Genomic DNA, 288,358 nt, shown 5'->3' with positions numbered 1-288,358 from the left:
GCGGCGATGAACAGTGCTCCTGATGGGCTGCGGGAAATGGCGCCAGTTTTCTTTTTCTAACATAAATTTCACCGCTAGGCGATTCGTCACGTGTTTGTCGTGTCCAGCCGAGATATGCGGACGACGTCTCTTCTCACCACGTCGATCTCATCTCTCTGCTTGAAGCGACGAACCAATGAGCGAGTGAGTGAGGCAAAACTTTATTTTTCATTATTTATGGAGGTAGCGCGTGCGTCAGGTGATGCCTATGATGAATCGCCTCATAGCTGTTCTGTACCTCCACAAATGTGTTAGGGCGCGATCTTGAAATGGTTTGGAAAGCGAACCGAGTTCTCTTGCCCTTGATGTAATCAGGGTTCTGCCCAGAGGACCGGAGCCAGCCAGAGTCCCGGGGAGATGTCGAGGAGAGGAGCCCGGAGCTGTTAACAGTAACGTTTATTTACAGATAGCGTGTTGCTACATGATGGGGTTAGCATCATGGAAGCTCTCGAGCTTCTGGGAGCTTCTCTGAGCTTGTGAGAGCTTGAGAGAACTTGTGAGAGCTTGTCGGGAGCGCATCGGCGCTCGCATTTTATGTCCTGGCCTTCCCAGGGTTCCCTGTAGGAAAAAAAACAATGGAGGCCAGGACAGTCCAATGAAAATTTACATCTTCACCTCCGCCCCCAAAAGGGGAAGGTGAAACGCCGCCTCCTTCCCAACCCACGAAAGGAGAAAGAGGCACGTCCAGTTCGTCCCATGGCGAGGGAAAAACACTGCCCATCGCGCACTACACGGCACAGCACGAAGACGTTGAGTCTTACGTGGAAGTCAATTTCGTAGTCTGTTGCAATGATGGGTATGCGGCGCCAGGCAGACCACTAATTGTGGAAACAGCGGCACCAAGGCGCCACGGAGAACGTGGGAAATGCATCCGCAGACGGTTCCCAGACGCTGGTCCCTTTGTCCGGGGCACCTTGACGACAAAGCAAGCCGCCTCGACGGCCAACAACTCTTCCTAAACTGTCAGTCGGTCAGGTGTGCCCAAAGGGTTTTACGAGGGGCGCAGACAACCTGAGATAATTAGACGAACGACTTTCGTGTTGTCGCCGCTCTTGGGGCATCTCTGGAACCGCTGACCCGGAAGAAATCAGGGTAGTATCAGCCGCAACGTCTCATGCGTCAAAGCGGCGCCAAGCCAGGCAGGCCGATCATAACACCCTGGTGATTAGTCAGAATCCCGCTTCGTTTTAGTTATTCAGCCAGAACGCGATTTCACGACCAATCACGCGAACGCATCCCAACGGCCAAAGTTGCGGACTATGCACCCGGTTAAGTGGTTCTGGTTTCCACAGCTTTGGACCGTTTTCTAATGATGAAGAGCGAAAAGAATGAAATAGAAGGGAATCATTACGATATACTGCCACCGATCAATCGTCTTCCATAGTTAAGATCTTGAGTGCGCGATGGACGGCAGATTCGAGGAAGAGGGTGTGACTAGAGTACACTCTAAATGTGACGAAATGAACTGGAACTTCCATTTCAGCGCTACTTTAACATCCGAATCGGTCTTCGAGCGCATCGTGGCGAGACGCCTCTCCGCGGTGGTAAGGCCTGGCGGAGCTGGGCGAGACTTCCCACAGAAAGTAATCCTCTACAAGCAAATTATCACAAAGAAAACAAACTACCGAAGTTTTAAGCAGTTGAGGCAGATATATGCTCTTAACTTTTCTGCCTGACGTTATTGTGACGTCCAAAGTCCACACCGTTACACCGTCGTCCACGAACAGACTACAACGCGCATGGCGCGACAAACGTCTTCGTCTGCAGCGACGACTGCTAAGAAAACTAGAACAAAGAAATTAGTACACAATACAATTATTGGACTGAGACAAAATAAAAGTGAAATGGATTTTACAAAAGCGGATAGCCAACGCCAGCTAGTGCTCGTAGTAGGCGAGGGGTAAACAATTGACTTCGGTCAGAAAGTATCGTCAACATCGTGGATCACATTATGTCCCGTTAGAGAGAGCGGGTGCAACAGATACAAGATACTCGGAAATGAAGGCATCTTCCTTAAATAGTGACCGCAGCAAGGTACTGCCGAATTAGCGGTTCATTATCTCCACGACCATTATCAACGAAGATACCAACGGACACACGTACACGGCGTTCAGGATAAACTCTGTAACCACTCGCTGCGTATTTCGAACCAGTAAGAAAGTTAAACCGCGCGGATTAGACAAGGCCACTCTCCGTGTCAGTACAACAAGTGCGATGAAAGCGCTGCCAGCGGACTCTCCCAGCCCATCATCCCGGAAAAACGCTGCCCCCTCGAACCAAGCCCCGCGGGCTGAGAAAGAACTTCGTTGCCTCTCTTTCCCGTTACTCCGCTATCCATCGGCAACAACGCTGGCAACGCGCGCCGCTTCACCGAGTTGCGGACCTCCGAAACCACGTATCGCCAAACGGAGCCCGCCGAGCAAGCAAACAAACAAAACAGACGGTTTCAAAAATCGCACTCGAACGAACTCTCGCGCACTCTCGCGCGAACGCCCTGAAACCGTCTGATCATATGGCTATGGTGGCGCCATCTTGTATGTTAAACAACAAGTTACTTGCTAGTGCGCTTTTTGAATGCGCTAACAGATGGCGCGAGGGTCAGAAACACGTCGAAATTGCTCGGCGTGTTGCAAAATGTTTTGGAATGCCGGAGGCCTCGCGCGTCCAGTCGGGGAATAAGAGAGAGAGAGAGAGCGAAAAAAAAAAATAAAGCAAACTGCGTGTATGAGTCGTCGTCCTGTGTGTCGCGCGGGGCGTGATGACGTAGTAGGCCGTCAGTCTGCAGACGAAGCCGTCTCTCGGTTTTGCTGTCGGTGGAAAACAACGCTCTTTGTTTACTGCTCGGAGATTGTGCGCGTTACGCGAAAAGAGCGCCCCTGAAGAACCTGCATGAAAAACTAATACAATGATCGTTTTTACGCACAATAAACACTTTGCAGAGATGTTACTGCGCATGCGCGAGCAAGTATTTTCAAACGGTTACAACCTGAATATGTAAGCTGCGCCCACAGAACCGCGGCGCGTCTGCTCTTCAAAGATAGTAGCGCTAGCTGGTTTCCGCTCGAACCATAAGTAATTCCTCTATGCTAATGTAAATACTACGCAAACTGAGTTTTAAAGGTTCGTCCTTACTACCTAAAATATTAGGTTTGGCTGAGAAGCGATGTCAATATCCCTTATGAAATTACCGGGACGTTAAAGTTTCCGACCTAAAACCAGTGACACGATCGTGTGTCTGTATGAGAAAGTCAACTATTTGAAACGCCCCCGAATGCATGACGTCACGAAAATGAGTAAGCGCTATTGGATGGAGCTTTTATGCAAATTCTCTATGGGAGGGACAGCGACGGCTGTGGGTGGAGCTGACTTTTTTTTTGGGCTGTAACCGGCTATAGAAGAACAAAGCATAGCCCCATTCAACGCTCGTCCCGCCTTTTCCTTTCTTTCGTTTATCGCTTTCTCTGTACACGGCAGTGCTTTCTATGAAGATATGAGGCGAAAGGCGCGAAGACGGCGGTAGAAAGGGAGATACGCTAACTCATATCAAGTTACAAAAAAAAACAAACAATAGAAGTATGCTATATGTTACATACACAACGACAAAAACAAATCAGGGTACCCCAGCTAAATCTAGCCAGACTTTAAAAATATGCCGACGCACTTTTCTGACGACGCGACCAAATGCATGTTGCTGACTGTTGCTTGTAGTAAGTCCCACTATTTTGTGTTTTGCTGAATTGCTTAATTAGGAAAGATTAATAACTAACTTTTAAAGAAACGAAGGTGGCCAGAAAATTCCTGTTAGAAAGTTGTAGGTCTGTTTGCGAAACGCCTGATTAGAAAGTGTCTAACTTTCTGTCTATGAAGTATTGGTGTTTTTCTGCTTCCCGCATATGTCTGCGAAATATTTAAAATATACCACGTGACATTGATCTGTGGCTTACCTGTGGCTCGAATACCAACGAAATGCGGCTGTGAATTTAATTTCAAGTTTCGAGCCTCGCGCGAACCAAATATTTCTTCGTTAGTGCCAATATCGTGGCGGCTCTGGAGTTTTCGGTTTCATTTTAAAAAGAATAAATTTTACTGAAGTGAAGCGTGACCAAACAAAGTTCGTGGTTAGTTCGCTATAACCGATAATTCGCTATATCAGTGGTTGTTATGACTAGGTTCAACTGTACGCCCTTGCATTCAGTAAATACGGACTACACACTTAACCTCAGTATATACTTGGGCGTTGTTTGTACGAACACACCGACACGTTACAAACCAGGCCCGTAGCCACGAATTTTTTTTTTTCGGGAGGGGGAGGGGGGGGGGCTGCTGAAGGCTTTGACTATTTGAGAAAAACACCTAATTTCGTTATTTATTTTCGGGAGAACACCCTCCTTCATCAAAACATCGGGGGGCGGGCTCGCCATAGTAGAGTACACAGAGTACTCTGAATTGTTTTCCTCTTGAACTAAACGCGTACAGTTGAATAGCTACAGTATGACAATGCAATTTGCTACAATAGTAGGGTACATAGTACTCTAAATCTCCGAATTTTTTTAGTAGCACGGGCACCGAGAGACTCTCGTTTCCGTTACAAGCACTTCCGGTCGAACACGTATACTTCCATTTTTCCGAATATTCGTAAAAAAAAGTTTCAAATAAAGTTGAAGACGATGGCTCTGGTTAAGGTTAAGAGTTATATTGGATACATATAATATCGGAGTGTAACCTTACTCAATCTAATAGATAATTGACTGTCAAGATAATTATTGAAACAAAATTGATTGAGTTCACAGAAAAATCATGAGCAGCTGGGAATGTTGCGGCACCTGGTAGAGCAGATCTCAACCACGCTCTTCTTTCTACGTGTCCTCTGAGATCCTCTTCTGCAGCGTGCGAAACACCCAAGTTAACCGAACGAATACACCGGGGCACATGAACGCCGACGCACGAGTTCCACTACTGTACACCTAAGTCAAGGATTAGGGTCACCTCCAGATTTTTTTAAAAACAGCAGTAAAGTTAAACCTTACTGTCCCGACGTGGGAGCCGCCAGCGTCAACCTAAGGGTTGATGTTCAGGGCCTGAATGAAGTTCTTCATACCATATAGCTCCAAAAGTGGTGCCCCGATGGAACATGTCATAGACTGCGGGGTTTTTCTAGGACAGCTAGCTTACCACTCTCCCATAGTTGAGTATATAGTACTCGTTTCTCTCTTCTTCGTATCTATCTTTATATACACTATTTACAGTTTGTGGTGCGCAGACCTCTGAGGTGTTTCAGCAAGGCAGAGCCTTGTTCACTGTCACCCGCGAGATGGCGCAAAGGGTCAAAGTGCTCTTTTTACGGCGTCAACCACGCGCGTTTCGCCGGAGTTGGGGAACACCAGGGGCGTAGCCATAAATCTTTTTCGGGGGGGGGGGGGGGGGGGGCGTGGTTCAACCATACATTATGTATGTTCGTGCGTTTGCATGAGTGCGTGTATATATACGCAAGCAAATTTGAAAATTTTCGGGGGAGGGTTTGAACCCCTCAGCCCCCCCCCCCCCCCTTGGCTACGCCTCTGGGGTGCACTTCAGAAGAGAGAACGTTTTGGCGTGTTGATTATTCATCGTTCATCAGCAACCATAGCGCAATAGAGAACACAGGACAAGGAAGTGACCCCCTTCGGCCCTGTGCTTTGACCTACAGGGTGTGGTCGCCTGTGCTCGCGCGTGTCTCTACGCGTTGTGCTTTCATAGCAAAGTTTGCGTTGAAGTCATGGACCGCACGAAGGTTACTTCGCTCGCTGCAGCGCCAGAGTTTGCTAATGGAGTGAGCTGAAACCTTTCTTCTTATGACATTGCTATTTGTTGCTATCGCAGTCATTGCTTCGCCTTGCGGCGAAACTGTCACTGTTTTTTCTAAAAAACAATAGCACTTGCTTTGTCCGAGGCACAGTAGCTCTCTCGTAGTAAACTGGCGTTTTTGGGTCGAACCGTTTGATTTGTTCGTTTATGAGTTATCTATCTATCTATCTATCTATCTATCTATCTATCTATCTATCTATCTATCTATCTATCTATCTATCTATCTATCTATCTATCTATCTATCTATCTATCTATCTATCTATCTATCTATCTATATTAGATTAGATTAGATAGATAGATAGATAGATAGATAGATAGATAGATAGATAGATAGATAGATAGATAGATAGATAGATAGATAGATAGATAGATAGATAGATAGATAGATAGATAGATAGATAGACTTCCAATTATCAATCAGCACTGTGATGGCATATGCGAAGTACAGGTGCACGTCAAGAGCCGATACCTAAAGCCTGCGGAGGCAGGCAAAAGAAAGGTTTTTTACTACTAATCAAAGAACCAAACACACTACAGAGACGTCATATGTTTAGTAGTGGCAGAAGCTTCTTATTTCATTTAACGTCGTTACCTTGGCTGGGTACGAGTAACGGTTTCTGTGGACGCAGGCTGTGTCCATGTGGACAAATGCAAGACGGCGTTACCGCCCGTCTGTTCATCGCCTGTACATCGCAGCTGTGTGGAAAAGTGCGCACGTATAAGTTTGCAGAGTTGAGCGTACGACACCATAGCGGTGTTACCGCGTGCGTACCAAGCAGACCTTGCGATTGTAGAAACCAGTTCCAGTGTTTCGAGAGCATTGCAGAGCCCCACACAAGCCCGGTCTCTCAATCCTGCTTTTGCTTTGTTTCCTTTTTCGTCTTCTGCCCTTGCGAGACTGGTGCGTTTCGTATTCTTTCGGTCTAGACATTGCTCAACCGTATACTGTCGTCTGCAACCTTGAAGAGACAGTCATCGTCTGCTATCGCGGGGTGAAAGAACTGCGTATTATTCTCCTTATAAGTGGAGCGGAGGCTAAGACACCAAGCTGCTACAGTGACGTAGAAACACACACATAGGCTGTGTGAGGTCTTGAAAAGTTTATCGCAGCGGCGTAAACGTTTTCTCTTATTTGCAGCAGTGGTGTTGTTGGTAGAAGAGGTAAGCTTGTGTTCGTTCTTGGAATGGGTCTCTACCGTTTACACTTGTATCAGCAGTACGCGTACGGCTACTGTGACCTCGGCAGTTGTAAGTTTGTTGTGGACGGACATCATCATCGTCATCACCAGCCTGTCTTATGTCTCCTGCAGAAAGGATGTCTCTGCCAATGATCTGCAACCTACCCTGTCCTGTGCGAGCCGATTCCTTCTGATGCCTTCGCATTTCTTAATTTCAGCGCTCTACCTATAACCCTTAGCGGTCCCCGTCCGCGCTTTCCATCTTGTAGTATCCATTCCGATGTTCTAGCTGACCATCTGTTCTATGTCGTTCTCATAACGTGGCCTGCCCAGGTCCAGTTCTTTTTTTTTTCTTTAACATCTACTAGGGCATCGGCTACGTCTTTTCGTTCTCTGATCAGCTCCGCTGTCTTCCTATGTCTTTGTTAAGCCTATCATTTTTGTTCCATAGCACGCTGTGCGGTCCTTAGCTTCTTTTCGAGCTCGCTTGTTATTCTACAGGTTTCTGCGCCGTTTGTTTGGCCTGGCAAAACGCAATGGTTGTAAACTTTCCGGTTTAGTGACAGTGGTAAGTTACCAGTCATTAGTTGAGAATGCCTGCCGTATGCTCACCAACCCGTCCTTATTCGTCGGCGAATTTCCTTAACATGTCTATAGCTTCCCCTTAATATCTGGCCTAGGTGGACATACTGTTCTACTGATTCAAGGGATCCGGTTGTCTTTCACGAACTGTCGCTCCTTCGCCGGACCGCCTAGCATTATCTTTGTCTTCTGCATATTCATCTTGAACTCTCCTTTGATTGCGATCGGGCATAAAGTCCACAGCAGGCAGGCATACAACACAGAAAGACAGTCTGTCGGTATTGAATGCATATAGTGGACTGTATGCAATGGTCTATATTTACGTTACCCTGTACATATAGCGATTGTATTGACTTTACACTGACGACAGTGTTGGCGACAGTACCGACAACTGCTTGTTGACTTCACTGCATTGACGGCCCCACTGACGACTGTGTAAATTTGATTGTATTGACGACTGTGCAGAAGAATGTATTGGTTTCACTGTGCCGTCGCATGTGATTATACGATTTCATTGATTGGGCGGTACTGACTTGACTTGAAAGAACACAGCAGTAAAGAAACAGCTGTTAATATGTATAGTGCCGTTTTCATTTAGTTTTGCGACTCTAATTTTTTATGGGAATTAAAATCGACACTGTGACCTTTACTGGTTGTGTATCTGACGCAGCCGTTTACGCGTCTCTTTTTCGCGCTCGAAGATTATAGCAGCGCGCACCAATAACAATAGCACTGATGGTAGATTTAAGATGTCATTGATGGGAGGAAATGGTTGGCATCGGCTTTCCGTTCCTTGCCAACGCTCGATGTTCACAAGCATGTGGATTCTTGCGCAAATATAATACGACGAATGGTTATATCGGTGGATGCTGGCACTCCGAAACGATAAGAAACAGTGTTGTGGAACGTGCTACCATTTATACAGTACACGCAGTTCGTTCAGATAACAATATCTCGCAATGTAGCTCCGGTCTCTCATGTGCGATGTTTACGTTTCCCGTCTTATCATTCTATTCCGTATCTCATTTCCATCCGCTTTACTTCTCTTCTCCTTATCGAACTCATGTCTCCTTCCCCTTGCTCCCAAAAAGTACAGACAGGCTAGGCGACATTTATTAGCCTACTCCCTCCCATTTCCCTCTTTGTGTTGATATGCTCCCTGCATAATAATAATAATAATAATAATAATAATAATAATAATAATAATAATAATAATAATAATAATAATAATAATAATAATAATAATAATAATAATAATAATATCCTGTATATCCTGTTCATCCCTTACAACTATCTTTTGCTTGTCTTCGTACTCGTCATTCAATCTAGCGCTTCCGCCACTTCATTCCCGTTGCTCCCGAGTAACCCTCTCCCGATAACCTCCCGCAACACCTGATTGCCCGCTGGTGGTCCACATCGCTAAGTTTTCCCATCTCTATATTCTCTCTCTTTTGCTCTTTCGTGAACACTGTATCTTGTATACACCTCACACAACACCTGATTACTTGCTGATTGTCGACATCCCTAAGTTTCCCCATAACTTCATTCTCTCTTTTTTGTTCTTTTGTCGACACTGTATCTTACACTCCTTCGACCTCCCGTTCATTCGTTCATCTCGTCGTGCGCACTTCCATCTGCGAGAGCGACCAGGTGGGCCTCAGGGTGAACTTGTTGCTCCTTGTATCCTTATTCGCTCCCTTTCCACTCTCCGTCTGGAATACGCTTCCCCTAACCTTTCTTTCACCTGATTCCCTGACGGTGCCTCTGAGTCCCGTCTGACTATATCCCCTCCGCCTTTTTTCCGTTAGCGCGAACGGTGTCACTCTCCCCCTCTCCTTGTCTGCCACAGTAGCTGCTTGTGCCCCCACGTGTTTTCCCTCGCCCTGCTCTCCCCATTTTTCGTCTAGTCTTACCCTCCTGCATTCTCCTCTCCTATGCCTGCAGCCTCGTCTCATTCCCTTGACCTTTCCCTTTATTTGAAGCACCCGTGTAATCAGTTCTCCCTTCCTCACTTTCCCTTCGACTTCTTTCCCTCGGTTCCCTTTTCCGACCCTTTATTTCCTGTGTGCTTCGCGTCGGACCTTTTCTCTTCGTCGAAACCGCTGACAGCTCGCTCTCGCGTACTTGTTGCCTCCGTGGCACTTCCTTCAGGGCTTCGCTCGCCTTCCTTCTCCTCGTTATCCCCCCCCCCCCTGTACTTCCCTCTCTCTCTCATGTCCTCCCTCATATTCCCTCTTCATCTCTGTCGACGTCCCGGTATCCCCCCAGCCTTCCCTCGTCCTTCCTTCACGCTCTCTCCCGTCCGGGTCTGTGTGACAAGCTTGTTGCTCTCTTCACCCACCCTTGCCATCCCGCGCGAACCCGATCGATGTCTAGGTTCAGCCGGCGGGCGAGCTGGCTGTCTGAGTGCGCGAGCGCGCACGAAACTCTCTCGAACTAGCCGGCGTTTTTCCGTTTCACCGATCAAAGTTGTGTCCTCTAAAGCGTTGTCGCGAGAGAGCTCGTGAGAATCAGTGAAGCTCTAATCTCTCCCGGTGGCGTTCGGAACATATATATACACGAAGTTTACCCAAACAAAAAAAAAACGTAGTTGAAGCGTACACGCGACTGAGGCAACAGACCTGTGACCTTTAATTCGTAGTCTGGCATGAATTGTTTGGTGGCTCTGCGCAATTTTATCCAAACAAATTGCGTCATCACCCCAATCAAACACGAGGCTGAAAAAAAAAATTCAGGAGCCCTTCTCCTATCGGGAAAATGGGGAAGAGAAGCTTGGCGTGTGTGTGCCTGACCTACTACTTTCTTTATTTGTTAATTTCTTTGTATCATTGTTTCTTTCTGTCTTTCTTTCCATCCCTGGCGAAAGTGAAACGGCTCTGATTGGTTGTGGGCGTGGCGTGAGGGCGCGCCTACGCAGTTGGCATCGTGTCAAATGACTCACGTTCCGGCGCCGGCGCCGGAACGCGGCCAAACTTTGCGTCAGGTGACGTTAGCTTAAAAGATACTAAACACACCTAAAGGATTTCGTGGCAAAACACGTTGCGGGCCTATAGTTGGTGATGCATTCTTACTTAAAACATTGCAGCCTGTACTTCTGACGAGGACAGGACAAAGAAGTGCACAGTGCCCGTCCTGTCATGCCCTTATGTGCCCTGTCCCCGTCAAAAGTAGCGCTGCAATGTTTTAAGTAAGAATGATTCCATGGGTAGCGATTCATGCTGCGGTGGGTATCATCCCTAGCTATGTATGCCGACAAAATCTGAAGAGATGATATAGTGCAAGCGCGGAAGTCCTTCGAGGTTGCGTATGATATATCATTGCTTCTTCAATATGGTTTCTGCACACTCACGGACTCACGAACCGGCACAATTTTCCGCCTTCTGGCCATACGCAGCAATAAAATGATAAGGAGAACACAGGTACGCAGATGATTTCGCCTATACACACGGTCGGTTTCTGTTTCCGTGTTTACCCCTGTTTGCACTCCATCTTTTGCTTAACTTTTCGTCCGCAGTAGCAAACTGCTCCGCGGGTTTCGATGACAACAAGTCGAGAGGCGACAGGTTGACTCGAGAGACCATGGTGTCCTTTTAATGGAAACATTCCGGATAGTGTAAACGGAGGTGCTCTTTCGTGTGGTACCATATACGAGCACGAAGAAAGACGGTAAGGAAACAAGAACACATTCATGTTGACACCGAAATATTACTTTTTAAAGAGAGGCTAGAAATAAGGACCATATCTCACCTACAAAACGAGTCTATATTTGATATTCGCGGTGCGATACGTATCTGTGCATTCAGGAACAGTCATTGAAGAGAGGACGTGGGAAGGCATTCTCTCGGTTAAAGGAAACAGAACACCGGTTTGTGCGGCAGCTTTGTCCATCGTGCAACGCCTCGTAATCCAGTGAGAGAGTTTATGTATAGTAAACACTGCGACGTATAGTGAGTACAAGAAAACTTTCAGACGAAATGTGGTCAGCAAAAATAAAATTCACTTTGCGTCTCCCCGCGTTTCTGTTCGTTATTCTTAGTCTGTGTTTTTCTACGTGCCATCTGTGTTTGTCGGTACCGCGAATGACGAGGCCATCGTTACGATATGCAAAAATAAAAAAAAATAAATATTAATAAAATAAGAAGACAACATTCAGGTGATTATATATGCTGAATGTGCGACTGAAACGTCTCGCTCCAGCATAATGTATACACATCAATTGATATGTTTAAATTGAAACAGGTGGGGGCCCAGAAACGTCTTGCACATAACGGGAACATCTATTTATTCTAGCACAATCTTCCGCTTAATGTAGACGCATGCGTTTACTACATGCGAAGCAGAGGACGCCAACGCAGGCAAAGCTGTATATAAATATAGCGGGAGATGCTCTCTGCTCAATATAAAATCTCCTGCTCCGGTTTTAAGGTATAAAGTTGATTCATGTATGCATTACAAATCAGAAAAAAAAAAGCTGTACTTGTTCGTGTGTAATAAAACACCTTCTTTCCCGCTTATAACGAACAAATAGTCCGCTTTCTGCTCTATGTGAAAGTCTTCTGTTATTTTGAGGTCGCGTGGAATGCGTTATAGCACAGCGCTGTTCTCCGGTCATGAAGGTCTGACGTTGATTCGTCCTTTCATAGAAAACCAGACGATAGAGGCGGAGCTTTCTGCCCACATAGTGAAACACCACCTTCGTTCTCGCTTATAACGAACAAATATATAGCTTTCTGCTCAATGTGAAAAAATCGTCTGCTTCTCGCGGTGACGTGGAAAGCTTTGGGCAGTGCGTCCCTTTAAGCCCGAAGTTGAATCGTCTGTTTATTAGAAGCCGGATGACAAAGCCGCGGAACTTTGTTGGCACATAGTGAACTGGCACCTTCATTTTCTCTTACAAGTTACAACGGACGACTATTTACCTTGCTGCTCAAAGCGAAAATTGTCCGTTTTTCTCGCGGTAACGTAAAATGCTTTCTACAGCAGAACGCTCAACTCTGACGTTGATTCGTCTGTCTATTACAAACCAGACGACACAAAAAGGAAACTTTTTCTTCTCGCACAGTGAAACACCACTCTCCGTCCCGCTTATAATGAAAAAATATTTTAAATAAAAACGAGAGAAGAAAGAAAAAGAACGACGACACTCTAGGCACCAAGGAAGATGAGCGTCCCGCGTTGTTTCATCCGTTTTATTAGAAAACCAGACGACAAAAAGCGGAACTTTCTGCTCCCATTGTGAAACACCACCACGCTCGTTTCCGCTTATAGCGAGCAGATATAAAAACAGGAAAAAGCAACGGAGTAAGTTGGAAAACCTATAGGAAGGCGGTCTTCCCACGCTGATTCGTCCGTTTATTAGAAAACCAGACGACAAAAGCGAAACTCTCTTCGCGCATAGTGAAACGCCACCTTCGTTCCCGGTTATAACGAACAAATATGAAAACTAGGAAGAAAAAAAAAAGCGACATTCGCAGCACCCAGAAAGACGAGCTTCCCATTTACGTTCTTACTTTTTCTTTCCTTTTCTCTCTCTCCTGCTCTGGTTTCGCCCGAGGAGAGAGCAAAGAAAAGAGAGAAACCGAAAGAGCGAAACTAGATCGGTCTGCTCCTTTTGGCTTTTACTTCCGCTTCATCCCGTTGCAGGTTTTCTTTTTACCTCTAGCTTTTTTCTCCATGGTTCCGCTGTCTCCGATCGCTTTTCCTTCTTTTCTCTCTTTCGTTTTGCCTCTGCAGCCTCGGTAACGCGCTGTGTGCTTTGCTGGCTTGGCTATGGCTCGGCTCTGCACGCTTTTTTTGTTTGGGATTTAGCTCGTGCGGAGCTTTCTCTCGGCTGTTTCTGCCGAACCGTCTTCGCAGCAGACGACAGAGAGCGAGAGAAGCGAAGGAAACTATAAGGCAAGAGAACGGCAGACGATATTACATATATATACGAAACTTTCGTGATACTGGGGAAAACAAATGAAAGTACAAGAAAGATATAAATGTATGGAGGAGACAAGTGGTAAGGGAGAGAATGGAGCGACGAAAGTTTATTATATGCCATGTTGCCTGTCTACCCTCTCTCAGCTTCTGTATCAAATCAAATAAAAGAGAGGGGGGGGGAGTTGTAGAGAGAAGAGGCATAACATATACACGACTAGGAGTTAGGTGCCCAAGATACTTTTTCTTTCTTTTATCTTAACGTGGTTAGAGGGAACTAGAAGATCGAGGCACTTGACAGTGAAGGCAACGCCGTGCGCAACAAAATGTACAGAACGCCTTACTTGTATGTTCGACACCAGCGCTTCTCGCGTGCAGCGGTTGATGTTGAAACATCTTCAATGGTGTATTCGCACATACCGGAGACAGCAACGGGAAAAAGATCCGCTTGTACGTTGTATGCGGTGAATGGGACTTTACTGATAGGGTATTCGGCGCATGCGCAGCGGCGGTGACGAGGCGCGGGCCATGTTTCTTGGGGGTCACAGCGCGGCGACAGGAGCGAACCGAGTGTCGCAAGCTTGCAAATTATTCCGAGAAAAAAAAGCGTTAATCCAGTGCCCCCGAGGTGGCCTACCGGTGCGCGGCAGACAACTTGACAACTTGGAGGCCACGGACCCCCTCCCCCCCCCCCGGTTTTGATTTCAGCGATCTCCACTGGAGGCGCTGTTCGGACCAGGAAAAGGTTCGTTATGCAATCGTGTAAGAGAAGACGGCAAGTACTTGGGTTGCGCACAATACTAATACGCCTTTTCTATTTTTCTGTGCTGCCCTCTGCCGTGTTGCTGGGGTTTTGGTAGGGGTCGGGACAGCTGGTGTCTCCAGTAGGAAAGCCTCAGAGATCTAGAAGCGTTTCGCGACTTTTACGCTAGGGGAACGGCGCATGCGCCGTGGCATCGTGAAAAAGGCGGATTGTGGGAAATGGCACAATAGAATGGCCGTTAACCAACATGTGCAGGATGTTTGGACAACGCGGTTATTCGATTTTAATTAAAATATTCATTAGGGTGGCCAGGCCACCCTAATGAACTCGTTTTCTTGTACCTTGGGCCGTCCAGCATCCTACCTGTTCCTGTCTCTTTTTTCTTGGCTCAGTTTCTTCTGCTTTCTTTTGGTGCTGCTGGCATTCCCTCACGAAGAACTATGTACTAGCTTGCCCAACAGGCCACCCTAATGAAATCCTTTCCTAGCACACTCCGAGCTGTTAAATTACGATCTCTGCTAGAACGTTCTTGAATATACTACAATTACAATGTCCTATCACCATAAATACAAACACGAAAGGCAATTCCGAAACTATACCGTGATGCTTCATTGTTTCCTGTCCACTTTCACCTCTTTTTGTCAACTCGGACTCCAAAACGTCACACGTCTGGATTACTCCATGGTGAGAAAAGGGTTTGCATAACGATTACAAGTCGTATTTCATTGTGCTTACGCGTGACAGTCTTGTTGATGAGTCATTTCTTGCTGGTCTTTCAACTTATGCTGTCGTTGGCAGCTGAAAATAGAACAAGTTAGCATTAGCCCGAAGATGCTCTTTCGTTTTTTCTTAAGTGCGGAGCACTTCAGGGGCCCGGGCTGTCGTATGCTGTCGTCTCATGTAGCTTGGCGTCACGTAGGTAAAACCATGTATAAGCATAGCCATGTATGGAAAGGAAAGTGAGGGTGAGGAGGAGGGACACCAGAAAGGGAGAGGGCAAATCATAGCATAATCATGTATGGCGTCACGCAGGCAAAACCATCTATAGTGTCACGTGGTCGTGACGTCGACGAAGACAGCAGCCGGCCTTTGCAGGGTGAAACTGTTTATTTGGCCGAACTTGTGGCCGGAAAATAAGAACTAGCACTACAGCAATACACGCTGTACAATGATAGCGGCGAACAGGGCGTCGTCCGTCGATCAACTCACAAGTGGTGAGGCGCGTCGGCTTTTATACAGGCGCTATCGAACTTTCCAGCGATATCGCTGCTTGTTGCGCATGTTCTAGAATAAGCTCGAGCGTTCGCGTCTTGCGCGCAATCTTAACAAAACGATCTACTAATCTCGTGAAGCTTCTCGAACACTGAGGCGCGGTTCGCGCTGAGCGTCGCTGGCAGTCTTTGTGGGCGAAAACGGAACACAACAAAAGTGATAATAAGGAACGCACGTGGCAATAGCATAACCATGCGTAGTATGCGATAGCAAGGGTGCTGGAAAGGGAAGCGATGGTGAGGAGGAAGAAAAGGAGAAGGCGAGATGGTAAAGTATAGCATAGCCCATGTATGGCAAGTAAAGCTGCTATGGGAGCTAGTTGGTGCGAATACATGGCTTGTTCGCGCTGCCAGGAACTGGACGATATTGAAACGGAAAAAGACACACACGGGGGGAAGACACAGACAGGGTTTTAGGAAAAACCTAACGGAAACGGAAAAAGACACACACATAGTTTTAAGAAAAACCTAACGGAAACGGAAAAAGACACACACAGGGTTTTATGCGTGGCGCCATGTAAGGCGCCACGCATAAAAAACCACGTAGCACAGCCATGTATAGCATAGTCATGCGTTCTATAGTGTAGCAAGGGGTGGGAAAGAGAAGTGAGGGAGGAAAGGAGGAGAGGAGGGTAAATCATAGCATAAGCATAGCAAGAGAATGAAAAAGTCAGTTTCACCGCAAGAGAGAAGCAATGAATGCAATAGCAACAAATTGTGGTGTTATACGAAGTGAGGCTGGCAGCTAACTGTTTTGTATCCGATCTCGCGTAACTACCAAACGCTTGTGTAAGATAATGCGACCGCTCCAGGGAGAGATGCTCTGTCCGCCTAGTAACTTCGCGTTGAGAGCGCAGCACGTAGAAGGGTATACGAGCCGCCCGCTGTGATGGCTGTCGAGATAGCGCGCGCGCCAGCGATCGCGACCGTGCCCTTAGATTCAAAGTTGAAAGTTGCTGCTCGCGCGACACCCACCCCCCTCGCGTCTTTTCATGCTCGTTAACGACGGGCGGAGCGTTTCCTGTCTCTTCGACGGCCGGCCTCCCGAGCGAGGTGATGTTATCGCATGCAGTCTCCGAGCCACGGAAATGGGCCGGCTCGTTTGATCTCTGCTTCGGCCGCGTTCGTCGCCCCCGCTCGCGTGCTTTTACCCGCGGTAGAACATACGATGCGCGGGAAGATCTTATCAATTTGGACTTCATACGGGACATGACGGCGACGGCGAAAACCCGTCGAGACTGTCCATATAATTGTTATCGCAATAAAAGAGAAGTGAGGGTGATGAGGGGAGTGTAAAGCATATCATAGCCGTGTGTATAGTTTAGCAAGGGGTGGGAAAGGGAAGTGGAGATTAGGAGAAGTGATGTGAGGGTGAGGAGGAGGTGAAGGAGGAGGGGTTGCGCATAGCATAGACGTGTGTAGTACAGTATAGCAAGGAGGTGGGAAAGGGAAGTGAAGGTGAGGCGTATATAAAGGAGGAGGGGGAGTACAGTACAGTATAGAGGTGGTGGAAAAGGGAAGTGAGGGTGAGGACGAAGGGAGAGGGCGCCACTGCATCACAAATAAAGGTGTCCCGCCACGAACGCCGAACAGGCTGCACGTTTGGAACGCCAGCGCTTGCTTGCCCGTGAACGCGAGCATCGCTGAAGGTCAGGCGAGTCACTGCTCCGCACTTCCTAGAGCATTCACGTTGAGTGAAACTGCATACGTTTTTGCGTTCGCGAATAAGTACGCGTATAACATCAGCACATTATTTTTCGGCTTGTACTGTTAGTACGAGACCTGTGCTATCTCGCAACAGAATAGAAAGCGTGTGTGAGGTTGTGTTCTCGCGTTTTAAGTGCGGAGCTAGCACTTTAGCGGCCCGGCTTGTCGTCCATCCATGCAGCTCGTGTGGTGTGATCCCGCTCACAGTAAAGCGCTCAATGCAGCTGCCATAACAAGGCTAGCAATGCTCAAAACCGAGTTAAAATGAACGAACAAGGTCTAAAATAATACAATTAACAGAAATAACCAAGAAATAATCTCAATAATTAATTTATAAATGCTAAAAACGATTCGGAAACAAGCGCCGATAGCTCCTCCCACGTGCACTTAGCAGGCGCCTTCGTAGCTACAACGGCTACAACTGAAGGGGGAAACAAACCTGACGGAACTCACTGCAGACGACACGCACCTTAACTGCCGTAACAAGCAGGAAGTCGATAAAGCGCATCAAAAAGTAGTTCGCATGTTGCACACCAAGTTTTCGAATCTTCCTAACATGATTCTACACGTGCCGGGGAAACCCGTATATGCTTAAGGGCGAGACAGACGGTCCGATTTTGCATGCGATTTGACGGCCGACACGGCGGTGGGGAAACCGGAATGGTGACCTTTCATAGCCTCGTACAGCCACCATTCCCTCTCCCCCACCTCCGCGTCGGCCGTCGGATCGCATGAAAAATCGGACCCGTCTGTCTCCCGCTTTACCTCAAACATTAACGTCAGCGTCGGGGTGGTAAACGGAGCAGTGGCAACATACGAACGGGAATCGCTGGGTGACCCGTGCTGCGCACTTCCTCAGGTTTCACAGTGGTGGAGCTGCATTTGGTTTTTTTTATTTATTGGCACGAGCACCCAACGACACTCTTCTTTTGTTTTTGTTTTTTCAAGCATAAGCGGTCGAGCACTTCCGGTTTTAAGAATAATCATTGAAAAGTCTTCTAAAAATATAAATCGATTGTTCTGGTTCAAGTGAAGGCTTCCAGGATTTGGGAACGAACATGTGCACGTAGCGCCATCTCTCGTTGGTGACAGCGTCGGCCTGCCATAACTGAATTGGAAATAGGCGAGAAAAATATCTGACGAAAAAAAGCTAGCTATCAAAAACGACTCCCAGTTCTATACAGCAGAGGCTTATTTGAACATTCTGTTAAAATTACAGTGTCGCACTACAAACCGCGTGGCTTCCCAGAGTGTTTAATATTTTACAATGAGGCCCCATGTGTTTCTAATGGGCGGTGTTCAGTTGTTCTGGGAAGTCACACGTTTTGTAGTGCTATACTGCAATTTTACCAAAATGTTCCAGTAGGTCTCCGCTGTATAGAAGGCAGAGTCGTTTTTGATAACTAGCTTTTTTTTCAATAAATATGAATTTCTTGGCCTATTTCCCACTCAGTTATAGCAGGACGCCGTTCGTGCCGCCGAGAGATGGCGCCACGTACAGATGTCCCCAAATCCTGAGAATGATCGGATGCATATGACATCGGAGCCTAACTTTACTGGAGATAAGGTTAAATTAACTGTCAGGATAATTAATGAAGATTAATTGAGTTCATTTAAAGATTGTGAGCAGCTGCGCTCGTTGCGACACCTGGCGGAGCAGATCTCAACCAAGTGTTTATTTCTACGTGGCCTCCGAGATCCGCTTCGTTAGCGAGCAAAAAGCAAGGAAATATACGAGATACTTAGAAATATACGAGGGTGTGCAAATATACGAGGGCGTGCACACCGAGGAGGTTTATGGGGTACACGGACGCCGACATGAAAGTACCACTACCAGACACTTAAGTCAAGTATTAGGGTAGCCTCCACATTTTCTTTTTTCTTTGGAATGGTGAAGTAGAATGCGAACAAATGTCTTTCAACTTGTACATATGAGTGCGCGCGTTGTGTTTAGCCCGTTCACGTCCGGTCGTAATAGAAACATATTATGGTTTACGGATGCTGGGTATCTGGAGCCGTTTACGGCAGTAACAAAGCTTGCATCGACATATGCTGGTATTTTGTCCAACTACAGCAAATTTGACAATTTTCTTCGGTCTTGTCAATCTTCTCGTCGAAAGAAAATTACGATTTTTATGCGAGTGAACGACGGTCTCATCGCGAATGCTTTGCGCCAGTAGTTATATAGAGCACTGCGATAGTATCTGTGTGTGCTTCTGGTTACGCTCTGCATCACCAGATGTCGTTGCCAGCGTTGTTGCACACGTAGACTGCCCGGGCAAAGCGGTATCCCTAAACGGTGAACCTACGAACAAACTAAAGTTATCCATGAAACCGGTAGGTAATCCGCAAACGCGAAGTGTGCGGACATTCTGAAGTTCTGGTGTTTTTGTTGCATCGGTGTACCAGTCAGAGGAAAATAAGTAGGCAAAGTATGCACGTTAACTGTTCCACCCCCGTGTGCCAAGATTTAGGTGCACGTTAAAGGGGCACTGACACAAAATTTCGCGGCCGAGATAGCCTGCTAGATCGATTCCCGTGTACGTCCGTGTACCATCTGCAAAATATCGACAGCGAATAAAGCTTGGAAGGTATTTTATATGAATTTTGAAGTTCGCGAGCGCGATCCAGCATTATAGGCCGCACCTGGTGCATTGACACCCTCGGAGGTGACCCGAGGTGACCCCCCTACTTCCCCTACGTAACCATTGCAGCCGGTACAAGTTATGATGACGTCGTAGCCGCCATTTCTGTTTGGCGCGCTTCCCGACGAATCGCTCCTCGCCAGCGGGTCAAACCTGAAGTGATTTGCCACGTCGAAAATTTCTTCAATCCCCGCCGCAAGAAAATCGTCGCCATCAGACGACGATGAGCCCGACGACGACAGACCGCGCGGAAATGCGTCACTGTTCTGTGTGCTCACGTGACCGAGCGTTTCACTCGCTAGGTGGTGATAGCTGTACCCGGCGGCTTGTTTTTGGAACTCTGTCAAACCGAAACTGAGGCTGTGTCGGTAATGAGGAGCTTGTAATTAATTATCTGTCGCGCGCTGCAGCAAACGATGTGCCGTGTTATGACTAACAGGCCCCCAGCAACACATTGCAGCAAAAAAAAACGCGGGGCGAAAATTTTTGTGTCAGGACTCCTTTAAGGAACTTCAGGTGGTCGAAATTGACCCGGAATCCCCCACCCACGGCATGCCTCGACCATAATGATATTGTGGTTTCGGCTAGTAAAACAGTAGTTGTGGCAGTGGTAGAATAGTTGCTAGTTAGCAACTATTCCATCACTGCCGCGACTTTGCACCAGCAGTGAATTGCAAAATGATAGGACTGCGGTGTCTACTTAATCTCTGCGCCACCAGACGGCACCACCAACCTCTGCCATATAAGTATACGTCTCCATCATTGCACGGAATTCCGCAATGTAGTTATCCGTTACATCACACTGAAACTAAAAAAAATATGGCGACGCTTGAACTAAGTCGTGCAAGGCTTCAAACAGCGAATCTGGACGATCCTGAATTGCTTCTAGGCTGTTGCTGGGCTTTAGCTAGGCGATGCTAGGTCGCTTCCAGGTTGTTGTTAGGGTCGAGTTAAACCACAAGCTATCGCAGATGTGACACGGATGCCCAAACTCCAGAGACAGAACTCGCGCTGAAGCCGAGCGTTCGTACCTCCCATAAATCTACGGGCACGTCGTCGTTCGCGTAGGGCTTCCATCGCTTCGGGCTCTTCTCGCAAGCGCCGTTGCCTTTCCCGTTCCCTAGTATTCTCTCGTTGTACGATACCGCTGAAGCACTCCGTACAGATGCTTCAGCGAACCTAAAACGTGCGGCCATAGTGTTTATCATTGGGTTAACCCCGACGGTTTATTACAGCTTTTCTCAATTACTGGTTACGTCTGTCTATAAATTCTAATTGGTGTTTGCCGCCCGTCTGCTGCCTTCTTCATTTTTAGTGGACCAGAGGTGAGTAGTGGGATTTGCCCAATTGCTGTGGCACATACCCGTTTATAACACTTACACAATACCAAAAGCACCACCATTGCCGCGACGAGATGCTTGGTATAAGTGAGAAAACGCGCAAAAAGAAAATGCAAGGGACAGCGCCATGTGCGTTTTTCGCACCAACTGGCTAGCTGTGACGTCATAAACTTTCACGGCGTGCCTGCTGGGGCCTGCATAATTCTTTGTCGATTCAAGTGGAACACATTGTCCTCTAACGGGCACAGAGACTTTGTGGAGCAAAATTTTGGGAAATTTTAGTAATCCAATGTGGCTAAACGATCACATAAAAAATATTTCAAAATTCGTGACGTCGCATCGACATTCATATGCTGAAGACTCAGAGCGAAATTCGGTTATGAAACTTTAATCTTTGTTTTCTTTTCCGATTACGAACCTGTGACGACGAAATTAAGGACAGTTGGGTTATCAAAGAATAATTTATAAGTCTAAGCTTATTTGGCGTTTCATTTTCAGTGTTCCCTGAATCTTTTTTTTTCTTTCGAATGCTTCTCTCGAGATTGGTTTTTGTCATTTCTTCTTCCTGGGGCGCATGTGCGCGGCCGAACTTCTCCTGACAATGAGTGGCCGGGCGAACAACAAGGAGCGACAGGCGCCCTCCCGCGGAGCTCCGATGAGAAACGGTGTGCCATCGGCGAAGCGGGCTTCTTCGTTTCGAGGAAAAATACCGCTCGTCCGCCGAGATCGCGGCTGGAGAGGAGGACGAAGCAGGAAGTGAAGGTCCCGCCTGACACCTGGAGAGGCCGTACGCCTTTTCTGGCTTTTTCCCTCCAAAGAGAGAGAGCACACGAGGAAGTTTGGAGAAGGCTTAGACAAACGCCGGACCGACCACCGACATTGAACCGCGACGATGGTCTCCTTATAACGCCAGCGCGTTTAAGCCTTAACGGGATCCAAAGTGAAACATCAAAGTTTCGTTCTTAAATTTCGTGCGGAAATCTCGACACGTGAACGTCAGCGTGACGACGGCACGGATCTCGCGGGGTTTTTTTCTTTCGTATTCTGGCCACATTCCCCCCCCCCTCCCTCCCTCAATTTTCTGAAACAGGGTTGTTAAGCCTTTGGCCCTCTTAGAAAAACAATGAGTTTTAGCTTGTAACGTATACTTCTTTACGTTACCGTTACCGGATTACGTTTACCGTTTTACCGGAACACGACTTTTAGTAAAGTTTTTTAGCTGCCCAAACGTAAACCTTTACGTACGTACGTAAACCTTCACGTTTGCGCAAACCACTAAATGATGATGATAACAGCATTGAAACTACATTTAATTTAGATAATATTGAATTACGCTGCGGCAAAATCATAAGAGAGGTTTTTAGCGTGTGTAGTATCCCGGTATAAGCGAAGGGGTGTAGCAATACCAGGTTGGATGGATGGATGCTATGAGCGTCCCCTTTAAAACGGGGCGGTGACATGTCTGCCACCAGGCTCGAAGAAAAAAAAAAAAAAAGCTTCCTTGTTTCATGTTGGCCTAATACCTTATCTACATTGATTAAATCTATGTTATTATACCAAAAAATATAAATTCACGGTCCATCTCTCTGCCTCTTAAGGCAGAATGACCTTATTTTTCCGCCATTATTTATTTTTGTTCTTTATCTCTACTTTTCTGCCACCAATACTCTAACCGTCTCTTACTTATTTCTATCGCGGACGTGTTCAGCTTTCCATTGTTGTCCCTAAAACCCAAGGCTTCATGTAGACTCGTGCCCACACGTATACCTGGGTGAATATCGCCACATTCAATCAGTACATGTTCCATCGTTTCCTTAGTTCCCCCGCAGCATGTACATTGTTCTTCTTCGTTACTAAATCTCGCTTTATAACTACGCGTTCTAAGGCAGCCCGACCTTGCTTCAAACAGTAAAGCGCTTCCCCTTGAATTATCATAAAACCTTTCCCTCCTTATTTCGTTTTTTCCTTTTCGGTAGTTACTCAGAGCCGGCTTCTTTTCCATCGATGTCATCCAATAAGTCCTCTCCGCCTCTCTGACCTTCCGCTTAATGCTCCTTGTTGCCATATCGCCCGCACTGCCAGCCGTATATTTACTGGTGAGCCTCCTAGTTCTTTTTCTCCACTGCGTGTCAACGCTTTTTCTATACAAATACCTGAAAACCTTCTCTGCCCATCTACTCTCCTTCATTTTCCTCAGCCTCTCTTCGAATCTCATTTTGCTCTGCGCTTCCCTCACTTCAAAGCCTGTCCATCCCATATCACCCTTTACCGCCTCATTCGTCGTCTTCCCGTGAGCGCCCAACGCGAGGCGGCCCACCGTCCTTTGGTTTACATCCATTCGTGATTGCACCTCTGACTTCATGCACACCACTGAGTTCCCAAATGTAAGCCCCGGAACCATCACACCCTTCCACAGCCCTCGAAGCACCTCGTACCTATTGTATCCCCATAAAGCTCTGTGCTTCATAATTGCAGCATTCCTCTTTCCCTTTGCTACCGATGCTTTCTCTTGTACCTCCATATATCTATCCCCCTCATTTACCCATACTCCGAGGTACTTGTACTCGCTTACCCTCGGTACCGGGCGATGGTGTCGACATCTTGTGACGCTTCTCGCAACCACAATCATGGGCACGTTTGTTTTCGCTTAGTGTTCTTGAGGAGAAAAAATGATTAAAAAGGCAACTCATTCGTAAAAATACCGCTGCAAGGCATTTACATTGGGAGTATAATGCCCGATCTTCCTGCAATAACAATTTTGTGCTCCCCTGGTACACCTTGGCCCCGCTAGATGGCGCCACCTATACAGCCTGTCAGAGTCTTTAGGCCTCTCACGTTTGCGGATTCGGTATTCTACCAATTCTACGTCGCTCTAGCCTCGGTAATCCGGCTGAAATAAGGTGATCGTAAGTGGCGCTCGCACTTCGGCTTATTTTGACTCGGCGGCTGGAGTCTCCGCGAAGCGGATAACGCGAGTAGCCACGAACGAAGCTGGATTTGCGAGGTAGGGCCGGTAACGTAAAGCCTATCCGGCGAGTAGTTTACGTTCCGTAAACCTTTACGTTCCGTAAAAGTTCGCGCATGCGCAGATCCCATCCGGTATCCGGTAACACGGTAACGTAAAGAAGTATACGTTACAAGCTAAAGGACTTCTTAAGGAGTCCGAAGGGACCCCGCCCAGATGACCAAAGCACGGCAGCCGATCGCCTCCACGACTAAAGAAATAGTCCCGCTCATGCACTCTGCAATATTCTCCGAGCGTCTTTTCTCTCTCCCAATACCGCTTCACCCACCCATGCTTCACCCACAAAACAGCAGTGCAACTGCCCTTCAACTCTCTAACAGAACCGTCTCCGATCTTGTTCGCTCAAAACTTAAAAGTGTTTGTCCGCCATGCGTGTTTCAATATAAAAGGTAGCTGTTTCTATCCAAAATGCTATTTCTGGCTGAAGGCTGACTTCAGTATGACTTACGACATTGGCCAGGACCGTTCGGATTTCATTCCGCAACCAGCGACACAAAGATGGATCACGCATTCGACGTCGTGTAAATGAGCAGAGACAACTGTCTTGCAAATTATGAACTTGCTATATGTGAAAGTTCCAGGTGCAGCGAAGTCACCGCGAAGGGACGGCTTGTTGCTCTCCCACACTAGCGAAAATATTGTCTAAATCGTTCCCGTATAAAGGAGTACTGACATGAATTTTAAAATTTTTCGGATTGTTGCTCTAAATGAAAGCACGGGTGTCGATAACCATAAAACATGACCAGGATTTGGGGACATATGCACGTAGCGCCATCTGTCGTCGGTGACTGTGGTGGCCTGCCGTAACTGAACGGGAAATAGGCGAAAAAAATCATATCTGACGAAAAAAGATAGTTATCAAAAACGACTCCCGGTTCTATACAGCAGATACTTATTTCAACATTCTGTTAAAATTACAGTATGGCACTACAAACCGCGTGGCTTCCCAGAGTGCTTAAATTTTTACAATGGGGCCCCATGTATTTCTAATGGGCGGTGTTCAATTGTCCTGGGAAGCCACACGTGTTGTAGTGCGACACTGCAATTTCACCAAAATGTTCCAGTAGGTCTCTATTGTATAGAACCCCGAGTCGTTTTTGATAGCTTGCTTTTTTCAAGAGATATGTTTTTTTTTTCGCGTATTTCCCATTCAGTTATGGCAGGGCGCCGTCGCTACCACCGAGAGATGGCGCCACGCGCAGATGTCCCGAAATCCTGGGAATGAGAGTGTCGTGGTGCCTGGGGATGCATTGCATATATTTTTAATACCGCTTCTTTCAACCAGCAGTTTCGGTTTCGGTTTCGAGAGGGCGGCTTCATAGTGACGTGTCAAGTCGGCCCGTGACGTCACGGGCAGACTGCAACCCACGAAATATGCACCTGCTGTCCTTTGCTGTCAGTCGAACGTGGTTCACAGTGGCGCACCGACGGGAGGGGTTTCGGGGGTTGTAACCCCCCCCTGAGGCCGACCAAGCCCCCCCCCCCCCCCCACGTAACTGCCCCGCTGTCCTTCTCACCGGTAGTCCAAGGTTGATATCCAGAGGTGTCCTGGGGTCGACTTTTCCTGACTGGCTCTGGAAATGTGTTGTATTCACTCATCTACTCCTAAATTGAGGAGTGCTCTTTGGCGTGCTCTATGGCTCTGCGTTCCTAAATTTCCAGGGAAGCAGCTTTCCAATAATAATATCTGGGGTTTAACGTCCCAAAACCACGATGTGATTATGAGAGACGCCGTAGTAAAGGGCTCCTGAAATTTTGAACCCCTGGGGTTCTTTAACGTGCACCTAAATCTAAATACACGGGCCTCAATCATATTTTCGGCTCCATCGAAAATGCAGCTGCCGCGGCCGCGATTCGATCCCGCGACCTTCGGGTCAGCAGTCGAGCGCCATAACTTATCACTAGACCACCGTAGCGGGGCGCAGCTTTCCAAGAAAAAATATGCTTTCACGGGTTGTCAGTCTGGCCCCTTTTTTATTTTCTTGCCCCTTTGATTACTACAATAGAGCATATACCACGGCAAATATAAGAATGGAACACATCGAGGGACGAGCTTTCATTTCACTCCAGCCGCAACCAAAAATATTTCTCAGATACGCCTAAACGACTGTTTTTCGATCGTCAAGAGATCCTACGTCATAATTTTTCTCTCTCATATAAATTTCATTGAACGAGAATTCAATTCGCCCTTAAAACATAAGACTCTCGAGTCTCGGCCGTGTTTGGATGTTCCCGTAGCCTGAAAATAAAACTCTGCAACAACACCTACACAAGTCGATATCTTCGGTTTTCTTCAGACCGCCCCAAAAAGCGGAATATATTAGTCTTAGACATTAATACGAAGAGCCGGAACATACTGCAGCGCACAACGTGAAAAAACAAAAGAAAAACATATGATATATTCAAGCAACTCACCAAGAACAGCTACGGAAAGTCATTTATTCAGAAAGCAGTTCACTTCCAAAAACACGACGCAAGCTGATAAATCCAGCAACACTCCCCCCCCCCCTTTTCCAATCAACACCACCACAGAAATGCATCAGTCTCTACTATCCGAGTAGCGATCGAAACCATCGCTCCCAATGACCGGCCGCCGAAAGAGAATATTTAAGACACCAGCTGAACCGAGAACCTGAAAGAAAGGCGGGAACCAATTTTGCAAGAGATCGCAACTCATAGCCGAAGATTCCGAGGACGCGGACCGCCGAATCAATTTTCCTGAAACAACAGTTTTCGCAGTTGAAACCAACTACCGGAAATGAATCCTGACATATGTTAACGAGCCAAACAACGTGAACCGCGCTCAATGCAACTTACCCCATGTGTACAGCACACAAAAAAAAAGAAAGAAAAAAAGAGAGAGAGAGGCATCTGCGTACCCACTTCGACGCGTCCGTTTAAAAAGCTCCCCACCCCCTTCACTGTTCAACTCATGCCTTCCGGTCAAGCCCTTGCACTGCTCTGTTCTTTTGCCGACAAGCACCGCCGCCGCCTGAAGCACCCTTCCATACCCGCCGAACAAGAAAAGAAGCCCTATTCATGTGTTTCCCTTCCTCAAACTCCGAAGAGGGAACCGTATGGTTTCGGGACAATGCTCACTCAAATTTTAAAGATAAGATGGCGTCGGCGGCATCTGATCCATCCGCCAAGCTTCGACGCACGTGTTTTCTATTTTCTTCGGGGCTGCTGGTGAATGGTACCGTCTGTCGCTTAATGGCTGCAACGGAGTTGTCGCGCATTTTTTTTTCTGAACCTCGTTGACAGCGGACGAACGAGACGTGTTAGTGCGGCGAGAAGAAAGGCCACCTCGCAAGCGGCTCGTTCATCAAAGCGACCGCGAACCCACGGAGGCTGTTTCTGAGCAAGCCTTGGAGCAACTAGTGTGTGCGTCGCCAGCCATTGTCGCAGCATCGCACGCACACAGTGACTCTAAGCATGCCCACGGCCGGTCTGGAGGCGCGCGCCGGCCGTGGCATGCCATGCGGAGTCTGGCCGTCACAAAGATGGGAGGAGCAAGAAGCCGTGGCAGAAGAAGTAAATGTTTTTAACGACGTCTGCTAAGAAAAAAAGAACCTTGGGAAAGTGCGGAAGGTCTGTTGGGGCGGCACGTTTTCTTTTTCTCAGTAAACGTCTCTCGCCCTCTCTTTTTACCACTTCTTTTTTGCATGTACATCGGACGGAAACTACAAAGTTTGATGTGCACACATGCGTGCACGTTCAGTTTGCTTGCTAGAACTTGTTGCTGTGTTTGCTGCGTGATTCTGAAGCCCTCTCTCGAAGCGCCAGTCGAACGAGGCTATGGTCGAACACATCCGCACCTACTACCCAAAAAGGATTTCGTATTCATATTCAAGCGACCCAGCAACAACACCGGAATGCCCGATTACGTCCATAGAGGAACCGGTAACTCAGCAGATATCGTCGTCTCATGCGTCCATTAACCAGTCAATTTTTACTAAGGATGGTTCAGCCGCCGAACCTATATGCGCCGGAGTGACCTGGGAATCTACGCTGGAAAGTCAGTAAGTGCGGCTCTAATGCAGTTTATTCGTGAGCTGAGAATTGTACTGTACGTGTGCTGCATTGAACTGTACATGCTATTTATAATCAATACTACGTAGTTTATAAGCAATATTTATGGTGCGCTTTGAAATTTATTGTTTGGTGAGACTCCAAGGAAGCGTAGGAAATTATCAGCTGCAGCGTTTTTTAAGAGTTAAAGTTGCCATGCATGCGGGCTTGTTCGTATGGCATTTTCTTATTACACTGGTAGTGCAAATACACGGGACACAAGAAACGCACACGAAAACACACACACGGCGCTGGGTGTCTTCATGTGCCTTTCTTGCGTCCTGTTTGTATGCGCTACCTACCATAGTAATAAAGTTTTAACATCATTGCGCGACCGCCAGCCAGCCGACATGTCGGTTCAATTTGTAGTTTATTTTCTACGTGCACTGCTCCACTGAACGGTTTTTTGGCCTTGTCAAGTTATTTCAAGATCTTTCTGTAAAACGCTGAATAATCATCATCATAATTCATGTTATTATTATTATTATTATTATTATTATATTATTATTATTATTATTATTATTATTATTAATATTATTTGGCATTTCATTTGCTGTCGCATTACTCCAGCTGAAGCAAGGAAATGTCATATTATGCAATGTGCTTGCCCCCCCCCCCCCCGCACTCCTGTAATCTTGTCAGAAGTTCAACCCCCCCCCCCCCCCTGAGAGAAATCCTGAGTGCGCTAATGGTGGTTCATGATGAGTGAACTGTCATCCAGTGCCTCCGACAGCGATTTCTGTGATTTAGGCTGCATGCAGGACCCAGATTTCGCAAACCAAGTGAGCTGACTTAAAACGTCATAGGGCTCTCCATGCGGTGAAGCTGCCTTGCAGATGCTGGGAGATGAAAACTTTAAAAATCACACTTAAATATTTATACTTGTTTCCCGGATGCGGTGTGGGGAGAGCGTTAACACTACATGCCAAGGAAACCAAAAACGTCCGTTTTGTTGCACTTAAAAATCGTGTCAGTACTCCTATAAGACAAGGCAACCTAAAGTTTGCACGCGCGACGCCAGCGCCGGATGCTCCCCTGGGGGGGGGGGGGGGGATGAAAACGTCTAAGGTCGTCGGTTCGCCCACAGAAGCGACTGCGCGCTGTCGCGCACGCGTTATCAGCGGAGTGCGTGCTGCCGGTGATTGCGTTTCCAAGTTTCAAAGAAAGCCACGTCATTCCACAAGTCGGTACACAAAATTATTATGCCGCGCATCAATCAGCCTTGAGAAGATTATAAGCACTGAATTGAACTGTGGGACTGCATATGCAAGAGAAATGCACCGGCAAAACAAGCGCCAAGCCGTGCGCAGATTGAAATCGCCATTTATTTTGCGCGCCTTATTTTGATCATTGTCGCACGGCAGATCGAGTGGTCCTAACGCATACAGCAATGAAGTTTGGTCGACTTTTCCCATATCGTTGCGGCCATTCACTACTTTCAATAAAGAGCACGCTGAAACACCAGCTGATGTGAAAACCCGTTGTGGGACTGCGCATACCGAGAAATAACACAGTGATCGCGATTGCGTATCTGCACTAGTGCTCTCCGATAATCCTGCAAGCCCGTGAGGCAGCCGTGTGACAGAGCGGGTTCTGTATTGTACTCATCACATAAATGCACAAATGGCGATTGTACTTTTTATCATTACTAACTCGATAAGTTTATTCTGCCAAGCCTTTGAAAGTCATTGTATCATTTATTGCACGCAGTGCTAGTTATGTTTTTCCTTGTTCGTTTTCTTCTTGATGTGGATTGAAGTCCCGTCAAGAAGATGATCGACGTCGATGAAGCAGGAGGCAGGTTGGAGGTAATAAAAACTTGAAGGTATATTGCACCGAAATATTTACAGTCATATGTACATCTTGCCGAAGCACACTGATGATAACATAGACATCAACAGCGTCTTACTCTTCTACTTAACTTTTCTTAAGTTAGAGCCTAGAACACTGTTACTACATACGAAGAACCGAGTCTCACTGTTCGACCACCGAGTGGTTACGGCCCAGACGAAAGTTGCATCGTACGGAGTCTTACTGATCGATCAGTTAAGTGATTACAGCCTAGACTGAAGGGAAACGAATTCCGTCCAGTCTTAAGTACCCTGCGGTAAACAAAGAAAAGGGGAGGTGGCCACTGGTGGTCCGCCTCGGCATTCCCTTATCCAATCCGTTTATCCTCAGATTAAGCCACTCCCTACCGGGCTGTCCTTAATCTCGACAGCAGTGTCATTACAGTGCAGACAGGCGTTTTGGCACTCTTTCCCATCATGGCTCTCCCTCTCCTTCCCACGCTCTCAGGGATTCTCACGGTCGAAATACATCGGTATCTTAGCCCTGGTGCATTCACGCCATTTTCCCACACTCATCGAGCTGAACCCGCGGAGCCAGTCGTTAAGCGGTTCTGGGAAAGAAAAGGCGTTTGCGTGACCCTGCCTCCCACGCATTCGACCTTGCATTGTTGCGAAAGCACATGTCGGTCGTTGTTGGGGGTCACGTATACTGTCGCCTCGAGCGACAGCATAGAGCAGGGGATGTCCCCCTCATTTTCCCACACATTCGGGCCGCCGACCTCTGAGAACGGTCGCTTGACCGCAACCCATGCTGACCATCGCTGCTCAAAGGAAGCCGTTTGCTTTCTCTTGATAATTGTACAGCCAAAGACCAGGCAGGGGGAGAGCCGAGAAAGAAGCTTTGTACGACGTACCGTGCCGCGCCGTCCCGTCTGCAGGATCGACTTATGAGAGGCAAAACCTAACACGTCCCCCCTAAAGAGTACGCTGGGCTGTTCTACGATCAGTGATACGATAAAGCACTGCCGCGATTAGGTCGCTGGACTTTCTAACCATACAACAGTCTACACGAACATTAAACACAATCGCAAGACAACAAGATAGGAGAATACAAGAAATGTAAACAAGTACATGCTAAACAATCAAGCACACCATTGCTGCTTCAAGCAGTATGATCACTAATGTCTGTTTCTTGAATTGACAATCACACAGTCCACAATATACAGCAGCAAGTGGGCAGGAACATTCACGTCCCCCCCAGTTGGCATGGCACTGTTATTCTGATGGCTTCCATAAACTGTTCTGGAGCCTTGATAATGCATCCGCATTACCGTTACATACGCCCTTCCGATGTTGTACTGACACATGATATCGCTGTAACGCCAGCGCCCATCTTGTCAATTTCGCCCCGTGCGGAGTCGAAGTTGTAAGGTACGACAGCGGATTGTGGTCGGAAACGACGTTTACTATGGCACCGAAAAGCCAGTAGTCAAACTTCTTTAAGGCCCATATGATTGCGAACGCTTCCCTCTCAATGGTCGACCAGCGCATCTGGGTCGGTGAGAAGCGGTGGCTTGCAAAGGCGATAGGCTTCTCTTGCCCCTCGGCTGACATTTGCGCCAAACATGCTCCCGCCGCCGTAGGTGATGCGTCTGTGAAAAGCCAGTAGGGCTGAGATGGCTCTGGAGTGTTAAGCGCCACGGCCTCGCACAAAGATTGTTTGAGAATCTCAAAGGCCGCCTGGGCTTCCTCTGGCCAGGGTATCTTATTAGGTACCGCTTTCTTTGTTAACAGCGTGAGCGGGCTCGTCACCTCTGCGTATCCTCGGACGTACTCGCGATAGTAGCCGCAAAGTCCTAACAGGCTGCGTAGTTCCCTTTTAGTGCGCGGTGGGCAGGTTCTTAATCGCTGCTATTTTTTCAGGGTCTGGTGCATGTGTCCCTGAACCGACAATATGCCCCAGGTAATGTATGTGGGATTGCGCAATCTGACACTTCTCCGGACTGGCTTTCAGTCCCGCCTTATCTAAGACCTTAAGAATAATGTCGAGATGCTTTAAGTGCTCCTCCTAAGTGCTAGAAAAAATAGCAATATCATCAAGGTATGCCGTGGCATACATTTGATATTGCGACAAGAGTTTATTCACCATTCTTTGAAAGGTTGCCGCGGAATTTTTTAGCCCGAAAGGCATCACTTTCCATGCGTACTGACCCTCATGCGTTACAAACGCGGTGAATTTCTGACTCTTCTCTTCCATCGGTACCTGCCAGTACCCGCGCCTAAGGTCCACTACCGTAATGAACTGCGCTCTACCTACTCGGAAAATCAATTCCTGAGGATTCATCATAGGGAACGCATCCACTTTGGTGACGGCATTTAACGCCCTGTAGTCCACACACATGCGGATAGTCCCATCTTTTTTTCCGACGCATACCACCGGGTGTGCGAACTCACTCTCCGTGGGGTAGATCAACTTCGAAGTCAAAAGTTCGTCAACTTGCCGGCTGACTTCCTTCTTTAATAGTTCCGGCACCCGATAAGGAAACACCTTTTTTGGCTGGTGGCCCGGTTCTATTTCTATCTTATGTTCGTCTACCTTCGCTATACCCGGGGTGCCGTCAAAGAGTGTGCAATGTCTCTGGAGCACCGCCTGTATTTCCGCCTGTGCGTCAGCATCAAGGTGAGCAACCTTCTCGCTCGTTAGCACTAGCTCTTCCCGCTTTATAGTGGTTGGTTGTGGAGCATATTCCACCTCCCCAAAATCATGGACCTCAGCGAAGACGACCCCAATATGACTGACCCTTGCATAGTAAGGTCGAATGTTGTTGGCGTGGACACTTTTCACCTTTCCCTCAGATGTTTCAACACGGTAAGAATGTTCGCGCTCACGTCCAACCACTGTGAATGGGCCTAGCCATTTAGGTGACATCTTACAATTCCGATCATTGTCGAAAACCACCACTTGGTCGCCAACGTTAAAAGCTTTTGAGCCTGGTGCTGCGATTATACGCACTGGCGTAACTCTCCTGATGAGTTGCACTCATTAGCTCAGCAATATTAGCAGCAGTCTCGAGCTGATCCTTAAGTTGCTGTAAATACGTGGCGGGGCTTTCTCTCAATGTCGCCGGCACCGGCATTTCTCCCGTCCACGTCCTCTGCAGTATTAGAAGCGGTCCCGTGGGATTCCTTCCATACAATAGACGAAACGGAGCTACTCCGGTTACCTCATGGGGAACTTCCCGATAAGCCCATAAAACCATTGGGATCAATTTGTCCCAATTCTTGGAGTCTCTCTGAATGACATGATACAACATGTTTTTCAGTACTCGATTCCACCTCTCTACAACTCCATTACTCTCTGGGTGTTCTGGGGTTGAGAATCTTGGTGTGCAGCCTAATTTCTCCAGCATCGTTTGCGTGAGCTGAGATTTAAAATTAGTGCCTTGATCGGAGCATATCATCTCCGGAACACCTGTGCGACTGAAGATCTCAATCAGTGCATCACAAGTCGCTTTAGCTGTCAAAGAGCGCAGTGGGACCCAGGGGCGTAGCCACGTTAGGGCACACCGGGCCCGTGCCCCCCCCCGAAAATTTTTTTTTGCCATAGCATACAGAGCAGAAAATGACACTCGACCACATCTGCCTGCTCGTCCCCACAACAGATCAAGGAGGTGCCCCCCCCCTCCCCCGAAAAATATTTCTGCCTACGCCCCTGGTGGGACCACCTCTGGCCACCTCGTGCAAAGATCCACTAAGCACAGCGCGTACTTATGCCCTCTCGCTGACGGTGTGTCCAGGGGTCCGATCACATCTACACTGACAACTTGGAAAGGGTGTTCAGGTCTAGTGAGCGGAGTTATAGGCACCCTATCCGTGCGACGCCTGTCTGAACGAATTTGACATTCATGGCACGAACGACAATGCTCTAATATCTCCTTCGCCATACCCGGCCAAAAGAAGTTATACTTAATGCGAGCTTTTGTTTTCTTTGGCCCTAGATGCCCCCCACATAGTGACTCATGAGCTAAGTGCATCACCTCAGTACGCTTATCTTTGGGGACAACTAGCTGACTCACTCGAGTGCCTGCTATTGAGTCGCAGTGGTATAACAGTCCGTCTGAAATGAACATGCCGGATTTCCCACTACGAGCATCATCCCAACATTTTTTTAGCGTAGTGTCACCCAACTGCACTTTGCGGAACTCTTCTCTTTGGCCTAACGACCCCTCCCTCTCTTCATCTATTTGCGCATCTTCCCCGGAAACGTCTTTTTCCTCCAAGGTAAGATTGCAGGCCACTACTTTTGGTGTCTGTACTATTTGTTCTGCCTCATGAGCAGGCTCGGCCGGTGCTCGACAGGGTGCCAGAGGGCTGCTGGCCTTCAACAAAAGTTTCCAATCTTCCTCGGTCAACAAACAATCTGTGCCCTCGACGAGCTCATCAGTTAACGCGCAGAGTAGGTCGACGCTCTGAGGCTGCGTCACCACTCGCGGGCTATTTAATTTTACCGGCAACGTAGCTACCCTTGCCTCGATCGTTTTACCAAAAGCAGACACCAATCTTACCGTGCCAGACGGCTCTACTAAACTTCGCGGAAGCAGACTCTCCCGAATGACAGTTATCTCACTCCCTGTATCCAAAATCGCATCTGCGGATACGTCTGCACATGATACAGGAATTAACTGCAGTTTATTTGTGCCTTCACCCTCGTGTTTCAGAGACTTCATCTTTGCGCTAAGGACTCCATTGGGTATTTCAATTTCCGAATCGTCGGCTAATATTACCTTTTGTACCTTCCGCTTTGTCTCGATAGCCTTCTTGGTGTTGCTCTCCTTATCACTAGCCTTCGGGCACTCTTTAGCGAAATGGCCTGAGCCGTGACATAAGTGGCACTTCAGAGCCCCTTTCTCTACTCGTGTCGCCGGCTTTTGCCTCATTTCTACAATTGGTTGCTTTGAAGCACGCCCTTTCCCTTTCGCTTGTTCGAAAGTTTGGAGCACTTTAGCGATCTCAGTTGGCCTAAGCCATCCCTCGCCTTCCCTTAATCTCACATACTCTAGACCCTCCGTACTTAGTCCCGATTTTATACGGTCAGCAACCATGAGTTCGGCCATCACTTCTACCGTGTCGGCCTCTCTCACTTGGAGGTAGTAGGAGAAATAAGTTTTCACCCGTGACGCGAACTGCGCGCACGTCTCTTCCTTCCGCTTTACTGCCCTTTCAAACCTCTGCAGATACTCTGCCGGAGAAAGCTTCAGTTCCGTCAGCACTGCTGCTTTAACCGCCTCGTAATCTGCACTCTCTTCAGGGTTGAGGTTACGCAGTAGGTAACGAACTCGTTCAGTTAGTGCTGGTATAACCAAATGCACGTGATTCTCATACGGTACTTGGTAAGTAGCAAACAGTTTTTCTACTTCCTCAAATCATAATGGCACATCCGCGTCACTCGGCAGGCGGAACCCTTTCAGCACTTTTGCACATTGCCGGATAGAGTCAAAAACCAGTCGCCTATGATCACCTGTCGCCGACCCATGGTTGGACAACGTGTCATTGAGACGGTCAGCGTTCACTCTATTCTGCTCTAGCCTTTCGTACTCAATCTGAAGATTGAGCCTTTGAATTTCAAGTTCGAGCATTCTCGTTTCACTTGAATTCGGCAAAACCTGAGATGCCTGCTGCATCGATTCTTGCCTCTCAGTAGGCACTCTCGCCTCAGCTGATTTATCAGAATTTAGACTACCATTATTTGATGGCTCTCGATTCCGATCCATATCCGCTACACTCGCACCTTCATCTCCATTAGACTCCATTGTTTCAGCACCCCCGCGTGTTCTCACCATGTGCTCTACACATAAACTGCCATGCCAACTTGAGAAAGACGCAAGAAATCCTGCTCACCCTTTGCTGAATGCTCTGTCGTTCCTGGATCTCCTCCACGGCGCCGGAGTTGACTGCCGTGGGATCGTCTCGACGTTGCCGCTGGTGGCTGTTGGATGCCTTGCCCCTCGGGTCTTCTCAGCGCTGGTCCAGTGTATGGTGCTGTAGAGCTCGCCGATCCTGTCGACTGCGCCAGTTATGTTTTTCCTTGTTCGTTTTCTCCTTGATGTGGATTGAAGTCCCGTCAAGAAGATGATCGACGTCGATGAAGCAGGAGGCAGGTTGGAGGTAATAAAAACTTGAAGGTATATTGCAGCGAAATATTTAGTCATATGTACATCTTGCCGAAGCACACTGATGATACATAGACATCAACAGCGTCTTACTCTTCTACTTAACTTTTCTTAAGTTAGAGCCTAGAACACTGTTACTACATAAGAAGAACCGAGTCTCACTGTTCGACCACTGAGTGGTTACGGCCCAGACGAAAGTTGCATCGTACGGAGTCTTACTGATCGATCAGTTAAGTGATTACAGCCTAGACTGAAGGGAAACTTAAGTACCTTGCGGTAAACAAAGAAAAGGGGAGGTGGCCACTGGTGGTCCGCCTCGGCATTCCCTTATCCAATCCGTTTATCCTCAGATTAAACCACTCCCTACCGGGCTGTCCTTAATCTCGACAGCAGTGTCATTACAGTGCAGACAGGCGTTTTGGCACTCTTTCCCATCATGGCTCTCCCTCTCCTTCCCACGCTCTCAGGGATTCTCACGGTCGAAATACATCGGTATCTTAGCCCTGGTGCATTCACGCCATTTTCCCACACTCATCGAGCTGAACCCGCGGAGCCAGTCGTTAAGCGGTTCTGGGAAAGAAAAGGCGTTTGCGTGACCCTGCCTCCCACGCATTCGACCTTGCATTGTTGCGAAAGCACATGTCGGTCGTTGTTGGGGGTCACGCATACTGTCGCCTCGAGCGACAGCACAGAGCAGGGGATGTTCTCCTCATTTTCCCACACATTCGGGCCGCCGACCTCTGAGAACGGTCGCTTGACCGCAACCCATGCTGGCCATCGCTGCTCAAAGGAAGCCGTTTGCTTTCTCTTGATAATTGTACAGCCAAAGACCAGGCAGGGGGAGAGCCGAGAAAGAAGCTTTGTACGACGTACCGTGCCGCGCCGTCCCGTCTGCAGGATCGACTTATGAGAGGCAAAACCTAACAGTGCTCACGAAAACAAAGACCCTTTCCGATCGTTTTATATATGTCAGTCATCCACTATATGATAACAAACGTTTTTGTACCTCGCAAAAGCGGGTGCTCAAGCTACTACACTTTTCCTTTTTATTTAAACGCGTAAAGAGGCCATATTGGTGCAACGGAAATTGCAGCATTCCGATCTTTCTAGACATTGACTACTGTAAAGAAATCCATTGTAATTGGTTACAAAAAATTTCGCCCGTGTTTCTGAGGCACAGCAGCACAAATTTACCATTCGCTGAAGTGATGCGTGTGTGTGTGTGTGTGTGTGTGTGTGTGTGTGTGTGTGTGTGTGTGTGTGTGTGTGTGTGCGTACGTGCGTGCGTGCGTGCGTGCGTGCGTGTGTGTGTGTGTGTGTGTGTGTGTGTGTGTGTGTGTGTACTGTATGCCCATATTTTTCATAAATTTTAGAAATGCATGGCTTTTGTGTTGCTCTGCAATGACATTGGAAAGAAATAAACAGCAGTCGTGTCTTTTTCTTCGCACTGTTCTATTTTCGGAAACCGCATGACCAGGAAAACAGCCCAACTCAGACTTTGGGAGAACTTATGTGCAAAAACGGATCAGTGAAGCGAGCAAACGCGAACGCACCTTTCTTGTTTGGCTCTTGTGCATTGGTAACAGCTTGATGCGGGCTAGTCGTTTCATAATTAGAGCAGAGAATACAACAGCGCGACGAGAACAGGGACAACAAAGGAACAATGCTCTGGTCCTATCGTCCTCGTTCCCTTGTTGTCCTTGTTCTCGTCGTGGTGTTTTATCCTCTGTCCTTGTGCTGTTCACTGCAAAAATCGTTTACCAAGAAGCCTAGCTTAAAATCCGTTTTCGAGGGCACATGCCCGTTTTCGGGTGGTTTTCGTGTCAAACTCCGGTTGGCATTTATAAATGGTTCTCATATGCACACACGTTTTGAAGAAGAGTGACTAATTCGAATTTTTTTTTTTGGGGGGGGGGGGCGTTTATTTTCATCCAGAGGTTCCAGAAGTTTCGTCATAAATGTTCTGCGCGATCATGGTGCCATTTATTTTGACCAATCTAAAAGCATGGCAACGTTTCTGTTCAGCGTTTTATTTTCTCGACCATCTGGGCATTCCCATAGCCAAAAGGGTGGCTTTCTTGGCCAGTCTCTTGACAAACGTGCTCTACACCATCTCCACCGACCCCACGAGACCACGACCCGCAGTTCAATATAACGCCGAAGCAAGCGCAGCGCGAGGTTGGAGCGCAAGCGCGCTCACATGAGCACCGCGAGCAAGAGCAGGCGCACTGCTGCTCAGCACAGCGCGTGCAGAAAGGCGCAGCAGCGCCCCCTGGCCCAGTTTTTCTCATCTATAGACTCCGCCAAAATCTCTGACGTCATGACATTTGGGAACTTCAAGACGGCGTCACCTCTTGCATTTTCTGTCTACGCGTGTTCTAGCTTACCAAGCGCAGCTTACCACAGGAATGTGGCAAGAGTGCTGCTTTAGGTATTGTGAATGGATAATGTACTAATACCAGAAGAATCCTTTTCCTCTTTAGTGTACCTTTAAAAATGATCAATCCGCCAGGTAGCGGCACATTGTGGCACTTTGTCCAACCATGGTGTGGGTTGGAAGTTTTGTAGAGTCACGTCCGTCTTCTTGTTCATGGAAAACAATCAAAGTACTCCAAATTGACGAGTATCTACCTAGCGGCAGTCGCATTTCGATGGAGGCGATATGGCAGAGGCCCGTGTAGTGTGCGATGAAAGCACCCGGAGACTTCCCCTGCGGCGTCTCTCATAGCCAGAGTCCCTTTGGACCGGCCACGATGGCATAGTGGTTATGGCGCTCGACTACTGACCCGAAGGTTGTGGGATCGAATCCCGGCCGCGACGGCCGCATTTTCGATGGAGGCAAAAATGCTTGAGCCCCGTGTACTTAAGGAACCCAAGGTGGTCGAAATTTCCGTTGCCCTCCATTATACGGCGCCCCTCATAACCACATCGTGGTTTTCGGACGTTAAACCCCAACAGTTATATATTATACTGAGTCGCTTTGGGACGTTAACCCCCATAATTCAACCAACCGAATGTTAGGCCTTTACATCAGTGCAGTTGAAACTCGAGTTAGCAAAGTGACGACCACCCGCATCGGTCACCAATATTGGCTACCAGCTGTTATAGAACCACAGCACTCAGTTTGAATCTATTGGTCGAGTCGTCTACGGTGTGCTAGCATAGTGGGCACTACGCTGCGCTCTCTCCTGATTTGAAAACACCCATATATTTTCCGTAGCACTGTAATCTTCTATGACCACATGCACTTATATGTGAGAGCATATACAGCTCTTCATATAAGTTTCTATACATAGGTCATTCCAATTACGGATACGGCATACGGTATTGTACGATAGCTTGACAGTGCTTCTCAAGGTTATACTCACTTTCCCTACAACACACCTCTGAAGTAATTAAGTGTATGATTATCTCTCTCACCTCCTCACCCAAACAATAATTGCTTAATCAGCAATTTCGGCTAGTTGTACATGGTTCATGGTAGGACGAAAAAGACACGTACAGTTCCGCCGCAAGAGCGAAGCAGTGAATGTGATAGCAATAAACGGGAATGTTTTAGGAAGTAAGGCCAGCAGTTAGCGCCTTTAGCATCCGGCCTGGCGTAACTCAACAAAATACTCGCGTAAGGAAACGCGGCCGCTGGAGTGTGCGAAGGGCCCATCGTGCTGTCTATTGCTTCAACGCAAACTGAGCGGTGAGAACACAGAATGCGCAAAGGTGTGAGCCGTCTGCTAGTTCCTGTCAATTAGGGCACCCCCAGCAGCTCTAATTACGCAGTTGCTACCGGAGCTACGCAACCAGCCCCTCAACCCCCTCCCTTGGGACCCCTCCCCAGACGGCCGGCGCGTTTCCTGTCCGCTTGAGCCGCGATCGCCGGCCACCTTCGCACGCTTTCACTCGCTCATGGAAAACACGGCGCGTGAGGCGCCTTTGGAATTTATACGGGACCTCACGGCGACGGCGACGGCAAAATTGCCCCTGTAGTGTCTATGTAATTGTTATCGCAATAAAAACAAAAGGTGACCGCTTACGCAAGGGACGAAGAAAGAAATTCCCGGTGCCAACACTTTATTTCTTCATTCCTCGTGTTAGCCCTGAATTTAATTTACTACCATGGACAAATGCTTAAATGACTCCGACATTAAGTTTTTTACTTTCTTTTAACATGAGGTGTAAGTCCTAGACTTCTAAACACACACACACACAAAACCAATAACCAGCCTCGGAGCACCTGAAATTTCTGAGAAGGGTGATGTGTCGTGACGAAGAAGGTGGTCACGTGGAAACCGGATATTGCGTAATCTTGACGCTAGCTCTGGCTCGGTCAGTCACATCTTATGCTGCTACTCGTTTTTGAAGACCGACGTATATAGTATCGCAAAACTTATCGAGTGTGCCGGAGCGAGCGTCCAAACATCGCACTGTGTTGCTGAGGCGGGCCACGTGGTCACCTTCTGGGTTAAGGCCTGAACACACGTACGCGTTGCAGCGTGTCAGCGCGTGACCTTCTGACGCGGCGCCGCGCCCTCTCCCTTTGGAGAACGCGAAGCTGCGCGTTCTCTCTTCCATAGGGAGAGGGCGCGGCGCCGCATCAGTAAGTCACGCGCTGACACGCTGCAACGCGTACGTGTGTTCAGGCCTTTATGGTGTCAGGTGTCACGACACAGTATGTCACGACCCAGGGGTCTCAAACACGCGGCCCGTACATCACTGTCTCATCTTTTATTTTTCTTAAGAAGTATGGTTATGAGATACAAAGGCGTGACCCTCCTCAAGCATTTCTTTCGTGGGGTACCCTAAGCAGTCACCATGTGTTAAAACATAGCCATGGAAGAAAAACTCTATTTCAGAATCGGCGTCCTGATTTCAGTTATTCAGGAGATCAGAATCAATGTGTTTCTCGAATCCTGACGCAAAATCCCCTTCAGGAGTGGCGCATAAATGAGATATGTGCAAAGCCTTCCTTTCAAATGGCAACGTTAGCTAACGTTTTGTGTAAACCATTCCAAAGAACTCTCGGCAGCGGCCTAATACCGAGGCCTAATACCGAATGAGTTTCCTTCTTAAACTTTTTAACAGCGAAGCTGTTTAAGCGAGCCGTAATTTGTGCGGCCTATAAGAAAACTATCATCATCATGGACGGGAATGTGCTACGGAAATTGATCAAATCCCACTACTCCCCACTGGTCCACTAAAAATTAAGAAGGCAAAAATTAGCCCAAGAAATAATTATCATCACGGGTATGTGCCACAGGTATTGGGCTAATCCGACTATACTCACCACTGGTTCACTAAGATAGAGAGAGAAAGCTATAGAAATAAAGAGGGTGAAAAATTGAGAGAAATAACGGGAATAAGGACATAAAAAAGATAGAAAGACAGAGAAATATATAGAAAGAGAGAGCAAGAGAAAGAAAGAAAGACACAGAAAAAGAGAGGAAGAGATAGAAAAAAAATAGAAAGATCAAGAGAGAAATAAACAGAGAAAAAGCGGAGATAAAGAAAGGGAAGGAAGAGAAATGAAGATAAAAATAGCGAGAAAGAGAAAGAAATAGAAAGAAACAGATACAAAAATAGAGATACAAGAAACAAAGAGAAAGAGAAGAAAGAAAGAAACTGATAAAGAGAAACAAAGAAGGCCAGCCAGCTGCGCTCTTCCTTCAGGCTTGGCAACACTAATGCAAAGCTGCCGTACTAGGGAACGTGAAAGGCAACGGCGAGAAGAGCCCGAAGCGATGGAAGCCCTACGCCAACGACGACGTGCCTGCAGATCTATGAGAAGTGCGAACGCTCGGTTCTGGAGTTTGCACATCCGTCTCGTAACTATAACCTAGCGAAAGCCTAGCAACAACCCATAGACGCCAACCAGATCAGTCTTCAGAATCGTCCAGTTTCGCTGTTTCAAGCCTTGCGCGACTTAGTGCTAGCCTCGCCAATTTCTTCCCTCAAGGACACTAGGCGAAAACAAACAAACGTGTCTGTAACTGTCGTTGCACGAAGCGTCACAAGATGTCGATACCATCGTCCGATATTCAGGCATGTCCGGTATTCCGGTATTCCGATATTTAGCATGTCCGGTATTCCGGTATACGAAAAGGGGTTTACGGAATACCGGTATTCCGTAAACACCTTTGCGTATCGGAATACCAGCATACCGTAGACTCTAGCACCCCAAACGACGCTAACGACATCTTGTGACGCTTCGTGCAGCCACAATTATAGACATGGTTTGTTTTCGCCTAGTGTCCTGAAGGAAAAAAGTAGAATGCACTAGCTTTCTGAAGTAACACTTCTTTGCTTGCCTGGTTCATCTCGTCCCCGCTAGATGGCATCGTCTATCCGGCCTCTCACGTTTACGGCTGCGGTAGGCGGTATAACGCTAACGCAAGGAAGTTTGCGGACAAACTGAATACGCTTTTTTTTATTAGAAGTATTTAGCTTGTCCGGCATTCCGGTGTACGCAAAGACGTTTACGGAATACCGGGTTGCCGGACATCTTGCGAAGCTTCGTGCAACCACGGTTACAGACACGTTTGTTTGTTTTCGCCTTGTATAATTGAGGAAAAAAGTTTTAAAAGGCAGCTGATTCGGTATTAGGTCACAGCCCAGAATTTACACCAGCAGAGAATAGCATGCAATGGTTTCTGCAGTAACAGTTCTATGATTTCTTGAATAGTCTCGGCCCCACCAGATAGCACCACTATGTGGCCTCTCAAGTTTACGCCTACGGAATCCAGTATAACGCTAACGTAAAGAAGTTTGCGGGTAAACTCTCAGTTAGCGTTTTTTGGTCTGTCCGGTATTCCGCTATCGCAGAGGAGTAGAGTAATGCCGGATAGCCTGTGCCATAGATGCCGCCACGTGAAGTGGAGCCAGCTGTGGAGGATAAAAAAACAACTATCAAACGTGTAATCTATATCCTCCGAGATTCCGGGAGCACCCATCGCCACTACCTAAGCCTACAGAATCAATTATTTGAGTATGGCTCTCGAAAACCGTGCCGAATCAACACGAATACTTTGCTGTCGAAGCCTAAGGACATGAATCTAAAACAAATACAGGCATCACTTCGGAGCTAACGAGCTACAGGGCGCACGGCGGCCGCTTGGTAGATTCGAGGTGGACGGCAACCGCTTTCGGCGGTGCGGCCATGTTTTTCGGGAGCGCGCATGCGCAGTTCACGCCCAGTTTTCCGAAAGCGTTTTGCGTATACCGGAATACCGGACAGACTAAAACGCTCTTTATTTGCATCGCGGGGCAAAGACGGTTGATGCGTGGCTATCGATAGTGTATGTTCTATATAGCATCTTTCGTATAAACTGTAGTCTTCTCCAGTGCGGAAACTGGAGCAGCGTCCCTATATTGGCGGTGCCCTTCTTCCGCGCCGTCCGTCACGGGACCGCGCGTCCTCGGCCTCGGCTTCACCGCGGCCGATCGCAGGCAAGCGGCCAAGTGTGCCGGGGCCGGCCCGGCCGAGACCAGTTTCTTTTTTCTTTTTCTTCAAAGTCCGCTGGCTGCTGCTGCTCTCCGAGGCTAGCTAGCGCCTTTCCGTCACCAGCAGGAGGAGGGCGGGGGTTTAGAGCGGTTAGGAGAGAGAAGGAAACGGACGAGACGCGGTGCCATGACACGGCAGCCCGCACGGAGCGGCAGTACGTCGTTGCTTCGCAAGCCGTTTCGCCGGGAACGAGCCGAATTTACTCTTCCATCAGGGGCGTAGCCAAGGGGGGGGGGGGGGGGGTTGGGGGGGTTCAAACCCCCCCCCCCGAAATTTTTCAGTTTTGCTTGTGTATATATACACGCACACATACAAACGCACGCACGAACATCCATAATGTATGGTTGAACCCCCCCCGAAAAAAATTTCTGGCTACGCCCCTGTCTTCCATACAAATGTCCTGAATATAGAGATGGCTCAGAGCAAGTGTAAAGCTCAGTAAATGCTGATAATATATTTTATTTTGACGTTAAACTCGCTTTTCGCATGGCGTACCTACTGGTATCGACACTTGTGACGTCAGGCTACAGTATCAATCTTGGTGACTTCACGCACCAGTAGGGCTAGTTGCGATGACGTCAGGCAGCAAAATATTCCACATGGCCGCTTGTGCGTCACAAACGAAGCCACACAGCGGCGAAGCTGCCGTGGAAACGTCACGATATTTTGCGCGAACACCTGATGAGAAGGTCATACCGTGTCGTGACGTCTGGGTACAGTATGAACCGAAACTTGCTTTTGAAAACATGTTTTAATTAACTTTTAAGTGTGCATGCACTCTCGCTTGCCAGTGCTTTTTCTAGGCTCTTGAGGACTTGACCTTTCATTTGGCGCAGGAAAGCAAATGAAAATTTTCGACAGTACCCTTTTAAAGGGAGATTAAACTGAACCAATAAATTAGCTTAGTCTGATAAATTATACTCTGAAAGCTCTAGTGTTGTTAATTTCGCCAATATAGATTTACTAATAGACGAGCAAATCAATGTTTAATGTGCTTAATGTGTCGTTTTTAAATTTACCGCCGAAATCTCGGGTGGTCAATTCACGGATTTCAAAGTGTTTTTACGTATTTTGGTCACATTGGCTCAACGAAATCTTCTGAAACATGGTACGTTAAGTATCTAGCTCTTTTAGAAGACTACATATTTTTACCGATTAAGAACTATGCAGACCCTAGTAGACGCTGTCAAAATCTATGACGTCACGGCGGCTGGTGCAGGAACTGCAGTGTGGCGTCGCCACCCGCATTTACCTTTTGCGCGTTTTCTCATTTTACCAAGCGTCTTCTCACAGCAAGCGTGCTGCTTCTGGTATCGTGAAAGAGTAATTTACTAATGCGAGAACAATCGTTTTTCTTTTTAGTGCCTCTTTAAAGGCTGCCCCCATGACATAATTTTCCAGCTGTGAATTTTCAGCTTATCGTTGTTACTGGCTGTTTATACGGCCAAGAAGGGCTAAATCGTTGCTCGATACAGGAAAGTGCACGGAGCATTGATGGCGAGAGCGAGCAGGCGAACTGAAACACAAGGTAGACTTTTCGCATTAGCGAATCACGATGACTGTATCCATGATGACAGGTCCTGACTGCTGAACAGCGGGCCATATGACATCCTGGACCGTGGAAGCCAGCCACATTGGAAATCGCTTCCGGGTGTTTGTCTTTTGTGTTTGATGAAACTTACAAGTCTGGACCACTATCATTGCAGCTTCATCTGTATGATTAAATAGCACATACAAAAGTACTCGCGCTAGACATTTTAACTGCATCTAAGCTCCTCCCACTCAGAGCGACCGCCATTTTGGCGTGGCTTGCCTTTCTGTGACGACGTATGTGCGCTGACTCCTCGGTGTCGTGCATGAGTGTCGGCAGGATTTTGTCTTGGGAGGTGCAAATCCGTGTTGCATCGCGGCTGAGGGAGCGGGACAGCGCTGGTGTGGCTAGAGGGGGGCAAGTGCCCTTTCTGCACCCCCACTCCCGACGCCCACGGTGTCGTGTGATCCGAAATGTCCAGAAACCACGTGCCATGTAATTCTATGACAGCGCGGCCTGGGATCTTTTGAACACCCCTGTACATCGCGCACATTGACCATTGTCACTAGCAAGCGTTGCCGGGCTGCTGTAAAATTCATTGAGGAAATCCTTACGAACATTCCGCACAAAATGTGCTCCAACTTAGCCACCCATAGAGGGAACGTCACGACTACGGCGAAAATTCGCCTGAAGCACCCATTTCATTGTTATCGCAACGGAGGCTTTCAACATCTCCATTCGGTGCGCAATCGCTTTTTTGGCAACACCGGGTTGCCGAACGATGGTGGCGACGCCATGTGATTATTCGTGTACCAACGATCTCTGACACAAGCTTTTTTTATGTTCGAAGAGTCTTGTTTCCGTAAAAAACACTTTTATAAGGCAAAACATTCCCACTGTAGTTGCCGGAAAATTTTAAAAGAAGTGAAGTAGAATACACTGTGTTACTGCAATGAAAGTTTTGTGCTTGATTGATTTATCTCTGCTTCGCCAGGTGGCGCCACCAGACGCGGCCGCGTTATTTTACGCCTCCGGAAGTACGGCAAGACGCAAACGATAAGAAGTTTACGAACAAATAAGAGGAGAGACTTTAAGTATCTTCGGGGACTTCTTAACTTTTGCGGACACCGGTTTTACCGGAGCCGTTAGCGAGAATAAAACATTCGACTTTCAGTGAGAAGATCGGCGAGTGGGATCCTTAGTCCGGGATCCCATTAGCGCGGTCCGCTGTCCTCGCACGTTTCACGAGGGCCTTAACGGCAGTAGCGTAACAGTAGCGAGGCTGGTAGCGCCGCCTGGTGGCGTTTTGTCCAACCGCAATACACCTGAAAAAAATTTTTCGGTCCCGTCACTGTTGTCGTCGAAAGACAGCAATAAAAATAGTGTGGGTAATGATTATTTCACTGTGGACGCTTTACACCAGCCGTCGGGTAAAACTCGTAAGTCACTGCAATATTAGCTTTTCGTCAGTGGCGTAGCCAGGGGGGGGAGCACACCGGGCCCGTCCGAATTTTTTTTTTTTTTTGCTATGGCATAGAGAGCACAAAATGATACTCGATCACATCTGCCTGCCCGGCCCCCATTTCAGATCAAAAAGGTGCCCCCCACCCCCGAAAAAAATTTCTGGCTACGCCCCTGCTTTGCGTGTCTCTGGTTAAACGGACACTAAAGGCAAATTAACTCGACGTCGATTGTTGAAATAGCGGTCCAGAAACCTCGTAGTGCTACTTTTATGCCAAGGAAGTGCTAATTTTTAAATAAAATCACGTTTTAATGGTCCGCATCGCGTTAGCGCACTTCAAATCGCCCGCCGGAAAGTGGTATTTCGCACGTCACTGTTGCCGTGACCAACGTTGCCCGCCTTTACTGCGCCGCGGCGTGCACTGGCGGCGTGCACCATTCGGGCATCTGGCAACATCACATGACTGCGATATTTTGTCGAACTTTCTGTCAGAGCGACTTTCACGAGCGTGCAAAACACACGCGGCTGTACGCGATACCGAAACTACCACTGAGACGTGACCACGTGAGCGAAGCAGGGCGCCGGGCGAAGCGCAGTTCGGCGAAAACGGAACTTTTGAACAAGCAGCATTTTATTATGTCTCTTGATGCACGGAAGGTTCTTTTTTTATTGCAGCTAGTTTGATTACTAGTGATTAATTGTATTCAGACTCTCCCACGTCATCGGGATCACTTCCAAAATGTCCCACTCGTGGCGCTCATCGCGTGATACATTTAGCTTAATTTCCCTATAAGTTGGGCACTGCTGTTGAGAATACTGCCGTTTTAGAGGTAGTCATACATTGAGCTTTCACTCTGACATAAGTTGTCATTTGCCTTTAGTGTCCCTAAACAACGCTCGTGGCGACATCATCTGATGTCGCCACCAGCGTTGCCCAGCACGTATACTTCTCCGGCAACCCGTAAAAGCTCAAATTATAAGAAGTTTGCGGACAAACAATAGACAGCTTGTCCACAGACTTACCATTTGCGGATTACGAGCCATCGGAGACGTATATATAAGGGAGCAGCAACGCTGGCGGCGACATCTGACGATGCATATTGTGGCCGGAAACACGCACAGCTGCAGGAACTTACATGTTTATATGTTCTACTTGACGTTTGATGTAAAGCATTGGCAGTGAGGTCGATAGCTAGCAGTTCTCTCATTACTTTCCTTCGACGAGCACACTGGCGCGATCGATAGAAAATTGTTTCGAATGTGTTTTAGTTGGACGATACGCCACTAGATGTCGCTACCAGCTCTGCTGCTGCCGCAAGCTTTGAGAAGTTTACGAACCTCCGTCATTTATGATACAGGGGCGTTAAAGGAGTACTGATACAAATTTTAAATATTTTCGGATTGTTGCTCTAAATAAAAACACTGGTGTCGAGAACCATAAAAAGGTTATTGTGGTGCCTGGAAATGCACCGCATATATTTTTAATACCGCTACCTTAAAAAGCACTTTCGGTTTAGATATCGAGCAGGCGGCTTCTCAGTGACGTGTCATTGCAGTGACGTCACGGGGAGACAGCAACTCACGGCGTACTAGCGGCAGATTTGTCATCTGCTCGTGGTGCATGTAAAGAACGATGAGTGAATTGTCGTCCAGCGACGCCGGCGGTGATTGCTACGAATTATGTTGTATGCAGGACTCATAATTCGCAAACTCAGTGTAACTGTGTTGTTTCGTCGGGATTATGTCCATTGCGGTGGCGCTGGCTTGCAGATGCTCAGCGACGAAAACTTTAAAGTCAAACTGAAATATTTTATAGGTGTTGTCTGACTCCGCTGTGCGGAGAGCGTTAAAGGGACACTAAAGGCAAATAACAATTTATGTCAGAGTGAAAGCTGAATGTATGACAACGTCTAAAACGGCAATATTATCAACAGCAGTGCCCTACTTACCGAGAAATTAAGCTAAATGTATCACACGATGAGCGCCACTAGCGGCACATTTTCAAAATGATTCCGATGACGCCGTATGAGAGTCTGCCTACAATTAATCACTAGTAATCAATCTACCAGCAATAAAAAAGAACCTTCCGTGTATCAAGAGACGTAATAAAATGCTGTTTGTTCGTTTCTGTTTGATTCATGGAAAAAATAAACTCTTTGGCGTTGCCACGGGGAACGGCGCGCGTGGTTCAAAGGTTCCGTTTTTGCCGAACTGCGCTACTGCGCTTCGCCCGGCGCCCTGCTTCGCTCACGCGGTCGCGTCTTAGTGGTAGTTTCGGTATCGCGTACTGCCGCGTGTGTTTTGCGCGCTCGTGAAAGTAACTCTGACAGAAAGTTCGACAAAATGCCGTATGCACGTGATGTTGCCGGATGCCCGAATGGTGCACGCCGCCAGTGCACGCCGCCGCGCAGTAAAGGCGGGCAACGTTGGGTTGGGCACGGCAGCAGTGACGTGTGAAAGACTGATTTCAGGCGGGCGATTTGAAGTGCGCTAACGCGATGCGGACCACTAAAACGTGATTTTATTTCAAAATAAGCACTTCCTTGGCATAAAAGTAGCCCTACGAGGTTTCTGGACCGCTATTTCAACAATCAACGTAGACTTAATATTTGCCTTTAGTGTCTCTTTGACACTGTGTGCCAAGGAAACGAAAAAAAAAAATCCCTTTTGCGTTGTCTCAATTTAAGTTTTCCGTAGCAGAATCATAATTCTGAAATATTACTCTCCTGCTATACCAAGAGCGTAACATCTTGCCGCGAAAAGGTGCTTGATGAGCAAGGAAACGAGCACAAAACAAAATACACGAGGCGACGCCACCTTGAAGTTCCCGCACGAACTTGCTGTGACGTCATAGATTTTGGCGGTCTCTACTGGGCATACGTAGTTCTTAATCGCTAAAAAACTAAGTACGTTGTCCACTGAGGGGGCCAGAGACTGGACGTAGCAAATTTCAGGAAATTCTGTTGAGCCAATGTGACAAAAATACAGGAGAAAAACTTCGAAATCCGCGACGTCACGGAACGTTCATGCGCAGGGATATCGGCGCGAAATTAAAAAAAAAAAAACAAGAAAATCTTGACATTCATTTTCTGTTCCGTTACTAAACCTATGATGAAGATTTAGGTGCACGTTAAAGAACCCGAGGTGGTTGAAATTTCCGGAGCCCTTCGCTACGGCGTCTCTCGTGATCACATCGTGGTTTTGGGACGTAAAACCCCAATAAGTACTATTAAACCTATCATGGTGTAATTAAGGACAGCAAAGTTGTAAAAGAATAAATTATCAGTCTAAATTGATTCGTTGTTTTACTTTAGTGTCCCTTGAAGCGCAGACGAAGGAGAAATAACCTCACTTCCTCGAAGAAGACAAAAACTTGCTCGCGAGCGCAGTTATACTTCCTCATATTTTCCCGCCGTCCGTATTGCTACCTTCGTGCGTAAACGAACGTTGGCGACTCTGTAGTGCATAGCGTACGCGCTCTTCACTTTCGTTTGCCGTTTCTGGAGGTTGAGCAACAGTGACAGTGGGCGTTCCGGAGCTTGGCCCTGACTCGCTATGCACACAGCGTGCGTGGAAGTGCGCGCTGCACGTTGACGCGTTCAGTGGCGGCGCGGGAAAGTACGCGCGCTGTTTTTTGAGTCACGACCGGAACGGCTTCTCCGGAGCGTCCTTGGATGAACAAGCGTACCATTGTTGTTTGGGTGCTCAGAACTCGCTACGTTGCGCTGTTACCTGGAAGAAAGTTTAGAAGCTCACACGCACGCGCGAGAACCACGAAGAGAAGAGCTAAATTTTAAATAGGCCCGTTTAAATAGGCACACTCATGAATTCACCCGGCTTTCGGAAAATTGTTGCAGGCACGTGTCAGTTCGGCACATGTGACAGTCCCAAGCTCCTGGAATGGTTATGTGGGTTAGTCCTTGTGCGTTCACAAACAAGCTCGCGAGATTTTAGCGCATTTTGCAGTGCACTTAATTTATAGTTGAATGTTTTCATAAACACGCAAGCGTCCTCAGAGTCGGGCAACATCGGCGTGCTCGCGAGCTGTGACTATCATACTGTGACGTAACTAACAATCTGTTCGTTGTGCGAGCGTCTGCATTCCGGCGCACGGTTTTGTTCCGTGGTCAGCTGCGCGTGCAATCGAGCTATTAAAGACGATAGTCTTTCTTGGGGAACTTAAACGCAGAAATTTCGGTCTGTCTTTCTGTCTTTCTGTTTGTCGGCACGTCCCTCGATTCAGCCACTCGGCCAAAGTTGAACCACTTGCCCAAGGGCCAGCCGTCTTGAACTGGTATGGCTGTTCATACTTGTGAACGTTGTCGATCAAAAATAAATATCATGCATATCTGAGGTGCAACATCACTAGGTAAGTATTAGGTGGCGTGTTCCTTTAATAGAAAATGCATACATACGTAATTTTAAGGACACTAGTTTCTTAAGCTGCGCTGAAAATGCATAAGAATGGAAGCTTGAGCGAGTTGGTATGCGTTCATCTTTCTTGAAACAGCGCTCACTAGACGACGACGAAGTAAAAGAAGGCACAGGACAGGCGCTGCCTGTCCTGTGCCTTCTTTTACTTCGTCGTCGTCTAGTGAGCGCTGTTTCAACAAAGCTGAAAATGCGACTGCGCTGAAATTTGCCTTCCTCCGTGCCCTTCGCACGAGCTCATTGTTGTGTTTCGGTTTCGGTTCTGTATTGCACAGTACGAATGCCATGGGTTGGTGTTGAAAAACTTTAGTTTTGAGAAGGCCAAGAAGGAGAAAAAAAATATTTAAAAAATGAAAGAGCAGTGTTGTGGGCGGCCTTCAGGCTGCCGGTTGTGGGCGCCGCTCTGGCGTTCCTGTTTTACCCAGGCGACGTGTAAATAAAAGAGTGTGTGGAGAGTACTCGTTGATTGCGGACGTTTCTCTGAAAAGGTCTTCGCCTGCTGCTGCGCCGGGACTACCAGCACGCAACACAGCACTCATGTTTCCCGACGTATTGCCAGATGGCGTCCATATCTCACACAGCGTAGAGTCACTGGAAAATTTCAGAGTACCGCAAAGGTAGGCTGCACGCGGGCAACATTGAGCGGCGGCGGCCATTTCCCTTCCGGACCGTCCGGCGCGTTGGTAGTAGTGTGTGTTGAGACGTGACCGATCTTTTCGCCTCGATGCCGTGTTACGCTCGGCTTAACTGCAATGTGTGTGTGTGTGTGTGTGTGTGTGTGTGTGTGTGTGTGTGTGTGTGCGCGTGCGTGCGTGCGTGCGTGTTTGTGTGTGTGTGTGTGTGTGTGTGTGTGTGTGTGTGTGTGTGTGTGTGTGTGTGTGTGTGTGTGTGTGTGTGTGTGTGTGTGTGTGTGTGTGTGTTTCTTCAAAAGGATATCAGAAGTGATTTCGAGTCATCGACAGTCATGAATCGACTGCGCGGTAAGCGGTTTAGCCAATGAAACGTGCGGCGAATGTTGCCATGTGCTCGCGAACTCTCTTCGTGGCTTCATCGGTCTCTTTTCGTTTCACGGCCGGGCGTGTTCGCAAGGTCCGGAGCTGTATACATAGTTGCATTAGCGTAATGACCGTGCGAGATGCCATTTACTTCGACTCTTTGTGAATGTTGACTGTTTGCGCTAGCTTTGCAGTCAGTGTTCAGGTTCACTTCATAGCGCACTCGAGAACATTATCGAACATCGAGAACATTCAGCATTGCGTCGTTCGACTGATCGCTGACGCATACCTTACTTGCGCACCATGCTTGCTGTTCAGCTGGGTGTTATCTGTAATAGAAGTGGTGTGTGTACGGTAAGTGGAAGTTGTGCGTGAAGTATTTGTCTCGGTTCGGAGTGCCAGCAGCCGAACGCACGGGCGAATCGGCGTGCGGTAGGTAAGGTGCATCTTATTTTGCGAATACGTTGTCATTTCCTAACAGATACGTAGAAAATAGGCCATCAAAAATGATTGACGTCACTGCTCAGTTGTTTCATTTCCTATATTTGTCTCCTTAATATTCCCAAAGTTGCAGTGCATTTGCAAATATTTTGCTGTGTTCCGACAAAGTTTTTTTTTTTTTTTTTTGGCGTTGCCAGCGCGTAAAAGGCTAGGGTTTGGTTTCTGCACTGCTGTTAATTTCAAGTTTTTTTTTTCGTAATGCACTTTTGTTAAAACTTCCTCGGCGTAGTGCTTTATGTTATTTTGTTCAGAAATAGCACATCCCGAAAATCTTTATCGCGCATGCTACTGCAACACAGTATGTATATAGATCTAGGGCTCGTATGAAATCGATTCCCTCAATGCGTGAGAGGATAAGCCTTTTTTTTTTTTTTTTTGCTGTGACCATTTCTCACCCACTGAACAGTATTGTAAGGTTACGCTCGGCGCACTGCAGCATTAGCAACTTTTTTTTTGAAAAAAAATATAAAATACGCTTAATAACATTGCCTTATACCAAGTTTATCAACAGAGTTCCACGCTTCAGTTTTGCGCAGTGGCAAATGATCATGCGACAATTATCTTCAAGGTATACAGTAAACAGTTATTATTTTAATAAGTCTTCGATTTCGCCCTCGTGCATTACACGCTTATAACTCGAAATGCATGCACAATCTGTTCAACAGATCGAGATATAAACAGCCGAGCAAATAGAAAGTATGTAGTATGTAGTTTTCAATATCGCTGAACATCGCTAACCGAAAAGGTGAAGTATCCTGTTGCATGAGAGCTTTTCCAACAATGTTTGTGTAGTTCACTGCAGAAAGGAGTGTTCTTCGAAGGGGGCGAATTCATTCCGTGGCTAACTATGCAGCCACGTACAACGACGCTCTTTGACGTTAATGTTTCCCACACGGAATGCGAAAATATACGAAATTCCCGGAGTAGCTCACCAGCAACGTTCGGTTACTGGTGAGCTACTCTCTGGCATCTGGATGACGCGTTTAAAAAAGCGACGAAGTACTTCTAGGGACCGTGGTACTGCTAAATGTACGGTCGCGCTCTGCATTCAACGCGCCTGCACCCAAAGCGCCTGGAAGGGATATGGCGGCGAGAGGTCACGTGATGCGAGTAAGCCAATCGCGTCGGCGGCGGCGCGCGGAAAACAGATGCGATACTCTGAAAATTTTCTAGTGACTCTAACACAGCGCCTCTTCTATCGTCTTTACACGACATTTGCAGCGAAGCACGCAGATACGCGGCCAATTTTTTCAACTTTTTTCAGTTTTGCATCGAAACTGAAGGATTTTCATTGGCCGAAACTTTGATAGATGACGGCTCCGCTGCATGCAGCACATGACGTAACGTCACACACGCCATGGCAAAATGAAATGGCGGCCGCCGGTGGTGGGCGGGGTTTATATCCGGCAACTTCCAGGCCTTATTTTGCACTGAAATATTCTTTTACGGTTCATTTTTCTTCTCCGTATAGGCACAATAGACCCTCTACTTCTATTTCTCGCAGAAAACCGCCAATTTCTGGGTGACCGTGTCATGGCCCCTTTAAGGATACTGACACAGGTGCTCACCAAAAGCCACACGATCCGTTATGTACTTGCCTAAGACGACTCGAACGCAAAAACTATAATCTTTTTTGTCTTCACAGTCGATTGTGTTGATCTCAACCCACGAAATCTTTCTACTACAGTATTCTAGTACACTGTACTTTCTACACTTGACGTCGTTTTGCACTGCCTCCGGGATCGGATGCTTTGGGAGCTTTCTTAACCCTCGTGGTTTTGCAGTGCCTTCGGTATCGGGCCACCTTTGACCAAGCGACGATGTCACGTGATGGCGTCATCATTCAACGTCGCATTGTATGACGTAATAGTAACGTCCAAATTCTGACGACCTGTGGAGTCATGATGACGTCATATGGTGATGATTTTTTTTTTCTGCATCACTCGGGTTGACGCCGATGCCGACGGTTACTTTTCACGCTGGATGAGGCATCTAAAACTTTCGCCTAAATAATGTCTTGCGTTCTTTTGTGCTATCCTTGCGGTCACCTGGCTAACAGAAGGCGGGAAGCGTACACGAAAGCGCAAGAGTTTGGTGACCCAACGTCTTGGGGTCCCCAACATGAAAACTCTCTATTGATCACTCCACCGAATGTATAACATTCCCTGGTGTGCTCTGGCCACCGTTGACCCCTGCGCACGTGCCCCTTGTACCGTAAGACTCCATTCATCATCATCGTCATGAACATTGACCTCCAAAAAATAAACAAGGGAACAGCCTGTACGCCTGTACATCGTACGTGGAGCAGGCACTCTATGCTAGTGCGGCCGGGTTGCTAGGCGCCGCGATATCCACAGCCACCCGTGGCCCTTTTACGCAACCATCGCTGCCCCCGGTCTCGCTCTCTTCTCCCGCTCCATCGTCGTCCTGGCTCGGCTGGTGTCGTAGCCGAGCCAAGCCGGTCGATACGGCAAGTTAGATCGTCGAGCGGCAGAGGGAGGTTCGGCTCGTGGGGGAGCTTCGATTAACGGGGCCTCCCTCCCGGCTTCAGATCGATGCTCACGGTGTACTTTTTTTCGACGACGCTCGACGGCGAGATGCGCGTACAGCGTTATTTTCTTAATGCTTGTTAGTGGGATAGTTGGTTTCTATGCATAGTGAAACGAAAAACAGCGCGATAATGCAGGGCTCGTGTGTGTCCTCCTCCGTCTCTGTCTCCTCGAGCTGTCTTTCGTTTCAACTTGTTTTCTTCTTTCTCCCTGATTTGAAGCCACTCATAGAAGGGCTTGATGCAGGAGCGGATATTGTTCTTTTTTGGCATCTTGTGATAATGAGGCAATCCTCTCGCCCTTTTTATGACATGCTCTCATGTCATGTCATCTCATGTTTTCGTGACACGGATGTGGAAATGCTCTCACGCAAGGTGATGGAGTTTGCTGCCTGCTTAGCACACACCACCCACAAAAAATGAGTCAAACGTAAGAGTCAATCGCATCCTCGATGCTCAAATAACCTCAACACGCACCGTGACTGTTTAGTGATGCCTCTCTGACTGCCCTTCAAAGGAAGGCCAAAATGAAACTATTGTTTCAACCGATAAACCGAATATTATTTAAGAACTATTTTATATAATTTTGTGGCGTTGATCACAAGAAAATAAAGTGAAGAGGAGAATTACAGGTTCACGTTCAAAAATTTTACCTTTAAACTACGCGCCAGAACCATGGGGCCAGTTCGTTAATATATAACTGTTATACATAACTGATGTAACTGTCATATATATATATATATATATATATATATATATATATATATATATATATATATATATATATATATATATATATGTATAAACTCAGAATGACCTTTTACAATGTCAGACTCGAACATGGATGATGTCGAAATCCTGACATCAAGGCGTACAAATGCGGAAACCTCCTGGTGGCGTCGTTACTTGCCTCTTCTTTCGGCATTTCTAGCTCACCTTCATGGAAAATTTGACTTTCGTTCAAATTGTGCAAGCGTATCTAAAGAGACCCTGAAGCGAAACACAATAGATAAGTTTAGGCTGATAAATTATTCTTTGAGAATTTTGTCATGTAGTAGTTAATTTCACCTTCGTATATTCATTATCAGAAGAGAAAAGGAGGTACAAAGTTTCAGTTTTGAATTTCGCGCCATATAGCCTCACTGGCGGCAGACACACTGTGCAGTGAATCAAGTTCTGTCGCATTTCTATTCTCACTGAATGCTGAAGCGCAAGCTACTGATAAGCCTTGCATATCTTATCTACAAGAGGTCGGTGCGCCCAAGGAAGTTTAACCTTACAAAGTCACGGAGTCACGGCAACTTCCCGCCCTTTTGCTCGTTCCGCTTTCACACGACAGGCGGCGCCACCATTCCAATGATTGCTCAAGGCGCGCTTTTTCAGTGGTGCTTTCCCAATTCGCTCGTAGAAAATCTGTCAGGTACACCCATAAAACGTATGATATTACCCTAAATAATCCGTAATGCGTACTTCGGGCTAAGCGGGGCACGTGACACGCCTGCTGTCCGCGCAGTCCCGATGTTTTGGTTGCAAAAGCATACGCCTGCGGCCTTTAAGGTTCTGAATTGATCGGCGCTGTTGTTCAGTTGTCGTAGTTACAGTGAGCATTAAACCGATTAAATGTACTGAAGTCCCATGCATGAATGATCGAAAGCTCGATCGAGACCCACCCCCCTCTCTCTTTTTTGTTAGTTACAAACACATGAAACCAAAAGATCATGAAGCCAAGGAAACTATTGGGGGCGTCATTTGTAGTGATATTATAGCGAGATAAGGGGAAAAAGAATGAATGTAAACGAAAAACGCCAGGCCTGCGCTGAAACCGCAGCACAGTCACAGCGAAAGCTGGAAGAGCGGCGTTTCTAGAGCCCGTTGTTAGCTCTCTTGGGGCTACAATACAAGTACACAAGCAGTGTACCCACTACGCCATAAATCACAATTATTGTGAAGTTCGGAAGCACCTACTAAGCCATTATTCGTCATTCTGCGGAGAAACGAGGCACCAGCTACACGTGTGTAAGGCATTATGTCCACTTTGTTGAAGCGACGACTGATGACGATGAATTATTATGGCTCAGCCCTTTGTAATGGGTTGGAAGCTTTAAAAGGCCAACTCCGGCGATTTTTCGAGGTCGATGGATCTCAGTGAAATTCGCTGGGTACGTTCCTTTGCACGTTTCCGTCATTTATGCCAAATTACAGGCTTGAGACGTCCGCAGATTGTTTGCAAATGAATTTTAAAGATTGTCTGCAAACGCCCTCCTGGCTTCCCACAATTATGGGCAACATTGCGTCTGTGACGTCAGTGTTGGCAAGGCGGCGGAAGTGACGCAGCCGAGGGCACCGCTAACTTCGGCGCTTAGGCCGCTACAGCGAGCGTCTGCTGTGCACAAGGCGACAGACAGCGTTGGTTTGGCCGGCGCTTCGCTGGTCGTCCCGGCTGTCACAGTTTTCATACTTCGCGCCGGCGTGACCGGCATGCCTTGCACGACTTCCGGTTGGTTCGTAACAACATCTACGTCATACGTAGACAGTACACTCGGTTGGGTTTCGGTTTCGGTGTTGCGCTTTTTTGCTTATGTAAAATTATTCTCCAATTTGCCGAGTATTTCTGCTATCGGGCCCGTCGCCCGGTCGCTATTTCCCTCTCCCGTCATGCTGTATAATATACGTTAAGTTGGCGAGAGACGGGTATGGGGGGGGGGGGGGTGAAGAACTTTACTGAGACCCCGAGGAAATGGATCATGCGCTTATGGGCTTCCTTGGCAACCACTACAAGTGCACTTGCGAGGAACCCACTACGCTCTAAATCATTGTAATTCTACTGAGACCCCGAGGAAATGGATCATGCGCTTATGGGCTTCCTTGGCAACCAATACAAGTGCACTTGCGAGCAGGGGCGTAGGCAGAAATTTTTTTCGGGGGGGGGGGGGGGGGCGGCACCTCCTTGATCTGTAGTGGGGACGAGCAGGTAGATGTGGTCGAGTGTCATTTTCTGCTCTGTATGCTATGGCAAAAAAAAATTTCGGGGGGTGCACGGGCCCGGGTGTGCCCTAACGTGGCTACGCCCCTGCTTGCGAGGAACCCACTATGCTATAAATCATTGTAATTTTTGAGAAGTAGGGCAGCAGGCACTGTGACATTTTTCGTCATTCTACGGAGAGCCGTGGTACCTGCTAAACGCATGTAAGACATTATGCGCACTTTGTTGATGCTGTGCCTGATGACGACGAATTATGGCAGAGCCCTTTGTAATGGGTTGGGAGCATTCAACAACCTAATCGTTGCGCAATTCGCATTGTGTGACGCCTGTTTACAGAATTCGCGTTGTGCGACGCTTGGTGCTTATTTTACTCTACTACCACGCTATATTGCATATGCTAATGTGGTTCCCTCCCGACATGAAGCCTGTATAAGACCTTTTTGCAAAGCAGTTTCATGCACCGGCATGGCTCAGAGGTTGAATACTGGGCTCCCACGCAGAGGGCCCAGGTTCGAACCTCGTTCCATCCTGGAATTTTTTTCTTATTTCGAGCGATACTGGTTACGGACACCGGCGGCGGCGGACAACTACGGCGCCAAAAACGGCCAGTGAAATGATCTCATAACAGCTTTCGCTGTAAAAAACTACGCGCCACCGGTAGGCCGGATGCGGGAACGGGAATTCTTAGTTACTGTGGGTGAGCCTCTCGTCCGGGGTCCCACTGGCAATTGCGGCTCGCCTGGCCTGGTCAAGAATCGCCAATTGGCTTCCTAAGTCCAGTTTGGAGAGTTGCGCCTCCGCGACCAATTTACAAGGGCTACCAAAATTTTCACGACTTATGGTAAAACTCCAAGGACTTCCCTCATATTCAGAAGTGTGCATTAAATTGAAGCCATGGCTTGACGTGGTCAACCTCTATTCAAGATAACACCTCGTGTAAATGCACCTAAGACAATTCAATGTGTGTTGAAGACCGTTGTGGATGGTACTCGTGCTCGCTCCGCTTGGCCATTGACTGCTTTCTCAGTGCTGTTCATTCTGTAAAACGCTTACCATACCTACACCATTAAACGCATACTATCAGCACGTTCACTTGAGGAGTTATCTTGAACTTAACATGCATTAGCAAGTTAAGAGATAAAAAATCCATGAACATGGGTTGTCATTGGAGCCAACGTTTCAACAAGCAGACCTTTCTTCATGGCTGCAACAGTTGCAGTTTTGAAGAAGACAAGTCTGTTTGTGTTGACGAATTTTTTACCTCTTCATCCTTCCATCTTCTCCCCGAAATTTTTCCTTTTTTTATGAATAAGTGAAGTTTCCTGAACCACTTTTCCAAGTAATCATCGAATGATCTCGGTATTGGAGTTTTCAGGGGTTTGTCATGCACTTTCTTTTGTCCGACAAGCACACTGGAAGCTACACAAGGAGGGATGGCATGGGGGAAAGAAGTTACGTCAGCATGTGTCACGACCTTAAGCGCACGTGATGAAACGCTATCACTCTCTCTCATTGTGATTTCTGTGAGCAAATGTGGTTCACTGTATAATGTTAGCAGACTACGCAGCGCGGTGCTGGCACCCCGTGGCAAGAACTGCACCTGATCCAAACACAGCTCTTGATCATTTGCACTTTAAGCGACGCAATTGTAATTGGTTACTTATTTTCTGTAACATATACAAGTCTGATGTACAGTGAGACAGAGTGCAGCCCAAATGTGAAACACTATTCACACATTTTAATCTCAAGAGTCTCCTCTCCCAGCAGCTGCTGTTTCTTTTGCCAATATGGCGGATGAGCGATTCCGCTTGCTGCTGGTGTGGTGGTAGCAGATCTTGGGACTAGCTTCTGTTAGGTACCTAGTTTGTTCCACAACTTCAAATAAATAAATTAGAATCTTTCTCCTATACGGTTTGCCAGTTGCCGCATTGTTCCGTAGACCTTCGAAGGTGGTTTACCTGCGTAAGCAAAGAAAAAAAAAACAGAACCCATGAGTTTCATTGGCTAGACCCTTCAGCGAGTTTTCTGCCAACTTACAACAGGCATTCCTGACATGTATGGCATTCACGTATGCTCTATTTCCCCTAAATTGATCTTCCGCAGAGTTGAATAAAATTAAAGGATGCCCAGAAACACTCGTATGCTTACACTGATTTAAGAATACAGCAGCGCCACATATATTCAAATACAAGTCCAAAAGCACAACTTACACATTAAATTCAAAACCATCTTCAAATATAGTTCCCAATCTATCACCTCACACTGTATTTGAAGTGGCACTCTGCGCAGATATGGCACCTACGTCAATGTTGGAGTGCAGTCAAAGATCCAACATGCCAACCACATGCAATTACACAAACTGCAGGGTTGTGTGCTGGCAGTGCAAAGTGCCATACACGTAATTTATTGCTGTTCCCTTGCCCAATACTATGATTTCCATTGCAGTGATGTAACAGCCAATTTATTTTTCCCACCAATAACAGTGTTTATGATTATAACAAGGGTGCTTTTGTGCTGGATATGGCTGGATTTGCGCAGGGCTAAAATCGTATGGACTCGCACACATAAGCCATGCAATTCAGCGCAAATTCTGAAATTTCTTATAATATAAACAAATATTCATTGCACTCACCGAGGACCAAATTGCAGATAGCTGTCCGCGCAGCCCGGATGTTCTGGTAGGAACCAAGGATGTGTACTTTTCTGCAATAACGTAAGGCAACATACTTACTGATATACACAAGACAAAAGAGTTATAACAAGCACACAAAATGGGACATGAATGCTTGAGGAAACACAAGGTGTTAAAGGAGACAACACATGGTCAGTCTACTAATCCCAGTTTATCATTACAAGTGTGAGGAGAGGCCCCAATCTGGTTGGTTAAACAAAAGCCTGGTCTCTGAAAGCACATAACATTAAATTGTGATTCGAAGGTACTGCCTCTAAACTCCTCCCACTGACAGTGACTGCCATTTTGGCGTGCACTATGTGATGTGCAAGAACGAGGAGCCACAGCTGCATCATCCGCTATGAAACTGGGCGATACTATACCGAATGCACTGATTCACATGCACTGTTACCCAGTGAGAAAGCAAGGACATCGTCATTTAATGGTGCCTACAGTTCCTTCACTCGCGCAATAAAAAGCTCCAGCAAAAAAATGATGAGATGTAAATGAAAGAAAGCAAAACAACACTTCGCAAGCATATGTATTTGTTAACAGCAAACATAGCGTGTGCAAGAAGAAAAACGAAGGATGGTGCGTGGCACAAGAATAGGGTTCTTTCGCTGAAATAAACAGCAGCGTTTGATGCCCTGCTCAGCTCTTCATGCGCATAGTCCTTGAAGCCCAGTTCATCTTAGGAAGAAGTCTTCAGATTTTACAGTATTTTCAGGTCCTTATATTAGTACTTTCCGTTTTTTCAGTGTGCAAAAGAATGGTCTTCAAATCCTGTTACTCGAGGGAGTCGTCTCCAGGAAAACGTGAACATCTAGGCTGATAGTGTGTAGCGTTGCAAACGAACATACAGCCAGTATGCAAGACCTATGCTGACATAAAGGTGAATACAGTAGAACCTCACTGATACGATACCGAAAAAAAAAAGAAAAAATAAGCATACTTTCGGGGAAAACATACGCAGGGGTGGAAGCGGGCTTGAGTGTTTTGGAGCAGCTCAGGGAGCAGGAATCGGGTATAATGCTGTTTTGGAGCAGCTTTGGAGCACCAAAATGTGTGTTTTAGAGCAATGCAAGTTAGTTTTGGAGCAGAATTCTATAGGGTCAAACATCATTGTTGTTTATTTTTTTAATTTCTGGTAAACACAACAAATTCCAACGATTTTAGAAAACATTCAATACTTATGAACAAACCACACTTAAAGGAGTCCTGACCCAAAAATTTTCGCTCCGCGTTTTTTTGCTGCAATGTGTTGCTGGGGGCCTGTTAGTCATTACACGGCACATCGTTTGCAGCAGCGCGCGACAGATAATTAGTTACAAGCTCCTCATTACCAACACAGCCTCAGTTTCGGTTGGACAGAGCTCCAAAAACGACAAGCCGCCAGGCGCAACTATCACCACCTAGCGAGTGAAACGCTCGGTCACGTGAGCACACAGAACAGTGACGCATCTCCGCGCGGTCTGTCATCGTCAGGCTCATCGTTGTCTGATGGCGACGATTTTCTTGCGGCGGGGATGGAAGGAATTTTCGACGTGGTGAATCGCTTCAGGTTTGACCTGCGGGCGAGGAGCGATTCGTCGGGAAGCGCGTCAAAACAGAAATGGCAGCTACGACGTCATCATAACTTGTACCGGCTGCAACGGTTACGTAGGGGAAGTAGGGGGGTCACCTCGGGTCACCTCCGAGGGTGTCAATGCACCAGGTGCGGCCTATAATGCTGGATAGCGCTCGCGAACTTCAAAATTTATATAAAATACCTTCCAAGCTTTATTCGCTGTCGATATTTTGCAGATGGTACACGCACGTACACGGGAATCAATCCAGCAGGCTATCTCAGCCGCGAAATTTTGTGTCAGTACCCCTTTAACACAAATGATTATATATATATATATATATATATATATATATATATATATATATATATATATATATATATATATATATATATATATATAATGAGACGACGCCCAGTTCAGTAATCGAAAGGTTATATTTCAATGTCCAAAGCGGCGCAGCCCGCGTGACAACGAAGATGATGATTACAATGGTTTCTGTACAGATGAAGATGAACTATATAGTCAGCGCTCACACTATATATATATAATACACGTGGGCGTGCACGTTATCATTATAACATCACAGCTGTGATAGAGCAATGACTCAGTAAAACGAGATAAGCAATGTTTTGAATAGCTACACGACTAGACTGACAAATGAAAAACGTTTGTGGTAATGAACGTTTTTCAGCAGCGGCGTTTTTGCGCCGCGTTTGCCGGGTTGCTACACTTTTGTCAAAAGCCTATGCCGGCTTCAAAAAGTTCCTTCGAAATGCGCGAAGGCCAGCGCCGTCTGGAGGCATCGGAAGAAACCAAACAAACACGCGTCTGCACCCTAAACTCCGCTTGTCGGACGAGCGAGCGACGCGCCGCACGAGGCGTTTTCTTTTCTACTTCGGGTAGGAAGACGCGGCGGCGCGATTGTGAGATGGCGTTCGTCAAAATGACGAGCGCAACCCTCCGACCACGCATCAGTCACGCATGAAATCAAGCCATTCGGGACGGCAACGGCACGATTTCGCGAAGGCATTTCTCAAAAAACACGCGCGTCCCTCTAAATGCGCGTAAATCGCGCCAAAAATTGCGCCATGCGGTTCCACCTTTTCCCTTCAAGTTCCCTTCCAAGATGTGTCAATAATTGGTGTCGATTATATGCACGCAAGCATGGTACTTGAGGTGCGATGATACCTAGACGTCGCAAGTGCACAATTTGCATCCCGTGGTTCTGTTTTCGTTATGTCACATTCGTCTTTTGAGTAATAAACGTTCCAAGTGTATCTTGTTATTTTTTGTATATTTCTTCACTCGCCACCTTATGTACCAAACCACACATAGCAACGGCGGCAAACGGCATGTCATGTTGTGCTGCGGATGGTACGAGCTATAGCGTAACCTCTAAGGGCTTGTGTGTAATGCAAAAAAAATCTGCACATGGAGAGGCACGCTCTCACTAAAAAAAAAGTTTCGGAAATGGTCCAACCGACTTACATAAACCGAAGCCCTGTGAGTGGTTTCGCGGTTTGTAGTGGCTTCATTGACCGCAAGCGGATAAAACAAATTTTTCTTTCTCATGCAGACTTATGACACAAAATCCATATTACACACTCAGCTATACAGCGGTTTCCTTAATGCAAAGTGTCCAAAAAATGGTCGCGCGTTTACGTCCGCGGCAGCTACTCGCACTAATTTTCCACTCCTGCATACGATACGAATCCAGTAAAAATTGAGACTGAAGAGCCCATTTTTAGGTGCAAGGCAAAAAACATTTATTTCTCAAAAAACATAGTAAGGCTTTTCGATTTTCAAATTTCTGGCAGCCATAGGTCAGTGAGCCAGCTAGTTCTGGTTCTGACAGGAAACAATGTCGTGGTCACGTGTGTTGAAATCCTCAGACATTGAAAGATGCCCCAAGATTGCAAAATCGAATGCTGGGTCAGACAGCGTAAGTGTAAACAAACGCTACCGCCGCGGCAGCACTGCCCCGCCTGAACGTCGGTTCTTTCTGCATTGCTGCTTGGAAATATGTGGCTAGGTATGCCGAAGAGCTGAAGCGATATTCTCGAGCATACGCAATTGGGATATGATCACGTACGTTCGCAGGATCACGTGCGACTCACCCCGTCCGTGAACAACAGTGCCGCACCGCTAACGGCTTAACAAGTTGAACTCTGCGCAGTGCATCTAACAATCGCGGTACAACATGATGCAAAATCTTGCCATAAAGTGACAGTGTGCCCAAAAGTGACAGCTGCTCACGGCTATCCTGTACCTACGTCGCACAATTGCTGATCGGTTTGTGTTCTGTCTTAACTTGAGACATGCAGCGGTATGTTCGCCACGACTTGTAATTGCACCATCTCGGACGGCGGAACACGCTTTAGAAGATAACGCCAAGCGTAATGGCAAGCGAAGGTGAAGTAAGTCCCCAAGCACCTGCATTTCAATACGTCGAATCCTTACAAAGATGGTAGCGAGTGCGCATCATCTCTTTTTGGCGTCTGACAGCCACAAACCTTCAAGTGGGTAGGCAGAACTGTCTAGCCAGAGAAAAATTAACACCGTCTGGAAATGGGCCATGCAGTGGGCAGAGCAACCCGAAAGTGAACGCGCTCTGGGAGAAAAGTGTGGAGGAAATAAAGTCTTTTCAGCCATACACACTGGGTACAATGGCGGCATTGCTATGGTTACATGGTGCAGCGTGCTGTGCAGTGGAGGTAGCGTGTGCGTCATGTGTGCTTCGGTAGGTCTCGTACGGAACAGTGGCGGACTGGAGATATTCTACAACATCCATTCTTTTCGCCGCACTGTTAGCTCTGCATTGTTCTCACGGCTATTGTTGTAGCCGTGGGGTCTGAACAAAAGTGTGTGGAATGAGTACGCATCTACGTACCGTGCTGCGGATGACGGATTTGCAGTGCTACAGAAAAGACACTTTTTTTTAAAGCCGTTTGAAAATTTGACGTCCAGCGTGACCGCCTACCTTCGGGCTGGTGTGTGGTTGACAGAGAGCTGAGGCAATGGCTGAAGAGGCGATCGAGCAATTCGAAGAAGACGCAGAGGAGACGGTCGAGTAATTTGGAGGAGGCGTGGAGGGGGAAATTAGGCACAGCAGAGAAGCCGCCGTCGCCACGCAGTGGCACTTCACAAGTGCATGAGAAGGGCCTTTCTGCACACCTGAATGAGAGTTTTCGGCTGCAGAACGTATAATACGACTGCAGTTTGCCGCGGTGCTGGACACTGTTGCCAAAAAATCGCATTTTCCGGGAACGTATTAACCGGAATGTATTAACGCGTAGCTCTGTGGGGTTATTTTTAGTTTTTGCGATTGTGAGTGTAGGAGCCAGGAAATTGTAGTAACCGGAATATATCAACAAGGTTCTACTGAACTGGGGTAACCACCTGGAGCTACTTAAGTTCCATCCAAAGCTTGGCGCAAAGGCGCTATTAAATTATGCCTGCAGCGAAATGCAGATAACATAAAAGCTCGCCAATTCGGATTTCACGGGACTGGAATACCGTAAAAACCCGCATATAGCTCGGACCCGCATATAGTCCGGGGTGTAATTCGGGGATAGCAAACGTGAGAAAAAAAGTTTTCACCCGAATATAGTCCGAGGAAAATGGAAAAAATGCATTTATTGACATTTCATTCATCCTCGTCGTCGGACGCACTCTCTTCCGAAGCTCCCTTGTCGGAAATGTTCTCCCACAGCACATCATCCTCAGTGCCATCAAGCGCGTTGGAGATGGAGCACTTTTTGAAGGCGCGGCAAACGAGCGCCTCTGGAATGCAGGCCCAAGCCTCGACTATCCACGAGCAGAGCATCGCTGGCGAGGCCCGTTTCAGCCGTCCGGCAGGGGTCACTTCTGGTTCTCCGGACCTCATCCACTCCACGTACAGGCGCTTGACATGGTCCTTAAATGGCTTATTAAGGCACACATCAAGCGGCTGCAGCTGTGATGTCATCCCTCCCGGGATGACGACGAGCTCGGTGCGGGAGTCGCGCAGCAGTCGCTTTACGGAGTCGGCCAGGTGACACCGAAACGCGTCGAGCACAAGCATCGAAGGGAGCCCCAGCAGTGCTCCGGGCCGTCGACACCACACGGACTTTATCCAGTCAAGGACTAACGATTCGTCCATCCACCCCTTGTCCTGGCAGCGGACGACGACATTTTTCGGGAACTTCTCCCCCTTCGGCAGCGTCTTTCATTTGAACACCACGTAGGGTGGCAGCTTGCGACCGTCAGCCGTGCAGGATAACATTACAGTCACCCGCGTTTTTTCGTTTCCAGTCGACCGCACGATAACTTGCCTGGAGCCTTTTTGATGCACCGTCAGCGCCGAGGGCATATCCAGGTAGACCGGCGTCTGATCCGCGTTGCCGATCTGGCCCAGCTGAAAGGGGACTGCCTTTCGCAACGCAATTATGTACCTTTGAAAAGCCACGAGGTGCTCTTCGTAGCTCTCTGGTAGCTTCTGGGAGATCGACGTACGCCGACGTAGGGAGAACCCAGCGCGGCGCATGAAGCGAGACACCCAATGCTTGCTCGCTTTGAAATCCTCCGGCTGAATGCCTTTGTCTCGAGCGATCTCCCTTGCCTTCGCTTGTAGCAGCTCGATGTTGACAGCGAGATGTGCAGCTCGCTGCTCCCGCACAAAGTCTGTGAGTTCTCGTTCCACGTCAGGAAATGCTCCATTTTTTGGTCCGCGGAAACTTTTTCGCTGGCCGCTGCATGCAAAGAGGGCTTCCTTCTGCTTCCGCCAACCGCGAATGCTCCGCTCGTTGACTCCGAACTGCCGCTCCGCGGCACAGTTGCCGATGGTTTCGGCAGCAGCGATAACTTTTCTTTTAAAAGCAGCAGAGTACTGCCTGCGCGGTCCTGACATGGCGTAAAATCACAGGAGCAAAATCGAGGCCGTCGTTATGGGCACCAAGTTGAAGCAAAGGCCACTGACCAACTGACCAGTTAAGACTAACGCCGCTAACACTACCTAGCGCAGAAGCGCGCAGACAGCTGATGATGATGATAGCACCGCGCTATGTCGAAACCGAAACTGAATTTGGGCCGAAAATTCTTGGGACCCGCATATAGTACGGGGCCGAAATTTCGCACCCTAAAATCTAGAAAAAAACCCCGGGCTATACGCGGGTTTTTACGGTAAATGTCCGAATTGACCGAATTCTCAATTATCGAAAGTATGAAGAAAACAATAAACAAATGTCTATTACGTAAATACACTTTCATTTTCTTGATGAATACGTAAATCCTGTACTTTGCCATACGAGCAGCGTAAAAGCTGCAATTATCGCCACTCGCGACTTTGTTCACAATGTGACCGCAACTCAAGACCTCCCTGTCCTAACTAACCCGAAACGCGATAAACCGAAATTAACCGGAAACATCGTCACTGTTGTTACAGCACCGTTCGTACTGATGGCGATGCAGACTGCGCAGCCTTGCTTCGGTTGCCTGCGAACGCAGTTTTCGCTCTTTTGCATCGCTTCGAGCTCGCCACGCTCTGGGAATCGTTCGAATTAACTGCTTTGCGGCCAAATATGACGAATTAATGAGAGCTTGATGACATTGAACAATACAAATGCTTTCCGGGACCAGAGTATGCGTCTGAATTTACAGATTTTTTAAATTAACAAGTGCTGAATTAACGATCTTCTACTGTACACGATAGCTGGAAATCAAACCTGCTACCTCCACTCAGCAACTGCAGTACTGTTGCCTCCGAAGCCCCACAACTGGCGGGGAAGAGCTAACTCGCAGAGGCTCACCTGTCGGCGAGGACGATACGAGTCTTGGTGACGTTCTCAATGGTGAACTTGGTCCGGCCACCCTTTCCTGCCAGACGGCCGATGCACCTAGCCATGTGGTCCCCCTTGAGGGTCTTCACTGCAATGCACAAAAACCAATGTTCCTTAGCCATCGCCTTAAATGGAGTGTCATCAGTGCAGAATAAGCAAACTAGATGTCGAGCAACCCTTGCAACGTCCATCATGAATTACTCTCTGATCACTCAAACTAAAAGTGTTCATTAACCCTTTGCGGTCCGTTGTCGGGCAGCGCCCGACAACGCAACACGGCCGTAGCGGTCCGCTGTCGGGCCCCGCCCGACAAGGGTGTTCGTGGTTTAAATTTTGCTGTTTTCTCACCGCGAGTCGCGCGCATTTTTTGTATACATGAAGGGCCATCTCTTGAGGAATAAGTGAGCTTTGTTTGTTGAGGTTTTACTTTTTTGACACTAGGGTGCAGCACTATGATCAGCACGGGGCCTAGAGCGTACCCACTCGCGCGCGCGGTTCGCTGAGAAGCATGGCCACGTTTTCACCGCGTGCGTTTTACGGCGGTGCTTTTAGCGAAAGCGAGGATGACTTTAGTGAGGAAGAGAATTACGTGCCTCCACCAGACAGTGATGACAGTGATTCGACAGAAGTGAGTGACGAAGACGACGACGGCGGCGGTGGAAACCTGCAGTAATAACCCTGGCCTGCACACAGGGGAATGCTTTGAGCGGTATCATACGTTGCCCAAATATCACTAAAAGAGTTGCCTGCAGAATGCAGGAGCAAAAATAAATATCCTGTGCGTTTCTCTTCCACAGCTTGTGTTTTTATTCGCGGCGCCAGAAACTGGCGAAATAGTTTCGGACCGCTAGAGCCGGAAAGTGGGTAAAGGTTTTGGACCGCAAAGGGTTAAATACAGGTGTTTTGCAGGCCAAAACCACAATATGATCATGCAGCAAACTGTAGAGGGAAATTCTTGATTATTTCGGACCTCTTGGAGTTATTTAATGTGCACCTAAATCTAAATATTCGGGCGTCTTTACAATTCGACCCTGTGTAAATGTGACTGCTGTGCAGGGTTGCCACTGACTTTCGAGTAAATGTCGCCAAACAACGAGCAGAAAGTCGCCAAAAGTCGCCAATTTTTTATAAATGTCGCCAAAAAAGTCGCCATTCTAGATGTGTGCGGCATATCCTAGTAATAGAAATTTTCACTGATGTATATCCCCGTAGAGTACAGTGCCATTCAAAGCCCTTAAAGTACCTTGACATTTCTCCATGCCAGGCGCTTCGCCCCTTCACCATCGGAGTGCTTGGTGGTTCTCCGACTAGCCGCAAGATGTGCGCGGAGGCCCAAGTATGAAAGGATAAAACGCTCATGATATCCTTCCATCCCTGTCCGCTCGTTTCAAAGGTAAAAGTGTGGTAAACCTTGGGCGAAAGCCGCGAAGGCGTTGTTTGTAGACAGCTTTACATCCCCTCATATGAAGAAAAGGATTAACAGGTTTATTGAAAGTAGTAAGACAGAATTCTTACAGGTATCGTTCATTAGTGAGTCTTATACCTTTCAGTGTGAACTAATATGATACCGGACGCCACTGTCCCTTTCATATATAATCACTTATATCTACCCGCGTCAATCCAGTGCGTTATAATTGAACAGGTAGACATTGTAAAATGTTATATAGCATGCAGGAATATTTGCGCTAAACTAGAAAAGGACAACACAAAGAAGGAACACTTAAACAGATCAATTGTTTTCATTGTTTTCATTGCACACGCTCACCGAGAACAATAGAAAATGCCTCAACAAATAATTTTTTATTGCACGAACACCCGCGTATCCGCCCATCTTCGCTATACGAGCTCGATTAGGGGATACTGCAGCGGTGAATAGGTCGCCAAGCTATTCAGAATAGTTGGAGCTTTGGCGGAACAAATGGCCGGAACACACGACCAACCCATCATCTAGCCCCTTCAGAAGCGAAACTTTAGCGAAGCTCTGAAGCATCTAGATGAATCTAGATGAATTGAGTTAGAAGCATCTAGATGAATTGAGGAGATACACACGAGTTACAGGACGGACATACAGAACGGCGCGTAATGTGCACCTCAAAACCCAGAAAAATACAGAGAACAGTGCCACTCATTCGTTGGGAGGGCACTGAGCTTAGGATGCATAACACAGTGTAGACCTAAGCTGAAAATCGCCAAAAATTCGCCATGTCGCCATTCATAATTTTAGGTCGCCACGGGCCTCTCAAATTCGCCAATTTGGCGAAAAGTAGCCACCATTGGCAACCCTGCTGCTGTGACAGGGAGTTGAACCTATGCCCTCATGCCAGGGCTTTGCCAAAGCAGCAAAGCTGCCATTGCAGCTTCGGTATTCCATTTATACAGTTGAACGTCTTCATAAGAAACACACACAGGGGTGCAGTTCTTGCCCCTTCCATGAGGTGTCTCTTATAAGCAGGGTACAACGCTCTCATTTTCTGATCAGCCCGTTTCAACGTAGGCACACTGGCGTCTCTTATACTCATTGTCTCTTAAAAAGGGGCTCAACTGTATATTTGAAAGGAATGACTATTTGACAACTTTGAGTAGCAACTTCCCCAACTGGATGAGAATCAAACAGCACAGACTATTAAATTCGTATTCGAAATTTCTGATAAGTGCACACCCCGAAGTGAAGGACTACTATGTATACACAACTGCAGCATTTTCAGGAAAAAGCTACATGCGAATTTCAAGGGGGAAAAAAAAAAGCAAGGTTGCAAAGCGATGCTCACCATCTTCTATGTCAAAAGACTCAAGAAAGAGCTCGTCCAGACGAACCAGAGCCAGGGCATCCTGCCAGAAAAAAAAACGAAAAAAAAAACTGTCACCTGAAATAGTGCCATCAGCCATGCAGGCAGTCAAGCGTACGCAACAAAAGGAATCAATGAATGCAAATGTAGAAAACAACAAAAGTGAAGAGAAGAGAAACAGTGTGACACAAGACTAGTGCCTCGGCTTCCCACACGGACTCTCGTTGCTCGCTGGGGAAAGTTCCATCTCGTGTCGAATCCAGGTTAGGAGTCCCTGGCAGCGATACGAGACCGACTCTGCGCCACTCTTGTAGCTTGACGAGCGGTAAAACGCAACGTTCCACCAGGGCGATATGCTGCGTGTTGCACTTTGGCACTCGCTTGTCAGTCAACGCCTCTGTTAATGGCAGCCAAACAGTTTCCCTTCCAACCATGGCCACAACTGCATTTACCGTGCACTTCTCTCTCTTCTGGCAGTTTACGGCAGCTACGCTCAGTCGCAAATCAAGAGACTTAATGAGCAACCCTAAACAATATAGCTACTCGAAATAGTGCCCCAGATGCTGTATTGCAGTGACGGATAGAACCACTACACACAGACAAGGTTTTATCCCACAGCACAAGGCAAAGCAATAACAATTTACGATTTCCCAACAGTGCATGCACTCCACAAGAAGGTGACCCAGTGTTTGTTTGGTATGCGCACTTCTGTCCTATCATTGATCTTTGTTTCTCCTCTGTGCTATCGTCAATCTTTGTTTCTCCTCAACAGTAAAAGCCTTGGGCTGTTACTGGCCTTCCTAAATACAGAGGTCACTGATCTGTAACAAACGCTGCTTGAAGCAAAACGTAACAAGTAAGCACGCAGGAGTTCACTCTTGCAATCTAAGCCCCAGACAAGAATCGTAGTAGTTTAGTTGGAACTCCCACTCGTAAGCTCTTTTTGACAGTGGAATGGTCTTTGAACACAGGACATTTACTGAACGAAGGTGTTGCTTGCATTCAGTCTACAAGGGTGTAACATGTGCATGAGAGAGAGAGTGAGACAAAGAATTTATGACTTACGTCGACTTCGAAGCCCATGGCGAATGCCCGCACAAAATCGGCAGCCTTCTGAAGTGCACTGGGCTCCTCGGTTTCTTTGCATGTCTGCAAGGACCAGAAACACCACTGCTGAGCCATTCCTACTGTAGAAAGCTACTTCCTAGAGTTAAAGGCACATACAACTTTCTCACGCATTCCTCATTTAGAGCAGAGAAACAGCAAGTAAAACGACACAAAACAAAGCAGTACGTGTTCAAGATTAATGATGCATTCAATAGCAAATCAAGGCTCAAACTCAAATTTCTACACGAAAAAGGGGAGCCAGGGCTGAAGAAAGAGAGTTTAATTGATGTTATTTTAAAACAATAATGTACGGTTTAACGACCTGAAAGCATAATTCAGACAGTAATGCAAAGAAGCACACGGACGGTGAAAATGCCCGTGCTCCTCTCCAGTCCCATAGATCAAGACTGGACACAGCGCTAACAACTGTTTCCTGCACACGATCACATATATATACAAGAGCATGCAGAGAAAGGGGGAGGGTAGCACACAATCTGATCGACCCGCAAATCAACCCGGCGGCTGACGTGACAAAAATAACATTTCCTTCTTTGCTAAACAAACTGGCTGGCAACTGACAGCAACCCTATTTTTAATTTCGACCGCTTCAATGATTTCCCTTGTAAGCTGGTCAGAATTTTTCGCCAGTGAATGCACGTAGTTAAACAGGAGCTTGCAACTGCAACGTGCACAATGTGTGGCGAGATGACCTGACAAGGTACATTTTTCAAAGTTGTACCTGTGCTCTCACAAGCGGTTGTTCCGTGCCTTGTCGTCCGTGTGATTCTTAGCGCTCTGCTCGACCAGGCGCGGCGGGCTGCTGAGGCCAGTGGAGCCCTGTACTAGGGGCCCCAACCACCTGCTTCTCGAACCCCTCTTCTTTTTTAATAAACGTTTTTTTTTTCAATTAGCGCTACTGTCTGAATTATGCACTACCAACTAGCCCATCACTCTGTCCTTTTGGACCTGAAAGCAATCAATGGGTAATGAGCAACACCATAACAGAGGCCTCCATACACATGTTAACAGCCTAGTTTCCCAACTGTGCCCACAAGTTGAAGCACACAAGCATGTTTTACATTCTGCATCCATCAAAGTTTGGCAGCCTTAGCCAGAAATTTGTGTGTTTAGGCTTGCGCGAGTACCTGTTATAATAAAAGCATGCTTTTGGACGTTCACTTAAAGGGACCGACAACTGCTCAGAACGCGGATTGAGATAACCCCACCAATAGAAGGATTGTCTATTGTATAGTCTAAAACAAACCCTGTTTTTCTCATTAAACGTGGATTTATATTTTTATTTCTTCACTCAAAATTACTTTTGGCACCTCTGGCAGCAAAAAAGTGAATGTGCACATGTACCTATCATGTGACCTTTTACTGGTGTATGCTATTGTCTCTATATTAGCGCTGAAATACAGCACTCTTTATATTATAATCTTTTCTAATGTGAAACGCACAGGTATGCATTCGTTTGAACTGAGCAGAACAGAGCAGAACTGAGCAGAACAGCCTTCGCTTGACGCATTACCCGACGCTCATGAGCGGCAGCATGAACGTTGTTAGCTGAGGGCCTAGCGGCACTTGCTGACGTGTTGGAAAAGTACGAAGAGCGCTTCGCGGCCTCCGAGATTACCTCCAGCGATGTCACATGTGATAGCGACGTCGCTGGAACGTTATTGGGCCTCTCTGCGGGAATAACGAAGGAACTGGCATGAGATGTGCTGAATAACACTAACGTGACATCACAAAGTTCGTGTCCCACCATGTTGGCGCTCCAACGTGGCTGTTTCGTTGACATCAGTGCAAGCCATCTATATTGAGATTATGAATACAACAGCGGCAGACTTCCCAGCTCACCCTAATTTCAACGCAGCGGGTCTTCAGGTTGAAGCGTGTCTGCAGGTGGAGGTGCTCTACGATGGGCGTGAAGATCTTGAGCCAGTTCTCCTTCAGCGGGCTGTACCTGTGCGCAGGTATGGGTATCTTCCGGATCTCAGTCTTGCCTTCCTGCACGACAGTTATGACTAATATATACACAGCAGAAAGCTTTTGTCAGGATCAACGACTGCTGCGTGACCTCGTTTTACTGTTTCAGATGCAACGTATTGTCAGTCGTATGCTGCGTGGACTGTTATTCCAGACACATGAAATCTGCTACCTCGGCTGCTTTGGTTTAAAAATGCCTGAAAAAAAAATATGTGTAACTCTGGCGGCAGCATAACAACAGGCTGTTAGCCTTCAGCGAGGCAGCCACTTATCACTTGCCAAATGCATACATTGCACATTAAATGCAGAGGACACCCTGCAGTGCACTGCGGCCACAAATATACACCAGGAACAGGCAAAAAAAAAAAGCTAGGCTAATCGAAACACATGAACAAACTGGATGCCAATTGAAATGAACAAATGGCATCCATTTGCACTACAATATCTTGCAGCCAAGCTTCTCATTAGACTTTTCTTTCAAACATCGTTGTTTGCAACCATGATAAGTGCGCCTTGGAAATGCAGCAACATGCATTTTAAACCTACCGCCTACTGTTCTCGTGAAATGTTGTCATGTCACTCATTACCTAACAATACAAATTACCAGTAATGACCTAGTGCCACGCCCCCTTTTTGATAGAGGATGGTAAACCGACATTCCTGTCATTTCGGTTCCCGCTGACATGTTCCATTTAACGCGATTTCTAGGTGTAACGGCTATTTATACTATTGTCATTACCGTCTTTTTTATTTATTGCACTTGATTTAAAGTGATCCCGATAGCTTTGGCCTACTGCCCAAATCCCATGCTAAGCTACTCAAAAACGAAAAAAAAAAAATAAGAAAAATAAACACACCAGCAAGAACAGAGGAGCTTTTGTCCCAGCAATCGAACAATAATACTACTGTCTTTTGAACAGAGGGCATGACGGGCGCTTCAAAAGACAAGGCTCGAGTCTGGCAGCATTTCAGGCTCTCCACACTAAACGTCGTTAGAAAAAGCAGCATAACACATCAGCTTAAGACCGCCTATCGAGCAGTAGCACAGCTAACTGGTCAACAGGAAGGTACGGCATGCTTCGACAAAAAGCAGATCGCGAATCCGGCAACATTTCACAGAGTAAACACTTCCACAAATGTCGAAATGATTTCCTGTGTGCACTTGCTTGTTTGTGTGTGTTTGTGGGGGGGGGGGGGGGGGGGGTGACACAATGGGATAAAAGGGGGGGCTATATTTAGGCACACCGCACCAGTTTCTCCTGCTTGGCGGGAGGGTAAAGGGGCCGTCCATTTTTGGCATCCTCGTCCACTGCCATCTTGCGCTTGCGGTTGGCCCGTCTCTGGACGATCTTGAAGCCGTCGTCGGCCATCTTTGCCGGTTCTGCTGTCGTATCTGGCATGCTGAATCTGCGTGATGCAAAAATTGCGGATACAGTGACAAGCGGGCTCACAAAACCGACAGTAGTGATTGCAAAACGGCGCGAGCGCACTTTCCAAATCAATGACACGTTTTCCGAAACCGGTGATCCTGTTGCCGATTGATACCCCAGAAAAAAAAAGTTACTAATACGAACGAACGAAAGGCAACGGTATCCAAGCGCTTCAAAAGTAGCGCAATTCGAAGAAATTCTAGGAAAGCGATCACGATGTTGTTGACCTAAGCCGGCGCGCAGCCGACAGCATATGGTTTGGTTACGCATCGGCGGGCGCTGTTTGCACGGAAGGCTATTGCCGACGCCGTTACAACAGGCTACGCTCAGAAAACAACGCTTTCGAAGGGGTACGAGCACGAAGTTTCGAAAAAATACGCTCAAAAACGACAAATTACGTCGCAATCGCTTACCTACGCGTGCCACCACGTGAGAAGTGGACGATATAAAGGACTAGACTAACTAGAGAAACGTGCAATAAGCTTGATGGTGACTAAGATAGCGCTAGTAGTCAGAAACCATAGTTTGACAATACCTTTGGTCAGCAACGTTCACAAAGTTAATAAAAAATACTGTCACAGTCTATATATTAAGTTTATAGTAATTGTACCTTAAATTTAATAAATAACGTTTAAAACATTGCAGTCATGCCGTCAAAATTTCTGATATTTGCGTTAGCAGTGCTCAAAAGCATAGCCTTTGAGATTTCTAACTTCGGACTCAGGGATAACGGTAAGTTGGGGCGTGAGTTTGAACACCAATTGTTTCGTGAAGTGTAACTATATTAGCATGTTTAAAGCAATGTAAGGATGTGTTGATTGTGAGGAATAACTGCCTGTTTGTATTTATTACGCCAGTCCAAAGTGGTCCAAGCACCCAATCGAACGCTGCTAATATAACACGTCACTAGCGCCACTAGTGTCGGAATTTTTTGAGTGACGTCACATTTGCCAGGGCAAGCCTTGTACTCGAGCGTGGGGACACAGGTGTAGGGCATTCGCGTAAAACGAGGAGAGGGCGCACTCAAAAGGAAGGGAACGGTTTCTCCGTACGGAACGTGCTACCGGAGAGGCAATCGCGTGCGCCGCACACGAAGCAAGAAGTTCGCCCATTCATTCAAAGCGTTCCTCGCCTGTGGTTTGTACTCGTACGGCGCTGGTAATCAGCGACCGTACCGCACTATGCGGCGTCACTTTTCGTTGACCAAACCCTGCGGACCGAGCTGACCCATCGACAAGTCTCTCTAAAGACTGTTCTGAAGTACGACGTCGAGTTTTTTCTCGTTTGACGTGCTGTAAGCCCACTGCTGCGACCATGAAGGAATCGACAGCCGCTAGCCACGAGCGTCGCTGGCGCACATCCATGAGCCTCGTGTTACCGCAGGTACGCTACGAACACCTCATAGCCGGCATTTCTGGCGGTGTCACTTCGACCCTCGTGCTGCATCCGCTAGACCTGCTCAAGATCCGACTGGCAGGTAAGACACCTCTCAGTGTCACTTCCACCCTAAAACTAGCGCCGCACGAACCGTTTTGGAATCCACGTTCACGAACAGACGTACTTCACAACGTCGTCTGCTCCGCGCAGTTTTTCACACCACGAGGAAGCTACGGCCAAATACTCTGTAGAGATCCACTCGCCACAGCCTTTCCTTTAGCTTCATTTCCCCGTAGATTAAAACCTAACGTAGTTCACTATCGTCAATGTTAAGTGACCAAGATATTTGGACAGGTAGCGCACAAGTTCTCCTATTGTTGCTACAACAGGCGATAGAGGGCCATCACTGTGCTTCCAGCCCGAACTGGTTTTAACTGGTTCTTCCCGCGAGCTAGCCCAGTCGGGAAAAAAAAAAAGCGCTGTTGCCAGTAATCATCGCAATGACAGTACCGTAAGTAACGTCTTGCGCGCCGCTCACATTGACGGCGCGCGCAGCGCGCCCGGCGCAAAAACCAGCACATTAAGTGAACGTTGCTCAAGAAAAACCTTGTCCTAGTCAGGTTTGGGAATTCTTTCCGAGTGAATCGTTTTGACTGAAGGGCACCGCGCTCTTTGACACCGTTTTCTGTCCCTTCATTCATTCTACAACTCCGCGCGTGGTGCTCCTATGCTGGTTTGTCTGAACGCTTTGGCCCATGTTTTCGAAGGCATAGCGCAGCTAAACTACAGCACAAGGAGTGAGCGTCCTTTTAATTGACAAACAGGTTTATAGCGGCATCAAAAAATAGCGGTCGTGACGATGTCATTTCGTGGAAAGAGAGCTCGTTGGCCGCGCGCTTTTAGTCAGAAAAAGAACAGAAGAAAAATAGGTGTGACCGAAAGAGAGGAGAGGGGTGGAGGGGTGTAGGTTTTGAAAATAACTTCCCCGAAGTGCCACAGACCTCGCGACTTAGCAAATAGCCAGGCTCGCTACCTTTGCAGCCTGGCAAGCACCCCTATCCCTGGGCTGTCGCTTCTACAGCAGTACTCCTCACTGATTGCGTCATCGCTTCTCTTCCATTATTCTCTTGGCGGCGATCCAGGCGAAGTGTTACGAAGTTCTTTTGGTCTAGCCACAAACGAAGAACTTTCTTTCTCTTGCCAGAGCCTCGTGTCGTTGTGTCGTCACTCTAAGCTCACTAACACTTCTGTACCTTCTCGGTGTTCCGTCTGCTACGACGGAAGCATCTGCTTCCGCGTTTGCTTCCGAATCTGACTGTCAGTTTCTCTTTGGTTCGGTTCCGTCATCGATTGATTGGTTACCCCCTGCATTCGCTACGTAACGCTGTCACTGTTAACGACGGTATCGCCCAGAAAGCTGGGGTTTTTCTCACAGCAATCCATACGGAGCGGCCTTGCGCTTGCAGACGATCGATACAATACTCTGTTGCTGTCGTCTGCTAGAAACAGGCTTTAAAAAAATCGTCAGCTTGACAGGTCCTAGCTTATACAGAACGGAAATTACAGAGGTTAATGGACAGTATTCCGTTTCATTTTGTCTACCGCATAACTCGCATCACGTTTGCGCAGGTGGCTGTTATAATACCGTTATATTAAACTGCATCCGTTTTCCTCGATCGCAGTTGCATGAATTGACCCGACTGCGGAGGTTGCCGCTAGCTAGATTGAATCTTACCTGGCCAGGAAGTAGTACTACCTACCGTAACTGCTCAGTATCGTTCAGTGCATCTTTGCGATCTTTGGCAGCGTTTCCGGCGCGTGCCTTACCATTCGTTGAATGGCGAAACGCAATGCGGTAACACCTTCGACTGGACAGTTTGGGAAGGCGCCCAAAAAATCGTAGGAACCCCTTTGCAGTGGCTCGCTGCGCTCTGCACCACACACGAGACGGCCATTGTAGGTTTTTATTTTTTTACACCGCTGCACGCGTTTCCCAGCAAGCGAGGGAGGGCCTTGGCTTCGATTCAAGGTCAGGTCGACGGCGACGTTTGTGACGTAACGATGACGTCACTGTCTTAGTCGATGCCTCCCCCTCCCCTACAGCTGTCCACCGTTGCTGCGCCTGCGCCCTTTGGTGATGAAAGATCGCGCGTTGCGTAGGTTTTTCTTTGTTTTGAGCGAGACTGCTGTAGTCGCGTGGCAGCTGTATCTCGCAATCGGTCTCACGATGGTCGTACTGTCTAGGACGAGTTAATATTTTTCGTTTGTGCAGCGCTTATCGGTGACCCCACCACTTGCTCGTGACGGGAAATTGTGATAGTGTTTTCGCACCGTCTGACGTTTTTATTTATGTGTTGTCTAGGGTTCGAGGGTCTGTGGAGGATTGCGTGTTTATATCCCCCTATGTACGTCAAAAAGAAAAAAAAAAGATATCCCTCACCGGTCCTTACTTGTGACGGGAATTGTGATAGTGTCTTCGCACCGTCTGGCAATGTTTTATTTTTTTTTTTTTTTATGGTGTTGTCTAGGTTTGGAGGGTCTCTGGGTGATTGCGTGTTTATATTCCCCTCTATGTACTTCATAAGGAAAAAAATATATATATATGGCGAATAAAGAAAACGTTCACGCGACTTGGGAGAAAAACGTCACCACCTGTTTGCTTGGCTGGCTTTGAAGTTCGCCGCGTCGGATTATTCCGACGGCGTTTTCCGGAGACAGTAAAATAAAATTTAAAAAATGCTACGCGCTATGGTGTACGCGCTTTGCGCGCACGCAAAAACGCAGCCAGTGTTGACGTCATCCAAGACGGCCCAAGGATTTCAAACGTTTAGATGTCTCCTCGAACAAAGTGCTCGGGAAAAAAAAAAAAAACTTGTCAAACAAAATGCTACGCATACTGACGATTACGTGTGGAGCCTCGCTCTATCTTTCGCAAAGTTCGTCTACCTTTCAGCGGCGCTGATCGAGCTCTGGAAAGTCGTGGGTTCGATATCCGCATGCATGCCGCTGGAGCCGCGAGTTCCGGTTGCAGGGGAAGAAATGAGAAAGAGAACACAACTCAACCTCCAGTACTGTGACGCACGTAAAATAACAGCGAGTGGTAAAAGCAACACCTCCCCCCCCCCCAAACTTCCCACCAAGGAAAAAAAAAACAAAGCGCAGCGCATTGCATTCACATATGGAGATTAAACCTGCCATCAATTATTCTTGTTCACGTCATCTGAGAGTCACGTTTGTTAACTCTGTAAACGGTCTAAAATGCGCATGCGCCGTTTTTCTTTCTTTTTTTAATACGTCAGTGTTTTTCTCTACGTCAGTGTTGCACCGGAAGGCCATCCATCTGCCATACGGTGTTTTTTTTTTTTTTTTTTCAAGCTTGTTAATGTGGGGTGTTATTCTGAACTCTGATTGGTCCGGAGGGCTACGATGCCCTCTCTGATTGGCTTAGAATGCCGCCGCTACGAAATTTCACTATATGACTCAATTTCAGTGTCCAAGAGTGCTATTCTGGACGTTGTCAAATTCCGCGAATTGCTCAACTCTGATTGGCCCAGAGCTGTTGCAGCCTCTCTGATTGGCTTAAAATGTCGCCATTACAAAATTTGACAGTATATGGCGGAAATTGACAGTGCCCAGAATAGCACGTTGTGCATTTTATGGGGTGAAAGTGTAGTGTTTCAGAAACGGTCTTTGCGCTAATGTTGGGTAAAATCATGTCTAGTTCTATGAACAAGCCATAAAAACGTCACATAAGACTGTAGACCAGGTGAAATATATATACACTTGGACATCAATTATTCTTGGAAAATAAAAGTACATAGTTAGTTTGAAGCCTACCGCATTTAAACTAGCATTATACCAACAATACCGAAAACTGGCCGACTGTCTGGATAATGCTAGGTAGTGCTGGTTATCGGCTCTTATAAAAATGTAATAAAATAATGCATGTGTATGCTTCTGCCTCGCTAGATTGGATGCTTTGCACATTGCGACAGTTACCCTTCGTAAAATACGCAGCAATGTTTAAACGTTTCAGATAATAAAAATTGGGATACCTGTTCATACTTTTGGTCGTAGATCCTTGGAGAGTACACATGTCGCAAAACATTGAAGTGTTATTGGTGTAACTGTTACAATGCTAACTGTGGAAAAGGATAAGCGTAGGGAATTTAGAAAAAGGCGCAAGAAACCATTGTCCTTGTCTGTCGCTGTTTGTGTCTTTGTTCATATTGTTCATGCTTGTTTAGACTGACTAGCTCGACGATTAGCCATTCTTATAGTGTATGTATAGTAATTAAATCACTCGGTTTATTGTGCTATCCACACCTTGAACTTCGGATCCGCATATCATAAACGCTACCGTGTAGACAGCATCTAGCATATTACAGATATATCTAGATTTGGAAGTGTGTCAAATTCTGCTTTATCGCAAACTCGCTGAAGCCAGAGGCCTTGAGTGTGGCCGCTGATACTCGGCAGTGCTTATCTGGCTGATAAAAGTTGTGTTGCTAGAGCACAGCGCATGTCCATTGCTCCTGCCATTTAGGCAGATGTGAACTCCTTTGCTGTTCTCAGGCTTGTTTTAACAAGCTGCATTTCTTAGAGGGCCCCTAAACAATCTCATAACATACGAAGAATGAGCACATTATTCTTTCCTGGCATTTGCCATCTTTTTGGCACAATTCGTGATGCCAGCAGTCTGTTCATGTTGTGAATTGTCTCCTACCCTGCTTTGCCATGCAGTCGCACGCCAGTGCTGCCTTGTCTCGTGTGACTATCATGCACGATTAACTGATTTCAGTTCATTTTGCACATTTTCAACTGCGCAAGCAGAGATAATAGCATGCAGCTGAAAACCTCGAAATCCCGACAGGCTCAGCACTTACTGCTGATATAGTCCACCTGTTTTATGAAGGAAGAGTGGCAAGGAGCAGATAGCACCTGTAAGAGTGGTAGCGAAGGCGAGAAAAAAACCACTCTCTTGTCTTTGAATTCGGAGTCATTTAGGGCCAGTTAACATGGTTAAGTTGGGGATCAGGGTGCGCAGCTGATGTACCATACGGTTAGCGTTAACTGTTATTGGTGTAAACTGCAAAAAAATACAAAAAAATGGTTGAAAAATATGTATGGGTAAAACATTTCTCAAGATTCACTTTTATCCACGAAACGCCGATTTTTCTTCACTGTAACTGCTGAAAACAGTATCAACTCTGGAAAACGGGTTTGCTTAGTGATTAAAAGAAAGGAGCGTGCTGCTGTTGCTGATGTAAATATAGCGAAGTGTTTGTGAACTTGCTGCTACAGCAAGCTGGTAATGCTTCCTGTACGACGTGCCGTCATTATTGTATTCTTCTTTCTTTTTTTGTTGTTATTCTGTATAACCATCCCTTATGTAACGCCCCCCTCGTGCGGTCCTTAAGATAATAAATCGAAGTGAAGTACGATTGAGCCGGTGTTGACCATTTGTTATCATCGGTATTTCACCTTAACAAAGTATTCCGGAGCACTTTGGAGCAGTGATTGTGTGGTTGATGTCACTGTTTCTATCTTTTGACCATTTAAGACATCCAAAGAAAACCTGAATTTCAGATTATCGGGTATTAAAAATAAATATGCCCAGAAACATCCACCGAACATTCTCTGAAATCGCATCTGAAAACTTGGAACCCTAAGTGAAAGTGGCTTGCACCAGTATTGTGTTGCTCTTGATGTACCCAGAATGCCATGTGCAAACATTGTTGCATCTATTTGAGCCGGGTTTTCTTTTGTGTGCCCCCCTGATACCGGTTTTTTCACGTCATGACTTGTCCAGATGTTCTGTTTGCTTATCATGGCTGATAAGATGGGAGGTTGCGTGCACAGCTGATCTCTGGCAGTTCGCATGCTAAGAATATCACACCGCAAGGCAAGGGTTTCGTTTGTGGCGGTTCGCAATCTAGTTTGTGAGGTTGGCAACGCTGCTCACAAAAGCTGGTCATGGGGTTGCAAAGTCGTGCTTGTTCTGACATTTTTAGTCACCTTATGACTGAACTTGAAGAGGAACAGTGCTGATCATGAGATGCGCCTCGGGGAGACAAATGAAACACTGTTGTATGACATTGTCTATGCACAAATTTCACTCTGAGAGAGAATGCCTGCCTTGTTCAAAAGTGTCTTTCTTTTCTTTTTTTGTATTTGAAAGGTGCAAGCACTGCTCATATCTTTCAATTACAAACGCTTGAGTGTGCATGTATAGCTGATATTTATTTACTTATTTAAGAGTACCTTACAGGCCCCTAGATGCATTGTTTAAGGGGGGCTAACACAATAAAACATTAAAACATGTACAGTAATCAGAAAACAAAAGGAATGGGTAGAAATATATGCAGAAATGAGAACAAGAAAATGTTACAGTAACATATGCAGGAATATACATGAATATTGCTTTAGATGGTATACAACAAAACAAACCAAAGAGGCAAGAAAAAATACTTTCGACACGATAGCTCGTTATACAATAAAGCAACACAGTAAATTAGTATGTCCGCATTTGTACTTCTACGTTGTAAGGAAAAAGAACTGCTGTTCTAGTACAAGTTTTTTTTTTTTTTTTTCTCTTCAGCATTGTGCAGCCTTGAACTCAAGCTTTAACATTCGCAAGATAAGAATTCACTGAAGCATGGGCATTGTTCCAACACATTTATCACCCTTGCCTCGCCGCAGTACCACGTGCATTGAACCAAATGTGATAGTCTCTAAATAGCTTTTCTTTTTTCTAATTTACCCTGCACATTTGTTATCTATGCAACAGGGCGCACTTTGTTACAAGTTCCAAGAAACCATACAGCTTGCTTTATTTTTGTTGCCATATAATTTTTTTTTTTCACAGTTAATGACGGTCAGCTGAAGAGCCGGCCGCAGTATCGAGGCATCCTCAACGCCGTCTCAACGATCATCCGGGAAGAAGGAATCCGTGGTCTCTACCGCGGTGTGGCTCCAAACTGCTGGGGTGCCGGCACTTCGTGGGGCCTCTACTTCCTCTTGTATGTGCTAAACAGTCGTTGATTGATGCTTGTGTAATGAGTACCAACGTAATTAGTACAATCAACTTTGCCATATATGCTCAGTTGGTTCCGGCACATAGTTTCGATCTTATTCTTATTACACATAGCTGCCATGGAAGGGCGAGAACGAATTAAATAAAGCTTGGCTTTGAAAAGTGAATGGAACACTGCGAAACGGCGAAGTTTAGATTGCATAGTCAAGTCGCTTCAGTAATGACAAACGGCAAAGCCAGCAGTCAGTAATGCCATCAAGACGTTTAGTGACTGCTGCAACAATGAGCCTCACTAAAACTCACTATTATTAACTCAATCTACATTTGGCGAGATGCGTGTTGTTTTGGTGCATTGTATTGAAGAGTCTATGCTACTTTACGTAACAATATTATATACAACTGACATCTATGTGTATTAATGTGTATTAATGAGTTCTCACAAACAATCTCTCGTTACATTCAGCTACGTGTTACGAAGAAGATCCAAAGAAAGCATAACCTTGAAAAGTAAAATGCGTAAGAATGAGTTGTTGTGGCGTTTCATATAAAAAGACTACTTGCAAAAAGGTGTGAAACATTCTGAGAGTCTAAGTGAGCAGCCTGCACAACTTGGTCATAAACCTCGTGGCTGCATTCGGCAGTACATCGTCAAAGTCTAGCAACAACACGGTTAAGGCGTTTTGCCGTAAACAATAGCTTACACCTGCTGTGCGCTCAACCATGTTATAGGTTCGTTGTTTACAGCTGAGGCGGTGTTGCGTGTACGTCTTTATCGGATTGAGCTCTCTCGCTCGCCCCTCATGGGGTCTGTTCCCCGTGGATTCCAGTGACGTATTGTTTTTCACTTGCAGAGCTTCCAGCTGGTCTAATTAATCTCTCCTACATTTCAGTAAGCACATAAAAAGAAAATGCTACAGTTTGAATTTGTTATGACACGAACGCTTGTGAAAAATGTCGTACGACATTCGTGAAGCCCCTTTTAAACTGCAGTCAAACTAATTTTGAGGTGTACGTTTTTATTTTTTTTTATCTTCTTTTTTTCTCCTGTGTGTTTCAACTAATATTGTTGTTTCCTTGAAACTCTGCTGTCTCTGAGCTCAGACCTGCTTTTTCGCCAGTGCGCCTCAAAACGAACGAAATCGAGGTCAACGTTTCGTACCTACTGTGCCCGTGGATAGCGTTACACGCATCTGTTTCAACTCTCTGTGATGCCTGTCAGAGTTTATAAACTGATGGCTATCTGCATGTATCCCACATGTAATATTCTGTGCCTCAGCCTTTGGTAGAATTGCTTTTCTAAGTCCCGGCCAGAAGTTTAAGTAGTGTTCTTTGACTTGGCAGTGTTTCTAACTGCTCCTTTGTCTTGTTCTGTTATGCCTGACTGAACAAAATTGTTTATTCCGAGCCAAGGTTTCTTGCCTAATGCATTTTGCTGCTGAATGCAAGGTCGTCGGTTTGATTGCTGCACAGAGGCAGAATTGGCAAAAGCCATGTATTAAGTCTTCTTCTTTTTTTTTTACATTGTAGAGTGGCATGGCAATTTAATTTTAGGGCTCTTACAGTGGTATTCTATGAAGTGTAGGTGTAACTTTGACCATATCCTTTTTTTCTTTCTGTTGGCTGAAAGTCTAACGGTAGCAAAAAACTGACACTCTGATAAGCAGGGACACAACATGGCAACAGCATAAAATTTCAACATATGCTGAGGAGATAATTAGGTTGTTGTTTTGAGACAAGGCCTCATCATACAAATAACGCACATGAACAAATAATGGGAACATCACAACAAGTCACACCTTCATGTTCCGGTAGCCGGCTTCCATGATGTGAGGGATTTTGATGGTGCTTGCTGAGGCCTAGTTAATTTGTGGTGGGGTGTGTGATATAAGCACTATATAAACAAGCCTATATAAATTTTATGATATATAATATGCATGCATGTACACAGGAACTTATGCTGTAAATGTGTACGAAGTGATAAGTGTTACAAACGACGTAGGCTAATTCCCTTTCATGTGCTTTTGGGTCCAGTGTGGAGATTTGCTTTTGAGTTGTACAGGCTTCTTCATGAGCATAATAATGTTACACAAAAAAAAAGGTCATATAGCCTTTTCGAGTCTTTTTGATGATCGTTGATGCCTATTATTGCCAACTGTTCCATGCAGCTACAATTCCATCAAATCGTGGATGCTGGATGGCAGCCCTGACAAGCAGCTTGGTCCTGGCCGGCACATGATGGCAGCTGCAGAGTCCGGTGAGTCGCCGCCTTAGTTCTGTGCACTAGAATCCATATGCGAAGTCACATACTAACTTTTGAAACATTATGTTGCAGGGTAAAATTTTGTGATGTCGTCCTGTTATATGTGCATGCAGGAAACTTCAGACAGCGCTGACAACACTTTCAATGTTAAGCATCACATAGGAGGCAAACCACGGTTTAGGGAGCAGTTTTTCTTTTCTTTTTTTTGTCTGTTTTATGTGGACATCACAAAAACCACATTCCAAGCTAAAATTTGGGGAAAAATGGATCCTAATTCGCATTACTAAACATCTCCAAGACTCGAGTGAATAAAACTGCATACTATATTCGAGACTAAATCTATGCTACATTTGTTTTTGGAGAAAAGGTACAGCAGTGATGTAAAAACTACCATCCTGCATATTAGCAGTACCGGATAATCAAGTAATAGTCATTTTATTCATTCCAAAGTACAGTTTGGAAATTGATTCCAGGGCAGGAAAGGTGGTTATACAGGCTGACAGTGGCGTAGCCAGAAATTTTTGGGGGGGAGGGGCTGTTGTAACCTCCCCACCTAGCTAATCCAGTGCAGGTTGACTAGGCCCCAGCAACTGTTGTCCGGCACAGGCTACTCTTGGCTAATGTCTACTGATGTTGGCTATCCACTGATACATATTGTAACAATATAATAAAATATAATGCATTTTTCCCGACTATACCTCGCCCTACTGCATGTCCTACGACAATTGCCCTTAAGGAATCTTGCTGCCAATTGTTTTTCAATAGTACAAGCTTAATTTTTCCGTAATTTAGCACAGGTGCAACGAGAGTGAACATTGGCCAAGGTGGTTGGCGCTCAGTGTGAAAAATTGGCTCGGCTTTGTCGCAAAGGCTGTCCTTGCATTTCTTCTATCTGTCCATCTTCAAGTTGCACTACAATTCACAATGGAGTGCAAGTGTGTCGAAACTGAATCTTGTTTGCACTGTACAACGTCGCTCATTTCCTTTGCATTGTTTGCCATCCTGCTTATCTGTTCTTTCCTGTGCACTGAGCACAGCTGCGCTTTGCGATGCTGCAGGCTAGCGAAAATGGCATTACACATTGCAGTGGAAACATGATGGTTTGACATTTCGCCGGTTGACACAGGCATTGTGAAACGTGCGAGGCCATTGACTGAAATAAATCCCGGTGCCCAGTATCTACTGTCAACTTCGGCGATAAAAGACTGCAGCGTTGGTCTTCGCAAAGCAAGCTGTGACCTGACCGATACGGTTTCGGCATGTGTTGCATAGTTCTAAATAAAGTAACTGTTCACCTCTGTGCATGTGACCTAGCTTCGCTTTTTGTTGAACAACAGTTAAACTGACTTTAATAGTATTGAAACAGATTTTTTTGCATGTTTATTTCGGTCATGAGTGAGCGAAAGTAACTCAAGGCGTACAGTTTTCAATTCTGCGACGAGTATCGAAATTCTACGAGTGGCATTTGGATCAAGTGGACAGGCTGGCACCTCCAATTTACTGCCCGTGCCAAGTTGCCTCAGCTGTGCGAGCCTTGCTAATGTTCTCTTCACAAAACAGCTGTATGTGACCATACTGTCATAAGCATATCGTTATAAACTTCAGTTTTTTCAGTTTCTGAATTTGTATTTCGAACTTGATGGCGTATATTTAGAAATTGTTTTGAGCAGTCATTCAAACTTGTTAGGCAAGAAAATTTTCAGACACCCATGAAGCTTGCCTGAAGAGAGCATTTCAAACATCTGTAAAGTTGTTTAGGGTTTCCGCGCTATTATTAAGCATCTATTATTAATCTGGCTCTGTTGCCATGGGATTCTGCTCCTGAACCTAATATTGGGGCAATTTGTGGCAAAGGACGAAAACATTGCACTTGGCTTTAGCTTCACGTCAAAGTGCCCTAGGTAGTTAAAATTAAACAGTGGCCCTCTTACCAGAGCACCCTTCAAAGCCTCAATGTTGTTTCATGACGTTGCAGGCCAACTTCAACGAAACGTCCCTTTTCCTCCATTGCTTATATAAACTGGAAGCACGTACTTGTGTAAGTTTCAGAAGCCCGGTCACGATTTGCCTTTTCTCTTTGAAGGCCTTGTAATGTGTTTATCTAGCTTTTATTTGCACACGTGCGCAACACCCGTTTCTCTCTTTCCCATCTGTGGCAATTGTGGCCAACCGTTGCATCAGGCTCGCTTGCATCCGGATACCCTTTGGATATCCGTTCCAACTTTTCTTGAGAAGCAACACTCGTCGAGTAGTGATTTTTCACATGTGTTTGGCAGGTCTTCTATCTCGTCCAACCTCTACAGCCTCTGTCAACATTGTGTGCGAGATGTGCTGCTAACTTTGTGCACAGCCCAAGTGCTCTCTCGCGCAAGTTGTGACATCTGTAGTGGCGAAGGAGCAAGGCATCTTTTTTTTTTTTTCCCTCTCTCTCGGGAGGAGATCTGAGCGGGCGTTTCGGAATCTTCCGCGCTTATCTCTCTGTAGTGGCCTGCATTGCTTATCTGTCGCAGGCCGGCTTCCTGTTCGAATCTAATCTCCAGTGGAAGAAGCCTTGGGCCGGTTTGGACCGAAGGCAGCTGAGCTACGCACTTTGGCAGCTTGAAAGTCTTGACGTCACGGGGCTTGCGTCATCGTTGTCTCGTGCGACTTGTGACTTCGATTGTTTTTCAAGTTTGTTGCCAGAAGCATTCCTGCTTTTCTATCAAAATTTAAAGAAGGTTCCATTATTGACATTATCTCCAAGAAAGATATGGTAGTGAGTAATTCTTTTTTTTTTTAATTACTGCCGTCGGCTCACTCCACTAAATAAGCCTTTATTCCGCCTCCTTCTTATGTTCTCTCCTTTTATAACTGTGCAAGTATATACAGAGTAATCACTTCTTTTCAAACGCAAATTGACCTCAGCGAAGATCACTTAGTGCATCAGTGTACTGTGTACGTTACAATTGATGCTCCATGACTGATGTTACTTTCAGGAAAGACATCGTAGTAAGTTTTTTATTCTGTTTGTTTGTAACACTCCTCATTATTCTTTATTTTTACAACTGCATACATCGTCACTTCCTTAACAAACACAAAGTGACCTTAACCAAAAGCTAACTTGGTTCATCTGCATATGTATTTTGTACGTCACGATAATAGGTGCCGATTTGCAATACCGGTGCATATATAGCGTGATCTGTCTTGCATTTATTGTAGTGGGCAATGCTGTTAAGTCTGAAATCCATTGCTTGGGACAGATTTGTGTGACAGTGTGTCCAGGCCTCCTTGCTGAGGCTGTTCTTAACGGTTAGACATTCCAGTTGAGATTTCAGCATTTCGACAGTACAGACTCGGTGATGTGCATTACAACACTTGTTAATTGATGTTTGCCTAGTTGTTGCACGCCCTCAATTCCAAAGTGCATACTGTATTCACAGGTTATGTCGTAAGGGTATCCGCGGGTGTGTGCAGAAAGTTATATCCCTACAGCCACAGTTGTGTTTACAAAATTTTTACGAACTTCACAGGTCCTGCACATAGTACTATGCATTACCCTGGGAACGACGGTCGTTGTCGTTCAATTAGATCTGTATCTATATTTTGCTAACACACCCTCATTTGGAATTGTCTGCCATCTGGGTAAGATGGGCGGCGTTGGTGTGCATTGCAGGGCTGCTGACACTAGTCATCACAAACCCGATCACCATGGTGAAGACCCGCATGTGCCTCCAGTACGCCGACCACCACATGGACCTGCCGGCCACCCGCCGCTACTCGGGAATGCTGGACGCATTTCAGAAGGTTTACAAGTACGAAGGGGTCACCGGCCTCTACAGGGTAAGCAAGCATAGCCACCTTTGGTGCACTGTTCTTCAAACAAATGGCCTGCCAACTTACCAGTAGAGGCCATTGTGGTGTAAGACGACTGCCATTAGGATGAGTGATCTTATGAGCTACATAGCTATATCTGGAAAGGCAGCACTATGAAGCGCTATGGATGGCTGCAAATCTCTTGATATTCATGCAGGTAGCATAGAAAACAATATTGTGCTCGTTATTGAATTAGTCCTGTGACCTTCTGTCCTTACCCTAAGTGCCAGCCTTTGATCTAGTGATGTTTGTATGAAGGCGTGTTTGCTACTGTTTTGCCGTCGTCTACCAAGGGGTAGGGAAATACAGAGCAAGAAAAGTGAACAAAAGCTTTTGGTTAGAAAAAAAGTTGCAGGAGAGTCGACTTGCATATTTTTTGCAAATCTTCAATTAGCCTGCCATTATGTTCGGTTGTTAGGAAACTGGGACATTTCATAAGGATGTTTGCTTTTATGTGCGCCTTGCTTTGTCATCGTCATGTAAAGCGCAACTCTACCACTATGCAATCCCAACTCGACAAAGAAGCACCACTTTGGCACTTGAATTGGTAATGTAAGCTAAATGTTTCGTTCACGGAGCGTTAACGATTGCACAGTTCTGTAGACGACACCCTGTGTGCCACAACTGTAATGTAGACCACGAGGTCTTCGCCCCAAATTGCTGCTTTCGTTTGTTGCAGGGATTTGTGCCGGGCATGTTCAATGTATCCCATGGAGCACTGCAGTTCATGGTGTACGAGGAAATGAAGAAGGCTTACTGCAGTCGCTTCAACATCTCTCCACAGGCCAAACTGGTATGCAGCGTTTTCTCTTGTACTGCAATATTCTTGAGCACACGGACGAAGGAAAAACTAGGAGAGGCCCCACCCAGCTGCATCATAGTGTGTAGTGGAAACGACCAGGGGTGTAACCAGGATATTGTTTCGAGGGGGGGAGGGGTCAGGCCTTCCTTTATGTATGTTCATACAAGTGTTTGTGTATGTGTATATGTATACATACAAAACTGAAAAAAAAATTAGGTGGGGGTGAATCCCCTAGCGGAAAGGTCGCGAAGCACCTCTTTATGTTGGAGGAGATAATGAAAAAGGTGGAGTGTTGGTTCCCATGATGCTGTTTATATTGGGCATCTGATTAGACAGGTCTTGTGCAATAACAATTTGGCAATGTGTGCTTTAAGTGCTTTATACATAGAGCAGTAACCTGATAACGACAACTCACTGTAAGCGGCCATGAACAAACAGCGAAATGATCAACACATGGCAGTTGTCAAAGTTGTTTTTGCCAGGAAAGCCACACACCTGTGTGTGCGTTTAGTTTGCACAGCACGCTACTGTGCCATGGCTCTTAGTAGTCGTACTAATCGGAGGTAGCAACATCTGTACACTAAAAATTGAGGGAGTTACTTCATACTTCAAAATGTTTAGCTCACTTGTATGCTTATGAGGCACTTTTTATGAGAAGTGTCGTCCTATTTTTGTCACGGGGATCCCTTTGAAAATTTGCAGGTAGTTTTAACATCTGATACCAGTCTATGCTCTCATTTATCATTGTTGGATATTGTCGGTGCAGCTGCTGTCACATGCCGAGATTGCATTCACCTTTGCAATCTTGTCGGCAAGCGAGAGGCTTCTCGCCTTTCAGTTGCCATGGTGGCTTGGCAGCTGTGGTGTTACATTGTGAAGAACGAGGACACAAGTTCAATTGCCAGCCGCAGAGGCCACATTTCAATGGGGGTGAAATTCAGAGATACCCAAGTACTTTGGTTCGGGTGCACAGAATCCCAGGGGGTCAAAATCACTCTAGAGTCCCCCTATAAGGCAGGCCTTACCAATTCTATCGTTAGTTCGGCGCACAGCACTCCATAATTTTGCCTATCTTCTTTGTCTTGCTTGCAGGGCACGTTTGAGTACCTGACGTTTGCTGCGCTCTCTAAACTGCTCTCTGCTAGCGTCACTTACCCATATCAGCTGATGAGGGCCCGCCTCCAGGACCAGCACCAGAATTACGAGGGCCTCAAGGAAGTCGTCATGCGAACGTTTCGGTGAGTGGACAGTCGAGCCCTAGATGTGCTGTATGGTCGGGAATATATTTGAGCACAAAAAGACGGGACATAAGAAGACAAGACGACTGAATGAGCGCATGTTCAGTCACCTTGCCTTCTTGTGTACCATCTTTTTGTGCTCAAATTTATTCCAGACGATGAACCAACACGCCCGGCAAAGCATTTTACTGTATGGTCAGTCGTTGCTTTAGTACCATGATTGCACTGTCCAGGGCTAATTGTACAACTTGATTTGAATCTGTTATTTGAAAGAACAGTGCAGAAGAAGTTTACAAAAACCTGGAAGATGAATGAAATGGGACATGGTTGATAGAGTTCTTAATGCAGTGAAACTGTGCTGTACCATTTGGCCATTCATTGCTTGCTGCCTGTGTTAGTGCATCAATGCTTCTGTGTAGCTACCGTGATTTAGCTACTTAAGACACATGTGCCACTAAAGGACAACCAAACTCCTATGTCAAACAGATAAACAGTAGAAGCCAAAGAACAATTTTTTTTACTGTCAGATTTTTCTGATGTTCATGGGGAAATCCCTGAAATGACCAAAGCTCTGAAAGTTTTCTTTAGAAACCCTTGCTCACAGTGCTGAACTGTGGCATAGCTTTGCAGTAATTCTCCTATGCTTTGTGGTGAGGCAGCTGTTGAAGGGGAAATGCATATAAAGGCATCACAGACACTATGCACAATAGAGAAAAAAAGAATGGGCCTTAGCATCGGGTCGCCTATGTGTTTCAGTGGCTGCTGACCACTGAAACTCTGCTGCTGACTGGAAAGACTCTGGTTGGCTCCCAGCTGTTGTGGTCACATTTTGATGAAGGCGAAATGCCGAAGTTTATATCTACCCAGGAACAGTGAGAACAGAGATTGGTAATTTAAATGCGAGAGCATTAAGAAAAACCATTGGCAGTGCTGACCCAACGAATGCAAAGAATGAATATTTTGGATCCCAGCAGGAGTCGAACCCAAGCATTCTGCGTGGCAGTCAGGTGTTCTACCACACAGCCACGCCAGGTCAAGAAACTGCTTTGGAAGAACATCCTATACAGGTGTAATGTCGGTGCAATGCCAATTGTGGTTGTGGTGTTGGCTATCTAATTTTATAGCAAAGCAATAAACACTACATATATTCTCCTATGATACAGGCATCATGCCCGGATAGCGTCTGTAGTTCCAGTGTTGGCTCCTTTTATAGAAGGCTAAATAACATTACAATCGTATCCCTATGATTCAGCGAGCTATAAATTCAAGCACGGCTCAATCCTGGAGGAATATGCTAACGAAAGTTACGTATGATATTCATATCATGGCACCGTAAAGTGCACTTTGCTTCAATAATACTGACGTATGTGCTTTAACGTGAGTGCTAAAGTTATGTCAGATTAAACGGCAGTGTTGTCAATGTGCCTCATAAGCCCACGATGTGCACACAGCTGCTACACTTGCAAAAACACGACGATCCACCTCGCAGCGCTTGGATCAAAGCCAAAAAGTGCAGCATAGAACTACTCACTGACCGCTTGGCATGAAACAGATTCCCACAAGGCGTGGGATCTGCCGAATTTTTTATTTAGTATAGCAACTGCTATGAGAAATTGATTGTGATAACCAAGTCATGTCACTGCAAATCTGACCGTTAAAGATAATGTTGGCTCTGATGCAAGTGTTCGAGTCTAAATTACGCCGACATGACGCGAACTGTAGACGCCGAAAACGAAAGTACGTCCATCACATAGCCCTAAATTTTCACGTTTCAATCCGTGAGTACCGTACATGTGTTGTGTTGTTTTACGTTCCGTTACGGTGCACCAAGCAGCCCATACGAACACGTTAACCATCATTTCTCCTGCCATTCTTTTGAAGCTTGTGACCGCCAACACTGACCACAGCTCACATTCAATGCGCCTCGCAGGTACGAGGGCCTACGTGGTTTCTACAAGGGCGTCACGGCTTACTTCCTCCACGTGACCCCGAACATCTGCATCGTGTTCCTCATGTACGAGAAGCTGGCTCCCCTGCCCGAGCAGCGCTCCTAGTGTGCCCAGACCGACGACCAGGCGGCGGGAGAGGGCATCGCCATCTGCGATTCGCTCGAGGCTGACAGGGTTGCCAACACCATGGACGAGGCCCGCTGAAGGCGTGCACGCGGCTGCCACCTACAGCTTTACTCAGCACTCGTTGCACCCTGCGCTGTTGTTGTTGTGACACGTGGCTCTTGGGTTCTGTCGGGTGCGGAATTTCTGGTGTCGTTTGGAGCTTGGAAATGTGCGTGTGTGGTTGGGCACACTGTACTCACTGTGTCACTTTTGATGGCAGCCTCTGGGAACAGCCACTGAGACGTGTCTGTCCTAGCAGGCAGTTTCTGTTTATGCCTGCGAGTGAACATGAGTGAAGCTCGAACAGTCTCTGATGCATTCCTTTGTGACTGCTAATGGCGTAGAGCTTCTACGTGCAGGAAAAGGAAAGTAATGGCTGTACCAGACACCCGCTTGTGAATGCTAGGGTCCAAACGAGGAAAGGAGGCAGATGTGTTCATGACGAAGATTAAGCGTCGCATCCGACAGTACCGAAGTGCCACGTGCTGTTGAGGCTGGTGGTTGCGTCGACCAGTGTTTCTTGTTCCACCACCTACGGCGAAGCTGTCTGCGTCTCCTCTGCTTCTTTTTGTTACGGTTGACTGCACGTCTGGAGCATTGTTACAGGCTGTTGCCACGTGCGCTTGCGATTTCTCCTTCCATTCTTTCACTTTTGATGTCGTTCACTCGCTAATGCCTTTAGCTGTTCAAAACTAAGCTCTTGTTGTTCTCTCTTCACGTTAATGCTTTCATCTCCCGTTTTGTGCACCTGTTAACGACCGTACCATCATCCTGTATTTTTCGTGCCTATCATCAAAGCATTTTTTTATAAAAGCTGGATTCAGATGACGGGATGCGGTGGCCATTCTTCTGCACGCCATGCCTTCGCACGGTTATTTCATCCGTGCATCCAGTCTTGGATTGCCTAAATCTTCGATGTGCGCGCCTGTGGTACGTCTTTGTCAACGCGATAGCATTCACTGCAAGGTCAAATATGCACAATTCCAAAAAATGCACAAGAAGCATTCAGCTTGTAAAAATAGTTAGTGCCTGGTTTCTGATTACATCAGGTCGGTGTTCTGTCATTCGATTCCAGCTTTATCATCGGGGTTTGTACAAACATGCTTCATTCGCTGTCCATCTTGATCTCTCACTACGGCGCTTCAGTGGATAGCACTAGAGGTGTGGAAGTGTTATCTTGCTGCGTTATGCCGCTGAACACTTCACACATGCCACAGCTTTTAACGGCGCCCTTTACTGCGCGGTTTGCCCAAATCACGACGAGTTCTCAGCAACCCGTACTGATGCCGTACTTGCTGTGAAAAAAAGTGGGCTCTAGCCGGTACATGCACGTATTCGTTCGTGTTCCCAAAGTAATGCCGGGGCTAAGACGCCAGCAGCAGCTCTGAGTTCGATAGTATTTCATGACGCCATATTAGAACCAAGATTGTCCCCAATTTGTTTGTTGTGCACGTATATTGTCAAAACGTTCTACCGTACGTCACTTATTGGCAGGACAATTTAGTGCACTGGGAAGAAGCCATTTGCATTGCTCAATAGTCGTCTATTGATGCAAAAGCCAGTGAACAAATGTTGCACGCGAGAGACTGGAAAGTACATCGAATAGCACTGCACAAACAGTTTTAATTTGCCAGTCGCAATTCAATGTCGGCAGTCGTCCTTTGTAATCTGTATGCATTGGTTTTTGCTAGTTTTGTCTTGGCTCGGTGTCTACCAATTCAGTCAGCCTTCACTGAAGCTTTATGCGGCAAAGGATAAGTACATGCAGTTGCAGAATCTCATGAAAGGAAACATATCATTTGCTCCAGAATATAGCATCAAGAGATACTATCATGCGCAAATGCTGTTGTTAGTCGCTACATTCTACTAAAACGTTCACCGAAGCGTGCACATATAGGTTAGAGCTCCGCATATTACCATGTTCCTAGGTTGTTGCGACGACGTCGCCTTGTTATTTATTTATTGTTCACGACTTGTCACCGTCATCGTCCACAACCCAGTTTTTTTCCCTTCAACTCTACTTGCCACATTGTTTTTTAGCACGCACAACATCCGAGTCTCGGGTTGAGATGCGTGCCATGCGAGATTTGATGCGGGTGCCTCGAAAAACGTCTGTGTACAGTGTACGGAATGGAAGAACCAACGCGTCTCATCTGGAAAGATGACACGCGTTGGTTGCATTTTTTTTCTTCACTTTGACAAGACTGTGATACTTATCCGGAACAACTTGCGGGTTGTGTTCCGGTAACGAAGAAACCAAAGTTCTGCAAAGAAAAGAAAAAGAAAAAGAGTAAACGGAATATTTTAACCTGTTTGCAATTGTGAGTGTGTGTATGTACGTCAGGCCAATATCCGAGGCTCTGCAGTTGTCTCTCGCCGTTCACCCTTGTAGCTCTCTGTATCTGTTTCGAAAAGCAACGAGAAGCCCGACATTGACGACCTGTCGTTGCTTGTTTCCAGAAGCAGACATCATCGCTGCTGCCGTGCAGGTTGTGATGTCTGTACAGAGCCGCAGGCAGTGTTGTTAACGTCGAAAGTCTGCGCGACTTGGGTGAAGCACCTTCATGGAGCAATATGTATACTACATGACAAATGCCAGATTAGTGTATTATTGTGTATTTTTGCCTCTCATTGCTCTCGCATCATGTAAACTACATTATGTATAAAAGAACTGTGGTTCTTGAGGAAACACTGTCTCCCTGACTCTTTTTTATTGCCTGGCGAGGCAAAATGTGCCATGGCGTAGATGCCCGCATCCGAGGTTGAGCTGCACGTGGCTCTTGTTCAAATCTACATTCTGTTTCACATTTAGCAGGCAGTTTTCTGCTCTTTTTCCTCGAATACACGAGCGTGTAGGTTGACAGCACGGAAACATTGCCGAGTATACACTCATCTCGCCAAGCTACAATTATTTCAAACGTTTTACAAGCACCACATACAAAATTGTGCTGGCTTCTGCCAAACTAGGCTGTTCCTGCGAGGAAACTCGAGCACTCGCCAGTCTCTGCAACTATGCTGGCGTTTCACTGCAAGGAAGGACCAGCCGTTGGCATCGAGGTCCGAAACTTGTGAACAGCTACTGGACAGCTTGAAGGGCTTGAATCAGTACTATTGCTATGCTTCAACCCAAAATTTTAGCCAGATTAATCCAAAGCATTGAGTAGATTACTCGGATTTATGCATCCGAGATCAAAGTGAGACTTCTGTGTAAGCTTTTACACACATGCACAAAAAAAGCAAACTGTGGTACTTGACGAGGGTCACAAAGTGGGCTCGTTGGTAGATCATTAGAGCACTTGGTTGCAGTGCGAACTCGACTCAAGGATGAAAGATGGGCATTGAAGCCAAAGTAGCTCTGTATTTAGGGAGTCACACAATACAAATCATTGTCGTGATCAAAATTTGAAGCTTATCTATGCAAAATTCAATCTAGTGGTGTTCTAGATGTCTAGAATCAATTTAGACGGTAACAATAATGTTAAGGTTCTCATCTTAGTGTGAAACCTTACTGTCTGTTCATCTATCTAGCCTATTTACTCCACTAATTACCGGTGACATACTACCAAATTGGGCCGCCACATATTGAACAACTTGCCAAGTAGACGAATAGCATCACTTAGTATGTGCTCAAACTTACACTCTGTATTTGCCCTTCGAGCGCCGTGCATGCATTTGCCCAGCCAAATGGTTATGCCGGTGGTGTGACTAGCAAAGGCAAAGAAAACTGCAGTGGACATTGAGATTTGTGTCAACTCAAACCTGTGCATACTAAATCTGCATTCACTTCACTTAAATTGTTTCTTGTATTGTTGAAGATTACGATCACTTTGATATAGAGGCACTACCATGTTTGACCTGCCTCCAATGACAGCAATGATGAAATCCTTCTTTCCTCATTTCTTGAAGGAAAGATGATGACTCTTAAGGGCTCGTTTTTCTTTGTCAGACAGAATATTAATGAGAACTAAGATACAATAATGCCTTGTAATATAGCCAATCATTATCTTATATATATGTGCTAAGAGTTGGTGATTTCAATAATTTTTACACCAACAACGCTATGCAATGGACTGTGCAATAACTGGATATTTAACTATTAAATCACACATTCGTCATAATTCACGCATCAAGGAGACATTCTCATGATTAAAATCTTTCTCAACAGTGAATTTGTAATCATCAAATTACATACGCATGGCCACTTAAAGGGGTCATGAAGCACCCCTTGGGCTTGTTGAAAAAACACATCCTGCGGAAAGCTGACATGGCTATGAACTGTTCAGCCAAATATTGCAGTGGTGCGCGCCGCATAAAGGCTACAAGCGGAACGCGAAGTTGCCGTTTTCTCAGGCGCCCTCTTTTCAAACATAGGCCGGTTCTAACTCTTGTCGGTGGGCGGGGCGCCTGCCCATTGACGTCGCGATCTGCATCTCCACGTCGCAAAAGACATAGCATCCTCATTGGCTGATAGCCGACTTAAATCAAGAGCGGCGTTCAGATCAGATGTGCTTCTTGCCACGGGGTGCCGCCACTTGCCGGCGCCGCACTCCTCAGTACACAGTAGCCGCACTCACGCACGCGAATCACAGCAGGAGAGCGATCGCGTTTCATGATGCGCGCTGACGTAACTTCTTTCCCCCGTGCCATCCCTCCCTGGGTAGCTTCCAGTGCGCTCGTCGGCACGAGAAAAAAGAGAAAGCGCTGAGAGTGCGTGCCAAACCCCCGTAACTTCGCTCATTCTTGACGGATTCAAGAAATTTTTGCAGCAATCGATTTGGGAGGCAGTATACTCCGATACTGAGGTCATTAGATCATTACCTGGAAAAGTGGTTCATGACCCCTTTAATTTCAGATTAATTTAGTTGATCATACGTAAAGTATGAACATCTAGATACACGTTGCATATGTGTCATAGATACTGCAACAGCACGACGGAACCACTGCCAATGCATTGTAACGATGTTAAACAGTAGCATGGCGTAGCTATGAACGCATGGGCTGACATTTACAGTAAAAGCTTGTCAACTTGAATTTCATGGGACCAGAAAAAAATGTTCGAACTAACCAAATCCCAAATTATCGAGAAAACAATAAAGAGGTGTCTGTTACATGAATGCATTTTCATTTTTTTGATGGATACGTAAACCCAGTACTTATCTTGCATAAGAGCATAGTAAAGGCCGCAATATTCGTCATTCACGACTTCGTTCACAATATGACCATGGCTCAAGACTCTTATGTCTTCAGCCGAAACATGCTCTGAACTAACACCACCACGCACGCGTGACGATATTTTTGCCGACAAAATGCCCGACAACTGATTGTTTGTCCATCACAGTGAAGTTAGTGTGTTTTACGCGAGCATGCAGATCACGGATGAAGCTCATCATCATCAACAGCTTCCGCCATGTCTGAGTTTTTTGACATTGCACTCATTGCCCGAAGTAAAAACTATGCTACTGAGTGCTAGATCCGCTGTGGACGAAACCTTGGTCGCTACAGACATGTATCATAGCGTCCACACAGTTCTGAAGGCATGCATGTGGTCCACGTCTAGAGTGAAAACGAAACTACTGAGCATTGCATCTACTGCTGAACGAACCTGGCTCACTAATGTGCAATCATGAATGGCGACTACGCAGTTCTGAAGCCATGTGGCGAAAACAAAACTACTGCTCATCGCAGCTTAGAGTCCAGTCGCTATCGACGTGACCACAGATGGCACCCACGCTGTTTGCGTGTGCCGAGTAAAATAGAAGGTAAAACAAGTCTGCCGCAGCTGCTGAAGCCTTGGTTGCCAACAACGCCTTTCTGAAGCCCTGCGGCTGTTTCAGTTGTTCGCGAAGGACGTTTTGGCTCCTTTGTCGTTGTACATTTGTGGCGCTTCGTGCGTGGCGCACTCCGAAGCTGAATTCGTTCGAATTCACCTGGTTGCAACCGAATATGACCGAATTAACGAGAGTTTATACTATTAAACAATACATATGCTTGCCAGGACCAGAGACATGTCCGAATGATCTGATTTTCTAATTAATGGGGGTCTAATTAACAAACTTTTACTGTACAAAAGAATTGGCTGTGTGGGGCAGGGCACGCAGTAGAACGCCTTAATGAGTACATTACACAATGTCGTCACTGCAGAGCAACTGGTGGACTGTTCACTCAATAGACCACAACTGTCAAAGCCCATGGACGAAAAACAAAATTTTATATCATGCACAACTTTGTACAATCTGGCTTGTGGAAAGCCCACTCTGCCCGAAAACAAAGCATTCTGTCTTGTTGGTAAACATTTAAGATGTGCGACCAGTTCTGGCTCATTTCCAATTAGAGAGAGAAAAAAAATGCATGGAAGAGACGAGGAGAGCAGTACATCAGCACATCAGTACTTCCATCTGAACGAGCCTGGCAGTCGTGTCTCCAGGCATTTTGTACGGGATGCTGCCAGCGAACATTATGATGGCCCTCGCCTGCGAACGCAGCTTCTGTTTCTGGACCTCGTCAGGTCCCTTGATCTCCCTGTACTGGCCATACAGCAAGTTCATCACGGCCAGGAGTATGTCGGCCACAATGCGACGCACATCCTCGGACCTCCGCGAAAACGCCGCGACACTCTCCTCGACGTGGGTCGGGTCGAACGGTACCAACTGCAGCTGCTGCATCGTGTTCAACGCGAGCGTGGTCTTGTGCTGGTGCGCAAGGTTGAAGAATGTCCCTAAGTCGAGGAGCAGGCACAGGGATGCCAGACCATCGACTGAGGCACGACTGACGTTGTCCTGATACCGGGTGGCCAGCTCAACGGCCAATTCCCGCAGCCGCTCCCAGGCGGGACCCGACGCGCTGGGCACGTGCTTCGCGAGCAGCCTGCAGAGGAGCCTGACTGCGTCCTCGTGCTTCCCACACAGGTCGTACAGGCGCACCGCCTCCTCGTACAGGCCCCGGTTCTCGCAGTCCGCCGCGACGGCCTCAATGACGCGTTCCGTGTCAAAGTTGAACTTGTCGACCTCTCCTCTCCGACGGCAGCCATCTGGCTCGATCTTTCCCAGCAGGACTTCGAACTCCTTGGTCTCGAGGACAAGCTCGCTGACACAGGCCACGAAGAGGTTCTCACCGTGGATTCCCTTGAGCTTCCGCAGGAAGTAGAAGTAGCCGAGGGCCTTGCACGGGTCGGTCGCCTCGAACTTGCGTGTGTAGCTAGTCACGAGCCGGGCCAGGTTGAAGCAGAGGCCTGTTCCAGAAGGCGACTTGGATACCAGGGGTTGCTGGACGCAGGTGGGCGGCGTCAGGAGGTGGTCCTCGTACAGCACAAGCGCCACATGAACGGCGTGAACACGCTGGGGCTCCGTGCGGGCCAGGAACTCAACGGCGTGCTCGAACTGACCCGTCAAGAAGAGGACCTGGAAGTAGAGGTAAGGCTGGCGCATCGCGTCAAAGTGACTCTCTCCATACTCTTCCAGAAGTGAGTGCTGGAGCTTGGACAAAGTCAGGCGGTCCCTGGCCTGCTCCTGCTGGTCTTCGCCGGGCGACGCGGGCTCCTCGGCGTACACTAGGCACAACTTGAGCCACAGGTAGTCCTCGCAGGTCGCCGACACCGCCGGGTGGTCCTGAGCGACGTCGCACCGACCCAGGATGCAGAAGACGGCTCGCTTGAAGGGGTCCTCCGAGGCGCGCACAAAGCGTGCGTACAGTTGCCGGACGCGGTTCTCGCTGCTGGCGCCAAGATGGCCGTCGGCGGACGCGGCGTACTCCTCCAAGACGGACGTCATGTCACCCGTGTTGCCCTCGGCCTGGCGGCTGATGGTGACCGCGGCGCTGCGGTCGCCGCAGCGCAGGCAGTAGTAGATGAGTGCCCACACGGGGTGTCCGTCGAGCTTGCCGTCGTAGCCTTCCGAGGGCATCGAGGGAAGCTTGACGTTGAGGAAGCTCTTGACCAGGTTTACCGTGCCCAGTTCGCCGCCGAGGCGCGCGTAGCCGCGGTTCCCTTCGATCACGATGCGCATGTACTTCCGGTAAACGTTTTCCAGGTGCTTACGAGACTGGTTGACCAGGGCAGGCGTCGCTACGGCACATACGCCTTGCGACGAGTCACCCGCCGAAGTGAGCGGCGCGTCCAAGATGAAGCACACCATGTCCCACATGGCAGTCGCGCTGCGGTCGTCCAGTTCCTTATCGGCGACCTCTCGGAAGCGGTCGGCCAGCTTGGGACGCGTGCCGCCGCTGATGACCTCGTCGTTGTAGCGGGCCACCGCGCGGGCGTACGGCATTTCGGCGGCCGACATGGCGCTCCGCGTCTTCGAGTCCAACTGGAAGGTGGACCCCAGCACGCTGCTCGTCTCGGCGACCGCCGTGCTAACGTCCATGACGTCGCTGGAAGGTCCCAGGAGCGAATCCAGAACGCGCTGCTTCTCGCGCTGCCACTCGTTCGCGAAAGCGTCGCAGCAGAACTTGTCGCTCTCCTCTTGCGTCGCCTTGAAGGACTCCGCGACCACCGAGAGGATGGCGGTCTCGCGTTCCGCCCGCAAGAAGGCCTGGATGTCCGTCTCGCGGGCGTCTTCGCAGGGTTCGAAGGTCGACGCCGTCACTAGGCCTTCGAGTTTCTGCGAGGCCCTCGGCAAGTCGAAGCCCCTGGATCCCAGGAGTATGGAGGCCTTCACCTCGTTCGTGTCCTTGGCCGAGAGAAGAGCCGTGCGCGACCATAGCTGCTGGCCTTCTTCGACGATTTGCTTGAGGTTGCGAGTGACGCGCGGCAGGCCCGTGTCGTCGATTTCGGCCGTTAGCTGCTCCGCTTGTTGGATGAGCTCACCGAAACCGGCGCTGTCTTCCTCCATCATTGCCGAATCGCTTCCTTGCCTCGTCGTAACTCGAGGCTAACCACGAGGTCAAAGGCTAAGCAGTATGTGCCAAACAGTTCGAGTCGAGAAAAACCACGCGCGCAGAGTTCACGAGACGCCGGTTCGAGTAAGCGACGTAGATCCTACCGTTATCTGTTTGGCGCGGTTGTTTCAAACGTTGCCTTCGCGTGAGCGTTGTACTGTGTTTTCATGCGTTTGAGCGCTAAAATAACCTCGAAAAGTATTAAAATCAATAATTTCCCCTTATGCTTTAAAAAATTTCTAAATTCGGCTGTGGGGTTGTGCGAGAGCGCAACTATTCGATGGCACTACATTGCGCCGCACAAGATTACAAAAAAAAAAAAAACGGAACAAAGTGGGGTAGATTGGGGTGGGATCTATCGAAGGCTCACGTTGCCTGACGGAAAACGTTTTCTCCGCCAAAGTTGGGATTACGCGGCCTTTCGTCAACCTCGGAGCTTGCGAATCGTTTAGCACTGATTTACACGCTTACGAATAAATAAACGTGGAAGCCTCAGGAAAGAAGTTTCACTTTGACATCGGTTTCTCGTATATCACGCCTCGCTTAGCAAACCAGCTGCGCTTTACGGGAGAAAATAGAGAGAGCGCTCGCGCTCGTTGTATCGATTGCGCCATCTCCCAACCAACCCAACTTCTCGCCTACCTCTCGCAAAAATATGGCGTCCGAGCATGGTCGGAGTGTTTCCGCCGTGCGGAGGCTTTGCGTGTGAGAAATCGCCGGATTTTTTTGTCACCAACAGCGCGCGCTGGACGGAACCTTCCGGGATGATGTAGCCAGCAGCTTGCGACGAACCCGGGTCGCATGAGACCTACGCGTCTGCGGTGTTCCTAGCGTGTTTTTAATTTTTTTTTCCGTGCGTGTGTGTGCGTGCAACCAACCACCCAAGTCACCAACCAACTACATCGGACGCAAAAAACCACCGCCGCCAACATGACGACTGACAAGATCAAAGTTGCCGTGCGTGTGCGCCCCATGAATCGGCGAGGTAAGCGGAGCACACCTTCACTTGGGGGGATTGGCGCTGTCAACCCTTTCACTACGAGCCCAATCACTGAGAGAAAAAAATAACTAAATGCCGTACGCGACACTGCGGAAAGCGGCTGCTGTTAAGGCAGCTGCGATCGGCCCCAAAACACTTCTTCGTAGGCTATGCGAACGGGCTGGCATACATATCGATCGTTTTTTCACTCAGTCCTCTTATTCTTACACTATCCCGCCGCTATTTTCGTAGGAGAAATCCTCACGCTACCAATCCGGAAAGTAGAACAGCCGATTTTGCGAATCCGTCCGTCCTTCGGCATTTTTCTCTTTTTTTTTGCGTCGCTTCGCTCTCCCTCCTGCTTCGGCGCGGTAATTGGGCTGCCTGCCTTAACGATCTGAGACCGTCCACGTTTAGTGGCCAGAAAAGCTTACGATACGGCCGTGCCTAGACACTCTCCCGCTTTTGGTTTTCCTTACGAGTAGGCAGTCAGTACCTGTGTTGCAGCGATACGTCATGCGCCGGCAAAACCGCGACCGTGCTAGCACCTTTTTTTTTTTTCTTTTACCAGCGCGTGCTGTGCGTAAGACGGACGCGTCATGCACCGCATGTTGTTGATTCGCGATTATGACTTTTTGCGCTCCGCTTGTGAAACGGAGAGATAGCGGGCCGCCTCCACACCACTCCAATGCAATTGTTACAAAACTATGTGATTTGTCGCGTGCGCATATCGTGCGCGACCCCACAAATCAGACATCGGATGTTACAGCTAGACGTACAATCGTGGATCAATGTGAGAGGGAACACCGAATTTGTGTTTAATCGACGATTACTTTGGAATAGTACCGATATGAATGTGACGTATTTAATTGCAAGCGATACCTTTCCGCTTGAACACTTATTGCAGTTTGCCGACTGCGTTCAGTCCGCTGTGACCTTTAAAAGATAGTTTCGGTGTTCCATCTCATATTGTTCATGACTGTACGTTAGTTTTTAAAGATCCGGAGATTTTCGGTGCACTGAAAGAAGACAAGTTACGCTTTCTTTTCTTTATTTCTGTCTCTCTCTATCCTGTTGTGGGTGGCCGTGCTTTGGTTGTTTCTTTTTACGCGGCGGTAGGGTGGTTCCGCGTCCCACATTCTGGAAGGCTGGGCTGGGTTAAGGATTCCAGCGCAAAACCATGCCTGTTTCGCCGCTTATTTCCTGTCTGCTGCGTGCTACATTGGGCTGTATACAAGAACGATATTCCGGGTTTTGCGTACTGTCGGCAGTGAAACTGTTTTGATTTCATTCATTCATTCATTCATTCATTCATTCATTCATTCATTCATTCATTCATTCATTCATTCATTCATTCGTAGTGCATGCTTCGCTTCGGTATGAAATCGTTCAACGTAAAGCGCCCAACTGTAGTTGAAACACAATTCGATTTGCGCTCGGCTTAACATATGGATGTTCGACGTTGGTTGCGGCAGTTTGTCGCTCTTGTTTGGGCGAATTCGCTTGAGGTCGTTACACGACAAGTTCTACGACCCCTAAACAAGAAGGGGGCGTAATGTTTTGGTTGCATTGCTTTCAGAGAAATCGGTTTGCGAGAGGTCGGTCCGGGTTTTGACTCCTACGCCATCATTTGTATTCGGCTTGCGGTCCCGTTTTGCTGACTCGTCGCGTGCGAAGTGAAAACACAAAGTGAACTAGAGTCTCTAGCCTGTCTAAAAGCCTGACTTCGTTACTTCGTTGTTGTTTATATTGCCGGCTGTTCTAAACGCCCGTAGTAACAGTCTCAACTGTTTTGAATATTTAGATATATATATAAAAAAAAAAAACACGAGCCGCTAACTCCTACCGCACAGCTTCCGGCTGCAGGGTGTCAGTTGGTGCGTGTGAGTCATAGCGCGTGGATAACTTGACCTTCTTTTTTCTTTATTTCCTCTCTCCGTCTCGCTTCGCTCTTTCTCCCAGCACTGCTGTAAATGCCGTTGATTACGCGGTCGTGGAGGGATACAAAATCATCGGCGCGTCGCACCGCGGTAGGTTTTATTACGCCAGCAGACGGTATCATACCACGTGGCTAAAAAAAAAAAAAAATGTTATGTTTTCCATTGTCAACTCGTGCAGACCATAGCGTTGTGCAGACCTCTGGTGTAGACGACGCTTGCGGAGGAATACAATTCTTACAGGCGTGCGCACACTGCGGTAGTTTTTATGCCGTCAGCAGACAACATTTATATACATACAGCGTATGCAAACGTTCACGTACAACCTACGGGACGGGTGCAGCAGACGACGCGCGGCAGGCATTTCGCTTCCTCGGATGCCGGCACAAAAAACAGCTGGCTTGCTGAGCCGTGCCGTGCGCTTGCGTCTGTGTGTTTTGTTTTTTTCTGTGCGTCGACCTTTCCTCCCTCTGTCGCCTACTCGTCAAGATAGTTTTTCTTTTTTGTGCTTAGCACTACTTTGCCTCGCGTACGTTGCGTTGTTCCGCCTTACCTCTCCCCCTTCCCAACTGTTTCTTTCTTTTTACTGAACGTACGCATTCGGGACCAGATTCTCGTGCTGTGTGCGGCTAAAAGAACAAAAAAACGCAAGGTTGCGTCGAAGCAAGCAAAGAGGGAAAGAAATGGAACGCATAAAAAGAAAAGAGCCAGAACTCGTGCTGCGCGCTGTTGACGGCGAGTTATTAGAGCAGAAGAATGACACGCTACCTGGATTCGAACAATCCGCAAACCCTTTCAGCATAGGAAAGGGGGTGTGGGGATGCTTTTCAACGCCCCATTTTTCTTTCTTGCTGCTTTATCTTTATGCCTTTACGTTATTTTTCTTTTGTTTTGCGTTCTCTTTCTCGTTCTTGTGCCACCCCCTTCTATTATCCGTTCCTTATTTCGCGGCACGCGGATACGTATCAGCACACACCGCCCATGATGAACCTCGGCTGCGTAAACACACACAGAGTCTTTTGAATTGCGTGTCCGTATTTTATAAAGAAACACTTTAGATACGCACGGCCGTTTCTGCGCCATTATTACAGTTTCTAACGGACGCGATGAGTGCATTAGGGTTTCCTTTCTTGTGTGTGTTGTAAGCACGCGGCGTACGTGTCTTTGTTTTGTGTGTATTGTGTATGTGTTTGCTTGTTTGTTAAAGGGACACTTGAGTGAAACGATGTTAGTTCAGACCGATAAATTATACTCTGCAAACTCTAGGGTCATTAATTTCACCGCAATAGGTGTATGAGAATGGATGAGAAGAAAATAAATGTCAAAAGTTTCACGTTTAAATTTTCCGCCGAAATAAATGATCGATGGTGACGTCACGGATTTCAAAGTATATTTTTCGTAATTTGGCGACATTGGCTCAACGAAATTTCATGAAACTTGGTATGTTAAGTCTCTGGCTCCATTAGAAGACAATGCGCTTCATTTTTACGGGTTAGGAACTACGTAGGCTCTAGTAGACGCCATCAAAATCTGTGACGTCACGGCGACTGTTGCGGGAACTTCAAGGTGGCGTCGCCACCCGCATTCTCTTTTTCCGCGTTTTCTCGCTCACCAACCGCCTCCTCGCAGCAAGCGTGGTGTTTTTGGTACGGTGAAAGAGTGATTTACTAATACGAAAAAAATCGGTTTTCTCCTTAGTGTCCCTCTTTAAGAAGCTATGCGTTTATCTGTTTGTTAAAAAAAGCACTCGATTTTTTTGTCACTGGTATATCTCCGCGACCCAGAACTTACGCGCGCCGCTCTGAAAACGAGCTACATTAGACACTTTTAGTTGGGCGTACGTATCGAGACCAGGTACGCAGCACTGCCACGGGAGAGAACTGCGCATGTGCAGTACGTAACGCATCGATTCCAGAGATGCGCGCGTACGCCCGATAAAAAACGCGGCGTGCGTAAACGTGACCAGGCGAAGCGTACGCGGCGTGACGCTCTCGCGATATCTCGATTGATATAGGAACCAGATAGCAAAACGGCAGCGATGGCGTCGAACGCAGAGAGCAACAAAGCCGGCCCAAATCGAGTTTATTTTACTTTGAGCGACGATATTGCGCCGCTAGCGGAAATACAAACTAGCGATCCGTTTAGGCACCCGGAGCAGTGGGAAGAGATAGCGTGGCGCCTCAGGGAAGCCCTGAAAAAACCTTTTACAGCGCGCTGTGTTCGCGAGCGCCTGAACCTGTTGCTGGCACGGTACTCGGAGAATGATCAGCGAAACCTCGCGTAACTGAACAAACCGACGTAGACCATGGATCCAAAAAACGATTCGCCTTGGCTTGGATGCTAGTGGCCATTATGACGGCCGCTACTACGCGAGGGCGCTAAAAAGCACCCAAAAGCTGTTTTATTTCTAATAACATACGTCCAGTTGAACCAAACGTATCTCGGTACGGCAATACGGGGAACTAAAAGTGTCGTTGAGCGCTTCGCATGCAGCGTACGCAACGTATCGTGCCGCGTACGTGGGCTCGTTACGTACGCCCAACTAAAAGTGTCTATTATTGCAAAAGTGCTAACGTCGATTTCGCTCGGTTAGACGCCGCAAAAGCGACCGACAGTGTCCTTGGCTTTCTGTCGTCTGCCACGCGCAAATGACGTCACGGGTTCGATTCCCGACGGCGATCGTGTTTTGATGGGAACGAATGAGAAAACGATCGATCGTGTGCTTTTTTTTAATTTAGGAGGAAGTTGAAGGGCCCGCAATAGACTTGTTCTTCAAAAGTGAGAATGGAACTGAAGTAGATAAAATCCCTTTTGGGGGGAGGGGGGGGTGAAGATATTAGGCAGTTTTAGAATAGGCCGGGTGCGCAAAGATAGCGTTCGTTGCGTACGCACGCCATATGGGTGTCTAAGAGGATAGCGTATCAAGCATGCGCAGTGGTGAGAAACGCTAACGCAAATATTTTCGTACCCTATTCTAAAACTCTCACTTGCCGCGGAAGGTTTGGCATAAAACCGGAAATGAAAAAAAGCGCAATGTTTCCTTTGGGGAAATCATAAACCCTGCGAAGTAACACGTTCTTTACTGTATTAGCAGTGCGTAGCTTGTTACCTCGCCCTAAGAGGGCCTGCTACTATACTACAGCCCTATCCATCGCTTTCGCGTTAGCCAATCGGAGCATCGAATGAACCGATTCACTGTGTTCCTCCGCGGCTGTCTGACAGCGACGTCTGCTTTCACGGCGTAAGAACAGACGTACGTGTGTAGCAGACGACGCCCCGATTACGCTGTGACGTTATGTGGTTTGTTTGTTGGTGTTAAGGTGATAGCTTTGATAAGTTTACGCATTGGAGAGTCACGAATGCACGATTCGCGATGTGTTTTCGATTATTTTTTTGACATGGTGCGATCGGTCACTTTTTTGGGGGACATTTTAGTCGATGCGTTGAAGCCTTTTTTTTTCCTTTGGTTCTTTCTTTGCTTGCCTTGGCAATAACAAGGCTCAGGCGCGAGAGCGCTGTCAGAAAGTGTAACGACTTTCTAATACTCATTGACAGCCAGCCTTGGCATGCCTCGTGACTTGTACCGCTAAGCGTGAGTTCAGACAATGTATACAGTGTGAATCACACCTGTCTAGAGCGCTCGAGCGCGTGTTTGTGGACGCTGGCGCCATCCGCAGCTGATATGCAAGCTTCCGTTCATGTTTGAATTATAGCACAAGGACCTACAGCCTGCGGTGCGACTGTGTTTCGTATCATTACGGCGTTGGTCTCTGTATATATTGCAAAACACGGCAGCTGATACGGCCGAATGACCGCTTTAGGCAAGTGTGATTCTTACTGTACACGTGTACTCACTGAGTCAGTATTAGCCTTTTCCTACCACGTCTAAGCGAGAATCGTTTTAATACCCATTCAACGCCCTCCCTTCTCACGCCAAATCGGGCAACGTACTCTCGCATGTTCTTCAGCGACGCACGCCATTGTGTGCGTTCTAGAAGCGCTCAGATCACGCCTACCTCTGCAGATTCCTTCGCACGACAGTGACCCGATCAGCCTTTTATCTTCGAACACTCAAGGAGTCTGTGCAGAGTTCCGCTTGCGTAATCTATAACTGCTATCTCTTCGTCTTTTGTTCAACATTGTTATCGTTCACGTCGCATACTACGTCGCACCCCATGGAGGACAACGCTTCCGCCATTTTTTAAAAATGAAGCCAGTCACACATTTCGGTGGCGGCGTCATAGTGCGCGAAAAACCCCGCTAGTGTACAGATATGCTGCCCGCGATTGTGCGCCGGTCGCATGCGTAAACGTTGTACGTGCCGAATTTCATTGTTGTCTGAATATGAACGCATGACCGTCGTTGTTGCCTGCAGCAACTGATGTTTTTGCGCTGCTGTAGGCATGCGGGTGAAGGTCCAATTCCCGACATGGAGGAAGGAAACAGGAGGGAGCATTACGTAATGCGAAAGAAACAAGGAAAGAACAAGAAAGAAAGAAAGAAAGAAAGAAAGAAAGAAAGAAAGAAAGAAAGAAAGAAAGAAAGAAAGAAAAAGTCATGCTCACTTCAAGCTTCGCTTGCCCCCATTTTCCCGATGAGGCGAGGGCTCCCAAGTTTGTTTGTTTTTCCTTTTTTTTTCAGCTTTTCCGGCCGGTCTAGCGGATGTTGGGAACTCGTTCGCTTCTCCTTATGGACAGAGCTTCGGGATTGTAAACAAATGTTCGTAAATAAACGTTTGCAAGGAAGTGTTTGTATACAAAGGGGGTCACATATCGCGAACGAAGATGCGCATGTAGCAGACGACGACCGTTAACGCTTCTGTTCTTTTTTTATGAAAGATCCCTGAGGTCTTTAACCTGGCCAGACTTTACGAAGTAACTCTTAAAAACATGCCAAGTGGGTTGTTGATCTTTTCCTTTAATGACTGGAACACTTTAGAATCTAACCTAACAGTAGCACCGCAGCATCTTTAAAATGTATAGTGCTCAACTGCCGACATTGACTTTTTGTAAACAAAGCAGCAATAAACGAGCAGACGAAAATAGCAGACGACTACATCGTTGACACTTTCTTTCTTTCTTTCTTTCTTTCTTTCTTTCTTTCTTTCTTTCTTTCTTTCTTTCTTTCTTTCTTTCTTTCTTTCTTTCTTTCTTTCTTTCTTTCTTTCTTTCTTTCTTTCTTTCTTTCTTTCTTTCTTTCTTTCTTTCTTTCTTTTACATTGATGAGGCTGTGTTAGAGCCGGCTATCCCATCATCGTGAAATTGATATCGAATCAACAAACAAAAAGAAAAAAAATCAAATGCAAGATGTACGTACACATAAGATCGCCAGCGTGCAAAAAAAAAAAAAGAAAGCTTCACTCGGTCTCTTATGCATTCGCCTAACACGACTCGAAGGCTAAGGTCATCTTCTTACGTTTTTCAGTAGATGTATTGGCTCTCCCCCATCCCCTCCGAAAGCTTTCTGCAGCTAACGTGGTTTTGCACTGCCTCCAAGATCGGAGACATTGCAGGCCTTCTGCAGCTCATCTGGTTTTTTACTTCCTCCGTGATCGGCCCACCTTTGATCAAGCAACGATTTCATGTGATGACGTCATCGTGTGACGTCATAGCGACGTCACAAATTTTGTAGATTTGTGAAGTCACGGTGACGTCACATGGCGGCGTCATCACGTGATGATTTTTTGCATCACTCTCGTTGACGCCGACGGTCAATTTTCGCGTTTGATCACGCATGTAGGAGGTGGGTTCGAGCCAGTTGGTAATCCCTGATCAACACTTCTTGCGCAAAATTTCTTAGACAATGGACGAAACTTTGCGCCCGTCCATGTCTATTTCGTCCATTGTCTAAGAAATTTTGCGCAAGAAGTGTTGATCATGTAGGGGGGTCATGCACCAGCATTGTTCACCACTTTGAACAGTAGGCCTCGCGAAGAGACTTTATGTAAAATTTATGGGGTTTTATACGTGCCAAAATTACGATATGATTATGAGGTAACGCCGTAGTTGAGAGCTCGGCAAATATCGACCACCCGGGGTTCTTTAACGTTCCTCAATACAATCGATTGAGAACAAAAAGGAGAAGCACGTGGCTTTCTCTTCGAGTCGTTTTAGGCAAATTCGTAAGGGACCAAGTGGGATTTTGGAAAAGGCCATCGCCCTGCAATGCACGTAAGATAGCCTGAAGATTATGATGACTATTATGTCAGCAGTCTCATTCGCTTAGAACATGGGTCTCAATCTCACCTCAGCTAGCGGGCCGCACTCACGAAATTTAGTCCCACAAGAGCCGGGACAGTGAATATGGTGGGAGCATGAGGAGCGGAGAGTTTGAAAAAAAAATGTCACCTAACGTTGCCATTCGAAAGAACGGCTTTCCCATGTTCCATGTATGGGTCATTTCTGAAGGGGATTTGTGGTCAGGTTTCGGTAAACATGTCGATACTGATTTCCACAAGGACTAAAATCGGGACGCCGATTCTGAAACATGGAGTTTTCGTTCCACGGTGATGCTTCAACTAATAGTGACCGCATGGGGTGCGTCACGAAAAAAAGAAAAGAAATGCTTGAGACCAGTTCCGCCTCTATATGTAGCTTACCCGAACAAAGCGCTATTAATCGCAATAGGCGAGAAAATAATGCGAGTGCCATTAGGCAAAGTGACAAACATCTTATTCCTTGTGAAACCGCGTGCCACTGGCGAAAGGTCAGCGGATCGCGTGTTTGAGACCCCTGGCGGCTTAGAAATATATACCATCTACGTCATGCATGCCTCGTTACAGGGAGTGCGTGGAAAAGAGCTATAGGAAGGGTGTCGGTCCTCGTAAAGTGTTTGCCAAACTTTTCCCGAACGCTTCCGCTCTTCGAAAACGTTGCCAGTCGTTCGTATCGAAGCATTTCCGTACCTCGAATAACTCGAGAGATTTTTCTTACTTGATTTTTTTATTCTTCTTTTTCTATTCACGTGTAAACGCGTTCACTTCGATATAGCGTTGTAACGGTTTTGCCGAGGCTCCGTAATTTATCCAATTGACGTCGCCACCACCATCTTCACGTCACTCCGAAAACGTTCTGCACACACTATACTCTTTCTTTCTTTCTTTCTTTCTTTCTTTCTTTCTTTCTTTCTTTCTTTCTTTCTTTCTTTCTTTCTTTCTTTCTTTCTTTCTTTCTTTCTTTCTTTCTTTCTTTCTTTCTTTCTTTCTTTCTTTCTTTCTTTCTTTTCATTTTTTTTTCTTTATCGTATAGGACGATATTATATTAGCCTTCTCGCGAAACATGCCTCGCGGTTCCTGAGAGATTCTAGCCGCCGAAATTCTTGCCCTGCAGATCGATGGAGGAATGAAATAACTGAACAGAAAGAAGCTAAGTTCCTCGGAGTCTTTTTTGTTTTTGTTTTTTTCTTGGCCCGGGGTCGAGATTCTGACGCGACCGCAGGACTCTGAGTCGAAGATGCGATAGAAAGAACACACAGAAGAAACGCATCGTATAGGAAGAGCTAGGATAACACAAATGACTAAGCAAAAAAAAAAAAAAGATAGAATGCACCGAAGTCAGAAGAGATAGGGGTCCTGCCTCTCCAGAGAGCTGTAGGTCTCTGGACTGGGAAAAAAAGGTAGGAGATGCACGGAAGATTTGGAGGGGGGCTTGTGGCAGGGAGTGCGGCCACCCGTGTTTCCATCTCGTCCTGCAAACGAAAGTCGATGACAAGCAAGCAGCGCGTCACAAATTCCGTGCAGTCCAGCGCAGCCTAAATCGTACGCTGGAGTACGCGCGAAAAGCAATGTATTATCGCGTCGGCCAACGTGATATTTAGTTTTAATGAACTGAATTGGCTGGATTCGCAACAGTATAAACAATGTGGCGGGAGAGCAGAGAAGAAAAGCTGGTTAAGAAAGCTTGAGAGTTTGCTGGCCACCGGACGCACACGTCAGCATAACGGTGGTTGGAACAAAAATAAATAAATAAAATTTATATATACAGCGCATTGGACATGGCTCACGTCAGGAATGAAGCATGCCTGCACATGCCACATGTTAGACTCACACAATTAAATAATTTCTGATAAACACCAAAACGTTGTAATCATTCATCAGCGAGGTTTTGAAAGAAAAAAAGTAAGCGAGTTTATGGTAATGATGTAATTTCAAGAAACACTCTCCGTAGTTTTTTAAATGAAATTTGTGCGATGTTATAAAGAGATGTTTTTTTACTAATTGTATTTATTCCTACAATGGAACTCATTCTTTCCGCTTCATTTGTATACGAGAACGAGCCTAATTGTTTCGGTGCTACCGGTCAAACTCCTCAGTTACGACGACATCGCTTTATACGAAATGTCGCTTTATTCGAACAGCGTGGCGAGAAGGTTCTATCTTTTTTATTATTATAATCACAACCGCGCACAGACAGGATCATGATCGAGGCCAGAGAACAAAGGTGCTACGGGAAGCTAATCGTTACCTTTAATTGAAATTAAAGGTTATTAAAGAAATTAAAGCTGTACTCCCAGTCGTATAATCTAACTTCCACCGTATAATTATAGTAGCTGGGGTTTTAAGCGCCAAATTAAACCACGATACGCTTACGAGGCACGCCGTAGTGGACGGCTCCAGAAACCTCTGCCACCTGCTGGTTCTTTAACGTGCACCTAAATCTCAAGTACACGGGCCTCTAGCATTACGCTTCCATCGAAATGCGGCCGCCAATGCCAGGATCGAACCGGCGACCTTCGGGTCAGCAGCTTACCCGTCACGGTGGTCTAGTGGTTATGGTGCTCAACTGCTGACCCCGAAGGTCGCGGGATCGGATCCCGGCCGCGGCGGCCGCATTTCTATGGAGGCGAAATGCTAGAGGCCCGTGTACTCAGATTTAGGTGCACGTTTAAGAACCCCAGGTAGTTGAAGTTTCCGTAGTCCTCCACTATACGGCAGGGGCGTAACCAGAAATTTTTTTCGGGGGGGTTCAACCATACTTTATGTTCGTGCGTGCGTTTGTATGTGTGCGTTCCTATATACGCAAGCAAAACTGAAAAATTTCGGGGGGGGGGGGGTTTGAACCCCCCCAACCCTCCCCCTTGGCTACGCCCCTGCTATACGGCGTCCCTCGCAATCATATCGTGGTTTTGAGACGTTAAACCCCAACGATTGTTATTATTATTATCGAGTCAGCAGCCGAGCACCGTAACCGCTTATACATATTAACAAGCGCAAAGCAACAATCACACAAGAAAGATCGAGGCACGTCAGCTAGACGGGTACCACCGTATTTTTCTCTTCTTTGTGTGATTGTTGCTTTGCGATTGTTAAAGGGACACTAAAAAGAAAAAAAAACGATTTTTCACGTATTTGTAAATTACTCTTTCACACTACCAAAACCAGCACGCTTTCTGCGAGAAGACACTTGGTATAAGCGGGTGGCGACGCCACATTAAGGTTCCCGCACCAGCTGCCGTGACGTCATAGATTTTGACGGCGTTCGCTAGGGCCTACGTAGTTCCTAATCGGTAAAAATGAAGCATACATTGTCTTCTGAGGGAGCCAGCGACTTAACAGACCACGTTTCAGGAGATGTAGTTGAACCAATGGGGTCAAAATACGAAAAAACACTTCGAAATCTGTGACGTCACCATCGGAGATCATGGCGGGAAACTTGACAGTGAACTTCTGACATTATCTTTCTCATCTATTAATAAAACTATGGTGGTGAAATTAACGACACTAGAGTTTTCAGAGCAGGTATAATTTACCACTCTAAACTAAATCGTTGTTTCACTTTAGTGTCCCTTTATGATGTATAAGTGCAGTTACTACCTTCCAGCCCCAAAATTCCGGGTTGAATTGTCCGTAACCACTGTATACCACCACCGCGGCGCCGACTGCACGGAACTACCTATACGGAAACGGGAGGCGATGGGCGTTTCGGCGTCATGATAACGCGATCAGGGCGCCCCCACACCGCCGTTTCCTCAGACGTCGACGACATGCGGGTTCTCGGATCGTTCGGGCTTGAAAAGTAGCAGCCACGCAGGAGCCAAGCCGAAGCCAAGCCGATCAGATACGACGATGGCTTATAAGCGATGTGCGATGCGGTCGTTCCTCGACGAGTTGTGGGTGGTGGAAATGGAGGAGGAGGAGGTAGGAATAGAGGGAAGGGTAACGCCGATTTCCTGCTCATTGGCGCGAGAACTTGCGCGGAGAGCCACACTTTTCCCCTGCTTTCTTTTCCGCTTATTTTTTGTTTTAATCTTTTCTCGCTTCCCTCGGTGTATCCTTATCCAGCTTTGCCCGTTATATACGCGTAATGTATGACTGTCCGCGCGCGCGTCGATATGAGTGTCATAAAGTGCGATATTGGATAGCCTGTCGCCAAAAGCCTCTTGGGCGTGCTTGCCGTGTTTGTGTTGTTTCTGCAGCTAGCCGTCTAGCTGGGCCAGAGGCACTTACGTCGACTTAGAGGCGGCAAGAAACGTCAGTCTTATTTGTTTATTAAGGCGAAAGTTTTTTTATGCCGGGGTCCTACTAGAGTTGACGTACGTCATTTCCGTCACGGAACTGACGTGCGTCACGGAAATGGAAGGGCCAGCGGACAGCTCAGAAATTCAGAAAAAAAAAAAACATTCCCGTCCCGAGTTACCCGACCGAGGAATCGAATCTGCCGTATCCACGACTTTCGATAGCACAGAATTGAGCCCGGCCCGTTGATCACTACGACACAACCGCTTTTATTTATTTTTTTATTGTTGAATACAGTTGCACTTACTACTGTGGAGACGCGCTTCACTTTCTGGTTTTAACCGATTTCAATGAAAGGGAAGTCAAGCATCGCAAAATATTTACTTATTTATTTACTTTTTTATTTCAATACATTCAGTTCCAAAAGGCATTACAGAAGGGAGGGATAGTCAAAATCTTTTCTCGCTTCCCTCGGTGTATCCTTATCCAGCTTTGCCCGTTATAAACGCGTAATCTATGACGTCTTCAATGAACTTTAAACCCTGCTCTTTATTCAGCTTTCGCTCCCTAATGGCCGTTAATATCTTGTCCCAATCCATCTTCGCATCGCACAAGAATCAGTGACTGGGCAGGATTGAATCCTGGCAGGCTCGCCAATTGTCACGGATTCGGGTGGTTGCGAACGATGGATTCATCGTTCGCATATTTGTTAGCGGTTATTTCAAACAATAACGGATTTAAGTGCAGAAACACTTGGAGTGGCGACGATAGAGGTAGGCAGGTGGTTCCATTATTTGGCTGTCTTCGGCATGAAAGAATCGGAAAACAAGTTAGTACGACAAAAGGGGCTTAGTTTATTTTTGTTTGGATTTGGCACGTAAAACACCGCACATTAATTAATTAGTTAGTTAATTAATTGTTTTGTTGCCGGGTCACTTTGGGCGTTGCATGATGAGTGAGCTACGAACGATGAGTATCGTGATATAACATGATTGTCTAAGTCAGGGGTCTCAAATTTACCTCAGCTAGCTGGCCGGAGTCACGAGATTTACTATTATCCCACGAGGGCCGAAGTGGTGAAGAAGGTTGAAGCGTGCGGGAGGGGGGGGGGGGGGTTGATTTGAACAAAAGATCACCTAACGTTGTCATTTGAAAGAACTCATTTCCCATATCCCATATGTGGATCACTTCTGAAGGGGATTTGGCGTCAGGATTCGAGAAACATGTCGATACTGATTTCCTGAATGACTCAAATCTAGAAACACGTGGTGACCACATGGGGTGCTTCACGAAAAAAAAAAAAAGAATGCTTGAGACCATTTCCACCTAGCTTACCCGAACAATTAAAGCGTTATTAATCGCAATAAGCGAGTAAATAATGCCAGTGCCATTTAGAAAAGTTACAAACATCTTATTCCTTGTGAAACCGCGGGCCGCTGGCGAAAATGAGAAAGGTCGTGTGTGTGTGTGTGGTGTGTGTGTATATTATATATATATATATCTATATCTATATATATAATATATATATATACTATATATATATATATATACATATATATATATATATATATATATATATATATATATATATCAGTGCTGGGCAGTATCGAAGATACATGTATCTTAGATACTCTATGTGTATCTTGTATCTGTATCGCGATACTTCTCGAAAAACGAGTATCTGTATCTGTATTTCCGATACATTTGATAATGTATCGTGTATCTTAAGATACAAGATACTTCTATCGCTACACAACCGTGCGAAACAATAATCGCTGGCCAAGCTCCGCTTCTCAAGCTGGTACTGGTGCCACTAAGCCATCTGAATGAGTCTTAGGGCAGTGAGGCAATTTTATTTTTCCGCCAGAGTAGCCCAGTGAGGGCAGAAGATGAGGAAGACAAGCGCGCGGACGTCTACGCTCAGCCCATGTACATTTTGTTTGCTCGATTTCTTTTCTTTTTAGTTGCGCCAATGCCGCGACACTTGATGTTAACCACTGTCCTGCGCCGCGTCTATCGCGCAAATTCTGATGTTGCTACAGTGTCGTTATTGAAGATTCTCTCGCGTCTTGCGTCTTGCTCCGTAACTAAATGTGATGCGTGCAAAAATGGGGTTCCTCTGCGTCGCGTTTGTTTTACATATCAACGATTTGAAGGATCTCGTGGATGTAAGTTTGACTTGCATGCCATGAATTAACTTATATGCAAATCAGAATCTAACAACGTTAGCACCACTGGTACTGATGCTAGATCTAAAAGAGCAAGCGTTTGCCTAACAGAAAATATCTTCGCGTACCGTGTTTTTCACTTCTTGCTACATTTATTCAAAGAATTTATGAAATCATAATTTTATTATTAGCACAAGTGCTTTCATAGCTGTCATTTTGCATCCCTTACGTTACCTAAGTCTGTGCAGTGTTTTTCCGGTCTGGTCACTGCAGTATGTCTTTTGTAACGCGCTCCCAAAAATAAGATCTCTGCTTTATTGTTCTATCTGTCTATTTTATTTCCACTACTGTTTCCACAGTCACACGTTGCCAAGGCGATGTTGAAAACAAGTATATAATTATGTGGGCGTACCTTGAGTAAACAGTACAAAACATTCTGCTTACCGATTAGGAAAATAGCGAAATTGAGTTTTGTAATGTAATATTGGAAATCATTAGGAGCCATCTTAAAGATGTTAGGAAGGGGATTCGAGAAACTTTGTTTTTCTGAATGCTCTGTTTTGCTCATGAGCATCCCAACGAGCCGTTTCAGGCAATTTTCCACAGGCACTGAATTTTCTATTGTCTCAACATTTAAGATGACAATACTTCATGCTCATAGCTATTAAGGGCGCCGTTTGCATTGTGTTTCTGTACTCATTCAATGTGAATGTTTGATACACAACCACCTCTCTATTTAACTTATATTTGTTTTCCTGTTTTAGGCTTTCTTAAATATTTTTCGCATTACTAATCACCACGTAATGGGAGCTACAAGTGGCAATAGCGCGAATAGCGGTGGTGTCCTGCGACGCTTTGTGCGTCTGAGACGTTTCTGTGTTGCACGTGTTCTCTCGTTGAAGAAAAATTGCTAAAAGATTGCACTTTAGTGAGTATATCAACAAAGAATCTTTTACGCCGGCAGATAAGTAGAATATGAAAATTCATTGCAGTTTTATGTCATCTACGTATACACCAAGAGTCTCAATCTGAGCTTATAGCCAGCGGGCCGCAGTCGCGAAATTTAGTTGCAAGGGCCGGGACAGTGAAGATGGTGGGAGAGAGTTTGAACAAAATGACGTTTGAAAGGAAGCCTTCCCCATATCTTATATATAGGTCATTTCTGAAGGGGATTTGGAGTCAGGATTCGAGAAACATCGATAGCGATGTACAGAATGACTTATATCTGGACGCTGATTCTGAAATATAGAGTTTTTGTTCCACGGTTATGTTTCAGCACATGGTGACCACATGTTCCTCACGAAAGGAATGCTTGAGACCAGTCATGCCTGTGCAGCTCACGAACATACTTATTTAGAAAATAAAAACAAATGAGACGAAGACAGTCATGTGTGCGGGCCGGGCCGCTAGCGAAAGGTCTCAAACCCCTAGTATACACCATGCGTCAAACCCCTCCCCCCCCCCCCCCCCCGAAAAAAAAAAGAAAGAAAAATGTCGCTACCAGCGTCGTTGCTGCTGTACACCTGTCCGGATATACGGTATTGTGCAAGCTGTCTTTTACAGATAAGGGAAAAGTCCACACCAGTATTTGCGCCGTCGTGCGAAGGCTTCTTATTGTAGTTATTGTGTTTATATGGCAACCTGCTAGATGGACGGCAAGCTGTGCAAAGCAAGTACCGCTGTCAGCGAAGTGTACAAAGAGTTGTCCTGTGAGGAAGCTAAAACAAACCCCGATAAGTTGTTTTGGAAGGAAACTAATGTTTCCTTCCAAAAACTAATGCTTTGAGCAAGAAGGGCAAAACGTTTGATATACTAACAGACATTTCATTCAAGTGAAACAAAATAGGTCACAGTAAAGACATTTTCGTGCATAGGCGTTTGCTGCTACATTAATGGATCTATATTAACAAATTTGAGAATGTATCGAAGTATCTTAAGATACAATTGCCAAGTATCGTATCGGATACAATTTTTGCGGCAGTATCTTGTATCTGTATCTCCAATACTTCTTGCCTGAGTATCTTGTATCGTATCGCGATACAATTTCAAAGTATCTTTGCCCAGCCCTGATATATATATATATATATATATATATATATATATATGCTTTAAAGATAGACATGGTGATAAGAGTCAGGAAGTAGTGTAAGGATTAGAGGATAAACGCGGGGACTAACAAGGTCGACGTTGTTTGAACAGGTCGTATGTCATGGGCGATTAGCTGATAACGCATCGGTGTTTCGGATTAAGATATCAGGTGAGATAGGTAACATAAAAAGGGATGGGGCTGGGACGCATATAATATAACGCACGCGTTGACGTATATGCGAAGAACATCTTGCGCGAATCTGTGACATAAACGATACATTTGGTTTGTTCTTCATTTCAACGGCTTCCAACACCGTATAAAGCCTCGGCGACAGGTCACTGGAGCGTACGAGAGAATGACCATTATAAGGCGCAAACAACGGCTAAAATTAATCGCGATGCTTATGCAAATGTCCTAACTGTCGTGCAGGTTGCTGGTTTAGTGTCGTTCAAAGTTTGTGATATAACAGTACCGTGTTTCGCTAGTTAGCGCGCAGTTCACGAAGAATATCTGCTTAAAGGGAATGTGCCTGCATAGTTAAATATGAATGTAATAAGGATTTACACCCTTGCCGCAGTAGCTCTTTCATTATATAATCTATGATGGAAGATATCCGCTAAAGAGTGCAGCAAAGATTATGTTAAAACAGACAAAATCCTTGCGACCCGACGTAGGGTAGCTTAGCAGCTCAGGTGTGGCGCTGGTGAGCCCGAGGAGGCGGGTTCGATTCCCTGCGGCGGCAGCCGCATTTTGACGGGGTCGAAGTGCAGAACACCCGTGCACACCCGCGGTCGAAATTCAGCCGGAGACCTAAACATATATATTCCATTTCTAAGATTGTTTAGATTGTTTTTTTTTTGGGGGGGGGAGGGGGCCATTACGACCTTTCTTTGTGTTCATTAGTGTGTTTGGACGGGAAAACAGGGGAACGCTCTTGTTTTTCCGTCATTGTCGCGAATCGTTTGCTTCCGTTGCGTTGGCACGTTCTGTCGATATTCCACTGAACTTCGCTTCGCGCATATGCGAGCGTTTTGAAAAGTCCCGAACACTTCGTTTTAAAGACGTTTGGCTGTATGATTCACTTCGTTGAGCTCCGTTTTTAACAGCGGGGCTGTTTAAGGTCGAGGTTAATCCCTGCGGAGCGTAACGCAGCTCCTATAGCGGGTATGTGCCACGGGAATTGGGCAGGCTCCAACTACTCGCCTTCGGTCCACTGAACGTTATGAATTTGAAATTTGAAGCAGCTTCACTGACTTAACGTCGCGAAGACTGGTTAAACAGTGCAGATGGTGGCAAAACTGCTACAGAGCAAGGTCAAACAATCAAATAGCAGTATGATGCCGCCAGCTCCGCTTTTTAACCAGTCTTCGCGACGGTTAGTGAGTGAAGCTGCTTCAGTTTTTCAAAAATGATCGCCCGCGCTTTCATATATCCGACGCGTACATATACTAGAGGAGGCAGGGGCATGCCGCGCCCTTTCGCGTATGTACGTATCCGGCCTTGTCAAGCGGTCTGTCGTTTGTTTGCCACTATATATTAAACGCGGCATTGAACCCTCTCAAAGGCGACACGCTTGACGCTTCGCTATCAGTTTTGACGTGATGTCTGACCCTCTTTGTACGAGTCCGTTGATCTCCCAAGGCTGCGCGTGACGGTATAGACGGCAGGTGGCGTTAATGCTGCGGTTGCCGACGTGTGTGCGTTCCTGCTGCCTGGCGTTTAGTGCATGTACAGTAACAGATAGGTGGGCAAGTTGGTTTGGGTTCATAATGACGTGAAGGGCAGCGCTAGGACGAATACAAAAGGACAAGAAAGACGACAGGACATGCGCTGTGTTCACAACTGTTGTGAGTACAGCGCATGTCCTGTCTTCTTTCTTGTCCTTTTGTATTCGACCTAGCGCTGCCTTTTACGTCATTATTAATGCATGTGTTCGGGGCCTTTTGGGTCTATCAAAGGAGTGCTCGTTACGACAGTTCAATGCGGAAGGACACCGTGAAGAAAAGAAAAAAACTCACTCATTACGTTGAGGTTCAATGACGACAACGTTGCTGTTATAAAAGAACCGTCATCAAGCCAACAGTATAGTAGTTTAAACGTAAGAAAAAAAAAAATTCACGCATATCCATGAAGTGAATGATGATGAGTGGGCGAAGCACCGGGGATCATTCGGGTAACCGTCGAATCCCCCGTACATTGCCCACTCGAGCATGCAAATGCGCGACAAACACGTGTATACAGTATATACAATGTTGTTTTATTGATGTCAGAAGGCGTATGTGTGCCTCTACACGTGTCACAACGGAACACACTGGCTTCAACGTTGGCAGGCATCGATGTGAAAACTCTCAGTGAAACTAGCCTATTGTCCGCAGTGTCCGAACAGACAGCAACTGCTACAGTGCTGCAAGGGCATTTATAGACTTTCTGAAGAGTGCTGAACTAGACAAGACCTTAAGAAACCACTGCGTTACATGGTGATTGTACATACGCATCACCTCTTCCTGTCCCCATCATCATCATCATCATCATCATTCTTTTTCCCTCTTTCCCTTTTCCTTGTGCAGAGTAGCAGGCTATAGCGCACAAGCTCAGGCCGACCTCTCTGCCTTCTTCTAACAAGTTCGCTCTCTCTCTCTCTCTGTTTCATGTTGCAATATACTATGAGTGTGTCCTGGGAACTGTATGTACCGGCGTTACCCGAGGGAAAAGCTTGTGTATGTTGGACGTTGGACTTGTGTCAAACACTTGTGTGTGTGTGTGTGTGTGTGTGTGTGTGTGTGTGTGTGTGTGTGTGTGTGCGTGTGTGTGTGTGTGCGTGCGTGCGTGCGCGCGCTGTAAGTCCGCGACGCAGTGTAGTCCCTCCTTTGGACCAGCTTTTATACGGACTCAAAGCCCAACAAATAGCAGGGCAGAAACAAAGTGGGCTCAAGAGGAAGCGAATATATACGAAGGAGCTCTTTCCAAAACAGTCGCTTTGTTTTTGCGCGCCGGAACAGTCGTATGCCCACCGCAAGCTCGACAGCCAAAGCGGTTGTGACACTCGACGAGCCGCGTTCGCCACCATCCGGTGTCGTCCGCTCGCGCCCCACAGCAGACGGTTCACAGCTGCACGCGTGCCCATAGAGTTTCCTACTAACACCTATACCCAGTTACAACCGAAGAAAAGAAAGAAAAAGTTGGCTCCGCCTACAGCCATCGCTGTTCTTCCCGCAGAGAATTTGCATAAATGCCCCATCCAATAGCGCTTACTCATTTTTGTGACGTCACGCGCTTTCGAAGTGTTTCAGATAGTTGACTTTGTCATAGAGAGTCACATTTCCGTCGCTGGTTTTAGATAGGAAACGTGTACGTCCTGGTAAATTTCGTCAGGGATTCTCTCATCGCTGCTCAGCCAAACATAATGTTTTATGTTGTAACGACGAACCTCTATCTCTTAGTATGTGTAGTATTTACATCAGCCGAGAAAAAGTACATACGTTTCGAGCGGAAACCAGCTGGCACGACTTGTCTTCCACAGGTGAAGGGCTGGCGCGCTGCGGTTTTGTGGGCGGGGCTTACATTTTTTTCTGAGAACCGGCGCTGCGACGCTGTAGCATGTAGTGTCTCTGTATAAGCATATACAGGGAACTATAGTCGATTACAACTTAAGTCCGGAGAGGCCCCGCCCAGACGACCGAAGCGCGGCAGCCGATCGCCTCCGCGACTAAAGAAATAGTCCCGCTCATGCACTCGGCAAAGTTCTTTGAAGGCCATCCGGCTCATGACGTAGTCTAAAGTGCGCAACCATTGCAGGCATTGTGTGCATACGCCTTTGAGGAGGAGACGCCGCGGACTTCTAAAGTTGTATCCGACTGTGGTATAGCATGCATACATGTCGAGTTCGGATTGGCATCGTTTACGAAGAGACCGAACACCTCGGAGATGCGTCTGGCCAGAAGCGTTCTTGGCGTTAATTTTCCATTGAAGGAGCTCGAAAATGAATTATTGTTTCTTAGCATTGAACAGAAACAAGTTTTAATTTACTTTGAGAACTTCTGCTTCGATGTGCAGTTTTATGAAACGTAAAATATGGCGAACGGCCTCTAAAGCTGGAAGACAGGCGACAAGGTCAGCGTTCGCGTAACGACATTTTGTCGTCTGTTTCTTCCTTTGGCCGTTTGCTCATACCCCGCAGGCGAGTGAACTTTTTGTTTTGAAGTGTAAAACCAGTGAATGTTTGTGAAGTAGTTGTGAAGGCTTTGTTTTGGAGAATCTTTATTTGCGCAGCCGTATCCACGTTTTAGGCCAAGCCTCGCTCAACGCCAGCCAACGCAAGCCTCGCAGACACGTATACTATACATATACCGTAATTCCCATCGCGGCCCAGAGCCCCTTCTATGAAATTCGCATAGACGGTGGCGCGCCACATTTCCTTCTTGGAATTGTGAGAAGCTAAAGGCGCGTGCCTTTTCGCCTGTTCTCGTTGTTGGCTATAAAGCCAAGCCTAAGCCAAGTCTGTGGCCTCTGATGTGCCTTGTAGTTTTGTCGATGTCTGTGGGACACGTTTACGCATACTTAGCACTGTTGTGTGATGACATGGTTTGCGGAATCTGAGCTCGCTTGCTTCTTTTCCGGCATTGTGAGTACCTCGCACTGTTTGCTTCAAATTACCGCTCGTTGAAACCCGCCATGCGTGCTCCAATGCAACTTCGCGCTGTTTTTTTTTTTTTTTTGCTTTTTGTGACCTGATTGTCTCTCTCCCTCTTGAGGCGTTCTTTTGTTTTCTTTAGCTGTTTCTTTTGAGACAAGCGTTGAAGCTGAGATGGCGCAGAGCGCTTGTGACAATATGTCTCAGGGCGCCGCTTGGCGATCGTTCGGTTCGTCGTTCGTTCGTTCGTTCGTTCGTTCGTTCGTTCATTCATTCATGCTTGCATACGTGGATTATACAATCAATACACCATCGCTTTTTTATTTTTTGTTCATTTCCGAGGCACCTTCAGAAGCTGATATGTCAGCAAATACGAATTGACTTTCACCACGTAGCGTTCCGTGCATTCCTTGGCAAATAATGTATTTTATTATCTACTACTACAACAACTACTACTGCTACTACTACTTTTCTATAACTACTGCTACTTTTACTGCTACTGCAGCTAGAACGATGCTACGACTACTACTACTACAACAACCACCACTAGAACTACTACTACTACTACTACTACTACTACTACTACTACTACTATGCCGCTACTACCGCCAGATGTAAACACAGCCAGGCGTTGCAGATTCTTCCGGAAAGGTGGTACACACTAGCCGCCTGCCTGAAGAGAAGACGGACAGCTGTTGAAAGAAACACATTAAGGAGTATCGTAAGGAGAAAGAAAAGTAACGCAAATCGGACGCTACGTAGGCCCATCTGCACCCTGGAGCCATGGCGGTGAATCATTCAAGAGAGCTAACTCTTTCCGAGCACGCAGGCGGTGGTTATAGCCGCCCCGACGTGTCCAGCATTCGTGCACTGCGCCGCGATTACATTCTGGGTGTGTACAGCACGTTGTTTCGGCTTTGCAGGGGTCCGTCCGTGTGCGTCGTCTGCATGCGTAAGCCTGAAACAGACGAAGAAGTAGGCTTAGCAATCTACCTGTCTCTCTTCGTCGAGACGTGACACGGCATTGCCTTCGAGATCGGCGGGCATGCACCTGCGATCCTTGGGGCTGTGGGTCTTAATCGACGATGGTTCGTGCTTGGAACGCATAGCACAGGAGCACCCGGACAAGCGAATGACAGGAATATTAGCAGGCCTAGAATGAACAGACTAGCAGATGACACAGCAACACGCACATTTACAGACGATATCATAAGCCACACGGCATGCCACAGACAAGCAGACACGAAGATTAGCAGACAGACGTGCAGTGAACAGATGAGCAAGTAACACTGATACAATGGGTACGTTAATTAAGCGCGCAGACATATATGCACATGACATATAAAGACATCGACGCCACGCACAAGCACCACGACTCTTGGGCTATGGTCACCACACACACACACACACACACACACACACACACACACACACACACACACACACACACACACACACACACACACACACACACACACACACACACACACACACACACACACACACACACACACACACACACACACACACACACACACGCGCGCGCGCTCGCACGCACGCACGCACGCATACACACGCACGCAGCAGACGACGCCAACGCATTTACATTTGCAACGAACCACACAGGGGGTGGAATTCGAGCTACACGGCTCATGTGCGGAAGGAGCGGCAAGACATCTTTTCTCGCGCTCTGCGTGCAAATAAAACAAAAGGCTCGACGGGGCGGCAATTTCTCACGCACTTAGTTTTGGAATACCGCTTCTTTGACTTCCGCCGCTCCCCCTCCATCGTGGTGGCGCTGCGATCGCATGACATTCTTTCGTCTTCCTTTTTAGCGGTGGCTCTGCTCTTTCTTGTACATACTACACCGCTACGCGCATGCGCGTACGAGCTGTGTTTCGTCCGTGCTTTCTTTTGTTCTTCTTTACGCTCGCTCCTCTATCAACGGATAGGGCCGACTCCTTTTCGCGGGATCGGCGTCTCTGACGGGCAGTTACAGCCCGCCTTCCGACGAGGCGTTCACGATATCGATCTGGCTGATCTCTTGTTCCGTCGTCGTCTTGTTCTTTTTCCTGCACGCTAGTATGTACTTCGTTTCTTGTTTTCCACGCACGCGCACACGGTTCACTGCGCTGAGTTCCGTGCAGTGAGCCGTGCACGGTCTGGAAGCCGTGTAATATACTCCCCACGCTGCGCACCAAAATCTGGAGAGAGCGCGTTATAGACCACTTACTCCGTCGATGCGCCACCAGGCGGTCGTTTATTATCGTTATCATTTCATTCATTCGTCTGCGTTCATTCAGCACTGCCAGCATCCCCCCCCCCCCTTTTTTAAATTATTTTCTTTAGCCGAGGCAGGAATTCAGGATTTACGATTTCACTCGAAGCGAATTAAAGGCAATAATTCACTGTTTAGAATTGGGCGCTTTTTTTTTTTCATTTAACGCACCTCGGATTACGTTTGGGTTGTGCCTTTACGGCGACTTGTTCGTGACGTATATGTGATTCAAGAACTGTAGTGATCGGAAGAAGGGGAATTTTTCGAGAGCCTCAATCGTTTCTTTGCTAGACACAGCTAAATTATTCCAACAGACATTTAGGCCAAAGAAAGCATGGGCGATATTAATTGTTGTCTTTAACTTGTCTAAAAAGCACCCTTTACGTCGGTGGGATTCGAACCCACAACCTGCTAATTACGCGTACCCGTAGTTGTTACTTAATTACGCGGACGCGTAAACTTATATACGCCGGACAGTTGCGAAATGTATTATAGCGTTTGTGATATACATCCGTCGTGTGAAGCGTTGGCCTGGAAAAGAAACAGAAAAAAACGTATTATCCGGAAAAACGTATCATGCAGAATTGTACCGACGAGATGCCGCTGTACGTATAAACTTTGTACATGTGTAGTGCTAATACATATAAGGCACGACAACTGAAGAAACAGCCAAATTCAGCCTCTTCCATTTCGCCAACTGGCAGCCCTGCTGTGCCGAACTCAACTCCCATCTGGCATTCTCACCGCAATAAGTATCAGTCTTTCGTAAACGAGCAGCATTGGTGTGTCTCGTCTTTTTCGTCTCCCGACTCTTTCTCTAAAGAGGCCCTGCAACATTTTTCCAAGTAATCGTCGAATGGCTTTACTAAAGGAGTTTTATTGCCTCACGAATCGACTGCTGCAAAAATGTTTAGAATCTGTCAAGTACGAGTGGAGTTACGGGGTCTGGTCGCACGCTGTAAGCGCCTTCTCTCTCCTTTCGTACCAGCGAGCGCGCTCAAAGCTACGCAGGGAGGAGGATGACGAGGGGGCAACAAGATGCGTCCCTTCTTCAGCGCGCCTCATGACCTTGAGCACTTCTTTTTTTCTCTTTCTTTCTTCGAACGCGCGGCTTATATACTTTCTATGTGATCGCGGGCACGTGGCGGCATCCCGCGGCGGCCACGGTAACTATGCATCACACGACGCTCAAATCAGCCACTGGCCGCAGACTTTGGGTTTACGGCGCCGCCATTATTTGGGTTTATGACGTCATTTGTCGAGAGAAGAGGGAACGATTTATAACCGACTTTGAGAATTAATTGCAAATTCCCGGCCGCGTGCTACGCTATAATGGCTGGGTCGCGTGTTCTCAGGAGCCTCGACTACCGATCGGCAGCGTTTTCTGACCGTGCTGAAGAAGTGTCGCAGGGCCCCTTTAGCAGCGTTTCAGTTTCACTCGTCTTTGTCGCCTTTGTCGGAAGATGAGCTTTGGCTAAATTTTTTACGGTACGCATGCAGGGTGTTTCAGCCAACTTGCGCATATTACAAAAAAAAAAAAAATGCGCTACGCGTGTCGAATTGGCCCAGTACTGTTCTCAGTCGTATGCAGCGCGTCAGAATGTTTTTTTAATCTGCCAAGGCGGGTAATTAACAAAGATTGCTTAATTAACTTTTTAATTAGGAAAACTCTAGCAAAAAATCTTCGGTGCAAAAGTTGTAGCACTTCTTCTGAAACGTTGGAGTATTTCATCCATGCTAATATAACTGCCAATCCGATAAGCTGGGTAATTAACAAAGATTGTGCAATTAATCTTGAAAGTAGTAACCAAGGAAAAATATTCAATAGAAAAGTTGTAACGTTTCCTCAGCAACGCTAATTTCATCTATGCTAAGATAACTGTCCTGTTTAATTTTTTTCCCCCAGCTTTTCTGTAGAGTTTGCGAAATTAAAAAAAAAAAAAAGAAGAGTGTACTTGGCGCAAGTTAGCGGAAACACCCTGTATTACGGGCAACGCGATCGAGCGGCCGCTTGACGCGTCTTTTTTTGGGGTCATGCGAGGCAAGAGCCCTTTATTGGCGAAACCGCGAGGGGTCTCACGCCGCAAATTTACGTTCATTAACGGCTCATCCGATGGATGGTGACTTGGCTTGACTGCGTGCACGCGAGTAAATGGGCCGTTTCTATGGAGACAGAGAGAGAGATGGAGAGAAGGAGCTGTTGTCGAGTGAAACGCGGCAAAGAGAGAGAGAAAGAACGACATCTTCGATCTTGGTGGCATTTTTTTTTCTTTCTTTCATTCGTCGTCCGTCCCGTTCCGTCCATTCTCGAATTTCTTATCTTTTACTTCATTAATTCTTTCCCTTACACTTCATTCTTTAGTTCCCAATTTTCGTCTTCCTTTCATGCTTTATCTTCGTCCGTTATTTCTCTCGTTCATTCCTTACCCGTTTCTAAAAAAAAAAAAGTTTGTTCTTTCTTTCATTTGTTCTTTTCATTTCTTTAATTGTCTTGTTTCCTTTTTTCCTTGATTCATTCACTAGTTCCTTATCTTTCCCTTGCTTTTCCGCTCTCTGTTCATTCATTATTTCTTTCGTTCATTCTGTTGTTCATCTTTTAAAATTAATTATCTTCGTTGACTCTTTCCCTTTCTTGAATTTCTTAGTTGATTTTTTTTTCTCACTCCTTCGTTCTTCCCTCCTCCTTTCTCCCTTTCTCTTCATTCATTATAAATCTCCTTGAATATTTAGTCAATTTCTTAAATTATTTCCTTCGTTCATTCATTCTATTTCAATCTGTAGTCTCGTTTACCCTTCAATTCTCATTTCATTCATTCTTTAGGTGAATTAATTTTCTTTTATCCATTCCTTCATTCCTTGCTTCATTACCCCCATTCTTTCCTTCGCTCATATTAATTCCTCTTCCAATTTCTCCCTCACTTTCTTCTTTTCCCGGCATGCATCAGGGATGGTTGCATGCCGGAGGCTTCGTCCTACGAACGGGTGGTTGTCAGTTATCCCTTTCATTCCAGCAAAGGTTATAACGTGTAGGTATTATTCGCTGCTGACGCTATATAATGCGGTCGGGAGAAAACGGTTGACTGACGATAAAAGGACGCGGCCGGGATCCCGCATTCGCCCGTCGCGAGACGTCGTTAGGTCAAATGCGATTATCTCCGCAGCGGCAGTGGTTGTGCTTTTTGTCTCGTGTCGTGCTCGGAGCGGCAGAGGTTGTGGCGGCGGTTGTCTTTCTTTCGTTTCGTACTATCTCCTTTTTTTTTCTTTATAGCTCAGTGTAATGGAAAGACTGCGTAGAGAAGGACAAACTGAACGAGAAAATATGCGCGTTTTTTTTTTTTTTTCGTATAGCTTGGCCCGTGTTGTGTCATGTATTTGTGCGTCGTTATAGTAGCGTAAACGCCGTGTACAACGTTGCCAAGGGGTCGCGTATAGGGCGTTGACCCCCGTTTGTAGGGAACGCGCGATTTAACCTTTTTTATTCTCTTTCTTTTTTTCTTGGAGGGGTTGAGGGGGTTTGGGACAACGTCTTCATAAGCCGTTTTCCATGTCCGATCGCTGGCCGATATAAGCAGCCAGAAAAGCGAGAGAATTAAGGAGAGAGAAAATTAAAACAAGTATAAGCAAAGGAAACACAACAAACTTAAAATAATGAAAGGATAAAGTTTGAAAAAAAGTCGAGAAAAAATGAGAAAATAAAACATAAGTTATAAGAATGAGGAATACAGCGCGGCGGCGTGTACATCAGAAAGACCTAAAAATATGGTGTAGCTTTCATTCAGTCTCGATTCGGTCATTGAGTTGTCTGCCAAATTTGTTCTCTTCTTTCTTTCGTGCCGGTTCCTGTGTGTTTGTAAGTTTTGGCACACACTGCAAATACAGTCATACCGCAAACGGACAACAAAGTAATACGCAGGCGCGCGCGCACACACACACACACACACACACACACACACACACACACACACACACACACACACACACACACACACACACACACACACACACACACACACACACACACCACACACACACACACACACACACACACACACACACACACACACACACACACACACACACGCACGCGCGCGCGCGCGCGCGCGCGCACGCACGCTCAGGAGGACGGTCCGGTGTCTGATATTGTCTCAGCGTGCGGTGGCGCCTGCGTAAAGCAAAGAAAGCAACGGAAAGGCAGTGCAGTCGGTGGACGGCAAAGCAAACGAGTGTAACAAGGAGAAGCGGTTTCCTGCGGCACATGGCATACTCCGCGTTCTCTCCTTTGTGTCTTCTCTCATCTTTGCGGGACCCGTCTCTGCCTGGGGAGAGAAAACGCCCCCATGCTGGGCTGCGCACGGGAGTACAAAGACTGACGTCACAGCCTAGGCAGTGTATTTTTTTTGGGGGGGGGGGGGGGGGGTGTCACGCCTGTTCAGCGCAGCCCAGAGAGGATTATGGCGGCGCCCAGGGAGCCATCTGTGAAAAGGTCTATATACTGCCTCACTGTATTCTTTTTGGCTTGTCTCGGATGCGCATACCAGGGTGACGCAAGCCGATCCAGTCAGCTAACCAGGCGCTTCGTCTGTGTAGGCGTGTGCGTTGTAGTAACATCGCACGGCGGTGTCATCGACCGAGGGTGCTATTCTGGACACCGTCATATTCCGCCGTAATGCCAAATTTCGCAATGGCGGCATTTCAAGCCAATGAGAGGAGCCGTAGCAGCCCTGTGCGCCTGTGAGAGTTGACCAATCTCGGTATCTGACAACATGGCTATAAGTTTCCTACAACGTTTGCTAGAGGGAACTCTTGGCGCTGCGATCGTTCAGCCACCATGGGAATTATGGGTAGTACGCGGATTTGCCTAGTCTTTGTGCTTGCGGCTTCGGACGCATTTATTGCTTTGTTTATTATTGTCTATTGGCTTTTGTTTTGGATAAAAGAATGGATCGTTGTGAACTTTGTGAGCTGATTTCAATTGGTGAGCCTACAAGGGCCAAGGTGGTGAAGTGGAACTGCAAAACGTTTGCTGAACTCCATGAACTTCGTCTTGCAACAAAGCGGCTGCATGTAACACGGAGCCAAACGGAGCCGAAAAGAACGAGGCCAAGGCGCTTAAATTGCTGGTTGACAATAAAGTTTATTCCTCCTCCTCCTCCTAGCCAAATCCATATGCTGCCCATCATTCCCATGCGGGCTGAAGCGCCATGCATCGCAGCAATCATAGACACTATAGCGCCAGATTTCCCTCTAGGGCATTATTAGGAAACTCTATGCAGGATACCATCCCGGCCCGTCACCGTGCTTACCCGCTAGCCGACCGTCGCGCTGGTGTCGTAAAACACTGCGGCCGTGACGTGATTTCTGGCTACCGCGACACCGCTTGCAGCTCGCAAAGCGTGACCTTTGAAATTGGTGGCTCTTGCTCGAATGCAACGCCGACCGCCATTCCTATCCCGGTCGTGTGCTCGTTCTTACACTCACGCTCTCGCTTCCACTCGCACTGAAGGGCACTCGCTTTTCGCGCGTTCATCGGCACTAGCATTTACTCTCAGTTCGGCGGCTGATTTGACGCACGTGCGCTGGCTTTTATTGGTACGCAGTCCCACTCACTCACTCACTCACTCACTCACTCACTCACTCACTCACTCACTCACTCACTCACTCACTCACTCACTCACTCACTCACTCACTCACTCACTCACTCACTCACTCACTCACTCACTCACTCACTCACTCACTCACTCACTCACTCACTCACTCACTCACTCACTCACTCACTCACTCACTCACTCGCATCGTTCACTCGCATCACTCATTCGCATCACTCATTCACATCACTCACTCTATCACTCCCTCACATTACTCACTAGCATTTCTCATTCCCTGACGTCATTCACTCGCTCACATCACTCCCTAGCATCGCTCACTGCATCACATCATTCGATCACTCACACCACACATTCGCTCACTCACATCACGCACTCACATGCATCACTCACACGCTCACTCACTCAATCTTGACGGCACTCGTTCAAGTTCACGTCCACTCACATTCGCTGGAACGTGTTGATTAGGTGAATGCGCCAGTGTACCTACCAGACTCAGGCGTACTCTGTGCGGACAAGCCGAAGAGACACCTACGCATTTGAGTGACGTATTTGCTATACTTTTCCGTTAAACGAGTCTGCTCGCACTCGTTCCATCACTGTACCTGCTCGCATCTTACGCGTTCTCAGTCTACTCTGGAGTTGCATATATCGCCACTCTGTCGATCTAAACGGCCGAACCGTGTCAGTCCACCTGGCAAAACGGTCCGTCCGTAATGACGTATAGGAAGAGGGAAAAGAAAACGACCCAACGGCTCGCTCGCAATGGTGGCGTTGGCGGAAAAGCACGTGCATCCCCCTGCTGTCCAGGAAGGGACTCGAACTAGTGCGCGGCCCCTCTGTGGGACTTCTATGCAGGACTCGGTCTGGGCCATCGCCGACGGGGCACCGGCCACTTATTTGCTCGATCGGGGTCGTGGCAACTCAGCGGTGGAATCGAAGCAGGAAATGCATGTGCTTTTTCTCTTAATGCGAGACATTCATTCTATATGGGAACGAAGAAGGGAATTTTAAAGGCTCTCTTCATTCTGTATGTAGGAGCGCCGCCGATGCTGCTGCTGAGTGGCGTTATATGGATGCTTTTCCCGGCACTAATGACCCTTCCGCGCATGTACCTTCCCGTTTCTCCTCGCCACCAGTGGTATAAAAGACTGGCTGGTTTCAATAAAATATCAGTTGTCAGTCAGCGCTCCGTGTGTCTTGTGTTCCTTACTGTGTTGTCGTCTTGCGCTGTGAAATATGGAAGTTATATGGATGTCGCGTGAGGAGCGAACGGCCGCCATTGGCGGCTGCATGGCTCTGGCAGAAACCGCGCCCTTTCAGTTGGCGCGGTCGCGCGTGGCCTATCTTGACAGGTGCCAGCAGACGGTCATATAGCTCTATTTGCGACAGCACGAAGATCGCTTCGCTCGCTGCATCGGCCGCATTTCCTTACGCCAGCGTTCTTGTTTAGTTACGCCTAGTCGGATGCTAAAAGCACTTAGCTGCGAGCCCTCGTATAGATGGCTTGCACTGACGTCACTGAAAGCGCCGTGTTGGAGCACCAGTATGTGGGGACGCGACGTTTCCGATGTCACATTCATGTTATCGAAACATCACATGCAGGTTCTATCACTATTCACGCACAGAGACGTTCCTGCCACGTCGTTTTCACATAGACGCACAACTTGTTTGTCGTCGAAGCCGCCATCGTGGAGTCCCAGTTCCTTTCAGAAGCTGCATCCATGACGTCACGTGCAAGCCATCTACGTTGCTATCGCATTCATTGCTTCGCCATTGCGGCGAAAATGTCACGTGTTTTCTCCTTCTATCTTTGTTCTTCCCCCTTCCCTTCCACCCTCTTCATCCAATGCTTCGTTCGAAACGCCATGTCTCCTGATTTCAGTTCACGGGAGCGGCCGATTTGAAAGCGCTGCGCGATTTCAGTGCAAAGGGCGCCCATTTCCTCCTCGTGTACGTATGCTCTTCGCCGGTTTATCGTAATGGTCGGCCAGGGGCGGAGCCGATTTCTTTACTCTCTCTCTCTTTTTCCTTTCCTTGAACGAGCGTACGGCAGAAAAGTACACGAGGGAGCTAAGGAGGAGGCGGGGGGGTGAAAGACATAGATTAAAAAAGAAATGCTAGACGAGTGGATGTATACAAGCAGAAAGTGAGAGTTGCACAGCGAGACGATATGTAGGACAGGGCGCGCTTGAATTGCCGCGCGTCTAAAGGGGGGACTCTTCGTCGTCGTCTTCTTCTTCTTCGCTGCCGTCATCCTTGTTGGGGCGGCCCAGTGACGAGACGACGCCATTGTGATGGGAAGCGACGACGCGTTTCTATATTTAGAAACTGCGACCGTCACAGGGGATCGTCGCATGCGCTGACGGTGATGAAGGAGCAAGCGCACCGTCGTGGAAGCTCGTGGCACTTGAGGACTCGAAGCGGGATCCGCGCGCGTTGCTTGTTTATTTTGTTTGTTTGCTTGAAGAAGCACTGTTAAGGAAGTGATGGCATGACGCTTTGCGACTTATAGTTCACTTCCTTCTCTTTCTTTCATTGAGTCAAAAAGTTCAGGCATCCTAAACTGCAGAAACGGTACGCATCAGCGCGGCTCTTAATTATTAACGCGAAAACCTCAGATGTTTCACCAAACGCGAAAGTTACCCCCCCCCCCCCCCCCCCCATTCACCCGACCCACTCCATGGCGCCAATAAAGTTGTATCCTCCTCCTACCGTCGGCGTCAACACGAGTGATACAAACAAATCATTATCACGGGATGACTCACCATATGACGCCATCACGACGTCACGTTATGTGACAACACCACATGATATCGTCGCTTGGTCATATGTGGCAGTGCGAAACCAGGGAAGGTGCAGAACGTTTTCGGAGGGGGTGGGGAGGATCAATACATTGACTGAAAAAAAAGAAAGAGGTGGATCTCGCCTTTGAGTTGTCTTAGGCAAATGCATGAAGGACTCCTGGAGTTTTTCCCATGGAACACTTCTTTCTACGATCCAGTTTTGGTTTTGGTACCCAATTTTTTAATTATGGACGCCGTTGTGGAGGGCTCCGGAAATTTCGACCGCCGGGGAGTTCCTTAACGTGCACAGAAATCTTAAGCACACACGCCTCTATATGATTTTCGCCTCCATGGAAAGGCGGCCGAGCCGCTGCCGGGATTCGATCCCGCGATCTTTGTGTGTGGGTCAGCAGTCGAGCACCACTATAGACCACCGCGGCGTGTGCAGGACTTTCATCCGTCAGCGATTGACTAAGCGGGTGTAATTTAACACCCTAAAGGAAAAACAGCGTCGCCGCAAATCTGCGACTGCAGTCGGCTAAAAATAAACGTGCGATGGTTCGAAAAACCTTGGGGCTTCATCTCAGAAACGCCCATCACGTTACGTGCTACCATGGAGGTAGAAATGAACTATACTCGGTTACAACCTAAGAGAAAATGTAAGCTCCGCCAACAGAACTGCGGTGCGTCAGCTGTCCTTCGTCCGTGATGGACAGTCGGGCAAGCCGGTGTTCGCTCGAACCGTAAGTACTTTAACTGCGAAGCTGCTTAAAGGGACACTAAAGAGAAACAATGAATCAGCCTAGATCGATCAATTGTGCTCTGAGAACTCTTAACGTCGTTAATTTCGCCATCATATATGTTTGTTAATAGAGAATAAAATCAAGTTCAAAGTTTCATTTTTTAATTTAGCGCCGAAATCTCCCCGCGTGACGTCACCGATTTCAAAGTGTACTTATCGTATTTTGGCGCCATTGGCTCAACAAAATTACCCCAAACTTGGTATATGTTAAGACTATGGCCCCCTCGGAGGACAATGTACTTCATTTTTACCGATTAGAAACTACGTAGTCCCTAGTAGGCGCCGTCAAAACATGTGACGTCACGGCGAATGCTGCCGAAACTTCAAGGTGGCGTCGCCACCCACATTTTGTTTTTTGCGCGTTTTCTCGCTTACTAAGCGTCTTCTCGCAGCAACCGTGGTGTTTTTGGTATCGTGAAAGAGTACTTTACTAATATGAGAAAAATCGTTTTGCTCTTTATAGTGTCCCTTTAAGGGACACTATAAAGGGACACTATGTATATGCCACAGAAATTGGGTAAATCCCACTACTCACCGCTGGTCCACTAAAAATGAAGAAGGCAACAGTTAGCCCAACACTAGGGAACGGGAAAGGCAACGGCGGCTGCGAGAAGACCCCGAAGCGATGGAAGGCCTACGCCAACGACGACGTGCCCGTAGATCTATGAGAGGTGCGAACGCTTGGTTTCAGCGCGAGTTAGGAGGCCATCCTGGGTTGGGCAGAGAAGGTTGCGGAGGACTACCATAGCAACCTCCCCCTATCTCTATCCCTTTGCCCCTTTCCTTTTAAAAGGAAAAATAAAGTTTTTACCTACCTACCTGTCCCTGGAGTTTGGACATCCGTGTCGTGTCTGTGTCTGACTGTGGTTTAACTCGAACCTCTCTGCACGCAGAAACAACCTAGTATCACCTAGCTAAAGCCTAGCAACAACCTAAAAACAACCTTCATCGCCTAGTTAAGGCTTAGAAACAACCTAGAAGCAACCAGATTAGTCTTCAGAATCGTCCAGTTTCGCTGTTTCAAGGCTTGCGCGGTTTAGTGCTTAGTGCAAGTTTCGTCAATTTCTTTTTTTTAGGTTGTAACCGAGTAGCAGATACCACTACGTCACGAAGCCAGCTTTGGCAAACGAACTGCTCCTGAAGCCATTTCCATTCGCCCTTTCCCCCGCAGTATCGGTGCACCACGTGACATCCGAGAGACGCAGCGTATTGGCCGATAATTTCTTTTGCGCATGCGCTGCGTCATATCTCTTTGCTTGTACAGCATGCGCGCTATGACGTAGTGATAGCGTGATGGACTATGCTATCTATCATTTTGGTTTAAGTATAATGAATTGTGCCATGGGCATCTCTGCTTATTTACCCTTTCTTACATTCGTGCGACCTTCGTCTTCAACTTTCCTATCGTCTATAACAGGCTCGCTTGGAGGCGCTGTTGCCGTAATCTTGGCCTATACAGCCCACCTCCTTTCCCAAACGCGTTGTGTCTAAAGCCCCTCTGCTTCGTAAAAGTACCGTCACCTGCTCTCCCCTCCCTAAGGTAGAGGGATTTTAGTTGTGTCCACTCTTATAAATGAATAGCTAACTCCCAACCGCAGCGTTCGCCACCCCGTATACTACGACGAAAGCGTCGTTAACCGCTGCTTGTGACCTCTGATGGGTGCGGAGATTCAAGGTTACGTTGTCATATCCCGCGGGAGGGCGCGATCAAAAGATGATGTCACCGTCCTTTCCTTCACACACTCTCGTGCTTTCTCGCTACAGACAGTTTAGCTCGCGAACGTCTCCTCCCGATTTGCGCCGAGCACGCCACCTGGCGTGTTCCGCAGTACCGCCCTCCTCACTTGCCTTTTCTTCTTTCCTTCATCCATCTATCCGTCGAATGCGCTACTACAACTTCGAGACAGATACAGAAGAAGCGCAGCACAACACTGCCCCCTTCTGGTAGAGGGACACTTACAGAACAAGCAAACCAAATGGATCCAACAAACAAGAAGCGCGGCACAACACTGCCCCCTTCTGGTAGAGACAGGAAGAGCTGAAAAAGTACATATTAAGACACGCCCCTTTGGCTGTCGTCACCGTCGTAAGAAAGAGAGTTAGACGTTAAGGGGAAGAAGGGTGGGGTGTGTGACTCAGACCCGCGACTATTCCCTTTTTTCAGCCCTGGGTCCCCCCGACCCGCCCAAATGATAGATCGCCTGTCAAAGCCACCATTCCCCCCCCCCCCCCTTCCTCCTTTCTATGTACGAGGCACGTGCGTGTATCGATTAGGGAAGGCCCTCCCGCACAGGTATAGACAGCCTTTGCCAACTCAATACAGTGCAGTGGAGGTTATATAGGGTTCGTATGAGCCGATCAGATCAGTCTTAGCTAGTTCCGCATAGTAAGTGGAACATTTTTTTACGAATAGGGTGTTCCACTTTGTTGTCCCTGTGTGTTCCCAATAAAGCTAAGTGTACCTGCTTCGGCGCGTTGCTACGTTTTGCGTTGTTTTAAGGTTTAGTATGAACGGTATAGACGTAGTAACAGACAATATAGCTGACAGTGTAAGACGATTCCAAGGCAAATGTCTTGTCGCCGGCGTAAAGCCCGCTACTAATGCATATTTAGAAAACCATTCCGAAAGCTTTCTGCACCTAACGTGCGAGCTTTCTGGCACCTCACCTGGTTTTGCACTGCCTCCGTGATCGGCCCACCTTTGACCGAGCGATGATTTCATGTGGTATCATCATGGGGCGGCATAGTGGCGTCATGTTTTGACGATATGCGACGTCGTGATGACGTCATATTGTGACGTCATCAATACGATTGACTGAGAAGGAAAATGACCAGACGATGGCTTTCGCCTTCATGTCGTTTAGGCAAGTGCATAGAAAACCGTGTGACTGTTTTCACTTACGAAGTGGAACATTCTCAGAGATGTGTTCCATTAAGTTGAATTCTTTTTAGAGCGATATACAAGTGTACGCTTGTTATGTGTGATGACATAGGAATACGGGCAAGAGGAGCCTCACTAAAGGAACAGGCGATTCTTAAAGGAACGCGGTGGAACTGTGTAGTCACCACTGAACACACAGATGCCTTTTCTGACAATATTAGCGAGGTATATTAATTGGTGACCACCTTGTAACACACAACAACACCTTTTCACAAGAATGCCTTGTGCCTACAATTTTTGCAACCTCGTCGGACGTTTTGTATCCGGCGTAAAGCCCGCGGCTATAATGCATGTTTAGAATATAAAGCGTTGTCTCCAGATATCTCGAAACGGTTTTAAGAAGGACGTCTCGTAGGAGACTCGCTCTATCGAGACGTCTTACGAATGTCCCTCGCACGATGTCTACAAGACGTCGACGAAAAGACGTTTTTTTAGCACACCAACACCTTCGGCTGCACATCTTTCTTGCTCGGCTTCGGGCGCACGTCGCGACAGTTTCTTCACCATTGCAAGGAGCTCCGGAGGCTTCTTCTTGGGTTCTTCTTCTTCAAGTTCTTCTTCTTCAAGTTGTACGTGTTTCGGCGGATCACGGCTCGTCACAGAGGTCTGCGATCGTCTTAAGCGGAGTCAGTAGACTACCTAAGCCCACAGTGACGTGTGTTCCGCTGTCGGACCAACGCCTAAATTGTACGCATGCGCCAGTCAGTTGTGCTCGCCCCCTTCGTTTGACGTCAAGCGCTTCAGCGTGCACTGCTTTTCGGTGCAGTGCACGCAATTGGTAGGACCGGTGTGCGGCGGGGGCGGGTAATAACAAGGTGCATAGGTGTGCGGCTCAGGGGCGTCTCTCCGCGTTCCTGTTGTATAATAATGTGGTAATTGAAGCGTACGCAGAGAGAGAGAGAGAGAGAGAGAGAGAAAGTCGTTGATATTGACCTTGGACTGAGCAGGTCATATCGTTTTAGGGATGTTTCGAACCCACTTGTGCGTTCTTTTCTTTTTTGTATTGTTTACTTTTTCTTTCATTAAGGGGGATTATTGGCCTGCTTCGACATTAATTTGCGGCCTCCTTGTCAGTAAAATTGGCCCTGTGTGATTGGCGAAGGTAAACGGATCATTTTCCGTGGCCCGAATTGAAAGTAACACGAGTACCACGCTAAGCAAAACCTCGATATAGCGAACACTTCAGATGGTAGATTATCGGATATATCGAAATTATTTTGAACCGAGGGCCTGAATGGCCTCGTTTCTTGTGCTCGGCACGTACTTCAAAATGTTAATTGAAAACGTAATTAGTTGCTTTTTCGCACAAGTTACGACGTCTATCACTGGCTGTGAATTACGGTGAGCGTCAGCACTGCTCGTCTTATAGCCAATGCCTCGAACTGATGGCAGCTCGTGTCTAACTTGCACGCCTATTGAGTGTTGTGCTTGTCGCTTAGGTGTTAGCTACCTTGCTTTTCGTGTAGCTTTAAAGCGTTGCTTCATTTAGTATCTTCGCTTTTTTGGCGATAAGTTGGGAAGACGAAGCGTAGCCTCCGAGATCGTAACCTCGGATCTCCAAGGCGTAGACCTCCAAGACCTGGTTCTGTGTCATTCTGTATGTATAGGAGCGCTGCCGATGCTGCTGTTGAGTGGCGTCAGTTCCTCAGAAGCTTCCGGTCGTACGCTAAATATTACTTCCGGTTTTACACTTATAACTTCCGGTCATTCATTGAACTCGTTCTCGATTTCGGCTAAAGCGGTTTTTATTTTATCCGCTGGTTTTATTTGTTGAAACATCCGTGCCTTGCGTTAATATTACAACGAACCTACGAAGTACAATCAACCGAGGCAGTTACGGTCATCCTATGAATTTGATCGATTTATGTGATAACGTGGTCTTTCTTTTTTTTTTTTTCTTTTTCAAGTTACTGACTGTCATTGTCGCTGTACATCAGGTAACCGTAAATTGTTTTCGATCTTTGGCTATGTCCTTTTGACCGTTATGAAAGGCGTGTACGTATGTGCCGAAACAAAGCCTCGTTTTCTACAGGACGGACTGCCAGTCTAGAAAATATTCGGTGTCCGTTTTGACATTAGAGTACCGACTTTCTCTCGAACTCGGAATGTTCGCATTCCATTCGTTTCGAAAATGTCGTCGAGTCGACGTCAGGCAATTCGCATTGACAGTTACAGTTAAGTCATGCAGTCGATTTCTGCTGTAATTTATTTCATCAGTCATTTTCTTTCTTCGATATTCTTTCGCTTATCTTGTCTCTTCTCAATCGGCAAACGGAACTCGATACCATCCCCGCAGAACGCGTGCTATGTAATGCGTTCTCGTTTACAGTAATTCATCTGCATAAATGCATCGTCGCGCAAACGTTTTGTTTCGCAAGCGACGATGGGGCCTTCCTTATTTCCTTTTCTGTTTGGAGATGCGACACCTCGCTTCTTGGGCGGGCGTATACAGGCGATCGAACGTTGCGTCACAATATCACTCGTTCGATCACACTCGGATGGTTGCGGACTTCGTGGGATCCATGACGCCCCGCGGCGAATGCCGTATCTTCCGTCGTATAATAGAGGGCTTTATAGGTTAGAGTGGCCCCAAGCATCGCACTCTTAAAAAAGATGGTTGATCCCTCCGTCATAGGAATCGGAATAACACGAAAGTAAAGCGTGCCCTTACAGAGGTAACTGAATGTTTACTGTACATTGATATAAGAGTATTTGTACAATGTATATAACGTGGAGGCACCCACTTTGACGATTAGTGGTACATCTCCATCCCGACGACTAACGTCCATGTTAAACGATTAAACAAACTCTTGTGGATAGCTAACGGTGAAAACGTAATCAGAGAACGAGGTGTGATAGCCAGAAGAGCGTCGCATATTGGACGCAGAACTTGGTCGCCATCCCGCGACATGTTAGAATGTGATTCAACACCACGGCCGGACTAGAGGGAAAGGCAAAGCGCGTCGTGCCGCCCCGGTAGCCCGGCCACGATTTTTCTCGGGGCGAGCGCGCGAGCGGGGAACGCGGTGTTACAGCCAGGTGAGGCAGGCGCGCGTCGCAGAGCAGTTTTGGTTTGGATTAGAGTGATGCTATGAGCGAGGCCGACGCTTTTACGACGCTTGGGCTAAGATCGCCACCTCGCGGTGTGTTAAGACACTGACAAAATTGAACTTCTATTGAAAACGCGCCGAATGGGACAAATGGGTAACGCGTTGCAGGCGCTAATCGCGAAAACCGCGGTAATGACGAATTACTTTATTTTACCGCTCCCAGAGGACAACAACAACCCGCCGACCGGAAGAGTGGTAGATATAAAAGGTGCGTTTGTAAAGGCGCTAGAGTTTGTGACCGTGGCGCAGTGGATAGCGTGCCCGGCATCTGTTGTTGCGGACCGAGCGGTCGTGGGTTCGATGCCCGTTGACGGAACTTTTTTTCTTTGCCATCTGATCGTGTAACTTTTTTCTACGTCATTTCCGTGACGGAAATACGTCACTGAAGTCTTGGTGGACCCCGGCATAAAACACTTTCGTGTTACAAAAAACAAAGGGTCGTTTGACTCTTTTTTTGTAAGTCCCGGCTTGCCACGTATATGATTCTCTTTAAAGGGGCGTTAAAGAGAAAAACTATTTTTCTCATATTAGCAAATTACTCTGTCACAATTCCAAAATCGCCGCGCGCTTGCCGCGAGAAGGCGCTTGTAAGCGAGAAAATGCGCAAAAATAAAATGCGGGTAGCGACGCGCCACCTTGGTGTTCCCGCACCAAACGTCGTGACGTCATAGATTTTGACGTAATCTGCTAGTTCCTGCGTAGTTCGTAATCACTAAAAATAAAATACATTGTCCTCTGAGGGAGGGGGGGGGGGGCGTTGCATAGACTCAACATACCAAGTTTCAGGACATATCGGTGAGCTAATGTAGCCAAAATTCCAAAAAATACGCTTTGAAATCGGTGACGTGAAAGCTGTAGAGTAAATTGTTTGTAGTCTTCAGAGGGGTACTGTCAACATTTATCGAAGGAGTTTACTCTGCCATACAAATCTCCTGTATACAGAGACAGCTCTGAGCAAGTGTGAAGCTCAGCAAAAGCTGAGAAGATATTTTATTTTGATATTAAAGTCAACTTTCCCGTGGTGCACCTACAAACATCGACACTAGCTTGACGTCAGGGTACAGTACTGGCTAGTTGTGATGACGTCAGGTCCCAAAACTTTCAGAGTGGCCGCTTCTGCGTCACCAACGGAGCCACGGTGCGGAACGGCCGTGGAAACGTCACGATATCTTGCGCGAGCACGTGACGAGAAACTCATGCCGTGTAGTGACGTCAGGGTACAGTAGGAACCGAAACTATCTTTTTTAAAACACACTGTAATTACTTTTTCAGGGTGCACTCACGCGTAGTAGTACCTTTTCTAGGCTCTTGATGGCTTGGCCTTTCATTTAACGCTAGAAAACTTACGGCCAGTAACCTACGCCGTGCCGCTTTGCGGTTCTCTGTATTTTGTCAGCATCACTATTGATAGCTTGCACGTGACGTCATGAGTGCACAAGATGTCTCCAACATGGCGGCTTAGATGACGTCAAGGCAGTATAATCACGGGGCGATTAACCCGCTTCAGTGTGATACCGACGCCGCTGGAACGTTATTGGGCCTCTGTGCATTAATAACGAAGGAACCAGCATACGATCTACTGATAACGCTAACGTGACATCACGAAGTTCGCGTCCCGCCATATTGGTGCTCCAGAATGGCTGTTTCAGCGACGTCAGTGCAAGCCATCTATACAGTCAGAACCAGAGTCGACAGCGACGTGCGAATTACGTCACACGTGACGTTTCTGTTCCTCGGGTCACGTGACTCTACCACATGTGGCGGCGACCGGATGTTCGGCTGTTGCTCCTTTAGCATATGGAATCACGCCACGCCACAGCATGACGCGCGGCTAACGCGCGATTGCATACGTGTGCACGGATGCCGACATGCGCGCTGCATTACGTCGTACGAAGCGCACGTTGGTGTAACAGAATAGCGAGCGGTGCACTTGGGGATTGTGACACTTGGCGGCGCGCGCATCACACGTTGCGAAGGCAGCCGGTCGATTTGTTCTCCTGGGCTGTTCGGAGCCGTATTGCGGTTCTCCGATGCGGTCGTTTGCGATACAATGACACATTACGGAGTGGCCTCTTTTGTTTGTTGCCACCACGTTGCTAGTAAGAAGTGGTCGAACGCACGAACGAAAGAGATAGGAAAAAAAAACTAGGTTGATCCCTCCGTCATAGGAATCGGAATAACACGAAAGTAAAGCGTGCCCTTACAGAAGAAACTGTACTACATTGATATAAGAGAGTTTGCACAATGTATATTGATGTCTGGCAGCTAATGGCGCCGTTTAACGTGTATGCACCCGCTTTGATGATTGCTGGTACATCTCCATCCCGACGACTAACGTCCATGTTAAATGATGAAACAAACCCTTGTGCTAGCTGTAGTATTTAACGGTGAAAGCGTAATCAGAGAACGAGGTGTGATAGCCAGAAGAGCGTCGCATATTGGACGCAGTACTTGGTCGCCATCCCGCGGCATGTTAAAATGTGATTAAACACCACGGCCGGACTAGGGGGCGTCGTGCCGCCCCGGTAGCCTGGCCGCGATTTTCCTCGGGGCGAGCGCGTGAGCATGGAACGCGGTGTTACAGCCAGGTGAGGCAGGCGCGCGTCGCAGAGCTATTTTTTAGCGTGATGCTGAGCGAAGCCGACGCTTTTACGACGCTTGAGCAAAGGTCGCCACCTCGCGGTGTATTAAGGCATTGACACAATTCAACTTCTATTGAAAACGCGCCGAATGGGACGGACGCGTAACGCGTTGCAGGTTCTAGTCGCGGAGGCCACAGCAATGACGAATTACTTTACCTTACCACTCTCAGAGGTCAACAACACCCAGCCGACCGGGAGATTAGTAGATATAAAAGGCGCGTTCGTAAAGCCTTCAGAGTCTGTGACCGTGGCGCAGTGGGTAGCGTGCCCGGCATCTGTTGTTGCGGACCGAGCGGTCGTGGGTTCGATGCCCGTTGACGGTACCTTTTCTTCTTTGTCATCTGACTGTTTCGACGTCATTTCCGTGACGGAAATACGTCACTGAAGTCTTGGTGGACCCCGGCATAAAACACTTTCGTGTTAAAAAAAAAGTCATATTGTATTGAATTTATGGTGTTGGCAACGCTATCGTTGCTGTTGGTTTTGGCCATGATGGTGTTGTAACAGCTGAAAGCGATCATTAGCAACGACTCAGCCATTTTTTTTAGCTTACATCACTCTGCACTATATAGCCAACGCTAGCCGACATTATATAGGCGATTATTTAGCCAATATAAGCCACTGCCAACGAGTGCTTGTCGTGTACAAGTAAATACGGTAGCTGAAGTCACGTGCCAAAATGAGACACTTCGTTAGATTGCACTGTCTTCGGGAGCCGGCCCGCATATCAAGTTGTGCCGAAAGTCGGACGTCGCCACACGTAGCGTCTCAAGACGTGCCAACACAACGACGTGGCGGTTATGATGACGTCAGCGCACTATACATAGGCGTTCGGAGGGCGGTAGGGGTGCACCTGCGGATGCACCCCCCCCCCTTCAATTTCGGTTAATATTTGTCAGTAGCAGTAAGCTACACAGCTTGATTAGCACATTTCGAATCACGCATTTCCGTGTGAAACGGCCATCACAGGATCGCCAATCAACTTTTCACGTTATGCAGTCATGTCACGGGAAGGCTACTTGCGCTGGATGCCCCCTCCCTCACGCCCGCTGATGCATCCCCCCGAGAAAAGTTCTGCAGACACGCCTTTGGTAGCATATTAGAGTCTTTAGCAAGTTACGGAAATACGGTACGCAAATACGGTAAGGCCGTACGGTAGCGCTCCTCCTTTCCCGCTGGTTGCGCTTTGGCCGCTCGACGACCGGGAAAGGAAGAGCGGTACCGTACTGCCTTACCGTATTTGCGTACCGTACTTCCGTAACTTGCTAAAAGACTCTATTCAGTGTTGCTGTCAGCCAGCTGCTTCAGTGCGATGAAAAGGCGACCGGAAGGCTATTCGGCTCTTGTGTCTGAATAACGACGGAATCTGCGCCCTTTGTGCTGATGACGTTCACGTGACGTCACAGACCTAGTTTCCGCAACGGTGCCGGTACAACGTTGGCCGGTACTACAACTTGGCGGCTTCGGTTGTGTCAGTGTAAGCCGTATATCTGTATACAGAAACCGACAGTTTTCTGTATACTATAGACCAGATTTTTCATCGCTTGTGGGGGACAGCCATCTTTGGCCGGGGGCAGCTGTGGGTCAGGTTGAACGAACGACCGCCTACGATAGCAGCGTCCGGCCTGTCGGTATCGCATGCTTCGCTCGCCGTCGGTGTGACGTCACCCAACCCGCAGTATATGCGTCCCTGTGCTGGGCGCGCCGACAGGCGATAACCGGGGTCAAAATTGTGTACACTCTTGCTCTATATAGTATATGCGGGTACAAAGGTAAAAATAAATCCACAGACAATTCTACATGAGACACATGGGCGCCGCCACCTTGGACATGTTAAACGAATGTTTTTATTCTCTTTGTATATCGCGACGTGAATTAATACTAAGGTCATGAAACTTCGAGTACACCGACTCAATCGTTTTCATGCGTATGCGTCCACCGTAGCACTGTTCGTTTATTCGTTAAAGATGAAAAACGGCAAGGTTCACTGCCCAATATGGCGGCACCGAAACCCATCCGTCATATAGTCTATCTATGCATTTATTAGTATACCCCCAAGGCCCGAAGGCATTACTGAGAGGAGTGGTGTATGTGGGAATGTATACATAAGAGATTAAAAATTAGTCTGCAGCCTCTGTAGTTCTGGCAAGAAACGAGATTTTCACTATTTTCAAACGGAGAGTTCCCTCACGGCGGTTTATTTTTTTTTTCCCTACATTTGGGTTTGCTATGTTTGTCCATGCGTTAGTCTGTACAAGCGGTCACGCTGAGCTGTCCAGCTCCGCCGAAGGGGTGTATGGAATAAGGTTGCCGGTTTGAGCGCTTCATTCTCTCCTCGTCTTCCCCCTCCCCTGTCCTTCTCCCAATCGAACGATCGACCTTGATCATTTACGTAGCTCATTTCGAGACGGGGGGAAACCGCTCTGGCGCGGGGCTTGGGATTGCCTGTACCTGCCTTCTATATCTACTAATGCCCCGAGGTCGTGCGTGTAAGGATGACGTAATCCTCTTCCGTATTTGCACCTCGACACGTGTATGCATGGTGGGAGTATTTCTGGAGTCCGTATGAGACACAGCTGTTAGAAGAAGGGCGCGAGTTGACGCGCATGCGCGGAAAAGTACGCAGACGACGGAGAAGCTGATAGGAAAGTGGAATCTTGAGGGTAACGAATTATAAGGGGTATGCGAATATTCGAAACACTTCGAATAAAGCGAATCGAACATTGGACGTATTTAATTCGGTCCTCGAATACGAACTTTCTTTTTTTTTCGAATAGTTTATATTGATATATCCAAATAAACGCAGAATTGGTACAAGCAGATACAACGATGAAGAAACACACACCCCAGGACCTTCATATAATAATAATAATAATAATAATAATAATAATAATAATAATAATAATAATAATAATAATAATAATAATAATAATAATAATAATAATAATAATAAGAGAAACAAAGAACTGACCCTCCTATGTGTATGCGCGTGCGTTTGTGTGTGTGCGCTTATATATACACGTACAAAATGTAGAAACTTAGGGGGAGGGGGAGGGTTGAACCCCCCTCCCCTAAACCAACCCTCTGGCTGCGCCACTGTTTCATACACGCACCGTATACGAGAGTTTACAACGGGCTCTAAAGGCCGCTCCCCCAGCTTATACACGCACAGGCCCGGCATTTTTCCTTTCTTTACAAAGATCTCAATAAACTTGACTGGACTTGACTTAAGTGTCCATTTAAAGCACGCGCGCCAGTAAGCAACGACGCTGCCTTGTACTATGCGAAGTTGCGCATTGCGGAAAGAACCCGGCATCGTTCCATGAGTCCGCTTGCCTGCGCGTGTGTTTATCTTCTCACGTATCGCTTCTTTCTTTATTTTTTTTTCTCTTTCTCGGATCATGCGCTTCGAAGGTGCACGGACGAAGAGTCCACGGCCAGCGTTTTTTTTGTTATCTGTATGGGCTGGAGTGTCTGTAGAGTGTTCGCGCAGCCGTGTACTGCGTACTATACACTCCCTGTACGCCGCGCCCTCTTTGGCTTTTATCAGTTCTAGCGCTCTTTCTTTTTTCTTTGAATTGATTTTGTTCCTCCTTCTTCTCCATGGCTTTCTTTCGTTCGAACGCACACACGTATAGATATTGCAGCGCGGCAAACTATACAGCAGCATCAAAGACTGCACACGTATACACTTGCGCCTGCTTTATGTCGTTCGAATGGCCCTATATAGTATATCGGACGCGTGTTGTAAACGCCCCCTCTTTTCCTTAGCGCGCTATCGTGTAAGGGCATCGATGAACAAACACGCCAGGTGCTTGGAAGACATATTGAACTGCGCCGCGTTGCAGACGATAACGCAAATCTACGGGGGGAAAAGACGTCTGCTTCGCTTGTCTCTTTTTTTCTTCTCCTTTTTCTTTTCGTATGTTTTCGTACTCTTGTCGTTAAAAAAAAGTGTAATGTCGCGAAGCAGGCGATGACAGAAACAAGGCGGGGTCTCAAGCTCACCTCAGATAGCGGGCTGCAGTCACGAAATTTAAAGGCCTGACCACACGTACGCGTCGCAGCGCGTCAGCGCGTGGCGTGTAGCCGCGCGCCCTCTTTTTTCATAGGGAGAGGGCGCGGTGCCGAGCCTACAAGCCACGCGCTGCAACGCGTACATGTGGTCAGGCCTTTAGTCTCTCGCAAGGGCCGGAACAGTGAAGAAGGTTGAAGCGAGGAGAGATCGGGGAAGGAGGGATAGAGAAGAGAGTTTGAACACAATGTCAGCTAATGTTGCCATTCGAAGGAAGGCCTTTGCCGTATCTCATATATGGGTCATATCTGAAGGGGATTTGACGTCAGGTTTCGAGAAAAATATCGATACTGATCCGCAGAATTACTGACATGTGGGCGCCGATACTGAAATGTAGCGTTTCTGTTCACGTGCTGTTATGTTTTAACACCGAGTGACCGCGTGGGGCGCCTTACGAAAACACTGCTTCCGACTCTTGAGACCAGTCACGTCTGTATACCTCAGGAACATATTACAGCAGAGCTATTATATGCTCGAGGTTTGCCGTGTGTCGTAGATAAAACAATTATCATCACGAAACAGCTCGGCGCTCTCTTCGTCCTCTTCTGCTTCGCTCCGTGAACAGGTGCGCCGATTTGTCCGGCGTGGGATGCGATAACTCTGGTGGGCGAGAGAAAGAGTTCAGAGAGAGAAAGAAAGAAAGAAAGAGAAATTCTTGGCGAGGTGATTCGAAACCGCGTACCCACGATCCGAAGGCGAGCACCGTAACCGCTCGGCTATCCAGGCACGCGAGGAGAGCATAGCATTGCCTTGCACAGTATAGTGTGGCAAGGGAGTGGGAAAGGGAAGTGAGTGTGAGGAGGAGATATGTGATGGTTAGGAGGAGGGAAAGGAGGAGGGGAGAACGAGTGCAGAGAGAAGGGAAAAAGATAGAAAGGACGAGAGAAATAGATAGAAGGCGAGAGTACGACTACAGAGAGAGAGAGAAAGAAAGACATAGAAAGAAATAGAAAGAGAAAATAGGGAGGAAGGGAAGAGAGAGAGAAAAAGATAGAATAACAAAGAAATAGCGAGAGAAAGAGACACAAAAAAGACAGAAAAAAAAAGTAGGGCTAGCATAGTCATGTATAGCATAGTATAACAAGGGGTGGGAAAGAGAGGTGAGAGGGTAAAAGCCAAGCCAAGCCAGGACCAGTTATGTGCCCACCCAGCCTTGCGCGACTTAGTGCAGGCTGCGCTAACATTGTTTAAGAAAAAAAAAATATATCGGACGAAGACAGTCATGTGCGGGCCGGGCCGATAGTGAAAGGTAAGAGCGGGCCGCGTGTTTGAGAGCTCTGCTGTGTAGGCACCGTGTGCCCGAGTTGGACCTCCTCCACAGCAGCGCCGAAATGCATAGCCTAGCGAGCTGAACAAGCGAAGGGTAGACTTGACAAACATCAGCCGTGATATTGAATTTATATTGAAAGGCAAGAACACCATGCAACGCAACGCGATTCATTAGATCGGTGACCACCTCTTGTGTGCGCTGTGTTCAGTGATCGGAAAAAAGAAATCTGGAGCAGTGTAGCATGCGAAAACTGCGATATATGTGAGGCACGACGTCACAGATCACCAAAATTTGTGACGTCACATGATGACGTCGCCACATGCCATCGTCGCTTGGTCAAAGGTGGCCGATCGCGGAGGCACGGCAAAATCAAGTGAGGTGCAGAAGCAATGCCTCCGATCTTGGAGGCCGTGTAAAACCACGTTAGGTGCAGAAAACCTTCGCAGGGGGCCGGGGGATGCTTAAACGAAAAAGATGAAGATGGCCTTCGCCTTCGAGTTGTCTTAGGCGAATGCATGAATGACCCTGTAAGTTGCTTTTTTTTTTCCTCTTTGGCTTTGAGACTCTCTTCTCGCCGAAGACGTCCGCCATGATGCTGCTATAAAACAGCGAATCCCACCCATGGACAAAAACGGCTTCCAAGCGTGGCATGTTCCTTTTTGCTGCGCCTATATTGCGTTGCTGTCGCTCGATGTATACATGCGCGTAATATTACACATTTCGCAAACTCACGACGCGCGCGCGCGCGCGCGCGCGCGTTTGTGTGTGTGTGTGTGTGTGTGTGTGTGTGTGTGTGTGTGTGTGTGTGTGTGTGTGTGTGTGTGTGTGTGTGTGTGTGTGTGTGTGTGTGTGTGTGTGTGTGTGTGTGTGTGTGTGTGTGTGTGAGCTCACGCCATAGCCCAAAAGTCGTGGTGACCGCGTCCAATTCCTTCGGTGTTCGGTTGTTTGCATAACGGCGGCGGAACGGGTCTTTAAATTGTAGTCGGGTGACCCTTTTATTATTTCTTTTTCTTCTTCTCGTTGTTTTTCCTCAGCTTTTGTGAGGAACGGGGTAGGAAAGTCGAGACGAGATGCTTGTTTTGTTTTTTTTTTCTTTTTTTAGACGTTGTCTGGAAAAAGGGAAGCAAAACAAATGTTGGCAGTTTATACATATGGCGAACGGCATTGGTTTTGTAAGAACGAGTTAGACACAAGCGACCGTTAGGTGTTTCGCATTTGGACGAAGCTGGTATTACAGCCTAAAGAAATAATATGAAAATGATTCTTAAATAATAATAATAATTCTTGGGGTTTTTATGCATGGAAAACACGTTGTAAGACGCGCCGCAGTCCGTTTATTATGCGTGTATACAACTTTCTGTAATAAACCGTTCGTCGAAGGTGGCTTTGCCGCATTGCGTGGCACCGCGGGGAGAAGCTCGCTTTAGGGATTGGCCCCGTTTTACAGATATGGTAAGCGTGTTTTATTTTTGATGTTAACGAAACAAGTATTGCAATGGATTCTCAACATTCTTCGTGCGTCGTTACGAGTTTAGTCATTTAATTTAGACTGGACCAAATCTCTGTATTGCGCAACAGAATAATAAAATCACCACTTATAAAGTTTCTAGTTCCTAATTTTCACAAGACATTGTTTTTGCTATAATTAGTCTCGCTAGCTGTATACAGTTCTTGTACTTTGCCACTGTGTCTTAATTAATATCTGTACTTTATTAGTTTTTCGTTGTACTTTAAGCGTTTCCATTTTTTAAGGTTCATTTGCTCGCTGTTTTGTTTTTATTTTATGCTTCTTGTTAACTATTATTAACCGAGGGTCCCGCTGCAGTCTTAATAATAATATCTGGGGTTTAACATCCCAAAACCGCTGCAGTCTTCGACTATGGTACCCTCGCCTGTATATTTTCCCGTTTCCCATTTCAACGTGCACTAGAATAATAATAAACTGACTGTGTCTTGACTTTGACCTGTACGTAATAATGTATACATATAGTGTACCTGTAACCTCTAATCTGCGCGTAACGGTTGATGTAGGATGCGGAGGGGGGGGGGGGGGGTTCAACCAATCCAAAAAGGGCGGTTGAAGCCCCCCTCCCTCTTTCCCCCTTGGAAAAAAAATTTCTGGCTACGTCCCTGGAGTTGAGGTTTTGGTAAAAAGGTCGCGGATATATATAACTGTGAATTAAGGACGGAGGGCAGGAGTTTGAAGTGGACTTCTCGATTTGTGGTGCAGACGCCGTTCGGCAGAGGGCTTTTCATTGGCGATGCTACAAACGCGGCGGCCCGCTAAAAGGACGCACTCGCATTTCACGCGTTCTGCTAGCTAACCTCGCTGCTGTGACGTCAGAGGGGTGGCCGGCGGCGGCGGCGGCGGCGGCGTTGCATTGTCCAGACCACACGCGTGGCTGGCCGCTGGCCAGCGTACGTCGGAGAGCTCCTCGATCGGCCGGACTCGTACGTGGCTTGCGCCACATCCGAGTGCCAGGCACGCGGCCCCACTCACGCTGAAGGAATGCTCAATGACCTCGCGACTAGACGATCGCCAGTGTCTGCCCCCCTTGCTCCTTATTCCCGTGTCTTTAATCGAAAGTGTTCGAGAGGAAGACATCTTACACGATATATAATGCGCAGTGCAGTTTATTTAAAGATAGTGGTCAATGACCAGTTAGGTATCATCATATAGTTAGAGCAAAGAATGTGACGGCGCGAATGGAGCAAGGTCAACAAGGGAACGAATGCCACGGGACAAGCGCTGCGCTTGTCCCGTGGCGCCAAGTCTGCCCCGTGCCTTCACTCAAACAGACCGTCATTGTTTAAACCACGGGGTTGTGGCCACGCAGGTTTTCGGGGATGATGCTACGGTCACCCGAGGACCACTCTCGTTTCGTTCCAATAACTGTTCAGTTCCATGACCTTTACCACCGGAAAACTGGAGACCAAATGTATGTCTTGGTGAGAACCACGCCGTCACATCATTTTCATTTTTTTTGCATCCATCGCGAACCTTGTTTTCATACGGACTCGGCCCACTGCAAGGTCGTTGGGGGGGGGGGGGGGGGGCGATGAAATATCGACCCTCCCTCATTGGAGAAACCTGTGATGATGACCATATACACTCGACGCGCGACAAAACCAAGAAGGAGGATGTTATAGTGCGTTACAAATAGTGCTTGCTGATAGCGCGTATAGGCGTGTGCTGTATGGGGGGGGGGGGGGGGGGGCAGCGGAGGGGGAGGGCTAGCCTGACAACTACCCTTACCCCCCTCCCAACATCGCTGAACGAATTGGTCGCCGGTTGCAATATACGAAACAGAAAGCTCACTTGCGCGAACCGCATGATTTATTTCGAGTGAAACACGTATTTGGACTTTCATATTTTACCGCAGGGACTATCAGGCAGGTACTTTCTTAAGCTGACAGTTTCACTAAAAACAACGATTTAACGTATATCCGTGTTTATCATTGCCGGACGCGGACCGTGTTCAGGCCTTTTTGCCGTCATGGTAGGGCAGCTCGCATCGAGATGTTCAAGGGACAGGACCGTCAGGAAACAGGGAGTTTCGTGCGCAGCCACCAAAGTCTTCGCAAGCGGCAAGTCACTCGCTTACACCTAAGACAAAATGTCAGCTCCGCCACAGTCATTTCCGCCCCTCCCACAGCGTACTCGGTCCAATAGCACTTACTCATTTTCGTGACATCAAGCCCTTCTCGCTTGTTAACTTTGCCATACAGACACCTTTGCGTCACTGGTTTTAGGTCAGAAACTTGAACGTGCCGGTAAATTTCGTCAGGAATTCTGACATCGCTGCGCTGCCAAACTTAATGTTTTAGGTAGTCAATACGAACCTTTAGCCACTAATATGCGTAGTATTTACATTAGCCGATAAAAAGTACTAACGGTTCGAGCCGAAACCAGCTTGCACGACCGTCTTTCAGAGGTGGTGAGCATGCGCGCCGCAGTTCTCTGGGCGGAGCTGACATTTAAAAGACATGGCATGCGCTTCTTGTGTATTCGTTGTCTAGAGCACTTGCCCGCCTATCCGTTATCCTTTCTACCGTACGTCATTTCAATTGAGATATATGAGTTCCCATGCGCTGCTTGCAAGATAATAAACGTTGCACTACCGAATTCGCTCACCCCTCCTCTGACCCATTATTATAGGGGAGGGGGAAGAGAGGATTGGGGTACATGGCCGTCTGGCCGAGGCTTCCCAGTCGGAGCGCCTTACTGGACTATGTTTTCAAGCGCCAATTTAGGGCGCGCTCGAGCCGGAAACAGGTGCTGCGTGGTCTTGTGGGCGGAGCCCGTACGGATGATTATCAGCTCGTCAGCTGCATATTCATTTTCCCGAAAACAGCGTTGTGACAGCGCTAAGAGCCCGCACCCCACATCGCTTTGTTGTATGTTTCACATAATTCACATAAAAACAGCGCAAAAAGACAGTACCAGTGAAAGAGCACAGACGGCAGCGCTTGCGCAGCATATAACAGAAGGAACGATAAAAATGGTAAAAAACACAATGGTGTGAATCATACAGTTTCTTACAATAATATACCTATGGTGTGAATATTGTTAAGGCGAAAGCAAAGCCAGTCGCACTAGCCCTAGCAGTGGCGCATGCGGCCGCAGATTCTACCATTACAGAAATCTGTACCGATTCCCAAAGCGCATATCGATAATTCCGTCAAGGCATAGCCCCAAACACGGTTTCACGCATTTTGCGAAACATTCCTTCGCTTCCCCATCCGGTGACTATCACGTGGGTGCCTGGGCATGAGTGTATCCCCGGGAATGAGCGCGTTAATGCGCATGTCCGAGGTCTTTCCATCCGGACCCTCGAGGATCACTCACCCAAACCCGTGACAAAACCAGAAGAGGGAATCTGCACCTACCATCAGATTACGTCCTATTACAGGAACGGCAGACGAGATTTACCTGCCCCTCACTACTCCCTTAACCCTAATCAGAGCTCGGTCTGGCGCCAGCTCCAGACGAAAACATTTATTTCCCCCTATCTGGCACATCTATTTTACCCAGGTCTCCATCACCCACATTGCACCACCTGTGGGGCTCCCCGGGCTGATCTTTTCCACTGTTTGTGGAGCTGCCCAAAGCCCCTAGTGGTAGACCCTATTCCCAATCCTTCCCTTTCCTCGTGGGAGGCCGCTCTTCGGGCCACTGGCTCGGACGACCAGCTGACGCTGGTGAACCGGGCCTGCCTAGAGATGTCGGCCAGGGGGCTCCCGGACGTCTAGGAGCCCAACCACACTCACTTTGAATATTTCAAATAAAGTTGTATCCATCCATCCATTAGATGCCTCATCAAACGCGAAAATTGACCGTCGGCGTCCCGGGGCGGCGTCGGCATCAACACGAGTGATGCAAGAATAATCATCACGTGATGACGTCATCATGACGTTACATAGCGCCAAATTTGTTACGTCATCGTGACGTCATCACGTGACATCGTGTTTCGGTCAAAGGTGTGCCGATCACGGAGTCAGTGCAAAACCAGGTGAGGTACGTGCAGAAGGCTTGCAATGCCTCCGAACCTGGAGGCAGTGCAAAAATGGTGCAAAACCACGCTAGGGACCCTGTGAGTTTTTTTTTATTATTATTTCGTCAGTACGAGCGAAATAGCGGTCGCGACGCAAACATCATTGCGGCAAACACGACGAACGAGCAGCGTTTTTTCACAAACGAACAGCGCGGAGCGCCGCACGCACGTTTCGAGTTGTTTTGCCGCCGCGATTTCGGCGTTTTCGCCGCCGGCCGGGCGTTTTCTTCCTGTTTGCCGTAGCATGTTCGCGCACCGCAGTTCACGACTTTCGCCCGCGGCGCGTTTCGCCCACCCACGTTCGATACGGTTTCGGCTCGACACCGTGACCTCCGTATCGCTCGCTCCGCGCGAACATGTACGAAAACGGGTTTAGGAAAGAGAGAAAGGAGCTTTGCGCATGCGTGCGCCACGTACCGTACGTGATTGTACGTAACGGTTCACGTGACGCGTCACGATCTTGATGTGCTGGCGGGCGCGAAGGCGATGCCTTTTATCGGTCACGTCTCTCACACACCATTGCTTTTGTTGTTGTTGTTGATGTCTAGAGCAGGGTCTGGGGAAGTTCCGATTATTATTACTAAATGACTACATTTATAGGACTATACAGGGTGTTTTTGTTTTAGACAATACAGATTTTTAATAAAAATCCTATGACAGTAAGGCTCTTGCCGTTTTCGCACATGAACTATATGTCTAGGCGGAATAACATTGCCGCAGTTAAAATGACACTGTTGCCACTAATTAACAAAAACTCGTTAACTAACTTTTAAATTGGTGACTTGAGGGCAGGCGTTTATATTAAAAAGTTGAAGCGCATGCAATTTATCGCACACACATTTTTTAGAAATCACGAAAGTTACATGTACTTCGAGATATTCATCATCAAATTTCAAGCGTGGAATCGAAACTGATCGCGTCCAGTGCACACAAAGTGCGGCGGAACACCAGGACGACACGTGACAGGGAAATCATGAAATTAGAATGAAGGTGCACAGAAGCAGAATCTGGCCAAAAAAATCGGCAAGCATTCTGAAATACACAAGTAGACAGCTTAATGTTTGTGTGCGATGGGTGGTGCTTATGCATTCTTTCTTAAAAGAGGTGCGAATAACTGTTTCACATGTCTGCTAGAAGTGCTGAATTGCACCAGGTAATCTTGTACCAAATTGTATCATTTTGTACCAGTTAATGAAGGCTTTGACATGGAACGGCAGTTAACCTTATTGTTTCCTTACCTTGATTGTTCTTCAGAAAACTTATCTGTCCATAGATATATATGCCATTGCTTCCCAATAAATGTTCAGTTGATAGTCTGCTCTCGTTCCTGTCTTTTTGTAGTTGTCGTTGAGTTATGCGCTCTCATTTTCAAGTAACATGAATCACCAACTTGCACAATCAGCCATTCTGTGAAATTGTTAGCCTTGCACCTCACCCTCTGTGCACAGCTGGCACAGCTATACACCGATCCTAACGCGAACCCATTGCGCGTCTCGTCTATTTGCAGAGGTGGAACTGGGGGCACAATGCGTTGTCGAGATGACCGAGGGTCAGACCATCCTCTACAACAGCAACAAGGGAGAAGGGTGAGTCCCATTCCCTCCTCTCCACCTCCTCCTCTTCATCTCTCCAGGTGTTGTGCAGCCCTTGCATTATGCCATTCACTTCCAAATGCATGCTGCATTGTCACTGCCAGCATTGACACTGACCATTGTGCGTGGGCACCAGTGCGGAAACACTTTATCCAGCAGAGAAAACGGGACGGGAGGGGGGTGTCTGTATGCACGTGCGTATAGTTCCACTTTTATATTTGTTTGGCCTGTCTGTCGCGTGTCTGATATTGCAGGTTTTGGTGCGTCGTTTGAGGTGCTAGGCACACAATGGCAAAGCCCCGTGATTTTTCAGCCCTGCCTGACAGGCAGGCCGAATGCAAAATTGGTCTCGGGCCATTATCGAAGCACCGGAGCGTGCAAACAGCGTGGACGTCGTTTCTGCGCCGTTGTTGGTGGCTTGTGCTCTTGTGCGTCGAGAGCAGCACAAAATTGATTCTCATCATCTGAAACTAGTTTGGTCAGCATCACTAGTTCTTCTTTTGTTTATTCACATACTGGGGTATGTGCTGGAAGACGCACGCTCTCCTTCTTTATGAACTTGGAATGGCTGTTGCAATAATGCCAGAAGGAATAGATGTGTGCTTCATTTGAGTACAGAATTCGGAGTAATTGGAGAACAAGCAATTCCTGACAAAATAGAGTGTAAGCTCGGGCATGTTGGTAATCCGTGTTAACTTTTGTAGCACACTAAAGGAACAGGACAAAGAGGGGCAATGCAGACACAGTGCTAATTTCCAACACATGTTTTATTTTTTGACAACTTAAGGGATGTTCTAGGCACTGGTCCCATAAGTGCTTCAAGCTCTCACTTTTGTCAGACAGTCGTGGTTTGAGTTATACTTATGCAGCTGCATTAATTTCATTTGTATCACAACAGGCATGGTGTCCAGTACAGTCCACTCTTAAATTTGGGAGCACATAATTAATACGCTGCCATTAGTTATAGTCGATTATTGTGATTACAGGTCACGAAAGCCCGCAGAGTGCATTTCACTGTGTGTATGGCTTGTCTGATGCATCGTATCAACATCATTTCCTGGTAAAGTTGGGATGCTGCACTTTGATTTACTTAAACAGCTAAGTGCTCCTAACAGTGAATCATACTATAGAGCAAAGCAGTTTGCTAATTCCATGCTTGATTATTTTTTGTGTCTTGTGAGATCACTTTCTGTTTTTAGTCATCATTTTCCGCTTATTCCTTGTTCGTAGCTGCTGAATTTACGAAAGCAAGCTTGAAATTTTCAAAGTAAGAGTGATCATCAAAACCAAAAAGCTGTAGTGTATTGCCGACAATCTTCATAGCTTTACATTTCAAGTAAAATACAACAGCACTACTACCTGTTTAGTGTATGCACAATAAAAGACATGCGAAAAGCTTTTTTTGTCAGTGTACTTGTTTTCATTATGCTTCACAATGCCTTGTTCTTGAAGCTGGACGGTAGAGAGTGTCGTGATTCCAGCTTTTGCATTTGCGTACCTCAGCATTGCACGTCATTTGTTCGTGCAGTGCTCACTCAATCCAAGCAACATCATTGTTGTTATTTTCAGTGAGAAATATCAGAATACTGGCTGGCTGATTAAATGATATGTCCAACTTTGGCAGCAGCCGTCTTGAATTCAAGTCTTCTGTTTAATTGAGATGCATGCAATATGAATGCATGGATTGCACTGTCAGGTGGATAGGTGAAAATTAAAGAGTACTAAATTCTGACAGATTTGATCGTTACAGAGTGAGTGTAAGAACATCTTTATTTTTTATCTGCTTTAAATTCTAGCTGTGAAATACTAATCAGTTGCAGGATAATGTAGCAATTCCACTCCAGTGCTTTTCCTTTCCACACTTCATAAATGGCCCAAGCAGATCAGACGGCAGTGATTAACGGGCCTAGGCTGAAGACTGGGCGTGTTGATATAGCGTAACTGTAGATTGTATAGTGGAATGAATCAACGGGACACACAAGAAGGATTCACGCATAACAGGGCACTAACTTTCAACAATGAAATTTATTACTTTTATCACGAAATAAGTACAGAAAGATAATTATAAATGGGGGAGAGCACGTGACATAAAGTAAGCAAGCAAAAACAAACAAAATTGCACAAAGAGATCATCCACCAATGCCAGGCCGCCTAGTGACATAATCATTTTACTGAGGTTAACTGAAAGGATGAACAAGGATGCACAATTTCTGATTATGACGCGAGGAAATCTATTTCCTTTATACTAAGGTCAACTGATGGCATGCTTATGTATAAGTCACCCAGGCGCAATTTTAGCGGCTTCAGTAATCTCACGCCTCATTTCTTGGCAATTTTTTGGCTATTTCATTGTTGAAAGTTAGGGCTCTGTCGTGTGTGAATCCTTGTGTGTCTGACGATGCGCTGCACTATAGATCACCTACAGATCAACGAGCCTTATGCAACGAGTATGTTTAAGGGAAAGGAATCCTTGCATTATACTGGCCCTGATGTACGCAAAGTTATGTCACGTGACTGATTCAAGTGCAGTCACGTTTTATGTGAATGCAGCTTCACAAGTAGGTGACTTGTTTGTAGTATGGAGATCTCTAATAGTCACTAACCTTTGGTGTTTTTTTCTTGCGTGTCTATTCCACCTCTCTGCTTCAATTGCTGACCTCTACTGGCTTAGACGGAAACACCCAAAGGTGAGATGCACTTCACTTGTTAATTTCCAGTAATCATGCTTGCTTACAGTGCTGTAGTCTCTTTTCAGCATATTTTCCTCATAACCACAGCAGCTTCTTATTAAAGGTTTTGTAAGCTTTCTTCAAGCGCTTGTAAAAGAGATATGCGTGCGGTAGCACCTAACTAACAACTGAAGCTGATATTTTCAGATCTGCTCTTAAAATCGTATTTTCATTATGGCCACGAAGGTGATCGTTAAAGAGTTAAGCAATCGCCGCTAATCACGTAACAAATAAGAACGCAAGAGGTGCTGGAGGCTTGTTCGGGCAATTGCCAACAGCTTGCAAGTGGTTTCGTCTACTCGGAGAGCCTCAATTTAAAGGTAAAAGTTGCTCCATGTTAGCTGCAGGAAGTGGTTTGGTTTATTTTTGCTTTGACCAGTGAAGAGAAGTGGGTCCAAGCTCAGTGAATCCGTTGAAAGATTCACTATCCTCCTTACTTTTTGCATCATGTGATTTGAAGGTGATTATGAACTGCACAGTATTGCAATATCACTGTTTCATTATCGTGCCGAAAAATTGTTTTGGCATACAGTTTGACCGGACCTTCTTTTTTTTCAACACCCACCTAACATTCAAGAGTGCCTTTACACAGTTGCTGAGGGATTTGAAGTTTGTTAAATGCAATTAGCAATATTTAAAGATTAATGTATGTACAGTGGAGGAAGAGCAGTCAATGGAATGACAAGGAGGTTAACTGCCCCTCGGACCGTATTTACGGAGGCTATATCTCTATAAAAATGGTAGAATGATGGTTACCGTCTGCAACATGAGAGTTTCATTCATGATGGTGTGCCATTGCTTACATTTCGACGCGTTGCCACTGCTCCGCAGACATTTGCCTTCGACCACTGCTTCTGGTCATTCAACGAATCAGACACGCACTTTGCCAGCCAGGAGCAGGTCTACTCCTGCCTAGGGACGGACATCCTGGACAATGCCTTCCAAGGGTACAACGCCTGCATTTTTGCCTACGGGCAGACAGGTGAGTCATTGCATGTTGAATTGAATTGAACTTTCTTTCTTTTGCAAAAAGTTTGCCAGTACTGTGGGGACTGATAGCCATAGGCTAGTTGGGGTCCAAAAATGTAACTATTTATTATGGCACTTTGGAAAAGCACAACTAAACAAAGTTATATAACGTCGAATATTGCTACTTGCATATTGCCAGCCTCTTGAACCATGCGTGTGTGCGCCCAACGAAAATTTCAAAGAGCTCTCTCTGCTCGGGCTGTGAGCTGAACCGGTCAGCGCTGCAACTGCTGTTGTAAATATATCTTGTAAATAGTCTGCATTGTGAGCAGCTCATCATTAATGTAACAATATCGAATAAATAATCAGTAAACAAACAGCGCATGAAATAACGACACAAACATAAACGCTATGACACTGAAAAGTACAAAAAAAAGAAAAATAAACCCTTTATACATACTAAAGATGCCAATTAGTCGTAAGACTAAGCATGACATTACATTTACAGGTCTGTTAATTCTTCTAAATAATGTTTTTATGGTACTTTAGTAAAATTGGATGATGTTTTTATTTTGAAAGGAATAACATTCCAGATTTTAATACCAGTGACTTGTAACAGAAGTTCACCATATACGTTATTAGTCCTAGGAATATTCTTCGTGTATCGTACAGATTTTGTTATACGGCAGCTAAGCCTTTAAACGGTACTTGCATCATTCTGGCATTGGCCATCATCATGTTTCTGTGTAGCCGAGGGCTTGAAGAAGTGTTTGTTCTTGTTACATTTGGAACCTAACCCTTTGTGACATGCATTATGATCGACTCTCTATAAATGCATGAAATTTGATGCCAAGGTTCTGGAAACCAAATTTAAAGCAAGTGGAAGTGCTGGAATAAATTATAGTGTATCTACAGCAATTGTAATTACCAATTATCCTTATTATTTGATAATTGTCCAAATATACCAATGTCCAATTATCCAAATAATCCAGTTATTAATATTTGTATAGTTGTTATATAGTTATTATATAAATATAATTATTGTACAGTCAGTCATGTGATATTCATTAACTGAATCTAATGACCCTCTCAAATTACATGCGATAGTTATCTGCTGGCAGCAAGCATTTCTACAAAGATAAAAAAATGTATTTTGAATTTCTTGCCGAAGTGCACAACGTCCAAAACGTTTCATTAAACATGGTAATGCCTTCGCTTAACCGATTGTGTGTTGCCAAACATTTCAACCAGAAGTGATATAAAAAAACCTTATGCAACAAGAATGCTGAATTTACCATTAGCTCACCGTTTGCGGTCTCTTCTTTGCCAATGGTGCACAGAAATTGCAAAAGTAAGTCGCATCTGCAAATGAGGACCTCATGTTCAGGAAGGAAAGCTATTGCACCTATGCACTCACTTGCCTGTATTCCTTTCACTTTTCTCTTGGCTGTCGTAGAAAAAAGCCCTGATAAGCGCATGTTGGTAAACACTGGTGGCCTCTTTGCTGCTGTTATGTGAAGGCTAGAGTTACCGAGTTAAAGAGTTACGTAGTGGAGTATCATGACACAACTTCAAAGCGCTAAAAAACAAGGACAGATGAAAAAGAGTGGACACGACAGTTTCAAGTTAGCACTCGTCGTGTCCACTATTTTTCGTCTTTCCTTGTTTTTTAGCGCTTTGAAGTTGTGCCATGATGTCTTACAAACATGCCCAAGCTTCCGTGCTTCTAATGGAGTATGTTACATCACTGGGGTGGCTAGACATATTTAATGAAAAATCTTACAGTCACGATTGCCAGAAAGTCCTGAGTGTGCAAAAAAGAAAGAACTGCTTATGTTCTCTTAATGCTCCATTTGGGCTTTTAAAGAATAATGCATCATAGCAAGCAGTGTAATGACATGTACTTTCCAACACTTGATATACCAAGATGGGAATATGGTTTCATGTCATAGTCATAATAGCTTTACATGGTTCAAAAGGTATTCAGTGTTCAGTCTGATAATTCAGCCCACTTGTGGTATTATTGAAATGATATTCAGCTAGCACCAAAAAATTACGACTATTAAAATGCCTTATGTGCCCATAAGTAAAAAAAATTTGGAATCGGGCATTGTCAACACAAATGGTACCAAAAGTTATGTGTAGCACATAGTCGCATCACCCGGTTGAGAAATAAAGTTAATTAAAGGTGAATCAAATGTGAAATAAAGGGAATAGTAGCAAGTGCATGCCATGTAATAGGGAGTTGTAATTAATTAAGTGCATGAGATGAATCAAATGTGAATTAAAGTAAATAAAGCTAAATCAAATGTGAGGTAAGAGTGAATGGAATGTTCACATCATGGAAAAGTCAATAATAAAGATGGCTGAAATATGAATTAAAATTGGGGGGACGCTTAAGCTTCGCTTTTAAGAGTTGAACGCGATAGGGATATCCTGCCCCTAGTGCGCACTTCAAACACTACGAGTGTGTAACAGAATGCGCACACTAAGGTGTGTGCCTTATGTAATGGGTAGCATGCTTTAAACCAGGGGCAGTTATGCGCGAGAAACTTTTTCGAAGTTGCGATGCACCCACTACGTGGTCTTAAAGGAATACGCGCAGTAATGTGCCTTCTGTAATGGGTGGCTGTCTTTAAACCACCAAGTCGTTATGATATTGACGTGGTGTGACGCCCGATGGCAATGTACGCTTGTACCACGCAATATTACTGCGATATTGCATCTCGTACTGTGACACCTGTATACAGGACGCGTATTTTTGGGAAGCATGAAAGTTACTTTCAGTGCAGCTCCAAGCAGAGGCGTGGCTGTGCGGTAGAACACCTGCTTGCCACGCAGACGGCCTGGGTTCGATTCTCACTCGGACCCAATATTTTTATTATTTATTTTATTTGCAGCTTTTTCGATTTTTCGGTCACGGACAAGATGATGATTTTTCGCTCACAACCAACGGTGCCGACGCCGACGGCGGAATTTCTGCGATACGAGCTCTTTAACGCTATCGCGTTAATAGTAAATCAAATGTGCATGCACAGGCTTCTGCCTGGGAAAGGGACTGTGAATTCTTTGTTGTACCATCATGTCACCAGAATTTCATTCTATTTTTTCGCCATTATTTCTGTCAGGTTCTGGCAAAAGTTACACCATGATGGGGACCGCGGACAACAAGGGGGTGATACCTCGGCTATGCGACTCGCTCTTCGAGCGCATCGCCTGCTGCGCAGACCCCAACATCAGCTACAAGGTGGAGGTGTCCTACATGGAGATCTACAACGAGAGGGTCCACGACCTATTAGACCCCAGGGGGTGAGTGTTGAGATTGGGCTACTTGGTCAGTGTTGACGGCCATAAGTTTAGAAACCTGCTTGTCAAGAGATATCAAAAGAGCTTAAAATGTCTCAGAAAAGCTCCCAAAATCCATTAAATGCAGACAACAACCTGAAAGAGGTTGAAGAGATGGTTTATTGAATCTGCATAAACCGCAGTTTAAAAGAGTCACACTGGACAGAGACACATTTATTAGAGTGTTTAGCACAGAAACCTTTGACAGAGAGATGTGAGGAGGGACACTCAGGAGAGAAGTATGTTTTTTCTTGTCTATAATGGAATAAAAGATACAGATTATTAATTTTAGTAAGTGCTCCTTTGTGCAATTGTAAAGTGTGGAAATGTATTGTAAGACGAAGTTCGTTGGCAAACCTCTTTGCTTTGCGAGAAGAATGAGTTAATTGAAAAAAGGGGATCATTCTATCTGTTGTTTAGTGTCAACTCTGTTATAAAATCCTTGTAGGTTTCCTACGTCTTAAGGCCTGCAATGGGCATGAAAATTGACTGCTGATGACGACTTTTAGCACTTTAATTCAACCTTTTGATGGATCAAAATGATGTTTCAAGTTCTACTGTGGTTGGAACAATGCTGACTGATCTCATATATTGCCCTCACGAGAACTCTGTATGAGTGTCAGATTATTATGTTGATAATTACCTTGATAATTATATTTTTGTTTGAAAAAATTCTGACTGTTAGCATCATAGGTCCTTTTTAACTGACTCTGCCGACAAAAATCATCACCGTCCATGCAAGGAAATATTCTCATAACACAAACAATTCTTTCGTCTTGTTAGTGTATTATATGCTAAACGTGTGCTTGTTAATGTTCTACAAATCATAGATCTTGTTTGCCTGCCTGTCGTTTCAGTGGGAAGCAGCATCTAAAAGTTCGGGAACACAACATTCTTGGTCCATATGTTGATGGTCTTTCAACATTAGCCGTATCCTCCTATGAGGTGAGCATCTTGACAGTCCTACTAAGAAATCGTCACTGTTATTGTTGTATTGCGTCTAAACATATCTTAACAGTATGGGATATGAAATACAGTGTAACCTCATTATGCCGCATATTGTTTTCTGTATTCTGCTTTGTAACATTTTGTGTTCTAATGTTTTTCCTGTACCATGCTTAAACGTCTTGTTTGAGAACATTTTATTTGCATGATTTTTCTCCCTACTTATGTTATGCTATCTGGGAAGTTTAAGTTTAAAGTAAATTGAGATGATTTTGCTACAAATATGGCACTGACAGCAAATTGCCTTTGTTATGTATAATATGCATTCGTCATAACCATACACTTTGGTACTGGAAAAAACAGTAACTTCTACATTTATTTCATTATATCCAATAATTCAATAGGTTTGGGTTTATGTTGAAATTAGGCTCCGACGCCCATTTAGTTATGGTACTTTAATTCTTCAAAATTAAGTGCAAGTCGTAAACAAAACACTACTGTAATACAGTCCTGTATGATGAAATGGAACAGCGTGAAAAAAACGTAGGCACAGCAGAAGGAACGTAGAAAAAACAAGACAAGCACTGTTTTTTTGTATGTTCCTTCTGCTCTATCTATGTTCTTTCACGCTATTTCATTTCATCATGCAAGTATATCAACTTGCCCTACTTTCCACCCTTCTGCAGTCCTGTGTCTCTATACTGCACACTACTAAAGTGTTCTGTGCTTTTCTGTGTTTGCCGTAATTAGCATGTGCTAATACTGCGCTCCATTTCTTAAATTTCAGGAAATTAATAACCTAATGACAGAAGGCAACAAGTCTCGGACAGTTGCAGCAACTAACATGAACAGCGAATCCAGTCGCTCTCACGCAGTATTCAATATCACCCTGACTTGTTTAATCAGGGACAATGTCTCCGGGGTAAGAATTTTTTCTCCTTCCTTTTTATATAGATCACTGTTGGAGCCACAATACCTAAATTGCACGCAATGTTTTGAATTCTCCACATACCGTTTCAGGTCACCGGTGAGAAAGTGTCCAAAATGAGTCTTGTAGATTTGGCCGGCAGCGAACGGGCGGTCAAGACTGGTGCCATCGGGGATCGTCTAAAAGAAGGTTCCAATATCAACAAGTAAGTCGGATGTGCGAAATTTTACGTTGGTACCATGCATCAGCGTGTTTTTTAGTGTGGAATTGGATGTAAACGATGCAAAGCTTTAACTCATTATTAAAGATTCGAATTTAAATTGTAATCCTCGATTTAGATTATATTTTCTTGTTCGATTTTTTGCTTCTGTTGCTGTCAATGAAATTTTAACGTGCAAAATTTTGTTCACGAAAAACAACCACAGTCAGAGTGACAAAGCCCAGCTTTCTCGTGTTTTATGGCGTGTATTTTAATTCACGACAAGCAGCTTGCTTTTGCCGTTTGCCATATTACTCCAACTCGTTGGTACCACCTGGATTTCTGTGTGTTATAGAAATGAAGTAGCTGTTTGTGTGACATCAACACACACAATGTGGCTTCCATGTTCTCTATTGTTGACATCTATGAAAAGCACCTAACATAAGCTGCAACTAGTTAAATACTGTAGATGTTTAAACATCGAATACGCTGCTCAGCTTCAATGTGCAAGTTATTTTTTTTCAGGTCCCTAACCACATTGGGATTAGTCATTTCCAAGCTAGCCGACCAGTCCTCGGGAAAGGCGAAGGATTCCTTCGTACCCTACAGGGACTCTGTTCTCACGTGGCTCCTGAAGGTAATTTGCTTGCCTCTTGGTTGATGTTGAAAGTGCACAGCATGACATGCATAATGTTTTTTTTTTTTCATTCTTACATATCCTCGCTTACTTAAAGGGTTGCAACAACCATGAGGTGGAAAGCGCCTAGCTCACTATTTGGTGAACTTGTGTCCGCAAGGACGACTGACATTGAAGTCGCAACAACATCGGTGAAATCTGAACTCATCAATCAAGTCCGTTTTCAGTTTGTGTCATTGTACATTCTGATGTAACTGCTTGTGTTTGCGCACATTTGATAATTTTCAACACTTTCAACGTCGCACGTCACGATGGCTTAGCGGCTGTAGTGTTGCACTGTTGAGCAGGAGGGCACGGGTTTATCTACCGGCCATGTGGCCACATTTTGATTTGGGTGAAATGCAAGAACACTCATGAACTTAAGTCTAGCTGCACATTAAGAATTGCAGGTAATTGATATTGATCCAGTCTCTCGCTACAGCATGCCTCATAATCACGTTGTGGCTTTGGCATGTAAAACACCACAGTTTAATTTAACTATTTGCATAACATGTGAGTATGACTATCAGCCTCCTGTCACTGTACAAGTGATGACATTGGGAAAGAAATTTCAGGTAGTATTGGCACATCACACGTCAGGTGACAATTTCATAACAGTGATAAGCCAGCAAAATATGATTCCCAGCAATAAAGTAAACTAATGTATCTGCAACATTACGCTAAATGGTTTCTCACCAAAGCTCTGAAACACCGTCACCTGAGCTGCTGACAGTTTATTCTTAAATTTTAGATGAATATATGAGAGCAGACTTCAAGGCGCACTGACACGAAAATTTTCAGTTGTCGTTTTCTTGCGTCAAATGAGAGGCGAAGCCTTCAAGAGCCTATAAAATATACTGGCAAGCATGAGTGCACCCGGAAATATTAATTACATGTTCATAAATGCTAGTTTCGGCTCCCACTGTACCCTGACGTCACGACACGGTATGAGCTTCTCATCACGTGCTCGCGCAAGGTATTGTGACGTTTCCACTGCCGCTCCACTCCATGGTGCCGTTATTGATGCACAAGTGGCCATTCTGTGTGTTTTAATACCTGACGTCATCACAACTAACCATACTGGTGCATGAAGTCGCCATAATTGATACTGTAGTCTGACGCGTCATGCTAATGTCGATGTCAGTTGGTGCGCCATGCGAAAATTCACTTTCATCTCAAATTAAAATACCTTAGCATTTCCTGAGCTTCACACTTGTTCAGAGCCATGTGTATACAGTAGACTTGTATGGCGTAGTGAAGTCCGCTTCTAAAATTTGTGTCAATACCTCTTTAACCACCCTTACAGCTTCTTCTTTTCTTTCGGTGAACACTAAAGACGTAACACTAACACTAAAGACGAACACTAAAGACGTAAGATGTAACTTATCATAGTAGCACACATAGGTGATGACGCGTGCTCCTCTCACTTTCAGGACAATCTGGGAGGCAACAGTCGCACTGTGATGGTGGCTGCCATCAGCCCGGCAGCCGACAACTACGAGGAGACCCTCTCAACCCTGAGGTACGCAGACCGGGCCAAGCGTATCATCAACCACGCCGTAGTCAACGAAGATCCCAACGCCCGCATCATTCGTGAGCTCCGAGAGGAAGTGGAGATGCTCAGGGATCAGCTCAAGCACGCCACGGTGCGCGTATGTCCTCGCTTCTCTTTCATCATATCATTCTTTTTTTTCTTGAAGGAAATGTCTGACGGAGCAATCTGTTATTTATACATTGAATATCAGTAATAACGAAGTAGTTATTACGTCAGGTGTGACCGTTTTAATGATGTTCAACTGTATAAAAAAAGTGCAAAGAAAAGCTACTGCATCTAACTTAGTGCTTAATAAGGCTTGCTGCAGGTTCATTAGAAGAAGCACTATGTTAAGCACTGCTTGTTTACCTCTTATATGCTTGCTGTGTACAACATTTTTTTTTTCTTCACAATATGCTAAATATCCAGTATAGTGACACCTGTACCTGATTGGTACTGCTGGTAGCGTTGAAAGTGCAGTTTCCAGTGCCGAGTTGTTGATGCACGACAGGAATGTTGTGTATTGAGGTACTGACGTGTGGCATATCTCCGTTGGTTTTCTTACGGTGGAGAGTATATTTTACTAGAGCCAAGATGTTTTCGTTAGAGTGTTTTGATCTTAAGAGAGCGATGAAGAAGTGTGTTTAAAAGCGCAGATCACATTAATGGCTCCATTTGAATTTGTACCGGTCTCTTTTGATCACATCGCTAATGTGTTTCTGTCTTCATTGAAATCTATTCTTTTGCTTTCGTGGGTTGTCCGTACAGACGCCAGAAGGTCTGAGTGAACGTCTACGGGAGTCAGAAACCCTGATGCAAGAGATCTCACAGACCTGGGAAGAGAAGCTGCGCAAGACAGAAAAGATCCATCAGGTAAACGAGCGGTTTTAGCCTCAATGACGTTGTTGTCCTTTTTTAAGCCCACCAGTTGCGTGCAGTCTGGCTGCATGTCAGGTGCTGTTCACAATATAGTAGTTTGCGAGCACAGATGTGCTTCAGAACTGTAATGCGTCAGAAAAATTTCGTCATGCATATACTGAGAAAGTGCAAATGACGTGTTACAAATAGTTCAGTTAGTCAGTACTTCTACGGTCAACACTTCTGACAAAGAATGGTACCTGAAAGTTTTGCTTAGCATAAAAAGTAAGTTTTGCTTAACATCTGTGAAGGCTTGGTTTCAGTGTGTTGAACATTATGTATGCATAATTTTCTATGTAACTTGTTTTACAACAGCACCAACCACAGCAAAGTGTTAAGAAGTCATAAAATTTTGCCTCTTTTGCATCACAATCACATGTAAAGAGTCTATTTACCATAACTGCATCGCATTTCATTACGCCAGAAGCTATACTTGTCCTTACACACCTCACGTTTTCAGTCCTCCATAGCAACCTGCTTGCTACGCCTCCTTATGACTGTGTTGAGTCGTACATATATTTTGCACTTATTTCTTTCGCATCATAAAGAGCCCCATTTTGCTTATAACGTTTAGTTTCTCTCTCAATCACACTGTTTAATTTCTGTAATGCATCATCAACGTGAGTTACTTTGTAGGTTTTGTCTAAATGTATGCCCCTTTCCTTTTGCATTTGTTTGAAATCCACAGGAAAGACAGCAAGCCCTGGAAAAGATGGGCATCTCGGTCCAGGCGTCGGGCATCAAGGTCGAAAACGACAAGTACTACATGGTCAACTTGAACGCTGACCCTTCGCTCAACGAACTGCTTGTCTACTACATGAAGGTCAGCCGTGTTCGACGCGTTTTCATTGTCTCTTGCTCTGTAGGCGCTGAGGTTGAGCGTGATGCAAAATAACCCATTGGTTCTTTGTTAGTTTTGCCAATACACCCACTTGTTTCTTTGTCCATGACCTCTACTACTCTTCAACCCTTCTTACTATATTGCCCTTGCGTTGTCACTGTAGGAGAGGACACTGGTGGGACGTCCTGACGCACCGTCCGAGCAGGACATTCAACTCAGCGGACTGGGAATCATGCCCGAGCACTGCATTATCACCATCGAAGGTCCTGAACTGTATATAATGCCACTTGAAGGCGCAAGGTGAGAAAGAGTCCACGTTTTCTTTTCGTATCGTTGTGTTGGGTCCTTCATAATTCTTCGCTTTAAAATGCAAGTAGGCATTTCTGGTGGTTGTCGTCTTCGTTGCACAAGCTCATTAAGTGGGAAAGGTGCAGCTGTCTGGTTGATTCCGATTTGTGAACATTTGTCAGCATGCTCTCAACAATGTGAAACCTTGTAGTTTTTATCCTTTGTGTGAATACCTATCTTAGGACTTTATAATTTTTTAAATTAAACAAATTTAGTTTACATTGATTTCATTAGGGCTTCTACAAGAACGCCTTAGCAACATGCCACAATGACGCAGTAGCAGCGTTATTTGAATGGGGTCAAAGTGCTAAAATAGTACTTGTAGACCGTGCTTTCGGTGCACATTACGCGTCCCTAAATGGTCAAAATTAATCCATAAACCTCCAGAACAGGATATCTAATAGCAGAAGTGTTCTTTGAAGCATGATGTGCATCCTATGTGGTTGTTAACAAGTCAACGTTTTTGCATTCTGTGGAATGTTAAATCCAATATCCTTATCAATCAGTCAGCATTTTAATGTGATAGCGTTAAAGAGCTTGTTTCGCAGAAATTCCGGTGTCGGCGTTGGTGGCATTGTTATTAATTGTGAGCGAAAAATCGGCGTGTCCGTGAGCGAAAATTCGAGATAGATGCAAATAAATAAACAACAAAAAATCTTCGGTCCGAGTGAGAATCGAACACAGGCTTTTTGCGTAGCAGGCAGGTGTTCTACCAGAGAGCCACGCCAGTGATAAACGCTGCTTCGCAAGAAAACGCTATAAAAATAGTTGTGGGAGGAGTCTCCTTAACGCATGTTATATTGTGGCAGAACCGTCGAATTACACTGGGTGTCAGAACATGTGAACTGCACAAAGAGTGGCCGGTTTAAAGCTGCCCACCCATTACAAAGTGTGCAGCTTTGCAGGTGTGCGTGGCACCTTAGGGACGAGTAGTGGGTACTTTGCCAATTTTCCAAAGGAAGAATTATGATGTAGTGGGCACTTCGCAACTGTACATGCAGTAGGCATTCCAGGATACTTTCAAACAACCAGTGTTGCGGGCACAAATGTTCCTTTCCTTGTGACACAATTGAAGGCGATGGGCACGAGGCCCTATTGCGCTATCACATTCTACTCTTGAAGGCAAAGCTTAAGCATCCGTCCTCCAAGTTTTTTGCACTCTCTGCATATTCCAACAAACTGGAAATGGGTCAGTGTGAAATGGCCTTTTGTGAGGCCAAGGGTGCAATACAAGCGAGTTTTAGTACTGCTTACGTTGCGTCCTTAACGACATTGCGTACGTAAGAACACCACGTTTCGCATAGAGTGCATGTGTAGAACTTCCGCTGATGCGCACTCTGCAAAATGCAGCGTTCTTATGTGCGCAATGCCGTTACGGACGCAGCACACACAGTGCTCAAACTTGCTATAATGTCAAGAAAAGATTGATGTTGATTTCACGGGTCCCACTTTTTGCCCTCTGTGAACAGGACGTGCGTGAACGGGTCAGCCATCGTGTCCAAGACACAGCTCCACCATGGTGACCGAGTGCTCTGGGGCAACAATCACTTCTTCAGGGTCAACTGCCCACGAATGCAGACAGGTATAATGGTTTCCACACTGCCTTCTTAGACAAGCCTTTTAAATGCTTACTTCCTTCTGACGAAATTTTTTCCATTGCCTCCATGTCGTTTCCTTTGGTTTTGTCCTCGTCTGCATAAGTTGCGCCGTTTCCTTACTGATATACGTAACCAGCTAGCCAAAAATTTGACATTACTAAGTTGCCTCCTGAGCCACAATAACGTAACCCTGATGTCATACTGACATTTGAACTAACAGTGAATTGCCATATTTGCTCTGATGTAACACGAGGGGTGACTTTGCAGTCCGTTCGCAAGAAAAAAATGAAACCGCAAATCTAATACAGGGCCTTACGGCAGGAAAGCATTACCTTCATTTGTGAACTGTCGCAGCAAAAAAAGTGCACTTTTTGAGCAGCGAGATGGCTTCACTTACAAGGTTGGTCACTGTAAGAGGTACACAGTTGTTCCTTGCACTAGTGGTGCCATGAGTGCTTTGCGTCACATTACCAAAAGATTTCAAATGCCATCAAGTTTGCCATAGAGCAACAACGCAGCTCCTTCAAGTCAATACAGTTATAAAATTTTGACACCCTTCTACTTAACAGCCGCTAAGAAGGTCCACTCATGCAAATATAGCTTAGTATCTTTGCAGTCCTGCTCTTATCGCTCTTCGTCGTCAGCTGGCAAGGTGCTGCGCTGCTTTTTATCACTGGTATCAGTCATTCAACGTAAACGGTGATAAGAAAAGAATAAAACAATGAAAAGGATACTGCTGAGTTGTTTGACCCTTGTGGGAGTTCCTTCTGTAAGACTTTTTTTTCTTTTTAGACAAGCTAACTGGCGTGATTTTTGTACCATGCCACTCATGCATGCATTCTTACGAAGATTAATCATATAGGGGGGTGTCTACAGTGTAATATCGGTATAAATACCAAGTTTAGGAAGCGACATAACTGATAGTTGAGTGTGTTGATGTAAATTTATCTTGTAGCAGAAAGTTACAAAGGGAACGAAAAAGGGAGCTAGAAAAACTCTCTATAGGGGATAGTCATCAAGCTGTCCCACAGTTTCAGTCTTTGTACCCAATTTTCCATCATGGCATTTTTTACGAACAACAGGTGAGGAATTCGGAAAGCTAAAGTGCCGGTAAACAAGCAGTGTTGGACTTACGTTGCTCGTTAGTAATACATTCGTTAGTTGCTCTCCATATCCCAATTCTCTTATTCTGTATAACATCTTAAGTTATAACACAAGTCCTCCAGAAATGTGGCAGCGAAGTACATTACCCCTAACACCATTGGCGTTAAGTTCTTTGAATTCATGCAAAAAGTATCAAGCCGCATCGAGCAGCAAAGAAGTTATGGCACAGTAACAAACGGAAATCCTGCAAGCATGAAATGACCCCTTGTAGTGGGTCTCGCATGATACTATATTATGGAATGGTCACTGCTTTTGAAAAACGGCAGATAAGAGATGTCTCATTATGCATAGAACTTTTAAAAGGAATGTATGCTTAATTAAGTGTGACATTGTTTCAGCCGGTGCATTGGAGACGCCCATTCTCGACCGGCCCATCGACTACGAATTTGCCCGTGAGGAAATAATGATGAAGGAACTGGTGAACGATCCCATCCAGGCAGCTATGCAATCTCTCGAGAAGCAGCACGAGGAAGACAAGCACAGTAAGTGGAGTTGCCTTGGCATTTTCTTGGCACTTTATTGGCATTGCTTTTGCATTGCTAATTTAACAGACGACAAGTGCAGCTAAACATATACAGTGAGCACAGTAGGACAACATAGGGCCCCACTTTTGTGTGGTACCATTGCACCTGTCTATATCCATCATATGGCTTCCCTGCAAGGACGCTAGGTAAGCATTGTTCATACAGCCATTTAATAGAAAACGGGGCCATAAGCAACCAGCTTTATTGTGCAAACAGGGAATTCATTGTGTCTTTGTGTATAAACCCTTTAATTGTACATGTCCTACTGAAATCTAGTTAATGTAAGTCAGCTGTTTCATTCAACTGGTTGTCAATAAGTCTGGGGAATGTCAAGGGTTAAACATTGCAGGTGTCCTGAGGGGTTTAACCTTGCAAATATCTAACATTGTACGTTTTGCATGGCTAAATTAAAATGCTCCTGAATGAAGGAACACGCCCAAACAAACTGCTTCGGTCAAGTTCCAGCAGAAATAAACAAGTGAGCTGACTTCCTCACCATGTAAATATTATGATTGGCCGAAGTGAATCTCGTCTACTGTACCACATTTGAGTGCTAACTCATCAAACTAGCGAACGGCATTACCATTGTTCATGCCGCTCAGCTGTACACGCATATTGTGGTGTCAACACATTGGAATGACCCGTTCTAAGAAGTCATTCCTTTGTGTCTCGCAGCAGAGGCTTCCTTCCGAGCCTGGCAGTGTGCCAGTTTATGTGACGCGTCTTTTCGTAGCGCTCACTTCGTTGTTTCGTCGCAGACGCCCTGGAGAAGCAGCGTCAGATGTACGAGCGGCAGCTGCAGCTGCTGCGCAACCAGATGTCGCCGTCCACGCCGTACGCACCCTACCTGCCCTTTGACCCGCTGGGGGCCAAGGCGGCTTCCTCGGGACTGCCCAGCCCCAGCGTCGCCTCGCGCATGGAGCGGTGGGCCAAGGAGAGGTAAGGCCGAGTGTCTTGCAATTTCTCAGAATGTACTAGCGGTAACCACGCTAGTACAACAAGGCGCGTTGTACTGTGACGAGGTGCGTACAAGCAAGCTGTAGAAAGGTGCGTTGTCAGAAACAACGCACCTCTACATTGCAGAAGGGTGCGAAGTTGGGTCCATGGTGTTGTTCTTACTTTGTCCGTGTCGTACATGCGATCATTCGCTTCATATCTCTTGCATTGCTGTTGGCAGTTTTGCGTACTGTATGCTGCTTTCTCTGTAGTCATATAATGTCTCTGTGGATAGTTCAACATGATGCATTGGCAAGCTTGGTAGTTGGTGTGAATCCATAGTGCTTTTCTAGCGCAAAACAACAATGTAAGCGAGATGACAATACATGCACTTGCCCTGTCGTCTGTCTTGTGTTGTCATTTTGTGCTAAAAAAGCACTATGGTCTTTCTGGAGATTGTTTGGGACACTGAAGAGAAAAATTATTTCCTTTGTGTTACTAAATTACCCCCAACACAACACCAAATACACCAGTCTTGCTGCAAGATGACACTTGATGAGCCAGCAGGTGTACAAGGGGAAAATGCAGGGGCGGGTGCCACTCTTGAAGTTTCCACACCAACTCACTGTGATGTCATAGATACCGACGGCATCTGCTAGGGGCCTACATAATTCTTTATCGGTGAAAATAAATTACATTGTATTCTAAGGAAGCCAGAGACTTAACACAGAAAGTTTCAGGAAACTTTATTGAGTCATTGTGGCCAAAATGCGAAAAAAAGAAACTGAAATCTATGACATGACACTTGCATATAGTAGGTGCTGCGGTTTCAGTGCGAAGTTTAAAATGAGGATTTTAGCTTCATTTTCTGTTCTAACGCTGCAGCTGTTGTGAAGTTAACGGCACTAAGAGAATTCTCAAGGAATGATATAGTGTTTTGCTTATTAAGTGTTCCTTTTAGGAATCTACAGAGTTTGGAACTGTCAATAACATGGCTTTTTGTTTCTGTTGTTGTTGTTTTTAGGATCCCTGTTACATATATCGTATTCAGTACACAGATCTAACAACTGATAACGATTGGCTAAAGCAGTGGTTCTCAAATGGGGGTCCGCGAAGCCATTATTGGGGGTCCGCGAAACCCATCCACGAAAAAAAAAGAAACCCACAAAAAAGTAGTTTTTTTGTGGTTAGACTATGTCTCGGGACAGCGGCCCCTTCGGACTTTTCATATTCTTCACCGCATAAGATATTTGCGTTGCGGCGGTGCTGACTTATGTTTCCCCATTCTTCATGAGATAGCGCACTAAAGCTTTTGTTGCAGTTTTCTACGACACATGCACACGAAAATACCTTTTCTAGGCTTGCATGTTTCCAGAGCAAACATAGCTAGAAAAAGGTTGAATGTGGTAGCAGACCGTACAATTTATTGACAAGCTATTGAGATCGAATTCGCGTGGCACTTTAGTTAACCATCACTGCAAGGGGTCCCTCATGACTTCCACCGGTTCACAAGGGGTCCCCAAAACATCCATGGCTGAGAACCACTGGGCTAAAGCATTGTTTGCAGCTGCCTCTGTTAGAAAGGCAGAAAAATACTAGCACTTCACCAAACGTTGACAATTTGCCTCACAGTATCTGCGGTAAACTGAAGTGACTACAGAAAGCATTCGTATTGACATGAAGGGTGTATACCAAATGATCCGATTAGATAGAATTGGTGCAGCATTGATAATAGAAGTTATAGGAATGTGTACAGTTTCATTGACCGAAAGCCACAAGCCCCTTATGTGCCTCCTCCTAGAATTCATTGGGCTACTCCTGGTTCAGAATCACTTTTCTATTCTGTTTTGTGGAAGCCTTAATTTATCACATAGCAGGGCAGGACGAAAAGACATGGACAAAGACATGTCTGCCCTACTACGGACAAAGACACAGCAGTCCTGCTAAATCTTCTAGAATGCATCAACTTGCCCAAACAAAACTGTTGCTCATTTTATCACCCCTTTCCTGCAGGGATGAGCTGTTCAAGAAGAGCCTGGCCAAACTGCGGGAGGACATAGTGCGGGCCAACGCTCTTGTCCGGGAGGCCAACTTCTTGGCCGAGGAGATGGGCAAGCACACGGAGTTCAAGGTCACCCTGCAGATACCGGCCGCCAACCTGAGCCCCAATCGGAAGGTCCGTCTCCTTCGCGCTGTGTTGCGTTGTACTGTACACGGACTCATACATTTCTGCTTTGTTGCGCGTTTGAATCGCGTCCGTGTCACCACATTGTAGACGTTGGCACTGGGGTGACTGTGGCCATGCTTGTTCTGCGGTCACTCTGGGGCAAGAGTGGCTGAGCGCCAGAGCCAGTGATGTCCTAAGCTATTTGGAAGTCATGAATTGCTATAATGTCGTGAAAAATATGCCCATTTTTCGTGACTTCCAGGTAACAAAAAATTGCTTGCACTGCTGTACGGGCCAAATCCAAGTGCAGAATTTGAAAGTCATGAAAAATATGCCCATTTTTCTTGACTTCCAAGCAACAAAAAATTGTGTACGGACCAGATCCGAGAGTACAGATAACTACAACATCATATATAAAACCTCTGAGCAGTTCCGAACTAGCGACAGGCTCTCCTTTCTTCATATAAGCGATGTGATGCACGCAGCATAAGCCTAACTACTAATAATGATTGTCATTTAACTTTATAGGCCTGGTAGAAATGCTCTAGAAACGAAGTACTGTGTATGTGGTGCGGGGAGGGGGATAGCTGCAGTTTTATGCTCGCGTTTGAAATATTCAGGCCTCGCAGTAGACGATATCAGAGCCAAAAGAGTTGCTGGAGTTGGCTGGCTTCTGACTTTCTTTGCCTTCAATATTCCGCAAAAATATGGCTGCGATTACCGGCAAGTGAACCCTCAACTTTGAGCTCTGAGTGAAGAAAAATGGCCTCGCCTTCACTCGCGTGCTCTTCAAAGCTTCCCTTCCTCAGAGCAGCATTCGGCCGACTTTCACACAGGAACGAATGCGCTCAATTTGTGTTTGTGATGACGCACTGGCTTACGCTCAATTTCAGTGTTGTTCACACGATGTGCGTGATCTTTTATTGTTGGCATTCGCTGATTTACATTGGCCCTTCTTTTTTTTTCTTTATCCCCGGTGAGCAGAAGAGTGCGTTTGTGAGCGAGCCAGCCATCCTGGTGAAACGCAAGAAAGAGGGCAGCCAGGTGTGGTCCATGGAGAAGCTTGAGAACAAGATCATCGACATGCGGGAGATGTACGAGGACCGGAAGGAGAGGCCGCCGTCCCTCAAGGCAAGGCCACGTTTGTTCATACGAGGCGGCATTAGTCATTTGTAGAACAGGTTTTAACCAACTTAGTCATCCTCTTGCTTTCCTTTGTCTTTCTTTTTGTTTAAAATGAAAGGTGGCAGTTTATAAGCAATGGAACTAAACAACCTCCTTGGATGGAAATGGTCCAAGGGAGTAAATGTAGTGCTACGAGGTGTGGTCATTGCATTGTTGTTGCTGTATGATTAAAGATGACATGCACAAATGTGTCTGCGGTGCTCATGGATAGAAACGTTACATCGAATGTTTTAGTATAATGACTGGTAGTATGCGCAATTTCTCGTGGAAGCTGCGTCATGTCGTTATAAATCTGGACACTAAAGTTAGAGGGATACCGAGCAAAAATTGGAAAAAAACTGACAAAAACATTGAAATTCTACTCGGAAGACGCGACTGTTTATATACAGAGTTCATTACACATATTTTTAGTAGTTGGCTGTATTTTTGGAAGATTGTCAGTGCACGGTGACTGCATGCTGTTCTGGTACTTCCCTTTCCCCTCTCCTTTACGTCTCACTCTCCCCCTTCCACAAAGGTGCTGACACGTGCCCCACAATTTAGGAGCTTTACCCCACCCGGGAGCACTGTTAGCTGCCAGCGCTGATTGTGCTGGTTTTAGGAACCGTAGTGGGAGCTTAGCGGGTTGAGAGATGGGGGGAGGGGGGGGGACGGACGGATGGCTGGCATTGTTATAAATAACTCCATTATATCTGAAAATTTGTTATAAACGTTTATTTGTAACACTGTATCTATGAGAAGACTATTGTTAATTTTCTTCGTTATAGCTGATAATTCGTTATATCCGTGTTCGTTATATCAAGGTGAGAGTGTGTGTGCATTACTGAGATCTAAATAGTCTCTTTTCAATCCGTGACTACTGTAAATTTATGTGTGTTGTCTTATTAACATTCCTTACATGAAACTTCTTGTCATTACCAGGGTATAAAGCAATGTTTCGAAACCAGCACTGTGATTAAAGAACTTGATAAAGACAGCTGATACATCTTGCAAACGCACACAGCTTGTGTAAATCGTGACACGCCCAGGTTCTGGCTAATGTTTCCATGATGATGGCAAACAGTTAACGCCGCTTCTCCGCCTTGGCTCCCAGGACGACAAGGAAACCACATCACCGAGCCTCGACCCTTTCTACGAGTCGCAAGAGAACCACAACCTCATTGGCGTCGCCAACGTGTTCCTAGAGGTGCTGTTCCACAATGTGCGCCTCAGCTATCATGTGCCTATCATCAGTCAGCAAGGGGAGGTGAGTGCATGGGCACCTCACTTCGTCGTGCAAGGGCAGTGTTTCTGACATTTTTAAGTGTGCCACTAAACTTGGCAAATTCATAGCCACCTTAATGACAACCTTGCATTTTCAGTCATTGCAGCTCTTTTTACTAACTTAAATAGCTGGTAAATTGCCTCAGAAAAATTTCTCAAGAAACTTTAATGAGGGTCGATGCCTTTTCTTCATTTGCTTTTATCTCTAAAGAGTATCAAGAAGCTTTTTGTTGAGCCATTTGGGTTCATTCAAGCTAATTGTAGAAGTTAACTTAAAGCTGCAATTAAAGAGATTCTAATTAGACGTGTCTACGAACATTTAAATTGTCAGTCATGAATGCAGTCATCATTGCTTCATTTTCGTTTTTCCTAAAAATGGAGTGTTTCGGACCACAACCTGACAACTTCATCCAAGACATGGTCACTGAAACTGAGTCACAAGCAAGCGTGCTGTTTTGGAGATGCTTAATCCCCCATTTCTAGTTGTTCCTTTATCGAACTCTTCAACCTCTTGTGTACATTTGGGCTTTAATAATTTCTTCTGTATTACTTTTTTTAGAGCTGTGTGAATAGCAAAATTTTGGGTGCGAAGCGAATTCGAATAATAAAGATTGAGTGCGAATCGAATCGAATAATTTCGAATAATTTTCGAATATTTCTCAAACATTTTTCGAATAATTCGAAGTGAAATTACAGAAAAAGTTGCAGAGATTCCCTAAGTATGTTCTTGTGAGATCGCAACATGAAAGTGTTTCTTTTCGCTAGGTTGATGAAGCGCTGGTGGGGTCATATTTCATAGTTGTCTTTCTTATCAAGAATGAGGCAATGTAGAGGCCGAATTGTATTTATGCACATGATTTGGTGCAACCAAAGTGTTGCCGACAACACTTTACACGTGATAGGCAGAGATGCCATTTCCTCAGCCTCTCCTCCTCTTTCAACTTCTGTGGAAGCCCAACTGATGTGGCAGACAAGGGTGTGCTCCCATCAAATTTGGAGTTCCAAATCTGCCAAGTAGACGTCGATATATAAGAACATCTGAAATTTTGGATGCTAAAAAGCTTCGGCGTCCGATTTTTCGGACTTCCTGCCCAAATTTCAGGTCCAAAACAGCATTAATTGAGCCCCCAACTCTGCCACATCTTTCATCTCCATGTTGGAACCAGCGTTTTGTTGAGTTAATACATTTGCGACCGTAGCGGAGCTTGAAAGGCAGCTTTGCCGCAATACGGGGGTGTAATGAGGTGAAGCATATTGACAATCTAGGGGCAACTTCCGAACGGACGTTGACTGTCTCTTGGCTAAGTTCGACCGTAACGGAACTTGAAAGGCAGCTTTGCCGCAATACGGGGGTGTGAGGGGGTGAAGCATATTTAAAATTTAGAAACCACTTCCAATCAGACGTTGACTGTCTCTTGCCTAAGTTCGACCGTAACGGAACTTGAAAGGCAGCTTTGCCGCAATACGGGGGTGTGATACGGGGGTGAAGCATATTGAAAATCTGGGGACCATTTCCAACCGGACTTTCTTGGCTAAGTTCGACCGTAACGGAGCTTGAAAGGCAGCTTTGCCGCAATACGAAAGTGTAATGAGGTGAAGCATATTGAAAATCTGAAGGGGTCACTTTCAATCGGACGTCGACTGCATTTGTCTTTGGGAAGTTCGAATAGTTCGAATAGTAAAATTTCAGTGCGAATCGAATCGAATAGCAAACACTATTCGAGAAATATTCGAAATTTCGAATATTCGCACACCCCTACTTTTTTTTTTCTCCAAAAACCAGATTGCAGGCCGCCTGCACGTTGAAATTAGCAAGACGGATGGTGTGCTGCCTGATCGAAGCGGTGACCTGGACGGAAGTTTTCGGGGATCTCTCCTCGACATCTCGGATGAAAGTTCAGGCAGACAGGTCACTGTCCGGGTAAGACAGCAGCTACGCATAAAACTCTATACGCTGGTGTTATACTTTTGCATGCAGATATCCTCCAAAGAAATTCTTGTGATTTCCGTCATCACTCATACAAACTAGTGTCTTATAGCGTCAAGTACAGAATGTGGTATAAATAAGATAGCTTCATCTTCAAACAGACTCACTCCTGGAACATATTTTGCCCTTAGGGCTCACTCGGACTCGGACTCGCCAAAAGTTTCCTCAACTGGGCTCACTCGGACTCAGACCCACCAAATTTTTCTCAAACGGACTCACTCGGTCTCAAACTCACCGAAATATTACTCACTCGGACTCACTCAGACTCACGGCTCGATCTGAGTCTGAGTGAGTCGACTCGTGAGTCCATTAGCGTATAATTAGCTTTTTCAATCAAGATATTAACACACTTAAACGCCAATATCTCACATAATCGGTGCTTTACAATACGCATTTTGATCCCGTACATTCACATACGAGTAATCAGTGATTGCAATCCAGTAAGGACATTTTTCTTGAAAGGTATGACACACACAAGATATTTTTATCAAGAACTTCCATTGAAAAATTTTGCAAGGGGGGGAGGGGGGACCCCTTCGATCAATATATATTGAGCTGGCGTATGAATGCTAGTGCGGCGAAGTACCTGCAAGTAGAAGTGAGTACCAACGTGAGCCGTCATAAGGCAGATAGTAATGCTTAAGTCGGGTAGTTATCACCATAGGTTGGCAAAAAAATTTGGAACTCACTGAGACTCACTCAAGAAATATATTTTTTTTGTTTAGGGCTCACTCGGACTCAGACTCACCAAAATTTTCTTCTACCGGACTCACTCGAACTCAGACTCACTAAAACTTGTCTCAGCCGAACTCACTCGGACTCAAACTCACCAAAATATTACTTGCCTGTACTCACTCAGACTCACGGCTTGATCTGAGTCTGAGTGAGTCGACTCATGAGTGAGTTTGCCAACCTATGCACCGCACTTGCCAGCTTATCGACTCAGATTTGTGGCAGTACATGTCCGGCTAAGTTCACCATTGCCGGAGAAGGCACTTCTTCTGCGCTTTGGCTTTGGTTCTGCGCTCTGTCGCACAGCGTGTGATTTAAAATACGTGTTCACAAACAAGCACATGTAATTACACTACTTTACCACTGCCACCCACATAGCTTCAGTATATTGCCTTAATCTTTGCTTGCAGGAGCCTAGAAAATTATGGCTAAGAATTCTTTCTTACATTGATGTTAAAAATACATGATTTTCTAAAGGCCTTAGGGTAATACCTAGTTATGTAGAGGAATTTGTTATACTGAAATTCATTATATCAATATCTAACTGTAATAAACTTGGTTTTGCCTTAACTCGTCATGGTTTTAAAAGTAAATGCAGTGTTTGAAGATCCCGCAAGTTTTCTTTGTAGCAGCGCAGTGCTCCGAAGGCAGCTGAAGGAGCATCTGGGTTACTCTTCACATTGTGACGACCTCGCATTCGATGATTGCCGTGCAGGTTGCCATCAAGAGTGCAGTGGGCCTGCCGCCATCCCTGTCCAACTTCGTCTTCTGCCAGTATACGTTTTGGGGCCATACCGAGGCCGTTGTGGTGGCACCCGTAGTGGACACTGACGCCAAGCCGGGCTCGCCCGGCAACTCTAACATCGCCTTCAAGTTCAATCACGTACAGGTTGGTGACTGTGCCTTTTCCTCTGTATCCTGTGGGATTTTCGTGAGACAGTGTTAGTAGCGTGTCCTTACACCAGGTTTACATCAGGTCTACACCAGAGTTACATTAGGCATACATCACTTTATAACAGATAATGTCAAACCTTTCATTCGCTGTACAATTGTTGACATCGGGTTTACATCAGTTAATGTCACACCTTTCATGCAGTGTGCCATTGAATCGCAGTATAATGGAGTGCATATTTCACACGCTGATATTGGCGAAGAACTTCAGGCTGCCTTCAAAGGAAACTTTATTCAGACAAGTTCTCGGATAACTGTGGGATTGACGGATTCATCGATTCTTCATACTTTGGACTGCAGGCAATCTTGTAGCTTTAATTGCTGTCTTCTATCGGTCTTTATCAGTATAAATGATCAAGCAGTCATGCCCTTACAAGTACACAAAGACAATAGGATTCTGCGCACGTGCGTATTTATTGCAAATCATTGTGCTTGTAACACAGTGTTTTGTTGAAAGTGATCAATTTTAATGATACCAGTGCACGACGTCCATGAAATTTCGCGTACTGACCATCATTCCAATGCTGCTTATACGGTTGTTCTCATTGCTTCCATAGACATTGGCACCATAGTCCTCTTCTGGCAATTGTTGGAAACTTATGGTTTGAACAGTTTGACATTCTCTGTTTAGTTTCTGTTGGTTCAGCACACTTCTTTTTAAGCTAAACTTTTGTTAAGGAGACCGCATTTCTAAATTCTCTTAAGTTTTCCAAGATAATTTTTATCATGCTTTCGTGCGAAGACCTTCGTTACAAGATTTTTCGACATGGCATGAAGGCAACACGTGCGTAGTGAATGCTGCATTTCATAAATACATGGAAATAAAACAGTTTTTGAGTGTTGCTTGTCATTATTCTTTTTTTGTGTGTGTGTGTGTGTGTGACACCAATGTCAAAAGCATCACGACTCACGGCTGTCGTCAAGCCCTGTAAAATTGTCAAACCAACTGCATTGAAGTTTCACTTATACAGAATTTGTTGTAAGTAAGTAGCGCAACTATTGAAAACAATCTCGGCAAAGCCGCAGGGCTGGTAATTGTCAAACTTGGTCACTAGCGGGTGTTAAGTAACACCAAAACAGACAAGACTTGTGCCTGGTAGTGAATCGATGTGATGAAAATTTCAGACTATGGCCTCTGGGATACTCAGCACAATGTCGGCACTGCCGAATCACAAATACCATGTTAGAGAGTAGCGCTTATTCCATCCTTGTTTCTGCATCTCTTTTGGCGAGCATTTAACAGCACCATTCTTTCCATTTTCACTGCCAGTGTTTCTCTTTTTAGCATTTTGTGATGCATCCACTCGTATCTGAAACGTAAAATGTCACGTGGCGGCTGCTCTGTATCCACATTGCCTAAAACAAGACCTATTACATGGATCAAAATTTTGCACTAGTTGGTTTTTTTTACAGCAGAGCTGTTAAGCTTCTCATTAGTCTGTGCGTAGTCACCAGAAAACTATCATCATGAATGACCTCTACCTTATATGGCATCTCGCTGCGCCGATTGTCTGGCATGGGATGTAGTTAAGACCATACTAATTAAGACTGTGCTAATTAAGACCTTGCTCTCTTTCTCTTGGTTGCGCCAGCTCCGCTCTTCCTTCAGGCTTTGCACTAGTGCCACAAGTGCCTTAATTTTTTTATTGATCGTTTAGAAACATGAGCGGACCATGTTTGCAGGATCATGTGGTACCCGTGACAGAGGAGTTTGTCGAGCACTGCGCCGAGGGTGCCCTTTCCATCGAAGTGTGGGGCCACCGGAGCACGGGCTTCACTAGCTCTGGACACGGCTGGGACCTCACCACGGGCGGGCCCCAGTCCCACATTTCGCATTCCCTGGTGGACAGGTGCGTACAGCACCATCGTTATGCCAAACGATCTTGCTTGTGCGTTGACCCTGAAGCTCAGCAAAGGTCAATTTCTTTCTCTTCCTCCACGCTCATGTGTCGTCATAGCAACGGACATGCACATGTCGGTTTGTCCTCTCTCCCACGCAACCCTCTCAATCAGCCTTGAGACCTCAGCTTCTGTCACATGACTATGTACCATACCGGCAATACGATGAGAAATGCCGACAGTGTGCCGCTCCTTGCCGCACAGGGGTGCGGACGCACAGGAGACCTTTGCAGCCTGCTTTTCATGTTCGTTACTGCTATCACTTGACAAGCTTGGTTTAACTGCATTCAACCACGGCATTTTTCGCACTGCCCACTTATGGGCTCTTTTGTCAAGTCTGCAACTGCGTCTAGGTGTAACGTAGCCTGCAAGTTTCATGGGTGCACAACTTTGGACAGGACAGCGAAGTAGGTGCAAGACAAGGGCTAACTCGCAGCTTCCTTGAGCTTAATGCCTTGTACAGTTGCGCTCAATATCACTTGCAACACGGGAGCGCGTGGCCTCACGAGTTCAAAGACTGTACATGGCTTCCACTAGCCCTTATTTCCATAACTAAGCACTGTTCTCACACTTGAGTATGATCCCAAATAGGAAAATATCATTTAGTTGTTGAAATAATAACAAGTTGAAGCCATGTGCAATCTTAGAAATCGTGAGGCCACGCGCTCCCGTGTTGCAAGTCATATTGAGCACGACTGTACACTTCACTGAAGAAAATGTTATACAAATGCGAGCTCATGAATATCTTGCACCTAATTATCTTTTGCCTGCTTTGCTGTCATGTCCAAGGTCGCGCACTCCTCAAACCTGCAAGTATCAACTGACTATAACCCAGCAACACGTTCTGTGAAGGTGCTGTGACGTAATGTGAGTGGCAATGTTATATGATCCACTTTGCCCTCTGACACAGGAGATGTTGGAGTGTGAAGGGTGTCAAATGACATTACAATTACCAGGTCGTTACTTGAAATAAATCATGTTTGCTAAGCTCGAGGGTGCGACTTTGATTCATGGCCACGGCAGCCGCATTTCAATGGGGGCGAAATGCGAAGGACACCCGTGGGCTTAGATGTAGGGGCACATTTAAGGAACCCCAGGTGGTCGAAATTCATCTGTAGTCCCTCACTACATTGCGCCTCATAATCAAATCGTGGTTCTGGCACTTAGAACCCCAGCAATTAGTATTATTATTAAACTAACAATGCCTTTATCTGTCATTGCTGTTTGGACTAGTTCATATGCCCTTGTAACAAGAAGGAAGGCAGAGCACTAGTTATAGGTCGGCAAAAAAAGTGGAGCTCACTCAGACTCGCTTAAGAGATATATTTTGCACTGAGGGCTCACTCGGACTCAGAATTCAACAAAATTTTTCTGAACCGGACTCACTCAGACTCAAACTCACTGAAATATTACTCAGCCAGACTCACTCGGACTCCAACTCAGTCAAATGTTTCTGAGCCGGAGTCACTGAGACTCAAACTCGCCAAAATATTACTCAGGCTGGCTCACTCAGACTCAGTCTCATCAAAATTTTTCTCAAACGGACTCACTTGGACTCGCTGTCACCAAAATTTTTCTCAACTGGACTGACGCAGACCTAAACTCGCCAAAATATTACTCAACTGGACTCCCTCAGACTCAGACTCATGGCTTGATCTGAGTCTGAGTGAGTCTACTCATGAATGATATTGCTGACCTATGGCACTAATGGCTCCGTCTTATTCCTCATTTTCTTTTCACTTTTTTATGCTATTCAAAATCTGTACTTACAATGCCTCTTGCTCTCTCACTCTGGACGGCGTCGTGCAGGTGGTCGGAGTTGAAGCGCAAGCTGGAGCTGTGGTTGGAGATCCACGAGCTGACGGAGCAGGGCGAGTACGCGCCCGTCGAGGTGGTGCCCCGGGGCGACGTGGGCACGGGCGGGGTGTTCCAGCTCCGCCAGGGTCAGCAGCGTCGTCTGGTGGTGCGCGTGGCCCCCGTGGTCCGCTCGGGCACCCTGCCCCTCATCTGCCAACACATCGGCTCCGTCAGCGTGGGCGCCGTCTGCATCCGCTCGCGCCTCCAGCGGCCCCTCGACTCATACCAGGTCACTCTCTCCGTCGTCTCTCTTCAACCCTTTCCGCCATCATCATCTTCTTCTTCTATTATTTGAAGTTCTGTCAGTATTATTTGAAGTTTTGTCAGTACATGAAATCAAAATAAGGCAGGAGCTCAGGAGTAGATGGAAGTTTGGAGAAATTAAAATTCTTGAACACGGAATGCCGCTGGAGCCAACGTTTCGACAAGCAGTCTTGTCTTCTTCCTAGGCTGCAACAAGTCCCCTTGTCTTCCTCAAGGCTTCTTCAAGGAGTTGCAGCCTCGAAGAAGACAACAAGACCACTTGTCGAAATGTGGGCTCTAGTGACAACCTGTGTTCAAGAATTTTAATCTGTGTGACTGTGTGAAAATACACAATGCTGGTTAGACCCATTGCCTAGCAGGGGTTCTAAATAAATATGCTGTTACATGAACAGATTGTGTTAACAAAGCAGATATTTTATAAGTACCATTCAATGAAAACAAGAGAAGGAAGAAAAAGAGTAAAAAATAAAGATGAGAAACATGCTTATGATAAGACAGTTGCAACGTCGGACAACGTAACGTTACATGCATCAAACTGATTGTATCTATTCTGTACTACAAAACTAAATGCAGAAAACTATGTAAAGCATGTCCTTGTAAAGTGGTGTTGAGGAAGACGGCATTATGGGGACTGGCACGCTGTCAGCCACATTGTCTTCGCTTTTCTCATAAACAACAACGACCGCCTAGACGCCTACTAACAGGTAACAACCACCTACTTCTTTACCAGGACGATGACCTCGGTGTGTTGCGAGAACGATGGTGTGACGCCTTGAGTCGGCGTTCCGAGTATTTGGCTGAGCACCTCAAGAAGATCACCGACAAGCCAGGTGGGTAGTTCAAGACATTGAAAATCTTTTTTTTATGTTCAGGCCTTAGGACATGCGCAACCACAGTATATGTTGGCACCACATTCTTCAAGCAGTGTACTGCTGCTAAACCTGACTGTGATGGTGTTGCAGCTTGCATAAAAAGACATTTGCAGTGAATTTCATGAAATAACTGTCATATTGTGCAAAGCTTTTAGCGGAGTGAGGCAGAGGTGTACTAGTACACACATATTACCTTTTCACATTGCTCTACGAGCACATAATCAACACTTGTGAATGTTATCCGGCAGTTAGCCAGCATTAGCCAGTGCAGGCAACATTGTGCAGGCAGATATGGTAGGTTTCACACAAACTATACACTTGTTCAATATAATTGATGTTACAGTGCACGCTTCATCTTGACTATGGCTTTATGGCATGGCTTATTCTACTAGTGAAACCTCGTTAATACGTACCTGTCGGAACACAGCGTAACTGTGCACGGTAGTACACATTAACCATCGAGTACAAATTTGCATATCACGAAGTGCGTCATCACTGCCAACAATGGAATAAATACAGTGCCACAGCAAATATTGCCTAAACTACCCACCACAAAGCCTTTTCTTTCTTTCTGCCAAAGTGCAGAAAAAATTCTGGCACTCTCACACGGCCGTCCTGTAGCGGGGTGGCGACGCCAAGAGGCATTTCGAAACTATTACAGGGTCTGGAATACTCAGCGACCGACATAGCAACAGAACGGACAGTATCGGCTTTCCACGATACATGTGTACGCGTCTGTACCGTGATCTGCTACTAAGCAAAAACTGACACAGTTTCATTGAAACACGGTACGGCCATGTGGACCCGATCATCTCTCCTGGCTGGTTGCATGCAGCACATCGCCTACTTGGCTCACGCCATCTCTGCCGGGCCGCTTGATATACCATGCACGCGCATTTGCTGTGGGAGTGTTCTTCATACCCGCTCTGCTCTAGACCGTGTACAGATGCGGCAAGTAGCTTAGGTTAACTGGCGATGACTAGCTTCCTGCAAGCGATGCGCACTATGCGATGCTCTAGAAAACCTGGCAGCGGACGGAGGCACCTTCTAACCAGTAGGCATAGGACGAACCACTACGGCTTAAAAGTTGTCAGTAGGGGTGCGTGAATATTCGAAATTTCGAATATTTTTCGAATAGTGTTTGCTATTCGATTCGATTCGCACTGGAATTTTACTATTCGAACTATTCGAACTTCCCAAAGACAAATACAGTCAACGTCCGATTAAAAGTGACCCCTTCAGATTTTCAATATGCTTCACCTCATTAAAATCTCGTATTGCGGCAAAGCTGCCTTTCAAGCTCCATTACGGTCGAACTTTGCCAAGACACAGTCAACGTCAGACTGGAAGTGGCCCCTAGATTTTCAATATGCTTCACCTCATCACAACCCGGTATTGCGGCAAAGCTGCCTTTCAAGCTCCGTTACGGTCGAACTTTGCCAAGACACAGTCAACGTCCGATTGGAAGTGGTCCCTAGGTTTTCAATATGCTTCACCTCATCACATCGCGGTATATTGTGGCAAAGCTGCCTTTCATGCTCTGCTACGGTCGCAAATGTACTAACTCAAGAAACGCTGGTTCCAACATGGAGATGAAAGATGTGGCAGAGGTGGGGGCTCAATTAATGCTGTTTTGGACCTGAAATTTGGGCAGGAAGTCCGAAAAATCGGAAGCCGAAGCTTTTTAGATGTTCTTATATATCGACGTCTACGAGGCAGATTTGGAACTCCGGACTTGAAGGGAGCACGCCCTTGTCCGCCACATCAGTTGGACTTCCAGCAAAGTTGAAAGAGGAGGAGAGGCTGGGGAAATAGCCTCTTTGCCTATCACGTGTAAAGTGTTGTCGGCAACACTTTGGTTGCACCAAATCACGTACATAAATAGAATTCGACCTCTACATTGCCTCATTCTTGATAAGACAACTATGAAACACCATCCTGCCAGTGCTTCAACAACCTATCGAAAAGAAGCACTTTCGTGTTGCTATCTCATAAGAATATGCTTAGCAATCCTCTCCAACTTTTTTTTCTGCAATTTCGCTTCGAAGTATTCGAAAAATATTTAAGAAATATTCGAGAAATATTCGAAAAATATTCGATTCGATTCGATTCGCACTCACACTTCAATATTCGAATACGCTTCGCACCCAAAATTTTGCTATTCGCACAGCTCTAGTTGTCAGTGAATGCACTAGGCTCTATGAGACTCAGTCTGGGATTCGTCACAACTACTTTTGAACCGTTCATACGTTTAAAGTGGGTACGTATTAACGAGGTTTGACTGTACTTAGCATCATTACAGGTTTTATTTTTCCTATACTGATTTTGAAACCTCAGTTTACTTCCCATGGAACACTTCTGTTACATTTCGTATCTGTCATAATTGCATATATGTTGCACACTGATATTGGCAAGGAGTGTTGTATAGTTACTCCATTCCATCTAAGACTTCATTATTATTCCTTCTCGCTCTATCTAGGTTTGGCTGTTCGCTTATATCATTGAGCTTTAGTTGAGGAAACTTACCTTTGGAACATGTGTCCTGCAGTCAAGTCTGACGAAGACGCTGACCGTGAGAAGAGCTTGATCAACCAGTGGCTGCTCCTGACTGAAGAAAAGAACGCAGTCCTGGCACCGCAGCCAGGATCGGACATTCCTGGCGCTCCCGCAAACTGGTACAGTAGGCCTCACCGCTTTATCAATATGGAAGGCTTTCATTAAAATATTCTGGTACAGCAAACTTGAGTAGTAAACTGATACACAAAACGGTAGAGAAGGTATCGCGTCTTCAATAGTAAAGCAGGCATTAAGTGGGTACAGTATGCCAGTGCAGTAAACCCGAACAGTAAACTGGTTCATAAACTTGTACAGTAGACCGGTACAGCAAGCTTGGACACCATTTTTGGTACACAAACTGGTACGATATATGCTTCACCCTGCTGTCTGTGTTTTTCACAGTGATAGCCATGATAGCTACAAGCTTGTAACCTTCGTTTGTTCTTAACTACAACAGGGGTTTATGATGAAGCAACTGCCATTCACACTTGTTGATGCGTTCACAAGGATAGCTGTGATAGCCATGGGTCTTCCCACTTCACGCTTCTTGACCACAGCAGGTCTGCCAGATCTTTTACGAGTCAGCAACCATTCATACGTGCAGTCTGTGCATCCACAGAGATAGCCATGTAAATCTAGCTATCACTGTTTACGCATTTGCATTGGGAACTTCATAGCTGTGAGTGTTTAGTCTCTATCTTTTCACTTTTGCTGAAACAGGCCTCCATATGCATTGAGAAGTGGCAGCTGTCTATGATTACTTTTGATGCTGTCACAGCGATAGCTGGGAATATTGCAGCACATGGTTTCACAGCAAGAGTTCTCTAACCACGTTCTGTAGTTCTTAATCACAGCAGACCTGTAAGATGACTTGAAACACCCGCTGATCACGCATGTTCTTGATTCTTTCACAGCGATATCCATGGAAATCGAGCTGTTCTTGTTTATTCCATAACATCAATAGCTGTAGGCCTTAGCCAGTGTTTTGTGCAATTGTGGAGGGTGTGCACGAACGATATCACTTGCAAGTTTCACAATTCCACAGATCTGTTTGATGGGTTCTGCATAGTGTGAAGCCAGTGTTCATTGAAGTCGAGCATGGCTTTACAATGTGGCTTTTGCATTTCTCCTTTCCTCCCTTGACTTCCAGGGAACCTCCGGTGGGGATGGAAAACCATGTACCTGTTATCTTCTTAGACTTGAGTGGTAAGTGTTCGTTATTTCTGGCTTTACTGCCGCACCTAGAATTCATTCGTTCATTTTCATTTATTCATTTTTTCAACAACACAAGGCATTGCCCATGGCAATGATCTGAGGATCCCTCCTTTGCATGATATGCAGATGACATGAGCGTGCCCAACTCCGGTGAGAACGGGCTTCAGGTTGCCGGCGCCAACTCCATCCTACCCAAGGAGCAGAACAACTCGTCGCCGCTGTTCAACCTGCCAATTGTGAAACACTTCGATAAAGAGGTACGGTCTTGTCTCGGTGCTTTTGAGACTTGTCCTTTTGTGTTTTTGTTCATTTCTTTCTTTGGACACCTGCACATTGCCAGAGCGAACTTTATTCAAGGAGTGATGTGCTCACAGTGAAGGCATTAAGCTCAGTTGCACCAAACAAAATGTTCATAAACGAAAGCAAAAAAAAATCTTGTCCTGCACTGCACACACAGTACAGTCACAGCGAAAGGTGGAAGAGCGGCCTTTCTCGAGCCCGTTGTAAACTCTCCTGCAGTGACTACTACAACTACAGTTGTGAGGTACCCACTACGCCATAAATCATCATAATTTTGGGAAGTAGGGAAGTAGCCACTATGCATTATGTGCAGTTGATGATGTGGCTGAAGACGATGAAGATGAATGGCTGAGCCATTTGTAATAGGTGGAAAGCTTTAAACCACCCAATCACTGCGCAATTGGCATTGTGTGATGCCTGGTTGTTATTTTACCTCTCTACCACACTATACTACATCTGTTAACGTGATTCCTAGCCCAACGTGAAGCCTGCATAGGGTCTTTTATGTGACAGAGTTCCAAGGACCGGCATGGCTGTGTGGTAGAATACTCGAATACCACACAGAGGGCCTGGGCTCGAATCCTGCTCGATCCTGGATAGCTTTTTCTGACTGTGCGCGATAGTGTTTACGGATACCGGCGAGGGCAGCAAACAACTACGCCACCAAAATCGGCTGTTGTTGTGATCTCATAACAGCTTTCACTGTAAAAATCACTACATTGACAATGAGGCATTTTGAGTATGTGGCGCACTACATAAAAATATGTGAAGCTTTAACTCAGCGATAGGAAAACCAATAACTACGGTGGTCATGCAAGAATAGTTGAGCCCACAGAAGTCTGTGCAGACAAAATTGACGCAGACTGAGCACATTTGACTTCGAGCACTGTTCACACAATCGTACCTCACACTTCGATTGCACTCGGGGAGCTCAATTAGGGGTGAATTGAAAATTTAAACATCCAGTGTGAAATGGTTTTAAGCCTGAGTTGCTACTGCAGGAGATTGGCGAATGCATCACAAGGTACTTTGTGAAACAAATGGATCTGCTCTCTGTATGCCCAAAGATCTGCTCTCTGTATGCCCAAAGATCACTAATTGTGTTCCAAGATTGGTAGCAAAGTTAGTACTATATAACACTGAAGAAAACACATATAGCATCCTGCAGTGCATTTAGATTAAAAAATAATAGAAAATTCGCAGCACATTATAGCCTCTATGTTCACCACACCGTGCTGGGATCCATGCTGAAATTGCAGCTGGGCGCACGCACGCAGGTGTGTGCCGTGGCAGCGTGGGACTCGTCCATCCACGACTCCATGCACCTGAACGCCCTGACGTCGCCCAACGACCGCATTTACCTCATCCTCAAGGTGTCCGTGCGGCTGAGCCATCCCGCTGTGATGGACCTCATTCTGCGGAAGCGCTTTGCCATCAACGTCTACAAGAAGCAGTCGCTCACTGAAAAGATACGCAAGAGGATCAGCAGACAGGTGAATGCGAAAAATTGTTTCTCCGCGTTTCGGCGATACCAACATCTTGTTCCTAAGCATAGACTGGTGTTTACTGAAGGCTGTATTGACTACTAGAGATATCAGTACCACCTAGGTTCTCATTTATGTTCCTTACTGTGTACCCATCTGTCTAGCTATAGTATGTCTTTACTGATCTGGTGATCTTTGCATCGAGATTTACTTCATGCAGAGTGTTTCTTCTTCTCTGCTTTCAGGACGTCTACTTCGCATCCGGAGTAACGTATGAAATTGTTGCCAGCATACCAAAGGCAAGTTTTAAATAACTTTATCGATTTGATGTTGTTTGTTGAAGCATCTGTGAAACGGCGACCACGAGCCTATTACAGTATAGACCGCTTATAACGTAAGACGCCGGAGTTGCACTATAAGCGCCGGATCCGCACTATAAGCGGTACCGCACTATAACCAAAACAACCTTCTTCAAAGGCTGCACTTGCGCAAAACGTGTTGAGCATGTAGCCTCACGTGTCCGATAATCGACATATGCGATTTGGAGCGTTTACAACCACTTAAATCTCCGAATGTTCAAAAATTAACCGCCAAAGACCCGCATTGCCAACGAAGTGAACACGGGGGAAAAAAGCAAACAAAACAACGTGCCATCGCGGAAATTCGCCGACTACGTTTCAGGCCACCTCGAGGTATGCACATTACACAGAAACCATGTCGAATCGCGACTGAAATTTCACGTGCTGAGCGGTTCCGATCGTTCGATTTCACGGGCGCGCACGCGATGTCCAAGACATTGCAATCGAATCCGGAACCACCATTCGAGAGTTGCATGTGCCGACCATGCCCTCGTTTTCATTAACGATATGATTCTCTTCCCTTCAAGTGCAGCCATCGCAAAAAGTTTCGTTGATTGCGCACCAAATCGCAACTTTTATCGTCCGCGACCGCTACCGAAAAGCAACCAACGCTGATTAGGCCTAGCGTGCGGTTCAGCATGCTGTCGTAGGAAGTTTGTCCAAGACAACATAAAGATCGGACGTCGAAAAGATCGCACTCAAGCACTAACCCAAGAACAGCGCGCGTGATACGAAGTTTGTGTTCGCGGCCGGGAGATCAACGGCGACAAAAGCCCGCCAAGCTTGTTTAAGTCCGCGCACTGGCAGAAAAGGCGAAAGCTCGCGTCATGAAGCCGCAAAACTTTTCAATTTGCGGACGAGGTAGCAAATGCGATATCTGTAGCAAGTGTGATAACGACGACGCTTTTCCCGACAGGAAACTTACTTTAAAGCGCACTTGATGAGGACGCGAGCGTACGTTCCACGCGGAACGCGCTGCTGGCAAGCGGCCGCGGAGCCTTGCCGCCGCCAGTGCAAAGGCTACTCCGTCGCCTAGGCAACCACCATCCTTCACCACTCGCCGAGCTCGCACAGCGCTGCCGCGGTCTTATTCCTCCCTCCGCCCCTCATTCGTTCACTGTGCGTGCCCTCGCCCTTTGTAACGACCTCGTCGCTCCCTCCCCAGCGGCGTACCTCCTTTGAGAACCGCACTCGCTACCGCGTTTGTCAGAAATATTATCCCGCAACCGCATTATAAACGGTATTTCATCTTGGGGGACTGCACACTAAGCGGTATGCGTATACATGCGGTTCTATGGGAGGGTAAACGGGAGTCGAAAAAGACCGCATTATAACCGGTCCTGCACTATATGCGGTTACGTTATAAGTGGTCTGCACTGTATACGAGAAGACAGTGCAGGTGGCACGCGGATGAATAGATGTTGCTAGAATTTCGCAAATGTCAATTGTGGTTCGAAGTGAAGTTGAAGATGATAGTAATAGGACTGAATTATTTTTAAGGGAATAGTTTGAATGATTGCGCAGGGTTAGCATAAAGCAGAACAACTGGAAGTTGATGAATTTTTTAAAATTGCAGCATATTCCACACTCTGCCAGAATCTGCGTGCAACGAAGTTACTTCGCAGCTTCATCTTCCATCGTAACGCTCAGACGTGCATCATGCAGCTGTCCTACCATATTTACTTGTCGAGATGTTAAAACCTTGATCTCAGAAAACAGTTTATTAGAGCTGTGCGAATAGCAAAATTTTGGGTGCGAAGCGAATTCGAATATTGAAGTGTGAGTGCGAATCGAATCGAATATTTTTCGAATATTTCCAGAATATTTTTCGAATACTTCGAAGCGAAATTGCAGCAAAAAAAAGTTAGGGAGGATTCCAAAGCATATTCTTATGCGATAGCAACATGAAAGTGTTTCTTTTTGCAATGTAGAGGCCAAATTGTATTTATGTACATGATTTGGTGCAACCAAAGCGTTGCCGACAACACTTTACATGTGATAGGCAAAGATGCCATTTCCTCAGCCACTCCTCCTCTTTCAACTTCTGTGGAAGCCCAACTGATGTGGCGGAAGAGGGTGTGCTCCCTTCAAGTCCGGATTTCCAAATCTGCCTCGTAGACGTCGATATACAAGAACATCTGAAATTTTGGATGCTAAAAAGCTTTGGCTTCCGATATTTCGGACTTCCTGCCCAACTTTCAGTTCCAAAACAGCACCTCTGGCACATCTTTCATCTCCATGTTGGAACCAGCGTTTTCTTGAGTTAGTACATTTGCGACCGTAGCGGAGCTTGAAAGGCAGTTTTGCAGCATTACCGGGGTGTGATGAGGTGAAGCATATTGAAAATCTAGGGACCACTTCTAATAGGACGTTGACTGTCCTGGCAAAGTTCGACCGTAGCGGCGCTTGAAAGGCAGCTTTGCCGCAGTACGGGGGTGATGAGGTGAAGCATATTGAAAACCTAGGGACCGCTTCCAATCGGACGTTGACTGTCTCTTGGCAAAGTTCTACCGTAACGGAGCTTGAAAGGCAGCTTTGCCGCGATACGGAGGTGTGATGATGTGAAGCATATTGAAATTCTAGGGACCACTTCCAATCGGGCGTTGACTGTGCCTTGGCAAATCGACCGTAACGAAGCTTGAAAGACAGCTTTGCCGCAATAGAGGGGTGTGATGAGGTGAAGCATATTGAAAATCTGAAGGAGTCACTTTCAATTGGACGTTGACTGTATTTGTATTTGGGAACTTCAAATAGTTCGAATAGTAAAATTCCAGTGCTAATCGAATCGAATAGCAAACACTATTCGAAAGATATTCGAAATTTCGAATATTCGCACACCCCTACAGTTTATAGTACTTTCAAAGCACTGTTGTTCATGTAGTTACGAACATGCAAAAACTTAAGTTTGGCCTTTGTTGTGCCAGCTGTACTGATAATTTAGTTGCAGGCAATGATGGATAATATAGAACATTTAGTGAATATGACTTGAGCGCAGTTGTCATGGCTGTTGAGTAAAACCTCTTAATGCTGATAATTACGAAGGCTCACAAAGTTCATATGAACTCTGTATGTGTTAATGAGCTACATATAATTAGGTATATACATAAATATATATTGGTTATTGACAATATAGAATTAATTGCCTGTGACAATTCTATATTGTCAGGAGATCAGAAAGAACTTTTTTTTACTCATCAAAGAGGGCATCATAGGCAGCTGCATGAGGCTCAGGGATTTGAAAATGGTTTAGCTTTCTGGCACACAAAATATGCAGGGAAAGTAAATATACATAGTCAGAGCACTTCCTCTATATCTTTCCTTTTGTCCCTGCTTACTATTTTGTCTCCAGTATGATCAAGCTTACGCTCTCTATGAGAATTTCCCACTGCCTGTCCAGCTTTCTATGTATTCGTGTTCTTTCTCTTTGGCAACTCATTAACATGTGTTGTCTGTCATATCAATACTTCAGGGGCGTAGCCAGAAATTTTTTTCGGGGGGGGGGGGGGGGGTTCAACAATACTTTATGTATGTTCGTGCGTGCGTTTGTATGTGCGCATGTATATATACGCAAGCAAAACTGAAAAATTTCGGGGGGGGTTTGAACCCCCCCAACCCCTCCCCCCCTGGCTACGCCCCTGCAATACTTGTCTTTCCTTTTGCATGCTTGCCCAGGCTTTTGAAGACTTGGAGGGTCGGGAATCCCTGGCCCTGATGGCCGCTTCCGGCGGGGACAGCGAGATGGGCGACGGCGAAAGCTACATTGAGAAGTACACTCGCGGGGTTTCGGCTGTCGAGAGCATCCTTACCCTGGATCGCCTACGTCAGGTGTGTATGATAGGCATTCTTTGCGTTCAATACTGGCAGCACAAGTTTGCTACTGACATCTGGTTAACCGTACTTCCATTTTCATCTTCGTCTCTCTTTGTCTTGCTACTCTCAACAGATTCTTTTTTTAAAAATTATTGTTAAATGCGAAAGGCTTTTGGCTACCACTATCCACTTTGGCCTGGCTAGCTGTCTGTCCCTGTTGCCAAGGTTGCGTAAAAAAAGGTTAAGGTATTCTAGCTCCTATGAGGAATTGGACCTGGGCCTTCAATGCAGTAAGCAATATATAACATAATTGTTGGGGTTTTACATTCCAAAACCACAATTTGATTATGAGAGACGTCGTAGTGGAAGGCTCTGGAAATTTCGACCACCTGGGGTTCTTTAACGTGCACCTAAATCTAAGCACATGAGCCCCTAGCATTTTGCCTCCATTGAAATGCAGCCGCCACAGCCGGGATTTGATCCCACAACCTTTGGGTCAGCATTCGAGCACCGTTACCACTAGACCACCACAGCAGGTAAACATAGTAAGCAAGTAGCTGTCCTCAATTCATCAATAATGATTGAGAAGGGGGGCACAGATTTTGCGTGGCACCAGAATGGAAGAGCTCTGTGATCATAGCACTGTCTCGATAACGATGCACATGCACGACTCTCACATGGAGGGCTACAAAGTCTGTTCAGAGACTTTCATCTGGCTTGGCCAGTCTGTCTGATTCACTTCAACCTATGTCTTATCTGACAAACTCTCACTGAATTTTTGAATATCTTCATCTTTGTCTTCAACAGTATAAAATTGTCTGTGAAATGTCCTTTTCCCATAGTCCTATGCTCACAGTCTAAGTGTAATGCACTCCACTGTTCTCGATCCAACAGGAAGTGGCCGTGAAGGAGTTGCTGGCAGCCCAAGGACGGCTGCTGCGCAAGACAGCCAGCGTGCCCAACATCGCGCAGGTCATGCGCACCTCGGATGCTGGCTCCCCGCTGCGGCCAGACGAGGCAGCACCGCACCGATCGGACTCCGTCATCAATCTGGCATCGTCTTCGCTCAGCGAGGGTCTCGACCGGTTCCTCAGTGAGGGAAAAAGCGCTGCAATCTCAAGCCTCGGTCAGTGCCACCATCCTGTATATCTGTGTTCCGTTCGGCGCATCCCTTGCTTGCACCTTGCGCATTGTCGCTAGAGAGCTTAAGTGTGTCCGCTAATCTGGCAAACACAGTGGCGTTTGCAAACACCGGGTTAATGGATGCCAGTATTTGCATGTTGTGACACTTCAATTAACCAAAAGTACAGACGCGTTTCTCTTTGTGTGTGCAGTTAATCTTGCCAAAAAAATGGAATATTTTGAAAGGCAACGTGTTCACAGTTATGCTGCAACTGAAAATTTGCACGAGCGGCAAAGTGGCATACATTCGGTTGCTGCAGTAACAGCCGTGTTTGCCTCATTGACCTATGTGCCACTAGTTGCCACCACCAACCTTGCCGCTCACACTTATGCCTTGGTAGCCCAAGAATCTTGAAATGCTGTGAATTTTAAGGGCAAACTAGCACTTTTCATTGCCTTAAACATCACATTTTATTGGGCGAGTTGTCGTGTAGTCTAACACCTTTAGCTGGCAAATAAATTAAACACTTGTATTGGCAAGCAGGAAGAGAAGCCAAGAAAAGAACTACTTGACTATCGCAGTTATGGCATCTCGGCACAATTCTTTGTGCAATGCGAAGCTTCAGAAAAATTATGTTTGCACCAGGGAAGTTGTTCTAGAGTTTGTAGTTTTGCCATGTTGGTATTAAGAGCCATTTCTAAAAATGAACAGGCACCCTGAAAGACAAGTAGTGTTGGCAAGATGGTGCACTTGGCAAAATAACAAAATTTGGCAGTGTTTGAAATATCCCCCTAAAACATTAAAACTTGTAGAACATCCCTAAACAGTGATGGACATGTTGGTGACAGATGTGTTGTCTGTATTTGTTTCTGTGTGCTGGTTTTATCGTAATGTAGGACCACGCTCGCCCAAGACCCGATGTCTAAAAGTGCATGTCAAAATTCAGTGTATCATCACAACAATGCAGGAGTGCATTGCCGCGAAGCTAACTAGCAACTGTCATTGCTGTAAACAGTACTTGTGTGCTAAAGAGCAGTGTAAAATGAAGGCAATGCAGAGATGCATTGCTGTGAAAGCATTACATTAGCAGTCATTGCTGCTTTACGTTTGTGTCTAAGTGCAGTGTAGCATTACGGTAATGCGTTCCTGCATTGCCGTCAAGCTCTACTAACAGGCAAGATTTTCATTTACATCACGTTTGTTTGTTCTCTCAACTTCCTGAAGTTCTAGCTCTGTAACACGTGCACATGTTTTGTTGCAAGTGTCTTAACCGTGGCACGCTGTCTGCTTGCTGTTCTCACAAACATTACGCTAGTGGTGGTTTGAAGCACAGAAGTAGCAGTTGTGGCACAGATCCCAGTGGTGTGTGCTTTTTCCGTCCGAGTGGTTGAGGTTGACGTGGTAGTGTGCTGGTGTCCTGCATGCGTACCATGTTGGCATCATTCCAATCACAGTACTTGTTTTATCGCTGATCTCATGGCTTCATTGCTTGCAGTCATCAGCGTGGTTAATGAGGAAAATGATGAAGAAACTGAGAAAATACATTGAGGTCACATTATTGTACTGAGCTCATGGATTGAAATGCGACATTGAAACGTCTAGTATAACTAGAGCTGTGCGAATAGCAAAATTTTGGGTGCGAAGCAAATTCGAATATTGAAGTGTGAGTGCGAATCGAATCGAATATTTTTCGAGTATTTCTCGAATATTTCTCGAATATTTTTCGAATACTTCGAAGTGAAATTGCAGAAAAAAGAGTTAGGATTCCTAAGCATATTCTTATGAGATAGCAACATGAAAGTGTTTCTTTTTGCTAGGTTGATGAAGGACTGGCGGGATGGTGTTTCATAGTTGTCTTATCAAGAATGAGGCAATGTAGAGGCCGAATTCTATTTATGTACATGATTTGGTACAACCAGTGTTGCCGACAACACTTTACACGTGATAGGCAAATATGCCATTTCCTCAGCCTCTCCTCCTTTTTCAACTTCTGTGGAAGCCCAACTGATGTGGCAGACAAGGGTGTGCTCCCTTCAAGTACGAAATTCCAAATCTGACTCGTAGACGTTGATATATAAGAACATTGGAAATTTTGGATGATAAAAAACTCCGGCGTCCGATTTTTCGGACTTCCCGCCCAAATTTCAGGCTCAAAACAGCATTAATTGAACTTCCAACTCTGCCACATCTTTCATCTCCATGTTGGAACCAGCGTTTTCTTGAGTTAATACATTTGCAACAGTAGCGGAGCTTGAAAGGCAGCTTTTCCGCAATACCGGGGTGTGATGAGGTGAAGCATATTGAAAATCTAGGAACCACTTCCAATCGGACGTTGACTGCCTCTTGGAAAAGTTCGACCGCACCGGAGCTTGAAAGGCAGCTTTGCCGCAATACGAGAGTGTAATGAGGTAAAGCAGATTGAAAGTCTGAAGGGGTCACTTTCAATCCGGCGTTGACTGTATTTGTTTTTGGGAAGTTCGAATAGTAAAATTTCAGTGCGAATCGAATCGAATAGCAAACAATATTCGGAAAATATTCGAAATTTCGAATATTCGCACACCCTTAAGTATAACAACTGCTATGCGCAATTGCTCAAGATACCTGCGTCATGTCGCTACAAATCTGGCCCCTAAAGGTAATGTTGGCTCTGATATAAGTGTTTGAGACGAAATTACACTGATATGGCACGAACCAAGGACAGTGGTAGCGAACGTACAGGCATTACCATGGATACTTGCTGCTTTTGGAGCTTCAAGTCCCTTAGTTGAAGGACTGACAGAACTGTTTTTGCATGCTAAAGGACAGATGTGTGCTAAAGGACAGATCACCTGGAAGACAAAGCACTGTAAGGCACACGAACAATACTCAGGTCATGTCATCATTCTGTTTGTTCTTTTTTTCGACGACTTTCACCTTACATCGAAAATGTCTTTTCTATGTCTTTTGCACCAGAGATTTGTAAGTATGAATCACTTAACTGGGATTTCCTGTATTACGGCATGTTTTACTATGCTACTAACATGCATATTACGGAGTCTAGGACCTCTTTGCTTTCAAATCTCTTCTGCAATTTTAAGCTATCTTGTATCGTTGCAAGTTTCTCATGTAATTCTACATGCAAGCTTTGCTTGGCATCCGTGTGACAAAATTGGGGCTGTGTCTTGGATTACATTGGATTGCATAGACTGAAGATGCATTACGACTTATGAGGCCGTAACATGATTTACGCATGCGCTTCTCATTATTTAACAACGGAAATTGACAAGAAGTGTTGACGTTCGGAAAATATTATTGGCAGGCAAATTCTGCTGCAGACCTGTATGTGATAAAAAGCGAGTTAACTACCGCTATCAGTGGCACATTTAAAACCACTTAAAAGGGAGTTTCAGACACATGTAAAATATCTAATTATTTCAATTTCGCTACCTTACAATTAAGGTAAGGTAAGGTAATTAAGGTAAGATTTGGTACGTTCAGAAGTATAAATGTGAAATTCTATTGGCTGTAGATACAATTTCGTACAACTCTGTTGCCTCTTTTCATTGCAAAGACGCAGTGTTATGAACATTGGGCCTAGTACTCTTTTTTTAATTATTGTTAGTATTGAAAATACTGTTTCTGAACGAATTGGAAAGCCTGAATAATGTACCCGCTTCCAACATTCGCTAGAGCTAAAGCTTTTCTTTTAACAGCAGAGCTGTTAAAGTCGGGCGTAAGGTGTGATCCGTGGACTGGAAAAACCAGTTAACGGGTATGCCCCTCGGGAATTGGGCAAGCCCCGCTATAAAGTGCAAGCATTTATGGGAACCATATGAATGCATTGCCGGTGGGAAAGGGAAGCGAGGATGAGGAGGAGGGAAAGAAGGGGAAGCATAGCATAGCCATGTATATAGTATGGTATAGCAAGAGGTTGGGAAAGGGAAGTGAGTGTGAAGAGGAGGGAAAGGAGGAAGGGAGAGGGTAGAGCATAGCATTGCCTTGTATAGTAGTGAGTGAGGGTGAGAAGGAGTGATATGAAGGTTAGGAGAAGGGAAAAAAAGAAGGAGAACGCCACCAGCTGCGCTATTTCCTCAGTCTTTGCACCACTAGTGCGTACCTGCCCCAATCTTTTTATTCGAAAATTATTTTTATGAAAATCATTTCAGCAGTTGCCTCTTAAAATAATTTTTAAGTACTGTATGGATTTATATGACAAAAGTCTGGGACAAATAGCAACCTCCCCCTAAATTTATCATTAATGATTCTTAAGATTATAAAGATTTGTCATGTGGCATATGTAGTAGAGCTGTGCACGGGCCGTATTTCCGAGCCCGAGCCCGGCCCGGGCCCGCTGACTTTGTCGAAGGCCCGCCCGAGCCCGACGGCAAAGGGCTGCGAGCCGGCCCGGCCCGGCCCGACGTACGAAAACACAATCCTGGGCCAGGCCCGGCCCGGCTTTTTGAAGGTTCGCTGCGAAAACAAAGCATCGTTTTCCGGTAATTTGGCACTTCGTTGAGCATATCAAACATGATCAAACGACACACGAATAACAGTCTATAATACACACATTACAAATTGTCGAGCAAAAACAGCAAGCAGTCCAACGATTCCACCTTCAACGAAGTGCGGCGCTTTTGCTATACAAGTATACGGCCTCATGCCAGCAACAATGGAGTTCGCTCGCCAAAGCCGTCACGTGTATGGGTATGCCCATGCAAGCGTCAGCTTGCACGAAGGCGATATACGTCGGGTCGCTTGTCGCTGTCGCATGCATTTTCACTCATATGTGATTTGGCCTTAAATCTAACGCGAACAGTCGCGTGGCGCCGTCACTAGCTCAGGTGGTGTTACTTCGCTGTTTGTCGGAGTGCAACAGAGGCAGTGGTTTACCTGCTCCCCTGTTGTTTAAAGCAGCGAATGGAAAGGAAAAGCGGTAAAGGGCGGTCGCGGAAAAGGCGCTGTATGCGTGCTGGAAAACAATTCCCGCTCATTCTCTATATTTCGGGCTTGAGTCGGGCTTTGCGCCGGGCCTGAGCCCGGCCCGATAAAACTCCAAGTAGCCCGAGCCCGGCCCGGGCCCGAGGTGAAAATACGTCGGCCCGACCGAGCCCGGCCCGCGGGCCGGGTTGGGCTCGGGCTTTCGGGCTACCCGGAGCCCGTGCACACCTCTAATATGTAGTAAAAAAAAAGTATTCTCTTTTTTCTTTCCATTTTGGAGAAAGCTCTGTTTGAACAGTCTTGAAAATTTACTTCCTTACTCATTTGAGTGAAATGTGATATCACTTACAGGCTACATATTTTAGGATATTTATTAAAATAGCATTATATTATTATAACACAGTATCACTTGTAGTCTTGGCATCTTGGAACAGTCTTTACAATTGCAGTTATCCGTTAAAAATTAATGAAATGCAATCACAAGCTGTCTTAGACAGCCTATAGGAATGCTGTTTTTGTATACTGTTATTAACAGGGCTAAAGTGTAATATAAGTCCAGTTGTCTTCGAAAAACCAATCTTCAGCGCTACTGCCTTTTGAAATAATCAGTGAAATGCAGCATCATTTGCAGGCCAGAGACGTCCTAGGTCTTATCAATGACTAAAAAATTTTTTTAATGTCTTTCTTCTCAAATTTTTAACTGTTTTTCTTCTCTCCTTGAACCATGCTCCCCCATTGCAGCACGACCCACATTCCTCAACCTAAACTTCAATCTAAACTTGAGCTTGCGGCAGGCGGCGGGTGCCAAAAGTACGTCTTTCCAACGAAACCGGATTCCACATTTTTTTCCCCTCATTAGACAGAAGCCTGCCTGACGCCAAATTCTTGAGCATTCGGTTGATGTTTCCTTTATTATTTCACTTCTGTTTTGCTTTGCTCCAAACGACTGCCCCCCCCCTTATTCTTCATTTTGTTTGGCTGGGAATGTTTCGATCCTTTATGTTTCATGGTGGCCTGAGAACCCTGCTACACACGTTTTTGTTCGCTTTACTGGAATTTTCGTGTCATTTTGTCTTTAGCTTTGGTTTCAATGTTCTTTGCTTGCACACAACGCTTGTCTGAAGTCTCAGGCCGTTAAGCCTGCTCAGTCTTTACAGATCATATTTATTCAATATTTGCTCACTTATTTGGATTTTATTTCAACTTGGATCGAGTTACGTGAATGTATGCAGCATTAGACGAGAGTCGGATCTATCAAGTTATGCCTTCCTAAAATCTTCGAAAAAATCTTCAGAAGGCTCGGGTCTTCCTGAAGACAATGCAACAGCCTTCACACCAGCATTGTTTCTCCCTGCATTCTGAACGAATTTGACGCTTTTCACTTTCATACAATGCTGGTCTGAAGCTTCTTTGAGTGTTTCATGATTGAGCAATGGAATTTGGAATGGAATATTGCTGTTAGCTGAAGTGTTCTAATCATCCTATTTGCTGAATTATTTGAACTTAATGTGACTTGAATTGATGAAAATTGAAGTAATATAAGATCTGTAGCTGTAAATCTAAATTTTAGCCATTTCAATGGCTTCCTTTCAGAGTCGTCCCAAAGACTGTAATAGTCTTCAGACCAGCGATGTGATTTGAGCTTGCATGCTGAACTGAGTGGATCTGCTCTTGATTTTTCTGCTTCCCTTGCTTTTTGTGTGTATTTGTTTCTTCATTACTTTCCTCGGAGCTTCATTCTTATTTCATGTGCATGTTATTTATGTATTTCAATGTGTCTGAAACTGTGTCACATTTGTTGTGGCCTCCACTTAAAAGCAAAATTTAAGGAACCAAACAGGTTCTTGTAATCCATCTGTTTAAATTTTTACTGTAGGCCTAAACTATGTACTTAGTTAAACACATAAAAGTTTATGCTAAGCCTATAAAATATAAAATCTTTAGTAGATAGTTATATTAATAAAACATTTGTTTCCTGAGGCTTGTATGTAATAAACATCTTTTGCAATGTTTTGTTCTCTGACTAGTAAGGTCTACAGGTTTTTGTGACTGTTTTATCTTTGTGCCAAATCTAAGGCATCTAGTCTGTAAAGTTAAGAAATGTTAATGATAGCGTTGCATGGTACATGACAAGTTGTAGACTGTATGTTTATGTTAAACAACATTTAAGCTGCTCTAATTGCTTACTTGATCACATATATTTATGCAAATTAATAATACTTTTGTATCACCAACTAAAAATTCATCTGAACTTAATAAAGTTATTATAGTCACCCAGTGTATAGTGCATAGTCGATTTGTCGCCATTCATTAAAGTAAAATTTTAAGTGGAGGCCACTCGGTGTACCACATTGCAGCGGAAGCCACCAGCGCTAGAACTCCGAATATTGATAAACGTACGTCGTTTATCTCATCCCATTGATCGTCTTGCATAGGCTAACCACTGTTACAGAACTGTCTGAATCTTCATCGTCACTGCGACAGGACATGTAGAAAAGATTAACAACGCACACACGCCAGTATTCAAAATTGTTTCCGTGACCATCAGAATACTTAACGCACAGAAAAGATATGCACTGTGTAGGGTTGCGCATTGTTACTGTTGTCACTGCAGGGTAGTTTTAGTGGTTGCTGCATACAAGTGAATATTCCGATAATTTTTTCTCGCGGTTTTCTGAGCAGGGCAGCATAAATATTACCTGGCAGCTTCCAGTCGTGGCAGTTAGCTCTGCAGCAGCCAGCCTTTTTTTTTTTTTCCTTTCACACTAACGACCGTCTACGCGAACTTGTTTTAGCACTGACAGGCATGAACTCAAGAGTGGGCACATGGCACGCTTATCTCCTGTGTTCTGCGTGTCTGCTTATATGCCTTTGTCTGTCAGCACTAAAGCCAGTTCACCGTGGATAACCAACTTGCACTAATCACTACCCCAATCACCAAGACGCGTTAGGACTGCACTTGTTAGTATTATATAAATGTACTGCTTTATCCAAACGGTAGGCAACACGAAGTGGGGCACTGCTTTTGATTGCTTAACTGGCTTCGTGGCTTCCGCTGCACAAGTGGCAGTTGTACCAGTAGCCGAGAAAACGCGACTGGCGGCAATTTAAAACTTTCAACGACTCGTGATGTTTCCAGCCTCCTCCTTGGCTGTCCTGAGCCCGCAGCCAACCAAGTTTGTGAAGCCCATGCGTACGGTCATTGAGGAGCAGACTCAGCATCGGGAAGCGCAGCCCTTGTTGCTGGAAGACGACGATGAGCAGGTGAGGTCATCGTGAGCGATCGTGCTTGTGCAATCACTTTCCGTGTTCCGGAAGTACTTAGTCATTGTAGGAATTTCTAATGGATGCTCTATGAACAAGAAGGCATGTATTTAACAGTGTATAAGTAAGCAACATAATGTAAAATATAATCTAACGTAAAAATGCCAACGAGAACGAAACTAATAAACGTATGAAAAAATGGTGCTCATGTACGTCTGTGTTGCAGCTGTCTCCTTGTCTTTTTCTGCCTCGTGGATGCATTCGTAAGAGATGAAACCAATCAGCCCATATTAAAGTTTCGATCATTTGAACGAGCTCCTATGTTGTACGTTTCCTGCCAAGTGGTCATCCGCCCATCATGTTGCGGAGAAAGCCACATTGTAGCAGCGTTTTCATGGTTGCATTTTTTTTTTCATTATGGAGCAAATGAGGGAAGTCAATTTAGTAGTTAAACATTGGCTTCATGTTAGAAATATGTTTAGTTTGTATGGGGAAAATAAATACGTTTAGTTTCATGCAACTATTTTTGTTTCCCTCAGTGTTGACAACACAGTTGATGAAAAGGATCAGGTGAGCACCGTCTGCTACAGCACCCATGTCATCTGTTTTCTTTTTTCCCATGTCAGCTATACTGTAGAACAGGCATGTAGGCAAGGGGGGGGCCCGGGGGGCCCGGGCCCCCCCCGAAATTCGTCCAGCCTTTTATATTCCCGGACAACATTTTTTTTCTTTTTGCCATGAAAAGACTTTCTTTCGAATGAATAGGCTTTGGGCCTCCCCCGAAAAAAGATCCTGGCTACGTGCCTGCTGTAGAAAATCATTTTTTTTAAATTGAGCTCAGTACATTCCAGCTTATGTGTTCACTTTTCTCATATCAGCAACCTACGCATGAAAATTTTAACCGAGTACAGAAACTACCTCCCTACGTTTCACAACTTAAAGGAGTTTGATTCTCTGTTACGCAGTCTGAAGACGAGGAGAGGCCGACGGCGATGGCACATAGCAGGATGGAAGCGGAGGCTGCAGCGGCAGACACCGCCGCCCCGGAGGTCAAGAACGAGCAAACCGCAACGTCTCCCGTGCCAGATATAGCCGAGAAAGCAGCAGAGGAAGAGAGCGGTCGCGTGCCGGAGTCCAAGGACAAGGACCAAGGGGAGGAGTTCACGGAGTTCAAGTCCTACTGGGCGGCCGGCAAAGACGAGGAGGTGAAGTCTGAGGGCAGCGACGATCGGCAGCCGAAACCCGCCGCCGCCATGACTCACTCCATCACGAGCGACGGCATCGCCGACCTCGTGGTACGGAAGAAGGTTCAGTTGTTTCAGAGGGAGGCTCCTTTTTAAAAGGGAGCTGTACCTTGAAGGAGGGCCACCCTGGTTCAGCTTGAGTGAAATGTTTAAATGCTCTCACTTGGTCATTCTGAAACTGTTTTCGTTTGTCTACGAGATATTCGGTGCGTTTCAAGGAAAGCATCTGATTCTAGCGACCGTCGAAAGCATAGGTGCTCGATTACGCAGCAAAATCTCATTAAATGCAACGTGAAGGAACTGGGAAAATGCTTCATTCAACAGGAGTGTCCCTTACTGACAGATTGAAAGGGATGCGGCAATCAAATACAGTTCGGTTTAAGTGGCAGTTCCATTTAAGCGATTTCTGTTTACTGAGAGCCTACTGTAATACAGTAAATATATTACATCAAAATGCTTTCTTGTAACACAGCTTTAGTTAACTCTTTCATGCTTTTGCTGAAATGAATACATCACGAAACCTTGAAGCAATAGCAAGTGAATATGTTAACATATTATAGCTTAATAGAAAATACATTCACAACAGTCTGGATTAGTTTTGTATCAAATGCATGGTGTGTCTTACTCGTTTTCAGGGCAAGATGGCCACTCCACCGAGCATGGTGTCCAGCGGTTATGGGTCACAGGCCTTGTCCTCGACACCGCTCTCCAGCGAGGACTCTGGGTCACTCCGGAGTGTCGGGGGAAACGAAGACGCTGGCACCCCGGACCTGGTGGATCCGAGGCCTGTGGCAGCTGCCGACAGCCAGTCCAACACGAGGTAACTGCACAGTTTGTTTGCAGTCCTTGCAAAATCCCGTTGTGAAGTTCCTAGTCATTCTGCAAAAAGTAACTTTGCTAATTTCACACACAATGACTTCAGTAGATAGTTAATAAAGCCAGGATTTCCTCAAATAGAGTGTGACTCAGCTACTTTAGCGAGAGAGTGCACTAAAGGTTAATGAGATTAAGGTTACCATTGGTAGAAAGTGACTCAACCAGTTTAGCACAATAATTTCAGTAGGTAAGTAATGAAGTCAGGATTTCCTCATGTAAGGAGTGACTCAGCTACTTTAGCAAGAAACACCTTCAACAATTAATGAAATCAGGATTACAATAGGTAGAAAGTAGAGCTGTGCGAATAGCAAAATTTTTGGTGCGAAGTGAATTCGAATATTGAAGTGTGAGCGCGAATTGAATCGAATATTTTTCGGATATTTCTCGAATATTTCTAAAATATGTTTCGAATACTTCGAAGCAAAATTCAGAAAAAAAGTTTGAGAGGATTCCTAAGCATATTCTTATGAGATAGCAACATGAAAGTCTTTCTTTTTTCTTGGTTGATGAAGCGTTAGCGGGGTGGTGTTTCATAGTTGTCTTATCAGGAATGAGGCAATGTAGAAGCTGAATTGTGTTTATGTATATGATTTGCTGCAACCAAAGTGTTGCCAACAACACTACACGTGATAGGTAAAGGTGTCATTTCCTCAGCCTCTCCTCCTGTTTCAACTTGTGTGGAAGCCCAACTGATGTGGCGGACAAGGGTGTGCTCCCTTCAAGTCCTGAGTTCCAAATCTGCCTCGTAGACGTCGATGTATAACAACATCTGAAATTTTGGATGCTAAAAAGCTTCGGCTTCCGATTTTTCGGACTTCCTGCCCAAATTTCATGTCCAAAACAGCATTAATTGAGCCCCCACCTCTGCCACATCTTTCATCTCCATGTTGGAACCAGCGTTTTCTTGAGTTAATACATTTGCGACCGTAGCAGGGCTTGAAAGGCAGCTTTGCCGCTATACCGGGGTGTAATGAGGTGAAGCATATTGAAAATCTAGGGATCACTCCCAATCGGACGTTGACTGTGTCTTGGCGAAGTTCAACCGTAACGGAGCTTGAAAGGCAGCTTTGCCGCAATGCCGGGGTGTGATGAGGTCAAGCATACTGAAAATCTAGGGACCACTTCCAATCGGACGTTGACTGTCTCTTGGCAAAGTTCGACCGTAACGGAGCTTGAAAAGCAGCTTTGCCTCAATACCGGAGTGTGATGAGGTGAAGCATATTGAAAATCTGAAGGGGTCACTTTCAATCGGACGTTGACTGTATTTGTCTTTGGGAAGTTCGAATAATAAAATTCCAGTGTGAATCGAATTGAACAGCAAACACTATTCGAAAAATATTCGAAATTTCGAATATTCGCACACCCCTAGTAGAAAGCGACTCGACCAATTTAGCATATAATGACTTCAATAGCTAATTGAGTGAATGTTTGCTTAACTTTTAAGTGACCGTTTTTTGCATGGAAGCCCATCAAAAGTTAATGAGATCAAGATTTCCATTAGTTGAAAGCGATGCAGATAGTTTGGCATGTAATGACATCAAAAGGAATGAAATTCAGGCTCCCTGTTCAGAAATAGATTTAGCAAGTTTTGCGCATAATGGCGAAAAATGTTAGTGGGACCAGGATTTCTCTATCACTGATAGATCAAAAGTTTTATGTCTGTGTGTGACTAAATGTCCTTCATGCATTCTCGTTTGTTACCACCAGTTGCGACAAGCCACAGGAGAAATCGGATGGCGCCGCGGAAAGAGCCAAAGACCGCCAAGAAGCCAACCAGAACCACCTAGACAACATCGACGAAGCGGGGGAGAAGAGCTGCCGCGTCCAAAACATTAAAAGTACAATCGCAGAGGACAAGCTGCCTGCCGCACCTACAGTTCAAGAAAATAGAAACCTGCCACCTGTCGCCACCTCCGAAATGCAGAGTTTGTCACCGGACGCTGCCGTCATTGGCCTGGTGAGTATCACCATTGCTTATGGTGTTTTTCCAAGCAAAGCTTGTTATAACTCGCCAAATTCGGTGGCGTCGTACGTGAAAAACCTGGCACCGGCGAGCGTACAGAAATGTGGCCCTCATGGGTGCGCGTCACATGTGTATTTGTATGCGCCATTTTCCAATAATTCTCTCGATCGTGGGCTTCTCGGTGATCAGTCATTTCTGATATGGCAGGCTGGTCTTTTATCGACGTGACTTGTCATTTAACATTGCCACATTTCATTGTTGCCTTGATATATGAATGCATTGCCGTCATTGTTGCTTGTAGTAACTGAAGTGCTGCGCTGCTAAGCACGTGGATGAAGGTCCAATTCCCGGCATGGAGGAAGGAAACAGTTAGGAGGGAGCATTGTGAAATGTGATAGAAAGAAAGAAAGAAAGAAAAGTAGTGCATCAGGCACGCACACGCCAAGCTTCACTTGCCCCAATTTTCTAATAGGGCAAGGACTCCTTCAATTTTAACAGCGAAGCTGTTTTTGGTCGAGCCTTTTATGTCCAGGATCCATGGTAATGCTTGTGGGCATCATAGACAGGTATGCACCACAGACATTGGGTAAATCCCACTATTCACCACTGGTCCACTAAAAGTGAAGGCAACAGTTAGCCCAACAAATGGGTATGTGCCACAGAAATCTGTGCAGCCTGTCAGAAAACTATCATCAAAAACACGAACGTGCCACAGAAATTGGGTAAATCCCACTACACACAACTTCCACTAAAAAGGAAGAAAACAACAGTTAGCCCAACAACTGGCGTGCGCGTTGCCACAGTCACACCACTGTCACATGATACTTTGTGGTTATAAAAGGTTCTGGCTATACTACTACCTCAAAGCTTAACAAAGAGTGTTTAATAAAGAGCTGTGATACAACATATCTGAAAGTTTTGCAAAACATAGAAATGCATTAGCCTGACAAAGGAAACGCCACCAGCTTCGCTGTTTCATCGGTGTCCGCGAAGCGGAGCTGGTTGAAATTTCTTAAGGGATGTTAGTCAGCGAACATTGAATGCATCTAGGCTAAAAGACGATCCTTTATGTAAATCTTTCCGTCTTTCATATATGCCAGGAGATTACTTATGACAGCACTGAGAACTGACTGCTTGGTTGGGATTCCTTTTCAAAAGACAGGTAACAGCTTTAACAAGGGGACAAAGAGCCTGTCGGTGTGCCTTCTTTTTTTTTTCTTTTTTTTTAATCCCTCATCTTTAGGTCTGTGTCTTCAAGGGTGCATTGCAACGTCGTTTCTTTAAACTTGAGAAACAGATTGGAATAAGCATCATACTTTTCAATGACTACGTTCTGAAGGAGGCTTTTTAAAAGTGCGGAATAAGATCTGGCATAAAGAGCACAACATTTGCTTCCCCAATCCGCCTCTTTCATTTTCCTGTGCTGCCCTCTGCCATTTTAGTATAGGGGTTTGGTAGGGGCTGGGACAACCGGTATTGCCAGAAGCAAAGCCTCCGAGATGAAGAGACGTTTCGCAACTTTTCTGCTGGGGATGCACACATGTGCAGAGGCATCGTAAAAAAGGTGGATTTCCTGTCAACGTGCTTTCTCTGGAGCAGAGGGTTGCAGATAGCAACACCTTGTCTTTTGCAGCTTTCTTACGTTGGCGTCTGACAAACATGCTCTAGAGCGACAGAGTAGAAGTGACAGAGCAGGTAGGACGCATTAACAACTGCCGCTTCCTCATTCACAGGAAGTATGGAAGACTGTGCACAAGCACACAGACTTTCACTCAGGAGTATGCAGCCTATGATCATAAGCAAATTGCGCGCTCCTGACATCTGTGGGCTGCTGCGCTGGCTATGACGTCACTAAGAGTAGCGAAATAGAGAAGCACTCGAAAGTCACAGAAGAGGGGGTGCAATCCTTTATGTGAGATTGCAGGCTTTCTGCTTTGTCATCGTCGTCATCAGCCTGACTATGCCCACTGAAGGGCAAAGGCCCATTTCATGTTTCTTCAATTAACCCTGTCCTGTGCTTGCTGCAGCCACGTTATACCCGCAAACTCCTTAATCTCATCTGCCCACCTAACTTTCTGCCTCCCCCTCGTGCGCTTGCCTTCTCTTGGAATCCAGTCTGTTACTCTTAATGACCAGCAGTCATCTTGCCTTCGTTCAACATGCCCTGCCCATGCCCATTTCTTCTTCTTGATTTCGACTAAGATGTTTTTAACACGCATTTGTTCGCTGCCCACTCTGCTTTGAGCTGTGGGATAAAGTTTGGCACATGCATTCGTGCCGACATTGTTTACGCATAGTGAAGGTTTCCTCACCGTGTTCGTGAAGCATTGCAGTGACCCTTTACGGAAGCGAGCTGTTTGACTGTGCCGACTGGCATCGTGTGTCGTTGCAGACCCAAATAGTGCAGCGAAGGTCCCAACCCGCTTCGGGCCAGCCCGAGCACAGGCAGTCCTATCCGGCCGCCAGCACTCCGGCCAGCATAGACATGTCCAGTTCAGTGCCTGAGCTCAACCTGCCACGGTCCGGCTCACCGGCCGACGGCATCGGCCACACCTCCTCGTCCTCGTCCGACGAAAACCTCTCTGCCAGTACGGCCAGTGACGAGGCACTAGGTGAGTGCTGCGCTGCCCTTTCTTGACACTTTTACCTCATCTGAGCAGAAAAAAAGGTGTATTTATAAATTATTTGTCTTTCCTTGACGAGTATATCTAGTTCAATGTACTAATCTATGTGGCAGTCGTGTATATCACCGTTGCAGTATCTTGTTGCTCTTGCACTTTAGCATTTACTCCTGCATTTTAGGATTTTTTTATGGTCTGTACAATCTTGCGTGACCTCTCTCGCATAAACTTGTGCACTCAATAAACTGATAAGTCCGCTAAGAAATAAATAAATAAGATGATCGACGTTTAAAAGAGGTCCTGAAATTGAGTGACATGCAGAAAGAAGTGACATGTGGATGTCCCTCGGGTTACGCTTCTGCATGTTTGATGTGCAAATTTGACTGAACGAGTTTCGCTCGAAATGCATTCTTATTTTGCGGGTCCTTAATTGACAGTTAAACATCGGAATAAGCAGAAAGATGAGCACAGGACTTTCAGGCAACTGAAACTGGCTGCCAGTGGAGGTGCTCTCGCTCCTTGCAGAGCACATGTAACCTGCGTTCACTGCCATGTTATGCATAACGCTTAGTGATGATGAAGGAACACTAGAAAGAAACGAATCATTTCATCTGTATTGGTAAATTACTCAAATAGAGCACCAGAAATCAACACAAGACTAATGAAATTTAAATTTTTTTGGTACATCTCACCATAATCAACCTATTTCTCTGATCTTTCTGTGTCCATCAAAACACATGTCGAGATACAAACGAAGGAATAAATGCACGCATGTGTTTGCTTGTGTGTGCACTTGTCTGTATGCATTTTTATTTGACGTGCTCGCAGTTGCGAGTCATCCAAGTCTATGTTTCTCTCATTCACTGCATTGTTTACACTGGTTACGTCGGGAATGAGCATCCTCGTGTTTTGTACCTAAAGAAAAAACGTGCCTGCCACGGGAGTTGGCGCGCCCTACTTCACCTGTGTTTCTCTCTCTCTCTCTCTTTCTCAACACAGACACTTCCTCAACAGTCGATTGGACGGCCCCCGCGTGGATGGTGCTGGGCGAGAGCGTCATGATCAGCCCGTACAACAAGACGGGCGTGGTCTCCTTTCTGGGGCCAACGCAGTTTTCGCCCGGTCTCTGGGTCGGTGTGGAGTTGGACACTCCAACAGGTACGTCTGTCTGCCTTGTCGAGCCTTCCAAACTACACGTACAGCGCAGGGATACGTGTGGACAAAAAGAAGAAAATATGGACAGCCCTCTCCACATCTTCTTTCACACTAAACTGTTGGCATCTTCTTCTTCCACACTAGACTGTCCACATCTTCTTTCACACTGGACTGTCCATGACACGGGGACATAGGCAGACCTGTCCCTGTCTTTGCGTTCTATTTCCTTCACCAAATTGTAGCATATTGCACTGTAAACATACAGAAGTGTAGATAGATGGGCCAGTTGGTATGGATTCGTGGAAGTAAGCAGCACGAAAAGCAAGACAACACACGAAGGGAGGAATGAAAAGAACAAGCACTGGAACCCAATGTACTAGAAATAAATTGCAGAAGTGTGCTCTTTGCGCTGCTTACTTCCATGGATCCATACCAACTGGCCCAGCTATCTACACTTCTACCTGACAGATATCACATTAGTTATAGGCTCGGTTACCATAAGGACTCAGTAAAGTTATTGTGTATGTAGGATTTTGTTGGATTCAACAAAGTTAGAAATGGATAATTTACCGGGCTCTTTTGCATTTGTGGATGTCTGAAGTGGGTCCTTTCCTTCTGTGTGCTTTTTTGGTTGCTAGCCAGCTCGACACGAGTGTCAGGGAGTGTTTATGTTATTTAACACTGCACTCCCTTGTGTTAAAGATACAATGCTCTGGTCCTCTTTATTCAAACTCGCGAAATACCCTGACACTGTTGTTTTGTGATTGATCAGCTGAATTGAGTGAACTTTGCTGCTCTTAAAGTAATGAGTTCTGGTAAACAATTAGCTATTTCGCCCATAACTTTTGCTGCTTGAGTTTACTAGGATGCATATTGAAATAAAATGGTCAACTATTGAAATAAAACAGGCTGAACTGAACCTTTTTTGGTCAAATGTTATGCACAAACTCTTGTCTCCTTGCTTTTTCTTTTTTGCATGACACAGGGCGCAATGATGGCACTGTGGGAGGTGTGCGATACTTTGAGTGCAAGCCCAAGTATGGAGTGTTCGTGAGGCCCGACAAGCTGGTGCTGGACAAGAGGGGCCGCATGGTACGACAGAGCCGGGCTTCCGCGGCTGCCACCGCTTCTGCCAAGGGTGCGTTACACAACATTTTTTTTTCCCTGCACGGCTGTCGTGTTTACATGGTGTGCCATGGCACATATCGCTTCTTGCCTGTACGTAGTAATCATTCTTTGGAAAGAGTCTGAAATGAAAAATTTCTTTACCGTGAAATATATTGAGTGAGGCTTCTATGTCTTGTACCAATTGCATGGTGCTGTAGCAGAATGGAATTGCATAGTTGTATCCACATCTTAATCTCGTATTAGTGGTTGTTTTTCAGCTTTTCATTTGCATAATATCCTTAATTGTCTTGCTTATTTCTATCGTGTGGGCCTATTGTCACCTTTCCTGCTTGGACTGTAGGTCAGATAAATAAATAATAAAATAGCCTATGTCGCATTGCCTGCATAGTAAGAAACGGAGCTTCTTAGTCCTTTTCTGACATTTTCATTTAGTTCGCATCATTTGGCAGCCATTGATAGACAAATAACGAAGTAGCTTTTCTTGTCTGTTTGGTTGACACTCCCACAGCACCACAGGGCCCCTTATTCATCCACGACAGTTCACTTACTTTTTCACGTCGATTAGTCTGACAACGATAATGATGATGATGTCCTCCTTGCAGGAACTGGTCGGGACAGCATCATGTCGAGAAGCATGGGCAGCCTGCAGAGCAGCCGGGTGTTACTAGGGTCGACGGAGAATGTCGCTCGACGGGGCAGCGGCGTATCCTCCGAGATGATCCGGTCCACTACTTCAAGGTCCAGCCCCCGCTCCCACAAGTGAGGAGGAGACTGCCCACAGCAGCAGAGCCAGCCTAGGCATTCACTGACGAAGCATACATGCATCGCGTCCACTGAAACCCCCGGCCGCTCCCCTCCTGCCACCCGCCGCAATTTTCTGTGATGGTTCCTTCACGGCATTGCCCTGTTTTTGTTGTTGGATTCTTCTTGTTTTGTTTTTCTTTTCTCTTCTCTTAACCTTCATGTACACCTCGATGCTGTGACTTCTGTTCGGTTCGGCGGTTTTTAAAGAATTCAGCCCGTATTGCCGACTTCCTAATGCTCGGACCTCGCACGGCATTCGCGTACTGTAGCTTTGTTTTTTCTCGTACAGGACCACGTTCGGCCTCAGTACTTGCCCAATTTGCCCAGCGACAGTAGACGAGAATCACCGTCGTCCGCAAATGTCCGGCCGACGCGGAAAAGAACTGTCATCGAAAACACGGCGGATGACGGAGCGGTTCCGTCGAGCAAATGGTCCAGCACCACCGTCCGCTGGTAGGAGGAAACAAGGGGATGTAGTTCTCGTGCGAGATTCAAGCGCTAGCACGGCGTAACGACGAAATAACTTGTTTGACGTCCGTTGAACCGAGTACACAGGTCACGGCATTTTGGCGTTTTATTTGCTCACTGTTTTGGAGGAGGAAGAGAGGGAAAGCTGCATCGCGACGCTGACTCTGCGGAAGCGTGAGTTGTGCAATGATGTCGACTTCCGCAGGACAGCCCGTCACACTACGCGACTGGGCTTGAAATGCAGCTCAACGCATAGCCGTGCGAAGGAAACCGCGTGTGGCAGGTGTGGGGGAGCCGACGTCCACTGTGCCGGATTATTACGTCATCCCTTTGTACATGTTCCCCTTCGCATTTGTTCATAAGTGTACACCGATCCCAGCCCCCATCCCCCTCGAGTGTTCCTTCTCGTGTTCGCATGTTCTTTCTTCGATTTCTTTTTCTTCTGTGCTGCTCGAGGCGGTTGTAATCTCTTGCAATGCCTTTTGAAAGTTTTTTGCGGCAACCACTCGGAGCGCATTTCCTGTGTGGAATCATCACCACAGTGCCATGCTATGCCATGGCGTCTGTCGTAAAGCTGCGCAATGACCGAGCTGTTAATCTGAGCCACAATGCAAGGGCTCACCTGATAGCATAAATTTTTGCTACCGAAAATTACTCAAGAAAAGCCTGGCACCGCAGTTCAACTACCAAGGGAGCGGTGGTTTGTGAGTGAATTTTTTTACGATTTGGCTTGGCTTTCTGAGACATAGCAAACTGCAGCTTTTTTTATTTTTTGTCGAGTCCAGCTGCGTTGCATGCCAGTTGCACATCGTTTAATTAGAGTAGAGAAGAGCATTTTATCTTTATGACTACTTCACTCTTATGTAATTTATAGACAACATAAGTTGCGACACTCTTGAGTATGCGTGCCGCTCGACTGAGACTGCTTTAGAGCTGTGGCAGTCATTGTGTGTGACTGCTGTTATATGTTTTAGCGACGTATATTTATACCTACCATTTTCAACACAGTATCATTGTAGGGATTGGATCAATAATCATTGCCATTCAGCAGATTTGAGATGCCACCGTTAGGTCAAAACAAGAGGCCAGGAGGTCGTTTAACGTTTAAGGAAACTAAGTTTAGGCAAACCCATCTATCAGTCTATTCCCTTGCACTGTGCTAGAAATGTAGTACGCACAGAAAATAACAAGATTTATTTTCTAGTAATCTTAACGCGAAACTCTTATTGCAATTAGGACAGATTTCAGCGATCGTAACAGCGCAGTCATCACGAAGCGTGAAACAGATGCGTCGACCCCAATAGGCACTGAGCCTCTCAAAAGACACAGGAAATGCGCTCCACATCGTTAACGCCTTTTATCCTTTTTCACGAAGTCCGCCGTTCGTCGAAAGGGGGACGCAACAAGTCATTACGGCCGCAACGGCTGTCTGTTGCCTGATCTTCCCTCGAATTGTTCATTTCTCACCTGGTTAAACCGACTGTAACCTGCGTTATTTCTTCCGAGGAGAGGTTGGTCTGCCGTTCACATGTGTATTGCATCAAGGTTTCACTGCGTATTTGCTGGAACGGTTTTTGCCAGAAAGAGAGAACGTTTTTTGTGCTTGTTGCAGCAAGCTTGCCGTTTGTGGAGGCCAGTAATGGATTTAACCCTTTTGCTGTCTTTAAATTTCGACTTTCCGAAACTGCTCCCACGCTCGCGGGTTTCTCTTTAAATCGTTATTTTTCTTTTTCATTTTCGTCGAGTACGTTGTTGTGATCAAGATGTGTCGGAACACTCTCCTTCTTACGGTAAACGACGAGTTCCTGTTCTGAGTGAGTCCTGTTATCTTTATTTTTTTTCCTAGGTGCATTTTCTTTCGGTGTAACTCTGTTTTGTTCCCAAAGATTTCTAGGTTTTTTTTTTTTTGCATCTCTTGTTAAAGCTGTTTTGTTTGGTTGTATATTACAGAGGTATATTGTCCACATATAGGCATAGTTTAGAAAAGTATATACACGTATTGTGTACATGGCGCACGAGTAGATTTCGCATGCAGTTTTATCTTTACATCTGCCACCGTGCTTTTCGAAGTGTACTATATAGAAAAAATACGAAAGCGTCGACGCTCGCGGTTGAGAAATAAATGGACGAGGCGGGCGTCCGCGCTTTTCGCGTTTACTTGTTTTTCGCCGCACGTTTAGCACGTTGTTTCCAAGGCACACCGGTGTGATATTAAGGGAAAGTGACGTCGTTTTCTTTTTTTTTTAACTCTCTGTCACGGTTAAGGTCCATTTTTCATTCATTCCGGTTCCTTTCTGATCTGATTGGAACACACCGAGAGACACCCATTCTTCCTCATTTCATTGGTGAAAAGAAAATGCTTTGTTTGTATTCAAACGTAGCTAAAGTTCTGATCTTTGCTGCAAGTATTGTTGACCCTTAAAAAGAAACTAAAATAACAGCGTGCCTCTTTGCGGAGATTTGAAGCCGGTTACTCCTTTGTCCAAAAAAAGTATTTGTTTATTTTTCGACGCTGTTGCAGAGACATCATGGCGCGAGTTGTTCGGTCCTGAGTTGTTGGGTGCGAGAAAAAAAGGGTATTTGTAGAAGCGTAAGGTATCGATAAACATGAGGATGCTTTCGTACAGTGCATAGCACTTCGCAGCCTTGGCACTAGCAAGGACTGAAAGCAATACAGCTGGCTGATGACTATCGTGTATAAGTGTGAAAAGAAAGATTTTTTTTTTATTGCGTTGAGTTGACTTTTTTTTCGCTCAACAAACTTCCATCGGAGGACTTCTCCGCAAATAAGAGAGCTCACATGTATGTGTGTACGCTTTTTGTGCATTCCCACTTGACAAAAAGAGACATTCCATGACGTATGCACCGTTCCGCGGTTACGTTGTCCTTGCATAGTTTGAACGCGACTGCTTTTAAACTTGACCCCCAATCGCTTTCTTGCTTGGGCGAAGTGTTTCTCTTTTAGCGCAGACTGCCTGCTGTGCGTTTCGTTGTGCAGAATGTGATCAGTCTCTTTTGGCAACCAGAGCTTTGTTCTTGCCAAGCTTTCTTGGGATGCCACTCGTTCGCTGGAACGTCACACGAAGGTTGTTGTACTCTGGACCACGCTGTATCTCTTATTGTGTTTATTTGTCGAAAAGCTTAGGCCATTTGAAGGTCCTTACTTTGAAACCTGGCAAACATGTTTTTGTGAAGTTTTACTTTCAAGACAGCATTGTGTGTAAGCCTGAAAGGTCAACTGTAGCGATACCTTGCGTGATGCAAAAACACAATTTTAATGATATCACAGTTATGGAGAGGGAAGGCTTAGTGCAAATCTTTCTGTGTACAAAATGCAAATACTAAAGGAAAGACAAGTTGCATATTTTGGAAGCATCAAATGTAAGCCTCAGTAGCTGAATGCAGTGACACTTTACGTCATGTAAGAAATCTGTGCAGCAGTATTTGTGAATGCACGCACGTAACACAAGTTCTTTGTGCGACTGCTCTTCCAAGACGTCTTTCACGTATTTGAAAGGCAAAAGGATAGCATTGTGACAGCTGCTACTGTGCCGCATGCAATGTCATGTCCACATTATGTTGTAGCTGTGCAGAACAGGCACAGAATAGCGGGAAAGCCGTCAAAAATTTGTAGTCAATAATCGTATGACTTTGCCCCTGTTAGTGCTTCGGTGATGTTCTCTAACCGTTTTCATCAGATTGAGCTCGCGTAAGACGTCGCTGCCGTTGGCCTTGTGTGCAGCTTCTGTATAAAGCGTTAGGTCTATGACCGTTCTGATCACATACACACACACACAATAAAATGAAATATACTGTCCAATGTGTGTGCATATAATAGGAGTCACTTCATCATTTTATCACGTCATCTGGTAAAACCTACCACTTCAGGTGGCCGTTGCTGGTCCTGCATGTTTTCAGCGGTTATTTAGTTGAGCTCCGTTTTCCAGTGAAATTACAAAAATCACTGGTATAGCACATTTTTGGGCTGTCTCAGCATCTTGGCATATTTTTTCCCCATGCACTGCTAGTCCGGAGAGCGAGGCAGAGTAGCTGTTGAAGCTGCAACAGCTAAGCCTAACCGTATTTATTGGGCACGTATACCGTCTCGGTTGTGATCATTCACAGACTGTCCGTTTATCATGCTTCGTCTTAGCTCTTATGCATTAGAGGGACACGCCTGGCGGGTTTGACAAACGAAGAAAGACTGCCGTGTGCGTGTCCTATGTTATCTGGAGAAAATCCGGACAGCTTGCGCTTTCTTCGCTTTTAGCCTCCCCTTAGAAGCAAATGTCGTGCACAAAAAAAAAAGTCATTTCTAGCAGCAGGCAGTAAATTGTTTCCTCTCTCTCCTAGCTTACACGAAAAGTCATGCAGTTCACGTGCGAGTGAGTCATAGTCCACAACGTATAATCAAAACAAACCTAATCATTACTTTGTTTCCTTTGGTGCACTACTGTGGCGATTAAAAAGTGTACATCATGTTGCTGACGGATGTCCTTGCTGCTGGCCTACTAAGTCCATCAAATTTGGTCAAGGATCCATGTAGAATAAAATACCTACAACATAGTTTCAAATGCGTGTGCCTGATTCATTTCACGTTCTGGCGCTCTGCGTCGGATATTTGCGTCTTGGTCTGCGTACTGGCAACCATGGCAGCTCGGAGCAGCAATTGCTATTCTGGACATTGTCAAATTTCGCCATTGGTCAACTCTGATTGGCCCACAGGGCTGCCACAGGCTCTCTGATTGGCGTAAAATTCCACCATTGCGAAATGACAATATGGCGGAATCCGACAGTGTCCAGATCGAACAGCACCAATGGCCTCTTGTGACATGAACTGTCTACCGATAGCAACAAGCTGCGCAAATTGTTTCTGACCTGCGACTCGTCGAGTGAGATAAAAAAAAAAGTGGGAGGAGCAGCCTGACTTCAAGCAGCTTGGCTCACAAGCCTCCTTCCCACGGGGCCGATATGTGCATTGAACCTTGGGAAATAAGCTCTTCGTGGTTGCTCGACTTGTCAGGGTATTGTTTGGGTAGTGGTAGCATTAAAAGGCTCCTGCAACACTTTTCCAAGTAACCATCGAATGGCTTCATTAAGGAGTTGCCTCACGAATCGACCGCCGCAAAAATTTTTATAATTTTTAGAAATTTTTAGTACGAGCGGAGTTGCAGATCGCACGTGGCAATTGCTTTCTCCCTTCTCTCGTCCCGACGAATGCGCTTGAAGCTAAGCAGGGAGGTATATGGCACGGGAAAAAGAAGTCTCATCACGCGCGCCTCATGACCTTGAGTACTTTTTTTCTTCGAACGTGCGGCCTAGAATAACAGAGAGCTCAGCTAGTTGGTAAGTATTCATTCTAAAAAGACAGGGCGTGCAAACACGGACACAAGAAAGAAGTCCGGACACCACAAACGCCGACGGACAACTGATGAGGCGCGCAGTGGCGGCAAAGAAAGAAGGCACAAAAACTTATCTGCCCATACCAGGTAATAGAGGCGAACCTATCTATTCTGCACGCGTGGGGGTCTACGTGAAAGATACCTGTTAAGGCACTTAATTGATTTTTTATTTATGCAAGTTAATCGACGGTTCACTCACGCATGCGCTACCACTATTATCGATATGCCATGCCTCTATCATTAGATGCGCTTCTTCGTTTCTCTGTACAAAACGGCGCATTCATACAAAACGGACATTAAAAAAGGATTTGCCCCTTGACGCCTACGGCATCAGATTTCTCCCAGTTGAAAATGAGGAAGGGGTACCGTTCGATCTAGTTATATTGTCACGGTAATAAAATGAAAGTCAGTAATAGCCCGGCTTTCAGCACGTCAGTTACAATCGAGCTGAACGTCTTTTTCCTCTTCTACTAACTGCCCAAAAAACTCCGCCACGCACAAAATAGCAAAACTGCCTCGCACAACAGACAAAGACCTATGCACGTGTCATTACTCCCCCTCTCAAAAGCATCGCCTCCATGCTTTCGATGTTGGAAGTCCTCAGCGTGAGTGATAATATGTTACTGGGCCTGCACAGTATATGGCAGACGAAAATGGCGGTGTGCCATACTGATATTAATGCACTTCCGGTTCGAAACACAAAAGGTCCAGCAAGATGTACCTTAATGGCTTCATCAAGTAGAAAGCCTTCTACAGATGATGCAATTTTAAGAAGCCTGCAAACTGTGATACTTGCGTAGTTTTTTTTTCTTTGTTCGGTATATATTTGTTTTTCACTGCTGTATGTATGTACATATAGGCAATAACGAAAGAAAAAAATGGCGTGGCTCTGTGGTAGAACACATATCTTGCCACTCAGGAGGCCTGCGTTCGATTCTCACTCGAACTGAAGATATTTTTATTATTGATTTGCGTCTTTCTCGATTCTTTTTGCTCACAACGAACGACGCCGACACCGGAATTTCCGCGAAACGAGCTCTTCATTGTTTCATACACTTACGTGACAAAAGGGACGGGCGGTCTCGGAGTTTTCTCGTTGAGACGGCGCAGAAAGCGTTATCCTTTCATTATTATTATTATTATTATTATTATTATTATTATTATTATTATTATTATTATTATTATTATTATTATTATTATTATTATTATTCCTTTATTTTTATTTTTTATCGCCGGTACATAGCTTATATAGATGCATTTGCCTCTTGCAAGTGTTCGTGTATAGCCTAACGCTTAAGATGCTCGCATTTGGAGCGGAGGGGCTAGGTTCGACTCCCAACACCGCCAAGAAAGATTTTTTTTTATTTACAATCATCCGTTCTATGTGACATAGAGATGGGCGCGCACAATTGCACAGCTTTGTCGTTAATTCGGCATACAAACTCTTACGCATTTAAAAGTGTCGCAACTTGTGACAGTTTTAAAGTGTCCTTAATGTGTTTGCATCGCCAATACAGCACATTCATATTGTTCAGATATACTGACATCCTGCTGACGCCGGTATTTGTCCAGTGGACAGGGTGCTTTCCTTCTGAGCGTAAGGTCGCAGGTTCGAAACCCGGCGCCACGGTGAATTTTTGTTTTACAGATTTATTTCCTTTTTTGTGTGTGTTTAGTCCTAAGTGACAGAGGGACGGACGTTCCTCTGTAACGTAATATACTCCATAACGCCATAATACTCGATTTTGCTTATACACATCCACATCGAAAGCACCTCCAAGGTGCGCTGGGTGCTTGACGCTCTGCACATCTACGCTGCAAAACGACAGACCGCACCACAATGTTCTCAGCGTAACGAAAGTGTGCGATAATGAGCCCAGTTCAAGCAAACATTCCAGCAATCAAGCAAACAGACCACCATACGTTCCCCATTGCTTGCGTTTTCTGGTCAATGGTGTACTTCAATGGGAGAAATCTGAGGCAAGGGTTCTCCTGATGCGTTGGCTTCACCGCAATAGATGGCCAAAAGCAGTCGAAAAAGTTGAGGCCCTTATCACCCACGATAAGACTCAACTTTTGTCTGACGTCACAGCTTGAAGCGATGGGCCTATCATGCGCTCCTTCCGAGCTAAGGTTCCCCTGATGTGTTTGCTACACGGCTATAGATGGTAAGAACCAGTCGAAAAAGTTGAGGCCGGCCCTTATCACCCACGATAAGGCTCAACTTTTGTCTGACGTCACAGCTGGAAGCGATTGCCTACAATGCGCTCCTACCGAGCTAAGGTTCCCCTGATGCGTTTGCTACACCGCAATAGATGGTCAAAACCAGTCAAAAAAGTTGAGGCCCTTATCACCCGCGATAAGGCTCAACTTTTGTCTGACGTCACAGCTTGAAGCGATGTGCCTACATGCGTTCCTTCCGAGCTAAGGTTCCCCTGATGCGTTGTCTACACCGCAATAGATGGCCAAAACCAGTCGAAAAAGTTGAGGCCCTTATCACCCACGATAAGGCTCAACTTTTGTCTGACGTCACAGCTTGAAGCGATGGGCCTACCATGCGCTCATTCCGAGCTAAGGTTACCCTGATGCGTTGTCTACACCGCAATAGATGGCCAGAACCAGTCGAAAAAGTTGAGGCCCTTATCACCCACGATAAGGCTCAACTTTTGTCTGACGTCAGAGCTTGAAGCGATGGGCCTACCATGCGCTCCTTCCGAGTTAAGGTTCCCCTGATGCGTTGTCTACACCGCAATAGATGGCCAAAACCAGTCGAAAAAGTTGAGGCCCTTATCACCCACGATAAGGCTCAACTTTTGTCTGACGTCACAGCTTGAAGCGATGGGCCTACCATGCGCTCCTTCCGAGCTAAGGTTCCCCTGATGCGTTTGCTACACCGCAATAGATGGCCAAAACCAGTCGAAAAAGTTGAGGCCCTTATCACCCACGATAAGGCTCAACTTTTGTCTGACGTCACAGCTGGAAGCAATGGGCCTACCATGCGCTTAAGGTTCCCCTGATTCGTTGGCTACACAGCAATAGATGGCCAAAACCAGTCCAAAAAGTTGAGACCCTTATCACCCACGATAACGCTCAACTTTTGTCTGACGTCACAGCTTGAAGCGATGGGCCTATCATGCGCTCCTTCCGAGCTAAGGTTCCTCTGATGCGTTTGCTACACCGCAATAGATGGCCAAAACCAGTCAAAAAAGTTGAGGCCCTTATCACCCACGATAAGGCTCAACTTTTGCCTGACGTCACAGCTTGAAGCGATGTGCCTACCATGCGTTCCTTCCGAGCTAAGGTTACCCTGATGCGTTGTCTACACCGCACTAGATGGCCAAAACCAGTCTAAAAAGTTGAGGCCCTTATCACCCACGATAAGGCTCAACTTTTGTCTGACGTCACAGCTTGAAGCGATGGGCCTACCTAAAGTCCCTAGATTTTTCCCTGTAAAAAGGAAAAATCTAGGGACTTTAGGCCTACCATGCGCTCCTTCCGCGCTAAGGTTCCCCTGATGCGTTGGCTCACCGCAATAGCAATAGATGGCCAAAACCAGTCGAAAAAGTTGAGGCCTTTATCAACCACGATAAGGCTCAACTTATGTTCTTCGCCTGAATGCATGTGAACCATATGAATGCTTCCACCGTCAAAGAAAAAAAACTTTCATCGCAACACTGGGATTCGAACCTCGCCCCTCAGGCTTCGAAGACGAGCGCCTTAACCATTGAGCTAAGCACCAACGCTTTCTTCGACTGAACGCATCTGAACCATATCAATGCTTCCTACCGACAAAGAAAAAAAAACTTTCAATGCAACACTGGGATTCGAGCTTCGTCCCGCAGGCTTCGAAGACGAGCGCCTTAACCATTGAGCTAAGCACCAACGCTTTCTTCGCCTGAATGCATCTGAACCATATGAATGCTTCCTGCCGACAAAGAAAAAAAAAACTTCCATTGCAACACTGGGATTCGAACCTCGTCCCTCAGGCTTCGAAGGCGAGCGCCTAACCACTGAGCTAAGCGCCAACGTTTTCTTGCTTGAATGTATCTGAACCATATGATATGAAACCATATGAATCATATGAAAGCATGGTTGTAGAAATTCGATTGGAAAAAACGTGTCGTATAAGTATTCCTTACATTCATTGCATATCTCACAGGCTAGGTAAGATTTGTGCCGCTGTGCAGAGGAAGCATGAGCGAGTAATACAGAACATGCGGACCGACATTTGCTTCGTAAAACACACCAACAAATTCACTGATTGCCGTACAGGCCAGCCAGACGCGATCGCTGTGTCAGAGATTGTTGGAACATAAGAAACCGCTCACTGGAGGCTCACCGCCTACTCTTTCTTTACATTGCCGAGAACGTTAAGTGCACGTCGAAGTTCGATGAATGCGCAGTTTTGTACCGGCATAGGAATGGAGAAACGCGTTCAATGATTAAGCATGGCATATCGATAGCAGTGATAGCGCATGCGTTAGTTTATTTGAAGAAATCAAATGCCTTAACAGTTATCTGTCATGTAGACTCCCACATGTGCCGGATTGATGTTTGCCTATTGCACGGGCATGCGCAGATAAGTTTTCGTTTTCTTTTTTTCGCCGTTGTGCGCCTTTGCAGTTCTTAGTCGGCGTCTGTGGTGTCGACTTCTTCCAGTGTCCGTGTTCGCACGCCATTTTTTAGAATGAATTCAGTGTTCTAGCTCATAATACATCTTGATTAAAGCTTTGTATTTTCTGTAGAGGACATGTTTCCCTAATTTACCAAGCAGGCTAGTATCCATGTTACGTCTGATGATCCATGATATAATATATATATATATATATATATATATATATATATATAGGTATATATATAGGTATACCGAATTTCTATCTGGCCATGCACATTTAACTCCATACAATCTCTCACCATATCTGTTCTATGTATTAAATTCAATCGGAATCGATGGTCTAAACTCGGAGCAAAATTTTTTTTTTTTACATGAGTATATACATCCGTGCAATGTTACGAACGTAAGAAGGAAAATACTTACCATCGTACTTGACACATTTGCTTGAAATTAGTGAAGACCATGGAAAGTCGAAGTACGCAGAAAAGTGCAAGCCATGTAGCGATTCACTAGGAACAGTGTAAACTTTTTATTGACTTTCCAAGCAATGTGCACACAGCCACTTCAGCTAATGGTCATGGAAATTTAATATCGGATAATACAATCTATGCAATAATTATACATCGTTGGTGATTATGCTTCGTGGGTGTGGCGCCAGGTGTGGCCAAAGAGCACAATGTCTGTGGTGACTTAGCAGTGAGCGATAGTTATGATAGCATGTAATATAGCTGCAAAAAGGCCTAAAGTCACGCGAATAATTACAAGTTGTTAAATTGCTGAACTTAACCATTGAGTCCTTGAGGCGATGGACAAACAGCCACAGCGGAGAAACAGTCCGATGTACAATGCACAGGACAAAGATCCATGTGGCCCACTTCGACAAAGCAATATGCTGATCCGATGCCCGACTGTGTGTGACTGTGGAGTCCATGATAGCAACAATTTTTGTAAGGTTCCATGATCTATAAGGACCTTGGATGTTTTAGTGTGCGTGTTTACCTGCACAAACAGCGGAAGGAGTACACAGACTGAGAAGCACGGCACTTCAAAGCGGATGCTTGCATTCATCGAAGCGAAATGATTCAGACTGGAGAAATTACGAGCATTGTGGGCTAGTACCACGAAACTGCTTTATTGCGAGTCTCAAAACATGGAAGCCTTTGCAGTGGCAAGAGTGTCTATTGGTGAGGGTAAACACTATCCCCTTTCCCACTTATTCCCACTGCGCACTTTTGCAGCGGCGTGTTGAGGTTCTAAATTCGTGATGAGCGACATGCAAAGAAACAGATTTCTAACCTCGGGACAAGCCAAGCGGGCCTCTACAGATACAAATCAATGAAGAATTTTGAACAAGTCAATTCATTGAATGAAAACGACCCGTGATCAACCATAGAGGGCTAAAGTCAAAGAGGTGAAGGGGGAGGAAGAAGTAGACGGGAAGACAGGGAGGTTGGCCAAATGCCTGAACTGCGGCGCCCCATACACAACGAGTATGGCCGGAAGAAAAAGTCGATACGATTCTCGACTGAGCGGGTTACGGTCGCTGAGCGACAATGACAAGTGTTTTTGAGAACCACAATGTGCACCGAACCCCGTTGAAACAAGTTCGATCTATTCATGACCCAACAAGACGATAAGAAATTAGCTGGACTGAGGCGATGTGAGCAAATGAAAGTTCGCGTGAACAGGCACCATCTATGCGTTGCTGCAAAAGCACACAATGTAAATGTCCTTACGTACCTCACCGCCAAACTTTCATAGATCAGCTCAACAGTGAGAAATCAGTGCTTATGACAGTTCTTTGGGTTCGTATTGTTGTAACTGCTAGGTGCCCTAGCCGTTGGCTGAGCGAAGCGAAGCTCTCAACAGAGTGGGTTGCTACGCTGACTGTTGACCATAGGCGTGCGCAGGGGGGGGGGGGGTGGGCAAGGGGGCGAGAAGGGGGGGGGCGCAAAGTCAGCCCTATACACTGTAGGGGGGGGGCGAGAAGAGGGCCGCAAAGGCAGCCTCATACATTGACATAATAGGGAGGGGGGCGCTGCGACGAACCTTCGCCCCCCCCCCCCCCCTGCTAGGGGAACCCTGCGCACGCTTATGCTGTTGACATTAGTGCAACACAGGACCTGGTAGGTGCACGGTCGAGCGACGGCGACTGCAGCATTTGTGGAGAACACCCACACGCAGCGAAGACAGTGCAGGACACCAACAAACGTACGAAGACTTGACTGGTCCAGAGCCCCTGGTAGAACGGTCAGGCCGGACACAGTCGCTCTTGAGGAAATTCCACGGATGTTGCTGATGTCAATGAGTGGGCTGGACCAATCTTCTGTAGCGCGCCACACGCCAGAACACGCTGGGAGCCTGAAACGACAGGCGAGATCTGCGTGTTAGTGCAATTCGAGGAATACGAAAACACAGCCGCACTATCATTCCTGCGCACAGATGAAAAAAAAAAGGAAAGTCTTAACAGGGAATGCCGCTGTAGCCAGCGTTTCTGCAAATGGATTTGTCTTCGTCAAAGCAGCAAATAAACGAGGTCCCCTTGTAGAAACGTTGGCTCCGGAGACATTCCCTGTTAGAGTTGCCAGTTCCGCTTATAATAAGCGGATTTGGGTTTTTTTCACCGACTCGTTCTAGGATTTTACCGTATCTGGTCGCGTTATTTTTTTTTCACAGCGGAACTGTTTAAGCTTGGCAAAACTCTGTTGTCCTCCCGAATTAACTGGTCGAGCGAGGAGCAGCCATGTTAAGAGAAGACTGGGAACTCAGCCTGGCTATGCCAAGGCACGCATAGCGAACAAATGTGCACAGTAGTGCAGCAAGGGGGCGGGAAAGTGAAGTGAGGATGAGTAATGAGAAGGTGAAGAGGAAGGAAATTAGAAAGGGAGAGAGCAAAGGATCGGAAAAGGAAGTGAGGCTGAGGAGGAGGGAAAAGAGAAGGGGTAGGCCAGCTAACTCCGCTGTTAATTTCCTCAGTCTTCACACCACTAGTGTGGAGCTTCCCCATTAAAATATTTTTTCGGGGGTGCTTATTCGAGCTTTTCCTGCAAATAGTTATTTTAGTGCTTTTGCGACCCCTATACCCAATTTTTTTTTAATTTTGCATCTGTACGCATACACGCACACATACAAAAACATGCATGAACTTACACAAAAGGTGGTTTAATGAAGTTTTAAAAAGTAATTTGGGTGTTCCAGGTCATTGTCACGGCTGTACATAAAATTCATACATATGCAATCAGACAGCGCAGCACAGATTCAATTCCGCTAACAAAACAAAGGCAAGTAATAAACGATATATACAGAATAAAGTTAGCCGGAATGGCTAAATAGCAGGACTGTGTGATGCAGAATTCTGTGGAAACAGTTTGCGAAAAAAACAAAAAAAATTTGGAACACATTTTTGTGCACATGCATGTAACGTTTGGACCGTGTTTATGACGGAACAACCTAGCTGAGAGTCAGGATACAATCCTCCGCACGAATGCCTAATTTCTAAAAATAAATGGAATGGAACAATTTTAGCCTGGCAGCCTCGCAACACTCCGACCAACGTTCCATATTTGCCAATTAGAGCATAGGTCAAGGAATATAGGTGTGTACAATAAATATGTACAGGCGGAGCTGATAGTCTTTGCACTTTAATTTCATCGACATTGGCTGCTGGGTGCGGACTCCAAGGCGAGGAGGAGGGCAAAGTTGCGAGCCTCGCATGTCAGGGGTGGAGGGCGATACAAATAATGAAGTATTTTCCTACCGTCTGCAAAGGTAGTGGCCATGTCCCGTCTCCCTGGATGTCGCCGTCAGCAAAGCAGTGCGAAGGTGGCAGTAAGTTTGGCCATACGACGAGTGGTGCCCCGAGGACCTCAAGAACGTAGGCATTAGAACCAGTCTGCTGGAGCCAGCTCCATGTCTTTGTCAAAGGTAGCAATGGTCTCTGGGAAGTTGTAACGACCGGCGGTGGGATTGTTAAGTACACGTAAACACAGCTGAAGCAAGAGTTGTGCGAATGTGACACCTACCAAAAGAATTCCACGAGTAGCAGCAATGTGCAGCTTCCCTCGATGACGCCATCAGCGAAGCAGTGCAAAGGTGGCAGTAAGTTCGGTTATGTGGCGTGTTATACCCAGGGGATCTCAGGAACGTAGGCATTATAACCAGTCTTTAGGACCCAGCTCAATGTCCTTGTCACAGGTAGCAGCGGAAGACAGACGCGGAAAAAGCTGCAAAGACACTCGACGGAATAGTTAAGCACATGTAAACACAGCTGTAGTAAGTTTTGCGTACGTGATATTTACCATATTGCGCTTATTGAAGTCCCTCCTGCTGACAGCAGTATCGGCGGTTGAACGTGGAAGTGCTGCCGACACGGCCACAGGACGTGGTGTTCAACGCCAGCTCCACCGTGGACGATCGGGCTGGACAGCCTTCGATGCACAGCTCGTTCAGGAACGGGACATCCGCCTGGCCCTGGTGTATATGCATAGGTGCAAAAGCCGCTTGTTAAAAAAATGGAAATGAAAAATATGCGCTTACACACCATGTCAAAATAATGTGCGGCGCTCCATGGACTCCTCCTGGAAGGTCGGCGGGATTAAGAAAAGCCTGAAAGTAAACCTCGAAACTGCATGGTAAGCATAGCACAGTAAATAAGCGGGATCACGAAAAACACAGCGACCAGGAAAAGGAGCAATAACTGGAATGAAACCGCACTGTAAGGTGAACAGCACGTTCTACAATACGGTTAATCAAAAGCTGGCGAGGAAATTTCGAATGCCATTTGCTTCAGCGAAATTCGCTCGAGCGCACTATCGCGCGCCGGCTACTCGACACGAAATAGTGGTCGCTTCACAAAAAACATTCGGAACGGGTTCAATGTCCCCGACGAAATCGAAAGAGGACACCTGTCATATCCTGCCTATCATGTTCGCTAAGGCTGAAGCTGTATGCGGCGCGCCCCCCGCCCGTACCCCGTCCTCTTCGATTCCGTCAAGAAGACCCGGTATGGCTGCAACAGTCGGCCACCGAAACTGGGGGCTTTGATTAGACACCAAAACTAACTGCAACCTCGCCAGTCTGGAATACCCCTGTCATCTCATTTGCAATGTTGGGATGATACTCGCCGCAACGATGGATTCACGTGCTGATGCTCGGATGACTGCCGTGGTCACACGTCGATGTATGGCCGCCCACAGGTACAAGACATCTGAAATATTCAACAAACGCTCTTTAGAAATACGAACGTAGGAATAACTGGTATACTCACTGTGACGAGGTTCGCACGCGTGCGCAGGCCGTGTTCCAAGAACTCGACCATAGCGAGCGGCGCGTTCAACCAAGTGTGCGAGGTGCGCACCACAATGGGCAAACAGACTGCCCGCACACGCACATGATGTGCAACAAGGTTGACGGCCACTCACATTGGCTGCAGCAGGAAGCGCTGACCTGCAGCCCGAAGAAGTTCAGCAGCACTAATAAAGCTATCGAGCTAACGAGGCAATTCCGCATGCCGTTTGCTTCCTCGAAACCACATTTCGCTTAACAGAAAAACACACACCTCACTTCAAATCGTATCACGCGCGAAGTGCCTAATCACGAAATAGTGGTGGAGGTCGCAAAGTCATTCGGAACAGGCAAATGTCCCTGACGAAATCGAAAGAGGACGGCTATCAAGATACCCTGCCTAGTGTCAGCTACCCTGCCTAACTGTGAGCTATGCCTGAAGCTATATGCATCGCCGCACCAGCGATGCCAGGGGCGTAGGTAGAAATGTTTTTTCGGGGTGGGGGGGGGGGGTGGGGGGGGGAGGGCACCCCCTTGATCTGCAGTGCGGGCCGGACAGGCACATGTGGTCGAGTGACCTTTTGTGCTTTGTGCCATGGCAAAAAAAGAAAAAGACCTGGGGGGGGGGGGGGGGGCACGGGCCCCCGGTCTGCCACCCCCTGGCTACGCCACTGAGCGACGCGCTCCGTCCTCTCAAATTCCGTCACGGCGAACACCCGATACGTGGCCGCAGCACGCCCAGAATAGATTCGAGCTTAATTTTATGACGCAACTAACCTCACGTAACTTTTAGCGAGCGTAACAAAGACGCCTGGCGTACCAATTCGAAAAACTCAACTGACAGACTAAGCTGCGTACCACCCTCGCGAGCTCGGGGACTCCCTGTCTTACTTGTTGACCGATGACCAAGCACTCCGTGAACAGGGGTGGTTCCACTAGTCCTAGGAGAAATGTCCACCATGAATCAAAGTTCTTTGTCCAGGCGACGCCGACGGTTGGTGAACGCGCACCACGAAAAATGAGTCCACGGCAGACATGACTTGAGACTTGTATGTTCACTTCTCCGGCTTCTCCAGAGGGAGACATTAGCCTTAGGCCTACTATGGTAACGTCGTGCATTTGCCGAGGTTTGGAGCATTCGCCGAGTGTCACATGTATTCCAGAAGCTCGCTTGAAGGGCGAGAATTGTCGTGCGGGAGGAACTTGAGGGTCGAAATAAATGCCCATGGCAAGTTGACAGTCACTATTGCACATGTCCAGCAGCGAGCAGTCTCTGATAGCAACCGGAACACACCGTCTGCAGAGGTGTCAGAAGGCTTGTCAGGCACGAAGTTTTTCGAAACGTTCCTCACGATTTCAATGTTCGGAGGTTGAACCCAGTTCTTTCTGAGTCCGTGTAGAAGACGCGCGGTAACAAGAGCGCAACATCGTCAAGCGCAGCCTGTCAGTGCGTGAGTACGACAGCAATACGACGCAGAGCTCAGCAGACAGACAAAGCAACCATGCACCGCGGTCGAAGAAAGAAAGGAGAATGGCGGTCCAAGCCCACGGAAAGACGCTCCCAGACGACGAAAATCACGATGCTTGGCGCAAGCGTCGACATGCCTGGAAAATTTCTTTATTCGAGCATTGGTCAATCTTGTCTTTACGTCACTGTCGCACGCCGCCACGACGCCGTTGTTATCACAGCGATCAGCGCGACTGGCAATGTAGAAAAGAAAACCTCAAGAAAAAAGGTCGCGTCATCATGGTCCAGCCGAACATGGAATGTTCTAGAAGCTGCTCCCGTTTTCTTTGACAGCAACTGCGTAGTTTGCGTTGTCGCCTTCGTTTTATTGATGGAAAACGCAAAAAAAAAAAAAAAACGCGAAAGCGCTACATTAACGCGTGATCTTAAAATTTTAATCGGGACGTTACCTTTATTTTCGGTACTTGCGCGCAAAAGTCTGCTTCTGGTATCCGAGAAAAAGAATATATTGTCGAATGTATTGCTGCAATGCAGGCTTCGGACCGACCTCGCTAAACGACTATGATGCTCCCGTGCTTGAGTGTGTGTGCGTTTTTTTTCTTTATTTTTTTACTCTATTTTTTCCTTCCTTACCTTTCTATCCCCCCTTACCCCTTCCCCAGTGCATGGTAGCAAACTGAAAATTTCTTCTGGCTAACCTCCCAGCCTTTCACTTAACCTCCCTCCCTCCCTCCCTCCCTCTCTCTCTCTCTCTCTCTCTCGGATTCGCGATGGAGTCTGACCACGAGCGTTGCCACTCGTTCCGAGTTATAAGCTCTTTTACGTGTCTACAATCCGCTTATGAGGCACGCCTAAAGTGGCGGCACCCGGATAAATTTCGTGAGCGTGAATCTAAGCGTATACTAGCGCACTCACAGAGAAGAGCAACGCCAGTGACCAAGACCGAGACGAAGGCAGGAGGACACATACAAGACGCTGACTAAAACAAGTTTTATTGTGTTTTCACGTGAATGGTTACTATAGAAACAGTCAGTAAACAAAAACGTAGGGACTTTTCTAAGCTCGTAGACTTGGGTTCGACTCCCGGCAAAGGCGGCTGCATTTCGATGGGGGCCAAATGCAAGAACAACCCGTGTATTTTGGTTTACGTGCTCGCTAAAGAACCTTAGGCGGCCAGCATTAAACCATAGTATACCCAGTACGTCGTGCTTCAAAAACACATCGCGGTTCTTATCCGTAAGAGCTCATGCAGAATGACATCGAAAAAAAGGGGGATTCGAGATATTATAGCAAACGGTGTTCTGTCGCATGCTGTACAAGATTTCATTTTGGTATAGCGAAATTGATGGCACTCTGATACAATTATATCCTTTTTTTTGGTACGGAAATCCTTCGAAGGTCTCATGCTGGCGTTCTTCTACGTATCAGCCTAACGCTGTGCAGTCGGCAAGCAAGGGTTCGCAATTACGCTTCTTGCACTGTTCAGTTCTTCCAGTTCAGTAATTTACCTAGACCGATTCAACATGCTAGTGAAATACACCAGCATTTTAGTTTAATTCCTTCATCCACTGAGCCCGTTCGGGGGGTTATACGTGTGCGAACATGTTGTAAATAATCCATTATGAAAACTTGACAACGCAAACAAACGAGACACAGAATGAGCAGGACAAAGCCTTGTCCTGCTCCTTATGCGTCTCGTTTGTCCTCGCTGCCAAGTTTTCATAATGAATCTATACCAACTAGCCCGGCTATACCTACCCTTCTGCAATAATAAAAATATATGGGGTTTTACGTGCCAAAACCACGATATGATTATGAGGAACGCCGAAGTGCACGGCTCCGGAAATTTCGACCATCTGGTGTTCCTTTAACCTGCACTGACGCCACACAGTACACGGGCCTCTAGCATTTCGCCTCCATCGAAATGCGGTCACCGCGGCCGGCATTCGATCCCGCGACATTCGGGTCAGCGGTCAAGTACTTGCTAATTCACCGCAATTACGCGGTCGTATTGCCTGTGACTTGTCTTTCGCCGACTCGCTTCTTCACTTTTTAAAAGCAAAGCTGTTTAAACCGGCCGTAAAAGCTTTGGTGCGTACAAAAAACTATCATCATCATGAACAGGGTATGAGACACATAAATTGGGCAAATCCCACTACTCACCGCTACGCACCACTGATAGGCTCACCAATAGGCACCAGAGATAAACACATATTGGCCGCAGTCTCAGCTTCGCTGAAGCATCTGTACGGAGTGCTTCAGCGGTACGTACTATATACAACAATAGGGAACGGGAAAGGCAACGGCGGCTGCGAGAGAGACCCCGAAGCTATGGAAGCCCCACGCGAACGACGACATGCCCGTAGATCTATATGGGAGGTGCGAACGCTCGGTTTCAGCGCGAGTTTCTATCTCTGAAGTTTGGACATCCGTGCTGTGTCTGTGACTGTCCGTGGTTTAACTCGAACCCCTCATGCGCTGAGAAGCAACCTAGAAACAACCTAGCATCACCCAGCTGAAGCCTAGCAACAACCTAGAATCAACCTATAGACTTCAGAATCATCCAGCTTCGCTGTTCAAGCATTGCACGACTTAGTGCAAGCTTCGCAATTTATTTTTTCTTTCAAGGAAACATAGATAAACCGAGTGCGTCGTCTTGTCTACGCTTAACGCGGTAATTGCCCGCTGGCGCTCAGATGATTCACAATCAAATGATGTTTCTTCTCATTGTGAAGGAGTCAGCGGAAACACATCGTTCTCGTCCCAAACTATAGTATGGGTCGAGAACACATCTCACGAATATTTCACAAGCACTAGAGATGTGGAATATATCCGATATTCATTCATATTTCACTTGAATCTTAATCACTCTCTTAAGCGTATTTATAATGACCCGTTCTAAACTTTCAATTATGGACGCGTCTTATCACGGCTCCCGTTTGCGGCCTGGCGAATGAGAGCATATTGTTGTTTTGAATGTTTAGGTAGCGTGTAACGTAATAATAATAGTTGGGTATTGGAGAGAGAGAGACATAACTTTATTTTGTCCTTGCTGGGGTCAAGGGGAGGCGGGGCCGGGAGACTAGCCCTACCGGAGCCCCCCTTCCTCAGGCGGCGGCCAGACCTTGGGTCTTGGCGGCCGTCTTCGGCCAAGCCGGACTGCCCAGAGTTGGTCCATCCGGGCACGCGCTGAGCAGCATAGCCTCCCACTGCTCGGGCGTGGTAATCTTAAGTGTAGGGTTCTTGCTGTGTTTGGTGGTGTGTGTCGCTGCGGGACATGCCCAGATAATGTGGTCGAGGTTGGCGCGAGCCATCCCGCAAGCTTTGCACTGTGGTGTGTAAACGTCCGGGTATTATGCGACTGTACAGCGCGGGTGTAGGGAATGTTCGCGTCTGTAATAATCGCCATGTTGTCGACTGTTGCTTATTTAGCGACTTGTCAGGGGGTGGGTACTTCAATCTTGACCTACGGTAATGCATGACAATTTCACCATTACGCGACCATTCTTTCTTTCGCGTGGCCGCACCAGGATTCGATTCTTCGTCCTCAGCCTGCTCGGCTCGTCGGGAGGGTAGCTGCTCTGATGACGGGTGACGCGCCCGGTGGACGATTCTCGGGCAGCGTCGTGAGCGGCTTCGTTCCCGCAAGGCCCGAATGGCCCGGAGCCCAGATTAAATGAACTTGGCGGCGACGAGATGGGATGTGCTTGGGTATTGGAGGGCTCCGGAAATTTCGAACACCCTGGGATTCTTTAACGCGCACCTAAATCTAACTACACGGGTCTCTAGCATCTTGCCTGCATCGGAATGCGGCCACCGTGGCCGGGAATCGATCCCGCGACCTTCAGGTTAATGTTGTAGCGGACGACCTCGTCAAACACAGCCTCTTGACATTGCGTCAGCAGCTGCAGGCGGCGTCTGGTACACGACGCACAGTTCAATTCTTCAACAAACGCAACGCGCGGCGAGGTCCGCGGAAAATACAATATGGCGGTACTGAGCCCTGGATGTTGGCTCCTTGACCGGGAAGCCGAGCTGCTTGCCGCACGCATCGATACGGCTGGACATATATTTTTTTTTTATTCGCGCGTATCGCTCGCACGCCGCCACGAGGCCGTTGTCACCTCGATCAGCACGCTGGTTGCTGTCTAAAAATAGAAACGCGTGCAGCTTTCGAACTCTAAGTGAAGATTATTTCGCGTACTTTGGTCAACCATGGCGTTAGCGCGGTCGCCGTCGTTTTTAACGGCATAAGACACGCCAACGGAACATCTTGTATTCGGGTTAGCAGCGAGCTATATGGCCGCTGTTCAGGCCATGAGCATGACTTGCAACTCGCGAGCGTGCGTCAGCACGCTCAGAGTTAATTAGATTGTGATGTCCTACGTGTGAAAGTGCGAACTTCATTAGACAGTTTGGTTTAGCGTTCGTTGGATACGACACGCTATTTTCGTAACAACGTGAGTACCCATATGGCGCTTGCGCAGTACGTGGCGACGAACGCTATAATGCAAAGCTTTGCTTGCCAAATTCTCTATTATGAGGCAACGCCGTAAGTGGATGGGTCCGAATTAATTTCGACCATATCTCAATCCAAGTACACGCTAGCGTTTTTGCATAGCGCGTTCATCGAACACTTGGCGGTGGCGATCTTGTTCCAATGTGCCTTAGCGACAAGGGCTTGCCGTCCATTAAGCATACATCTGCATTTAGACTGCGTTTCTCTCTCCACTGCTTGCACTTCTCGCCTTTGTCTGCACGTCAAAGCGCCAATGAACTGTGGCTCAAGCCCTTCAGCGACGCTGGAATTCATGGGCAAGCACTCGCTGCATGGCGTTCCAAACTTACAGCCTGCCCGGCTGTGTGTATCTAACGTGGAAACTGCGTGACGCCAGCACGAGACATGAGACGACGACAGGCCGGTCCCTTAACTCAGCGTGCAGTTAAAATCAAATCATACAAATTTCCAAAGCCTGTGGATTTGGTCAGAAATGTACCCACAATCAGTTTTATTATAGAGTGGGACAGAACTTTCAAAAATTGAAAAATACAGGATTTTCAACAAAATTCGAGCCTTAATTATCATGGATGATAAGCGCATCAGCTTTTTAGATTGCTTTTAGACATCTATTGCTATGAAGCAAGCACATCAGAGAAGCTTTTACATCGGAAGGCTGCTCTTCAATGCACAGGAACTGACCCAACAGGCCTGCCGAACCATAACACCAAGAAATGCGGTATGGAGAGGTTTGTTTAATGTATGAGGCTGTGCTCAATTATCGCATATGCATAATTTACGCTGAGGAAATGCAACTGACGTTTCTACAGCGCAGCTGTAGAAACGTCAGTTGCAAGTCAAGCTTGGACTGCAGTACAGCGATGTTCGCAGCATAGCGAAGTCAAAAATTGGGGCAAGTGAATAGCGATAGGGAAAGCACCGTACAAGCCTTGAATAGCAATGGTGAAGGAAAAGGTGAGTCTGAGGAAAAGGGTAAGGAAAACGGTGATATTGAGCGAAAGGGTGTGGGAAAATGTGAAGGACAGTATAAGGGTGCGGATAAAGCATAGCAAGGCAACTGAGTGTGAAAGCAAAGAATGAGTGAGGCGAGCGACAGGAGGAACCTTGCTTAGCTTTGATCCTGCTTTTCTAAACCACGCTTTTCTTCGCCTAGCTTAGCACAATTCTGCTGAGGCTTCCCCGCAGCTTCGCTGGTCATTGGTGTATGCGATAGAAAAGCCACGCCTAATTGTTTTTATTTTCAGTACGTAAGCATTGCTATGTTGACTAAACGAGAAAGCATTCCGCCTGTCCATCTGTCTGTCACATAATACAGTAGTTTATCACTTATCGATCGTTTGTCAGGACTATCATTTATAAAGAAATAAATTATTAAAGGAGAACAAGCTTTTCACTCCGGTGCTTCGATATTTGAATCCGTGCCTTCCCGATCCTAAGGCGAGTGTCTTCACATCCATGCTTGCCATATATGAACATTGGGCGCGAGGCGCACCACTGGAAAAGCTGGCGCTGTTATGATCGGCCTGCCTGGCTTGGTGCCGCTTTGACGCATGAGACGTTGCGGCTAGGACTACCCTGATTTCTTCCGGGTCAGCGGTTCCAGAGATGCACCAAGAGCGGCGACAACACGAAGGTCGTTCGTGTAATATTCTCAGGTTGTCTGCGCCCCTCGTAAAACCCTTTGGGCACGCCTGACCGACTGACAGTTTAGGAAGAGTTGTTGGCCGTCGAGGCGGCTTGCTTTGTCGTCAAGGTGCCCCGGACAAAGGACCCAGCGACTGGGAACCATCTGCGGATGCATTTCCCACGTTCTCCGTGGCGCCTTGTCGCCGCTGTTTCCACAATTCGTGGTCTGCCTCGCGCATAACCATCATTGCAACAGACTACGAAATTGACTTCCACGAAAGACTCAACGTCTTCGTGCTGTGCCGTGTGTGCGCGGTGGGCAGTGTTTTTCCCTCGCCATGGGACGAACTGGATGTGCCTCTTTCTCCTTTCGTGGGTTGGGAAGGAGGCGACGTTTCACCTTCCCCTTTTGGGGGCGGAGGTGAAGATGGAAATTTTCACTGGACTGTCCTGGCCTCCGTTGTTTTTTCCTACAGGGAACCCTGGGAAGACCAGGACATAAAATGCGAGCGCCGATGCGCTCCCGACGAGCTCTCACAAGTTCTCTCAAGCTCTCACGAGCTCCGAGAGCTTCCATGATGCTAACCCCATCATGTAGCAACACGCTACCTGTAAATAAACGTTACTGTTAACAGCTCCGGGCTCCTCTCCTCGACATCTCCCCGGGACTCTGGCTGGCTCCGGTCATCTGGGCAGAACCCCCGATCACATCAACTGGATGGCAGCGGTGTGATGCTGCTGACAACTGGAACACTCCAACTGGTTAGCAGCAACGGGATGACCCATGCTTGACTCGGGCCTCAACGATATGGTGAGTGCTTGACTTTCTTTGAGTTTTGCCAGGTTTTAGCTTTTGAAGTTTTCTAAATCTGTGTGTAATCTTCTGTGCGTATAGGCTTCGTTGTACCGCTACCATACGTCACAGCTATTCACCATTTTAGTTTTCATGTTCTAAAACTGGCAGTGTTTTACCGTGCGTCTAGGCTTCGCTTGTTCGCTACCTAACGTCACGGCGGGTAGAAAGTCCTCACTCGTGAAGACCATGGAGTTGGTAAAGAAGCTAGAGAGACCAGACCTCTTACTACTGTGTGAAGAGCTGGGAATTAAGGTTGGGAGAGAAGAGAGAGAGTCACAGCTGATTAAGGCTATTCAGGAATGCGGGGCGGAGGATGATGAAATTGAGGAGTGCTGGGAGGAAGTTGAGAAGAACAAAAGATGGGCTGAAGAAGACAGGATAAATGAGAAAAGGCGATTGGCTTTAGCACTTTATCAGGCATCAAGTAACCCGAATAACGAGATAGCACCCTCAGATAAGAAAAAGAAAGGCAGTCCTGCTAAGTCCACTGTCTACAGTGAGCCACTCAGAAGATCGAAAGAAAGAAAAGGCGTTTAAGGCTAGGAAGCCGGTTGTATGCCACCGTTGCAAAGAGCTAGGTCACATCGCAATCGGCTGCCGCAAGCCTAGGAATGTTCTCTGTTTTCGGGACAGCAGCGACAATGATCTGGAACAATTGAAACCCCCCATTCAGGAATTAGTTAAGGAAAACGTACCGCGGGACTCTGCCGCAACGTTTGATAGTGTACATCCGTACCCTTTGACAAATGAGGTGACCACAGGGGAACGCCCGTGTGCATGGCAAGTAGTTGAAAATGTAAGTGTGTGTTTGCCATTAGCCCGCGTTGAGAGTGGGGGACCGTTCAGACTGCTCGCCACGAAAACTTTGGTGTCCCAAAACCTGCCCGAGCATTATCCCTCTCAGAATGACGTGGATATGCTTTCGAGAGGCCTTTGTTTTGGTGACGAATCGGCGGCAGCTATGACGGATCCGATAGCCTGTGAGTCTGCTCATGAGGTTCCGGAAGCAGAAAGCGCAGGACTGTAAAAGTTCAGATGATGAGGCGCTTAGCTTACCACGAGAGGAAGAAGGCGCTTAGATTAGCGCGAGGTGATGACTCTCATCAAGGAGAGACATCTGATGGCGAGCCGGCTGGTTTAGCAAGTGTCGATTGTAGCGTTGTTTCTGAAGTGCAGACAGCTAGAAATAACGCCGAGGATAACCAGTTGAGCCGCCTGGAGTTTTGAGCAATTTACTTCCGAGTATTATTGCCGAGTCGGGGAGCGTTCCGTGCCGCCCCGAAAAAAAAGGCGCCAACGAAAACTTCGGGGAAAGGGGAAAGGTCCAAGTTGCCTCGAGCGAGACTGGAAACCCCGAAAAGGTTCTCTAAAAGTCCAAAAGTTGCGGGTCTCGCACAAATCGAGATTAAGCATAAAGCGTGTCGCGAGGGCCAAGAAAATGAGACGCCGAAGTGGTCGCCTGGTTTTCTTCATCTTTGGTGAAGGCTAAACGGTGGAGCAAGGCGAGGTGGTGCGTACGCGACTGTAACGACAAAGGTCCTCCCCCAAGTTTGCGAGAGGGTGACCGCTGTTCGGGGAGGCCCACAATGAGGAAGCTTAAGCGTCCGGGTGTCTCTTTGTCGAAGTCGGGGCCCGCGGAACAAAGGTCACCGCCACTGTGTGCTTCGGACAGGTTGGCTTTTTGTCCCTCCGTCGCGATCTGGCCCATCGACAACTGTGGTATGCGCGTCCCCCCAGAGCACGTCTGAAAGGGTGCCGCATTAAATTACGCAGTGTCACGAAGGATACTAAGAATTTGTCTTGTATCCAGTTTTATTATTGTTTTGTTTAGCTGTCTAACGTTTGCATGTCTGCCGATGAGCAAGGACTGTGTCGATATTTGAAAGTTTTATTTTCCTCCTCATCTTAACTGCAGACATTGAGACATTTGCTAAACTGCTGTTTTCTTACATTTTGCAAAAGCTAGCACCCGAGTAGAGGGCCTTGCGCTGATTTTAACAGAGAAGTAGGCTGAAGGTAAAAGCCTCTGTTTAAACCTTCTGTTCTTGCAGTGAAGTGTAGGTTTTGTTTCTCTGTTTGTTTTATGTTTTACGCGCAAGTTTATCTTACCAGAGAAGTAGGCTGAAGGTAAAAGCCTCTGTTTAAACCTTATGTTTTTGCAGTGTAGTGTAGGTTTTTGCTTTTGTTGATTTTATTTTATCCGCATAATGTTCGGACAGTGTAAGGCTACCAAGAATTTCTCTTGTATCCAGTTATGAATTGTTTTGCTTTTAATGTTCGCGTGTCTGCAGATGAGCAAAGAATATGTCGATTTTTGTAACTTTTATTTTCTTCCTCATGATAACTGCAGACATTAAGATACTTCTTGAACTGAGTGTTGCTTACATTTAGCGAAACCTAACACCCGAGTAGAGGGTTTTGCGCAAGTTGATTTTTTAACAGAGAAGTAGGCTGAGGCTAAAAGCCTCTGTATAAACCTTGTGTAAATTGCAGCACACTTGTTAGTATGCGCATCAGTGTAGTGTAGGTTTTTTGTTTTCTCTGTTTGTTTTATTTTCATACGCGCAAGTTTGATTTTGAGTTTTACTTATACTGTGGGAGGCGTAATTCATTAACTACCTCCTTTCGTTTTGTTTCGCCCGTAGCACCTGCGTGCCTTGAACGCTGTGAATCTCTCTGGGAAATGATACAAATCGTTAGGCTGTTGATTTGCTTCGCACGTAGTGGGTATGAGTTTGTTATGGCTTCGTTATCTGATTCTTGAGTTTCACGAGTGAGCGCACCAATTGTAAATTTCTAGGGAGTTTTACCCAAACTGTAACCTGGCATTTCTCGAGGTCAGTTGAGTGCCTCTATGTTTGTTGTGCCTCGGGTCCTTGCGTGGTTCGTTTCTGGCGTTTTGCTGGCCATGGCTCAGGTCCAGAGATTGGTGCAGCCTGCGTCAACGTCTACAAGGGAGCAGATCTACGGTCTCTGCGGAGTGCTTTGGTGCTGCAACCCCTTCGAGACCTCCTGTGACGGTGGACGGGCTGTTATGATCGGCCTGCCTGGCTTGGTGCCGCTTTGACGCATGAGACGTTGCGGCTAGGACTACCCTGATTTCTTCCGGGTCAGCGGTTCCAGAGATGCACCAAGAGCGGCGACAACACGAAGGTCGTTCGTGTAATATTCTCAGGTTGTCTGCGCCCCTCGTAAAACCCTTTGGGCACGCCTGACCGACTGACAGTTTAGGAAGAGTTGTTGGCCGTCGAGGCGGCTTGCTTTGTCGTCAAGGTGCCCCGGACAAAGGACCCAGCGACTGGGAACAGTCTGCGGATGCATTTCCCACGTTCTCCGTGGCGCCTTGTCGCCGCTGTTTCCACAATTCGTGGTCTGCCTCGCGCATAACCATCATTGCAACAGACTACGAAATTGACTTCCACGTAAAGACTCAACGTCTTCGTGCTGTGCCGTGTGTGCGCGGTGGGCAGTGTTTTTCCCTCGCCATGGGACGAACTGGATGTGCCTCTTTCTCCTTTCGTGGGTTGGGAAGGAGGCGACGTTTCACCTTCCCCTTTGGGGGCGGAGGTGAAGATGGAAATTTTCATTGGACTGTCCTGGCCTCCATTGTTTTTTCCTACAGGGAACCCTGGGAAGACCAGGACATAAAATGCGAGCGCCGATGCGCTCCCGACGAGCTCTCACAAGTTCTCTCAAGCTCTCACGAGCTCCGAGAGCTTCCATGATGCTAACCCCATCATGTAGCAACACGCTACCTGTAAATAAACGTTACTGTTAACAGCTCCGGGCTCCTCTCCTCGACATCTCCCCGGGACTCTGGCTGGCTCCGGTCATCTGGGCAGAACCCCCGATCACATCAGCGCCACCGTCGGCACTGGCGACTTTCATTGAGGTCTCTACACCTTGTATTCCACCCGCTTGTGGCTACCTGCTGCAATAACTTCTCCATTTTTCACTGCTATTCTTGTAGCTGATGCGGGTCCTTGTCTACCGCCGCCGTTTGGATAACTAGCCCGCGAAATTGTTATGTGATATTTGCTACGCCACTTACATTGCACGTGCCACATGTTTCGCTTAGTAGCAGGGGCGTAGCCAGGGGAGTTTCACCCCCCCCCCCCCCGAAAATCTTCAATTTTGCTTGCGTATATATACACGCACATACCACGCGCACGAGCACACATAAAGTATGGTTACCCCCCCGCACGAAAAAGATTTCTGACTACTCCCCCTGCTTCGCAGACTGCTTCTGTCGCGCAGCCCGCGGTCTTAGTCTTTGGCATATACACGTTTTCATGCTGGCAAGTTCACTGGAATGGAAAGGGGAGCGGTAGGATCATGTCAAAAAAAGAAGGTCCGGTCCAAAACAATGAATGTACTGCATGGAAAAAAAGCCAGTTCCTCGTTCCCGAGTAAACAGCGGAGCCGGCAAGCAAGCGCCACCACCTGGAGAACGCAGATTTAGGTATTCCTTTCCGAATTTCGTTATCGCTTTCTATGTTAAGCCCTCTTTTCTATCCCCTCCTAATCCTGACATCGCTCCTCCTCCTCACTTATCGTCTTTAACACCCTTTGCTATACTATACTCTACTTGGCTGGGTAGGGGATTAGAAAGGAAAATGAGGAGTGATGTGAGGAGGGAAAGGGAGGGGAGAGGGTAAAGCATTGTGTAGTTATATATAGTACGAGGATGCGAAAGTGAGATGAGGGTGAGGGGGGTGATCTGAGGGAAAGGAGGAGGGGAGAGGCTAAAGCATAGCATGGTCGATCTTGTATAGTATAGTGCAGCAAGGGGAGAAAAAGGAAACGAGTGTGAGTAGGATGGAAAGGAGGAGGGAAGACAATCCGATCTTTCCTCAGTTACCCCCTTTTATTTTATTTTATTCTATGTCTGCGAAGTCCTTCATGTCGCGGCCACTTTGACCACGGGCAACATTTAGTGTCTTAGAGGGACATATACATGAAAAACCTTTTACCATGCAGTTTAACGACCCGGGCTCATGTCTGCCATGTCGGGACGTCAAGGCCATGCCTGTCCGCCGCTTCACGGGCCCGCTGTTGGTACTACCCAGTTGGTCGACATATCCAAAAAGACTTTCTTACGCGAAGAAAATGAGGGGTAAATTGTTGGCAACATACCGTTTAGAATAAGTATACATACACATTGTCACGAAATGCCACATGCTATAGCGCGCTGTGAACGCAAACGACATGCAGCGACAGCTCAACTAGTCGCGTGAATAGACGCGTGAACGTGTATATTAATGTATATCTAAGTTTCAGGTGTCTGGCTCACTGTAGTTACAATGCCAACACGAGAAGCTCACCGTCAGCAAGCGTGCGCTACTATATCGTTAATAACTGAATTTTCCGGTGTGGGCCACGTCTCTGTAAGCAGCTCGAGTCGCCGCTGCCGCCCGCGCAGTCCTGCGCTCCACATCATCTGCAGCCAGCGCGGCCACCTCAATCACCAGTGTGCAGCAGCACAGCCGGTGACGTCACGCTGCGCCTGGCTTAGATTAGGCCTATTATATATGTCTCACGGCACTCCCACGAAACAGGCGAGGCTGCGGGGACTGCGCAAAGAGGTCGCCATAACGACCAACAGAGCCCGTGACTTCGTAAAGTCACGTGACGAGTCCGCTGACGTGACTAAATCACTTTAACGTGACGAAAGATGTCTCGTGATGAGAGTGTCTCGTGATGATGATGATGATGCGAGATGCCGTTGCCCACTTGTGCCAGGCGGCCGGTGGCCGGCAGACCAAGTACGACCGGACGGCGGCGGCCGCACCGTCCGTCACCACACGGACGCTCACGTCACATTGGGATTTCGCAGGCAGCCGATGTACAGGATGGCCTTGCGCTGCCGCTCAACCACGAGAAACATGAAAGGCCGATTCACCTCGAAGCTGGGCAGATCGGTGCGCTCGGCCAGCTTGAGCGAGTTCGAGCCGCCGATGTCCAGCCGCACGGGGTCCTCGTCGGTCACCTCAAAACGCGACCGGCACAGGAAGTCGTGCACGCAGAGCTCCTTCTCGTCTGTGCGAGAAAAATTTGATTTAAAAAAAAATGGTCTCCGAGAATTGTGTTTATGGCGGCCATTCCACCCAATCTCAGAGCCCATCTTCGGTCGCTCGTTACTACTATTAGTTACTACGGCTTTAAGCTCAAATTGGTTAAGAAATTGAGAGACGATGGGGTTAATAACTCCATCATCAATTGAGTCTACACCACTCAGCTTCCCTCAGCAACGAACGTTATTCATCCAGATTGACAAACATTGATGAGAAACCGGCCCACACTGACAATAGAAGAACACGATTAATTCACATGCATCGCATCCACTCGCGCGCAAAAGGAAAACTCCGCGTGAACAATTGAGTCAAGCCCAGTTAAGCCTACAATGACGATCCTCTCGAGTTTTTGCACCTGGCTATGTACAAAACCAGCAAGTCTAACACGTAGGACATTGATTTTGCAGATCAGAATGTGCAACAAGAATTTGTATTGGTCTAGCTAATGCAAGACTTCAGTCAGTTCCCACGTGTTCTCAGTTACCCCCACTGGTGCCAATTGGTTCCCGTCGAGCGTGGGTCTCATCTCAGCCCCAGCTGGGATCCATCTGCAGTGACCAGAGGGGAGCCGCTGGTCCCATTTGCCACCATACTGGGTGCAAGCTGATCCCAGTTGCCACCATACCTGGTGCAGCTGATCCCGGTTGGCTCCCAACTTGCACCAGTTGGAAATCAGATGGAACCAGTTGGTTTGATATTGGGACAGTTGGTCCTGCAGTCTATTACCAGCAGTACATATTTTCATCAGACAGGGAACGCGCACCTGATATACCGGTGAGGTCGGCCTCCTCCTTGTCGAAAAGGTCTCGGATTCCAACGGCCGCCAGAGTAGCGCGCCATGTTGACGTGCTCGTCGAGCACGAACTTTGGCAGCGTGATGTCGAGCGGGTTGCGCGTGTACCGGCGCTCGAACTCCTGCACGTCTCGGGGCGTGATGTTGGCCTCGATGTAGGCCAGGTCCGACTGCAACGTCCGGCAGCAGGATGAGCAGCTGCAGGTGCTCCATCATGCAGGGGAGCTCGAGCACGCGGCACGCCAGCCGCTCGACGTGGCAGTAGTTGCAGATGCGACGCGAGCACATGGTCGGCACGCTGAGCTTGCCGTCGTCGGCGAAGAAGGGCATGGGTGCCGTGTACAGCTCGGAGAACTTGTCGAGCCAGAGGCAGCGCATGAACGACGTGCCCACCATGAGCACCCGGGTGGAGAGGCTGGTGTCGTTGACGCTCCGCCATGCCGTTCATCTTGTGGCCCGTGTACGCGGTAGAGCCACGCGTTGATCTCCTTCACATGCCAGCGCCGGGGTCGCCCTGGAAGTTTACGATACCCACCTGCAGCATTGGGCCCAACAGCACATATTTTTTTTCAGGCTCAGTGTGTCCATCGTCATTGGGCAACAGCACATTTTTTTTTCAGGCTCAGTGTGTCCATCGTATGTGGAGACAACATATTCCTTGAATGAACTATGGTTACGAGAAAACAGACTCCCGGACATCCCGCCTGTATCTGCGCACGCGCTCTTTAACTCATTACAAGCAGGGGCGTAGCCAGAAAAATTTTCATGTATGTTCGTGCGTGCGTTTGTATGTGTGCGTGCATATATGCGCAAGCAGAATTGAAAAATTTCGGGGGGGGGATTGAACCCCCCCCAACACCCCCCCCCCCCCCGGTACGCCCCTGTTACACAGGTCTGATCGAACTGACCTGGCTGAAATGATCTTGAACTGTCCTGACCACAGGGGCGCAGCCTGAGTGCGCATATACACATGCAAAATTGAATTCTCAGGGAGGGGCGTTAAAACTCTAACCCCCCCTCCCCGCCCTACCCTGGCTACGCCAATGCTGGACCACACTGACCTGACCTGGACTGCTGGACTGACTAGATTGAACTGAAAACGGACTGAACGACAGACCAACCGAGTGAGTGAGTGAGTGAGTGAGTGAGTGAGTGAGTGAGTGAGTGAGTGAGTGAGTGAGTGAGTGAGTGAGTGAGTGAGTGAGTGAGTGGTGAGGAGTGAGTGAGTGGAATCGATGAGTAAGAGTAAGGCTTGTTGCTGGGCCAGTTGGCTGGCATCAAAGGGATACATATTAGCGCAAACAAAGAAACACGAAGACTCGGTAAAGTAGTAGCACCGACATTTCTACTTCCACAACTTCTTTCTCGAATCTTTGTTTGCACTAATGTGCAATCTATGGGAGTCGATGACTTTTGGCCATATTTAGGATCAGTCACTAGCTGCTCCTCGGATCTACAATCTCGCGACTGCAAAATCGAGCAGCGAGCGGGCCAAGACAGTCGCTATGGTCGCGAACGCTACACCGTTCGCGACCATTTGGGCCCGGACGCTTCGGGACTTTAACATGCTATATAACACGTGCGACCAACTTGGTTGCAAGATTTCAGAGTCGCCGGTGTGAATGATACTTGACCTGTCCGCCAAACTCTTGGTGTATGGCTTCCTTGAAGGAGTCCGCCAGTTCCAGGGAGGTGGATAGGTACATCTTGCTGGCCAGGCCCACGTGCAGCGGCGACAGCGGCTCCAGGACGCGCCCTACGATGCCAAACTCGTGCAGCAGCTCCTCTTCGTGCGTCGCGCCCAGAGCGGCCAGGATTTGCTCGGCAGTGTCTCCTCGTGATCCAGCCAGAGCTGTGACCTGTAGGCGTCATAACGATACTGATGAGCATAGGCGTGCGCCAGTGGCGTAGCCAGGGGGTGGCACACCGGGCCCGTGCTCACCAATGCCACGGCTGTGCCGAATGGCGAGACGAAGACGTTGAGCCGTTCGCGGGACAGAGCGCGGTACAACTGCAGCGAAAAGTTCTGCAGCACGGGATGCCCTCCGGAGCGCCGAGCGCGCCTTCGAAGCCGCCACATGGTGGACGCCGATCTCCGATCCGCGACGGACTTCGGCACGATCTGCGAAGAATGTGCAGATATATGGTGGTTGGTTGCAAAGTCAATACCTATTTGTAACAATGAATAGGTCAGATAGTAAACAACCGAGCAAAGTTTTATTGCCACTGAATGCATTACTAGGGTGTACCATTTGGTTATATTGCGTTACGTTTCCGTACGCACCCGCATTTTCCGAGCACTGCCTTATTCTTTTAGGAATAGACTTCACGGCTGTTCGTAGCATACAAACTGGGACACTTGCAAACACCTCGCTGATATATGTTCGAGACTGGCGTAGCAAGGGAGGGTTCAACCCTTCCCTTTCCCGAAACTTTTTAATTTTGCATGTGTACATATATACGCACACATACAAACGCCCGCACGAACGTATACATAATGTATGGTTGAATCCCCCCCCCCCAAAAAAAAAAAAAGGTTCTGGCGACGCCCCTGGTGTTCAGTGTTAACATCTCTTGGTTTTAACTCGTACGCTTGTTCCTTAGCCCATCGCCAAAAGAAGTCGCAGGGGGTTAGATAAGGGCTTCGTGCAGGCCATTCTATCTGTCCCCGACGGCCAATCCATCTGCTTGGCCATACTCTCGCTGGAATTGCGAAGATATTAGTCAACAGTATTACAAAACAACCTCTGAAATCATAAACGGTAAACATCATATTAGTCAACAGCATTACACGCCACGCTAGTTTCTAGGGGAATCTAAATTAAAAATAGGTATCGACTTTACAACCATACCCTTTAGATGGCTTGTACTGACGTCACTGAAACCGCCATGCTGTAATACCAACATAGTGGAACACGAAGTTTATAACGTCCACGTTAGCGTTATCATGCGGTACGTCGCATGCAGGTTCTTCCGTTATTCATGCACAGAGGAAAAAACATTCCAGCGTCGCCGTTATAGACATTGGAGCAGGTTAACTGCCACGTGATTACGCTGCCTTGACGTCATCAGAGCCGCCATGTTGGAGTACCAGTACGGTTAGAACCTGCGTCCATGACGTCACGTGCAAGCTATCAATATACTTGTTGAAGTGGTGTCCGTCAAAAAGCTCTAGGAGTTGCTCTGGGGCCGTATATTCTCCAGACGATCATTTGCGGCTACAGTGGCGTAGCCGGGGGGGGGGGGGGCACACCGGGCCCGTGCCCCCCCCCCCCCCCCCCAATTTTTTTTTTGCCGTGGCATACAGAGCTCAAAATGACACTCGATCACATTTGCCTGCCCGACCCCCTTCAGATCAAGGAGGTGCCCCCCGAAAAAAAATTTCTGGCTACGCCCCCGGCGGCGGCACCGTCACCGAGCACGCGGTTGGCACTGATAAACCGCTTATCCCATAGATGGTTGAACGCGTACTTATCTCGCGAAAGTTAACAGTGTCGCCGAAAATGATGCCCGATTGCCCGGGTGTTGGTATCGTCACTATATATAATATATATATATATATATATATATATATAATATTATATATTATATATATAATATATATATATATATATATATATTTGCTTTCTTTGTTGCTCATTTTGAAGGCGTACGTATCTGTGACACTTAAAAGCTCACAATTAAGACACCGTTGTTGTTGCCACTTTTCGCTTTCATCGCAATAATTGACCACACAGAAAATACGCTATTGAAGACGACGCCTTCGACATACGACGCGAGCAAAGCCGATATAGCCGGTGCGCCGTGCAGCTACACAAACACCTGGTTGGAACTCACGCTGGGACGTTTGACAGTGAGCGTTGCTTTTTATAAAGCAAAATATTTTCGCATCGCTTTGTTCTGGTGTGCATTGTTTTGTCGTCCGGAATAGAAACTGTAGCCGATATTTACGTTGGCAGCGGCGCCGACGCGAGGTGTTCGACCGCGCAACGTCAGTTGCCGTGAACCTTGGACACCTCTCACGCGAGGGACGCAGGTGCACTTCCACGGCGGGTTTGAAGCACAAGCTAGGGGAGGCAAGGCAACCGTACTTTATGAATATTCATGCGTGCATTGTACACATGCATAAACGAAAAATTTCGGGGAGGGGGGGGGGGTTGAACCCTTCAACCCCCCTCCCCAGGTACACAGGCCCGCATGATTCTAGAAACCGTAGAAACGGCAATTTAGAAACAGCCGTGTCATCCCAGATGATGCGGTGATAGCGAAGCCAGAAACTTTTTTTCGGGAAGGGGGTGGGGGTGATGTGTGCGTGTACATAGCTCATGCAAAAAAACGCCAGGCCTGCGCTGAAACCGCAGCACAGTCACAGCGAAAGCTGGAAGAGCGGCGTTTCTAGAGCCCGTTGTAAGCTCTCTTGGGGCTACAATACAAGTACACTAGAAAGGTACCCACTACGCCATAAATCACAATTTCTGTGAAGTTGGGAAGCACCTACTAAGCCATTATTCGTCGTTCTGCGGAGAAGCGAGGCACCAGCTACACGTCTGTAAGGCATTATGTGCGCTTTGTTGACGCGACGACTGATGACGGTGAAGAATTATGGCTCCCCTTTGTAATGGGTTGGAAGCTTTAAACGGCCCCCAGTTATGTAATTTGCATTGGGTGACACCCGCTATATCCCTCTCCCGTCATCCTGTATAACATACGTTGACGTGGGAGAGACGGAGGGGGGGGGGGCGAAGAACTTTACTGAGACCCCGAGGAAATGGATCATGCGCTTATGGGCTTCCTTGGCAACCAATACAAGTGCACTTGCGAGGAATCCACTACGCTATAAACCATTGTAACTTTACTGAGACCCCGAGGCCTCTGTAATGGGTTGGAAGCATTCAACAACCTACTCGTAGCGCAATTCGCATTGTGTGACGCTTGGTTACAGAATTCGCGTTTTGCGACGCTTGGTGCTTATTTTACTCTTCTACCACGCTATATTGCATATGCTAATGTGGTTCCTTCCCGACATGAAGCCTGTATAGGACCTTTTTGCAAAGCAGTTTCAAGCACCGGCATGGCTCGGAATAAAGAAAAAAAAAACCGGCATGGCTCGGAGGTTGAATTATGGGCTCCCACGCAGAGGGCCCAGGTTCGAACCTCGTTCCATCCTGAAATGTTTTTCTTATTTCGTTTTTTTTTCTTCTTATTTCTAGCGATACTGGTTACGGACACCGGCGGCGGACAACTACGGCGCCAAAAACGGCCGGTGAAATGATCTCATAACAGCTTTCGCTGTAATTAAATTCCAGCGGAGGAGGGGTGAACCTTCCGTCCCTCCCTGGCTACGCCAGTGATGCGGCGCGGAAACCAGTGGAAGCCATGCACGGTACAGGGACCATACAGCTGAGACGATAACTTTTGGAGACATCGCATTCAGCGCGCACTCATTCGTTGTTTGAAGAAAAGGGGGGGGGGGGGGGGGGGGGGTCACTTACGTGTCACGCAAACGCAAAGCGACGTCACCAGTGTAGGCGAAAGTGTTCGTCTCCTCCAAAAACACACTCGCTCCAGGCCGCGCCAATTATTTGACTAACTGCACTAACCTGTACAGTGAGAACAGGTGGAGGGTTCGCCAGGGCTTCCTCGCTGGAGCCGCGGCAAGGCTGGAGCAGCGAGGGCTGCTGCCCGGCGTCGTCCAGCGCCGCGACCGCCCGTTGCAGCAGCTCGCGGAGCGCAGTTTCGTTCGTCACGAGGTCTCGCTCCATGCATGCAGCGGCAGGCCTCGGGTGCGCCGCCAGCACGTGCCGTGGCAATGATGACGATGATGACCGAACATTTGCGACAGTTTCTTGCGCAGCGCACGAGTGGTTGGTTGGTTGACTTTGTCCTAGAGGTATGGCTCAACCCACCACAGGGGATCGGCCATGAATGGTGCGTAGAAGTCGCGGGAAAAAAGAAAAAGTACTATGTCGAAGACAACTTAAGGAGTACAGAAAGGCTCCGCCCCGACGACTAAAGAAATAGACCCGCTCATGCATTTGACAATGTTCTCCGAAGGCGGGTCACCGGCCGTCCTGCTCATGACGTCACTCTAGAGTGCGCGCCCATTCGTGCAGGCGTGTATGCATCCGCCTTTGAGGGGAATTTGTAGAGAAGCGAAAAGATTAGAGTGGCGAGTCTTTGTTTGAAAAAGAGTTAAATCTGTCTTGACTAATCTGTTGCGAATTGAGAAAAATAGTACTAAATAAATAATATATAAAACAAATAATAAATAAAACTACCACAAATAAGTAATAACAACAAAATACACTTTTAATATTAGCATGGCACGAATGGTGGTGGTGTTTTTCTTTGTTAAGAAAAAGCGCAAAGGAGACGAAAGAAAGAGTCCCGTATTGTCTCCTGTCAAATATATGGCATGATGGAAACCCTCTATAATAAAAAATAATACTGAGATAAAGTGCGGCAAAATGTGCATTTGTAAATCGTTAGGTACAGCTCACGGATTCAAACAGCACAATTTAGGGCTAAGTATCACACATGCTTTCGTTTTCACCGTCTGCAGTTCGGGCCATATCGGCGTAATGTCGACTCGAACGCGTAGATCAGAGCCAGTACATTATCTTTAGAGACCAGATTCATCACGACATGAAGTGGTTCTCGAGCAATTGCGCATACCAGTCGTTATGCGAAAAAAAAAATGATGTCGCGTCGCATAACGACTATTATGCGCAATCGCTCGAGATCCATTTCATATCGCGATGAATCTGGTCTCTAAAGATAATGTACTGGCTCTGATCTACGCGTTCGAGTCGAAATTATGCCCTGAAGACGGTAGAAACGAAACCATGCGCATTACTTAGCCTTAAATTGTCCTATTTCAATTCGTTAGTACTGTACATATATTCGACCTGTATTTCTTGGAACTCGAGCTTCATACACATAAGCACTTTGTCGCAATATTAATGTCAAGGTTTTGTTGCTGCCTGACGATTGAGCTCCGCAAGAAAAAAAAATAATAAAAAAACTGCCCCGTAAGGATTACAGCTTAAAATTTAATTATATTTAATTGGTATTTATAAATAGGAAACACTGCCACCCATCTCAGTGCAGTTCAAAGCTATATAGAAAAACCGCTGCGGATAACGAACAAATTTATATAGAAACAATTGTATTGTTAATTACTGTAGCGATAACTACCGCGCAAATTCTGATGTGCGCCGCTACAATGAGTTTTGCTCAGTAATTATGAGCTGTCGTCGCTGAAACACGCGGCGCATATGGCGTATGTGCAGGAGCGCAGCCAGAATTTTTTTTTTTGTGGTGGTGGTGGTGTGTGGGGGGGGGGGGGGGGGGGGGGGGGTGGGGGGGGGGGGGTTGACTCAATACTTTTGTATATGTTCGTGCGTGCGTTTGTATGTGTGCGTATATATACACGCAAGCAGAATTGAAAATTTTTCGGGGGGGATCGAGGGTGACCCCACCCGCACCCCTGGCTATGCCCCTGCATATATGTGAGTGAGTGGGCATGTGAGTGCGCCACGTCATATATGCATTGAAGTGGGGAATCTTACATGATAACATATTTTGCAAGCTTAGCGGGCTTGCGCAAGTGAGCCATAGCGATCGGAATCATGTACCACGTGTGTCAAAGATATAATTATTTTTCGGCATGATCGAACGGCGCGTCCACTCTTTTCGTGGTGACACGCGAAATAGAAATGCGTTGCCCCGGACAATTAAAAAATATAGTTACAGGCTACTCTAACGCGGAGTAGTAATAATATACATGTTTTTGTGATCGCCATACTAAGGCAACGTCGGAAGCAGGACCGTAGCCAGAAATTTTGTGTGCGATCGAGTATACATACGCAAGCGAAAGTGAAAACTATAGGGGGGGGGGGGGGGGGTGAACCTCGTCAACTCCCCTCCCTTCGCTACGCTCTGGTCGGAAGAACTAATAATATAATAAATACAGTGTAAACGAAGTGACGCGATTTCGAACGAAGCCTTGAGATCCCGTGGCAACAGAAAGATATGTTTCCGCCGGTGCGCTTGGGATACTAAACTGTGACGCGCACTGTATTGGTAGCACTCGAAGACGCGAGTAAAATCTCTTCGTTTCGACTAGAACGTATACACAGTTACACCGTGTATACTTTTAAATTAACACTCCGATTTCACTTTCAAAAGCGAGCCGCTCGGCATAGCCGCCAGTCGTGTGGCGGCGACCCGGGCGACCGTAATCAGAGTCCGTTTTTTTTTTACTTAACCTCTGATACTGGCGCAAGACTTCAGACAAACAGAGTGTCGCAATTACGAAACATCACGCCGTCGCCTATATGGCAATTCCGGAGGAGTTTTACGGAACCGGCCGACATCCGTACGAGATACAAAATACGCGGCGATAACGCAGACAACACTGTACGCAGACGAAAGTTTTGGACAGTAGCCAACCGGCCCCAACCGCAGCCAATGGGCCTTGAGCTCAAGGCCAGCCAAGCAGACAGCCTCCTCCGTAGCAAACTGTTAAAGAAGTATTAGAACTCAAACGTACGTTGCATACATAACACCGCGCCCAAGCGACGTCCACGTAACAACCTCGGAAGGGAACCAGGCGAGATGGCAGCGGCACGACTTTGCTTTGCCTACAGACGACGGTATGGTTAAAAATCCTTCCGCATATCACGATCACCTGTTTTAGCATACACGCAGTATCATCGTATCGTACCACACGGAAGCGTTGCACATGTGGCAGCTTTCCCAGCTATGGCGCGATACGGGCTTCACTTCACTGATTTGAGCACGTTTTTCGTTTCCAGCTTCTGCGCATATACAGATTCGCGGCTATGCTCGTCTAGCGTGGTAAGAATCCTTTCTTTTGGTGCGGTACCGTGTACTACGGAGTCGATCGCTCGCATCAAATGAAACCTCCCATCTGCCTCCCCCACATTGCTTTTCTTTCTGTAGCCCACCACCAAGATGTTCATCAACGGACAATTCGTCGAGTCCAAGACGACTGAGTGGATAGATCTCATGAACCCGGTAAGTACCATCGTCGTGATGTTACGGGTGGCGACGTTTATTTTCGCTCGACTTTTATCGAGGATGCGTTAAACACCAGAATCTATGCACTCTTACAGCACCAGACTTAGTTGAGACTACGTGAACGTGTTTAGCTTATCTTTCGCGATTATGACCGACAGCGAGTTTCGAACAGACATTGACTCGGCTTTTACTTTTTGGCTCACGGTCGAGGTCGCGAAAAGATAACGGGGAGGCGTTGTTTGCGCGCGCAACACCGACGGGCGGTTTGCGGCGAAGGGTTGTGCTGCTAAATCGGGGACGCGGGTTCGATCTAGATTACTCGGCGGCCGCATTTCGATGGAAATGAAATGCAGAACACTCGTGTAGTAGGTTTAGTGCACGTTAAGGAAGCCTGGTGATCAAAATTAATCGAATTTCACCACTAAAGCTAGCCTCATAATCATCATATCGTCTTGGTACTTGGAAGCTCCCAACTAAATTTTTTGCACTAGATACTTCACAGTTATTTCATTTATTTCGCTAGGCAACCAATGAACCCGTAACCCGGTGCCAGTTTGCACAACGACGAAAGGAAGCTGCCGTCAGTGCTGCGAAGGAAGCCTTCAAGACTGGTCCAGACGTCCATTCTGACGAGGCAGCAGTCCTTTCAAGCTGCAGAATCTCATCAAGGAGAACATGGTAACAAAGAACCTTAGCCTTGAAATGGAACCAATTTACCGGTATCCCTCACTGCAAACGAATTGCTGCGAACATCCGGAGGAACAGGGGAAACTCTAGCCGACGCGGGGCGACGTGCTTCGAGGCTTGCGTGAGTATACGGCATTGAAGAAAGTGAAACGGGTCTCTTCATTTGTCGTTGTCTTTCACGTTACAGAGGGTCGGCATGCATGTGATTACCTCTCTACACTGGGCGAGACCCTGCCGTCCGTCAGCAAAGACATGGACACTCTTTCCTACGCATTCCGCTGGCGTCTGCGCCGGCATCACGCGTTCAACTTTCCTGCCTGATTCCCCTGTGGGTGAGTCCCATGCCAGCTGTCCACAACGTGAAAGACAGGCACATACGTATATACCTCCCAACGGCATCAATAAACTTAACAGGAAAGCTGTCAGTGTCGACTCGTATTCGTGGAAAGAACCTTTCCTGAATATCACGATAACACTAACACTAAGCTTAAAATCTTTGAATATACGTTCTGAAGAAGGGGAATTGTCCGAGGGGCTCGTTTTTCTGTATTATACACAACTAATGAAACCACAAACTTTCTTGGCTTAGTCTGTCAGTTTCATTAGTTGTGCACATGCACTCTGAATCACACTTATCTAGAGTGGCAGTCTTTTGCAAAATATGCAACCCGACGGCGTAATGATACCATACTATCATACCACGTGCTAGGTTCCTCTGCTCTAATTCAAGCATGAATGGAAGCTTGCAGCTTGTGTGAGGCAGCGCAGACAGCGCCAACGTCTGCAGTCATGCACTCAACTTCTCTAAACAAGCATGATTCAGACTGTACATATCCTGCATTCGCTCCCGACTAATCAGGTTATCGTCGGTATCGTTGCCCTTAGCAATGAACACACTCATTTAGTTCAGTTCCATTCCTTGTCCGTGTAGTTTTGCAAGATCAAATATGTTTACGTATTTTTCTTTCTAAGTATGATAACATTAGAACACTTTAATAACATTCTCGAGTGTTCATACAGTAAAACCGTGCTGTATATCAATGCCTTCCCTCTCTGTGTACTTGCTTAGTTCATTGTGAGTCTGCTGTAGTCACTTAAGCAAATAAGAATAAGTAATCTCGGGAGATGACAACTCTTCTATGCAGATGTTTCCTCTGGCCTTGTCCTGTGGAAACACCCATGGTGATCAAGCCTTCGTACTTGATCCAGGAGCCACCATGATTCTGATGGACTGCTACAAGAGTGTGGCGTTCCGAACGGAGTGGTCAACGTCTTCCACGGAACACACGAATGTTTGTATTTCATGTCTGTCTCCGTTCTCCCTGTCGCTAATTTGACACACACGAATGTTTGTATTTCATGTCTGTCTCCTTCTCCCCTGTCGCTAATTTGACACTCTATTTTTCCAGCTGTCAGAGTTCATCTGTGACCAACCCTGACATCAGAGCAATCTCATTTGTGGGGTCTGACACAGCTGTAAGAATCTTTGCTTTTTTTTCTATCCTAAAAACGTGCAGCTCAGTGTGACTGGTGTGTCATGTTTTGCAACATCATTGGTGTCCTAGAATCGCTGTTGCTTACGCTGTTTGTTTTGCAGGGCAAGTTCATTTACGAGCGAGGCTCGAAGAATGGCAAAAGGGTGCAGTGCAACATGGTGAGCATTTGGTTTGGCATCTTGCTTTGTCTAGTGCACAGAATTAGCAAAGAAGACAGCTTAGGTTTGTTCGTGACGACACCGCCCTTACCACCGTTAAGCTACTTCACTGACGTGTAGGCTGTAAAGCATATACAATGCTCACGGATTGGAACACGACATCAAATTTTTAGCGTAAGTAGTGTGCGCATTTGCTCGAGATAACCACGTCATGCGACAAATCTGGCCGCTAATGTTAATATTGCCTCTGATGCAAGTGTTCGAGTTGAAACGAACTGAAGACGGAAATGAAACGTGTGCATTGCTTAGTCCTAAGTTGTCACTTTTCAGTCCACGATTACTGCACATACAGGAAGGCATACACTCTACACTTAGAAATGACCATATGACGGAACTAAAGTTCTGTTCACTACGTCACATACTAGTTTAGTGGCAGTAACAAGTGCCCATTTAACATTATGCCACACTGCTTACAGGAGCCAAAAACCACGGCGTGATCATGCCAGACGCAAACAAGGAGTACACGCTCAACCAGTTGACGGGTGCCGCATTTGGCGCTGCCGGCCAGAGGTGCATGGCGCTGAGCACCGCCGTTTTCGTTGGAGAGGCCAAGAATTGGATCCCCGAGCTGGTCGAGCGCGCGAAGAAGCTCAACGTGAACGCCGGCCACGTACCAGGCGCCGACCTCGGGCCCGTCATATCTCCGGAAGCCAAGAAACGCATCTGCGACCTCGTTGAGAGCGGAGCGAAGGAGGGAGCCAAGGTCATCCTGGATGGCCGCAACATCAAGGTACCCGGCTTTGAGAAGGGCAACTTCGTGGGGCCCACCATCCTCACAGATGTGAAGGTAAGTGATGGTGCAAATGATATTCGGCGTGCAGCTTCCTCCACAAGTGTGACTAGACTGAATGTGTGTGAAGTCTGCAGTGAATTAATTGCAACATTGCCACAGGCCCTAAAATAGTCGTGCATGTTGCGGCACTGTAACATGTACAGGGCGATGCATTCCAAGAAGGCAGTTTACCTTGGGAGCATGGGCATCGGCAGGACATGCAAAAGGGGCACTTGCCCCACGCCGTGCCAGTGCCCCCCCCCCCCCCACGGCGATGCAATGTAGGTTTGCACCCCCCCCCCAAGACAAAATCCTGCTGACACCCATGCTTCGGAAATACTAAATACAGAACATTGGAATAAATTCTCTTGTTTGGCATTGACCGGAATTGAATTCGATGCCAGATTTGATGCACTTAATAGCTGCCGACAGTTCTCGCAGATCCTCGCGTTCAATTTTTACAAGCAAGAGTTGATTATTGTAAAATGCAAACAAATGAAAACAAGCAAACATTAAGATTACAACTTGGATGCTTGGACAGGTGAAGTTTACAGAATTACGATATCTTGTTTTCATTCGCAAACTTCTTGCTCACTAGTTTTTTTCAAAGTAGCCTGCTTCCAGCAATTTTCGTGAAAAAAGGCACTGAATCAAAATTCTGGTTGCTGCTGCTGGTAAAATTAAGGCTTTTCTTAGATGCAAGGACTTTCTTTGAAGTCAGTTGAATCGTTGCCCAATAAGTGTGTTTGTGTTTCACGCGTACTTAGGAGAATAGGGAGATCAGAGATGACACTTCACTAATATCTGTGCACTTATAGGGGTTTATCAAAACATCGTTCTGTCCTTGCAGCCCAGCATGCGTTGCTATCGGGAGGAGATTTTTGGACCCGTGCTGCTGACTCTCAACGTAGACACAATGGACGAAGCGATTTCCCTGATTAACTCGAACCCCTACGGTAATGGAACTGCCATATTCACCACAAATGGTGCCACTGCGAGGAGGTATACCCAGGAGATTGACGTGGGACAGGTAAATGTCGCTTATTAAACACCCAAAGTACAGTAAAACAGCGTCTATGCATACCTGCTGGGAACATGGCATAATTGTGCACCAAACGGTAGCACGCATGACAGAGTGTGTAAGCGCGACTTCAAGATGACGTCATAAGAAATCAGACAAAGACACAGCGTTATCCGGTCTGACTCCTTTCTCTGTCCTCGTCAAGTTGTGCTTACTCCCTCTGTCATGGATGCCAACCGACTAGCCCGCCAACGTGTTTCAGGTAGTACGCATCAGTCCTCAAGTACAAATTTGTACCAAAGCACGAAAAAAATTTCACCTCTTTCGTGCAAATCGTGCATTAGCGCATGGTGTGATGTCGAGGAGCATTTAGAAGTACACACGTGGTGGCAGAGCAGACAGACTGCTGCTGAGAGAGAACTGCCACAAAATCCTCTCTAGCTAGTTGTGCGCAGCCATAGTCGGATACAACATTAAAAGATGGGAGAGGCCCCACACAGAAAGTACAGCAGCAGATTCTCTCCGTGACTAAAAAAAAAAATTCCTGCTCATGTTCTTTGACGGCAGGGTCACCAGCTGTCCGGCTCATGACGTGCCCATTGGTGCAGGCTCATATTCAGTTGCCTAAAGGCTCATTCACACCTGTAACTAGCGCCGGTCGCGCGACCATTTGCAAGTAGGCACCAAAAAGTGACTAAGGCAACCTTTGTTCACACTAGTGAGTGCAACCTACTCGTCGCCGCACAGCGTTCACGGCTGCTTGCATCGTCATTGCCCTGTAAACTAAGCTGACATCCTATTCTGCCGCATATGATTGGTTCAGAAGTTTGTGATTGAAAAATCAAGCTGCAAGAAACTGATCCAAAGCAGTCGCCTTAAATTCCTGAACAAAAAAACCAGTAAGCTCAAAGTCTGCAAATGAGATCTGGGATTGAACAAAAACCATGTATTGTAGTGTGCTAGACGCAGGTGTGAATGAGCTGAGGAGGAAATGCCCCCCCCCCCCGCATTCTAAGGTTGTACCCAACCATAGTTGATTACGCTGCCACAGCTGAACTACATAAGTTGTGATGTTTTGTATCTTTCAGGTTGGTGTGAACGTACCCATTCCCGTACCACTGCCCATGTTTTCTTTCACTGGTTCCCGGGGCTCATTTTTGGGCGACAACAATTTCTACGGCAAGGCTGTGAGTATTGAGCACTGGTTTTGCCGTCTTCGCCTCTTTTGCGAACGCTTGGTTCCCAACTTTTGATTTGCTCGCAGGGAGTCAACTTCTACACGCAGCTGAAGACTGTGACCCAGCTCTGGCGTGCGCAGGACTCGACGCACGCGAAACCAGCCACCGCTATGCCGGTCATGCGCTGAAGAAACACGAAAACCATCAGTCATTCCATCAACTTCGTACAAAGATCTTTTTCAATAAAAGTGCTTCCATGATGTGTGATAAAGGCTGCCTAAAAGTGTTTTGACATCCAAGGACAATCTGCCTTCGCATCACAGCATAGTTTTACAACGTCGGCAGATGTAAAAAATAATTGACTACGGTCGAACGTTGTTACAACGAAGTAAATCTAAAAATTGGCCTTTCTTTTCTGTCGTCGATATCAGTGTGCATGCTTATAAGAGATACGGGATATAACAAAGGTATTTTTGTGACTGATACGACTACGTTGCAACAACGTTCGAGTGTAGGGAAGTACACGAAAGAGTTAGGGTTCAAACTATGCACAAGACACACCTGCACAATAACTTTCAAAATTATACTAGCACAAGTTGGCTATTCAGAGGTGTCATCCATGCCTCGCCTTTTTTTCCCCTCACACTGGTTAAAATTGCAACTTTTAAAACGACGCTCTGAAGACAGTACGCACAATGTAATGGTTACTTTTTTTTTTCTCCTAAAAAACGAAATGCTTCACAAACTCTGATTTGTACTGACTGCCCAGCCCAGCTCCTGTTCTTCTGCGCTGATAGCGTGAGGTTGCGGAGACTGCTTGCAAACGGGCGGCCGTCGCGTCCCGCCGATACAGAGACTGGAGCCGCGCTTTTTCTGGCAGTAGTAAAACGTTTCTAGTTGCTCCTATTATATTGTACATAAAAAATGGCCTCGTGTGTGTGGTGTTTGCGTCTAAATTCTCACAATATACAAGCTGCACCATCCGATTCCAAAAAGTTCCGCTTAGTTAACGCCACCAGGCTTTGTCCGACCTGTCAGGCCGTCGTGCGCGCATGGAAGGGGGGGGGTGGCACTGTCCATATGGCCTCGGAAGAAACAGTCGCCGGACGGTGCTTCAAAGCACCGCGATTGGTCCGCGACGCAAGAAAACATCGGTGGTGGCATTTTTTGAGAAGCTGGTTCACTAGAGAACCGTCACTGCGTGGCGACGAGGGTGCAGGGGTCACCAAGCGCGTCGTTATTAACGTATTGCTTCAACACCACGGATGCTCCGCATCGTCTCCGACCAGTCGTGGCAGTTGAAGGCCTCGTCTTGGCAACCGCGAGCGCTCCTCAGATCTCGGGCGTGCAAGGTGACACTAAGCACCTCCGACGGCGTGGCCTGCGGCTAGGAGCCCGCAGCATTGTCCTGGTTTGTGAGCCAAGCACTGGGCACCCACTGTGGCTCGCGTTCCAAGATGGCCACCTCCTTGAGCAACTCGCTGTAGGCGCGGTCCAAGTCTGAGTTGACGATGACCATGTCGAAGTAGTGGCCGTAAGTCTCCTCCCTGCCGCGCCCGCTCGATGGTCTCTCGCAGCTCCTCCTCCCGCACTGGCACGCCCTGGCGGGCGCGGTGCTGCCGGAGCTTCTCCAAAGACGGTGGGGCCACAAAGACCACATACGGCTTGAGGTCAGAGTGCTTCAACATCTTCAGAGACTGCCAGAGAAGAAGAAAGAGGGACAACAACGTGAGCGCTTCGCAGCCAACACTGCGTCATCGTGCCATCGTGCACCGTCGAAGAAGCCCAATACACCCCACACTGTTGCTGCTGGATATGCAATCAGGAACACACATGGAGAAGTGAAATTTGTTGATTGCGCACAATGAGCAAGCGAGACTACGAAGAGCGAGTTTACAAGTCCGTTAAAGGTACTGACACGAATTTTCAAAGGTGAGTTTACTCTGCCATACAAATATCCTGTATGCAGAGACGGCTCTGCGCAAGCGGGAAGCTCAGTAAATGCTGATAAGATATATTATTTTGACATTAAAGCCCATTTTCGCATGGCACACCTACTGACATCAACACTAGTGTGATGTCAGGCTACAGTGTCAATTCCGGTGACTTCACGCACCGGAATGGTAGTTGTGGTGACGTCAAGCACCATAAAATTCAAAATGGCCACTTGTGTCACTACCGGAGCCAGGAAAGGAGCAGCCGTGGGAATGTCGCGATATTTTAAGCGAGCATGTGACGAGAAACTGATGCCATGTTGTGACGTCAGGGTACAGTAGGGAACCGAAACTAGCTTTAAAAAAAAGAAGCGATTACATTTTTAAGGTAGACTCACGCTTACCGGTACATTTACTAGGCTCTTGAGGGCTTGGCCTTTAATTTGATGCAAGAAAACAACTGAATATTTTCGTGTCAGAACCCCATTAAAAGTATATGTCTCCAGGTTAATCGGAAACGACACCTCTCACAGATGAACCAATTGACAGCATTTACGACAGTGGCACCGCATGCATGGCACTACAACATACACGCACAGAGAAAAGGATCCAAAAAGCCCGGAAGAAGAAGCATGCATGCAAGAAGCCTTTTGAACTTTGAGGTGGTTTAGAGGGTGCCCACCTCATGACAGCAGTACCACAGGGAATCGTACCATTAAACCAACTCCAAGGGTCATTAGGGGCGTGTTGGCCTGTGCACGTTGGTAGCAGCAGAGGCTCCGAGCCATCACGATTTCACATAAACGTCCGCAAAACGGACGCATATGCCTCACCTGTGGGTGGAGATTGAGTACGCAGACCTTGCCAGAGTTCACGACACTCCGAATGGCGTCAAGGCTGGTACCATAGTAGTTACGCTCGTACTCTCCATGCTCCACAAATTTGCCAGCCAGGATGTCGGCTTCGAATTGGGGCCGACTAATGAAATGGTAGTCTACCCCGTCTATCTCCGAATCCTTTCGCGGCCGGCTGGTGTCTGGCAAAGACAAATTGCAAGTCGTGGGAGTCAGATCCTCGATGAGAGCTAGCTACTGAAAAAGCGCAAGCTGATGGTAAAGTTGCAGTAAAATTCTGGACATCAAACTAGAAAGGCCGTGCTATCAGGTTACCGTTTTGCTAACATGGGTACAGTACTCACAGATTGAAGAGCGACATCAAAACTTTCAGTATAATGAATGATATGCGTGATTGCTCAAGATAATCACCTCATATCACTACGAATTTGGCTGCTAGAGGTAATGATGGCTCTGATGCAAGTGTTAATAATAGTAATAATAATTGTTAATAATATATCTGGGGTTTAACGTCCCAAAACCATGATATGATGATGGCAGATGCCGTAGGGGAGGGCTCCGGAAATTTCGACCACCTGGTGTTCTTTAACGTGCACCTAAATCTCAGTACACGGGCCTCCAGTTTTTGCCTCCATCGAAAATGCAGCCGCTGTGGCCGGGATTCGATCCTGCGACCTTCAGCTCGGCAGTCAAGTGCCATAACCGCTAGACCAACGTGGTGGGGCGTACTAATAATTGTTGGGGTTTTAGTATGTGTCCCAAAACCACGATATAATCATGAGGGACGCCGAAGTGGAGGGCTCCAGAAATTTAGACTTTCTGGGGTTCTTCACCGTGCACTTAGATCTAAGTACACGGGCCTCTAGCATTTTACCTCCATGGAAATGCGGCCGGGATTCAATCCCACGACCTTTGGGTCAGCAATCGAGCACCATAACCACTAAACCACCGCAGTGGGTGTCCCCCTTTTTTTTTAAAATTAAATGTTGGCTCTCTCTTGAGTCCAAATAACACTGATATGACACAAACGGTGGAAACAAAAGTGGATTGCATAACCCTAAATTGTTGCATCTCAATCCGTGAGGACCGTACATAAACTGTATTTCACACATTCATAGCACCATAAATGCAACAATACATAAAATTGAAGCAATAAATAGAAGAGGGTGTATAAATGAGCACTGTTTCTAACCTGTGTGTGTCAACCTTCTTTCGTATGTTTTAGTTTGCAGCCAGAAAAGCAATGCTTAGCAGACTCTGCCAACTAGCCAAAGATTATGTGCTGAAGACTGCTTGTCATTCCCAATGCATTATTATATCCTGAGGCATCATATTAATCAGGTATCTCATGCAAGACACAAGAAGAAAGAGATTTTTTTAGGATGACGAGCGGAAAAGTTTTGATCAACAGGGGCATAAGACTGACAGGGAAGACACGCTTCCAGCGTCTTTCCTGTCGGTCCTGCCCCTTTTGTCATTGTAGTTATCAATCTAAAATTTTTCCCCCTTCATCCAAGAAATGTCACACCAACTAACTAGCCCAACGGTTCATGCTGATGCAAAAGAAAGAGAGGTTGCTTGCTGAACTTTGATTTCCGTAATGCGTTTGGGAAAAGCAAAAACCGAGCAAGCTTTAAGTTGCCTGCGACCTGAATGATGCTTATAAACGTTCAAGTTTCTGCATGTCAGCCTGGACTCTCCCTCCTTTCCCGCCGACCAGTGAAATGCGAGTTCTTTAGTTTATTCGTCCAGGTTTCCACGATCTCGTGAGACACTCACGAGGAACTGCGGCTGCAAAGCGCTCCGTGTCCTCCATCAGCTTCTGGCGGAGCTCGTGCCTGCCTATGTTGGACGGTCCAACAAGCACGACGGGTCGCTTGCAGTTGGGACGGGGGTAGTAGAGCGACACCTCTTCGTACGTTGGCACTGGTTCGTTCGCTTCAGAGTCTGCGTGTATTCACCACAACAGTCAGCATACATCCCCAACACTCCCAACTCCCCTTATGCCAAATATCGTAAAAAAAACTTGGCGGAATGCGCTCACGGACTGCAGGTGCAAACAGGAAGAATTTATTTTAAAGGACATACAGTCGACTCTTGTTAAACGCAACCTGAAAGGACTGTTTAACAGGAGTTCCGTTGACCGAGATGAATGTGACCAGTGGGCCGCGAAAGAAAACAGAAATACTCACAATGCCACACTTTTGTGACTAAAAGCACAAACAGTTCATTTCCAACTGCACGAAGTCAACAGACAGTGAAGCATGGCAGTAGGCAATTATCGTCCAACACCCGGAGCGGCAAGCCAGATTATCAGTCAGACTAACACCTACAGCATGGTCATTAATGTTTATATCTTTTTCTATTCTTTCGACCACAGGAGCCAAGGGAGCATAGGGGCAGGCAAACTGTAGCGAGCCCTCACATGTACGTAACACCTAAGGCATAGAGGCTGACAAAGTTGAGACCCTTGCTATGCAATAAGCCAGCAAAATCAGAAAAAAAAAAGACATGGTCCCAATCTGTCAGCTCCACATTTTTAAGAAAAAAACAAACAGGCTATTAAACAATAAAGTCCCTTCGTTCCCCTTACTTTTGTAGTTCTAAATGGGTCATTATAAGGTTATGATACGTTTTTGGAGACCAATGTGTGAACAGAGAGAGATGCAACTTACCGTCACCCAAAGTACCAGTCGTACTGCTGCTCTTTTTCTTCTTCTTTTTGTGGTGTTTCTTGGCACAAAGAAATTTCCCTGTTGAGCAAAAAGTGAGAACACTGTCACCACCCGCACTTCCGTTGAGGGAAAGTAGGCAAGCTGTACCTCGCTTGGTCTTCTCCTTCGACCCTGCGTCGCCGCCAGCCAAAGCTTGTTTCATAGCTTCACGCCTAGAAAAAAAGGGGGGGGGGGAAGGTGCAGTTTATTTTAATGCTGCAATCGAGCATTCAGTTGAATTGCTTATATACTCACGTTAAAAACGCATTGAGGCTACTTTTGTACAGCGGAACCTCAGCAGAAGTTTTCAGCATGTCCGGCATTTTGCTACACACACAATGAATTTCGCGTTCACCAGAATACGGGGTGTGAACTGCATCACTCCATGCTTTTTCCCTCTGCCTCAAATCTATCAAGTGGTCATCGTGCACACTGTAGCTTGTGAATTGTGTACTGACACTTGAATTTGCCTTAATTTTGTGTCCTGAAGCTTCGACAGAAAGGTATTCGCGACAATTCAGCATTGTTTTGGAGAGCCATATGCATATTATTGGTGCTGTAGTCTTAGCAAGTGGCTGTATTGGTTGAACATAGTCTCCAAGACCATGTGGTAGCGCACGTGGCAGGCAATGGGTGCTGCCAGAATCTTGAAGGATATACAGTACGAGTTTGCTCATTCTGTTTGTTCTCTGTAGCGGGTGCCGATTGATGCCGGCGTTTTGTTCATCATTTCAAGTGATAACGCCAGGTGAATACAACAAGCAAGAAAGTTGAGTTAGGCACGACAACCATGTCTTGGCACTGTCTGCAATGTTCCAGTTTGTGGAAGTAAATGCGAGGTTCTTATTTTCTACTTTGCGCATACACAGTGGCTAAAAGATGGGCAGGCATTGTGGGCGTATTTGGGCATATTTTGGCTGTGCATCTGCTAAAACTCGTTTGCAAGCCTTCCAACAGTGATCCGGTAAACACTACACCTTTATGCACAGTGAAATACAGAACAGGCTAAGAAATGCTTGTAAATAGAACTCGCTTAATTTGAATAACAGCCTTCATTTGGTTGGTTTTGTATTTGGGTAATGCAAGAAGTCTTTATTACCAGAATCAGAATCTTCATGTCTCTCTGTAACAGAAACTGCTGGTAATATTGAGACACTTCCAGTAGCACAATTGGTGGTGCAACCCAAAGAGGATATCTTTTTTTCCAGGAAGAAGCAGGATTTGGAAATCTTTTTAACACCAGTTTTCTATGCAGAATGTCACCATTGTGAGGTCATAAGCAAGAAGGAATTAATGGCGTTTTGTATAGTACATGCAGTCACCGACTGATAAGCAAGATGGAATTAATTAATTGTTTATGTATAGTATGTACAGTCGCAATCAAAATTTTGGAGAGCACGTGGCAAACAACACCGTGGCTCCTTCTGACGGCTCGAGAGTGTGCACTGCGCATACACGTCCTTTTTTACCATGCCAGTCGGCTCATTGGCTTGCTTCAAGTGCGCGTACACCGGAATGTTAGAAAAGCTGCAAGGTGCTACTTGGTTGTGCTTGGTTGTGCCTTTATGATAGCTCCTGTGTATGCACCGGGTGATTGCTGGAAGTTTTAAATGGTTTCTTCATGCAATAAAATTCAGTTAGTCCAACTTTGCCCTATCGCTTTCTTTTTCCATGTCTGTCGTTGCCTTGCTGGTATTTCATCTTCAGTCATGTACCAAATGGTTCAACCATCGACACTGTTACTTGGCAGGAGTTCCATTTACCTAGAAAGATGCACAGCCGTGCAGCACCCAAATACAAAACCATCGAAATTCAAGGCAGCTGTTCCGTTTTGAGCGGCAAATCCGTCTACCACGATTCTACCACACGTTAAAACGGAAGGCAAGCTCTCACTGCTGCTGGAAGGACTTGGAAGGAATGAGGCCGGCCAGGGTCTGGTCCTCCTCGCCCTGGCGGTAAGCCTGCCACCAGTTGGGATCGTCCCGGTTGATGACGTGCAGCACGTCACCCTTCGGAACGGGATGCCCAACTCTCGGCACGGAATGTACAGGTCCTCCTCCGGCTCGTAGTCAAAGTGGGCCTGTGACGCGGGGATGTACAGAGTTTATTTCCAGCGACACAGGAACGCACGGTACGACATATTCGTTTATTCAATGTTCAAATGTCGCCGGTATGGCACGCCTCGAAATTCAGGTTACTACTGTAGTACAAGTACACTCGGTTACAACCTAAGAAAAAATGTAAGCTCCGCCCACAGGACCACGCCCACCTGCCCATCACTTGTGAGAGACAGTCATGCTAGCTGGTTTCCGCTCAAACAATAAGTACTTTTTATCAGCTAATCTAAATGTTACGCATACCGAGAGCTAAAGGTTCATCGTTACAACTTAAAACATTAAGTTGGCTAAGCAGTGATGTCAGAATCTCTGACGAAATTTATGTGGATGTTCAAGTTTCCGACCTAAAACCAGTGGCACAACGTGCCTGTGAGGTAAGGTCAACTATCTGAAACACTTGAGAGGTGCTTGACCTCACGAAAATGAGTGAGCGCTATTGGATGGAGCATTTTAAATGTTTTCTGGGGAGGGACAGCAATGGCTGTGAGCGGAGATGACATTTTTTCTTAGGTTGCAACCGAGTACAGTATTCTTCTAAGCAACAATTACACTTTAACAGCTTAAGAGATGGAAAGTAGGCAGCGTATACAGTAAAGGCTCGTTAATTCAGATTTCACAGGACCAGAAAAAATGTCTGAATTAGCTGAATGCCGAATTATCAAAAGTATTAAGAAAACAATACAAAAATGTCTATTACGTCAAGGCCTTTTAATTTTCTTGACGAATACATAAATCCAGTACATGTTTTCCTTAAGAGCAATGCAAAAGCCGCAACTTTCGTCATTCGCGATGTCGTTAGCAATGTGACCGCAGCTCAAGACCCCGTGCGTGAAGCTGAAACATGCTCTGAACCCATTCCTTATTACATATCCCACCACCAACACCCCATGCGCACGAGGATGATCTTTGTGTCGCAAAAATGGTAGGCACTGTTCGCCCAAGCAGTTCCTGTGTGCCGAGTAAAGTAAAAAAACTAAACAAGTTTTATTCTAAAAAGACAGGGCGTGCAAACACGGACACGCCCTGTCTTTTTAGAATGAATATTCCAACTAGCTCAGCTCTCTGTTATTCTAAGAAACAAGTTTGCTGCAGCCACTGAAGCATTTGGTCACACAACAGTGCAATTGTGGTTAGATTGTGGATGGCAGCCAAGCCTTTCTGAAGGCCCGCAGCCATTTCGGTTGTTTTTGAATACCGTTCTCACACTTTTGCGTCGCACATTTGCGGCGCTTCATGCGTGGGGCGCTGAGGATCGTCCGAATTTACGAATTAACTAGAGTTTGTTGCCATTAAAGAATACATATGCTTGCCAGGACCAATGAACGCATCCGAATTATCCGATTTTTCTAATTAACAGGGGTCGAATTAACGAGCTTTTACTGTAATACAAAGAAGACACAGAGAAAGAAGTGAAAGTGAACCAAGTCGGTAATGCATAGACCCAAGAACCGATGGTCTGTTACAGCAACAGTCGGTGATAAGGGAAGGGCTTTCTACAACTTATAAGGCCCAGACCAAGCCACATTACAAATTTGGCTTGAAATGCAAGAACGTGTTCTAGACAGCATTTTACTGAAAACATTTTGCAAATCGGAGTTCCCACACGTGCATCAGCTCATATGTAAACTGCTGAAAAATCACCTTGACATGGATCATGCCGGGTCTGTGGAGCGAGGCGTGATGGTCTCCTGGTTACATGGCACTATCAGGAATGTGAGGGTGCCGGTCATTGTTGCAGCAGGTCACAGACTTCATTCACCGACTTGCCACGCATGCCGATACCGTTCACTTCCAGAATCTCATCACCCTCGTGTAATAAGCCTACAAGAGGAAGCAGAGAAAGAAAATTTACTCAACTCAAGCATGAATCCTTGTGGTATGTTTGTTAAACTGACACAAAAATTTGTTTTTTTTTTTTTCAGTTGCAATCAGTAGCTAATGGCCCACTTATCACAGCCGAAAGCCGAAAACCTAATTTGCCAGAGCGTGCGACAATTAATTATTGGAGATGTTTGCAGCGCCCAGATGCAGTTTCGGTTTCAGAAAGTGTCAAGAGACACAGGACCAGGGTGGTTCATGTAAGGACAGCTGGCCACGTGACCACAAAAAACAACATTCACCCTCTTGAATATTCAAACTCTCAGGCATGAGCGTCCCATAGTACAGAGGTCATTTCTACCACTCTTCTCAGCTGCGCCACCTTTGACAATTCGTCCAATTATGACACTCTCCCCTCATTGCGGACAGTTGCACCCTGCAAGAAAAAGCCAGAGTTACATTGTCAAAGGCTAAATGGCCAAACAGTAATTATGCAATTACAATAATTATTGTAAACACATTACAACGCATCAAAGTGATCGATTGGACTGAAGGGTGCAATGTGACTGTTTAACGAGAGTTTGACGGAAGCTCGTCCGGACAGGCTAAAATTTAACAAAGAGAGACAAACACTGACCAAATACAAAACTTTAAGAGCCAAGACGTTTCAACTTCGCAGCATAGCAATTTGGGCTAAACAGCGCACACACACAAAGACACAAAAAGAACTGACAACTGAGGCTTGTTCAACTGAGCACAGCTACCAGTGAACAAGGCTTCTGTAAGGAAGCTGAAGCATCTTGCCTTTCGAGCTTTGTCTGATCGGTGTGCGTGTTTTTTGCTCATGTGACCATTTTACTGTGCACGTCAACTAATAAAACAGCTGTACTAAGACTAGTCATTTTCGCCATCTCACCAGTGGTTCGTTAGTCTTGTCAATATGGACAATCTGATGCTGTCCTCTGAGTAGTGAGATGCCCTGTCCAGGGCCTCATGGGCGCCTCCGGGACCGGGTGGAGATGGGCAAGGCGCGGCGACGCTCCACAGCGTGCCGCAATGCGGTCATGGCTCAGCAGCAATCCATCTACGTCTAGTCGGCTCAGAAAGTCTTGCAGCTGCATTGCCTCGGCCAAGGGACAGCCTTCTAGTAGGGACAGCACCTGCAGAGGCACCACAACATGTGTGTGATTTATTGGGCTAAATAAACTGCTGTAGTTAGGAAGACACCATAGTCGAGGGCTGAGATTAATTTTTGACGACCCATGCTTCTGTAACATGCACCTAATAGAAGTACACACAAACGATCTTGCATTTCACCACCACTGAAATGCAGCCGCTGGTATCTGGAATCGAACCCACAACCTTGTGCTCAACAGTAAGTACCATAGCCACTTAGTTATCATAGCTGGTACACTATGTGTGCAGTGGTGCACCTTCAGCAGAGCAGAGCATAATGGCAATGAGCACAGCAATACTTGTGCTATTTCTTACATACAGTATAGACCGTTTAACGTAAGTCGCCGGAGTCGCGAATATCCGCACTATAAGCGGTACCGCACTATAACCAAAACAACCTTCTTCAAAGGCTGCACTTGCGCAAAACGTGTTGAGCATGTAGCCTCGCGTGTCCGATAATCGACATATGCGATTTGGGGCGCTTACAACCACTTAAATCTCCGAATGTTCAAAAATTAACCGCCAATGACCCGCATTGCCAACGAATGAACACGGGGAAAAAAGCAAACAAAACAAAGTGCCATCGCGGAAATTCGCCGACTACGTTTCAGGCCACCTCGAGGTATGCGCATTACACAGAAACCATGTCGAATCGCGACCGAAATTTCGCGTGCTGAGCGGTACCGATGGTTCAATTTCACGGGCGCGCACGCGATGTCCAAGACATTGCAATCGAATCCGGAAACCACCGTTCGAGGTTGCATGTGCCGACCATGCCCTCGTTTTCATTCACGATATGATTCCCTTCCCTTCAAGTGCAGCCATCGCAAGAAGTTCGTTGATTCGCACCAAACCGCAACTTTTATCGCCCACGACCGCTACCGAAAAGCAACCAACGCTGATAGGCCTAGCCTGCGGTTCAGCATGTTGTCGCGGGAAGTTTGTCCAAGACAACATGAAGATCGGACGTCGAAAGATCGCACTCAAGCACTAACCCAAGAACAGTGCGCGTGATACGACGTTTGTGTTCGCGGCCGGGAGATCAACGGCGACAAAAGCCCGCCAAGCTCGTTTAAGTCCGCGCACTGGCAGAAAGGGCGAAAGCTCGCGTCATGAAGCCGCAAAACTTTTCAGTTTGCGGACGAGGGTAGCAAACGAGATCTGTAGCAAGTCTGATAACGACGACGCTTTTCCCGATAGGAAACTTACTTTAAAGCGCACTTGATGAGGACGCGATCGTACGTTCCACGCGGAACGCGCTGCCGGCAAGCGGCCGCGGAGCCTTGCCGCCGCCGGTGCAAAGGCTACTCCGTCGCCTAGGCAACCACCATCCTTCCCCACTCGGCGAGCTAGCACAGCGCTGCCGCAGTCTTTTTCCTCCCTCCGCCCCTCGTTCGTTCACTGTGCGTGCCCGCCCTTCGTAGCGACCTCATCGCTCCCTCCCCAGCGTACCTCCTTTGAGAACCGCACTCGCTACCGCGTTGTCAGAAATATTTTCCCGCAACCGCATTATAACGGTATTTCATCTTGGGGGACTGCACAATAAGCGGTATGCGTATACATGCGGTTCTATGGGAGGGTAAACGGGAGTCGAAAAAGACCGCATTATAACCGGTCCTGCACTATACGCTGTTACGTTAAAAGTGGTCTGCACTGTATACTGTCCTTGTTTTCCATGTGCACTGCCTTCTTGCAGACTGAAATGGTCACTTGAATGTGCCACTACCAAATACGCAATTGAAAAGTCTAGCCTGCCCCCCCCCCCCCCCCCCCCCTCATGCATTATGAGATAGGAGCAGAGCACCAACCTCCTGAGCCAAGTCCTGAGCATTGGAGCAGACGGGGTAGGCGGCCGTTGGTAGCACCAGGCCTGCTGGACGTTGTTGCTGACGGCCAGCGCCCCCTGGAAGCCCGGTTCTTTCAGCAAGTTGGCCACGCATGCCAGTGAGCCCGCATCTGCCAGGGGCTCCAGCCTCTTGAGGCACTGCTCCAACTCGTGAGCTTCTGCACACGCAACACCACCCAAGAACACAGAAGAATTAAATTCGATTCGATGCTTTATTTGTCTTTCATTCAACATGAAAGAAAGGAGCAGTCACAAAAAGCTACTACGGTGAGTAGCTTGACTAAGGTGACTGCCCCCTTAGAATTACAGCAAAAAACAATGCGTAGGACATCATCAAAAAACACACACACACAAACACAAAAAAGAACGAGGTACACAAGATAAAAATGTTGCACATTGGTGGTAGATTCTTCAACAGTGGATTAAAATGAAGGGGGAATAACATCATCAGTGGCAAGCATTCACAACTGTGACAAGTTTATAGCAGCAATCTCCTAGTTGCACATTGGGTACTTCAGTTTTTTCGTCATTGAACAAAGCTGACCTACAAATCAGGAAATTATAAAAGCATCAAGATACATACACTGGTTCTACAGGCCCTGAAATGTAGACTACAAAAATGTTCAAAAAGACCCTCAATGTAGACTTCAAAAAATGGAGGAGTCTGTAAAAAAGCTCATCATGTCTGCAGTCTGAACATACAGCCTGCAGTTTAGATTTATAGCCTCCATGGGTAGCACACTGACAAATGCAACGCTGTGCTTTTCTGGTCACAGGCATCACTGACTGCATTAGAGTCCAGCCATTGCATTGAACCTGCATCCCGACACGTGCTTTTCCACTGTACGTCCATCACTTTACTTAGTCATGTGACCTTCTCCCTCTTCTGTTGAGAAACAGTCCAAGCGTATCACCCAATATCTCTAGTTCATTGTCACTGAGCAAGACTTAATGATAGTGAATTCCACTGAATGTGTACCGATCTTATTACGAAAGACCGCAGTAGTGGCCAGCCAGACGTGCATTGTCTTGCAGTAATCACGTTGGAACATATAATCCATTCTTTTACGTTACGGCATGATTATTGCAAGGACAATCTCGTTATGAGCCATGAACTGTAATTTGTCATTGCACCGTGAAGCTGTAATTTGTGAGTTATGAGGACACTCAAGCTGCTCCACAGTCTTACGACTCAGTCAGGTTCTGAATACCTTCAACCTCGCTATAACGAGCACTGATATAGTAATTATCGTTAACCCGAAAGGTGGCATAAAAAGCGGAAATAAATTTAAAACAAATTGAATTCACAACCCCATTTTTGTTAAAATGTGGTTGTGATATAAAATTTGGTTTAAAATGTGATTTAAAAAGCGCGGAATTTTGGCAGCACCGATGCCCTAGACGTGACCAGGAGACCGAGAAGCTACTTGGAGAAAACTCCCCACTGAAACCGCTGGAAGTAGAAAAGGCCCTCTTGCGCATAGACACTGTGAAAAATTATTCTGTGCAGTGCATGCATTCTGAATCTACTCTTTTTTGCACGAGCCAGATTGCTGATTTGGTAGAGTAGATCTTTATCTATGCTGCTACAACGAATATGAGATATAATGAACTGAATTATGGTCCAATGCTACTTCGTTATAATGACGTTTGACTACAACTTCTACAGTCTATGCACCGTTGAAGCAGTGTGTGAAACAACACAAGCTCACCATAAATGCGGCTGGGAGGCTTGTGTGGGCTGACAGGCAGGAGGCGGGCGCCGAAGGCAGAGTGGCACCGAAGGAGCAGGTGTCCTCCGTCTCAAAGGCAGCGTTGAGGATCCCTTCCGGGGCGTTCTGCTCCAAGGCACGGAGCTCTTGGAGCCTCGTAGTGATGACCGCAGGAACTCCTGCTCCTGCGCTAGCGCTCCTCTCTTCCTTGCGCAGCCGCAGCTCTTCCTGCGAATTGAAGGCACAGCATCACGCACTGTCACCTACCCACGTGCGACTGAAGAAGGAGCAATACTTGGTGGAGAGTTAGCTGGTACACAAATTAACTACAAATTAACACAACTGCCATAACAGGGAAAGTGACAGGCTGTTGCTTTTGCATAATAAACAAATTCATCGGAACATACTAGACTGTCAGAAAATGAAAATGTCTTCAACGGAATTGCCGCTTACATGGAGCCGCCGTTCTAATACGACTGGTTTCATATTTGAATTCTGCCGCCTGTTCATCACTCAGCAAATGAAACTCCTGCTAAACGGAACTTATTTTTCTGGACCCTTCAGGTTCTGTTTAATGAGAGTCTGCTGACATATATGCAGGATGCATGCAAAGATAAGCCATTTATATGGTTAGGTACAGCGGATTGAGAAACACCTGCTTTACGAGCAAAACAAATGCGTTTTGTTAGAGGAAACTCACTTGATACTTCCGGATTCGCTCCAACTGGTCTCCTGTTGGAGCTGCCGATCCGTTGAGCCGGGGAGAGCCCTGAGGCCTTGGAGGCGGCGGGTAACGCGGCGGGTCTTGGCCACCGCCACAAAAGACTCGGGCACGTCCACGGCATCTCGCGATGCGACTGCCCCTGTCTCCACCTCGGCTGGACCCTGGTGGGCAGGAAAGGCAGCAAAACTATCTTACACAGGCCCCATGCTAGAGATGCCTGGAGTTCCCATCTTTTCTGGAAAGCCCCAACAAAGCTGGGAACGTACAGTGCTTCACGGATTGAAACACAACATAACACCTTTTATTATAAAAATGGTACGCATATTTCTCGAGACAGCTGCGTCATGTTGCAACGAATCTGCCGTTAAAGCTGGTGTTGACTCTGATGTAAACGTTCGAGTTGAAATTACAGCAATACGAGACGAATGAAGACACTGTAACACAAAAGTGTGCAATTACTTAGTGTTAAATTGTCATGTACTGAACTGCACTGCGCACTGTATATCTAGTTTAAAGGAAACTGTGTGAAACTCTAACAACACACACACATTCGCACACAACACACACAGAGAAACGTTTTCACTTGCATTAGGAATACGTGGAATTCCCAAATCAACTTTTGTTTTTGACAGTTACTCTTTCGATAGTTAGAATCATGCTGGTACAGGCATTCCTCTAAATTTTCCTGTTCACCACGCTTCCGGAACATAACAAAAAGGCAAACATGCATTTTTGTTTCCACTTCTGACAACTACACATTGCTGCAAGTTCTAGTTTCATCATGTCTAATTGCTAGCCAGGAGAAAACTGTATTTTCTCTCTTTCTTCTAGATGTGTGCCACTAATGTGCTTATCATCACTGCAGATATGCCCTGCCTTCTGCAGTGACAATACTGATAAAGGCAAACAAAAAGTAAGCATTACAATCAGTCACACATGACAGATACAGCGCAATGGCCTTTTGCTTTATGCTGACGCAAGTGCCATGGCCTGCCGCTGACTACAAACAATTTTATGTTGCCTCTTCCTGCTGCGCTGGCTGCCAATTTGAAGCAACTATGCTTCACTGCTGTTTGTTTTGGCAGGGATGTATTACGAGGTTGACGTTTTCTCAAACTGAAAAGAGACCGTACTTCAATGGCCTACATGCACGCATTTCATAAAAAGGTAGGAGTCACACACAGCATGACTGTAGCACCGATATGCTTGTGGAATGTCTGATTTCGACAGCATCAGAGCTTCCCTATGTTATCATTCACTTTTTTTTTGCTGCTGCTGCTGCTGCTGCAATACTACCACACTAGATTCCACATCATGTTTGTCTTATAAAAGGCACTTCATTATCAGCACAGTAGAATGCAGTTGCATCACCGTCAGACACAACAGCAGGAAAAAGACTACTTGGGTGTCTGGTCCGATAAGAATGCAGCCACTAAGATAACGCTCCCCCCACACGCCGGAGTGTGATAAGCTGGGAATGTGAGTGAAATCCCGTCCCCTCCCAATGCAAAGCTAGAAAATGTGACTCCACGCCTTGATGAAGATGACAATATGTGGGGTTTTATGGCGCTAGAGCCAAGGATGGCCAAGGAGTTAAGGAACATTATGCAGTAGTTAACAGCATTATCACTGACAAGGTGCAAGCACGACATGGCTGCGTAGAGGCCTTAACAGCAGTTACTTTTAAGCGTACAATATATCACAATTGAAATAATGACAATGACAAGAAAAGCATGCCATGAGTATAATGCTATGTTAAGATGCAGAAATATACCAAAATGCTTCCTGTCACGAACTTACAGCGTCTGTCTGTAAAGTAATGAGACTGGGCCTGGAAAAAAGAATTTATTGATCCAATTGGTACATATCATTTAAATTCTTCATAATAGTTTCCTAGGGCATAAATGCACCGAGTGCAACGTGATTGCCACTCTGCAAAGGGTCCCTGAAAGTCAGCTGCCGTGACCTCTCTCAGAGTTTCTGTCACAGCCGTTGGATGGCGAGAACAACGTCGAAACGGTGACCTTTCAGGCTCCTCTTGAGATTAGGGAACGGGAAGAAGTCTGCCGGGCTCACATCAGGGCTGTATCAGAATTTTATCAGCTCTGACGTAAGTTTGGTACACTTCTTCCTATTCCCAAAGCTCAAGGAAAGCCTGAAAGGTCACTGTTTCGATAGTGTACATACAACAGGCTGTCACAGTGTCTCTGAGAAAAATCACGGCAACTGACTTGCAGGGAGCCTTTGCAGCGTGGGAATCGCACTGTACTCGGCATATCGATGCCCAAGAAAACTATTTTGAAACGTTTAAATAATGTGCATCGATCGGATCAATAAATTCTTTTTACAAGACCAAGTCTCATTACATTATGGACAGACGTTGTATACCAACAAGCCCAAATGGCAGTTCTTCCAAATACAAGACCATGTTGTCTTATTAATACGACTACAACATCAACAGAGCCTTCTGGCTCAAGGACCTGGAGGTAAGTGCTCGACAGAATGTTACAGTCGCAGAGCCATGCGCTAGATATTTCAGGGAAGCAGTCTGCGCACCTTCATGCCGGGAGGTGGGGAGAGCGACTTTCGGGGTGTGGGCACGGGCGGGTTGGGTGAGGTGAGCATGGGTTCTGGCAGCTGCTGGGTCAGTTCGAGCTCCTGGTCTGCGACGACGGGCACCACGTGCCCGTTGGCTGAGGTCAGCGCACTGCTCTCGGGAAAACCCGACTCTCCTGCGTCATTGGGGGAGCACCACTGGTCAAGTAACATCAATAACTCGAAAGTCGTTGGCACTGCTGACTTTTGCTCGGACTGTCGGTTGTCTGAAACCACTTAAATATATCAATAGGAGGTATGGCACCACTCGACGACACTGAACAACATGGACGACCACTGAAGAATAGACAAACACCAGCGTTGTGTCTATCTTGCAGTGCTGTCCATGTTTTGACGTGTGCTGCCACGTGCTATTGTGACTAACCAACTAGCCCACCAGCACATGTTAAACACTTAAAATTGGTCAAGATATCTTCCCAGAGGAAGCAATGTGCTCACCGCATCAATGAACTAACAAAAAGTAGAATTTTTTAAGTTTAACATTGCAGAACACATAGTTGACATCATGTATGATGCTAAACAATGTTTGAAAAAATCTATGCGATGCAGATTTGTCATTCAGCACAAATCATCAGTTAAAACACTGTCACTCACCGTTCATAGATATTTCAACGCACAATGGCTTTGTAGAATGTTCTTTAAAGTCGGCTACATTCTGATCATCCCATGCTTTCTAGAAGGAATTTTATCAATTTGCTTTTGGCCACTGCACTTCGCGAATGCTTTGCCCACAGAAGCATGCTTTAATGAACCAAAATATCAGAGTGAATTAGGTGGCCCTGAATTGTACACCAGATTACAGTAAGCTAGCCAAAACATCTACTGTAAAATCCCGAGCAAGCGCCCCGCCTACGGTGAAGGATAATCCGCCAAGATTTGGAGTGGGGGCCCTTGCTCGGACATGGATCAAAATTCAAGATGGCGGCGGAAGAGCCAATGAGAATAAAGAATGCACACCAGTGCTTCTAATAAAATGCTTTATTTAATGCGCATGCATTCACTGTTTTCATTCGCCCTCGTAGCGCAAATAAAAACAGTGAATGAAAGAGTGAAAATGGTGGGAGGGGATAAGGGGGCGCACATTTGAAATCTCTCAAAGAAGGGAGGGGGGCGCTTGCTTGGGTAGGGGCGCTTGCTCGGGATTTTACGGTGGATTTGTTTAGAGTCTACTGGAATCAAAACAAGTGACAACAATTGCATTTTCTATAAGCCTAGACCAAGCTAAGAAACCCCAAAAAACACAAAAACCTTCCACAGCCCCAAGGCAAGGTGAAACAAGTTCCCCTTCATCTCTGGCCTTACAGAATAAACTGAATAACAAAAAGTTAGTGTTATTACAGTAATAAATCATTAGTGTAGAAATTATACGTCAGGATCGCTTTTCTGGGCTATGCACAACCAAAACACATATGTTTCTATCTTTACAATGTGGAGACTTATTTATATGTCTACTAAGTTTCATAGCACATCAAGTATGTATTAATCAATTTCTATGTTCATTAGCTGAAGTGCAGATACTGCTTCTTCCTAACTATTGTATAATTGTCACCTTTCTTAAAGTACTATTTAAGTGCTCTAATGCAAGTATGGCTTATGACTATTCCCTGTACGCCATGTAACAGGGAGTCGGGGCCTTTGTCAAGTCACTGGTGCGGCTTTTAGTTTCGTCCCCTCCTTTTTTGACAAAGGAAAATAAAGATGAATGATGATGAATGAAACTGCGCTTCATCGTGCAAAAAAAAAAAAGAGAGAGAGAGAGAGGAGATGCTACTATGGTGGTTGCATTAGGTTTTCGCATTTCAATCAGCATCTTGAGGTGTCAAAGCCAGTGTACCGATACTCTGCCATTGTGATGTCACTTCAAACACTGAACTATTAATCGAGAGAACGCTCACCCCTTGAGCCGTGTCGCTGGAGCCTCTGGAGCTGAGGCACGGAGGCCACGTAGACGGGCTGGCCTCGGAGGCGAGCAGCAGCAGTCCGTTGGATCCCGCTGCCGGGATGAAGGCGTGGCAGAGCGCTCCTCCGCGTTGAGCTCCTGCGACAGCTGTGGTCATGTCGACCGGCCGGATGCGCTGCAGCGCCGATAGACGCTCCAGCCGCTCGCGGCCTGCTGCTCCACCGCAATGACAAAGGCCTCTTGGACATGACTGCTGCTTCTCCGACAAGTCCAGCACTGAGTTCAGCAATCAGGGATGGAACGTGGAATGAGAAGAGGGAAGGGAAGAGGGATAACTAAAGCGGGTTAGCAAGATAACTTCTTGGTGGTCATGTTTGTGTCTACTGCAGGAGATGTTAGTAGCACCAACATTTTTGTAGCACCTGTCCATCTGTCATTTTGTCTGGTTCTCCCTTTCATGAAAAATCTATTTGCACAACAATTACGTCTGCCAGGATCTGGGTTTGACAGCCAGCAAACCACGTCACAGGCTGCATAAGCATAACCCTGTTAAAGAACGAGGCATGCAAACATGGACACAAGAGAGAAGCCAGGTGTTGTCCTGACCTCTCTTGTGTACGTGTATGCATGCCCTGTCTTTAAAGGTATGGGGTCAAGTGGAAAATGCGAATATTTTTTCAAAATGTCATTTTTTGGTTTTTGGTCATGTTAAATGTACAATTTATCACCTATCATTTTGCTGCATAAAGTACATGTCTACGCAGTTTCTTTCACAAGATACAAGCAAAAATTTTAGACCACCCATCATTTACGAAACCGAAACTGAAAGCGCCAGTTTTGTGTGCATCATAAGATTAGTTTGACATGTAGTATTTTGTTGGTTATTTAACAATCATATCAAGTGCAAACATGTAACAATGGTCTCATAGCATTGTGAATGCATCATTTTTAATATTAAAAGTGGTAAACTTCTCACGAGGTGGACGCGCAAGTTGTACATCTGTTGTTTACACTCGAGGACATGTATGTGAGTCTGCCAATAATCAAATTTGCTTTTTATGACACTTTATGTCATTTCAATAAGGACAACAGAGGCACACTTGATATCTTGAAACAAATTGGCATCGAGCCTGCCCTCTACACTGCAAAAGCATCCAGTCACGGCACTGATGTTCCAAAGCAAGCTCGAAAAAAAAATGGCCAGGTGCTGCTCAAGCAAAGGTAGACGAGAGTAAGGTCCAGGATGGAACTAGCTACAAATATGGAACATTTTAGCACTCCTGATCATTTTTCGTAAGCGCTGCGCCTGTTTCAAATATTTTTTGTTGGTCTTCTCAGAACTTATTTTTTTGGTATTTTTCCATACGCAAGCAAGCCTAACTTTTTTTGCTACTAAAGATTTTTTATTAAACTTGACACACTTCCGTGTCACATTAGTGGGTGTGCAATGAACCTCAATGAGTAAAATCGTGCCACATGATTTAATATGGCTGCCTGTTCTACAGAGGTGCCCCTAGTTTTAGTGCATACTTTTTTTGTTATTTAATAACTGTGTTTTTAATATTTATCTGATGACATTTGTTTTGGTATCATTGGACAGGCTTTCTTTATCACCCTACAAAAATTTAGGTTTTTTTATTGAGTGGGATTTGAGCTAGGAGTGTTCGCGTAAGACCTACTTTTAAGAAAATTTTTAATTGTGAGAAATTAAAAAAAATTGGACTTGTTTTATAACATGTGCCTAAAATAGACTAATAACCTCTAGTGCTTATCATTTTCTGAAAATTTTTTCCCAACACTTTGGCCTCATATCTTAACACGAATCCCTACCAACTAGCTCAGCTTTCTGTTATTCCAAGCATGACCCTTTGCGACACGGCGTCCTCATTTGGAGACGTGACGTAATTTTGCTATTTCTGTGCACTAGTGGCAAGGAAGAGACCACAAACACTGAGCTGGTGATGAATTAAGCATTTTTGTTGCCTAAAGCCTAAAGTTCCTTTATATCACTTCTGGGTGAAGTATTTTGCTACCCACGATCGCTTTGGTGAAGGCGGTGCCGTGCTTAACGTGGGGCATTTCAGCAGGAATTTCAAAATATTCCTTTCAGCTTTTTAGAAATGCTCACTGCCAGCAGATAACTATCGCATGAAATTTGAGCGGATCATTAAAATTTGCTTAATGAAGAAATATAGCATGACTGACCGTAGAATACTTAGATAATTTGTTGCATTGTAATTACCATTAATTGCTGTAGAACACACTATAATTTGTTCTAACCCTTCCACTTGCTTTAAATTTGGTCTCCAGATCCTTGACATCAAATAAGATAAATTTCATGCACTTACATATAGTGGATCATAATGCATGTCGTAAAGGGATGAACACAGCACACGGACAGTTTAGCTTGGCACATAACCAATTAGCGATGCCTAAAAGGCACGTTACTTTCTGATTAATCAACAGCTGTAAAGCCCGGACACAGTCCCACATTGAGAAAAATTATGTAACGATGCTTGGGTTTCAGCACAAAGTCCACAAAGTCAAAAGTGGAAGTTTCACATGCATTTTTCTCTTCTACCAATCAACCCATAACCTACCAATGGACATGTTGAGAAAATGTAACACAGGAAAGTACAGAAAGTCAGAAAAAATCACAGCATATTCACGGGGTGAATGATGATGAGTGGGGCGAAGCTCCGGAAGGAATCATCGGTAAACTGTGAAACTCTTCCGTGCAATTCGCCCCACAATTAAAAGTGAAACACTTGAGTAAATGTCATCAAACTTTTATTGCTGGTTTCCGTGGTCCCTTCATTATGACTGCTTTGTGGTCCGTGAAATGCAAGGTAAGTGATTTTATTACACCACGCCCCCTAGCGTACGTCGCCGAACGATTGCCTTCCACCAATGACACGGGCCATATGTGACATCATTCCTATTATAACATCTCGCATCTTTCATCATCAACTACAAGTACCGCCATCTAGTTTTATAACATTTCGCATCTTTTCATCAACTACAAGTACCGCCATCTAGTGAACACTCCAAGAACTAAACTAGAGGTGGCTACTACTACAACTACTACAACTACATACATTGGGGACGACCGACCCACGCCTTAAGGAGCTTCGCCCCTAAAACAAAACGACAGATTGTCTGTATTTCTCCGTGATACAATTTGTCATTATGTTGAAAAAACAAGTGCGAAAGAGCTGCTTCAATCTGACCACTCAACTGTAAGGAAACAAAAATAAGAGTTAAAAAGACATTGAAACAGTTTAAACCAATTCAGTGTTTCTTTTAAATGTCTCTCTTTTCTCTTTTTAAGCTGCAAACACCACAAGGAGAGAAACTGGACACACCTGATCAGTTAGTATAAGTTTTCAAATCTCTATATAGTATATATACAGTATATATATAGTTTAACCCTCTAGTCGTAAGGTTTGCAAAAGCTGCAAAAGAAACACACTGTTACAATAACAAACAAAGGTGAGAAGCTTAGATTATGATTTTAGCCACTCTATAATGTTGGCCAACTAACTTCAATGCACTCAAACCAAAGCATCCCTATTTATCCAAAAAGGTACTTTATAAAGCTTGGATCACATGACGTGGTCATGAAAGCCAAACAAGACATAAGTTCAGGGGAAGATGGAGACTTGGAGTGACTAGAAATCGTTTCTCCTCAGTTCATGTTCACGAAATACATCATCTCCAGCAGTTAGCATCATTTATCTAGTCCCGCACAGTTAGATACGAAACGTACAGAAAATGGAACAAGAAGTTTTGCACAGTAGTCCTTTCTGTATCTAGCGGATCAATTGCTTTTAATGAAAGTAAGGCAAAGTAGCAAGCAGGCCAGATTGCTACACTGCTCTTCCGAGAAAGATGTCATGTAAACTTTTACAAACACAGCTGCCACCATACAGTGCTCACAAAATGAAGCGCGACATCAAAACATGAGGTATTACAACTTGTTTGCGCAAACACTCGAGATAACCGCGTTATATGGCTACGGATGCAGTCAGAAAAGGTGATGTTAGCTTTGATGCAAGTGCATAGGCTGCAATTGCATTGATACAACATGAACTGAAGACAGTGGAAATGAAAGTGCGTGGATTACTTAGCCCTAAATTGAAGAGCTTCATTCCATGAGTGCTATACATGTAGGGCCAATGCACCTTAAACAGATTCAGAAGTTTATTGCAAGCTAAGAAGCCGCAGTAGGATCAGTCTTTTAGTATTGCGTATACTGCTGCAATTATTGTGAAGGTGCAACCTTTCCATTAACAAGACGAAATTTTTTTTTAACGCATACGATCTGTTTACTAGCCAGACCTTTAACTTCATAGGTGGCGTGACAATATTGCTTGCAAGAGTTTTGGTCGTTAAAAAAAAAAACTCTTTCCAAGAACCATGCGCTGATAAACCTGGGCATCAAAATATGCAGGAGTTATTAGAGCCACACCTTTTGCATAGAGCTTATCAAAATGCTGTGTGTCTTTTCAAAAGAAACAAGTATTTTAAATGATACACACCTACAAGAATCAAGCTACAAAGCAAAGGTTGAAAGTCAAGAAAGAGTTAGCAACCCCTGCTGCCCTTTTGTGAAAACTTCAGACAAAATTAACAATGGAAGAATAACTTGCTTTGCAACTTCACTTTGTTAATAAGCAAAGCTGTGTATCTTTTATTTCACTTTAGTGATGCTTCTATGTCCAAGTTGTCATGGCGTTACAAAAACAGTTCACTACAGTGCATCGTTGAGAACTCAACTAGCATTCGTCAAAATAAACAAGATAAATAATCTAACAAAGTGAAAGCTTCAGCTAGCTGGTTGCTCATATTCAAACTGCCAACAGTGAGAAATACAAGGTCACAAACACACACACACAGAGCGCTCCATGCATGTTTTTATGCTCCTCTCCTGTGTCCTTGTGTTTTGTGCCATTTGCAGTTTAAACATGGATTAGCAGATTCCTGATAACTACGCTACAAGGGCAACATACCCACATACTTGACATTGTGATATGAGGTCAATGTAGCAGGCGTTATTAGAGAGAGAGAGAGAGATAAGATAAGAAGGTGGCTGAGGGTGACCGATTCCAAACATGATGGAAAGGACACCAAAGTTTCCGCACGGCCCTCACATTTCTACAGCCATTTTTGTAACTCTGTGAGCATTATTGCGATTTGCTGGAATGACAACTAGGAAAACAGATAAGAGATTGTGGCAAGGGCATTTAAGCTTTACAAATTCCCTACAGCCTATGTATTCAGAAACAACGCATTCCATTTTGTGAACAGACGGGTGGAGCAAATTGGTAAACTGTGTCATGACAAACGTAACGAAGTAACAAACACTGATCAAGAGAGGATGAAATGACTGCTGCACCCCAATGAACTATCACAACTTGTTTTTGCAACATGGCCACCAAAGCTACAAAGCACAGAACTGTGTTTTCTCAATTAGTGAAAGGGCATAGTTCATGGGCACACGTGTGAGATTGTGAATGCGGCTACTCGCAAATGCCTTCTTACACGAAGCCTTCAGCCGTGAACTCGTGACACTGAGATTTTTGCTACCTAGTGCACTCTTGCATATTGTACAATGTCACACAAGTTAAGCTGAATGTAATAATATCATGTAAT

General features: G+C 46.4%; 5 protein-coding genes and 2 pseudogenes across 7 annotated transcripts; 3 read left to right on the top strand and 4 right to left on the bottom strand.

Moving 5' to 3' along the window:
• Positions 1-60,009: 60,009 nt before the first annotated feature.
• On the bottom strand, positions 60,010-76,115 carry LOC119373980 (RNA-binding protein pno1). Its single transcript, XM_037644042.2, has 8 exons — positions 76,072-76,115; positions 75,479-75,635; positions 74,100-74,249; positions 72,198-72,281; positions 71,115-71,175; positions 68,317-68,434; positions 60,924-60,994; positions 60,010-60,249 (listed from the first exon to the last, which is right to left on the bottom strand). Exons 2-8 carry the CDS (start codon positions 75,626-75,628, stop codon positions 60,182-60,184), a joined length of 702 nt encoding a protein of 233 aa, XP_037499970.1. The 5' UTR covers positions 75,629-75,635; positions 76,072-76,115; the 3' UTR covers positions 60,010-60,181.
• Positions 76,116-76,643: 528 nt separating this feature from the next.
• Positions 76,644-97,026, top strand: LOC119373978 (mitochondrial folate transporter/carrier). Its single transcript, XM_037644040.2, has 7 exons — positions 76,644-77,135; positions 83,904-84,057; positions 86,237-86,325; positions 89,984-90,150; positions 90,863-90,976; positions 92,078-92,223; positions 94,154-97,026. The coding sequence occupies exons 1-7, from the start codon at positions 76,973-76,975 to the stop codon at positions 94,275-94,277; spliced, it is 957 nt and encodes a 318-aa protein (XP_037499968.1). The 5' UTR covers positions 76,644-76,972; the 3' UTR covers positions 94,278-97,026.
• Positions 97,027-100,528: 3,502 nt separating this feature from the next.
• Positions 100,529-103,286, bottom strand: LOC119374114 (nuclear pore complex protein Nup93). The gene has a single exon (XM_037644183.2). It carries the CDS (start codon positions 103,166-103,168, stop codon positions 100,712-100,714), a length of 2,457 nt encoding a protein of 818 aa, XP_037500111.1. The 5' UTR covers positions 103,169-103,286; the 3' UTR covers positions 100,529-100,711.
• A 540-nt stretch (positions 103,287-103,826) lies between these two features.
• LOC119374112 (kinesin-like protein KIF13B) lies at positions 103,827-222,813 on the top strand. Of its 3 annotated transcripts, none has more exons than XM_049420292.1 (40): positions 103,827-104,196; positions 158,037-158,115; positions 160,793-160,808; positions 161,682-161,832; positions 164,948-165,128; positions 166,022-166,109; positions 166,897-167,031; positions 167,130-167,242; positions 167,762-167,873; positions 169,346-169,564; positions 170,215-170,319; positions 171,053-171,187; positions 171,369-171,505; positions 173,023-173,135; positions 174,654-174,797; positions 175,598-175,778; positions 177,789-177,951; positions 178,927-179,073; positions 180,221-180,373; positions 182,174-182,311; positions 183,825-183,998; positions 185,744-185,910; positions 187,769-188,045; positions 188,811-188,910; positions 191,501-191,627; positions 192,659-192,714; positions 192,850-192,980; positions 194,301-194,516; positions 194,753-194,806; positions 198,539-198,691; positions 199,571-199,802; positions 205,458-205,526; positions 207,856-207,980; positions 208,946-209,275; positions 209,860-210,044; positions 211,808-212,057; positions 214,456-214,675; positions 215,684-215,842; positions 216,825-216,977; positions 217,570-222,813. In XM_049420292.1, the coding sequence occupies exons 1-40, from the start codon at positions 104,142-104,144 to the stop codon at positions 217,728-217,730; spliced, it is 5,904 nt and encodes a 1,967-aa protein (XP_049276249.1). In that variant the 5' UTR covers positions 103,827-104,141; the 3' UTR covers positions 217,731-222,813. The 3 variants fall into 3 exon arrangements, with proteins under 3 accessions (XP_049276249.1, XP_037500108.1, XP_049276250.1); XM_037644180.2 differs by having other exon boundaries at positions 103,828-104,196; positions 169,346-169,558; XM_049420293.1 differs by lacking the exon at positions 205,458-205,526 and having other exon boundaries at positions 103,828-104,196.
• A 24,933-nt stretch (positions 222,814-247,746) lies between these two features.
• On the bottom strand, positions 247,747-254,637 carry LOC119374978 (leukocyte elastase inhibitor). The gene is made up of 6 exons (XM_049411109.1): positions 254,476-254,637; positions 250,818-250,997; positions 250,505-250,734; positions 249,060-249,290; positions 248,846-248,946; positions 247,747-248,047 (listed from the first exon to the last, which is right to left on the bottom strand). The coding sequence occupies exons 1-6, from the start codon at positions 254,635-254,637 to the stop codon at positions 247,821-247,823; spliced, it is 1,131 nt and encodes a 376-aa protein (XP_049267066.1). The 3' UTR covers positions 247,747-247,820.
• A 3,004-nt stretch (positions 254,638-257,641) lies between these two features.
• LOC119374977 (probable methylmalonate-semialdehyde dehydrogenase [acylating], mitochondrial) lies at positions 257,642-263,563 on the top strand (annotated as a pseudogene).
• A 435-nt stretch (positions 263,564-263,998) lies between these two features.
• LOC119373775 (protein PALS1-like) overlaps positions 263,999-288,358 on the bottom strand; it is a 36,904-nt pseudogene continuing 12,544 nt past the window's right edge.

This window comes from Rhipicephalus sanguineus, chromosome 11 (genome assembly GCF_013339695.2).
Source record: "Rhipicephalus sanguineus isolate Rsan-2018 chromosome 11, BIME_Rsan_1.4, whole genome shotgun sequence".
NCBI lineage: Eukaryota > Metazoa > Arthropoda > Arachnida > Ixodida > Ixodidae > Rhipicephalus > Rhipicephalus sanguineus.
The sequence above is the reverse complement of the archived record's forward strand: the minus strand, read 5'-3'. Positions and strand labels throughout refer to the sequence as shown.

What these genes read in the sequence shown, in the direction of transcription:
- LOC119373978 (XM_037644040.2), top strand. Translation starts at nt 76,973, where the DNA reads ATGAAGGAATCGACAGCCGCTAGCCACGAGCGTCGCTGGCGCACATCC. An exon ending in GGGTCACCGGCCTCTACAGG is followed by an intron (nt 90,151 to 90,862) that starts GTAAGCAAGCAT and finishes CGTTTGTTGCAG; the next exon opens with GGATTTGTGCCGGGCATGTT. An exon ending in GTCGTCATGCGAACGTTTCG is followed by an intron (nt 92,224 to 94,153) that starts GTGAGTGGACAG and finishes TGCGCCTCGCAG; the next exon opens with GTACGAGGGCCTACGTGGTT.
- LOC119374112 (XM_049420292.1), top strand. Translation starts at nt 104,142, where the DNA reads ATGACGACTGACAAGATCAAAGTTGCCGTGCGTGTGCGCCCCATGAAT. An exon ending in GCACGAGGAAGACAAGCACA is followed by an intron (nt 174,798 to 175,597) that starts GTAAGTGGAGTT and finishes GTTTCGTCGCAG; the next exon opens with ACGCCCTGGAGAAGCAGCGT. An exon ending in TGGAAGACGACGATGAGCAG is followed by an intron (nt 207,981 to 208,945) that starts GTGAGGTCATCG and finishes TCTGTTACGCAG; the next exon opens with TCTGAAGACGAGGAGAGGCC.
- LOC119373980 (XM_037644042.2), bottom strand. Translation starts at nt 75,628, where the DNA reads ATGCCAGATACGACAGCAGAACCGGCAAAGATGGCCGACGACGGCTTC. An exon ending in CCCGCTGCGTTGAAATTAGG is followed by an intron (nt 72,282 to 74,099) that starts GTGAGCTGGGAA and finishes TGGTCCTTGCAG; the next exon opens with ACATGCAAAGAAACCGAGGA. An exon ending in TATCTGCAATTTGGTCCTCG is followed by an intron (nt 60,250 to 60,923) that starts GTGAGTGCAATG and finishes TTGCTTACGCAG; the next exon opens with GTAAACCACCTTCGAAGGTC.
- LOC119374114 (XM_037644183.2), bottom strand. Translation starts at nt 103,168, where the DNA reads ATGATGGAGGAAGACAGCGCCGGTTTCGGTGAGCTCATCCAACAAGCG.
- LOC119374978 (XM_049411109.1), bottom strand. Translation starts at nt 254,637, where the DNA reads ATGGAGCGAGACCTCGTGACGAACGAAACTGCGCTCCGCGAGCTGCTG. An exon ending in CACCTGTTCTCACTGTACAG is followed by an intron (nt 250,998 to 254,475) that starts GTTAGTGCAGTT and finishes CATTCTTCGCAG; the next exon opens with ATCGTGCCGAAGTCCGTCGC. An exon ending in GAGTTTGGCGGACAGGTCAA is followed by an intron (nt 249,291 to 250,504) that starts GTATCATTCACA and finishes CAACGACACCAG; the next exon opens with CCTCTCCACCCGGGTGCTCA.